Below are 228,254 nucleotides of genomic sequence, written 5' to 3'. Positions count from 1 at the left end.
CAGAGACAGAGAGAATGGTTAGGCAGGGATAGATCACACAGTGTAGTAAGATTTTGGCTATAACTTGGAGTGAGTTGGGAAGTTGTAGTGGATGCTGTCGGTGCTCTGCCTAGATGCCCTTAACTAGGCCAGTACATTTACTCACAGCTGCTGTGAGCGTTACACGCACACCCCACCCCCACCCTCACTGCAGGCCGCTCACAACCATGACTGACTGCCATAGTGGTACAAGCTGAGGCCAACTCTCTGGGACAGCTCCTGCTCCAGAGCTCCCCAGGGCTCAGGTTGAAGCTGGTTTCCAGCTGCAATTACATTCTTGCTTAGCTTTTCTTCCCTGTTCTATCCTGCTTTTCTCCTCCTACTCTGCTGAGACACTTCCTCAATAAATCACTTGCCCCCAAATTCCTGTTTCAAGCTCTGTTTCTAGGGAACTCCACGTAAGATCATTGGTACTGAATGTGGTCCTAGGAAGAAGACTGTAAGAATTGGATTGTGGAATTGTATCCCTCTCCAGCTAGATGGCCACGAGGACCCATCACTGGTGGTAAGTGGAGGATTGCTAGTCCCTGGCCTTCTGTAGCAGTGTGATTGCTAAGATTTTCACCCATGGTAAACGGGGACGGGATGTAGGTGGATGGTGATATACTAGCTGGCTTGATGCCTCTGGAATCTGAAAGGACAGAAAAACAGTAACTATAAGGACTTAATCATTGCAGAGCGGGGGGACTGGACGGTACAGGATGGTTCTTTGGATTTGTTTTGAATTCGTCTCAGCATCATCTCTGCATTAGACTCATAGGTCTATTACGGAGTCTATTAAGGGAGGCTGCTTTATTAAACATTCTGTAAAACAGAGCAGAAATGTATGGTACCACTCTTACGATCTTACACCAAAAAATGCATTTTTCTCCATTGTTTTGGTTAGAATAGTTTCTGTTGCAAATAACAGAAACTAACTAAAATGGATTAAACAACAGAGATAGTTATTATCTAACTAGATATCCAGAGGTTGGGTGGCTCCAGGGCTGGTTTATTTTGTGGCTGGATTGTCAAGAACCAGATTGTTTCTATTATTCTGCTCTTCTATCAGGAATGTTTTGACTTTATTCTTGGCAGGCTTTCCTCATAATCACAGGATGAATCACCACAATTCTAGGTATTTTATTCAGCCACAATAATGTCCACTAGAAGTCTTTCAAAAAGAAGAATTTCCTGATCTTAAAAAAAATATGCTTTTTTTCTTTTTTTAACGTTTTATTGTGGAAAATTTCAAACAAAAGTAGAGAGAACAATATAAGGAATCTTCATGTGACCCACACCTAGATTTGCCAGTTAGCCACCTTGGCGAATCTTGTATTCATAGCCCTACCCACTTAATTTCTACCACCACCACTCCCTGTATTATTTAGTATTACTAATTATCTACTCGTTGCTCAAATTTCCTCAGCTGCCTCATAAAGGGTTTTCCCCCTTTAGTCAGTTTTTTGAATCAGAATCCAGTTAAAGTCCACAAATTGCAATTGGTCGATATATCTTTAAGTCCTTTTTCTATAGATTTCCCCTGCATCTGTCTTCTGTTTTTCTTTGCAATTTTTTTTTTTTAATAAACCAGGTCATTTGATCTGTAGAATTTTTCACAGTCTGGGTTTTGCTTATTGCAACTACACGTAAATTTTACTTTTATTTTAACGTGCTCCTCTCCCCTGTACTGCCTATAAGTTGCAATTGAGATCTAGAGTTTTGAACAGATTTTGGTTTATTATTTTGGCAGGAGTATTTCACAGGTGGTATTCACACTTCCTTCAGGGGGCACACAATGTCTGACTGTTTCTCTTTGTCATGTCAGAAGTCATCGATCCATTATTTCATTAGGAGTTGTAAAATGGTAATATTGGAATTTTGTCATTATTTATTTATTACCTGGACTACTTCTACAAAGAGGAACCTCTTTCACCAACTATTTGGTTGCACTGAGGTACGGTTCATGGAGGAAAGACAGAATAAATACTTGGATTTTTCTTTTTATTTCCAGTTTTCAAAACAATTGAGATGGCTCCCTAGCACCCTGCATAGATGACTAATGCATTATTTTTTTGTACCATTGTGAACTCAGTGATTTAAACATAATTTATGAGCTTCAATCCAATCACAGTTCTTATCCTTATTAATGCTCAAATTTCCCATCTCTGAGAAGTGGGAGATTCTTCAAGTGGACTTCTGAGTCCTTTTGACGCAACCCTAGTGGTTTTGGGTAGCTTCCTTATCTTCTGGTGTGATAAGATGTAAATATCCTATCCTAGACATGGAATTAGTGCTTTCTTTAAGGACCCCTGCTTCTTTTTAATGTGTTTATAGTACTATCTAAGGATTTAAGTATTTAAAGTACAATTTGGGTGTTTATGGGTGTCCATTGCTATTTGGTTGGTCATTGTATTAAGGCCTTTTAGTAGACAGAACTAAGAAGTACATTTTTTAAGAGAGAGAAGATACATCGGGAATTCATACTGATAATTCCAATTCAAAGTTAGGACCACAGAATTTTTATTTAACCTGATTGATCTCCTATTCCGTTCCAAAAATTTGGATCTCAAAGATACTAACATCATTACTCAAGTGATCTATCCTACAATACACAAACAGCAGTCCGAAAATAAGAAATTCTACCATTAATAATGACTTATTATAAAGACTTCAGGATTGTTTTTTGGGGTACTTTTTATCTATAGTGTACACACAGTTAAATTACTGTGATTTAAAGTCACTTGGAACTTTCCTTTCTGTGCAGTTATGCCACAACTTAAATCACAGTTTCATATTGCTTTTGAGAGATTGCCTTTTTAAGCTATCTTAAATTTCTTAATAATGATATAAACTACTTACATCATTCTGAAGTCAAATCTATGAAACAAGACATATACAGAGAAGTCTACCTTCTGTCTTTGTTCCTTCCATCTCCCCATAAAAAACCATAAAATTTTACTGTTTGCTTTTTCTTCCATTTTTTATATAAGTTGTACATATGTTTGTTACCCCTCCCACTTAGATAAACAGTAGTATACTAGACATGCATTTCTCCACTTTGCTTTTTTCATTTAACTATGCACCTGGAAATCACTCTATGGTAGTACACAGAGAGACTCCTCATTAATTTTCACGGTTGCATAGAACTCCATGTATGGGTACCATAGTTTACTCAATCAGTCTCCTATTGATCGACATTTGAGTTGTGTCCAGTATTTGCTATTACAAATAGTGCTGCAATGAATAGCTTCATGCATATGTCTTTTTGCATTTTTGCCAGTGTATCATCGGCATAGATTTCTGAAAGAGGGATTGCTAAGTCAAATACAGATGTAATTTTGCTAGCTCTTGCAAAAGGCCTTCCATGGGAGTCTACCATTTGCATTCCCCAAATGGCAATGTATGTGAGTGTTTGTTTCCTGTCAGAGTATATTGTCAAATGTTTGGGTTTTTGATCAGGTGATAGATGAAAAATGATATCTCAGTGTAGTTTTAATTTGCATTTCCTTTATTAAGAGTGAGGTTGAACCTTTTTTCATACAGTTAAGGGCCATGTATATTTCTTTTGCTGCAAACTGTTCATCTCTCTCGCACGTTTTTTAGAGTGTTGTCAGTCCTTTCCTTTTCTATTTTTTGGAAGCTCTTTATATAATAGAGATAGTAAACTGTTGTCTATGATATAAATTACAAATATTTTTTCAGTTTTATCATTTATCTTCTTGCATTATTTATGGTGTTTTTGTAGTGCAAAAGATTTTTTATTTTTATGTAATAAAATTGGTCGATCTTTTTCTGTATTGTTCCCAAATTTTGAGCCATTGTTAGTGTAGTAGATGGAAGAAAATAGCCAGAAATTCTTCCCACCTCTGTATGCCCACTCCTGTGAAGAGTGACTTTACATCTCTTCCCATCAATAGGTGGAGACTGTTTTTCCATCTCCTTGAATATGGGCTAGCTTTTTAAATTTTATTTTACTTATTTATTTATTGAGGAAGATAGCCCTGAGCTAACTACTGCCAATCCTCCTCTTTTTTGCTGAGGAAGACTGGCCCTGAGCTAACATCCATGCCCATCTCTCTCTGCTTTATATGTGGGATGCCTACCACAGCATGGCTTATGCCAAGCGGTGCCATGTCCACACCCGGGATCCGAACCAGTGAACCCCGGGTTGCTGAGAAGCGGAACGTGCCAACTTAGCTGCTGCACCACCAGGCTGGCGCCTGTGCTAGCTTTGTACTTTGCTTTGACTGGTAGAATGCTGTGGAAGTGACTTTGTGAGAGCTCTCACCGTTTGGGGATCCTGAGACCGCCATGTGAAGAAGCCTGGGGCTAGACTCCATGAGAATGAGAGACCATATGGAGAGAGGCCCCGCCTATACTAGCGCTAATCCCAGATATGTGAGCGAAGCCATCCTAGACCATCCAGCTCCAGCCTTGATGCCAGATGACTACAGGCATATGAGTGACCCCAGGCAAAACTAGAAAAGAAACACGCAACTGAACACAGACCAAATTGCTGATCCACAAAATTGTGAGCAAATAAGTATATTAAGCTATGAAGTTGGCGTAGTGTAAGCAACAATATGTAGTTAAGATAGTTAGGAAAGAAAACTGAACTTCGAATTTGGTGCAGACTAGCTCCAGTGTTGTTGCATTTCACATTCCTCAACAGGGATGAAGAAAGAACTAGCTGTGCCCAGCAGATCCAGAATTTTTCTGGCTTAACTTCCTGGCCAATTGTTGCCGTTTCTGAAGGTTTTTTCTAGAACTACTAGATGCCAAATGTGACTGCATACATACAGAGGGATTTCTTCTCCTTTTAAAATTCAACCTTTATTTACAACAAACTTTTGGAGCAGCAGCTCTCAAGTCCAAAGGCAATCTATCTTTTTAAAACATTTTTCGACTTTAACAACCCATGTAAGGAAAGTTTAACAACAGTATTCCATAAGCAGCATTTTTATTATCACACCATTGACTGATTTTAATAAAGTTTAAAAAGTACGTTAGAGGGCCGGTATGGTGGCGCAGCGGTTAAGTTCACATGTTTCACTTCTGGGTGGCCGGGGTTCTCCTGTTCTGATCCTGGGTGCAGACATGGCACCGCTTGGCAAGCCATGCTGTGGAAGGCGTCCCATGTATAAAGTAGAGGAAGATGGGCACGGATGTTAGCTCAGGGCCAGTCTTCCTCAGCCAAAAAGAGGAGGACTGACTGAAGTTAGCTTAGGGCTAATCTTCCTCAAAAAAAGGGTACATTAGAAAAGTCAAAGTGGGATAAATAGAGTATGGGTAAAGAATGTAAAACCCATTGCAAAAGATAAAAATTGGCAGCAGCATCAGATATCTAGGTTCCTTCTCTTTGATATAGATAGGGATTCAAAGAAAGATGAAGTTTAGAAAAATGCAACAAATCTTCTAATCAATGATATGCTCATGAAATTTAAATATTACTTTAATATTGAAAGAAATGTGTGGCATAGTTTTGAACAATAGATCTGAGATAACTACTCTGTCCATTTTTTTTTAATGTGAATTTTCTGTTACAATGTACAGTGTATTCCACAGCCAGCTTTTGAGAGTTGAAGCTGGATTCAGGGAAGGTTAGTTTCTGAATGTGTTAGTAATTTCTGTGCCAAATATTTGTCCTGTCAGATAGCATCTGTAGACCAGAAGCAATGCTGTCCATTATAATAAAGCACGTTATATAATATTTTTCCTTAGTGAAAAGTCCCTCTAAAGAAATTTCTAGAAGAAGATTCATTTATTTTATTTAACTTTTGGGGTAAGCTTTTAGTGAACCAGTTGGGGGAATTTGGAAAGTTAAATATTATTATTTCACATGGATATATAATTTTAAGCAATCATTGCCCAAATTAATGATTAAACTAATATAAAACCTTAACTTTTATTTTTGAAATTATTTCTTATGGATAGTGATTTCTGGCGTGGGGAAGACTGAAGAGAAAATTAGCTTTTTTGTTTATCAAGTGACATGAAGATGAGAAGATTGTGGGCATTACTACTCCTCCTTTAATAATGAGAATTCCTCCTCACATAGCAGAAATGCTTTCATTTAGAACTAGGAAAAAGAATCTTCCTTTGGAGTGGAAGATTCTATAAAGACTGTGGTTATGTCTGTTATATTTCAAGCAGAAACCAAGTAGAATAACTAAGCTGATTTTTAAAATTCATCTTTAGATTAGATGATAAATGAATTATTCATGCAGTGATTTTATTCTATTAAGATATTTAGAATATAGGTTTTATAAAGCCACAACCCAGTTATTTTAGTCATATAAACTTTCAATAAAGAAATTGTTTCATTTTTTAAAAGAACTCAAATAGTAGCAAAATATTCTGGAACTTATGAATTTCCCACCATCTCTCCCACCTCACAGTCCTCTCCATCGCCAAACTGTTACCTTAGTTCAATTTCTCACATCTTAGCAAGTCTCCCTAACTATTCAATTCACACAGTTATCCTTCTAAAATGGTACGCTGATCATGGTCCCCCCAGTTTAAAACTCATCACTAGCCCACCGTATTTGAATGAGGACATTTAAACTTGTTGTTGCTTTACAGCCAAAATTCTTATTCTATAGGATGATATTCAAGGCTCTCCACAAACCGTACCTCGCCAGTCTCTCTCCAATCTTATTTTCTGTCCTTATTCCTATTTTCCTGTGGCATCCAGCCATCTTCCCTCCCCCGTGATCCAGACAGCCTAAATAACTTAACAGCATCATTACTTGAACTTGCCATTCTGTTTTCTGCCTCATAGATCTTAGACATATAGTTTACTACACCTGGACTCTCCCAATCCTTCAATCAGCTCAACTCCTTTCTATTCCCTCAGCTCAAACATTGTCTGCTTTGCAAAGCCTTCCCCAACTGACTGAGCCGAATCTGTCACACCCTCCTTTGTGCCATTCTGTACCTTACTCTATTATTGCCTTTATCCTTCTATTGTTCAATTATTTGTTTATATATTAGAATCTCCAAATAGAATAGGAGTTTCCTGAGAAGAAAGACCATTTTAGGACCCTCAATAAATATTTATTGAATGAAATTATGAGACACAGGGAGTCATAGCCTGTTTTATAAAGTTGAACTCTATGAAACTCTGATATTTGGCCATGTTTGACCTACAAAAACAACAGTTTCATGGGGTTCAACCTAAATATATTCCAAGAGGTAAATCTTGAGAAAAGTTCAGATTGTTAAGTTCACTAAAATAATTATAATTCTAATGTAAACAAGAATTTTCTCAGATTACATGGAAACTCAACTTAAGAAATTCCCAAATATAAATGTGGTTTTTTTCCATGAAGAAATCAGTCTATATTTTTCTTCTCTTAGTACAAAGCCCACTTGTTATTCTGAATAGAATTTTCCATCCATTTGTACTTGTTTTAGAAAGCATTACATTTATAGATATCCTGTTCAGGACTCTATCTGGACCATTCCCTTTCAAATCTTTGTTAATAATCTAAAGAGGGCAAACATAAGGTTTTGGTTCAACAGTGCTCTGGGAAGCCTTTTCAGCTTTAGAACAAGCCTCACCACATTAATCAATTTACATGAGAACTGTAGCTGCAGGCAGATTCCAGTGCAATTACATGTGCCATCTCACATTATTTGAGCTTCACTGTTCCTGAAGAGATTGTTTCCCAAGTATTTAAACATGACTCTTCATACCAGTGACTGGCTTTCTCCCAAGCTGAAAGTTGAAGAGAAACACCCAATATTTTCATACTATTCCTTAAAACTCATTCAAAAATCAAGTCAATATAATAAAGTTGATATGAGAGCTTATATAATAAGTTCTTGCAAAGGCATTTCTTGTCTGATGATAACTCACTTCAACAGATTTTTTCATGAAAACAGGAGTAGTGAAGCAGGGTTTTCGGGGCCATCTTAACTCTTTTTTACCTACTGGCTATTTTGGTTAGAGTAATATTTCCTGCTTCTCCCTAAAAGTCAATTTCCTGTTTCCTCACAACTCAGTATTAATCGCAAGCAGAGTTTCCCATATTATTGTCAGTGCATGCAGTTGGCCATCATCTGGACTCTGTGGAATATCTTCTTGTGCATGAGTTTTGTCTAGTCAAGTGCCCATAGTCTGCAGTCTAATATAAACATATGGCTAAAAATATATGGTTAAAAAGCGAAGGAAGGGATGTGTGTCTGTGAACTTACTCTGCTAAAAATAAAGACTTATAAAGCTACAGAAAATAAGATAGTTGGTGTAGGTGGAAGATAAACAAATAGCCAATGGACAAGAGTAGGGAGCTGAGAAACAAGCCCGCACATACATGAAAGGAGCGTTGGGACTGATTAGAAATCATGAGGCAATGATGACCCCTTAGTAAGTGGTGCAGGGACTGTTGTGCATCCATATGAAAAATAAAATAAAGTTAGCCCCTTGCTTCGTAATACACACACAGAAAATTCCAAATGGTTAACAATTTTAAAAAGAGAAGAAAAATTCTAAACTTTTTGGAAGAAAATATTTCTATGACTTGAGAAAAGGGAAGGATAACACAAGACACAAAATTACAAAATAGAAGAAAAATATGGATAATTTTGATTAAATTAATATTAAAAACTTCCGTACAACAAAAATAACCATGATGAAAGTGAAAAGATAAACCATATATAGAAGATATTTGCAAGATATAAAACCAACAAAGTATAAGAACCCAGAGTATTTGAAGAATTTCTAACAATAAATAAGAAAAAGAGACACCCTAAGTAGAAATTCACAAAGGATAAGAATTCATAGAAGAAGAAAGCTGAATAGCTACTAAATATATGAAAAGATCCTCAACTTCACTGGTAACCAATGAAACACCAACCAAAACAATAATATGCAAAAATATTATACCCATCAGATTTGCAAAATTTTCAAAAATCTCATAGTGATGTGTTTGTATATTCAATGCTTATTGGTAGATTCAATTTGGTAAGGAATTTGACAGGACCTAGTAAAGATGAAGATACTCATACCCTTTGACCCAACAATTCCATTTCTAGGTATATATCCTAGGGAAACTCTCACATGTGTTCAAGATGATAAGTACCAGAATGGTTACAGAAACAATTTTTGTAATAGTTGAAGAAATTGGAAATAACTAAATGATGGTCAATATAAAATGGAGAAATAACTTATGGTTTGTTGATACAGTTATGTTCTGAAAATTTGAGATTTTGAATGGATATTAAAGTTAATCTGAGTCCCTTATTTATTTTTCTAGGAAAACAACTTATTTATAAAGAAGAAAACCTCTACATATTATATATACATTACATATTAATTATATATCCACATTAAGCAGAAAAGTTTGTTTTACATTATCAGTCGGTGATAGTCAGTGGTTAAATATGACAAAGTTTTTGCTCAAAATCGACCTCCTTTGACAAACATAATTTATAATATGAAGTAAACAGACAGCTTACTACAGCAAACATTTTAAACAATGTATTTACCGATTAAAATAAACCTTTAAACATCATAGGAAAAGGATTTTTTGGCCATTTTTAGTAAACAGAATAGCAATTTTCTGTTAAGAAGATAGGAAAAATATATAGATTTCACTTAAATTTTTGGTAACTGGTATGCAAATAGAATATTCATCCTTACATTTTTTCCTAAAAGGATAATTGTTAATCTGGTGCTCGAAGTTCTCAAAATCTCTTGTTTTAACAGCTTCTTAACATTTTTCATTAAATGTCATTGAAATTTAGGACCTATTATTTCAACTTTTCTTGTAAGAAATAATGAATTAAAAAATTGGAGGGTTATATATTTTTATTTGTATAAGCATAAAAGCAGTGGAGAAAAAAAGAATGGGAATAGTATAAGGCAGTGAAAATGAAAGAAATAGAACTACATGTACCAACATAGATAAATCTCAAAAATCTAATATTGAGTGGAAAATGCAAGCTGTAGGTAATGTATGATGCCATACACTTAAAAACAAGAAAAATATTCTGTTATTTGTAGATACCTATACATATCATAAAAGTATAAATATATGCATGGAGATGATGCAAACAAGTTCAGATTAGCAGTTAGCTCTGAGGAGGGTGGGAGAGGAATGAGCTAGAAGAAAGATACACAAGGGATTTTATATTTTTATTGCTTTATTTCTTGAAAAAAATGTAAAGCAAAAATTGCAAAGTGTTATGTTATTCCAAAGCAAGATGGCGGGTACATGTGTATTCATTTCACTACCCTATCCTTTTCTGTATGTTTGAAGTATTTTGAAACTTAAGATAAAAGTGAGAAAACCTCACTGTATAATGTTTAACATAAAACAGTACGATTAACATTGTACTTTATCCTTCTTCTCAAAATCAGGAAGCATATTAGCTAACATGCTTCTGAGACAGACAAAAGGATGCATTCGGCATATAGCACATTGAAACTTGGAAGCCTGGGTTTCCCTCCTCTTTCACACTACACTAACTGTGTGACCCTGAACAAATCATGTATCCTCTCCGGACCTCAGTTTCCTAACTTGTTAAGTGAGAAGATCGAACTAGAATGTCTTCTAAGTTCCCTCTGACTCTAAAGAGTTGAGATTATCACTGTGCCTGTGAGAATGGATGGAAGGAAGAATCCTTGCTGTCATAAGCGACCTATTCTGAAGCTAAATGGCAGCCAGGAGGCTGGAAACCCATGTCTGTCTTAAAGGCAGACACTGCATCGATCTGAAATCTCTGTAACGCTGCAGTGCCCACGAGTCCTACTGAAGAGTACAGTGTGTCATGGACTTCATGTCTGAGGAATTTTGACTCTTATTTTCTGCCCCTTGCCCTACAGTTAATAAATTATACTATTTCTTTCTCTAAACATCTCACAACTCTTCTTCCATAAACATTGTTACCCTTATCAATCAATCTAGTTGATTCTAGGTGATTTATTTTCTTACTGATCTTAAAATCCTTCTCTCAAATGCCTCATCCATTGTCTCTTAGGCCTCAAAAATTCTATAGTACCCTGCTAAAAAAGTTAAACGTATTGACAGCGGGCTCCAGCATTTTCCACCAGTGGGATCTGTCCTAATGGCCTTCATTATCCATCATTTCTTTGCTGATTCACAGTCTATGATTTTGTCAGGTACTTTTGTTTCCTTATTTTTGAAAAATCATTTCCACAGTCTCCATTTCCTTTCAGTCTCTTGGCCTTTTCAGAGGACATTCTGGATATTTGAAATTAAATTGTTTTCTCCTTTAAATCTATTTCTGTTCTTCCTTTCACCAGTATCCCCAAAAGAAATAATATATCATCATATATTGCATGATGTATTTGTTGATTTGATCTTTGTCAGTTCTTTAGAGCTTAGTGTCACACGCTGATACATAACTGTCACAATTAAAATTGGGAAACATGTTTCCTTCTGCATGTGGCTCCCTTCTACATATTTGTGTAGATGTAATTGGCAGGTAGAGAGTGATGGAAATAAGGCCGGGCTTGTGAATTAGAACCCCGTGTATTCTAGTTATCTCTGTTCTGCTTCAAGAACAAAACTCAAACTCACAACTATAAGACTTCAAGAGAATGTAGGCCATGAGTCAAAGAAGGGGCTACTTCAGAAAGGGTGGTTGGTACAGCACAAACTCTTGAGTACTACTGGAAAAACATCTGACTGAAGGTGGATAAATAGTATAAAAGGATATTACTCCTTACGCGAGTCTGGGTTACAATCCACACGGGACAGAAAATGTCTCATCGGCCTTCCTCCACAGTATACAGAATAGGGCTAGGACACACATGCAGTCAAGGTTAGTTAATGATGATTAAAGAAATGTAATTTTACATTTGTTATTTACTTATAATATTTACCTATCTGTGCTACAAAAGATATTTACTGTAACTTTCAATAAATCACATTCATACTCTGTGAAAATATAGGAAAATGAAAAACAGGTAGAAAGAAGCAATAATTATAGATTCATGAGTAATTTTATTAAATACAAATTCTTCTAGTACTTTAAATCTTCTACTCAAAGTTAACCACTCACTACACTGATTTCAGTTGTAATTTTAGTTTTAAAGGTGCACAAATATTCTATTTCTTTAACATGAGAATGAAATGCAGATAATAAGAATTCATTCAGTTACGATGAGAATGAGTCCTACTTACTGCATCTTGAAATCTTAGGACTTAGTAAAAAAATCATAGAGTCCCTATCTGCCTCCCTACATTGAGTCCCAGAGAAGTGTGTAGGAGACCCAGAAAACACAAATAAACGGCATATTTAGGAAGGCATTTCTGGGAAGGCATTTCTGGTTTCTTATTGCGTCCTCCACACTCAGGAAAGATAAAACCAGCTAGGCGCTTCCCCAGTCACTACAGACTTGGAAGTAGAGCTGTAGGTGACAGCCAAGGTGTTCTCCAGGGCCAGAAAACGCAGACAAGAAGCTGCCTTTCCCCCTCCTTTGGATCGCTGACACAGGAGGTCCGAGAGGGTCCTGGTGTGTTCCCGGACGCAAATGATAAATAACGCAACGGAAGGAGTGTCTAAACATGATGGCGTAGATACCGCAATAATAAAGTTGGTTGTTTTCTCTTTGGGATTTTCAGAATTAGACATTACTTGCTTTTTCCCCCTTTGGCAAGTTTTAATTTTAAAAAAGTTGTTTTCTTCTGCATGGTTGGAAAATATTTGATTTTCTTCCAGGCATTTTCTCAAAGTAATTTCCTGCTTTATTTTCAGAAATGTAAAATGTGGGGTGGGGATAAAGAAAGACCTACCTGACTTTAGGACAAATAATACTTATGTAAGGCCCTATTTAAAGTATCCTAAGAGAAGTACGTGCTTGCTGTCTTTTACAATTCCTTAAAAAAGAACTGGCTAAAAAATAAAAATCTGTCACCTGATTGCCTTATAATTAAAATGGTAAAAGCTGTCAGCTCCATTTTGAGGTTGCCTGGCCTATAGGACCAAATATTTTCCTGATTCCCTTCCAGGATCTGTTACAGCTTCTGTGATTTGCTGAGTGCCCAAAGAGTGGTGGTTTTGCTGCTCAGCCATCTATATTTCTCTGTCAAATGGAAACTGAAGAACAATTTTTCTCCTTAGCCAGAGGTGTTCCAGATTTGAGGCTAGATTCTTATTTTTTGTGGTTAAGAGGGAATTGGGAATGTGCCATCCTGAACCTGGAAGAGAAAGAAAGGATCCATAATTGTGCAGAGCAGTACCTGGTTATAATTTAAAAGGACCACTTAGGAAAGGGTGGTTTCCTGCCAGTCAGTTTCCCTGCCACACAGCAAAAGCTTTTGCTGAAAATGGAAAGAAAGTTGATTATCTCTGTTCTTAGATTTTTCTGAGCATAAAAATTGAGCCATGGTGAATTCTTAGAGTCGTCTTTAAGAGAAGAAACTGAAAGGAAAGGGAACAGTGCTTCTCAATTTTTTCCTCTTTTAATGACCACTGAAAACTTTGCATTATTGAGGTTTGTTGTTGATAGAGCTCTCTAAGCAATGGGTTTTATTCGGTACAGCAATGCAGCACTTTTCAAGACTGTGAACAACATTTATTAATGAACATTTATTGAACTGCCTACTATGGTACTGGCATTGTACTGGGTGTGTGGATAGACTAAGAAGCTAACGTTCTAGGCAGGGAGAGAGACAAACAAAATGTGCTATAAAATGTGTTATGACAGAGAAATGTGAGAGTAGCTATGGGAGCCTATAAGAGGAATGGGGAAGAGAATCATGGTCATAGAGGGCTTCCTGGAGAAGATAATTGCTCAGCTGAGTTTTGAAGAATGAGCAGGGTCAGCCAGATGAAGAAGTGGGGACATGGGTCAGTGGGCATTCCAGGTGAAGGGAGCAGTCAGGATGAGTGTCCAGAGTCTAGGATGTTTGGGGTCTGCAGGTGGTTCCCATAGGCACTGCTATACTTTAGAGTGTATGTCACAGCATACGCTGGATGAGTTTCAGTGCTACCTGGAGCTCCAACATCTTGGAATATATCCATAATAATCACAGATTAGGGACATGTATGAACAGGACCATCGCCTTCCTGGTCCTTTTACACAATTACTGCTCTCTTCATGCCTAAAGCATTTCCATGCTTTCACATGAACTAATTCTTTTTTTTAATGTAGATATTATGCAATCAGAACACCAGTACCTAGAGGCAACTCTTCTTGCCATTAGTCAAGTATTTTATTGACTACTGTTTGTCTCAGCTAACTCATTTGGATTGCATTGTACTATTTTTCAATCAGGAAAAGTTCCCCCTTTTTTTTTAGGTAAAACATTATGACAATTATGACATTCTTGGGCATTTTCTTGGTTCATAAGAGAGGAACATACAACAAGGCATTTTATTAGACGTTTTGAATTTAGAGCTTCATTTTTCAGGAAGAATAATACCAATATCTACAGCCTAACCATTAAATTCTAAATGTGACCCATTTAAGAGAGACTTTTTAAAAATATCATCATTTTAAAGGATATTTCCTGAAATTCTTCCCACCTCCCCCCACTCCAAAAAACTTCCAAATCTCTAAGCAAGATTATAACTGCATTTCTGGACCACATTTCTGTTTCTGAAACTTGGCATACGCTGTCTGGAACCCCCTCTGTGCTGTATGCTGCAAGGTTGCTCTCTTAGGCAGTCACATCTGCAGGCGGCACTCATGAGCAGAGAGGGTCAGTTCAATCACTCCGGGTCGTCAGCGGGATGACAGAGCACCCTCACTCTTGACCTTCTAGAATGAGCTAGTGAAAAGTTTTGCTTTTATGTGTAAATCATGCTTGACTCGTTGATCACTGACTTCAGACCTCCAGGGCCTTTCCCTCCCTGCCAGGACACCTGTTGTGGGGCTGCATCGTAGCCCGAGAGCCTGGCTGGGCTCCCACTCAGACATTCATTCTTTCAGTCATTCATCATTCCATAAGCAGTTATGGAATGCCTACTACATGTCAAGTGTTGTTTTAAGCAGACACTGTAATAGACAAAAATCCTAGTCTTCAAGAGGCTTGTATTCTAAGATAGCATTTCTGTTCGTCCTAGTGCCCTGTCCTCCATTTCCATGGTTACTAATACCGGTCTCTGCCAGTGTGGCTGGGGCTTAGTGTTTCTTCCAGGCACTTTGCTCCAGTCTCACTCTTAGAAGTGGCCTTCTCAATACAGCTCTTCTGATTCACCACGTGCAGACATTTTCTTCAATGTATTCCAAGTATCTAGGTAGGGAGAAATCCCTGCCTCAACCACACATCGTGCCCCAAGTCAACACCTGCCTCCAATGATTCTGGGTCATCCATTCAGATTGTTCCTCCCCTATAGTAAATTTCCTCTCAAGGATTTTCCTCTCCTATTGTCATTTTATTTATTTATTTATTTATTTATTTATTTATTTATTGAAGCAGATTTCCCTTGAGGGGATTTTTTTTTTTTTTTGGGGGTGCGAAAGATTGGCCCTGAGCTAACATCTAATGCCAATCTTCTGGGGTTTTTTTTCCCTCCCCAAAGCCCCAGTACATCATTGTATATCCCAGTTGTACATGCTTCTAGTTCTTCTATGTGGGACACCGCCTCAGCATGGCTTGACAAGCAGTGGTAGGTCCACACCCAGGACCCCAACTGGCGAACCCTGGGCTGAAGCAGAGCAGGTGAACTTAACCACTATGCCACAGGGCCAGGCCCCTCCTATTGTCATTTTAACTATCTAATTTTTACCAGGCTCCCTGCAGCTGTCTTTGCCATCATACGTGTGTTAACAAATGTAAACCTTAAAGGAAGGGTCTACATCCAAATTTCTAACCTCACAAAGGTTTTTTTTTCTCCCATCCAATATAAATTTGTAGATGCAAATAAAAGTGAGAATAGAATACATTCCAGCTTCACTAGACAGCATCCAAGCTCAAATGCCAGTGGATGCTACCTCTTTTAATCCAAGCGTCTAAGCTCCAGGCCTTTGCTGAGCTAAAAACTGTCTTGTTACATACGAAATACAATAGATATTGTGCTAAAGGTGACTTTTAAGAAAGCTATCTGAATATTTCTTGTCTTTTTATTTTAAATTAAGCTTTTTCTAATTTTTATTGTAAGAGTAATATATAATCATTTTTTAAATTAGAAAATAAATGTAGAAAGACAAAATATAAGCCATATTTCACTATCCAAAGGTAATGATACTTATAATTCCATTGCATTTTTTACATTTTAACTTCTTATCTTTCAAAAATGTTTTAAATTATTTCATTAATTATTGCCCCCAAAAATCATACAGAAAGACATAAAGTTCCCAGTTTCTCCCCACAATAGCATTTCTGAGAGTTAATCACTATGAATAATGACTATCCTCCTAGACATTTCTATGCATCCATAAACATATTTTCAATCTTTTTGAATACCTAGGGTTTTTTTGGTTTGATTTATAAAATGTTACATTTCTTTTTTTCAACAACTTTGTTGAGGCATATTTTACATGTCAGATAATTCATTCAAGTGTAAAATTCAGTGATTTTTAGTACATTTATTTTACTATTTTACATGTGCAGCTATCACCATATATGAGTTTTGGAACATTTTCATCACTCAATAAGACCCTCATGCACAATGACTGTCACCCCTGTTCGCCTGAGCCCCTACCCCGGGCCAACACTAACCTACTTTCTGTCTTTAGAGCTTTTTCTTTTCTGGACATTTCATATAAACAGAATCATACAATATGTGGTCTCTTGTGTCTACTTTCTTTCACTTAACATAATACATTATTTTTAGAAAGTGGAGAAAAATGTTTATGAATGTTTAATGAGCTTTATTTGAAAATGATCTCTCACAAGTAAAACATATAAAGAAGTTTTATGTCTTGCTAATGTTAGGGGAAAACACTAACAGTAATTATCAGCCATTGAGAACCCGTGGAAGACAATCTAACTTTTTTGACATTCCACTCTTCCCCCTAGTGGCCAGGTTGAAAAAAGAATACAGTGTGTGTTAGTCCGAATGCATCTCAAGAGTCTTCAAATTCTCCTAAATGAGAGGCATTATATTTGGGGATTTCACATGAGAGATATTTCCTTTTTGTTTATCGGAGGCCAATTAACAAGTACAAAGCAAATTTCCTTGGAAGCATAATTTGTCATTCTCTGCAATCCTTCCCACTGTCAAATCTGCCAGCCTCCCCACGTGGAGGGATTTAGTATGGCTTTACGAGCTCAAAAGGTGGGGCCCAGTTACTCAAGTTCAAATCTCAACTCTGCCGCTTGCTAGTTATGGGATCTGGAGGCAACTTATCTACTCAGTGCCTGAGTTTCTTCTTCTTCTGTAAAATGAGGATAATGATAAAGCCTGCCTTAGGGGGTTGTTGTGAGGACTGAATGAATTCAGATGCATGCAACTCCTTAGAACAGACCTAGCATATGGTGGGAGTTGAGTAAACCTTATGTATCCTCTGTTCCACGTTTCTGCCTTCATTCCAACCACAATAAATGCCCAAGCCAGCCCTTCCCTGTGCTCTGCTGTTATCCCCACTCTTCTTCCCAAGGATTTTGCTTTGGTAATTTTCTCATCTTTCTCCTATTGTAATTTCCTCTGCTTTACTCTACCAGACCATCTCGCTTCCTTCCATCAGTACTGCCTCTCTAGTGCTGATGTCTAGTACTGGTGTCTAGTTCAAGACACCAGCAAGTACTGGTCATCCGGGAGACTCTTGTTGCAGTCTTCCAATAGTCATCGTGCTTCTGCCCCTACAGCATACAGTCCCTCAGCAATCTGAGTATTTAAAAATATGAACCAGAATTTATTTGTTTCTGCTCAAAACTAATGTTTTGTGGGAGTGGGTAATTTGAATGCTGTATGTGATGGGTGCTGAAAGACTTTCTAGTCAAAAATAGCTCCCTCGCAGCCAACTACTGATGCTTGACGGTCCTTGCTTTTCCAGGTCCAGCACTGTAACCACAGACTTCCCAGTTTTGGAGACAGTCCTGACCAAGACAGGCAATATATCTAGAACCCTTTTACACCCATAGATGGTGTCTGGGATCAATTCTACTGTTATTAGCCATATACTTCTGCCAGGACCTGAGCTCTGGGACTGTAGTACCTACCCTGTAAGGGATACCCTTCCCAATCACCTGCTATGTTTGCCTAGAGTGTGTGTGCCTAAACTTTTGGGGCAGTGTCTGCTTTAGACACCTGGATCCTCTGCTGGAAGTGGAATCTTTCCTGACTACTAACTTATTGGATTTGGATACTCATAGTGTGCTTAGGTCTTGTCATCTTTCTTTCCAAGAGGTTAGACTGGGCCTCCATCCCCTATAGCTTATCTGGGGTCCTGCTGGAGGCTAGATGGACCACCCAATGCAACCATTTACCTCACTGTGAATAATTCTCCCCACCAGGAAGCTCCTGCTGATGTGCCCCACCTGCCAGATTAGAACTCCTCGGACGTTGCTGGGGGCAGGGTGCTTATGCCCCTCAATTCTGACATAGTCAATTGGTCAAGTTCCATGGAGCGGATTTTGTTTATTTTGCCACAAAAGCAGGGAATGGGTCCATTCCCTCTCTTAGCCTGGTCAGTCCAAAAGCACTCCCACATGATAAACCAATAAGTCAGGCTCCATCCCTCCATCCCTTGCCCCAACAGGGCTGTAAGTTTCTGAGGCTAAGTCAGGAAAGTAGAGCAAAACTTCAAATGGAGGCCCACATACCATATGTCTACACATATATAAATTATAAATCATGTGGACGAATTGTCTTATAAAATCTATTCTATCCTCCAACCTTGAGAAGTATGTCTTCAGAGTAATAAAATTGAAATATGTGTAAAGTTATGTTTTCTAATAAGACTAAAAATTGGCAAAATAGTAAAGATGAATGAATTTAATGATTATTTATTATATTATGTAACATATTATATTATATAGCATTGTATTATGTTATTGGGTGTTCTATTGATGAGTATGAAATAAAAGCAATCATAATTCATACATTTTTATATATTTATTTCTCTGGTCTTCATTTCAGCAAATCACCAGTTATGTTCTTATAATCAAGATTTTCTCGATGATTAGCCTTGATATTCACTGTTGCATACTATTTGAGGAATGGAGAAACCTCTTTTGCTCTGGCTCCATGTCTAACACTCCTGGCCTTTCTCTGTCCCCTTCACTTTCTGGTCCCCAGGGGAGGAGTGAGGTATTTAAATGGAGAGTTTGGGAGAAGAAGCTGAACATGTTCAAGTTCTTCCTCCTTCTTTTCTCTTTGGGTTTTGCCTGCCTGCAGGGTGCACACAATCTGCTGGCCTTTCCATGTGACTGTCCAGCACTGCCTATGAGGAGGTAGGTAAGTTCAATTCAGGGGTGAAATATTAGGAAACCCACTTGGCTAACACACCTAATCCACATCCTTCAATTGCCTTTAATGGCAATAAAGGTGATATTTTTGCCCTCCTGTTGCCTTATTCTTCCATCTCTTTCTCAATGGGTTCCACATTTGGGCAGGAAACAGGGATGTCATTCACTGGGCCCCCTAAATCCTGACAAGCATGGGGATGAGGTTCACATAGGCATGCAGTCTGGACATTGGGCTTCTTTTATAGATTTGCCCAAATGTGAGCACAACTTTGAACTAATTCTCCATAACGTAACTTGAGCCATGGTTTTCCTGGAGGCTCAGGGAGGGAGTGCAACACTGAGAATAACTTACAACTACAGCTCAGTCCCAGATCTGCCCTGGAGCCTCTGGTTAAGTTACCTCCCTGCCTGGCTCCCACACTGTTGTAACTGATCTGGAACAACTTTCTCTGTCCCCCCCAAACCTGCTTTACCACTCTAGTCTCTGTCCCTCTGCCTCAGAATCCAGACCCCATGAACCCCCAGCCTCTGTTGAGTCCTAGAGGGAGGAGGAAGACCTTCTGTCCTCTGAGCCACAGCCCACCTTTCTAAGTCCTCAGTTTCTTTCTGTCCTGGAACCAATGTTTTCCCCAGGTGAGTGACAGTGGGGACATAGTTATCTTTCAGAGAAAAATTCACCCCCATATATAGGCATGAATTCTGGTCCTATGGTTCTTGTAGTCTAGCTCAAAAGTATGTCTTCTTAAGTTATACAGTGTTAAATAATATCATGGGTGGTTAAGCAGTCGATTACACAATTCACAGTGAGCTATATCAAGCCTTAGCTACTTCTTTTCACAGCCTTTCCTTCTGCCTAAGAGAAGATTAGGTCTGCACATCTCTTCTGCAGTCTCCTGTCTCTAAATTCTGCAGGTCCAAAAGGCTATTCCAAAACAACATGCAGCACTCCTCAGAAGCATGGGTGAGTCTGGTTGCCTAATACGCTGAGAAAATTTAACAGACAATTAGTGAATTATGGCCTAGCTGCTATGGCCTTTGTGGAGATAATGTCATAGTTGATCAGATATCCTTCATCAGATATCCCTACTCTTATTATTTGGCAGGTGCATCAGTAGGTCCTAAGGAAAGCAGATAATGAGACCGAGTTAGGAGATTTATTGGTGAATAAAGCCAACGAAAGATAAAGGGGAAGGAAACAGGATTGGGTGGAGATAGCCAGCAGACCATGATACAGACCTGATTCTTGTAAAAGGAAAAGGAGGAGGAAGCCGCATGGGGCAGGGAGAGCCTCAGGCCAATGCAGATCTGATAAAGTCTGGCCAACCCATGCAGAGCAGATTGCCTGTTAGACGAGTCCAGCTTCGGGCAGAAGCGATCAGATCTAGCAGCCCTGCCGTGCAGAGTCATTGGCTGGGGCTGCCCAGGTAAAGCGTGGCCTAAGCTTGAAAGCCAAGGGGAATAATTCCTTGTAGCTGAACAGCAAGTTTTTCCTTGAAAGGAGATCCAAACACGGAGCCTCCTTGGCTTCCACAGCAGGGAACTTTCTATCTGTCAGCTGACTTCCCATCCCATTACAGGACAAAGTGAACTCTCAAAATTATTTTGCTCATCACTGTAGCAAGATCATTTTCTAGCTATGCTCTTTCTCTCCTACATCTTTCCATCACTACTGCCAGCACCCCATTCCAAGCCATTATTTCTTGCTAGGACCATTGCAGTAATTTCTATTGGTCTTTCCGTACCCACTCTTGTGCCTTCCAGATTGTTCTTCCCACTGCAGTCAGAGTCATCTTTTCAAATACAAGTCTAATCAAAACACTGAGTGGTTTAGCATTATTCCGAAAAGACACACTTTAATCCTTAACATCATCTTCACGATCCCGAGGCTCAACCTCTTCAGCCTAATTTCGTACCCTTATCACTGTGCTCCAATTCAGTGGTCTTCTCTCTAGTCCTAGAAAATGTGCCTTGCTTCTTTCTCTCACGGGCCTTTTGTATATGCAAGTCCCTCCAACTGGGATGCTTCTTGCATCCTTTCCATGTCTGAGAAATACAGCATGATGCCATTTGGTGTTTGTTTGTTTTTTCCCTATTCAACATATTCTAAATTTCTTTTAAAAAGTTAAGCAAAATGTAGGCCAGAATTTTTATGAAAATAAGATTAACTATATAGAGTATAAATAGACATGTAAAATCCTGAAGGATGATATTACCACGCAAGTCACATGTAGAAAAAGTTGAATGCAATTATTGCTTTTGAAGAAATGATTTATTAATTGTTTTACATTATTTTTCATGAGCTGGCCCTGTGGTGTAGTGGTTAAGTTTGGCATGTTTTGCTTTGGCAGCCTGGGCTTGTGGGTTCAGATCCTGGGTGTGGACCTATACCACTTATCAGCCATGCTGTGATGGTGACCCCCATATAAAATGGAGGAAGATTGGTACAGATATGAGCTCAGGGCTACTCTTCCTCAAGCAAAAAAAGAGGAAGATTGGCAACAGATGCTAGCTCAGGGCTAATCTTCCTCAGTAAAAAAAAAAAAAAAAACTCAGATTACTATAAAGAACAAGTTTGCATCCAATTATATCTGTGGAACCATGAAAAAATTATATACTGTTCTGTGAAAAAAGCAGAATGCAAATTGATAAATATAGGACTTCCATGGCCAACTGGATAACCTGGATAATCTTCTTACCATGTAATATCTAGAAATTTTGGATAAAATATAATAAATGTTCTTTTAAATGCTTTGCTGAGCTTGCATAAAGTAAGAAATATCTCTAAGAGAAAGAAGAAGAGAGAGATGAAAGGCAGGGAGAGAAGATATTAACAATTGATAAATTAGGTGAGGTGTAAATAGGTGTTCTTTGAACTATTTTTTCACTTTTCTGTGTGCTTGAAAATTTTCAAATTAAAAAAGTAAAAGTAAAAAAAATAAAAGGACAGACTCAAAATTCTGAACACAGTATCATGAGAGACAAGGAAGAAGATGAGGGGGTGATCAAAATTAAAGCATTTCAAGGTCCTTGTAGTCTACAGGAGGGTAGAGATAACTACTTTCTACAGATGTAAATAGGGAATAGAGAAGCTGTACATATTTTTAGCTTTTTCTAAGTATGACTTCATAATCTTTAATATGTTGTCTGTCCCAAAGACATTAGACATGCTCATTTAAATATTTCTAAAGGTAGTGAAATGCACAAGGACATTCATCTCATATTGATTATTGTACCTTCACAAATTGGAAACGACCTCACTGAGAACAGGCTAAGTGAATTATGATATATATATATTCAGAGTAATACTATGCAATCGTTAATAATGATCATGCTCCTCTATATTTACTAACTCAAAAAGATTTCATGCTTATGGTTGAATAAAGTTAGATCACAGATACATGTATGAGCTCATTTACATAAAATTGTTTTTACATATCTATGATTATGGCAATGGTTGTCTCTGTAATAAGTCTCTAGATGATTTTTTACTTCGTACTTTATACTTTTCTGTATTTGAACTGGTTAAAATGGGCATGTAATATTTTTTAAAAGTAAAAACAATAAAGCTGTTCTTAAACGTAAATAATAAAATAAATTTGAAGTACTTTTTGCTCTTCCACTTCCACCTGGGCTTTGTCCATTAGCAGAGAAGGGTGAAGTCATTGTACCCTGGAGGGAAGAGAAAGCCAGCAAAGATGGAGCAGGGCTGCACTTTCTCCTCTCCTGTAAGAGCTGAGCTTCTGCGGTCTGTAACAGCACTTCACTATACGCACAAAAGTCTATTGCATTCTTGTCTGGAAATTAGGAGTATAGGGCCTATTCCTGTGTGGCAAGGAGATCCGCACAAAGAAAGGGTCATCATTTCCCTGGTCAATTTGAGTGAAAAAATGGCCCTTTAAGACTCAGCTGCCACAAGGGGTTGGGAAAAGCAGCTGTGATCAAATAAAGGCCCTAGGGCTATGGAACTCAATATCAAAGAATCCTTCTCAATCCCAGTCCTCACGATGACCCCTCCCTTCACATTCTTTCAATATTCCACCTAATTCATCTGCCAGAATACTTTTTAGTTCCTTCTCAGCAATTCTTTCCCATCTTTTCTAAACCTTGCATGAAGGCACTTCCTCCCTCAGGGTTTTAGCAAACTATGTACGTGCACATGTAAGCTTTTTTGTGAGTTATGAGGTACAGGTGCCTCCTAGGCCCAAAGATCCATCAAGGTTACAGGTGTTATGGAACCCACAGGCGAGGAAATGAATCTGCGACAGGGTGAAGCATTTAATAGTGAAATGTGTATCTTGACCTAAGTCACTTAGTCGAGCCTCCTGCTCGTACAGTTATGAACATTTGTCCCATTCTGGAGGTCCACAAAATCTGTTTTCAAAATAATCTAGATCTGTAAATATTGAACTCCTGGTGAGGCTGTAGGGTAGGCACTCTCTTAAACACTGCGAATAGGAGTATCAACTTGTACATTCTTTCTAAAAGATAATTTGACAAAAAGTATTGCTATGGACTGATTGTGTCCCCCTAAATTTATATGTTGAAGCCCTAACCCCCAATGTGACTGTATTTGGAGACAGGACCTTTATGGAGGTAATTAAGGTTAGATGAGGTCATAGGGTAGGGCCCTAATCCAATAGAGCTGAGTGTCCTTAAAAGAAGAAGAAGAGACCCCAGAACTCTGTCTCTCTCCACGTGTGTGTCGGTGTCACAATCCAATGTACACATCAGGATAGATGCGGAGAGGGCTGATGGCCACTCTGAGTTTATTATAACCAGAGTTTCAATATATACATAGCTTACATCTGTTAAACATACACAGGTGTTCTGGATGAAGTAATTAGCGAATGCCAAGAATTCTTAGTGATTTCTCAAGGAGCCCTCCCTTGGCCTCTGTTTTGATATTATCATGTTATTGCTGTGCTCGTATACTTTCTCTCGGAGCATGCAAGCCCTCCGAGGCAACGGCCTCTCCTGCTCCCGATATCGTGTCTCCATCTGTGCCCCCGGGCGGCCAATGCCTGTCTTAGGTTGCCTCCCCCTGGAGGTCTTACCCGTCATTGGCTAACCGGCCTTCTCACCTCTGGGTCACAGTTTGTTGGCAAGCTTTTTCCAGTGATTATTAACCCTTCCTGTGTCAGGGGCGGCTACAGTGTGCACAAAGGAAAGGCCATATGAGGACATAGGGGAAAGGCAGCTACCTACAAGCTAGGAAGAGAACTCTCACTAGAAACCAAATCTGTGGGCACCTTGATTGTGAATTTCTAATCTCAAGAATGTTCTGTTCTTTAAGCCACTCAGCCTGTGGTATTTTGTTATAGTGGCCTGAGCGGACTAATGTGGGCACCAGAAGGTAAAAATGCTTACCCTTTCACACAAATCTACTTCTAGGAATAATTTCCAAAGAAATCATCATGAATATAAATAAAAACGTAAGTTCAAGGATAGTCTTTGCAGTCCTATGTATAATATGGAAAAAATAGAAATAAATTCCAGGACCATGTGACTGAATAAATAAATTAAGGTAGATTGAATAAATAAATCAATAAATGATGGGAAGACAGTCTTTTGATATGCTGTGGAGGGACATCTAACATGGAAAAGGAGTCAGAAACATGTTATTAGGTGAAAAAAACAAAGTTATAAAATAGTGTATATAATATAATCCAATTATTAGGGGAAAATATAGTTATACATAGAAAAAAGTAGGAATGGATTTATTTATATATTTATTTTTATACCAAAATATTAATAATAATAAGGTCAGGGATGATGGATTAACTGGAAATTTTTAGTTTCTTCTTTTTATTTACATATATAGGTTTTCAAAAAAATTACAGTGAATGTCTCATTAATTTTTGGAATAAGGAAGAAGCCTACAGGGGCTGGTCCCATGGCTTAGTGGTTAAATTTGGTGCGCCCCTTTTCTGTAGCCTGGGTTTGGTTCCCGGGCATGGACCCACATCACTCATCGGCGGCCATGCTGTGGTGGTGACCCATGTACAAAATAGAGGAAGATTGGCACAGATGTTATAACACTCAGGGTAAATCTTCCTCAGCAAAAGAAAGAAAGAAAGAAAGAAAGAAATTAAAAGAAAAAAAGAAGCCTACAAAGTTTGTTACATTCTTACAAATATGAGCCTGATAGACTGAAACATTAAGCTGAAAAAATAGATAAGGCTCACATTTAGATTTAAAATTAATTTTTACAGAAGGGAAACAAACTACTTGGATAGCAATCCGGGAGTTTCAGGTGACTATGAACTCATCAAAAGCCAAAAGTATGAAGTGGTGGCTAAAAAAGCTAATATAATCTTATGTTGCCTAATAGAAGCACAGTTTACTAGACTTTGTGTAGACCACATCCAAAGTCTTACTCTGAAGAGTGCCACATCTAAAGAAAGATAAACTGGGTCCGTAGGAAAGCAACTAAAATAGTTGGAGACTAACTGAAGATGTTTATTGAGTTTGGAAAAGAGAAAAGTAAGGATAGACATGGCAGCTGGCAAACAGCAGACTTGCATACAGAAGATGGAATCAATTTTTTTCTATTATGCCCTTAAGAACAGAACTAGAATAAATAATTGTTGGCTATAGGGAGGCAGATTTCCTTAAATATAAGACAGAACTTTCTAACAATTATTAGTCTATAGCAACAGGATGGATGGGAAGCTGTTGGGTCAGGGTTGAGACACAGTAGATGTAGAAAGTTGTATATCTGATGGGAAATTAGGCCAGGTAACTGGTCAGGTCTATTCTAAACCTAAGGGTTGATGTTATTTTTAGAGCACGCCTCTGAACCCAGGAGATTGGTCTTCACTCACAATAATGAAACAGATCTCAGAGTGGTCAACAACGGCCTGTCAGGTAGCCCGAGATCTCCAACTTCAGGCTCTCCCACTCCTGACTATGAAGCCTGTTTCTGATATATTTGTTTCTTCTTTTTTTCCCCCCAAATAGAAATATCTTTTCAAAAATGATTTTTAAAGCAATAGGTATGCTCACTGTAAACAATTTAAATCATACAGAAGCATGTGAACTGAAAAGAAACTGCCGGGGCCGGCCTGGTGGTGTAGTGGTTGAGTCCGTGTGCTCTACTTCAGTGGCCTGGAGTTTGTGGGTTCAGATCCCGGGAGCAGACCTACATACCGCTCGTCAAGTCATGCTCTTAGTGGCGTCCCACATGCAAAGTAGAAGATTTGCACAGATGTTAGCTCAGAGCCAATCTTCCTCATCAAAAAAAAAAAAAAAAGAAAGAAAGAAACGGCCTTCTCCTTTCTACTTTCCGTTTTCGTATTCTTACATATAAAAATGATACATTCTTTCCATAGGTTGGAGTAATATGATTCTTCACTCAATAATATATTGGATGTCTTTCAATGTCAATACACGTTCTGGGTGTCTGAAAAGTTGGGAAATCCAGGGTAAATTTATTCTATTTTTTTAAATGTTCTAAAATACACATAACATAAAATTTACCATTCTAGCCATTTTTAGGTGTACAATGCAGTGGCATTTAAGTACATTCACAATGTTGTGCAACCATCTTCATTAAGAAAAATTTATTTTTAAACGCTGTTACTTATATTTTCAAATAACATGTTCAATATGTTGTTTTCGATCTTCAGACACCTTTTCAGATACATTTAAAGCAATGGGTTCAAATGACAACAAGAACAAACTAAAATAAATAACCTATTGTCCTATGTTTCCAAACCTCGTGGACCCTGTAGTGCTGGAGGCAGGCAGAGGGGTAGAGAAGAGTGAACAGGGCCCCTGTAGTCTTTGCTCAAACACTACCCTGGCACAGTATTTAACCTCTCTATTTTTCTGTTATTATTTGACTCTTCTTTCTTCCTACATCTTAGTGATCTCCAGAGAGCTTTACTCTTTTCTCTATCCTTGTAAACATAGCTTTATAAGTAGTTTCAACACAGACTTGCCTATGTGGTATAATTTGGAGGATAGCAAACCATCTTCCTTACTGACCTGCCATGTTGCTTCAAATTCCAACTTGACATTACTGCTTTGCAGAGCTGGCCTCACGGGTATGCAACCTGGGCAGTTGCACTGGTCCTCACACTTAGAAAGGACCTGTGCTTGGATTCATGTTCTACTGTTGTTGCTGTCTTGAAACTCTTAATAATTTTTGAATAGGGGGCCCTGTATTTTCACTTTGCACTGGGCCCCACAAATTATGTAGCAAGTTTCGCTCCTTTGGGAGAAAGCATTGTCCTTAGAAGGGCCTTATTTTAAGAGCAAATAATTTAGCTGAAAAGCATACCAACTTAACACCAGTTAACACCCATTTTGTCACATTAATTAATGTGTTAATTAATTAAGTAAGACAGCAGAGCTCTGAAGGACTGAAGCATTGAACCGCCCACCAATTCTTGGTGTGGAGAAGCAGCCTGCACAGGTCCAGGGCATGAACACTGGGCACCCTCGGGGCCTCTGAGAAGGTGGGTGGGAGGGGAAATGAAGGCACTATTGATCATGCCATTTATGCTAATTATACCTGTTTTAGAGTATTCTTCTTTAAAAGATGAGCAAAATGAAAGACACTAAATTATTCTACCTAGATTTCTAAAAGGTGATATTTCTATTCACCAAAGTCAGATGAGTGACTATAATAGTTTAGTTTCTAATGAAAAGCCAATGGCATTAGCAGTTATAATTATGTTTATAATATCCTTTTAGTATTTACAGTGAAAGACAAGACTTCAAAAATTTCTGAAATCTATGTTCTAGATAGTTTTCAGTCTGAAAAAGTCTTCCAGGTGGTATTAATATACCTTTAATTTACGTTGACTCAAATATGATTGGGAGGCAGTTTTCTCTATTTACTCGGTTTGTTTTGAGTCAAAACTGATATAATAATGTTCTTCAAAACAACATTTATTTGTTGGCCAAGAGTTTATGCCATATGTTTTATTTAATATTGTATTGTATTCATTTTAATCTGTTCAAAACACAAATTAGAACAAACATTTATGATGGTCTGTATCAACCAGCATATTTTATTGTTTTTTATTGTTTTACTGTAAAAGCAAAGAATGCAAAAGTCAACTGTTAAAATGAAAAGAAAAAAGACACCAGAGAACTCAACATATTTTCATTGAATGACAGTACAGATAAATGAGTGAATGAACAAATGAGTGAGTAAATGAATAAATGAATAAATGAATGAACGAAAGGTGCTAGGGGAACGAATGGAAGAGACATGTAAGTCAAGTTTGGATATATACACATAGGTTCCACAAGGTGTAGACTTACACATTCAGAGCTCCATCCTGCAAGAAGAGACTAAATCTGAACCATTATGGCTTACGGTATGCACTTCAGGTGAAGCTGAGTCTGTCCTAGTCATCGTGGACTGGATGGAGGACTGGAGCACAAGCTGAAGGCAACCATGTAAGGCAGGAGGTGGGCTAGCTGCCTCTGAGGCCGTCTGCCTAGCATTCTGCCCCAGGATGATGCTCCACAATAAATGGTGATAAATCAACTCAAATAAAATCTCTCTTTCAGGAAATATAAATGCCAGATATACCAAAAATAAGGTGAGTCATTTTAGGTAAGATTGCTACCATGAATAAGAGTCCTGATTCCTGTAGTACCTTTTACACAATCTTCTGAAGAATGAGCAGCTAGATGAGGCAACTTCCAGAGCCACCTTCCTTTCTTGCAACCCTGAGTTCCTACGTGTCCCTGCAACACATTCTATCATGGAAGGTGATCTGTGAGTGTATGTGTTTCTTTAATCCTAAACAAGCTAACTAATTCAGAACTTGTGTGTGTGTGCTGAGGAAGATTCGCCCTGAGCTAACATCTGTGCCCATCTTCCTCTATTTTGTATGTGGGTCGCCACCCTGGGTGATGAGTGGTGTAGGTCTACACCCAGGAACCAAACCTAGGCCACTGAAGCAGAGCACGCTGAACCTAACCACGAGGCCACGGGGCCGGCACCTGGAACATGATATTATTATAACAAAAATCTTACATAGACCAGGTAGAAGCAACCCAAATGTCCATCAATGGGTGAATAAACAAAATGTAGTAAATATAGAGAGTGGAATATTATTCAGCCTTAAAAGGGAAGGAAACTTTGTAAATGCTACAACATGGATGCACCTTAAGGACAGTATGCTAAGTGAAATAAACCAGACACAATAAGAAAAATACTGTAAGATTCCACTTACATGAGCTATCTAAAGTAGTCAAATTCACAGAGACAGAAAGTAAAGTGGTGGTTGTCAGGGCCTGGGGGAGGGAAAATAGGGAGTTGTTTAATGGGTAGAGAGTTTCTGTTTTGCAAGTTGAAAAAATTCCAGAGATCTGTGCACGACAATGTGAATATACTTAACACTACTGAACTATACACTTAAAAATAGTTAAGATGGTAAGTTTTATATTATGTATTTATTACCACAATTAAAAAATTTAAAAATTATTTTAAAAAAATCTGACATAGACTATTTAGATCCGAGGACCATTTGATTCACTGTAGCTGAAACTTCCTCCTTGTACATTTTGATCATGGTGGTTTATAAGGTGTCTCTAAACCCCTGAGGACAGTTATATTGCTTTCATTGCTGCTAAATTTTTACAACAAACAGAACCCTATTACTATGCAAAACATCAAATTGGGTTCCCAAATGGTTGCATCTTCAAATCCAAAAAGAATTGTTTGATTTTATATTTGGTTACTAACGCCTTTGGCTTTACAGTTTAAAATGCATTTTTACATGTTATCTCATTTGATTTTCACAACGACAAACCTCGGGGAAGATAAGATAAGTATTATTATTTTCATTTCCCAGATGAGAAGACTAAGGCTTAGAAAGGATATGTGACTTGTCATGAGACACACATCCAGTTAGCAGAAAACCTGAGTAAACCTGGATCCCCTAATGCCCAGGAGAGAGCTTTAGTACTATGAAAGTAGGGCATACAGTATGTACTGGTTAACATTCATCTTAGCAATCTTAAATTTTATATTTTGGTAAAAATCACAATCTCATGAGGAAGCAAATTTAGCTCTTAATCATGAGAATCCTATCTATGGGAATTATCATTTTTTGGACCGTGAAATATAACCAAGACACCTGATTCTGCTGGTGGCAACATAATTTAATTGTGGTCAAGGTCAAGGACATTTTACAGACTCAAACCTTTGTAAAGTGATGGCTAATTTACCTTTGCTTCTTAGAGCCCAGAACGTCGGTTCTGGGAGTCTGGGACTAGGCTTCGTCCATTTGAGTCTGGATCCCAGGGGACAGCAGTGGCGTCGAGGGTCATGCAGGGAAGGTACCCTGAGTGGCTATTCACAGGGTGGCGTTTATGGTATTCCCATTCTCTGTTCTATCAGTGTCTCTAATCAGACTAGAATGGAGAATGTTGTCTCACCCCACCCCTTCAGCAGGTAAAGAAGAAGGCCATGGGACTGTCATGAAAGACATGGCACAAACTTAAACACTCTCTTTTGTCTGAAGAACACTTTAAACATTTTCAACATTAGTGTAATGATTCAGGTCATATACCCTGCCTAATGAGAAAGCAAGCATACTTGGTTGTGTTGACCTACGAAAGAGCGCTGATGTTCACTGAATCGGAAATATTGGGAATTTAAAAGGTATTAGGCACAGTTTTGGAAAAGGAAAGTGAGACAAATCTAATTTTCAGACCTACTGTTGTCAAGGTAATGAAAACAAAGTCCTTTTGAACTCTTTTGTTCTCTCCATGTTTCTCAGCATCTTGCATTTACATGGTTTTGTCCTGCATACAAACCTACTAGGTTTGCTCCTAACAGTTTCAAGCTCTTTCACGCTTCCTGAGAAACACAGAAAATCGCCTGGATGCGCACTGAAAGCTTTAAACAGAAGAGGGCACTAACTCAGAGAGCTTCAAACATCATGCTCCCCAGAGATGTGAGAAAGGGAGAGAGAGATAGAGAGGGACTGAGAGAGAGAAAGAGACTGAGAAAGAGAAAGTGAAAGAGAGAGAAAGAGAGAGAGAGAGAAGGGGGACGCACAGGAAGGGGAAGGAGTGGGGGAAATGGAAGCAGAACGATAGAGGCACAGTTGATTGATGGGGATTCATAATCAAACCCAATTGCAACTGCAAATTAGGAAGAAGTGAAAATTCATGTGATTTCTGTTTCACGCTAGAAAGCAAGTGGGATTTGCAAGGTTTTGCAAGGTATTGGGTTTGAGATTTTGTGACTGATGCTCCGAAGAAGAGATTGACAGGAGAGAACTGAAAGAGGTAGATTGCATGCTGGGAATCTAAATTGTGTAAACAGAGGACACAAGTAATTGCTAAGATGTTATCTGTGTGTTCATTTTCTAAATATACAGACAAAGGCTAGATTATGATGAAACAAATAGTTTTGGTTTTCCTGCTGCTTAGTTACATTTTAATTTTTTTTAACATGAAATTCTTTTAGTAAATTCTGTAAAATTCTATTCTAGAAGGAAAACTACTATAGTTTGCTGTTTTTATCCACATTGGAAAATTCCTTTTCAAATATGTTGGGTAAATTATTGGGAGAAGTGTCAGAAGATTTAGCTTTTCTGGTTAAACCTAAAAAGTAAAACTTCACAAAATGACAGCATTGGAATAGATTTTAGGATCATACAGTTGAAAACAAATATTTCAGTATCCCATTGTAAGAGTAATTTCTTGATTTTTAGGTTTGAGGTTTTCCTTTTCTGGGAGAACTGCCCACATTGTCCCCATTTACTTCTCCCCAGGATTTGTAGACAAGGGCTCAGCTCTTCCTGCTGAAAGAAAGTCTGTCCAGAGCAGCACTGTCCACTGGAAATTTAGTGCCAGCCATGTGTATAATTTTCAATGTTTTGGGGCCGCCCTGTGGCTGAGTGGTTGAGTTCGCACTCGCCCAAGGTTTCTCTGGTTTTGATCCTAGACACGGACACGGCACCACTCATCAAGCCATGCTGAGGCAGAGTCCCACATAGCACAACCAACAGGACCTACAACTAGAATGTACAGCTATGGACTCCGGGTTCTGGGGAAGAGAAGATTGGTAATAGATGTTAGCTCAGGTGCCAATCTTTAAAAAAAATTTCAGTGTTTTATTAGCCATATTAAATAAAGTAAAAAAAAAACAGATGAAATTAATTTTCTTAATATATTTTATCTAACTCAGTATATCCAAATATTAAGTCAACATGTCATCAATAAAAAAAATTGCTAGTGAGCTATTTTACATTCATTTTTAGTACCAAGTCTTTGAAATTTGAGTTTTTATACTTACAGCACATGTCAATTGGACAAGCCACAAGGAAAATGCTCAAAAGTCACATGTGGCTCATGGCTACCATATTGGACAGTGCATGGCTGGAACATATTATTTTTTGGTCATGGAAAAATATGCAACCACTGAATTAAATGGCAAATTTAATAATGTATCTAAGACGCACTGCCATCTACAAATCTAATTCTACTTTAACTTTTTTCAATTTTTTTATTGTAGTAAAATACACATAACAAAAAACTTACCATCTTAACCATTTTTTTGCATCTGTTGCCAATCCTCCTCTTTTTGCTTGAGGAACACTGTCACTGAGCTAACATCTGTGCCAATCTTCCTCTATTTTATGTGGGATGCTGCCACAGTGTGGCTTCAGGGGTGGTGCTAGGTCCATGCTGGAGATCTGAACCTGTAAACCCCTGGCCTCCTAAACAGAGTGCGTGAACTTAACCACTATGCCACCGGGCTGGCCCCTATCTTAACCATTTTTAAGTGTATAGCCTACCTTACCTTTTAAAATAATTTCTTGAACAGTTACTAAAATACTGGATATCTTTTTCACTCAGAATGTTTACATATTTTTTCTTCTTTGCATATAAGAACAAGAAAGGAAAGTTACAATATGAAAGCAATTTTTTTCCCATTTTCAATAAAATTATTAAACTACTTTTGAAGTATATATTTAGGGAGTCATTTCTCTGCTATTTCTAAAAATGTCATAGACACAAAACTCAAAAAAAAGTCTAAGAGACTGTCATTTGAGGAACATTGGCTGCATTATAGCCCAAAAACAGAAGTTAAGGGAAAAATTTATAAGCGATTTACATTAATTTTGTAAATATTGAATTTAAATTTTAGTTATATGGACTATGTTATTAAGGATTTCACATTTCTCCATAACGGTCAACATAATGCTGCAAACTTTCTTTCATCTGATGTGGTTTTCTCTACTCTTCTCTTAAGTAAATAAATACAAATGGAACTAGAATATTCAGAATTTAGAAAATTGACTCAAATAATCCAGTAAACACAGATTTTTTTGTAAATTCAATTCTATTTTTCATCCAATTACAATTTTATATTCAGAATTGAGTGAATTGTATGTGAATGATGTGGTATTAACCCTTATTTGAAAAACTGAACTTTCATATTTTCTGAGTTGTATGAACTTAACTTTCATAAAACTTTTATATTTTTCAATTGTATAAAAAAAGTTTTGCCACCTCATGACGCTCTGAGCAGATGACCATGTTTTTACGAATCCATTGAACCCAGAACTCCGAAGTAAAATAGGAAATTCTCGAACACGTTGTTCACTGAGGATGCTTTAGTAGTTACCTCCGTCCTCACTCCTGCCCACCCCAGTCCTTTAGTTCGGGCACATCTAAAAGTCAGGGCCAGCATCAGATTCTCCTCCTATACTTACCCCACAGCAGGGATCTCTGGGTTAGATCCGATCCAGCACTACCTCAGCTGACTTGAAATGAACCCTCTGAACTTCCATCTCAATACCAAGAGGGTCAGTCTAGAACCAAATAATTTACTGTACTGTTTGTTCTTCTGCTCGTCTTTGCTGCCATGTTAACATGTCTCTTTTTTTCCCAAGATGTTCTCTAGACACTGCTTAGCTCGTGGATTTTCTTTCTTTGTCAATGTTCATACTTACCAACAAGTTTTTCCATTCGCTACTTCATAAAAAGAAAGAAAGAACACTGGCTAAAGATTCTCCTCGATAAAGAGAAGGATATCCGAGTGTCCCTTTAGGAGGGATCTGCCTAAAATCCTGCATATTGAATGCTTACAAATTTCAATTATAAAGTGCGTCTTAGTAAAAGAAAAAAACACCTAAAATCCTGCGTACGGTATAACAATATAGTGTAAATGCCTATTGTAAAAGAAAGCAACTGCTTCTTTCCTTTTTTTAGGTCTTTCTTTCCTTCTTTCCTTTCTTCCTTTTCCTCTTTTAAAAAATTTATTTTTATTTTCTTTTTTCCAGTTTTATTAAGATATAATTGACATGCAACATTGTGTAAGTTTAACATGCACAACGTGATTCGATATACGTATATATTGCATCTTTCTTTTCTAATCTCCATTTAATTTAAATGCCACTGGGTTCAGTAATGTCCAAGAAGCCCCTGCAAAATTTTGGGTGCAAAAAGCCACCACAAGGAAACTGCAGTGGTTGTACTTTATCTATGAATTCATAATTCTGCCCATTCAGCTAGTTTGTAGACATATAGAGTCTTAGTGGTACCCTCTACAAAGCTCTCTCCAGGATTCAGTGCTCTGAGTCCACAGAAGACTTGCCATCCCTCTCCAGGAAGAAGTAGTCTATGCTCTGAGTGTTGCTTTCTCCATTTCCCTTCTTTTGAACATTCCTTTTGAGAGAATGTTTATCTTATTATTATTTTTTTATGTTGTTCTTTTTTTTGTTTTGTTTCGTTTTGTTTTGAGGAAGATCAGCCCTGAACTAACATCTGCCGCCAATCCTCCTCTTTTTGCTGAGGAAGACTGGCCCTGAGCTAACATCCGTGCCCATCTTCCTCTACTTTATACGTGGGTCATCTACCACAGTATGGTGTGCCAAGCGGTGCCATGTCCGCACCCGGGATCCAAACTGGCGAACCCCGAGCCGCCGAAGCAGAACGTGCGAACTTAACCGCTGTGCCACTGGGCCGGCCCCATTATCTTATTTTTTTCCTCCACCATTGTATATTTAGATGCATTGAGGGTATTCAGATTTACTGGTTGTTTGTAAGTTGTAAGGAAATGAGGTGCCTCATCCATCCAGATCATGAACTGACATGACCTAAAGATCCCAGAGCTGGGACAAGGATATGAGCGGCTGTGTAGTGGCTAGGCATCAAGGACATTTTTGGAATTGTGTGTATGGGACAAAGTGTATTGTATGAATGTGTGTGGTGGGGGAGGCAGCAGTGAAAGAATGAACTAGATTGAAAATTTTTTTCTCCCAACATTTTTCTAGTCTTCTAGAAATAGCACCCCTGTGTTCAGTAAGAACTGGTCCACTCTCTCTCTATCTGTGAGGTCCATGGACACTGTGAGGATGCGAGCCTGAAGGCCACAATATCTCTTATGTAGCAAGCTGGCTTGAGAGAATAAACTTAAATACCAAGAGAAACAGAGAAGAAAGCTGGAGAGGGAGCATCCTGAAAGTTAGAGGTTTTGTTACAATTGTCCTTGCCTGTCCCATGGTTTGGATATGTAAGCCAATAAGTTTATTGCCATATTTGGCTAAACTGGCTCAAATCAGTTTTTGTCATGTGCCATCAAGAGTCCTGATAATTTAACGGGTGAAGTGCAAAGTTCTTTCTTCTTTTATCTTTTTCCAAAAATACTATGATAGTTCTATAACCTGCACCGCTAAGTCACTCTCAGCACATGCTATTCATACCAGGGTTACCACTGAGAATGATCTTTGCGTCTCAGGGGGGAGAGAGATCAACTTACTTTATAACTTAAAAGGACGTGGATTTATTCTCTCGTATTTTAAAACTTTTCCAAAATGGCCATGTGTTACCATTTACTAAGAAAAAAGGCTAACTTTATTCTAAAAAAGTTAAATCTTCAGTTAAGAAATAATAAGGTTTGTATTTCTGTCTGAGGGCCCTTAATTTCTAGTAGGATACGGGTAGGTGCTACAGTAGAGTAAAGCAATCTGTTTTAAAGTACTTTCCCAAATTTTGCTCAAAATTGTTAACGCAGCAAGGAAGTTTCCTTCTTATAATTTATTTCTGCTCTAATAGTGAAAGTCCTTTGCCTCGTTTGTAGGCTCTACTGTTTTAGTTAAAAATACTTACAATTTTTTTCTTATTTTGTTTAAATATTCATAATTTTGAAAATAAGGTACCTTCATCCTAATACTAATGTAAACCAGATGGGACTGAGGCCTCACCTCCCTTCAGAGATTTTGGAAAAGAGTGCCAGCATCCATTTATTTTATGGACTATCAGAGTTCAGATACTGCTTTGAGATTTTTTTTCTTTTTTCTTTTTTTTTTTTTTTTGAGGAAGATTAGCCCTGAGCTAACATCTGCTGCCAATCTTCCTCTTTCAGCTGAGGAAGACTGGCCCTGAGCTAACATCCATGCTCATCTCCTTCCACTTTATATGTGGGACGCCTACCAGAGCATGGCTTGACAAGCTGTGCATAGGTTCGCACCCAGGATCCAGGCCAGCTGGCCCGGAGCATGGAAGCGGAACGTGCGAACTTAACTGCTGTGCCACCAGGTCGGCCTCAGGACGCCGCTTTGAGATTTTTGTGCATCCCTCCAAGCTTGCTTACTGGGGGCTCCCTGTGTTTCTGCCATGGGCTACAATGGATGTTAGAAGCACTCTCCTCACTGTTTTGTACTGCAATTCCATACCCGCCAAGCACTTTGTGAGGATAATAACTTTGCCAAGGACTTGTGGGGCTGCTGGATAGATGCCTCTCATAGGGCACAGCTAGCTTTCTATCATCTCAATGGCTCCACCTCTACCCCCTGCCTCTCCAGCGCAATCAACAAATTCCTCTTTATTCCAGGCTGGACAGTTCTTCATACTTGGTCTCAGCTTCCAAGCAGGCTAAACATGGAATTTTCCCAACACGGGTGGGTCTCATACCTAAGAAAAGTGATCACACCAGTTGCTAGGAGAATAGCATTTCCCCATTCATTAAACCAAGAAAGAGGAGTATTTGATGCCTACCTGGGTTAACACAGCTCTGTCTGGCTGACACCTCTGTCATCCCATTGATTGGAAAGGTTGTTTTGGTGATGACATTGTCTGAGAGTCTTCTCTGTCTCTCCATGTGGTCTGTTTGAAAGCTGTGAACTGTGAAAGAGGAAAACCTTCCTAAATAAGTATACGCATGGGAAAAAAGTCATCTCTGATGATGGAGTCTTTTAACTAATAGACTATAGTCATATTGACTTCCTAAGCATTGTGTTAATTATTCGTCACCAAATTTTTGAGGTCAGATGGTATTATCTTTCTTTAAAAGATAGAAAACCTAAGATACAAAAAGATTTGTAATCGGTTACAAATCTAGGATTATGTATTTCTTGGTGTCCTGGCACCATTTCCAAGGTGATTTCAAAGCACAGATCATGAATTACTAGCTTTAAAGATCAGTTTCCGTAACACAAACGTCCTCAGTAAAACTCAAAGAAGCCAAAGTTAACATTTATCCCCAAGTCATTTACAGTCCAACTCTGGTACTTGAACAACTCCCTATTCAGGAAGTTATTCAGCACCACCTGGGGGAGTTCTCGAAACAAAGTATTTTGCAGAAGATGGTAAAGACAGCTAAAGAGGGTAGGAAAGTCATTCAGGAATTCATGAGCATACTTTTATTTCTTTATGAGCTTTTAAAAATTAAAATCAACATAATTCAATATTTAATATGTATTGAATTATGATTCAATAAAATCTATCATAATTCAATAGGGGTAAAACATTATCTGACTTTATGATAATTTTTTAAGTGACTCATATGTACCAGGAGTCACTGTAGGATACAAAGTTGTGTAAGATAATGTCCCTGTCCCCAAGAAACTTGCAATAGGAAAGATACAATAGTGCAATAATGATAATAATAATAGCCAACCCTTATAGAGTACTTACTCTGTGATAGGTACTGTTCTAAGTGCTTCTCATTTAATCCCTCACAAGCATATGAGAAAAGTGAGACAAAAAAACAAGTAATAATAATAGCTAACATTTATTGAGCAGTCATGTATGCCAGGACATCATTCTTTCTTTTCTTTTCTTTCCTTTCTTTTTTTTTTTTGCTGAGGAAGATTTGTCCTGAGCTAACATCCACTGCCAATCTTCCTCTCTTTTTATGTGAGCCACTGCCACAGCATGGCCACTGACAGACGAGTGGTGTAGGTCTGCAGCTGGGAACAGAACCCAGGCACTGCTGAAGTGGACAGTGCTGAACTTAACCACTAGGACACCGGAGCTGAGCCCCAGGACACCATTCTAAGTGCTTTACGTATATTAGCTTATTTAATTTTCATTTAAAGCCTAGAAAGTAGGTAATGTTATTTTAGAGATTAACTAATTTAATCCTTACAGCAAGTCTATAAATTAGGCCTTATTGTTGTTCCTTTTTGCCAAAGGAGGTATAGAGAAAATTAGTGATTAAATAACTTGCCCACAGGTATACATCCAGTAAGTGGTGGAGCCAGGAATGAAACAAACTTAGTCTAATGCCACAGTCTGTATCTTTTTTTTTCCTTAGGATTTTGATTTTGACATTTTAATTTCCTTTGAATATAAGCCACTTTTTGCAAGCTGGAAACAGAATCACACTAAGGCAATCTAGTCCTCAAGGGATCTACGCCAAGTCTCGTGATTTTCAGCAGAATGACATCATAATACAAGGTGCTAATAATGGGGTTATAAACTCTAAATAATAGCCACCTATCTACATTTTTCCTTAGGAAACAGCCAAAAGTCCAGTCCTTAAAGGCATGATATACAGTATATCTTGATCTACAAAGGACAGAATGACCCTAATTACATGCTGGCCAACCTATTGGTGAACCAGATCAGAGCTGGTCAAGGATTGGTGAAGAGAGAAAGTGTTTACATTTTGAAAACTTGCTCGAGGTTGAAAAAATTCCTGGTTGCTGGTTAATAAGAAAGCAAGTAAAAAATATTACAGATGCACCCACACTGACATTTGATTTTGCCAAGGTCTTCCACTAGAACACAAAGTTAGAGATGAGTATAGGGGATAAGATACTTAGATCTTCTCAAAATAAATTGCTTAGTAATAAGAAATTTGACACACCATATTCTTCCATTTGTCACAAGAACAAATTCACTGTGAGAACTATTTAAAGAAACGCTCCACTCTAAAAAGGGTGGTGGCAGCAACACCTTCCACTCCAGAGTAACCTCCTGCTTTCCCAGACAATTAACATTGCTACAGTCTGTATCGCAAACACTCTTAAATGACTTTCTCTACTATAAAGTCCCAGTATATATGCATTTAATTTACATGAATTCAACCACATGCAATGAGAGACCGAGATAAGAATTCAAACAGGCAGGGCAGTTCCTCTTCTCATTCTACTCAGTTGCCACATGCCTTGGAGGGAGCATGTTATGGGAGATGAAGAACTGTCTTGCTCAGTTCCTGTGACTGTCAAAGTGTGGACATTTCACCAAGTTGTGGGGGATTTTAGCTTTGATGATATTGTAGTGCTAACAATAGGGGCCTTCCATGCAGGCCAATTCATTTCATCTGGGGTGCAACAGTGATGTCTTTCAGTGTTGGAGTTGACCTAGGGAGAGCAGTAAGTTGCTCTCTAAATTGGCACCTTCTTAAAAATTTCCAGAAACTTTTTGGATTATAACATTTTTTTCTCTTGCTCACTGACTTTAGTGCCTAACCCCTGTATCAGATGTAAGGCTGCTGTATACAATGATTATAAACTAAGGCAAAATATAGTGTCAATGGCAAAGTAAGAAACAAAAGCTACCGTGAGTCAAAGGAGGGCAAAAATCTCACTTTTAGTTTGGGGTTGGGAGGTTCGTTGGGAGATTATGAAAAGCTCCATGGAGGAAATGATCTTTGAGATATGAAGGCTGTGTAGCTCTGACAGCCATAGCAAGGGAGGGAGTTATGTGTAGGAGGAGGAACTTGAGCAAAGGTACATGAGTTGGGAAGCTCAGAACATGACCAGTGGGTAGCCAGTTGTGGCTGGTGCCAAGACTCCATCAAGAAAAGTGGTGGGGGGCCAGCCCGGTGGTGCAGCGGTTAAGTTCACACGTTCTGCTTCTCAGCGGCCCCGGGTTTGCCGGTTCGGATCCCGGGTGCGGACATGGCACTGCTTGGCAAAAGCCTTGCTGTGGTAGGCGTCCCATATAAAAGTAGAGGAAGATGGGCATGGATGTTAGCTCAGGGCCAGTCTTCTTCAGCAAAAAAAGAGGAAGATTGGCAGTAGTTAGCTCAGGGCTAATCTTCCTCAAAAAAAAAAGAAAAAAGAAAAGAAAATTGGTGGGTTTCCAGAGAAGATACACGGATGGCCAACAGGCACATAAAAAGATGCTCAACATGACTAATTATTAGGGAAATGTAAATCAAAACTACAATGAGGTATCACCTTACACCCATTAAAATGGCTATAATTAACGAGACAAAAAATAACAAATTTTGGAGAGGATGTGGAGAAAAGGGAACCCTCATACACTGCTGGTGGGAATGCAAACTGGTGCAGCCACTATGGAAAACAGTATGGAGATCTCTCAAAAAATTAAAAATAGGAATACCATACAATCCAGCTATCCTACTACTGAGTATTTATCCAAAGAACACGAAATCAACGATTCAAAGAGATTTATGCACTCCTATGTTCATTGCAGCATTGTTTAACAAAGCCAAGATGTGCAAGCAACCCAAGTGCCCATCAACTGATGAACGGATAAAGAAGATATAGTGTGTACACTACTTAGCCATAAAAAAGACAAAATCACGCCATTTGCAACAACACGGATGGACTTTGAGGGTATTATGCTAAGTGAAATAAGCCGGACAGAGAATGACAAATACCGTAGATTTCACTCACATGTGGAAGATAAACAAACACATGGATAAGGAGAACAGATTAGTGGTTACCAGAGGGGAGGGGGTGGGGGAAAGGGTGAAAGGGGTAAACGGACACTTATGTATGGTGACAGATAAGAACAAGACTATTGGGGGTGAGCACAATGCTGTCTATGCAGAAACTGACATATAATAATGTCATCTGAAACTATACAATGTTATAAACCAATATGCCCTCAATAAAATAAGTAAGTTAAAAAAAAAAGAAAAGTGGTGGGAAGGAAGCCTGGAAAGATAAGCAGTGGGCCATTTTACAGAGGCCATAGTAAAGGAGGAAAAAGTTTTCCTTAACCCTCTTAGAGTCCCTAGCTGGGTCTGAAAAGTAAACTGATAAAGATTACCTGGAGAAAAGCATACAAATTTATTTAATACAGATTTTATCTGACATAGGAATCTTCATAAGGAAATGAAGATCCAAAGAAACAGACCTATATACTTTTATGCTAGGTTTGATGACGAGTGGTCAGTCATGGAGGAATATGATAGGTTAAGGAGTATGAAGTAATTGTAATAAACTGGGGGAAACTTAGCAAAGCTTGTTAGGATTCTTCTTGGCAACCTTCTGTCTTCAGAGATAAGGATGCTCCTCTCCTCGGGATGTAGAGAGGGCACCTCTCACAGGTGGGTTTTATGGCCTGTTTCAGGGAAGAAGGGGGGAAGGTGGGGAGGTCAGAGTGACCTTCCTGCTTCCGCTGTTTTATCAAACTCCTTCAGCTTAAAATATTCAATACGTCAAGGTGCCATATTTTGGGGCAGTGTGTCCTGAACCCCATCACCTTCAATGCTAAATTGAGGAGTTTGTACTCAGAGGTTCCAAATAATGACATCATCAGAGCTTTGCTTTAGGAGGATTAATCTGGCAGGGATGTATGAAACCAACCGGAATCAGGAACAGCATTAAGCATACCAGTTACAAGTCTAAAGCTGTAATCTGGAAAAATATGTCTTGTATGAGACACTTTGGTTTGCCAAAAATGGGAACCAAGTTGATGTAGCCTAAGCTGAAAAGGAGAGTATATTATAAGGGAACTGAGGTGATTCAGAGAATCCTGGGGCAGGTGGGCAGCTGGGCCTCAGGTTAATAAGCTTTAAGTTCAGGGCCTCTTACTTAGATTGACTGCTATAGAGAACCTGGGATGGGCCCCAGCGATACACTCATGTGGCCAAGTGTTTTTGTAAAATTTGTAAAAGTAAGACATTTTAACTATAGTTGGTTAAGATCACTGTCTTTCACTCTCTCATTCCCCAAGTGTGCACCAGCCACTGCTGGCTATGTTTTTTCTTGGGAGAGGGTTGGAAGCGGGGAAAGCTTCCTCCTCAGTACCTGAAGTTGTGGACTACTTCAGTATATGCAGCAGGTACATGTTTCCTTTCTAGTTTCATGTCTTTAGACAAACCAGTTCTAACCCTTAGGCAGAGCATTTAAACACACACGCCAACTTGGATTTCTCTTTGGGATCTACATATAACAAGATTGTTTTTCTTTTCTTTTCTTTTGCTGAGGAAGATTCACCCTGAGCTGACATCCATTGCACAATCTTCCTCTATTTTTGCTTGAGGAAGATTAGCCCTGAGCTAACATCTTGTGCCGATCTTCCTCTATTTTGTATATGGGTCACTGCCACAGCATGGCATGATGAGTGGTATAGGTCCATACCCAGACTCAGGACCTGTGAACCCCAGACCACCAAAGCAGAGTGGGCTGAACTTAACCACTACTCCACGGGGCTGGTGCCAAGACTGTTTTTCCACTGTAAAACTGTTCAAGCCTTGCAGCATGGTGCAATGACAAGTTGAGAATTCTAAAATACACTTTTTTGAAGATTCAGAAGAGAAACTTATATACAAACAACATGTAAAATATTTATTCAAAAGGATGATAAAACTTGAGTGTGCATTTTAACTGTAATTTGAAAAAAGATCTTGGAACATTTTAAGAAAACAAGTAAGACGAGACTCCTGATTTGGATAGATACGAAGGTTGTCTTCTTTTATCTTTTAAAAATTTATCTATAAAATTTATTTATTTATTTTCAAATATCTTTATGTTTTCTTTAGATAAAAGTTAAAGGACTATGAAACAAAAGTGACAAAGATGATGGCCATACTAAAAATAGTAATTCAAGATTGTAATTTCAGATTATGCCAAAAGCAATCATTCAAAGGAAAAGATAAATTTTGAAAATGAGTAATGAGTAAGCTCTGGGTTATTTCATACCACAATTGAGAAAGAGGAGTGAATTATAGGAACACATTGGCAAAAGATGTAAAAACATGGCTGATTTGATATTAAATAGCGACATCCATAGAGATAACATAAGACTCATAATCACTGCTCACTGAGCATCAAATAGCAAACTAGTTGAGTGTTTTCAATTCAAACAATATTCAAGATTAGTCACTGCATAAGAAAACTGGAATGTGTTGAAATCTTCTATGCGAAAGAAATGTGATGGAAGTTCCTTTAAATTGAAAACAATCCTAAAAACCTATATGACATTACCAATAACAGGATGTGAGGCTGAAAGAAACTTTTCTAAATTATCAGTAGCAAAAAATTTTAACCTTCTAAGCTAGAGGAAAAATTTAATTATCTTTCTATTCTCACCATAGAAGACAATAGTGCAAAATCATCATATGAAGAAACAACGAGAGTATTTAGCCTACGAATGCAGGAAAATTACTTTGGAGGCATGTCAGGCAGTAGATTAATTAAAAAAAAATAGTACAGTACATTTTACTTTTCCGAGTTTTATAATATTTGAAGTATTGATCAGCTTTTAAAAATCTGTCATTTTTTGGTGATTTATTTCCCTTTCTAAATAAGTATTCATATTCATACCTAATTTTGTATTCATCATTTTCCATTTGTTTAAAAGAGGACCCCCACCCCCTCCCCCGCCGCACCGCCAGATTGTATAAGCATCAGGCCCTACAAAAGTTGGATTCATCTCCAGCCACTGGAATGGAGTGGATCCAGAAGGCTGCCAGGAACCCACACACTTCTCTCTTGCTCTCTGTGTCTGCTTCTCTTTGTGGCTGAGCCACAGCGGAAGGGCTTTCCCTGCTCTCAGTTTGTGTATGGCAGACTGCGGCTCTCCCACAACTACAAACACACAAATACAAGGTTCAAGACACATTAAGAGACTAAGAACAAATATGACAGGTGCAGTTTAGATGAGGTGCACCTTGCTGGTTCAAGCAGTCACTTATAGCCAAAGAGAGCAAAGTTACGTGGAATAAGCATGGCTACTGGGGGCAGGATCAGGGCCTGCTTGTGAAAGCATGGAGCTGGCTCCTGAGCTAGTCAGCCCCTCAAGGTTGAATTAGAGGGGTTGTGAGTAGGAATGAAAGTATAAGAGCATGGAAGGAAAAGCTAGAGAGTTTCACAACTGATGAGATTAGAGTGGGGAGTAAAACAAGAATGTTAAATGGGAGGAACACCCTTTTGGCTCACTATGGGGGTGGGAGTGACAAAGTGAGGGTCACAGGGGAAGACTAAATTCTCAGATTGGTTGCAGGGAAATCAGTTGTTCCTCCCAATCTGGAAATTCACTTTCTTGGACTAATCCGTGGAGGCTTTGAGTTACATTTGATTAAGTGAGGCCATATTCCTTTTACAACATTTCAAAGTTCATTTGTTTGTGAGGACTTATATATGTATTTTTTGGCGAGGAAGATTGGCTCTGAGCTAACATCTGTGCCAATCTTCCTCTATTTTGTATATGGGACGCTGTCACAGCACGGCTTGATGAGCAGTGTGTAGGTGCACGCCCAGGATCCCCACTCATAAACCCTGCACCACTGAAGTGGAGCATGCAAACTTAACTGCTGCCCCACTGGTCCGGCCCCTGTGAAGATATTTTTAAAGAAAGATTTTACCCCTTTATAGCTCTTCAAGAAGATTTTTCATATGCTACCTTCATAATATTATCATTTCAGACTGATGTTAACTTTATAAGTTCTAAAATTAAAAAAAAAAAGTGTTTGTTACCTAGCATACTGAATGACCTTGGGCCTGGTAAATATATGTATATGTACTGTAATTTGTTTGCTCTTTTTTTCTAGACCAGATCTTTGAAATCTTTTTCCTACGAGAATAGAAACAGCCAGTGTACTTGGAGTACACAAAAGACTCTTGCTTTCTTATCTTACTTTTTCATTCCTTTACCCCATTCATTTATCTCACCCTAAAAACTTGGAAGACAGGATCCTCGCTAAGATATTTTTCTGGGGAGAGGGTGCCACAAAGTCAATCACATACACCACACTCCTGTGAACTACTCATTGATCTCCTTTCAAGCTATCTAGACCATTTACAGAAAAATCTACCGTTGCCATTTGAAAATTTTACACTCAAAAAGATTCAGTGTTACCCACTTGGTCTGATAACCAGATGTGCATCTTATTCAATACAAATTTGTCCCTTGTTCTTCTCAGCAACTGTCACCTAGAAGTTCAGTCCTTTAGGCCTGAGAGGCAGGATTTAGTGCTCTGCTCTAACGTCTAGTTCTGCCTAATTTAACAAGTATTATGTTAATGATTGAAAGGGGGCTAATGGCAAATAAAAATGTTAAGGACTGAAAACTTTAATAAGACAATCTAAGAATGACTAAGTTTTCCCTCATAAAAGTGTTGGAAAAATACCAAAATTGGCTTATAATAGATGTAAACCACCTTATAAAAATATATAGGACATCCTGAGGAAAAACTGAAAAGCAAAATAATTTTGAACATATGGATATGGCTAGCTGCCGACAAAATTGTAAAGTAGATAATTGTCTACATTTGAATCCACAATTTGCCTGACCAATTTTAGTTCTTTCCTGAGATTTTCATGACCTTTCTAATTTCCCTCCTCTGTCCCTGCCTCGGGAGATCCAAGCCTGTCTCTGTCATTCTATACCTGGCTTCCTGCGCCCCACCATCTCCTTCCCTCCCTCCCTCTCCTGCCCTGCCCTATCCAGTCAATTAAAGGAAGCCGGTTATTGCTAAACTCCCTCCTCTAGGCTCAAGGTCATCAACATTTCCAAAGACTTTCCTCTTCCCCAGCTTCCACATCAGTGACGTCAAAGAGGGACCTTGTAAAAATAAGAAAACCTGGATTCAAATTCCAACCCTGCTTTGCTGTATTAGCAAAAGCAAGTCACAATTTTTTTAGGCCTCAGTGTCCTTAACTGCAGGATGATTGGTTAGAGTAAATATATATAATATTCCTGACAGATCTAAGAGACTACAAGCGGGAGGCTAAGGCCTCCAACCTTGCCTCTTCCATCTGTTGAAGCTTACTTCTCTAGTTTGTACTGGCTACAAAGGGACCTGCTAACATATTAATTTTCTTTCCCCACTCAGGTAACCATATAAAAATGCAGCCTTTGTAAGTGGGCTCCGAAATTCTCTGTTAATAGAATGTAAGCCATTTTTAGGCTTGTTGAATTGTGAACTGGGCTTCTTCACCTCCCTCAGATCACAAGTTAAAGGGAAGGCCTATTGGTGGGAGCACACTGTAGGGAGAAGCTGGCCTGACCATACCTTCAACCTTCGAGATTACAACCAGAGGAGGAACAGGAGAAAGCTGAGAGAGTGCTGGCAGCATGAAGTTCGGGGCTAGCCTGCTTGGCTTTCCTGCCTAGCTCCACTACTCATTTGTTGGTGGTCTTAGGAAAGTTGTTATACTCCTTCAGTCGCCTCAGTTTCATGATGAACAAAATGATAATAATACCTTTCTGATTGGGTTGTTATGAGAATTAAAAGAAAAGATAAAAAGAAAGTACACATTTAGTCAACACTATTAAGATGATGCTAAATTTCAAAAGCGTTTTGTTGGTATTTTGGACTCTGACCATATAAGTACAAATATAATCAATTACTACACCTATTCATGGACTCTTGAATATTAATTTTAAGCATAGAATTATTTTTATATCCCTCTCTCCTTTATATTATGGGAGTTTCCAGTCTTTCATGCAGATTCACAATATTTTAAAACTCTCAACTCCTCTCCCCATTGACTCCATTCTTTTCTGTCTGGTATTCACATTTTAATTATCGTCCTCCTGTGACTCTTTTATCCTCCATATTGATAGGCTTCTTATCCTGGCCTTAAATTTCTCTCTCTGCTTAGCAGTCAGTGTCATCAGCAGATATGGAAAGTCTGCTCAGACACAATGCAGCAGACAGGAAGAACAGGATACAGGAGCCACAGGCTGGAGGAGAGGGAGTTTCTTGGCAAGGAGTGGAGAAGGGAGTGTCTGGAGAGAGTGAGATAGGGAAGATGGCCAGAAATACTCAACCATCTGCGGTAGTGCCTGCTACGTTAGGCAGAAAAGGGATGCCAAACGGAGGTGAGTAGGGCTGCAAGGTGGCAGCAGCGCCCTATGAATTTGGGGGAATGGACATGTGGCTGGTGTCAAGGCTGAAGCAGAGGGCAATACTTTTCATCCTTGATGTCTGAACATGAATAGTTGAAAGAAGGCTGCATTTTAGAAGTACTCGTGCTTAACAGCACAGGCTTTAGAGAAGGATTCAATCTCAAACTCCACTGTCGACTGGGTAACGCTGAACAAGCGGCTTAACTTCTCTTATCTTCAAGGTGAACTGTAAGATGAAGATAGTTTTAGGGAACTCATAAGATTATTCTTGTTATTGCTATTATTTACTATTACAAAAATGCTACCCACTCTGATTTGCTGGTCTGTAAGAAAAACTGCCAGGGGAAAAAAACGAATAAATATTGGGAAAACCAAGGCTTTTGCTTCACTTTTCCAATCTTTAGGGTGATCCAGGAGATGAATGGAAAGAAAAATTTCTATTAATTCATTTTAACTTAGTAGCATGGAAGAAATAGAGTTAAATGCCCTTAAAAACTAATCAGCCCACAAATATGGAAATTTATTTCAGATCTTTCCCCATGGAAGATATTTATCTTTGTGTTTCAATTAACAGCTATAGCATTTATCCTGAATTTTATTAAGAAATCAATTTTATTCAGGAACTTTAAAGATCAATATGATCTTAAATCACTAATAAAATGTCTTTATGTACATTTCGTTTGGACTTTTAATTTTATAATAAAGATAAGGAGGCAAAATCTGCTTACAAAAATTGGTTTTGACATTGAAAATACTAGAAATTCTAACTAGAATAAAGTGTAATCCATCTTAAACACTTCAAATATTGCAATAAAGCAATAAAATGCCCTTTAAAAGTAATTTGTGGATAGAATTAATAAAATGCTTCCAACTAAAGCACTACTGTGAAAGAGAAGTCTGCTTTTAAAATATATCAAGAACTCACATTATGAAATGACTTTCCGTACTTATTTTGCTAGAAAACATTACATGGTAAAATTACATGTGCAACTCACGAAGATTTAACTTTCTTTCTATATTCAAAACTTTATACTTTCCGCTTATTTTACCTGATTGCATTTGATGGTACAAATTCCATTCTCAAGAATTATTTAACTGGATTCTGGAAACTTCACATGTCCCCCCAAAATTATTTTTGTTTTGCTCATTCTCTAAAGTGGGCCTCATATAACTTATTTAATATACAATGTTTAAGTGATTCCGATTCATATAAGGCAACACAAAAAGTGAGTTTGGGGACTGAGTTCCTTTGCAGACCCAGAGTATGGGAGGGTTATAAATTATTATCTTTGCAGAAGCCCAGAAAGGGGCAGTGGGAGGGATGGACAGAATGGCTTACACATAAGGTGGGTTAACACCAGAATACAACTGGCCAGTTGCCTAGAATCACTTATTCTTTAAGGAGAGGCAAAATGAGATTTTTCTGGTTGTTCTTGCAAAGTTTCACTAGTTGTTGGTAACCTGGGCATGTGCCCATCTGCAATGAGGGAATCCAACAAGTTGACAGATTGTGTCAGTCACTCAAAATTCACTGCTGCAGAATGCCCTTGTGGGAGCCAGCTTCCAACATGGCCCCCAGTGAGCCTCATCTCCTGGGATTTATATCTTTTTGTCATGCCTTCTCACAATGAATTAGGACTGATTTGCATGACCAATAAAATAAATCACAAGTGGTGGGGTGTGACTCCTGAGGCTAGGTAAGGAAAGGTAGCACAGCATCCCCTTATTGTCGTGGACTACTCACTTTGAAATAAATATTATGAGGGAATATAGTCTTATTTAATTACCTATAACTCAAAGCGCCTAAGGATTAGCCCAAGAAAGAGAATTTCCAGTTTGGAAGGGGCAAATGATTTACCGGCTACCACTCAGAGAATTTAGTCTCCTGTGTTTCTCATGTTGGTGGGATTTTCACTCCCACCCCTACACTGGGCCATAAAGGGTCCTTCTCCCATTTAATGTTCTGATATAAAGGTGGGAAAACCTCTTCGCTTGGTTAGCCTGTTATACTGAAGACAGGCTGAAATTTAAAAACGACTTTCCTAGATAATTAGAGAGAACAAAGGAGAAATAAACAGAGAAAAGTACAAAAACATTCTACCTAATACAAATATATGATCTCATTTATATTTAATCTATATAAATGCACGTATAGGTATATAAATGCCCATAAAAAAGTCTGGAAGCTTAAATGTTAAACTCATTTACGTTACCTGTGGAAGGGTAGGGGTATATGATGGCTGGGCATGTGGAGGGTGAGGAATGGAAAGGGAAGTAGAGAAGGAAAGGAGACTGGCTTTTTAAAAAGTTTATTTTGGGAGCCGGCCCTGTGGTGTAGTGGTTGCGTTCTGCATGCACTTTGCTTTGGCGGCCTGGGTTCCTGGGTTCAGATCTCTGCTGTGGACCTTCACCACTTGTCAGCCATGCTGTGGCAGCGTCCCACATACAAAACAGAGGAGGCTTGGCACAGATGTTAGCTCAGGGCTAATCTTCCTCAAGCAAAAAAAGAGGAAGATTGGCAATAGATGTTAGCTCAGGGTGAATCTTCCTTACCAAAAAAAGAAAAAAAAATTTAGTATTATTTGAAAATTGATGATGAGACTATTGATGAACCAGTTGTATAATTAAAAAATAAACTGTGTAATATTAAGGAACAGAAGCAAAAGCAACCTAGTTGCAACATAGAGATCTCCTATTTTATGATTATTAGCTTGTTTCTAGAACCACAGGCCACATCAGCCCTCTCCTGCTGAACCTGAGGTCTTTGGCAAGCTTTGCTACAAACTTTTTGGGTTTCTTACTTGGCCAGCTTCCACAAGGGATGTGTCCTTTCCAAGACCCACCATCAAAGAGCTGCCTCAGAGACATCAAGTTTGGCACCTTCAAGGCCAATATCAAGAGAGCAGATTGCTCTGTCTCCTATTGTACCAGTCAATGATTGCAGCACTAATTCTGGGTTGCAACCACCCCAAAACACGGTGCTTAAAACAACAGTCCTTTCTTTGTGTAGGCCACTGGCTCCAGGCTGGGGATGGCTCTACACCTGCTCCATGTCTCTCTTTTTACACCAGCAGACTACCCAAGCATGTTCTTCACATTGTGAAAGGTAGGCATGTGATCGAGGCAAGCAGAAACATGCAACACCTCCAAAGGTCAGGCTCAGAACTGTCACACTGTCACTTCTGCCCATATTCCTTTGGCCAAAAGCAAGTGGAATGAACTAATCCTTACATCAGTGGGGTGCAGAAACATTCTATCTCCAATGAGAGGAACTACAAAGCCACATTTCGAAGGGCATGCATGCGTGGAGCAGTGAAGAATTGAGAGCAATGTTATTTACTACTGTTATCCACCTGGGACTTTCCAGTTTACTTCCAATTGCAGTAGGGGACATACATTTCTTCTCATGGTAACTAAAAACAGGAATGATTTGACCCAGTAGGTGAGATGGGCTCCTAACTATAGAAATTAGGCTTTGTCCTTGCATGCTCCTTAATATGCCATGTTACTGCCATGGAGATGCAGTAGTATTGATATTAATTCTTTACACATATCAAAGGGGACAGTGGTTCCCATAAATGATAGGTTATTTTACAGGAAATAGGGGATTAGAAATACTGCTCTAGAAAGGGTGCTGTTTGTATTATCCCGTTTATTGTGTATTAAAGGTTTGAATGTCATAAAGCTTTATAAATTCTTTAGTTCAAAAGGGTGCCAAGAGTCGCCATGTTGTAGAACTCAGGAATCCATAAAACTTCATCAGAGTTAAGGGGACCCCCTTGACCAACCCTATTTGCTATCCAGGATTCCCCTATGTTTAAATCTTTTAAGAAAGGGAATCCCCGGAGTTGCTTTTTAAGATAGGAAAGGGAGAATGCCCCCCACCCCGCCAGTAGATAAAGAGGCATTAATAGTTTTAAAAAAGAAAGAGATCATTAAATTCTTAGATTCTTTTCAGAAACTTAAATCAGTGGGGCCTCCTGTGGTTTGCTGACATTTGAGCCCTCGTCTAGGGTTATTTCCATGGTTCCCACGTTACTTTCAAGAACAGCTACCACTTAACGTTCCTCCGGGTTTCTTCTTCGTTCAGGACTCGTTGTGGAGCCGCAAAAAGATTAAGGCTTGAGCCCAGAAATGAACCTGGGGAATTCTGCGCCAGGGCCGTCGGCGTGCGGCTGCAGGAGCCCGAGAGGGTAGCGGAATCAGTCCCCACGCGCACCGGGACAGTCCCTGTTCTTTGTTAAAGAAACAGATACAAGAAAATGCGGCGGCGGCGAAGTGTGGTGGTGGGGGAATAGAATGAGGCGTTTGTATGCATAACTGTGCGTAAGAAAGATCATTAATGAGGCGCTCCAAACGCGGGACAGCCCAGGGCACCGTGTCATTGGCTTTTGTGCACTTGAAGGCGCGTGAGTGCCCTGCTCAGAGGTTCCCCTTTGTGTGAAAGTGGGGAAACCAGAAGCGTGCAGCAACCGCTGGGTTTTCATTTTCGAATTCGTAGGCACTCGGACCGAAATGCTCCCGCACCCGTACACTCCCGCATTCTCGCACCAACAATACTCGGGACTTGAGTTACTTCTCCGTTGCTGACCGAACGAGGAACGACAATGGCCCGATGCTGGCGCCCGCAGCTCCGGGGGCAGCGCCAAGGGGCCGCCCGCCCCGCTGCGCAGCTGCGCGCTGAGCCCTGCCGCCCGACAGACAGCAAACGCGGGCACCAACCGCCGCGCGGCCCGGCCGTTGGGCGGGTGGTAATTTCTGGGAATGGGGCGGGTCCGCGGGCGTACGAGGCCTGGCTTCTGCCAGCGACGAGGAGGAGCGGGCGGCGCCGAGGGGCGCAGGGCTGGCGGGGCGGGGCGCCCGAGCGTCACTGGCCGGGGCGGGCCCGGGGGCGGGGCCGGCGGCGCGCTCCAGCCCGCCCGCGCCCCCACCTTGTACTTAGTGGAGGCTGAGGAGTGGAGACGGGAGGGAACCGGACGGGAGTTTTTCCAACCCCCGGCCCCTAGTAACTGTCAGAGTGCCCGAGTGCCGAGCTGTCCCTTGAGGAGATGGGGGGGGGTGTCCAGAGCAGGGGACGGGGTGACAGCTGGGGCCCGCGGGGGACCTGAGAGAGTGGCGAGGGTGTGAGCGCGGTCCGGGCCGGCCGGGAGAAGCGGGCGGCGCTGCAGGTGCACGCGCGGCCCCGCCGCCCCCACGCGCCTGCCCGCGCGCTGGAGTCCCCGCAGCAGTCTCGGGCCGAAGCAGAGAGCGGGATGGGGGAACCCCAAGCAGGGAGCGGGACAAGTGGCGACAGTCTACCTGAGCAGGCAGGTTTGGGAGAAGTTCGGGGATCAGGGGCGAGCGAGCTTCGAGAGAGCCACCGAGGCAGGTTGGGGGGGCTGGTGGGGGCCGAGGGCTGCGGGGCCCCGCGGGGTATAAATAGCCGGCTGGGGTTTGACAGGCGCTGCGGTGGCTGGCGGTGTCGCCCCCTCCCCCCCGCCGCGTGGGGAGGGGAGGAGCGCTCGGAGCGGGCGGGGTGGGGGAGGCGGACTCGAGTGTCCTGGTGGCGGCGGCAGGAGGCCGAGGGGGAGGAGCCGAGGCGGGGGGTGGAAGGCGGGGTCCGGGAGCGGGGCGAGGGCGGGGGCCACCATTGCTCCCCGCGCCGGGCTCTGTGTCGCCGCCGTCGCCTCGGCGGTTGGGGGTCTGTGGGGCGGCGCGGGCGGGGGCGCTGCGCGGGGCGGCGCGCCGCTGTTTTGTCTCCTCCTCTCCCAGTGGAGCGGCTCCGGCTGCCGGGGAGGCCCGGCTCCCTCCGGACGCCCGGCCGGCGGCGGCGGCGGCTGCGAGTCCGCGGCCCTGCCGGGGAGGGAGAGCGACGCCGCGGTCTTCCCTGGCGACGCGGAGAGCAGGTAAGAGCGCGGGCAGCCGCGGCTGGTGGGAGGGAGCGCCGAGGGCGCGGCGAGAGAGCCTGGCTGTCCCGAGTGCCGCCGCCTCCCTCCGCGCCCCCGCCCCGCGCCTGTGTTGTTTGCTCCGGGGTTTGCTCCGGGGTTTTCCGGAGGCTGTGGCGGTGACAACGGCCGGGAGCTGGGGCAGGGGGCTGAGCGCCCCGGGCAACGGTCAGGGAGCGGGACTTGCAGAAAGGGAACGGCGCGCTGCGCGCCTGCCCGCGGGGAGCGCGGGGCGCGGGGCCGGGCCGGGGGACGAGGTGAGGGACCCCGGCAGGGGGGATGGGCTGAGCGCAGCTGGCTCGCCGTGTTTACATCTCGGCGCGAGTCACCTCTGCCGAGAAGCGGACTGCGCTGACCCGCCTGATCCCGCGGGGAGGCCAGGGCGGGGGTCCGGCTCCGGAGGAAGCGCGTCCTGGGAGGGTCCGGGAGGGCGGGCGGCCGCGGCCGGCGCCGGGGCAGGGCGGCGGGCTCGGGGCGGGACCTGGGAGGCTCCGGCCGCCCGGGTGGCGTGGAGGGCTGGGGAGCAGTTTCCTTCCCCGTCGGGCCTTCTCGCCGCCTCTTACCTTTCCTACCCTGGGCTGCGGGCTCGCCCGGCAGGTTGTACTCGGTCGTTCTTTTATTCTCTCTCTCAACGCCGGCCCCCTGCTGCCATCTCCCTCTGTTCCCCCGGGGTAGGGCGGATAGGAATCTGTTTCTTAAACAAAACAAAAACGGGCTCTGTAACACGCGCGTCCAGTGACCGCCTTCAGGATCTCTCTTCGCGAAGCTGGCCCTCACGGACCGTGCTGCTGGATGTTTTGGGGGCGCGGGAGGAGGACGGTGAGGGCTCTGCTGGGGCTGGTGCTGGCTGCCTGAACAGCTTTGCGAGCGGGGCAGCCGAGCCCCTTCTCTTGCTCCACTTGGGCGTTTTTATTCCGTGTCAATAAAGGACAGAGAAAATATTTCATAACGCCAAGAGTAATCCAGATTGCAGTTCCTAATGTTTCTCATGTGCCAGCATCTTTGGCTTTCTTCTTCTAGGAGCCAGATTCGCTGCAGAATGGCCTTTCTTTAAGTTCTCAGTACTTCATTGAATGAGTAAGAGGAGGACAACTTCATTGTAAAACTGTAAAATTTCCCCCTTTCTTGTGTTGTTGAACATTTGCTTCAGCTGTGGTTTAAATATTAATCCGGTGATGATAGAACAGTAATCTTGTGTTTGGTAATCAGATTTGCTTTTCTTTTTATCTTAGTCTCTTTCGAGAGGTAAATTACGCACTTTCTCTAGTGCCGTAATCAGAGAACAGTGCCAGAATCACAGGAGAATGTACACTTTCGTAAGATAGGATTGGATATTTGTGTTTCAGTTTCTTTTTTCAGAAGTTGGAATGACTTTATATAAAACTGGAAAGTATTGAATTACATTTAAAGGAGTTTAGCAATAATTAAAGTTTATGTACACTACAATATAATTTACACATTGCATTCATTTGGATATTGTTAAGATATCTTCTAGTAAACACATGGAGTAGAAAATTTGAATATCTTGGGCATTTGAAATTTGAATATTTAATATCAGCTTATTTTTTTAAGCAGTGACTTCACTAATTACTCTGATTAATCATTGCATCTCATTTCAGACATGTATACTCATTTACAAAATAATCAGAGTGTGGTTGAAAAGAATTTGTAACTTTGAGATTTTGCTCTCCTGAGTAAATAGATTGGTGACTGTGGCTGTGGTAGGGCTTACCAGTGTTGATGCTCACAGATTGTACACCACTTTTCTTTTTCAGTAACAGCTTTATTGAGATATAATTCAATACCATTCACCAATTTAAAGTGGACAGTTTGGTGGTTTTTAATATATTCACGGACTTGTGCAACTATGACCATAATTAATTTTAGAACATTTTCATCATCCCAAAAAGGAAACTCATGTTCATTAGACCTCACTGTCCGTTTCTTCCCCATACCCTCAGCCCTAGGCAACCACTGATCTGCTTTCTGCCTCTATAGATTTGCCTATTCTGAACATTTTATGTAAGTGGAATCATGCAGTATGTGCTTTTTGTGACTGGTTTCTTTCACTTAGCATAGTGTTTTCAAAGTTCATCCTCGTTGTAGCATGTGTCATTCTGGGCAGCCCTCCCTGTCCTTAGGTTCTGCCTTGGTAGATTCAGCCAACCTATTGTGTATTATGTTTACCATCTGGGATTGGTTGAATCCGGGACCCACGGATCTGGTGGGCCAGCTAAGGGACTTGAATATCCACAGATTTAATATCCTCGTGAGTCGTAGAACCAATCCCCTTGTGGATACTGGGTGATGACTGTATTTCATTTTTTAAAAATTATTGAGTAAATTTCATTGTATGGATACACCACATGTTATTTTTTCCATTAACTAGTTGATGAACATGAGTTTTCTCTTTTTGGCTGTTATGAATAATGCTGCTATGAACATTTGTGTACCAATTTTTGTGTGGACGTGTTTTCATTTCTCTTGGATGTGTACACTTTTTAAAAATTAGCTTTTTGAGTTATTTAATACCAAAAATTAATGTTTTGAGTGCACAATTCAGTAATTTTTAGTAAATACATAGACTTGTTAAACTATCACCACAACCAGTTTTAGAACATTTCTGTCACTTCCAAAAATTCCCCCAGCCTGCTTGCAGTTAATCCTCATTCTCACCCTCAACCCCAGGCAACCACTGATTTGTGTTTTGTCTCTATAGATTTGCCTTTTCTGGGTATTTCATATAATTGGAGTCATGCAGTATGTAGTCTTTTGCATCTGGCTTCTTTTACTTAGCTTGATGTTTTGGGGATTCATCCATATTGTAGCATGTATCAGTATTTCATTCCCTTTTTATTGCTGAATAGTATTCCGTTGCATGGGTATACCACATTGTGTTTATCTCTTGACCAGTTTATGGGCATTTGGATTGTTTCCAGTTTTTGACTGTTGAGAATACTGCACCTTGAACCTCTGAGTACAGATCTTTATGTGGACAAATGATTTCATTCTCTTGGGTAGATTCCTAGGGATAGGACTGCTGGGTCGTCTGTTTAACTTTGTAAGAAACTGCCAAACTGTTTTCTAAAGTGGCCGTCCCTTTACATTCCTAACAGCAATGTATGAGAATTTTTGTTTCTTCTCATCTGTGCCAACGCTTGTTATTACAACTATTCTAGTGGGTATGAAGTGGGTGGTCATTGTGGTTTTAATTTGTGTTTTCCTAAAGACTCAAGGTGTTGAGCATTTTTCATATGATTATTAGCCATTCATATGTCCTTTTTGGTGAAATACCTATTCAAATCTTTTGCCCATTTTTTGTTTATCTTATTTATTATTGAGTGGTAAGAGTTCTTTATATATTCTGAATGCAAATCCTTTATTAGGTGCATGATTTGCAAATATTTTTCTCCTATCCCAGGGCTTCTTTTTCATTTTTTCATTGGAGCCTTTTGAAGCACAAAAGTTTTATTTTATTCAATTAATTAATTAGTTAATTTTTCCTTTTTCTCCCCAAAGCCCCCCAGTACATAGTTGTATATTTTTAGTTGTGGGTCCTTCTAGTTGTGGCATGTGGGATGCCACCTCAGCATGGCTTGACGAGTGGTGCCATGTCCGTGCCCAGGATTCGAACTGGTGAAACCCTGGGCAACCGAAGCAAGCAGAAGCACAAAAGTTTTAATTTTGGTGGAGTCTGATTTCCCAATTTTTTCTTTTGTAGATCATGCTTTTGTTGTCATAAGAACTCTCTGCCTAATCCAAGGTCTTGAGAATTTTCTCCTGTGTTTTCCTCTAGATATTTTTAGTTTTTGCTCTCATATTTAGATTTATGATCTATTTTGAGTTAATTTTTATGTGTGGTATGAAATAAGAGTCTAAATTCATCTGTTGCATATGGATTGTCTTAGCACTATTTGTCAAAAAGACATCATTTCTCTGTTGATTGTAAATAAAGATTTATTCCTGAACTCTCAGTTCTGTTCCATTATCTATATGTCTGTCCTTATGCCAGTACCACCCTGTCTTGATTAGTGTCCTTTATGGTAACTTATGAAACCAAGTAGTATAAGCCCTCCAATTTTGTTCTTGTTTTTAAAAATAGTGGCTATTCTGAGTCCCATATAAAAATTTTAGGATTGGCATGTCACTGTCTGCAAAAAAGTCTTGGAATTTTGACAAGGAATGCATTGAATTTGTAGATCAGTTTGGGGAGAATTGCCATCTTGAAATACTGTTTTCTAAAACGTGAACATGAAAATTTCTTTTCATTTATTGGTCTTTAATTTTTCTCAGTGATGTTTTGTAATTTTCAGTGTACAATTCTTAAAAAAATTTATATTATTGTGGTAAAAGCACTTAACGTGATATCTAAACTCTTAACTTTTTAAGTGTACAATACAGTATTGTTAACTACAGGCACAATGTTTTATAGCAGATCTCTAGGTTTGTTTGCAGGTTCCTTTTTAATCCTCGTTTATTCAGAGTTTTTATCATGATTCTGTATTGGGTTTTGTCAAATATTCCTTTTTCTGCATCTGTTAGCATGACCCGTAACTATCACACTTTGCCCTGGACTGTCCTGGTTTTAACCCTGAAAGTTGTACATCTTGGGAAAACTCTCAGTCCTGGACAAACCAGTGTGGTTGGTCACCTTAGTGTTTGAGATGATCATGTGGTTTCTGTCCTTTATTCCATGAATATGGTAGATTCCATTAATTGATTTTTAGATATTAAACCAGCCTTATATTTCTGGGATAAACGCCTCTTGGTCATGGTATATAATTCTTGTTCTGCATTGCTGGATTTGGTTTGCTGATGTTTAGTTGAACATTTTTGTGTCTATGTTTATGAGGGATGGGTCTGTAGTTTTCTGGTGCTGTCTTTGGATTTTGTAACATAGTAATACTAGCCTCATAGAATGAGTTGAGTGGTAATCCCTCTTCTATTTTCTGTCAGAGTTTGTGAAGGATTGGAATTATTACTTCCTTGAATATGTTTGATAGAATTCACCAGTGAAAGCATCTGGGCCTGGATTTTTCTCTTTGGGAAATTTTTAAACTGCTGATTCCTTTTCCTTACTTGTTACAGGTCTATTCAGATTTTCTGCTAATTTTTGGGTTAGTTTCAGTAACTGTGTTTCTGGGGAGTTTTCCGTTTCCTCTAAGCTATTTAATATTTTTGGCATACATTTCATAATGTTCTTATATATGCTTTTAATTATGATAGGGTAGGTAGTGATGTCCCTCTTTTGTTTCTCATTTTGGTAGCATGTGTCTTCTCTCTTTTTCACTTCGTCATTCTAGCTGAAGGTTTGTCAGTTTTGTTGCTCTTTTCAAAGAAAGAAGTTTGGTTTAATTGATTTTTATTCCAGTTGTTTTTTTGTTTTCTGTTTCACTGATTTCCATTTTAGTCTTTATAATTTCTTTCCATCTGCTTGCTTTGGGTTCAGTTTGCCTTTCTTTTTTCTAGCTTCTTAAGATAGAAGCCTAGGTTATTGAATTCTTTTCTGATATAAGCATTTAAAGCTATAAATTTCCCTATAGATGCTGTATTAGCTGCATCCCATCCATTTTTATATGTTCTGCTTTTTAAAATTTTCATTCAATTCTAAATATTTTCTGATTTCCTTGGTGATTTCTTCTTTGACCCATGGGTTATTTAGAAATGTATTGTTTAATTTCCAGTTAGTTGGAAATTCCCCATATTTCATTGTTGTTGATTTTTAATTTAATTGCCCTGTAGTAGGAGAACATACTTTTCTATGATTTTTCTCACTTTAAATTTATTGAGACATTTTTATGGCCTAGTATGTAATCTATTCTGAAGAATGTCCTGTGTGTGCTAGAAAAGAAAATGTATTCTCTTGTTGGGAGGAATGTTCTGTAGGTGTCAGGTCAAGTTGGTTGATAGTTTTCAAGCCTTCTGTGTCTGTGCTGATTTTTCTGTCTAGATGTTCTATCAATTATTGAGCGAACTATTAAAATATGGTTATTGAGGTATCTGCTTTTCCTTTCAGTTCTGTCGATTTTTGTTTCGCTTTTGGGCACTGGTTTTACATATGGTATACATATATAATTGTTTTATCTTACTGATAAATTGACTTTCTTAGCGTTATGAAAGATCTCTCTGTCTCCAGTAATATTTGTGTGCTATTAGTGTAGCTACTCCAGCTCTCTTTGTTTGCTGTTTCCATTGCATATCTTTTTCCATCCTTTCATCTTTTACTTTCAGTCTGTTTGGTTTTTGAATCTCAAGTGTGTCTTACAAACAGCATGTAGTTAAAATGCTTTTGTTTTGGTAATAGTCTGACCATTTCTGCCTTTTGATTGGAGAGTTTAATCTGTTCACATTTAATGTAGTAATTGGTAGGCGGATTTATGTCTGCAGTTTTGCTATTTTCCGTATGTCTCATTTTTTTTTTTATTTCTTTGCTCATCCTCTACTGCCTCTTTTGGAGTTAATGGATATTTTCCAGGGTATTAATTGAATTCCTTTGTTAGTTTTTTAACTAGATTTTTTGAGTTAATTGTGTTAAGTTGCTCTAGGGATTGCAATGTATGTGTTAATTTATCACAGTCTACTTTGAATTGACTAGTTTATTTATGGTAAAATGTAGAAACTTTGCTGCATTTCCTCCCCCCTCCTGTCTGTTAGTATTGTCATGTATATTAAATTTTTGTATGTTAGGAGCCCAATAATACAGTTTATAATTTTTTAATGAAGTTGTATATCCGTTAAAACAGTTATGAGAAAAAAACATCTTTGATATCTACACATGTATTTACCTTTTCTGGTGCTCTTTATTTCTTTTTGTGTATTTAAGTTATGGGCTGGTTATTTCCTTTCGGTCTGGATGGACTTCCTTTAGGATTTCTTGTAAGGCAGGTCTGTTATCAATGAATGATCTCAATCTTTGTTTTTTGGGATTTTGTTTTGCCTTTATTTTTTTCTTTTTTATGTTTTTGAGGAAGATTAGCCCTGAGCTAACATCTGCCACCAATCCTCCTCTTTGTGCTGAGGAAGCCTGGCCTTGAGCTAACACCCGTGCCCGTCTTCCTCTACTTTATGTGTGGGACGCCTGCCACAGCATGGCTTGTCAAGCAGTGCCGTGTCTGCACCCAGGATCCGAACCAGTGAACCCTGGGCCGCCAAAGTGGAATGTGCGCACTTAACCGCTGCACCACTGGGCTGGCACCTGTTTTGCCTTTTTTAAAGAATAGTTTTGCTGGATATAGAGTTTTTTGTTACAGACTTTTTTTCTTTCAGCATCTTGAATATGTCATCTCCCACTTTCTGGCCTCCCTTGATTCTGATGAGTTGTTTTTCTCTTTTTGCTTTCACGATTTTCTCTGTTTTTGGCTTTCAGCATTTTTACTGTGATTGTCTAGGTGTGGATCTCTTTGTGTTTATCCTTCTTTCAGTTCATTAAACTTAAATCTATAGATTAATATTTATCAATAATTTGTTAAATTTGACCATAATTTCTTCAAATATTTTTTCTCTTCTTTTCTCCCTCTCCTTTCCTTCTGGGATTCTCATTGCATGTATGTTGGTATGCTTGATGGTATCTCATAAGTCTCTGAGGCTTTGTTGATTTTTAAAATTTTTGCTTTTTTTCTGTTCTTCAGAATTGGTAATTTCTGTTGATATATCTTCAAGTTCACTAACTCTTCTGTCATCTCAAATATGTAATTGAGCTCTGCTCAACTGAATTTTTAATTTTGGTCATTGTATTTTTCAACTGTGGAATTTCCAGTTTATTCTTTTTAAATAATACCTGTATCTTTACTGAGATTACCTATTTTATGAGTTATAGTTGTCTTACTTTCCTTTAATTCTTTAAACATGGTTTCTTTATTTGGAGGTAAAATTAAATTTTAGTTAGGAGATTTTATCTATACTATGCATTAAAATCTAAAATGATGTTTCTTTTACTTCTGAATTGCATTCCCTATTTTTCTTCTATATTTCATGGTATGCATGAAAGTATATTATTCATAAATGCTAAGTTTCATCTGATAGTTTTTATTTAAACATAATTAATTTACTTGTAACTAGTTATGTTTATTAACATAGGATCAGTGTACAATTTGAAACACATGCCATTAATTCTGAAACCTAAGGTCAGTCTCTGAACTGATTTTACAGAATAATGTTTACTTGTTTGTCCATATTTCTTCCTGTTAACCAGTTCTCTCATGATAGGTGTTAATGGGTAGAAAAAAATGGAAGAAGCCTGTGAAAGCAATATGTGCTAGAATGATTACAAAATATCAACATCTTTATATCAGCCTGCGCACTTAATAGTATAGTGTAGTATTCATTCATGTAGGTCCTTGAGAGATTTCGGTAAATAACATAAATGCAGTACCTGTTCTCATGGAACTTACATTCTAGTAGAGGAGACAGACATTAAACATATAAACAAATAAGACCATTTTAGATGGTGATAAATATAATGAAGGAATAAAATAGGGTAATGTGATACCAAATAGAGAATGATGGGGGAGCTACATGGAAATGGAATACAATTTGGGGGAGGGGAGCCATGAGGGAAATGTCTCTTCTAAGGGATGCTGTTTGATGTGGGATCTGCATGATGGGTCAGGAGGACTCAGTCTATTGATGATCTGGAAGAGCTTTGTAGCCTAGAGAACAGGAGGTGCAGAATAAGCTTGGTGTGTTGTAGGAACAGGGCCAGCATGGCTGGAGCTTAGCAAGCCAGTGAAGGAGAGATGAGGCTGAATGAGGTCAGAGAGGTAAGGTGGGCTATCCTTGGGTTGAAGACCGTGTTAAAGAGGGTAGATTTTTTTCTAAGTGTGGTGGGAACCCACTGGAAAAATATTGCATTGACTTTCATTCTGACATATAATTGTATTAACAGTTTCTGAGTGTAAATATATGTAGGGTTTTCTATAAATGATTTTAGCTTTATAAAGAATAGCAGGAAAATATTTTTTTCCTCATGTTTCTTCCTTGATATTTAACTCTCTAAAAATAAAATAAAATGCTAATATCTATAAAACTTGGAATTTGTAGTACAGTTATAGTAATGGCAAAGAGTCGTGTGATAACTTTAACCAGTTTATGTTGGTATTATAAAATTATACTTTCAACTTTATAATTATGGTTAAAATATAGATAGCTTCATGTAGTTATATAATGACTGACTTTCTAAATAATTTGGCCTATAAACATTTTTTCTTTCACTATTTCACTAGTAGAAACAGTCACAGTTATTTTTGTTTGGCTAACTAATATTGATGTAACTTCAAATAATCTCAGATTGGATAGTGTGGAATATAGTCTTTGAAAGCTTTATGTGAATAAAATTTTGAAGATAAAGCTACCTTTTCAGAATACCACTATTGGTTATTAAACAAAAACAACCTATGGTTTTTATAAAGTGAATGTTAACCCTCCAGTATTTCCCTTTGTAATGTCATATATGTTTTTAATATTTAAAATATAGCTTCCTATAAGGAAATCAAATATTTCAAATAAACTAGTCATATCAAGTCAACCTAGATATACCCTAATTTGGAAGGCATTTTTAAATTGATCCATTTCTGTGTTAGTACTGATTTATAATGTGTATCTGAATATGTTTCTTGCCCCTATATGTAGTAGCCGTTTTTTCTCACTGTATTCAGTATTGTATGGATGGTTGTTAAAAGGTGCTTACTTTCTTCCCCAAATGATTTAAAGTGGCTTAACAAAGGACACATGTACATTAGAGATACTAAAACAGAAGAAGGAAACCAGGCACAAGATAAAGTTGAGTTGGGTAAAAATTGTGCTGGACACTGTTCTGAGAGGTGTATATGCAATGGTGATTAAAATAGCTACGGCCCAGCTCTCATGGATCTTATATTGTGTTTTGTGTTGGTGGAGTGAGTAGAAAGAAAGATTTGCAGTAAGCATGTAAATGAAAACCTCACTGTGCACTTCATTACAGAGAAATGACAAAAAGCTGGTTTGGGGCAGGATAATATCCAGATAGTTAAAAAATATTCTTTTGCCTGATATCTTGAGTGTCCTGGATGTGATTCATTTAAAATAGGGTAAAACTAATTTGTTTTGGTTCTCAGGCTAGCATATGTTAATTTGCATTGTTGGATTATAAATTTGGCTAAAGAACAAAATCCCAAAACTTCTCTAATTTGGTGATTTATATGGTCTGTAGGCTTCTACTTAGCCATAATCAATAAAAATGAGGAAACTTAGAGATGCATTATGGTAGATTGATTACAGAGCTAAGCTTTATAAATGATGTAGGAAAAAGGTTAAATTCATGAATTGGGGGTATTACAAGCAAATAATACAGTGATTGCAGAATTACTATTAAAACTCAGAAGCTTTTGGGTTCTTAGCCAACTTGAAGGCCAGAATCCCAATATTTTCATGAATAAACTTTCCAATTTGAGTAATTTTGTTTTGACCTTGGAATGGGTACCGTTAAGATACGTGGGTAAAAAGTTAGGTTTTCCTTGTAAAACTCAATTCTGTGTTAAACGTATACCATTCTAAACTTTAAATTTCATAAGTAACTTAATTTCAGATTATAATTAGTAAGAACTAGAAAATACATTCATTTTGAAAAGAATTAGTGAATTGTTTTCTCTGACGTTTTTGTTCTCTAATAGTGTGCTTAAATAAACTTTCAGAACAAGTTCATTTTTTATATTTTATTTCATAATCTGGATGCGTTTAGAATGTTCCAGGAAGTCTGCCTTCATGAATTTTTACTCAATTTTTGGAAGTAGAGATGCTGTTTTTACTATGTCATATCTAGGCATTTAAACTCAATCATGATATCACTCTGAAATAAATAATAAAGCATTTTAAATATCCCGTATATTTTATGGGGGAAAGATGGGGTCCATGTCTTCTTCATTTCAGATCATTATACTTTTTATCCTCCTCTAAAAGTTTTTAGAGGTTTTTATCCTCCTCTAAAAGTTGCTCCTGGGTTGAAGTTTAAGTTTTAAGTTGAAGTTTTTTACATTATCTGTGATTTTCTATCTTCCACATCACTTTGATCAACTGATCTTTACAAAGTCTTGCCATCCGGCTAGATAACAATACCATGAGACTTACTAACACTATAATAAATATGATAGTTGTGAAGTAGTTTCTATCATTTTTCACTTTTTACAGATGAGTGTGAGATTTTGAGAAGTTAAATAACTTGCTGTGCAGGAAGGATGTTAACGCTGCAGGTCTGAGACTGCGATCCTTGGAAAGGCCTGCTTGCTAGATTGGCCCTCGGCTGGCATCTGGGAACTGGCTCTCAGAGTGTTCCCTGTAACTAATAAGGGTGATTCTCTGTGCCTAGACTGTTTGTGCAAATAATATGGTTTATGTTCAACACCTGCGTTCCTTCTGGAGGTTCTGGAGTTTTGGTACACACAAAGCAGAGAGTGACCATGTGACCAGCCCCCAAAGACTTGGGTGCTGAGTCTTTGATGGGCTTCCCTGGACAGAAACATTGTACACATGTTGGTGCCTGCTTCTTGCTGGAAGAAGTAAGCTCTGTGTTAACTTCTCCTTCGGAGGAGAAAGCATAAGGACGCTCGCAGATGGATTCCTCCAGATTCCATCCGTGTCTTTATCCTTTATGACCTGCTGTATATCCTTATTATAGCTGTGAATACAACTGTATGCTGAGTTCTCTGAGACCCCTGACGTACCTCTTTGAGACTGAAAGAGATTCTACCCTGCTGAAGGTGAAGATTTGTGTTTTAATCTCTGAGGAAGAAGTTTATTTCCCTTTACCGGGTGGTTAGAGTCTTGGGTACAATGGAGAAGATGATATTTTAGTCCTTCAAATAAAAATAAGCATACATTCCTTTCATTCATCCATTTATATACATTCTGCAGTCCTCTAAGTGTCCATGTTCCAGGCCCTGTGGTGGAAGCTAAAAACCTTGACTTAATTAGGTAAAGGGAGATAATCTTGTAAATAGGTTAGGCCTCAATATGGGAGACTAGGTGTACTTTTTCCCCCAGTTGCTTCTGCAAAGGGTCTTTTTATTTTCACCTATGAACAAGTTTATATTTTGGTTCCAGGTAGTTCTTTTACTTGAAACGTGGGTAAACCTGAGTTAGGATAGGTGGCCTATATCTGAGAATCTTTATTTCTTGCTAATATAGAATTGCAGGCTAACCTTTCTTTCTAAAAAACAAACAAGCTCAACCCTGAAGAGATTAAGGGAGAAAGAATTTCTGTCACTTTTTCCTTAAAGCCTACAGAACTTATTTGAGACAATTTGTGAGTTAAAAAATTCATTGATGGCCACTGCCCCTCCCCTTGCCCTGCCACATCCCTATTTTTTTTTGAAAAGGAAAAAAAATCTATATACTTATATAGGTAAGATATATGTAATTTCCATTTAGCATATTTTAAATCTTCTAATCAGCCCATGTTATGAGCCAATAAGGAAGTAGGTAGAAAAATCTCCCAGGGTAGGGTGGGAGAGGTTTTATGTGATTCTTTGGCAGGTTTTTTTTTTTGAGGTCATAATAGTTTATAACATTGTGAAATTTCAGTTGTACATTATTATTTGTCAGTCGCCATATAAAGGCACCCCTTCACCCCTTGTGCCCACTCCCGAAGCTCCTTCTCCCTCCCTGGTAACTACTAAACAGATCTCTTTGTCTGTGTGTTTATCTTCCACATATGAGTGAAATCATACAGTGTTTATCTTTTCTCTGTTGGGCTTATTTCGCTAAACATAATACCCTCAAAGTCCTTCCACGTTGTCACAAATGGGACGATTTTGTCCTTTTTTTATGGCTGAGTAGTATTCCATTCTATGTATGTTACCACATCTTTATCCAATCATCAGTTGATGGGCATTTGGGTTGCTACTATGTCTTGGCTATAGTGAATAATGCTGCTATGAAGATAGAGGTGCATGGGTCTCTTTGAATTGCTGATTTCAGGTTCTTTGGATAGATACCTAGTAGTCGGATAGCTGGGTCATATCATATTCGTGTTTTTAATTTTTTGAGAAATCTCCATACTCTTTTCCACAGTGGCTGCACCAGTTTGCATTCCCACCAGCAGTGTATGATGGTTCCCTTTTCTCCACAACCTCTCCAACATTTGTTATTTTTTGTCTTGGTGATTATAGCCATTCTAACAGGTGTAAGGTGGTATCTCAGTGTAGTTTTGATTTACATTTCCCTGATGATTGGTGATGTTGAACATCTTTTCAGTGCCTGTTGGCCATCTGTATATCTTCTTTGGCAAAATGTCAGTTCATATTCTCTGACCATTTCCTGATCAGGTTGTTTGTTTTTTTGTTCTTCAGTTGTGTGAGTTCTTTATATGTCATGGAGATTAACCTCTTGTCAGATATATGATTTGCAAATATTTTCTCCCAGTTGGTGGGTTGTCTTTTCGTTTTGATCCTGGTTTCCTTTGGCTTGCAGAAGCTTTTTAGTCTGATGAAGTCTCATTTGTTTATTGTTTCTTTTGTTTCCCTTGTCCAAGTAGACACGGTATTCAAAAAGATCCTTCTAAGACTGATGTGAGAGAGTGTACTGCCTATATTTTCCTTTAGGAGTTTTATGGTTTCAGGTCTTACCTTCAAGTCTTTGTTCCGTTTTGAGTTAATTTTTGTGTGTGGCCAAAGATAATGGTCTACTTTCATTCTTTTGCATGTTGCTGTCCAGTTTTCTGAACACCGTTTATTGAGGACACTTTCCTTTCTCCATTGTCTGTTCTTAGCTCCTTTGTCAAAGATTAGCTGTCCATAGATTTGCAGTTTTATTTCTGGACTTTAATTTCTGTGCCATTGATCTGTGTGCCCGTTTTTGTACCAGAACCATGCTGTTTTGATTACTATAGCTTTGTAGTACATTTTGAAGTCAGGGATTGTGATGCCTCCAGCTTTGTTCTTTTTCCTCAGGATTGCTTTAGCTATTTGGAGTCTTTGTTGCCCCATATGAATTTTAGGATTCTTTGTTCTATTTCCATGAGATTCTGATTGGGGTTGCATTGAATCTGTAGATTGCTTTAGGTAGTATGGACATTTTTACTATGTTTATTCTTCCAATTCATGTGCATGGAATATCTTCCCATTTCTTTATGTCATCATTGATTTCTTTCAATAATGTGTTACAGTTTTCATTGTATAGATCTTTCACCTCCTTGGTTAAATTTATTCCTAGATGTTTTATTCCTTTTGTTGCAATTGTAAATGGGATTGTATTCTTGAGTTCTCTTTCTGTTAGTTCATTCTCATAGTATAGAAATGCAACTGATTTTTGTAAGTTGATTTTATACCCTGCAACTTTGCTGTAGTGGTTGATTATTTCTAATAGTTGTCTGATGGATTCTTTAGAGTTTTCTATATGTAAAATCATGTCGTCTGCAAACAGCAAGAGTTTCACTTCTTCATTGCCTATTTGGATCCCTTTTATTTCTTTTTCTTGCCTGAGTACTCTGGCCCAAACCTCCAGTACTATGTTGAATAAGAGTGGGCACCGTTGTCTTGTTCCTCTTTTCACAGGGATGGCTTTAAGTTTTTCACCATTAAGTATGATGTTGGCTGTGGCTTTGTCATATATGGCCTTTATTATGTTGAGGTACTTTGCTTCTATATACATTTTATTGAGATTTTTATCATAAATGGATGTTGGATCTGGTCACATGCTTTCTCTGCATCTATTGACGTGATCTTGTGTTTTTTCTTCCTCATTTTGTTACTGTGGTGCATCACGTTGATTGATTTGCAGATGATAAATCATCCCTGTGTCCCTGGTATAAATCCCACTTGATCGTGGTGTATAATCTTTATAATATATTGCTATATTCGATTTGCCAATATTTTGTTGAGGATTTTTGCATCTATGTTCATCAGCAATATTGGCCTGTAATTTTCCTTCTTTGTATTGTCCTTGTCTGGCTTTGGGATCACGGTGATGTTGACCTTGTAGAATGTGTTAGGAAGTATTCTGTCTTCCTCAATTTTTTGGAATAGTCTGAGAAGGAAGGTATTAAATCTTCTTTGGGTGTTTGATAAAATTCTCCAGAGAAGCCATCTAATGCTGGACTTTTATTTTTTGCAAAGTTTTTGGTTACTGTTTCAATCTCTTTACTAGTGATTGGTGTATTCAGATTATCTATATCTTCTTGATTCAGTTTTGGGAGGCTTTATCAGTCTAAGAATTTATCCATTTCTTCTAGATTGTCCAATTAGTTGGCATATAGTTTTTAATAGTATTCTCTTATAATCCTTTTTATTTTTGTGGTGTCTGTTGTAATTTCTCCTCTTTCATTTCCGATTTTATTTATTTGAGGCTTCTCTCTCTTTTTTTCGTAGTCTCTCTAAGGGTTTGCCAGTTTTATCTTCTCAAAGACCAGCTCTTTGTTACATTGATCCTTTCTACTGTCTTTTTTGTTGCCATTTCGTTTAGCTCTAATTTTTTTAAATTAGAAAGTATTGTTTTTTTTTTTTTTTTAAGATTGGCACCTGAGCTAACATCTGTTGCTAATCTTCTTTCTTCTTCTCCCCAAGGCCCCCAATACATAGTTCTATATTCTAGTTGTAGGTTCTTCTGATTGTGCTCTGTGGGATGCCGCCTCAGCATGGCTTGATGAGTGGTGCCATGTCCATGCCAGGATCCAGACCAGCAAAAACCTGGGCCACCAAAGTGCAGTGCATGAACTTAATCACTTGGCCATGGGGCCAGCCTGGTCTAATTTTTGTTATTTCCCTCCTTCTGCTTACTTTGGGCCTTGTTCTTCTTTTTCTAATTCTGTTAGGTATAGTTTAAGATTTCTTAATTGAGATTTTTCTTATTTGTTAAGGTGGGCCTGTATTGCTATGCATTTCCCTCTTAGGACTGCTTTTGCTGCACCCCATATGAGTTAGTATGGTGTATTTTCATTTTCATTTTTTTCTCCAGATTTTTTTTTTTAAATTACATAATATGTTAAAGACATACATGGCAAGCATAAATAGTGTAACTTCATTATACAGCTGGACCAAAACAGCACAAAAACACTATAGAATGACAGGCAAAAAGTATAAGAAAGCACTTTCCATAAAGGGAAATCCTCATTATATGAAAAGAGACTCAATCTCATAAATAGTCTTTGATGCCAAATTTAAAGAAAAATGAGATAAAATTTCACAAACATCTCCAGATATTTTTTGATTTCTCCTTTAATTTCTTCATTGATCCATTGGTTGTTCAGTAGCATGTTGTTTAGTCTCCACATATTTGTCCTTTTCCCAGCTTTCTTCTTGTAGTTGATTTCTAGTTTCATAGCATTATGGTCAGAAAAGATGCTTGATATAATTTCAACCTTTTTAAATTTATTGAGGCTTGCCTTGTTTCCCAACATATGGTCTTTCCTTGAGAATGTTCCATGTGCACTTGAGAAGAATGTGTATTCTGCTGTTTTTGGATGGAGTGTTCTATATATATCTATAAAGTCCATCTGGTCTGGTTTTTCATTTAAGTCTAGTATTTCCTTGTTGACTTTTTGTCTGGATGATGTATTCATTGATGTAAGTGGGGTGTTAAGGTCCTCTACTATTACTGTGTTGTTGTTAATATCTCCTTTTAGGTTTGTTCATAGTTGCTTTATGTACTTTGTTGGTGCTCCTGTGTTGGGTGCATATATATTTATAAGTGTTATGTCTTCTTGGTGGAGTATCCCTTTTATCATTATATACTGCCCTTCTTTGTCTCTCGTTACCTGTTTTATCTTGAAGTCTACTTTGTTTGATATAAGTATGGCAACACCTGCTTTCTTTTGTTTGCCATTAGCTTGGAGTATCGTCTTCCATTCATTCTCTCTGAGCCTGTTGTCTTTGGAGCTGAGATGTGTTTCCTGGAGGCAGCACATTGTTGGGTCTTGTTTTTTAATCCATCCCGCCTCTCTGTCTTTTGATTGGAGAATCAGTCCGTTTATATTTAGAGTGATTATTGGTATATGAGAGCTTAATGCTGCCATTTTATTGCTTGTTTTGCAGTTCTTCTGCATTTCCTTTGTTTCTCATCTTGTGTATTTTGTACTGCCAATTCAGTTAAGTTTTCTGTGATGATTTTCTTAGGTTTCCCTTTATCGTTTGTGTCTCTGTTCTGATTATTTCTTTAGCTGTTACCATGAGGTTTGTATATAAAAATCTCATAAAAGAGATAGTGCATTTTCTCATAGGCTCTTATTTCCTTAGAGTAAGCTGATTCCATCCCTTTTGTCTTCCCCTTCTAAGTTATTATTGTCACAGTTTATTCTATCTTGTGTTGTGAGTTTGTGGTTAAAACTACAAGATTATATTTGTTTTTGTTTTTTACCTTCCCTGTAACTTTATGTTATAATTAAGTGTTTGCTAACCTGTTATGGTTGAGAGTTGCAATTTTCTGATTTTCTCTACCTATTTATCTCCTTGCTCAAGGCTTTGTAGCCCCCCTTTTTTTCTCCAGGTATGAGGGTCTTCTTGTGCATTTTTGTAGGGGGAATACTTGTGGCAATGAACTACATTAGCTTTTGTTTATCTGGGAAAGTACTTATTTCTTCATCATATCTGAAGGATATTTTTGCTGGATAGAGTATTCTTGGCTGAAAGTTTTTGTCTTTCAGAATTTTGAATATATCATTCCACTCTCTCCTAGCCTGTAACGTTTCTGCTGAGAAATCCACTGAAATCCTGATGGGGGTTCCTTTGTAGGTTATTTTCTTCTGCCTTGCTGCCCTTAATATTTTTCTTTGTCATTGACTTTTGCCAGCTTTACTTGGAGAAGGTGTTTTTACATTGATACAGTTAGTTCTGTTAGCTTCTTTCGTTTGTATTTCCAGCTCTTTCCCCAGGTTTGGGAAGTTCTCAGCTGTTATTTCTTTGAACAAGTTTTCTGCTCCATTCTCCTGCTCTTTTCCCTCTGGGATACCCGTAATCCTTATGTTGCATTTCCTAATTGAGTCGGGTATTTCTCAGAAAATTTCTTCATTTCTTTGTAATCTTAGTTCTCTCTCCTCTTCCATCTGAAGCATTTTTTATTTCTTTCCTCGACTGCTGATTCATTCCTCCATAAGTCAGCTCTATAATTTAAGGAGTCCAGATTCTTCTTTATCTCATCCATTGTGTTTTTCATCTCCAGCATTTCTGGTTGGTTCTTTATAGTTTCAGTCTCTTTTGTGAAGTAGTTCCTGATTTCATTGAACTATTTGTATTTTGTTGTAACTCATTGGGTTTTTTTGTGATAGTTATTTTGAATTCTCTGTCATTTAGATTATAAATTTCTGTGCCTTCAGGATTGGTTTCTGGATGCTTGTCATTTTCCTTCTGGTCTGGAGAATTAATATACTTTTTCATATTGTTTGATGGCGTGGATTTGTGCCTCTGCATAGTGATAGTATCTGGTCACAGCTGCCACTGGGTGGGGGTCGAGAGTTGTGTATTCTGAGCCTGCTGCGATCCGTGGCTTGCTTGCTCCAGCCACTGGCTGCTTTTCTATCTGTGCAGCACTCTGGCTGACAAGCTGAGCTGGAGCACAAGGCAGCAGGGGTAGGGGTGGGGGGAACTTTCTTTTGCCTGCTTGATCCTGGGGGCTCTGCCCTTGCTGTCTACCCTCCTGGAGTGCTGGCTTGATTGAGACACCCTGGCAATAGCTTAGTCACCTCTGTTGGGGCTTTCCCCTGGGCTGTGAGGGAACTCAGAGAGTGATAGTCTTCCTGCAGAGGGCTGCCCCCCCCACCCCCCCACGAGCTGCGTGGTCCAGAGCTCAGGGTTGCTGCCATTGGGGGAGGGAGAGGAGCTCCCTTTAGCTCTTTCCACTTTGTGTAGGGGTTCCAGCACCTCCACCTTCAGACGTATGGCTGAGTGGGTCCCTCAGATGTCTTTTGTGTTGCGTGAATGTCTTCTGTTGATATATGTATGTCCTTTTTGTTGTATCTTAGGGAGGAGAGTCTGAGGGGAGAGCTCACTCTGCCTTGATACTGATCTCACTCTGTCACAGTTTTAATTAAAAAAAAAAACACTTGTATCATCATGAGGCACAAAAACTTTAAGATTAAGAGCATAGACTTTGGAGCCAGGCTGCCTAGGTTGAAATTCTGACTCTGTCACTTACCTCTTGTTTGATCTTGGGCAAGTTACTTACATTTCTCCATGCATCAGTTTCCCTAAATGTCAAATGGGATATTAATACTTATTTTGTAGGATTGTGTAGGTTAAATAGATTAATATAAATAATGAGTTTAAAGTAATGCCTAGCATGGAGTAAGTACTCTATAAATGTTAGCTATTATTATTCCTTCATTGTTTGGAAGAAGGAGGAGAAATATTCTTAACTAAGCTAGTTATTGCCTTTCCTCTAGGATAAATTCACTTTAATGTATTCTTTTTTTTTTTTTTAAAGATTTTATTTTTCCTTTTTCTCCCCAAAGTCCCCTGGTACATAGTTGTGTATTTTTAGTTGTGGGTCCTTCTAGTTGTGGTATGCCACCCCAGCATGGCTTGATGTGCAGTGCCTTGTCCCTACCTGGGATTCGAACTGGCAAAACCCTAGGCCGCCGAAGTGGAGTGCACGAACTTAACCACTCGGCCATGGGGCCAGCCCCTAATGTATTCTTATTCTATGAAACCAGAATATTAAGAAGATTCTTGTAAAAGGCAAGTTTTTGCTTCCTTTTTAAATTGTGGAAGTGAACTAGTTGTCCAAGGTTTTAAAATTGTGTGCACTAGGGTCTTTAGGATGGCAATTGCTGAAGTGGTCATTTATGCCTCCTTAAAAATGAAAAATTCTCTTGATTTGCTTTGTTGAATAAACCAAACTAGATTCTAGGTCTTCTTAATGACCAGGAGTCTTCCTGGGATCACCTCTAGCTCCACCCTTTTATAAACGAGTTGTTTGACTACTGTAATAAGGCAGTTGAAACAAGTCTTTTATGTGTCTCTTTCTGAAGATACCAAGAAGCTATTGGCACCAGACTTGAGCTTCAGTCATCTGAAGAATGATCAGGGCAGAAGCCTTGACTTTGATTGTTACTTTTTCCCTAACCAACCTCCTGGTATGTGTCCTTCTGTCTGGTTCTTACTTGACTTGAGAATTTGCTTGTTCACAGAATATACATGGCTAAACACATTTATTTCCACAATTTAATATTTCTTAGAAATAGTTCATGGTGTAAGTCTAGGAATGGATATTCATATAAGTTTAGGGTTATTGATTAATAATCAGACCTTTCTTTGTTGCTTGTCTTCAGTCTCAAGATAGGTTGGATTCTAAAATGTGCTTAATGTGATCACTTCCTTCATATACTTCTTCTGACCCTTATTATTGTTGCCCTGGGAATTAAGCATATGTAAAATGGTAACAGAGAGATTAGGAGGATAAAAATGTTAAAGGAGTGTAGCTAGGCACCAATGTCATTTTTGGCTCCAGTGGTGACTGTGGGCAGGTGAGTCAGGTTGATTTTGTCTTTCTGTCTCTTTGTTCATCAGTTCTTTAAATAACTGTAAAGTTTGATTATTCAGAGTATTTTTAGATGTTACTTCACTGTTATATTTTCTCCATCATAAAGTAGATTGAATGGTTCAACATTGATTAGATGATGCCTGGAAACCTGGACATTGTAGTTCTTTGTTTGGTGAGGAAACCAGCCAAAACATGCCTGGCAAAGAAAGCGAAAAAAAATCTTAAATAGAATTTAGATGAAGTCACAAATTGTCTAAATTCACTATTTAGCTCTGTGTCGTTCATGTGTATATCACCCATAAAAATATATAAGATTAAGAATGTACATCTTAATCTTAATTGGATAACAATGTCAGGGCGATGAGTAAATGAGCATTTTAAGATACTGTTATCCATGGTGTGGGACTTTCAATGCAAAATTGTTTTTATGGTTGGCAAATTATTTCACTTGATTTTCCAATTAGCCTCTCCAATCTGTTTCTTCTGTGAAATGAGCTTTATTTAAGATCTCTTCTAGATTAAAAGAACTTTCCTGCAATTTTTCTTACCCTGTAAATTTCTAGCATCCAATTTTAACTATCTGGTTCAATCACCTTGCCCTAAATTAAGTCCCATGACATGAATGCTTGCTGCCAAAATTATTTCCAGTCCAGACTTATGATAGGGCCCAAATGTTTCTAAACTGTATACTCCTTAGACTTAGTTCCCTCAAAATGAGCTCATTCCCATTTTTACAAGGAAATTCTTCAGTCTTTAAAAGATTCATTAATTTACTTTTGATCTCTTTAAAATGTACTAGTTTTTGTTTTAACAAATTATAAGAATGAATGTCTCAATTTTGCATGAGGAACAATTAGGTTTTAGGTATTATCTGTTCTGCTTTATTCTTCTGTGAAGCATTAACAAATATGATACAGCTCTGACTGATGCTATCAAAGAGATAATAATAAATTGACATTCATTCATTGCTTATAGTGTGCTAGGCACTTTATGTAAAGAATGAAAAAAACTAAATACACCTACTTCCCAGCATTGTCTCACTATCTTTTTGTAGATGAGGATATTGAAGTTTAAAGGGATGAGTACTGTCCAAGATTACATTCTCAGAGGTAAGGCCAGAAAGTATTTATTGAGCACCTACTGTGTTCTGGGGATACAGTGGCCAATAGGCTCTTAACTGTTAAATCATACTAACTCTTAAATGTAAAGCATATTGTCAAAATAGTTTTCATGTAATAAGGGGGATAGTTATACCTATTTTACAGGACCATTTTAAGGATGAAGAGATAGTGCATAAAAATGCATGGTTCAATAAGTAGAAAAATACATGGTTGAGATTATTATTATTGAGATGACTATTATATTAGCATTATAAACTACATATGTAATTCCTGTCAGACTTGGTAGATGATTTCCAAAAATAGGACAATGAAGATAGGAATCAGAAGTATTTCAGGAATTGAGTTCTATATTAAAAAGGTTTAATTTTACCAATAAAATGCCTAAGAGTAATAAGGTTTTTAAGAGGGAGAATTTACTGATCCAGGCAGGAACCAGTTGGGAGTTAAACTTTACAAAGATTTAGGTTACAAGCTACAGTTCTTCTTAGTATTGTGATAGTATTGTTAATGTTGAATAAGAATGTCTCTTTAATAGATTACATTCTAATTGTCAACATTGTCCTCCCCCCTCTTTTAAAGTAAAATTTATTGGTTTAATTTACATACAGTGAAATTCATCCTTACATTTTCTTGAGTTTGACAAATTCATACCATTGTCTAATCATTATAAATCAAGGTATAGAACATTTCTATCACTCCAGAAAGTTTCCTTGTGCCTTTTGAGGTCATCTTCTTCCCACTGATCTGTTTTCTGTTCCTACAGGTTTACCTTTTCTTGCATGTCATGTAAATGGAGTCACCCTTCCTCTTTCTGATCTGTTAGGTTGTTTAGAGATGGTGCTGCAATAGCATGCCAGATAACTGACCCCTCTGCTGATACAGCTTTCTCACAAATTAGGAATTGCATTAAGAAGCAATTAAAGGAGAAAAAAGGAACACAATCTATTGGAAAATTGTAAAAAAGAGTTTGTCGGAGGATTAGTAAATATATTTAATTTATACGACATATTTAAAAAGGACCGATTCAGGTGAACAGTTTTCACGTTTTAGATGGAAAACTAATAAAATCAATACAATTCCTTGGACCCCAGTTGTAAAACAATAGGTGAATCATAATCCTTGATTCATTAAACACTTAAATAATTAGCCCAAGCCTAGCTGTTGTTTATTTTTCATAATATAATAAACACACATGAATCTGTCCTTTAATATGAGAACTAGAATCTTAATAAGAATTCACATCCTATTTACCCAGGTATACCTTAATATAATTTATTTTAAAATCTTTAATAGAATTTTGGTTGTGTATATTAATTAGTAAGAGTTCCTCCCCGCCCCCCCCCCCTTTTTTTTTGGAGGGAGGGGAATAACTTTTCCTAGTCTCTTGTCTTTCAGTTTTGTTTTTGGTTTCTGTTGTTATGAATTTAAAAAGATTTTGGTGTAGTCAAGTTTAATAATCCTCTGTTTTTTGCTTTCCAAGTCTTATCCGGTAATTTTTCCTTAAGTGTGAATTCATGAAGATATTCTACTAATTTAAAAAAACATTTTGTATATTTAGGTCTTTAGTATACTTGTAGTAAGCCCTCATGGTCTAGTGGTTAAGATTTATGCTCTCACAAAATGTGTTGCTGTGATGCTGAAAGCTGTGCTACTGGTATTTCAAGTACCGGCAGGATCATTCATGGTGGACAGAATGCTTCCAGATTAAGACAGACGAAGAAGAAGGGCCTGGCCACTCACTTCTGAAAAAATTGGTCATGAAAACCCTATGAATAGCAGTGGAGCATTGGCTGATACAGAGCTAGGAGATGAGAGGATGGTGCAAAAAGACTGGGTAGCATTCCGCTCTTCTGCAAACACGGTTGCTAGGCATTAGGATCAACTCAACATCACTAATAATAACAAAGTACACCTGTAATTTATTGTGAATGGTGAGAGGTAGTGATTTAATTTTTTATCTTGTCCCAGCATCATTTACTAAGTACTCTTTTTTTTCATTGATTTTTAACTGCCTCTGTCCTACACAGTCATGCGTGGTTTAATGATGGGGATACATTCTGAGAAGTATATTGTTGGGCAGTTTTGTCATGTGAACATCATAGAGTGCACTTACAGAAATCTAAATGGTATAGCCTACTACACACCTACGCCATGTGTGGTACTAATCTTATGGGACCACCGTTGTATATGCAGTCCGTCGTTGACTGAAATGTTGTGATGTGGCACATGACTACATTAAGTTTCCAACATGTATGGGTCTCTTTCTGGCCTCTATATTCTGTTCCATTGGTGTATTTGACAATATCTATACCATTATTTAGGCCTAATTATTGTAGACTAGGTAGGGCAATTCTTCAGGAGGGTCTTGGCTAACTTTTGCCCTTTGCTCTTTTATATACATCTATTTTTTACTGTCTTTGTCAAATTTTTTGTAAAAGCCTCTTGGAATTTTTCACTGGAAATATATTGAATGTGTTAGATGAGTTTGGTGAGAACTGACATCTTTAAGATATTGAGCTTTCCTATCCATGAAAATGGTATGTCCATATAAATAAGACTTCCTTAATTCCTTTCAGCCAGTTTTATGATTTTCTCCATAGAGGTCTTTGTATGTCTTTTGTTAGATTGGGTCTTAGGTATCTTATAGTTTTTGTGTTTTTTTTTTTTTTAAAGATTGGCACCTGAGTTAACAACTGTTGCCAATCGTGTTTTTTTTTTTTCTGCTTTATCTCCCCAACTCCCCTCCCCCGGAACCCCCGCACACAGTTGCATATCCTAGTTGCAGGTCCTTCTAGTTGTGGCTCATGGGACGCCGCCTCAACGTGGCCTGACGAGCAGTGCCATGTCCACGCCCAGGATCCGAACCCTGGGCCGCCGCAGCGGAGCGCGCGAACTTAACCACTCGGCCACGGAGCCGGCCCCTTTTGTGGTATTTGTAAATGATATCCTTTTAAAAAATTATATTTTCTGTTTGTCTCTGGTATATAGAAAAAGTTGATTTTTACATATTAATCTGTACCCACACACCTTGCAAACCCTCTTATTCTAATATTTGAAGATTCTTTTGGATTTTCTATGTAGATAGTCTTATCATCTGCAAACAATGATAGCCTCATTTCTTCTTTTCCATTTCTTATGTCTTTTAATTTTTTCGTATCAAACTCTGCTAATTAGGATTGCCAGTGAGGTGTTGAATTGAAGTGGTAATGGTTTGTATATTTGTTCTGTTCCCAGTACCAGGGGGATAGTTTTAAATATTTTGTCGTTGAGTCTTGGCTGCATTTTTTTAAACTATAAAAATCTTATTAATTGCTTTTTTATTGCATCTACCAAGATGATGTATTAATTATCTATTGCTGTATACAGATTACCTACAACATTTGTTGGTGGAGATGTGGAGAAATTAGAACATTTATACACTGGTGATGCAAATGTAAAATGATGTAGCTACTTTGGAAAACAGTTTGGTGTTTTCTCAAAATGTTAAACATAGAGTTACTGTATGTTTCAGCAATTCCACTCCTAGATAGATACCCAAGAGAAATGAAAACATATGTCCATGCAAAAACTTGAATGTGAATTTTCATAGCATTATTCACAATAGTCAAAAAGTGGAAACAACCAAAATTTGCATAACTGATAAATGGATAAATAAAATGTGATATAGCTATGCAATGGAATATTATTCAGCAATAAAAAGAAATGAAATACTAATACATGTTACACGTAGATGAATATTGAAAACATTATACTAAGTGAAAGAAGCCTGTCACAAAAGTCCACTATGTAGACTGTAGAATTATATAGTTCTGTTTATATGAAATGGCCAGAACAAACAGATCTCTAGAGATAGAAAGCAGATGATTGGTTCCAGGGACTAGGGGTTGGGGAAGGATGAGAGGTGACTGCTAATGGACATGGGATTTTTGGGAGGAGTGCAGAAAATGTTCTAGAATTAGATTGTGGTGATGATTGCACAACTTTGTGCATATACTGAAAACCATTGAATTATATACTTTAAGTAGGTGAACTGTATGATATATTAATTGCATCTCAATAAAGCTGTTTGAAAAAAGGTGAGTGTGTATATAATTGACCTGTAAGATAGCTAGGAATTGGCCAAATGGGCAAGCAAGCGAAGGATATTCAAGACAAGAGAGAGAAGAATATAGAGAACTACAGGGGCTGGCCCCATGGCCGAGTGGTTAAGTTTGCGTGCTCCGCTCCAATAGCCCGAGGTTTCACCAGTTTGGATCCTGGACGCGGGCCTAGCACCACTCATCAAGCCATGCCAAGGTGGCGTCCCACATAGCAGAACTAGAAGGACCTACAACTAGAATATACACTGGGGGACTTTGGGGAGAAGAAGGAAAAAAAAACGATTGGCAACAGGTGTTAGCTCAGGTGCCAGTCTTAAAAAAAATAAATAATAAAGAATATAGAGAGCTACAAACAACGGTGGTATAAAGTTAGATGGAGGGAGTAAAGGAAGATGAGGCTGGACAAGTGAACATAGATTAGATTTGTGATTCCCATACCTGAGCATATCAGATTGAACATTTCATCACTTCTGAGAAATAGACCTAGACCCCTTGCTTGTTCCTGCTAAATCAGGATGCTTGCAAAGAGGTTGAGATTTCATCCTGCAGGTGATGAGGAAGTATTAAAGAATTTTGAGAGGGGTGTGACATTATTCAATCTTGGATCACCCTGATATTGCAGTAGATGGACTGGAAGGGAGGGAAGATTAGTGGCAAAGAGGCAAGTTCTGAGGCTATTACAACAGTATAGAAAAATGATAATAAGGAAACCCAACTAGGGCAGAGGATGTGAGATTAGAGAGTGTGACGGTGTTGATGGAAAGGAGCCGCGATGACTTCAGGATCTCTTCTTTAGGCAACTTGTGTGGGTGCTGGGTAGCTTACTGAGCTGACCACGATCGGAGAGGTAATACTTTTAGGGAGGCAGCAGAGAAAAAAATGAGTTTAGCTTGAAACATGTTGGACTTCTCCCACATTTTTCACTATCATATTTAATGGCTGTTCCAGGTGCTCTGAGTGATATCTTTGGATTCATTCTTGACTCTTCTGTGTCTCTCACACCCCACATCCAATTTGCTGCAAATCTTGTCTATTTTATCTTCAAAGTATATCTAAAAGTTGACCATTTTTCACTTTCACCAGAACCTATCACTCTGGTCCTAGCCACTATCATTTCTCACCTAATCATTATAGTAACTTCTTAACTGATCTCCCTGCTTCTGTGCTTGTCCCCTTGTCTGTTCTCACACCAGCATCTGAATGATCCCCTTAATAATCAGGTCATCTTTCTGCATAAACCCTCTTTCTCCCTCGAGTAAGTCAGAGTCCTCACAGAGGGTCTACATGGCTCCCTCCCCTTACCTCTTTGTCATCATTTTCTATTCTTTCTTCCTGTTGCTCGCTTCACTCCAGCCATATTGGCCTCTTTGCTGATCTTTGAACTAGTCAGGTGTACTCCCTCTTGAAGGTCTTGAATTTTCTCTTTCCTTTGGCTAAACCCTCTTCCCCCAGTTGTTGACACAGTTCACTCCTACTTTCAGGTCTTTACTAATATGTCACTTTTTCACTGAGTCTTCTTTGTCCATTCAACTTGGAATTGCAGCCCTCTTCCCTGACAAATTCTTTTCTCCCTTTGATTCATTTGTTTCCTTAGCTTTTATCACCAGCTAGATTTGTGCTATACATATTTTGCCTATTTTCATCTTTCCTCACTGGAATTTAAGATCTGTAAGGACAAGAACTTTTGCTTTATTCACTGCTTTACCTCTGCCACTGAAAACTGTGCTAGCAGATACTAGGTGCTCAGTTAATATTTGTTGTATGACTGAATTAATAATGGAGTGCCTGGAATACCCTGGAATAGATGCTTACCATTTATTTGTACTCTATTTAATTTCACAAAGAAGTAGAGGCAAGGAAGTGTCTAGTAGACAAACTGGACCCCATAAAATGATTTAGACTGGAAGAGAGATTTGAGTGAAGCCATGGAAGTACATGAGATAGTTTAGAGAGAGTGTAAAGAGTCAGAAGAGGACTGGGATGGGATCCTGGAAACACCTACATGTAAGGTTGACCACAGAGTAGTACTGTCCTTAAACTTTGCCAAGTGGGAACCCTGCTCTGGGCCTTCTGCTTTAGAGGTCCTCATCTGGCCTTCCTCCACCTCCACTCCTCTTGATAGGATGAGCATTTTGGGAAGCCAAGGGAATTAGTCCATCTGGCACATATTTCTAGATCAAGCACTGAGTATTTGAACCCCAGAATTCTCTGCCCATGTTGCCTCTCACAGGCTTCTTCCCTGATTCTTTCCACTCTTGACTGTACTACATTTATGGGCCAGGCCTAAGGGATGGCCAGGGAGCAGCTATTTGCAGGCATGTGGCCACAGCTGGGACGTGTGGGCTGGGATGTCCACATGTATGTGTATGAGGCTCCTTGTAGTATGGCATGGAGCCAAAGGTGGGAAGAGAAAAAGGGACAGGCTGCAGGCCAGGGGAGGGGACATGGTCCTCCCAGACCCCCATAAAACTTAAAGGAGTCTGAGAATCCCAAATCAGAAATCTCCTTTAAGGTAGTTATAAAAGTGTGTGTGTCAACATAGAGGGATAGAATATAATTTAACAGCTTGTTAGCTTCATTTATAGCTTTAAAATATTTAGGCTTATAGTATGTGGGCTTCCATTTGTACTCTTGCCTCAAGCCCTTTGAAAAGAGGGGTGGGCCTGCAAGAGGGAACTGAAAAGGAGTAGCCAGAGTTGCAGAAGATAAATTCAAGATAGAGTTTAAGGAGGGAATGATCAACAGTGTCAAGTGCTTCAGAGACATTAAGTTCTATGAAGACAGAAATGTATCCATTGGATTTGACAACCAGAATTCAGTAAAAATGTCAATTGGTGGTGACGGATGCCAAACTTCCATAGAAGGAGGAATACCTGAGAAATTAGGAAGTGGAGACAGAATATAGAAGATTGTTTTTCTAGAACCTTATCTGGGAAAGGAAGGAACTAGAACAGTAGCTAGAGGGGTATGCAGGGTCATGGAGGAAGACTTTCCCGTGTATAAGATGAGAGAGGCTTGTAAATATTTAGATGTTGAGGGAAGAGACCCAATGTTAAGTAAGAGAAGGTTAAGGAAGAAGAGGGAATAATTGATGGAGGGAGGCCTGAGATCCAGTGCATAGATCAATAGATTAGCCTTTGAAAGGAGGAGGGCTATTTGAGGAGGCTTGGGATGTGTATGGATGCTAAGTTTGAGCGTGAGAGCAAGAAAATGACTTAATAAGCAATACTATATTGTTAACATTGTTTTATAGTTTTTTGGGTTAATCTTTTAAACCTTGATTTTATACTCCTGGGGATCTGGGGTTATACCTGCAAGCACTTGTTAAAATCCTGTTGGTGGATTGAAATACGGCTCATATTATGGGGCATAGGCTGTGTGTGTTGGATCTGCCCCTACTCAATAATTGTTATTTAGTGGTGACTTAAAATTTTGTTTGATAAAAACTTTTGATTCTTCCAAAGCCTAGAAACTATTTCTTTATTATGTTCATTGTATAGTGTGTGTCATTAGGCTTTGGAGATGGCTTGTTTTAATAAGTACATACTGTCTGAATCACACCTATTTTGGGCAAAATATTTTTTAATAGAATTATATTAATACTGTCTTTCCCTCCCCCCCACTAGTAGTTCCAAAGAACTGCTGGTTTATATTTTAGCTCTTGCCAAGTTGTGAAAAGAGTGAAGGATGCTTAGACTACTTAACATTCAAATTGTAAGTAAAATTTATTTCTGCTGTTATTATCAATATGTTTAGAAAACAGTAATTGAAAATAGTCATTAGCTTATATGATAATAGGGAGCTTTAGTGTGATGGGACTGTGGATTTTTCTTAATTTTTATTTTTAAGATACAAATATTTCCTATTCCATTTTCTCTCGATAAGATCAAAACAGAGACTAATAGTACTGAATTAGTCTTACATAGTGAGGTGAAGTTTCTCCTTATTTTCAGGCATTTCTTTTTATTGTAGAAGGTTATGGAAGTTGTTATTTTTTTTCTATATCTGTGTGGTACCGGTAGTCAATATAGGGCATAATATTAATGGAATGATTTATTTGAAATTTATATTCTTTCCTCTTTAAATATGCTCAGTTTTTCTGCATTCTTTAATTTTTATATGAAAAAAATTCTAAGAATAAATCTCTAATGTCTCTATGAAAAATTTAAATACACAAAATCCAATAAAATGTAACTTTTTAGGAATAGTCTAGTGCATAAATCTAGATGATGCATGTACTGGCATTCATCTTTACTAGGGGCAGAAAAAGCTTGAATTATGTTTACTTGAAGCCATTTGCTATATTGCATTTTGAACCAATAACAAAAGAATTATTAAGAGAATGATAAAGTAATATTAAAGGTATTCCAAGTGATTTCGTTACCTTATTTTCAAACCACTCTATTTGAAATTATAAGCAACTCAGATTAATCTGTTTTACACTCCTTGTAAAGTACTCAAAATGTGAACACAAAATGAGATTGCTACCATAAGCAAAAGACAGTTCTAATTATATTATTCAAGTAAACAAATCAAATGAGCCAAAGAAGAAGAATGAAATATTTACAAACCAATAAATCATTTAATTTGTTAAATAGGCAAATAATTTTAGAAGTTATCTCAGTCTGGCACATTTTATGTGTGCAGGGCATTAAAGATTTTAAAAATTTCTACCAAAATATTGCAGGAATAAAAGTACATCTTCATAAAGGGAGAAAGTTATAACATTTTATGTCTTAGAATGTAAATATCATAATGTTACCTATGTGCAGTAGCTTGGTAAGACATTATTTCAATATATTCTAGAAGTTGACAACTCTGAGAAGTAGAATGCTGGTTACTGCCCTCATTTGAGAGGGCTGTGTAAGCTTGTCTCCTTTCTCTTAATTTACAAAAATGTTAAAAATTAGATTGCAAAATAGGTTGTGCTTTATATCCTTCCTGTATATTTTTAATAACTTTTCAAATTCTTCCTCTTTTTAGGCTCTCTGGTTAATCATCTTTAGAAGACTGGATTTCTGGATATCTACTCCACTCCATCTCTACTGACTTTTAAAAATGATAATGCAAAGCTGTAATACTGGCAGTCATCCATGAACTTTTAATTACATTGATTAATAGAGTTTGAAGCTTCCTCAGGGAATAAACAATGGCATCAGCAGTGGTTGACAGTGGAGGTTCTATTTTGGAGCTTTCCAGCAATGGAGTAGAAAATGAAGAGGTTAGGCATCCAATGTATTACATTTCTGTTTTGTTTATAGAAATCAATGCATGAACTGATTTTGAAATTAATGGAAAGTAGGTAGTTGAGAGTAGAAATGTACAATGCACGAAATTGTACATGTATATGTCATGTGTCCTCATATAATTTAGGTAATAGAAGGTTGAGGAAAGTCCTGCCAGGCTCACCTCAGTTGTTGGAACATGCATATCGTAGAGTGAATTGGGAGTAAAAAATTGAAAGAAAGAAACTGTAGTATTAGTTGAGAGAGAGTTTTAAATTCCTGATAAAATCCATTGTTTTGGATTATAGAGTATATAGGTATATACTGTACCTGAATACCTAAATTAGATGCATCTTAAATTAGAATTTTGTGTCTCCTTTAGTTGTCATCTTTATTTTTTGGTTATTCTGTTATATCTAATTAGTGTGGAAATCCATCATATTTTAAACCAATATATACACTTAAGAATTTAGATAATCTGTAAATCAGAAAACAAATTCATGTTTTGAAATTTTATACGTGTAGAATTTTGCATCATTAGCATATTTGGTTATTTTCTTATTATTGATAATTTTAAAGAATAAGAGATGAGAATATAGAAAAATAACAGTACCAGAAATATATACACTTCCAGGACCTGGCTTCTGTTCCCACCATTCAGTAAAGACTGAATATTGGGAAGGATCTAAATTAAAATGTAATAATGCTCTGACAATAAGGGACAGATACTTGGTCAGAGATAAGGTGGGAAAATGGAGAGTTTACTGTATTGAAAAATCTGTTTTCTCTGTATTCTGTGAAAGATGCTGCTGTTATAGTGGTATAGTGGGAGACATGACTGAGAAACAAGTTAAAACATCAGGCCATGTGTTCTGGAGTCTGTGTTCTTTTTCTGTCTTGCTTGGTGTCTGCTCAGTCTTCCAGGATAGCTATGGACAGATTCAGTGGAAAGAGGATAAAGTTGAAGGTACTCCTTTTCCTTTGTTCTCAGTGGCCTTGGTAACTCAAATGTTCCTGTCATAATTGAATCTAAAACTGGTTCAAAGTCCTTTAAGAGAAGCCACAGCTACAGAACATACTTTACTGTCATAATCAATTTCTACTTCTTCCTTGAAGATTCTCTTTCTGAGTGATCACTTCCAGGTATGATTCACCAAAGAGGTCAGGGACTCATGGGACTTCCATCTCCTCCTGCATCACCCAGACCAATTATTGCTTCTACGTTAAGTGCTTTCTCTTTAGTCTATAGTTTTACTCTGTTGGTGTTAACCCTGTGAGAGGAGCCGCCAAGAACTATACGCAGAATATATTTACTTTGTGCTGATTGGGTACTGTTAATAGGGGGAAAAGAGTAAGACAGTTTGTTTCTGGAAGACTCCTTATATTTTTCTTCCTTTATGTGGAACTCCAGGTGTTCATGGCCTGGAGAACTGATTATTATGGAAGAAAGAATCTGATAAATGAATTCATTTTACCAAGGCACTATTAACTAATGATTTATGTGGTACCCTTATAGGGTGGTCACAGGCATTTTAGGTAACGTGGCACCAGAGTTGGAGAAACTATTCTTGGGGAATTTTTCCTTCAGATTATACTATGTAGGTGCCCACTTACTTTCATTCGTTTGTTCCGCCAACAAATATAAATTAACCATTTACCTAGTGTCAGATACTTTTTTGGGCACTGAGGATAAAGTGTTTCAGAATGACTGTTGAAGAATAAATTGGGCTAGAGATGGCTGGAGAGGTGGCAGGGGGTATTTTAATTAGGGTGGTCAGAGAAGGCTTCTCTGAAGAGGTGGCATTTTAGTTTATACCTAAAGAAAGTGAAGGATTGGACCATAGAAATGTTGTATCTGAAATATCTTCTAATTTTACCAAGAGAGTTTTGGGGAAAGTGGTATTTGAAGGATAGAGTTTTGTCTTACAAGAAACTTTGCAGGAATGTGTTTCATACACACACATACACATATATACATATATATATTCGTATACATATGTATACACACACACACAATAATATCTATACTCTAAAATAGATAGGAGGGTAGGGTGACAAAATGACCTGTCAAGATTTTATAATCAAAGTTCCAGAATCTGAAGAAAAAATAAATGTTTAAAAAGTGGTGGGCATTTGGAAAGTTATTAATAATTTTCAGGGTTTATTTTTTGTAACTTTATTCCTGTTTATAAAAGTAATATATTTCATAAAATTAGGATAATTGTATTTCTGACAAAGATACCAAAAATGTAAACTACAATCTTACTAGTGAGTGTAGATGCAAAAATCATAAAGAAACAGTAATAAATATAGAAAGTGCAATCATATCTTAAAAAATCCAATTACCAAATAGGATTTAGATATACAAGGATAATTCAATTTGAAGAAAACCATTAATATTATATATATTCCTACTAATATATGTGACGTATGATATGTTAGAAGTGATAAAATACTTGATAAAATGGGATTCTATGAAATTCAATATCCATTCCTGATAAAAACTCTTAATAATATAAATATAAATGTATATTTGGTCCTTAACATTATAAAAAAATAACTGTTACAAATGAACAGCCAGAATTCTGTTTAGTGGTGAAGTACTGGAGTATTTCCTTTAACATTGGAAAGAAGACAAGTGTGGGCACTATCGTTACTATTATTTAATATTTTCCTACCATTAAGCAAGATAATGAAAAAATATATAAATATTATAAGGGAGACCTAATTATTTTATGCAGATAATGTGATTCTCCACCTGGGAAAACCAGAGGGAATCTGCTGAAAACCCATTAGAACTAATAAAAGTGAGTTTGGTGGGTACAAAATTGACATAAAAAATAACTAGCTAGCTTTTGTAAGGACTGTAATTAGTTAGAAGAGATTATGGAAAATAAGATCCCTTTCAGAAAATTAACAACAAAAAAAAAATGTTGAGGAATAAATGTAGAAGATATATGGGATTTGTTTGAAGAAAATTAATTAATGATACTGATGTACGTGAAGGAAGACTGTAGTAAATAAAGAGATATAGTTTGTAATTGGATTCCAGAGATGAGAAGAGTCAATATTGTGGAGGATGTCAGTTTTCCCCAGTTAATCTATATATTTAATTCCATCTCTATCAAATAGTAGAGTAAGTTTAGGAGAAATTGATTATATGAACCTAAAGATTGTATATTCATGAATAGCCAGAGCAGTTTTTGAAAAGGAAATGCATAGCAGGTAGGTCTCATAGAAATGGAGAATTAATCCAGAAGAAATAGAAAAGGGATTTAAATATATTTTTAAAAACACAGTGAGTACAAGTTTTAGAGGGCATCTGCTTTCAGGCAAACAAGATTGGGAGTTCTTCCACTTCAGATTGTGATGGAATAACTGAGACCAGACTTATATTCCTACAATAAACAATTAGGAAAATGAGCAAAACATAGGAAACCACAGTTTTGAAACATTGGTGCTCTGTCTGAATGTTTGTGTCCCTCCAAAATTCATATGTTGAACCCTAACTCCCGAAGATGATAGTATTAGGTGGTAGGGCCTTTGGGCATGCACTTAGGTCATGAGAGAGAAACCTTTATGAATGGGATTAGTGCTCTGATAAAGTCTCCAGAGAGATCTCTTGCCCCTTCTGCCATGTGAGGCTACAACAAGAAGTCTGTGACCCAGAAGAGGGCTCTCACCAAGTCCTGCTGGCACTCTGATCTTGGACTTCCAGCATCCAGAACTGTGAGCAATAAATTCCTGCTGTTTATAAGCCACCCAGTTTGTGGTATTTTGTTATAGCAACCTGAATGGACAAAGACAAGTGGACAACAAGCAGCGCAGGATCATGCTTCCTGAGAGAAGAGAACTCTATGATTGCACTGGCTTATTGCTTTGAGCCACTTTCTGGACCACAGAATGAGAAGGAGGAACCTAAGCAGAGTGTAACAGTCTCACTGAATTGAGGAAACAAAATTGGGAATTGGGAGAGGCTAATGCAACTAATTTGAGGAGCAGAGTATCTGAGAGGAAGAAGCTGCCCAGAGGAAGGTTATTAGAACTCTGCTTCAGGGTCCCCTAGTCTTTAGCTGAATGAGCTGCTTAGGTGTGGTATGCAACTCCGTGAAGCCAGTCAAAGAATGATCAGAAAGGTGTAAACTCAGTAATTTAGAGTTCACTCAGGGCTGGGAGATTAGAGTTCCAGCCAGTTAGATTGGAGGGTCCTTGTTAAATGTTCAGGCATCCGTTAGAGACTCCAGAAGGGTCATGCTTTACAGTAGCGCTAAACTAGCGCTAGAATAAAGGGTAGTCCAAACTTGCCCTAAAAAGGTTTAAAAACAGGCCTTGAAAGTTGATCCATAAGTAACTTAATTATCTGTCGTAGTAAACATTATTAAAATAAGAGAACACATTGCACCACCCAACAATGTAAAATTTTACATGTCCAGCACCTAACAATATTAAATGCAAAGAAGCAGCAATAATGTAACCTATAATTTGGAGGAAAAAACTGTCAATGAAAACAAACACAAACGACAGAGATGATGAAATTAGCAGATAAGACTTCAAAACAGCTGTTATAAGTATGCTCAAGAAGTTGAAAGAAAACACGAACCTCAAACGAGAGGCATAATTGACATAAAAGAACCAAAAGAAACTTCCAGAAATGAATATATACTGTCTGAAAAGGAGAATTTACTGGATAGGATTAAAAATAGATTAGGTACTACAGAAGAAAAGACCAGTGAATTTGGGGGCCGGCCCCATGGCTGAGTGGTTAAGTTCACGCGCTCTGCTTCAGCGGCCCAGGGTTTTACCGGTTCGAATCCTGGGTGCGGACATGGCACAGCTCTTCAAGCCATGCTGAGGCAGCATCCCACATGCCACAACTAGAAGGACCCACAACTATGTACTGGGGGACTTTGGTAGAAAAAAGGAAAAATAAAATCTTAAAAAAAAAAAACTAGTGAATTTGAAGAAAGCAATAGAAACTACGTTATGAAGCACAGAGGAAAAAACTGGAAAAAAAAAAAAGATTAGGTTGCCTGTGGGACAATATCAAGTTGTCTAACATACTTGTAATCTGAGTCCCAAAATGGAAGGAGAGGAGGAGAACAGAAAAAAAAATGAAGAAATGGCCATAAAATTTTTCAAGTTTACTGAAAAGTATAAACCCATAGATCAGAAAATCTTTTTTTTTTTTTTTGAGGAAGATTAGCCCTGAGCTAACATCTGCTGCCAATCCTCCTCTTTTTGCTGAGGAAGACTGGCCCTGAGCTAATATCCGTGTCCATCTTCCTCTACTTTATGTGTGGGACGCCTACCATGGCATGGCTTGCCAAGTGGTGCCATGTCCGCATCCGGGATCCGAACTGGCGAACCCTGGACTGCTGAAGCAGACCATGCAAATTTAACGCTGTGCCACCAGGCTGGCTCTGATCAGAGAATCTTAAACCCCAAGGAAGATAAAGCAGAGAGCAAATAGACACTGAGGCACATCATAATAAAATTGCTGAAAGCCAATATCAGAAAGAAAATCTTAAAAGCATCCAGAGAAGAAAATTCATTACATACAGAACAACAAAGATAATATCTACAGACATTTTGACTGAAACTATGCAAGTCAGAAGATAATGAGTTCTTTAAAATGCTGAAAGACTAAAACAACCTATAATTATATATCCAGTGAAAGTGTCCTTCAAAATGAAGCTTTTTTTCAGACCAATAAAAGCTGAGAGAATTTATCACCAGCAGCCTTATAGGAAATGTTAAAAATAAAAGATATTCTTTAGGGAGAAGGTAAGCGATACCAAATGGAGACTTAGATCTACATAAAGGAATGCAGAGCACTGGTTAATGTATGGGTAAGTGTAAAGTACTTCTAGAAATCAGTTTTTAACTTTTTAAAAAGATAATTGTTTAAAACAGAAATAATAATGTATCGTGGAGTTTACAATGTGAAGAAGTAAATGTATGACAATAATAGAGCAAAGGATGAGAGGAGGGAATTGGAAAAATGCTGTTGTAAGCTTTTTACCTTAGACATAAGGTAACACTGTTTGTAGGAAAACTGTGGTAAGTTAAAAAGCATATTGTAAAATCTAGAGAACCACTAAAAAACAAAGCAAAGAGGTATAGATAATAAGCCAGTATTTGAATTAAAATGAATATTAAAATGTAGTCAATTCAAAAGAAGACAGAGAAGGGCCAGGCCCAAGTGGCCTAGTGGTTAAGTTCAGTGCACTCCACTTTGGTGGCCTGGGTTCGGTTCCTGGGTGTGGACCTACACCACTCTGTTAGTGGCCATGCTGTGCTGGTGGTCCACATACTTAAAAAACAAATAGAGGAAGGTGGGCACAGATGTTAGCTCAGGGCAAATCTTCCTCAGCAAAAAAACAAAAACAAAACAAAAACAAAACCCCACAAGTAAATAAATAAATGAAACAATGAAGAAAGAGTAGGATAGTAGATTTAAACCCTGTTTTATTGATAATATTAAATGGAAATATTTGAAACAGTCTAATTAATATTCAGATATTATCAAATTGTGTTAAAAAAAGCCAAACCTTTTTATGTTTCATACAAAAAATTCATTTTAAGTTTAACAACATAGTTTAAGAGTAAAAGTGTGGAAGTAGATATACCATGCAAACATTAGTCAAAGAAAGGCTGAAGTGGTTTTAGGACAAGAGTATTACCAGGGATGAAGATAGACATTTCATAAAGGACAAAAGGACTGTTTTGTCAAGAAGACTTAACAGCCCTAAATGTGTATACTCAATATTATAACTTCAAAACATATGAAGTGTAAACTTACAGAACTGAAAGGAGAAATAGATAAATCCACAGTACTAGTTGGAGATTGCAGCATTCCTCTCTCAGTAGTTAGTAGAACAATTAGACAGAAAATCGTTGAGGAGATAGTAGCCTTGAACAACATTATCAACCAGCTTCACCTAACGGAGATTTATGGAACACTCTAACAGCACCAGAATATGCATTCATTTCAAATGCACGTGAACAGTGATCCAAGATAGATCATATGCTGGGCTATATGTCTCAACAATTTTATTTTATTTATTTTTTTTTGAGGAAGATTAGCCCTGAGCTAACATCTGCCTCCAATCCTCCTCTTTTTGCTGAGGAAGACTGGCCCTGAGCTAACATCTGTGCCCATCTTCCTCTACTTTATACATGGGACGCCTGCCACAGCATGGCTTGACAAGTGGTGCATAGGTCCACACCCAGGATCTGAACCTGCGAACCTGTTGCCACCAAAGTGGAATGTGCAAACTTAATCGCTGCACCACCGGGCTGGCCCCTCAACAATTTTAAAAGGATGGAAATCATACAGAGAAAGTTGTCTGACCAAGGCAGAATTATATCAGAAATTAAAAACAAAAAGATACTTGCAAAGTCTACAAATATTTGGATATTAAACAGCTCGCCTTTATATAACCCTTGGGTTAAAGAATAAATCACAAGAGAAATTAGAAAATATTCAAACTGAATGAAAGTGGAAACAGTATGTCAGAATTTGAGGGGTGCAGCTAAAGCATAACTTAGAGGAAAAATTATAGGTTCAAAACTTATACAGTCATGCATCGCCTAATGACAGATGCATTCTGAGAAATGCATTGTTAAGTGATTTTGTTATTGTTGAACACCATAGAGTGTACTTAGAAAAACCTAGATGGTATAGCCTACTAACACCTAGGCTCTGTGTTACTAATCGTATGGGGCCACTGTTGTATATGCAGTCTGTTGTTGACTGAAACCTTATGTGATGCATGACTGTATAAGAAAAGGAGAAAAGTCTGAAATCAATCATTTAAGCTTTCACCTCAACAAGCTAGAATATGAAAAGCAAATTAAAGACTAAGAAGAAGGGAGGAAATAATAAAAATAAAGAGTCAGTAAACTAGAAAGTGGACAATAGGGAAATTAAACCAGAAGCTGGTCCTTTGAAAAGATTAATAAAATTGATAAATCTCTAAGTAGACTGCACAAGAAAATAAAAAACAGAAGGCAAAAATTACTGAGCCAGCCCTGATGGTCTAGTGTTTAAAGTTTGGCACAGTCCGCTTTGGTGGCCCAGGTTTGGTTCCTGGGCATGGAACCACACCACTTGTCTGTCAGTAGCCATGCTGTGGCAGCGGCTCACATAGAAGAACTAGAAGGACTTACAACTAGAATATACAACTGTGTACTGGGGTTTTGGGGAGGAAGAAAAAACAAAAAGGTGGAGGATTGGCAACAGATGTTAGCTCAGGGCAAATCTTTCCCAGCAAAAAGGAAAAATTGCCGATATCAGAAATGAAAGAGATATTACTATATATATTAAATGTTATGAACAACTTTATGTGAATAAGGTTGACAACTTAGATGAAATGGACAAATTCCTTGAAAGTTATTCCAAAAGAAATAGAAAGTGTGAACAGCCCTCTATCTTTTAAATAAATTGAATTCCTAATCAAAATCTTTTTTGCGAAGAAAAATCCAGGGTTAAATGGCTTTACTGATGATCTACCAAGCATTTAGGGAAGAAATAATACCAATCCTACACAACTTCAGAAATAGAGGACAAGGGAGCATTTCCTAACTCATTTTATGAGGCCAGCATTACCGATACCAAGACCAGACATAGATATTGTAGGAAAAGAACACTGCAAACCAGTTTCCTTCATAAACATAGAAACAAACATTTTTTTTTTTTGCAGTTTTTTTTGGGGGGTTATTGATAGGTTACAATCTTGTGAAATTTCAATTGTACATTAATGTTTGTCAGTCATGTTGTAGGTGCACCACTTCACCCTTTGTGCCCACCCCCCACCCCACCTTTCCCCTGGTATCCACTAAACTGTTCTTAGTCCATAATTTTAAATTCCTCATATGAGTGGAGTCATACACAGATTATCTTTCTCTCGCTGGCTTATTTCACTTAACATAATTCTCTCAAGGTCCATCCAGGTTATTGCAAATGGAATGATTTTGTTCTGTTTTGCAGCTGAGTAGTATTCCATTGTATATATATATCACAACTTCTTTATCCATTCGTCTGTTGCTGGGCACTTAGGTTGCTTCCACGTCTTGGCTATTGTAAACAGTGCTGCAATAAACATTGGGGTGCATAGGACTTTTGGGATTGCTGACTTCAAGCTCTTTGGATAAATACCCAGTAGTGGGATGGCTGGATTGTATGGTAGTTCTATTTTTAATTTTTTGAGGAATCTCCGTACTGTTTTCCATAGTGGCTGCACCAGTTTGCATTCCCACCAGTAGTGTATGAGGGTTCCTTTTTCTCCGCACCCTCTCCAACATTTGTTGCTGAAACAAACATTCTTAATAAAATACTAGCAGTCAAATCCAGCAGCATATAAAAAGGATCATATGTCCCAAATGGGGTTTCATCCAGGGAGGTAGGTTTAATCAATCAATGTAATTCATCATATTAACAAAAAGGAAAAAAGTCATGTGATCATATCAGTAGCCACAGAAAACATATTTGCCAAAATTCAACACCTGTTTATTATACAGATTCCCTAAACTAGTAATAAAGGGCACCTTCCTCAGCCTGATGTGTGCACCTGTGAAAAACCCACAGCTAACACTATACTTAATGGTGTAAGACTGAATGTTTTCCTGTTAAGGTTGATAGCAAGGCACAGATGTCTGCTCTAACCACTTCTATTCAACATTGCACTGGCAGCATTGCTACAGGGCAAGAAAAATAAGACCCACAGATTGGAAAAGAATGAATGAAACTGTATTTTCTAAATAATGCAGTTGTGCACATAGAAATTGCTAAGAAATCTGCCCAACTGTTGGAACTAATAAATTTAGAACAGGTGACTGTACAAATCAATTGTATTTATATATACTAGCAAAATACAATTGGAAAATGAAATTTTAAAAGCAATATTATTTAACAGAGCATCAAAATAGCATAGGGATAAGTTTAATAAGTGAAAGATCTGTACACAGAAAACTAAAAAAATATTATTGAGAGAAATTGAAGACCTGAATAAATGGAAAGACATAACCGTATTTATGGTTTGGAAGACTTATGGTTAAGAAGAAAGTTAGAGGGCTTATACACCTGATTTATGGACTTATTCTGAAGCTCCAGTAATTGAGACCGTGTGGTATTGGTAAACCAACAGACCTGTAGATCAGTGGAACACAATATAGATCCACATAAGGCTGATTGATTTTCAATAATGGTGCTAATGTAATTCAGTAGAGAAAAGATAGTCTTTTTAACAAACGATAGTGGAACAATTGTATATCCATATGCAAATAAATGAACTACAGTGCTTTCTCACATCTTGCACAATGAATAACTCAATTGATGACAGAATTGAATGTTTAAACTATAAAAACTTCTAGAAGAAAACACAGGAGAGAATTTTCTTGACCTTGAAATAGGCAATGATTTCTTAGATTAAACACAAAAAACATGAACTTTAAAAGAAAAAAATGAATTGAACTTCATTTAAATTTAAAATTTTGACTATTTAAAAAATTCCATTAAGAAAATGAGAAGGCAAACCAAAGATTGGAAAAAAAATATTTGCGCTATATATACTGACAAATGACATATTCAGAATATATAAAAGAATAAGTTGGAGATAATCCATTAAAATGGGAAAAAGATTTGTGAATAGATAATTATAAATGGCCATAAACACATATAAAAATGTCCAATATTATTAGACTTCCAGAAAAAGGCAAATTAAAACCACAAGGAGATACTACTAAATACTTAAACAGAATGGTGAAAATTAGAGTGATACCACATGTTGGAAAGGATGTAGAGCAACTGAAACTCTGACACACTGCTAGTGGGAATGTAAAATAATATAACCACTCTGGCAAATAACTTGATAGTCCTTTTAAAATGTACAGTTTATCATAAGCTCTAGTAATTTGACTCCTAGGTAAATATGGAATATAACGGAAAGGAAGGAAGGGAAGAGCAGGGACGTTAATAGGAGCATTACAACCTTAAGAAGACAAGTGAATGGATAAACATTTAATATATCCACACAGTGGAATTCTCAGCAATAAAAAGAAATGAATACCTGTATGTGCAACAACATGTATGAATTTCAATATTATGTGAATTTAAAGAACTCAGACATAAAAAAGCACAAATTGTTGATTCCATATATAAGAAATTTTAGAAAAGGCAAATTTATGGGGTTAGAAACTCAGATTGGTGGTTGCCTAGACCCGTTTGGGTGGGCGGGTAGGGGAGTATGTGGTAGTTGTGGTGAGGGTTTGACTGGTATAGGGAGTGCAAGGGAGCCTTTTGGGGTGATGGAAATGTTCTGTTTCTTGATTGTGATGGTAGTTACAGGGATGTCTACATTTTTGAAAATCCATAGAACTGTACACTTAAAATAGGTGCATTTTATTTATATAAATATACCCAGGTAAAGTCAATTAAAAATTATTTGTTTTATCTGTTGAGATAGATTCTCTAGCAAGTTTTATATTATGCAAATGGTATTTGTTTTTAAAGTTTTCAAATTAGTCCTATTGGCTTTAAGATTTTTTTGTTACTGTTCCATTTATTATTTTTAAATAAAAAAATAGAATTATTTTGATTTTTCTTCTTAGTTGTACAGGATGATTGTAAAAAACAACTCCGACATACTGAGAAAACGGAAATCCCTTTATCTGCTCACCTCTCTCTTACTGGGTTATTAATAGTTTGAGATATATTTTTCCAGACTTTTTAATGGATATGTAAGATAAATATTTACGTAAATGGTCTCATACAGTAGTATTGTTCTGTTACCCTTCCCCCGCCCCCCCACTTGTTTGTATCATGGATTTTTTTCCATGACAATACATAAGATGTCTGCCTTAACCAGTTTTAACTGATGCTGAATAGTCAGTCATTGTATGGATATGCAATAGTTATTTAGTCCATTTCTGATGGGTTTATGTTTTTCTTTTCTGTATTGTGAACATCTTGGTTAGGGAACTTGTCTTAAAACTTTACATAGCAAGCACACTTTTTATTTTAGTGACATATTTATTTGGAATGACTTCTGGGGGTAAACAGTTGGAGGGAGATTAGTCCCCCAGAGCCTGTCACGTTGTATGTTTCATTTTTGATAAAGCTTTGAAAGTGGTCTTAGTCTCCACAAAAGAAAAAAGTGGGAAACAAATTAATGTATTTTTAATATACTCCCGAATTTCATGTCTTTCAATATATTTTTAACATACAGTGATAAAGGATTACAGTACCACTATCTTCAGCCATTTTATAGGATTTGTCTTTGGAAACTTCTGATACCTGGAAAGCAATGACTTGAATGCATTATAAAAGGACTTTTTAGGTGAACACTGCAGTGTTGCACTAGTCCTGCCTTTAATTTAAACTAAGAATCTCTCTCCTTGAAGTTTTTGAGATCACTGTTAGTGCTTATAGTAGGGTTGCCATATAAAATACAGGCTGTCCAGTTAAACTTCAGGTAAACAACGAATAACTTTTTACATTAGGGATATCCCAAATGTTGCATGGAACATTCTTATACTTAATATTTGTTGTTTATCTGAAATTCAAATTTAACTGGGTATCCCATGTTTTCATGTGCTAAGGGTGACTACCTTAGCTTATAGGGAACTAGGTAGGTTGTACCAAGACCTGCTGAATCTGCGTTTCCTGTGTTTTATTTTGTTTTATTTTTTTATTTTTTTAAAGATTGGCCCTGAGCTAACATCTGTTGCCAATCTTCTTCTTCTTTTCTTCTCCCTAAAGCCCTCCAGTACATAGTTGTATATTCTAGCTGTAGGTCCTTCTAGTTTTGCTTTGTGGGATGCCTCCTCAGCATGGCTTGATGAGTGGTACTAGGTCCACGCCCAGGATCTCAACTAGTGAAACCCTGGGTCACCGAAGCAGAGTGTGAACTTAACCACTTGGCCACAGGGCTGGCCCCATTTCATGCATTTTAATTATTGCATGTTTTGTGACTTGAGCAAGATTATAGTAATCGTAAGTAAAATAACCTAGTGGAAATGTAAGTTTTTACTATATTATTATAAAACAAAGACTCCTGATTCCTTCCTTTTCCACCCTCCTTTCCCAATAAGCTCACTCCTCTACACAGTACAAAGCAGTAATTATCTGTGTATCTGTATGCTCTGGCCTCTAGTCCCTAGTATTTGGCAGAAAAAAACCTCATGAAGTTATTTGCTGTTATAGATTAGCAGATGTTGACTCTATGAATACCTGTTAATATTAAAATTTGTTGAGCTTTGTAATTCTTTGAATGAAGCTACAAATAATTAAATGCCACTTCAGTTTATATGAAGTGCATGTTGATGAGGAGGATATGAAAGTTGACTAAGATGTGGATTCTTGCTCTCAAACATCTTACTGTCTTGTCAAGGAGTTGGATATATAAACAGATAATTATAATACAGGATGATGAACAGTGATAATATTAGGCAAACAACTTGTTCTAGAAATACCTGGGATGGAAAAATTGATGCAGATTGGGGGATTCTGGAAGACTCCCTGGAACTGAGCCCTGAGTGGATGAAAAGGATTTAGACAGATATGGAAGGTAATTTCAGGCTACAAAATGAATGTGAGCAAAAGTCATAGAAGCTTTCACATTTGGCAATTAGAACAAGGCAAATAATCAAACAGCTATGTGAAGTAATGTAGGGAGAAAGGCTGTGAAGGTGTTGTATTAGTTTCTTGGGGCTGCTGTAACAAAGTACCATAAACTGGGTGGCTTAAACAGTAGTTAGTTATTGTCTCACAGTTCTGGAGGCTAGAAGTTTGAAATCAAGGTGTTGGCACAGTTGGTTCCTTCTGAGGGCTGTGAGGGTGAAGCTCTTCTGTGCCTCTCCTCCCAGCGTTTGGTAGTTTCAGGCGTTTCTTGGCTTGTAGATGCTGTTCCCCTGTGTCTTCACATCATCTTCTTTCTGTATGTCTCTCTCTGTCCAAATTTCCCCGTTTTATAAGGACACAGTCATATTGGATTAGGGCTCATCTTAACTGGATCATTTGCAAAGACCCTATTGCCAAATAGGCAGGTTCACAAGTTCTAGGGGTTAGAACTTCAACATCTTTTAAGGGGACACAATTCAGTTCTTAACAGGTGGGTTGAGGGTTTTATTTCAGAGTATTGAAAACCATTGTTTAGTATGTTTAGCTTTCCTTTTAGACAAATGGGGAGTCATGAAAGCTTTTTGTACAAACAAGTAATACAAACAATTCTGATTGTCATGTGAAAAGATGTACTCCAAAGTTGAGGGCAAGTAGTAGGCTTGAATACTGTTACTATCGTTACAATATAATAATAGCTATCACTAACAGAGTACATACTCTCTGCTAGACACGAAGTACTTTGTGCATATTTAATTTTCAAGAGACTTTGCGAGGTATGAATAATCTCTTTTTTAAATATGAAGATACTGAGGTTTAGAGAAGGACACAGTGGGGGAAGTGGGGGAGATGTTGAGAGTTTGTTCCATTTTGACATGTGAAGCTGAAGTATTGGTTGAATATTCCTGGAGTGATGTTAAGTTGGAAGTTTAAAGTTTCCTTCTGGATTTCAGGAGATGGGTCAGAGAGGAAGACATATATTTAGTAATCATCAGCATAGAGGCTCTATTTGAAACTTTAAGAACGAGTGGGCCTGCATGGGAAGGTAGTATAGAGTAAAAAGAAGGGAGATGCTGGGGCAGAACCTTAGTAAGTTGGCTACATTTGAGTCACTGGAGATGGAAGAGTCAGAGGAGATGCTTGAAAGTAGAGTGGTAGAAAGAGCACAAAAAGATGGAAGAAATAATTTTTAAGACGAGGTGATGGTCAGCGTATAAGAGTCTACGGAAAGGCAAAGGAGGGTGAAAGCTGAAAGAATTTGGCCCCTGTTGACTTTTTGAGAGAATTGTTTCAGTGAGGTAGTGGAATCCAGATTACAAAGTACATGTAGATAATGAGTCAAGGAGTCACACTGTCCTTTTGAGAGGTGTATACAAGTATAAGAAGCAAAGATCTGGAGTTTAATTAAAAGAAAGAATTGAATTTTTTCTTGAGTAAAAAATATTTTTGCTTTTGTATGGTTAAAGAGAAGGAACCATTGAAATAGTAAACAAAACAAAACCCAGCGAAGATATAAGAGAGAGGAGAGTGGGTCCAGAATTCTACTTGGTGGGGAAGAGTATAGATAGAGGAATTGGCCTTGTACAGAATTCTAGTCCTCAAGTATTTCATAGTTTAGAAAATTTGATTTATATCCTGCTGGTAGGGTGGGGGAGGGGAGTTGATAACATAAAATAATCTCAGACTAATGTTACTATTAAAAATACCATTAGATTTCAGAGGAGTGAAAGGAGTTTAACTCCCTTGGATTATATATAAATATTTACTGCCTAGGTCAATACTAGTTCAGATGCTACTTATGATGTTTCTTTCTGAGTTTCTGTTGAGTGGAGACCTCATCAGTCTTTACCTGTCCCATGCTTCTGCTTAACAGCAATTTTATAGCTACGTGGTGCTGCCTGGAGGCTTTGGTTATAAAGCTGAGCAAGAAGCGTGGAGATTCAACTGTTCATATATCCAATTTGTGGGAAAGACTTTTTTTAACATTAAAAAAGTTGGTCTTACATTTTTTGCCTTATACAGAGTAGGAAATTCAATGTTAATATTCAGCATGTACTTTCTTTTTTTAAATTTTACTGTATCTTTGTTTTGTAATTTATCTAAATTTTTTTGTGAAATATTTCATACAAAATGAAGAATGTATAAAATATATATATTTCAGTTAAGAATAACAAAAAGAATACATATTACCTATCACTCAGGTTAAAAAATAGAGATTAGTAGTATTGAAAATACTAAGTGTGCCCCTCTCTTATATCCCCATCGCTGTCCTCAGAGGTGCCATTATCCTGATTTATGTGTTATCATTCCTTTACTTTTCTTTATAGTTTTATTGTCTGTGGATATATTCTTAAACAACATATTGTATACTTTGGAAAAAATGAATAATGTACCAAGCTAACTGAGTTAGGGAAGGCCAGCATTGCTGTAGTTAGATGAAGGCTTCCAGGAAAAGGGCTGACTATCAGGCATCAGGTTCACTGAGTTTGAAAAGCTACTCGGGTAATCAGTAAGCAATGTCATGAGTTAGTTCTTGGAAACATAAAGCCATCTTGGTCACGTATCTGGCAGTGCTACAGTATGGACCTGGTATTGCAGGTTTGTTCAGCAAGTATATGGTCACATGAGAAGAGTGCAGTTCTTTATTTTTGGTTAGTAAGCTCTTCGTGGTCTTCTTCCAACACTTAGGAGTAGATCAAAGCGGAACACATCTGAGAGGTAGAATGAGTGTTCTCAGCTGATCCAGGTAGCAAGGCAAGGTGGAGTGAGTAGGTACATCAAGGCAGCCAAACATAAATAAAAATTTGGAATAGGCTTATCTGGGCATTGTATCCTTACAAACAATGTCATTGGTTATCTTGGTGATCACAGTTTACCATGTTGTATCAGGAGTCACATTGCTACAGTATGGACTGGTTACCCTTTAAATCCAGTGCACAGCTGGCATCCTGGAATCTCTCTTCACAGTCCTCCTTGAAGATTAGAATTGTCTCTGTCCCATGTTGGATCTCCTACATTCTGTATCCTAAGTCCTTGTCTTTATTAAAAATTTACTCTTTTTTTGATGGACTTACATGTTCCAGTTGCTTCTTGAGAAAGAATGCATAGAGAGTAAATATTTTGAGATCTTTCATGTCTGAAAAAATACCTTTATTTTACTTTCATAAGATGGTTTGACTGGGTGAAGAAATCTAGGTTGGAAATAATTTTCCTTTATAATTCTGAAGAAATGGCTCCATTGTCATCTTCCTTCCAGTGTAACTGTTGAGAAGACTGAAGTCTGAGTCTTAGTGCTTTGTGTATGACTTGTATTTTCTTTCTAGAAGCTTGTAGAGCCTTCTTTTTGTCCCCAGTGTTGTGATATTTCACAATGGTGTGCCTCAGTGTAGGTCTCCCTTAATTTTTTATACTGAACACTTGGTACGTCCTTTCAAATGGGCGGCTCATATCCTTCAGCTCTAGAAAATTTTCTGGAATTCTTTCATATCTTCCCAACCTTCCCACCCACCTCCTCACCCCCACCTTTCCATTTTCTTTTTCTGGAACTCCTGTTATTCAGATATTGGACCTCCTGGATGAGGTTCTCTAATGTTGCTCTCCTTTCCCTCCTATTTTCCATTGCTTTATCTTTTTTCTGTGGTTCCTGGAAGATTACCTCAATTTTATCTTTCAAGCCTCTGTTATTTCAGCTATTGCGTTTTTAATTTCTAAGAACTCTTTATTTTTTAATGTTAGTAAATTGTATTCTTGTTTCATGGATATAATGTTTTCTCATATCTCTATGAAGAATATGAATATATGTGTGTGTGTGTGTGTATGTATATGTATATATCCTATGTTAGAGGCTTTTGGCTGCCTGCTTATGATTAAAAGTGGAGAACTAAAAAGCTGATTGGAAATTCGGTTTTTGATACAGTACGGATACTAGCAGATATGCCTAATATACCTCAAAGATGCTCTTGTTTTTCCCTCTCCAGAAAGTAACTCTCCAATCTTCTGTTGAGGTGAGGGAGGGCTTGTTGTCATGGAGGAGGGAGCAGTCTAGTGCTTTTCAAACAGCTTTAATGTAATCCTTCTTGTTTTTAACCACCCCCCCCCCTTTCTGTACCACCTGCTGCTCCTCCATTTCTAGAAGTAATTGGTACTGCCTTCTGTGGATTCTCTAGTGTAAGACGTTTTGTTTGCCAACTTTCTTTTTTGCTGCCAGGCTATGATATTCGGTTTTCGTGGGTCTGCTAAATCACTTAATAATAATACTCATCCATCCACTTTCAATCTTCCCAAGATTTTATTGGCCTTATCTCTTCTCCTTATGGGTATATGTCTAAAAGTCTTTTACTGCCTTTCAGTGGGCTTTCCTGAGAGAGTGAAATTATATGCATATTTTTAATTTGCCATCTTAATCCCAAAGCCTTAATTATTTAAAATGTTTAATCTATGTCTCACCTCTTGAGAGTTAGAAGATTATTAAAGTTACCCCTTTTCATCTCTTGTTTGGGTTTTTACAGTCATATTTATAATACATGAAACTCATTGTGTGGACTCCTTGAGACTATATGAACTCAAGGATTTATAAGTGAATCCAGCATTTGTGAATAAAAAGGTTGATTGTTTTTTAAATTTGCTCTTGTAGGAAAGTGAAAAGGTTTCTGAATACCCAGCAGTGATTGTGGAGCCAGTTCCAAGTGCCAGATTAGAGCAGGGCTATGCAGCCCAGGTTCTGGTTTATGATGATGAGACTTATATGATGCAAGATGTGGCAGAAGAACAAGAAGTTGAGACCGAGAATGTGGAAACAGGTAGACGTCTCATAAAATGTTTATTATTTATAACTCTCTCATTTCGTAAAGTGTCAACATTATTATTGCCGGATGAATAATATACCAAAGAACCTCTTTATAATGCTATTAGTATAGCTTGGAAACCAGTGAAACGTCTCTTGTTTAAGGGAAGGTATATAGATATAAGAAGTTCTACATTATAATTTTTTGAAGTATGAGTCTCATAATCATGGACCTTAAGGACAAATTACAGGATCATAATAATAAAATTATTTTTTTCATTTTTTTCTGGGAGTGTGAATATTGACTAGTTGTTATTTACTTAGAGAAGTTAGTAGGCTAGTATATGAGGCTAACTTTTTTTTAATTCAAAAAATAAATATAATATGCTCATTCTATAACAGATTAACAGTTTCTTTGAATAAATATCATAGAGTAGTATGGTTCCTTTTTTCTGAGGTCAGAAGCATCTTTGTAGTAGTCTGTCAGATTCCTTTTCCCTTTTTGTCTTCTTAGAAATTTTGGTATTTCAGTCTGTCTGTGGTAAGATAACTGTATGTTTAATTGGGGATTAGTATGTATAATTCTTGGAGAAACTTTTTCATTTTTGCCATTGACCATAAAGAAAATAGAGTATTTTACAAGCAGGATTGTAGTGACTATTTTATAAGAATAAACATTAAAATTCATCTTTAGCAATTAATGGAGAAAAAGAATCCTATTACTTGGTTTATAATACTAATAAAAATTCTTAAGTATTTAAATCAAGTTCCGTAAATGTGGCAAAGTCTCCTGATTAAAAATTTTGAGTATTTCATGTCTTTCTGCTTGTTGAGGCCCAGTAGCACTCCCTAGGACTTGTGGCTTCTTCCAGCTTAAAGCTGTTTTTCCTCCAGTTTTATTTCTTACTGAGCTGAGGGATTGGAAGTTACATTGCTCTTCAGAGCAATGAGGACAACAGTGCCAGCAAACCCCATGTGAAGTGGTAATCAATTCATTTTATCAAAACAGGTAGCTAAACACTTTATATAGGCTTTGTGACTGTAGTCTGGAGTAGTTCTTGATTTACACTAGATAATGCAAGTGGCAGGAAGATACATGTGATTTTTTGAGTTTGGGAGTTTTCCAGTCTGAAACTAGTGCAGTGGCAGAGATGAATTTTCTTCTTGAGGAAAAGAATAGGAAGAGCAGTTGAAAGTATTATGCAGCATGATATTTTGAAGTAGATATTGTACTAATTTTATTATAAGAGCATAACTAAGTAGAAAACTAATAGCATGAGAAAAAAAGTATGATAGCTTAAGTTGAATGAAAAAAATATATAACCTGTTTGAAATTTCTGGAAAATGTCTTGATCAAAAAAAGTAAGGAAGACTATGATTTTGGTAGCAAATTGGAAACTTTGTAAAAAATGAAAACCACAGTGCCAAATTTGCATCAGTAGAAAATTACGATATTTACCACATTAAAATACCAGAGCAGGTTGGCCAGATCTTACTGGTTGTATAATTGATGGTCAGTGTTTCATTAATTTAAATTATTCAGGTATAACAATTCCAAATAGCAACAAATATAATCCTCTTAAGGGATTTTATTTTCCTAGTCTTCTTGAACTCTGAGGGTGATGGTATCTTTTGCAGGGCCGAGGTATGAGTGATTGTGATATTGAAAAAGAGGATATACAAAGTCTGGGTTAAAGAACAGTTACTTTTGTGATATTTTAAAAGTGGTTTTTGAATACTTAATATATTTATTTTTCTTCAACACTGAAAAGAAATGTTAGTAAATAACTTACATTATTCTAGAATAGTCTGAAAGTACCTGAGAAGTTCAGCTTACATTTTTAATTCCATTCTGGCTTTTTTTTTTAATCTATGCTTGCTTTAATACTTCTAAAAATAAAGAATAGTATAGTATAGCTATTCTTTTCTCTCTTTACAGAACAACACTGTAAAACTTAGAATTCAGATACAACTGTTTGAAAGGCAATGCCAAATTCAGACTGAAAACTGCTGTCTCATATATCTATAATCAGAACAATTTAAACATTTGCATTTGTCCATCATAAGGCATGCAGAACTTGGAGACTACAATATACTAAGTTATTTTAAAATATGATGGCTCGTGGATTTTTAAAGTAACTATAAGGATTGTTAATATATATAGATTAGTTTAGAATCAGCTAATCTGAGCTTAACTTTGTTTTTATTTAAAGGATAAAATACATTTTTAAACAAGTTAAAATCTAAATAAGTTTTCATTCTTCTGACATCTAGAACAGATGAATAAAGGTTGTTATGACTTACTGTAATGCCTGTTTCCTTCTAGGCAGTGGATTAGGATCAGGTTCGTTTCTTGTGGTGATATAAATTTTTAACTTAAATTCCAGATATGTATAGGTTTTGCAGAAGAAGCTGACTGGGAAGAAAAGAAAAGGCATGTTTATAATATGGCTATAGCATTTTTTTATTTGGTGAATTGGTGGAAATCAGATCCAGTATAGAATAAAATTTGTTTTTGCACATCGTACATTATATTATACATTAATAACTTAGATTATATTAGTCTAAGAAATGTTTGAAATTGTATTTAGTGACTTGTTATATCAGTTCTCTGTGTGTTTACATTGAGGTTTTTCTTCTTTTATTCCTATATACCGACGTGTATATGTCTATATCCGAAACTGTTCATGATGTCATCCAGGCAGGAGTACAAAAATCATGTAATGATGTACATTTAGCCATCTTCATTATTTTGTGTATAAAGTGATTTCTCGTTTTCTTAGTAGTAATTATAGGCTATTTTGCTTCACCTTTTTATAGACTTAAAGTCTATATTTCCCTCATGGAGCTTGTGTGTAGTAGTAATTCTCTCTTAAATTTTATAGGAAAAACCGCATGTGTTTTGAAACTTTAAAAATAGGCATATTCATCTAAACCTATAAATTGCTTTTTGATGATAATTGAAGATTAGTAATCATAAAGAGCTTTTGAGGAATAGTAGTGAAGTATGGATGAACGGTGATCTTGACTCTGGCAGGCAGGAAATACCTTTGCCACTGGCTGCAGACTCCACCAGTTCTGGAGGCTTGCTGGGTAGACTGATGTGGTGAGTTGGGGGTGGAAGCAAATCTCATGGATTCCCTACTGAGATTTGAAAATGGAGTTTTTACGTTCACTCTTAAAAAAATTATGTATATAAATGTTAAAAGGTTATTACAGATTACCATTTAAAAAGTAGCAAATTTATACCAATGCAGTCAATAATAGATAAGTTTTGATAGACATCTTTTAACACTTGCCTGAGAAGACTAAGCAAATGTTTAGGATCTGCTTCTTCTTCTTGTACCTTAACTTATTATATTTATCCTCTTAACCTTCCACGTTAATTTATAAGAATACATCAACAAATACTTTGCATTTGTTATGTACAAGAGCAGTGTTTTCAATACGTTTCTTTCCCTCAAGGGGTTAATAATTATGGAGATAAAATATATATATTATAGTCAAAATATAAAGCAGCATAGAATTAATTTAGTGCTATTTACAAATTCAAAGAAATTCTCAGAAGAGGAAAGTTCAATTTACAGGATTAGGCAACGTTTTAGAGAAAGTAAAGAAGAAGCACAGATGGACAGATTTGGATGGGCAGATAGGAGGTAGGTGAAAAGCACTGTAGACTGAGGGAAATATAATTAATAAATGGATGGAATATTGAAATTCAAGGCATGTGTAAGATATTGAGTAAATGAGACTGGCAGGAGCTTCCATTACTAGTTGTGACTAAATTGTGCTTTGAACCCGAGTTAGTAATTAGGCATATAAGAAGCAGAAAGATTTGGAAGGTTTTGAGTAGAAAGTACTAATTAGCATCTCAGGAGCTACAGGATGAATTATAGGGGAAAAGATGAGGCAGGAAGACTAGCTGTTGTACTATGAGTCAAGGGATGACTTGAGAAATACGAAAACAAGGTGGAAGCAATAGGAACTTCAGATGGGGCTTATAGAAGGGATAGTACTCTGTAAGATCTAACAAGACTTGACATGACAGATTAGGGGGAGAGGCATAGTTAGGTAAGATATTACCCGTAGTTTTTGGACCCTAAGTGATAGCCATAGTATCATATAGGGATTTGAGGAAGGCAAGACTGTTTCGGGAAGCAGATAAGTTTGGTAATAGGCGTGTTGATTTTGAATTGAAGCAGAGCATTTAAGGGGAAATAGGTATTTAAAGATGCACAAATATATAGTCAGGATCGCATCACAAAGGAGATGGCATACTCAAATTAGGATAATTTAAGGAATGTTTTAATAAATGGCTACTTAAAAATATGTGGGCAAGCATAGGATGACCATAAAAGAGAGGGTGGTATTCCAGAGCTAGCAATAGCAGAGCTGTCTCTTTTCTTTGGCCCAAGAACCAGAAGGAGGGAAGGGTTATCGGAACCCAGAAGAGAGCCCTGGAGAGAAGGTCACTTTGGGAGAATCTGGGACCTTTGGTCAAAGGACACAGCTGGCTTGAGGGCAGAAATAAGTACTCTGATTTTATTCTCCTTTCTCCCTCTATTCCCCTGCCATGGCACTCCATTGACCAAACCCAGTCTGAAGCCGTGGGAGCCCTGTTGATGAAGTCAGCCTCCTGACACAGAGCAGAGGAAGGGTGGAGAATAGATCTGGAGGGGCAAATAGACGATATCGAGTACACCTGAAGCTTAGTAAAGAACGGCCGAGGAGAGACTGATTTGGGAATCATCCTCATTGAAGCCTTGGAAATAAATGAAACCTCCAAGGAGAAAGGTATTTGAGAGATTTCCCTAAGGGGTAAGATATTTAAATTGTGTATTTGTCTCTCTGTGATCTAAACAAAGGGCACAGACTTAAGGAATTAACCTTAGGGAATGTTTGCATTTTGAGGAAAAATGAGAGCCAGAGAGTAGTCAAATATGATAGAAAATCCTGGGTGACTATTCCCGAGCTTAATCGTTTTTTTTCTTTTTAGCCTTTTAAAGTAGCACTCTTTGTAGGGAAAGGAAGAATATTGATTAGGTTAGTTAGTCCTGGTTTCACATTTCTGCCTTATCACTTACTTGGGAGTATTTAACCTTTTCAGAGTCTGTTTCACTGTCATAAAATAGGAATTCATAAAATAAATATATTAAAGCACAGTGCTTGTGAGGTTGTGGGTGCTCCGTAAGTGTTCCATTAACTTTATTAGGACCTTTCCTTGTGCTTTCAAATATGGAGAAGGTCTTTCATACATTAAAACAGAACAGTTGTTTACTTCTCTGTGGAGTTTTTCTCTTTTGTTTCACTTCCACTTTTTAACAAAACAAATGCTTTATACGTTCAGTCCGTACTTTTTCCTTATTATTCCTTCCTTAACTTACTGTGCTTTGGCATCTACATTTCTCATTCTCCAGCTGCTCTTTATTTATCAGATTTCAAAGTCCACTCCTCTGCCAAATTTAGTGACTCACGGAATCATCCAGAAGCAGATCCTTTCTATTCTGGCTTTCTTAGCTACTGAAACACTGTATTCTAGCTCTTTTCCTTACTGCCTCTTGCATGGACTATGCTATTTATGCTTCTGAGCTTTTGCTCAAATACAGTTTTCTATCAAGAATCTGTTCAGGTATTATCTATTCTTTAAGGCCTAGCCTCATGAAACTTGCCACAGTGATTGTGGCCTACATTAAACACCCCCTCCTTCCCTGGTCTTCTGTTCGACCATCTGCATGTAGGCACTTGACCATTTACTTTCTTGTACAGTCCTTTGTGTGTATACCCCTTTTGTTTTCAAAGTGAGCTTATAAGTCCTTTGAAGACAGAGACCATATTTTTTAATTTTTTCGAATGTAGTGTATATAATACAGTGTTTAACACATAGATGTTAGGAAATACATACTGAAACAAATTGAGTTTTGACTTGTAGTATAATCGAGAACCGTTTATGTGAGATCTTAAATATATTTTCTTTTTTGTTTATATGGTAAATATTGAATACCTTAAGGTTATTTAAAGTATAAAAAAAAGTCATCCAAAAAACATAAATGTAGTCATCCAAAATATATCAAAGCCGTAGTGTCATACTTAGATTAACTTCATCTTAAAATCACAGTACGTTTTAATCATTCTTGCTTACATCTAAATTTGATTTTTCTCTTATAATAAAAGCAATACATGCACATTGGAAAAATTGGAAAGTATTGTAAAGAATAAACAAACAGTGAAAATCACCTATCATCTTACCAATAAGGGGATAGTAATTTCTGCTTTTTTACATTTCCTGCTGGTCTTTTTTTAATGTACATTTTAAGCATAATTAACATCGTGTAATGTAATACAAGTAGACTTACTAATCTTTATTAACAAACATTGGCTGACAGGGATCTGGGAGCTTCCTACCTCTTCTGATCATTGGGTACAAGATTTTAGTTTTTAACCAAGTAGCAAAACATAAAAAGTTGGTCTTAGTTAATTATTAAGAAAACTTAAACAACTTTTTTTATGATCAACAAAATTGTGTTCAGAGATTTGTTGAAAAGATAGATAAAAATTTTTATATAATTCAACGAAAAGAAGTGCTTTTTTTTAAATAAATGAAAGTGTAGGTTTTTAAAATGCATTTAAAAAAAGAAAACCAGATTTCTCTCTTGAAAAATAAGATAAAGAGCCAAATTTCTTTCTTGAAGAATCTCAAGACTAAGTTGACTTCATGATGAGCTGTGATAACTTTGTATTTGTTATACTATCAGAAATCCTCCCTGTGGCACAAAAGGACTCTTTTAATTAGAAAATATTGTTGCCACAGGGAGGTAGAAGATCGACATGAAAAACTGGGGATCTGAAAAGGAGCCCCTATCCTAGGATTACCTGAAGGTGAAACAGATTGAGCCAGAAGGAAGACAATGCTGGTAGGTTGGTTTTTAATTTATTAAGAATTTGTACAATTTTACGTTTAATTACAATTATTTCAACTACCTATACCATATTTTTGTTTTAAGGGTGACAATGATTCCTCCTTAAGGAGGAAGAAATAAAACAATAGTATTTTTCCTCCTAAACAATTTGCTGTCGGAGTTATCCCTGCCATGTTCCTAATGTTTGTTTCTTCTTATAGATAAGCTCTAAGGCTATTTCATGCCTCCACTTCCTTAGAAGCTACTACTGACTGAACATCTTCAAGTTTTTTTTTTGCATTTCTGTTATTTCTGCTTCTAATCTAGACTTCTGAAATTTTTTTAAGAGATTTTTTTCTTCCACTTGTCTATTTTCTTGAGTTTAGCCTAGTCATTAGTCTAAGTAAAATGTGAATCTTAAGTTCATTTAGTTTTGATTCTGGAATTGTTTGACTTATAAATGTACTGTGATTTAGGTAAGTTACAAAGCATTATTAGAGAAAAGTTAATGTTTTAATAACTGTATTTCATTTAGCCTAAGATGCCATGAATTGTAAGAAACATTATTCTTAGACCACGAAAAGAAAAAATGCTGCCAGTGATAAATTTTAGGATACCCTCAATTGTAAGAGACATCCTGATTTCAGAGATGGCAAAATGTGAAAAAATATGCATCTTAGAATTAATGAAATATGGTATCATGCAATTATGAATCTTCTTGAAATTCCTGTTTACTGGGAATTAGACATTAAAATATCAGGTTTATGAAAAATGGAGGTGAGTTGTAATTGTGAAAGTCCCTGTATGTGTTGAGTAAGATCTCTAAATTCTTTACTTTAAAGAGAGGGTTTTTAATTTTGTTTAAATGTATACAAAATAACCATAAGGTGTTACATTATGGAAAGTATAGAAGATGAAAATTATTTTAATATTTACTTAAACCAGTAAATAGAGTTTTCTCATAATTGTCACTTTTTAATTGGATTTTGTGATCTAAAAAGAAAATGAAATGCAGCTTCTGTTTTCTAAACTATCATTTTAAAACAAGATCCTTTAAGGACTCTTTAAGATAGGCACTGATTTTTAGTGTACTTGAATATATGTTTACAGATTATTAATTATGTGAAGGAAAAAATAGTGGGGAAAAGCAAAGAACTACCCTGTCAATTAATAAAGCAGAAATGAAAAGGAATGATCTTAAATGGAATTTGTATACTTTTCAATAAACATCTATTTTATGTAAAAGGAAAGATATCTAGAAAATAGATCATGGAAGAATGTTTGGTTTTGGAAACAAGTAGCATTCATTCCTTTCCACTCAGACTTTTTTTTAAAAAAAAAACACTAGCTAACTTTTAATTTTACCATATAACAATGTGTCTAAGTAATACAGTTTTATTAATTCAGTCTGAGGAGAGGGCTAAATAGGATTATATAGAATTTTAAGTGAGTAGCCACAGTGTTAGAAATGTTGCCAAGTAGGGATAGCTCAAGGTTCTCAGAGGTACAAATAGGAGTGCTTAAAGCATATCTCTAGGCAAATCCATACATGCATTCAGCCTCTGCCAGCTCTTCCTGAGGACCTCCAGCTTGCCGGGCTCAGAGTCGGATATCTTGTAAACAAGACCCTGTCTTTGCCCTCACTAGGCTTTCAGCTTTGTGGAGAAGATGAACAATTAAACACGTTATTAAATTAAATGTGATGAGTGTTATCATAGGATTAATGAAAGATTTAGGGAAGATAGACTAGGGGAATGCCTAGGAGGTCAGAGAATGCCTCCCTGAGGAAGTGACATTTAAACAGATTGAAAGGGGTTGAAGTAATTAGCCAAGTAGAGAATAGCATGGTTGAAGGTCTGGAGGAAGGAGAACATGGCCTATTTGAGTTGTGGAAAGGAATTCAATATGGCTAGAATATGGATTATGAGATGGAAAGGGGATTAAAATTAGGCTAAAGAGGTAAAAAAAAAAATTACTATTGAGGACTTTGTAAGCTTTGTATCTGTTTGTTGGACCTTATCTAAAGGGCAATGGGAATCCTTTTTTTTTTTAAATTCTTTTTTATTGAGATTATGATAGTTTACAACCTTGTGAAATTTCAGTTGTACATTATTATTTGTCGGTGATATTATAGGTGCACCACTTCACCCTTTGTGCCCACCCCCCACCTCCCCTTTCCCCTGGTAACCACTAGTCTGTTCTCTTTGTCCACATGTTTGTTTATCTTTGACGTATGAGTGGAGTCATACAGAGATTGTCTTTCTCTATCTGGCTTATTTCGCTTAACATAATACCCTCAAGGTCCATCCATGTTGTTGTGAATGGGACGATTTTATCCTTTTTTATGGCTGAGTAGTATTCCATTGTATAGATATACCATATCTTCTTTATCCAGTCATCAGTCGATGGGCACTTAGGTTGCTTCCATGTCTTGGCTATTGTGAATAATGCTGCAATGAACATAGGGGTGCATGGGTCTCTTTGAATTGCTGATTAAGTTCTTTGGATAGATACCCAGTAGTGGGATGGCTGGGTCATATGGTATTTCTATTTTTAATTTTTTGAGAGATCTCCATACTGTTTTCCATAGAGGCTGCATCAATTTGCATTCCCACCAGCAGTGTATGAGAGTTCCTTTTTCTCCACAACCTCTCCAACATTTGTTATTTTTTGTTTTGGTTATTTTAGCCATTCTAATGGGTGTAAGGTGGAATCTGAATGTAGTTTTGATTTGCATTTCCTTGATGATCAGTGATGATGAGCATCTTTTCGTATGCCTGTTGGCCATCCGCATTTCTTCTTTGGAGAAATGTTTGTTCATATCCCCTGCCCATTTTTTGACCAGGTTGTTTGACTTTTCGTTGTTGAGTTGTGTGAGTTCTTTATATATTATGGAGATTAACTCTTTGTCAGATGTATGATTTGCAAACATTTTTTCCCAGTTGGTGGGTTGTATTTTTGTTTCAATCCTGTTTTCCCTGTAGAAGCTCTTTAGTCTGATGAAGTCCCATTTGTTTGTTCTTTCTGTTGTTTGCCTTGTCTGAGAAGACATGGTGTCCAAAAAGATCCTTTTAAGACTGATGTCAAAGAGTGTACTGCCTAATTTTCTTCTAGAAGTCTTATGGTTTCAGGTCTTACCTTTAAGTCTTTGATGCAATGGGAAGCCTTTTAAGAGTTTTAAACAAAGTATGTTTTTTATACAAATTTAGTTGTTTCCAAAATAGTGAGTTACTGTAAATGAAAAGTAAAATAAGACAGTCAAAGCATTACCTAAAATAAAGTCTGAACTCCTTAGCCTCCACATATACAGCTCCCTAATAGCTAGTCAACTATTCTTATTCACTTTCCACTAAATTGTCTCCCTCTACAGATTTGGGCTATAGGTATGCTCATTGCCCATACTAAGCTGTGAGTTATAGAGATTAAGGTAGTTACAGAGCTAGCTTTCTGTTTGGAATTAAAAGTTGAGTGCTTTGGTACAATGCTGTTTCAGAAGGAGGAGGAATCATTGTCTCTTATGCATCGTCCATGCCCATTTGTTAACTGGGAAAAGAGTCTACAAGTTTTCTCAGATTCCTGAATTCCATTTCTTAGAGGAGGTCAACACTTTTAACACAGCTATTAATTGTTAACTTTTATATGGTTTTTTAATCTTTTTATGCCATGGGCCTCTTTCACTAGATGGTGAAGCCTGTGGACCTTCTCTCAGAACAATGTTTTTAAAAAATAAAATATCTGGTATTACAAAGGAACGAAATACATTGAAATGTAGCTTTCAGACTAATTTTTGATTGTGATATATTAATGCATATGCATCTTTAATAATGCATTGAGTAATGAGATCTAGTGGCAGATCTGATTTACTACTGTAATTTCAAAGTAGTGATGACCATAAATAATATTTTGAGATATCTGTAAGAACTATTGTATGATATGAAAATAATTTATGATTTCTATTGGTCATAAAGTCACAGATACTGCCAAAACTACTGTTGTTTGTACTTTTATTTAAAATTAAAGTGCTAAATTTCAGTTAGAATCTAAACCACAATTTTCCCAGGTCTCATCCATGTTCTGTTTTAGCTGTCAACCACCTTTTCCTCATCCTTTCCTCCTCCATATTCTGCCCTACTTCTGTTCTCTTTTCCCTAAGAACTGATGGTCTGGAAACCATTTTAAATGTGTCACTTATTGAATACAGTTTTATGATCCCTGCTAAGGAAAAAAAAGCCTTTCAACTATGTAGTTGGTAATTTTTCATGTCTCTTAACTGATTGACTTAATTTAACTTATTCTAAAACCTTCTCATGTTTTAAAATGTAGTATATTTCTTTAAAGGCTCATTTAATATCTTATGGCCTCTTCATTCGTTTGAGATCCCTTCTATTTCTATGACAAAAATTCCTGTGGCCGGTGGTTCTCAAACTTGAGGAAACATCAGAATCATCTGGAGTGCTTGTTAAAATACAGATTACTAGGCCCCACCTCCAGAATTTCTGATTCAGTGGGCCTGGGGCGGGACTCGAGAATTTACATTTTTAACAAGTCTTCAGTGATGCTGATGTTATTGACCCAGGGATCATACTTTGAGAACCATTACCTAGACTGTTGGGAACCATAGCACCAAAAGGGAGCTTCTGCCATTGTGAAAACCTAATTAATACTGTAATTTCTTACTATGCTATAGTATACCCATCACAAAAGATTGTTATTGGAGGTACAAAGAGATACTAAAGTTCTTTCAGGTTTATAAGAGATGATGTAATGCATTATTACTATTAATTAATTCATCAGTAAACATTCATTGAGCATCTGCTATATGCCAGGCACTATTTAAGGCATGGGGCTAGAGCGGTAGACAAGACAGTTAATGTCTCTACATTCGTGGTGCTTAGAATCTAGTGGAGAAAACATGTAAGTTCACCATACTATAAAACTGCTTTGTCACAAATTAGATTATATCAATTAACAACTCCTGAAATTATTCTTTAGAGTTAGTATTTGCAATTAAACTAAAATAATAAACTCATGAATCATTCCTTTTCAAGCAGTTACAGCGGCAGATAAATTCTCCCTCCTCCTTCATATGACAATTATTAAGTACAATTGAGATACTAGTAAACTAACAATATTTGTCATGGACAAAGTACCTGTTATATACAAGTACTGTCATAGCTCCTAGGGAGTAAGTGATTCAGTATTGAATAAGACATGGTGCCTGGCCTCAAAGAAGCTTACCAGCTAGGTTTAGAAAAACGAGCACTCAAGGAAATAATAGTATGGAGGGACAGAGTAGGGGAAATGTGAGGAAAGACAAAGAATTGCCAAGAATGGGATCGAATCTAAAGGTTCTAGAATGCATTATTGCTATTATGGTGGCTCATATTTAAATTTCATCATAAATGTATAGTTGACAGTTAAGGCCTCTGGGTTTAGGGGCAGAGGAGCAAGTCAAATGGAATTAAGCATTCCTAAATCTCACCATTTTAATTTTTTTGTGTGGAAATAGTACTATTAGAAACATGAGTGGCTTCTTTTTCCCATTCGCAAAAAATCAGGGGACAGTACTAAGACCTCAACCTGTTTGCAGTGGTTAGGTACAATTTGGGAATGGGATTAGGAGATGAGGGTGGGAATAATTTTTTTTTAAATTTTTTACATTTCTGTCATTTTTTTTCATTGAGTATATCAAGGGAAGAAAATGTAGCCCATTTCCTCTCTTTCCATTAGACTTTATCATAGAAGACCAGTTTTTATAGTAGATAGCCCATATTCTCCAAGGTGAAGGTCAGTGTTTGGTCATAACTAGATGTTTGATTTCTTTTCACTTTGTAAAACAGCCAAAATACATATACTACTTAAAAGGAGTGAACAATTAAATTTTTTAATTTAACTAAAAATACTTTTCATATGTTTTATATTAGACTGGGTGGTGATAATATGTAGTTATCCTCCAGGACTTAATATGTTTGAACAAAATGAATGATCTGTTAGCCAGAATTTGGTAGAGATTTTCTTATCACTAGATGAGCTTGCAAAAGATCACTCTAGAAAGTTCTACATCAAAAAGAAAAGCGTTATCTCTAATCTAGTTAGCATAAAGGTACTTCTTCTTATGCATGGTGTTTGCCAAGACTTTTAGGAAAATCGGAATCCTTTTGTTTATATCACCTTTTTTTTGCAACTTAATTCTCAGAAAATAAAGATTTAGAATAATAAATTAGAATCAAAAAATTCTTTTGAAGAGGAAACAGGATTTGGTTCGAGAAGAGAAAGAAATAAAAAAGTGCTGATTTCTTTTTGAGACGCTTGCATTCTTGAATAAACTTTAACATACTTTTCTTCCTTCTTCTTCTCTAGAGACATTGGTCTGCAGTTAGCATCTATTTGGGTTTACAACATTAAACTTTATAACCATTTGGTTTGGAAAGTAACCAAGGTTGGCAGAGTCACATTTGTTTTTAATTCCTTTACTACCATTACATGCCTGTTTAGGAGGCCCTCAGAATGCCAGTTATCTACTTGAGACAAAAGGACGCTAATTATTATGTCTAGGCTTCATCTGCAGGTCTATGTCCTGGAAAGAGAGGCCTTCACAAAAAAGGAATAACTTTCGGTGAACCTTCTCCTTGGGAATAAAAGTCAAGGGCAGAAGCCAGTGCGTTCAGTTTACCATCTCACAAAGGGAGTCAGGAACTATAGATTAGCGACCACCACTGGCAAATCACATAATCCTACGTTTAATTTTGTTATCTTGTTTTTCAGTAGTACCCAGTAGCAAGCAGTAGCCAAAGTGATTTAAAATATATTTTATAAATTGAATGATGATACTCCCTTCCCTAAAATCTTTCAGCGGGTTCTAATTGCAGTTAGGATAATATTCAGAATTTTTAACATGGCCTTCAAGACAATTAATAATTTGACTCCTCTTATTCATCTAGAAACAATAACAACAGTAATAGCAACAAAAAATAAAACACTAACATTTAAAATTTCTTTATTATATTGCCAGGAATAGTTCTAGGGCTTTATATATTAACACATTCAATACTCTCAACAACCGTAGGCTGAATAACTTTTCCAAGACTAGACAGCTTTAAGTGGTAGAGCGAGGATTTAAACTCCAATAGTAAGCAGGGCTCCAGAGCGCAGGCTCTTAAACACACACTGAAGAATTAGAGCATACATCCCTGCCCCAACATACACACACGCTGTTGTCTTTTCCCCTTTCCATTAATCTGAACTTTACCTTCACGGGTGCTCACATATGCTGTTTACTTTCTGGAACATATTGCTTTCTATTTTTCAGCTTCTAACTTTGGGTCATCCTTTATATTTCAGTTTGAATGTCACTTTCTCAGAGAGAGAGGAGAGGCTTTAGCTGATACTCTTCTATCTCAATTAGGACTGTTTGTTTTTTTAAAGATTGGCACCTGAGCTAACATCTGTTGCCAGTCTTCTTTTTTCTTTTTTTCTTTCTTCTCCCCAAAGCTCCCCAGTACATAGTTGTATATCCTAGTTGTGAGCGCCTCTGGTTGTGCTATGTGGGACACCACCTCAGCGTGGCCCGACGAGCAGTGCCATGTCCGCTCCCAGGATCCAAACCAGTGAAACCCTGGGCCCCCAAGTGGAGCACTTAACTGCTTAACCACGGGGCCGGCCCCAGGACTGTTCTTTTTGTTATAGGCTTCCCCCTTTTTTTTTTTTTGCCCCCGTTAGCACCTACAACTTGTGATAGAATAAAAACTCCCACAATAAGGTAGTAAGTAATTACAAAGAGTTCAAATCACATAACATATGGCATTATTGTGAGTTTAATAAAATGTCCCAAATCAGTCTGTGTGGAGGAGAAAGTGTGTGTGGAATGGGTTCCAGGATTCAGACAGAGGTTAACCAAATCAGTCTAAGATCCGGCTGTGGTTTGGTGCCACCTGGTGGTAGTTTTGTACTTCAGCGACTGCTTTTGAGGATAGAGTGGAAGATGGGAGCCAATTACCAGTTAAATTATGTGCATTCGTGCATCCATGAAGTTTTACTCTATTATATTTGCGTTTATTTGTTTAATGTTTCCACACAATGCTTCATAAAGCCAGAGACCATATCCGTTGTGTTTACTAGTATTGCTCAGAGCCAAGCACCAAGTAGCTTTTCTTTTTTTGAGGAAGATTAGCCCTGAGCTAATGTCCACCACCAATCCTCCTCTTTTTGCTGAGGAAGACTGGCCCTGAGTGTTACATCCGTGCCCGTCTTCCTCTGCTTTATATGTGGGATGCCTGCCACAGCATGGCTTGCCAGCAGTGTGTAGGTCCGTGCCTGGGATCTGAACTGGTGAACCCTGGGCCACTGAAGCACAGCGCATGAACTTAACTGCTACCCCACTGGGCAGGTCCCCCAAGTAGCTTTTCAATAAAGGATTTGTTGAATGAGTGAGTGAGTAAGAAGACATCAAGAACCAGAACAGAAGGCCAGGAATTTTGTATTTTATGTAGAGACTGACAAGTAATGTAGTTTGGCTAGAGATTAGGCTTTGTAGAGGCATATGGTTGAGAGAGAGAAGGCTAGAAAGATAGAGTGGAACCAGATTGTGTTGGCCCTTGAATAAAATAGTTAGGAACTGTGTGAAACATGATCTAGAGAAGATGAGAAGTGAAAAGAAGGACGTTTATTTTAAGCAACTAGAGCACACTAAAATAATAGAAACAGAAGGCATAGCTTCCAAAATACTAAGTTGGAGGGTAGGTTAGGGAATAAACTAAACCTGACCAATCTAACAAAAGGCAACAAAGGAGAAAAAAACTATGGAAATACAAATTATAAATCGGGATAGTAGAAATAAGTCCAAAACATCAGGAATTATATTAAAATCACCTGTGGTGATCTTAACATGAGTCTGTGCTATTTTTAAGAGATAGACAAAACAAAAGTAAAAAAAAAGAATGGAAAAGTATATTCGTCAGAAAAATACTAACTAAAGGAAGCTGGTGTAATAAAATAGAATTTAGGGTAGAAATCTTTAATTGGGACAAACAGAGACTCTTCAAACTGCTAAAGAAACAGTCCAGAAAGTATAATCATCCTAAATGTATATGTGTCTATCAACATAGCCTTGATATACCAATTAAAGCAAAAACTTTCATAACTGCAAGGAGACATGGACATGTCTACAGAACAGTAAGACTTTAACACACCTCTGTCAAAATTAAAAAGTCACGCAGACACAAAATTAAAAATGTCTTCAAAGAATTGAACCACAGGATTGACAGGTTTCATAAACTGCAGATAATATAGAACATTGTACCTAACCTAATAAAATACAACCTTGTACATATTTTTTCAGTTCTATATAGTCAGTTTTTAACTGTGTACTAGGCCATAGAGGAATCTCAACAATGTCCAGAAAATCAGTATCATTCAAAATATATTATTTTATCATGCCATAGAATTAGAAATCAACAATGAAAAGACAATCAAAATACTTCATAATATTGGCAACCAAAAACTCACTGATTAATTTAGATGAAAGAGGAAATGAAAATTATCATATATTTGCAGCTAAATAACAATAAAAGCATTGCATATAAAAATTTGAGATGTGACTTAAGCAGAACTCATTGGGAAATTTAATAACTTTAAATATATTTACAGGAAAATAAGAAAGATTGACATAATGAGCATATGTTCAACTCTAGATAAATTAATAAAGGACCAACACAATAAATCCAAATTAAGTAGAAGAAAGAAAATAATAAAGATAAAAGTCAATATTAGTGAAATGCAAAATAAAACAATGGATTATTAAACCATAAAATTAATAAAAGTGGATAAACCTCTGTAAGGACAGGTTAAGGAAAAATGAGCACTATGAAGAACAAAAAATATGACCAACAGAATAGAGAGTTTAAAAATCATAAGAGGGCGGCTGGCCCTGTGGCCGAGTGGTTAAGTTTTTGTGCTCTGCTTTGGCAGCCCAGGGTTTCACCGGTTCGAATCCTGGGCCTGGACATGGCATCGCTTATCGGGCCATGCTGAGGTGGCATCCCAAGTACCACAACTAGAAGGACCCACAACTAAAATATATACAACCATGTACTGGGGGGCTTTGGGAAGAAAAAGGAAAAATAAAATCTTAAAAAAAAAAGTCAGGGGCTGGCTGCAGCAGTTAAGTGCGCACATTCCGCTTCGGTGGCCTGGGTTCGCCAGTTCGGATCCTGCATGCGGACATGGCACCGCTTGGCAGGCCATGCTGTGGTAGGCGTCCCTCACATAAAGTGGAGGAAGATGGGCATGGATGTGAGCTCAGGGCCAGTCTTCCTCAGCAAAAAGAGGAGAATTGGCAGCAGTTAGCTCAGGGCTAAACTTCCTCAAAAAAAAAATCATAAGAGAATACTGTAAACAACCAAATGCCAAAGAATTTGAAAACCTATGAAGTGGAAAATTAAAAATATATATAAATTACAGCTGACTCAAGAAGAAATAGAAAACCTAAACAAATCAATAACCATTTAAGTTCTTTAATTTTACATATGCATCCCCTCATTCAAATAAAATGCATCAGACCCAGGTCTGTTACTAAAATTTCAAGGGATATATAATCCCTATCATATACAAACTGCCATAGACAACAGTAAATAGGGAAAGCTTTCCAATGCATTTTATGAAGCTAGTATAACCTTAACCTTAAAACTGATCCAGTATAAAAAAAGAACATTTCTTGCCAAATTTATGTATGATCATAGTTACAAATATTCTAAATAAAGAATAGCAAATCAAATCTGGAACTGATTAAAAAATGCTTAATGACTAAATGCATACTAGGAAGGCAGGGAAGGCTAAATATTAGAAAATCTTTAATACAGTTCACCACATGAATAAATTAAAGGAGAAAACCCATATAATCATCTCAAGAGATCCAAAAAGAATTTGTTAAAATTCATCATTTTCTGAGGATAAAGACTCTTAATCTGTATTGAGACTTGATAATGGGTATATATTAAAAAATCTATAGTTCCACAACTAGAACGACCCACAACTAAAAAGTATACAACTATTTACTGGGGGAATTTGGGGAGAAAAAGCAAAAAAAAAAAAAAAGAGAGAGAGATTGGCAAGTTGTTAGCTCAGGTGCCAATCTTTAGAAGAAAAAAAAAATCTATAGCAAGTGGAAACAAGATGCCAGCTATCACCTTTACCAATTAGCATTATTACTGGGGATCCTAGCAAATACAAATAAGACAAGAAAAAGAAATAAAAGGTGTAAAGATCAGAAGGGAAGATACAAAATTGTTATTTGCAGATGGTGTAATTAATACAAAATTTAAGAGAGTATATAGATTTTTAAACTCAGCAGGTTCATTAGGGTTGCTGTATACAAGAGCAATAATCAGAAAATGAAACAAAAAAAAGATCCCATTCATAAAAGTAAAAAACTTAATTAGGTATCTTGGAATAAATCTGACAATAATATGCAATACCTTTATGAAAATAAGAATTTAACCTTATTGAGGGATATAAATAAATGAAAAAATATACAGTTTACTTAAGAGGAAATAGAAAACCTAAACAGATCAAAATCACTTGATTCCATTATTCTTTAACCCACAAACACACATGGAAACCAGACATGGCAAAGTTGTTACTTCTTCCCAATTAATCTATTAAATTCAGTACAATTCCAGTCAAAATCCCAAGAGGACTTGTTTTTGGTGGAATTTGACAAACTCCTAGATAAAGATCCAAAAATGGTCTAGACAATTCTGCAAAAGAACAAAGTGTGGGGTACTTGCTCTCCTATCCGTAAAGAATGATTCTAAAGCTATAGAAAAATTTAAAATGTGTGATTGGCCCAGAGGCAAATAGTTTAGTAGGATAGAATAGAGAGCCCAGAAACAGAGTAAGCATGTATTTATACCTGGTATATAATAGACGTGGATTTATAAATGTGAGAAATTCAATAAATTATATTAGGATAGTTGACTTTTTATAGAGAGAAAAGTGAAATTAGATCCTTACTTCATACCTTCTTGTTTTATTTATTTTTTCAATTGATTTATTTATTCCTCTTTATCCTCGTTATTTATACAACAGTCCCATCTCCTTCTTTCATAAGCATCAAATTTAATTTGATTATTTTTTAGTGTATTGAGTGTGTATATCTTGTATATATTTAAATTTATATAAATGGTGTTATGTATCTTACTCTGTTTCCTACTTTTTTTTTCAGTAAGTACTGTTTTTAATCTCCATGCATGTTGCTTTGTATCTGTTTAATCTGTTGCTTCTAACTGCTGCACAATACTTCATGATAGACACCCACCACATTTTACCTTTCTGCTTACCCTTCACTTCTTACTTGTATCAGCTGTTGCTACATAACAAACCACCCCAAAATTTATTGGCTTGAAACAAGAACCACATATTGTTTCTCCTGACCCTACGGCTTAGCTATGTGGTTCTGCTGAGATGGGCAGGGCTTACTCTCCTGTTAGTGCTCATCTCTGGATTAGCTGGGAGTTTACTGGTCTTGGGAGGGCCTCAGCTGGGACAACTCAGCCCTTCTTTCTTCTTTCCAGTCATGTAATTTTTTTCATTTCTTATGATGTTTGTCAAGAACTCCAGTATGTTAAAGAGTTGTAATACTAATTGACATCCCTGTTTTGTTCCTAATCTTGAAGGGAGTGTATTTAAGTTTCAACTTGAAGTTTAATGTTTGTTGTAGGTTTTAGTATATCATATGTACCAAGTTAAGAAATTCCCATCTATTCCTTTGGTTTTGTTTTTGTCTTAGTTTTACATAAGTTTGGAGTCCTATCAAATGCTTTTTCAACATTCTTTGGTGAGTCATGATTTTTCTCATTTAATCTGTTAATGTGGCCGGTAATTGATGGATTCTCAGATGTTGGACTCTCCTTGGGTTTGAGGATACATGTTGCTTATCATTTTGCTTTGTTTTGTTTTAAGTTAAAGACCCTTCATAAGTAATATGGAACTATAATTTTCTTTTCTTGTATTGTCCTTATCTGGTTTTGGAATCAAGATTACATCAGGCTCATAAAATAATCCAGATTGCTTTCATTATTTTTCTCTTCTATTTTCTGCATCAATTTCTATGAGATAAGAATTAATTTTAGAATTTGCCTAAAAGGACATTTAAGTCTGGGATTTTTTTTTTTTTGTGGAGAGGAGGTTTTGGACTATATTTTAATTTCTTTACTACTTACTATTCAATTTTTTTCTTTATACAAGTTACACAATTTCTTTATACAATTCATCCAGATTTCAACTTTATTAGTATATAATTGTTCATAATACTGGTTTATTATTTTGTATATCTATTGTGTCTGTGGTTATTTCTCCCTTTTTGTTCTATATTATATTTGCACCTTCTTTTCTTGATAACTCTTGCCAAAGTGTATCTATTTTATTAATTTTTTCAAAATCATCTTTTGGTTTTGTGAATCTTCTCTATTTTTAAAAATTATTGTTCTCTATTTCATTTTTCCTGCTCTTTATTATTTCCTTCCTTCTTGTTTCTTTGGGTTTGTTCTGTTGATTTTCCATCTGTATGAATTGAATGCTTAGCTTGTTTATTTTTAAACCTTTTCATTTCCTGACCTCATAGTTTGACATGTCCTATTTTTATTGTAATTCATTTCAAATATTTCTTAATTCCTTTATGATTTCCTTTTTATTCCAAGAACTATTTAACATACACTACAGAAAAAACATGTATTAATTTGACTACATCAAAACTTAAAATTTTTGTACGACAAAGGATACCATAGACCAACCAAATATAAAGTCAAACTGCAGGCTGGGCGAAGATATTTGTAACACATATCTGAATTATTATCAAGAATATGTTAACACTCTACAGGTACAGATCAATAAGACAAAAAGTGTCATAGAAAAATGACAGAGGGTATGAATAGGCAGTTCATAGGGGAAATGTTAATGGCCAATAAGTATATGAAAAAATGTTTATTCTCAGTACTTATTAAATATATGCAAATTAATATAACAATGAAAAATTTCTTGTCACCCAACAGATGGCAAAATTTTAAAATTATTCTTGTATTGACAATGTGAGAAAAATGGGAATGTGAGATTATATCTTGTATTGACAAGAATGTGAGAAAAATGGGAACTCAACGCATCACTGGTGGGATTTTAGATTTGCACAACTACTTTGGAGAAAGTAACATATAAAATGAGAAATGCACTTATTCTATGACCTAAAAATTCTATTTGTAGGTACATATTGGGGAGAGATTCTAGCATACATGCTTAAGAAAACATAGCTAAGAATTTTTTGCAGCATTTGTATAAAAGTGAAAAATGGAAACAAATTTATTGGCCTACCAATAGATAATGTGATGAATAAAATAGGGTAAATTCATGCACTGGAATAATTTGTAGTATCTAAAAGCATAGCTATATTTACTTATACCAACAAGGATAGAATGTAAATCCTTGAATGAAAAAAGTAACTTTTAGAGTGGCATATATAGTATAATGTCATTTATGTACCCAAACATGCAAAATAATACTGTATATCATTCTGGGATACACACACACATATAAAATATATACACACACAAAAACATAAAAATGTAAAAAAATAAATTGGAAGGATATACACAAAACTCAAGACAGTCATTTCTTTGGAGAGATGGAATGGTGAATGAGGACTAGGACTAGTATTCAGAGATGTTATCTTCACCTGTAATGTTTTACTTCTTAGCCGGAAAAACAGTTTGAGTATAAATAACAAAATGATAACAGTTGTTGGTTCTGGGTGGTGGGAACATGACTATTTGTCACAAAATTTTTCATAATTTCATTTATGTTTTAAATCCTCCTCAAAAATTGTACAGAGATGAGTTCCTAAACTAGGAACACAAATGTCTCTGATTTCTAGCCTGGGGTGATGGTGATGTTATTTATAGAGGAAACAAAGGAGATCTGTAGGTAAAAGACCTTTAGGTACTAGTGGATTATCCAAATGTTTACCATACAATTGGAAATTAGAATATATAACTAAAAAAAAAAATTAAGTCAAGCCTGGAGCTGCTGATTTTTGAGTCAGTACAGAAATTATATTGAAAGCCCTGGTGGTGAATGGATGCTAAATACCATTCTTGAGAGAGTGGAGAATGAAGAGAGAAGGTGGCTAAGGATCACACTTTGCAAGAATAGTCACATTTAAGGGTTGTGTAGGGGTGGGTGAAGTCAACTGAAAAGAAACAAATAGGAAAACAACAAAGCCAGACAGTTTATTATCATGAAAATCAGATGAAAGGAAGGATTTCAATAAGGGGTGGTCAATAATGTCATTGGTTTGGAGAAGTAGAGTCAGGTGAAGACTAAGAGGAGGTTACTGGGTTTGGCAATCAAAAGCTCAATGTTGACCTTTGAAGAACGTCTCAATGGGTAGGGTGCAGAAGCTATATTGTAAGTGGGGAAGAAATTAGTTAATGTGAATATTCCTTTTGGAATCAATCAAAATAGAATTTGACTTATAGTGGTAATATATTTTAGTTAAGAACTCTATTGTAAATTTTTTCATAAACATGCTAAACAAGAATCATCTATTATCCTTTGTAAAGTGTCACAGGAATTGAAAAAAAATTCTGGAGTATTTAAGATACTACACGTTCTGTAATGATAATAAAGAACCCAAGCCCTTGAAAATCAGTTATCATAAATGTTATTTAAAAATATAGTGATCATTAACTATTTTAACTCACTTTGCAGGGTCTCATGCACGTGTGGGTGCTTAATAAATGCTATTTAAAGACAGTTTGCCTAACTTCCATTAGAAGAGACTAGCTGAGATCATTATTTGACAGTTTTCACGTACAAGCAATTTTGTATATCATACTGTCTCTAAGAATTTCACCCTTAGTGGGGTTCTATGTGAATTGAGAAGGCTTAATTTTTTTTCTTTTGTTACATAACTTAGTGCTACCAGGTGTAGTAATAGGTGCTGACAACAGAAACTTGCTCAAAGTGACTGCTGGATAATTACTTGTTGAATAAATGAATGAATATGTGATATTGGTTCAAACATCTTCATTTTAACAATATTTTTTTATAAAACTTGACTATTAAATAAAGCAAATCAGTAGTATAAAAAATTGCAAATAGAGAATTAAACAGTAGTATAAAACATATGAAATAATTCCTCTTTTCTCTGTGTGAATCTGTAGACTGTACTCCTATATCTATTGTCTATCTTCCAATGTTGATGAATCAAGTTTTACTTAATGGTCCTAAATCACTTGATTCCAGCTTGTTGTCCTTGATAGACATATTTTTCATATAGCTTAGTTTTCCTTACCCCCTTTTTCTCCTAAACACATCCAAACACACCACACCCCAGCTTAGAATTTCATTGTTAGTTTCGTTGTATCAGAAAAGCTTAAACTGTTTGGCCTTCTCTTATGTTCTTCCAGCATTAACTGCTCAAAAATTTTTCCCATTTTTTTTTTCTTAAGTTTTCAGAAAGACACTAAACCATTGCTTTAGCTTTTGACATTAAAAAGCAAAACATCAAACATTTTGCAATTTACTATTCATAAATATAATAGTAAAATGGATTTAATTTTCCATCCATTTTATAACTTCTAAGTTTTATAGAAGATTGTTTTGTAGAATTTTTGACCTTGAAATCATAAGATAATCTGTGATTTTGGTCAAATTATTTAACTTCTTGGGGCCTCAGTTTCCTGATGAGGATATTGGACTAATCAGTGATTCTCAAATAACTCTACCAGTGGTGGTTAAAGAGCTCTTATTATTAAAATAGGAAATTGGCACCCTTCTCCCAGTTTATAAGGAGATGACAGTTAACTCGATAGAATGTCTCCTTCCTTTGATTCCTACCCTTAATCTTTTTTTTAAATTTTAAAACCTGTTGCCCTTTGTTTGTACTAGTATCTGATAGAGCACATAATTATATATTAGGGTTTTGTTTTTTTTTTGAGGAAGACTAGCCCTGAGGTAACATGTGTGCCCATCTTCCCGTATTTTTTTAATATGTGGGACGCCTGCCACAGCATAGCTTGACAAGCAGTGTGTAGGTCTGCACTCGGGATCTGAACCAGCAAACCCCAGGCTGCCAAAGCAGAATGTGTGAACTTACCCACTGTACCACTGGCCTGGCCCTGTATATTTGGTTTTTGAAGTGTAATACATCTAATTTATGGTAGTCAGGAAAAGAGATCATGATGTTCAGGTTTTTTATTTTTTGAAAACCTCTTGGTGATGTGGTCTCTAGGCTCCTTTCCAACCATAACATTTTATGATTCTGTGTACTCAATAAAGGGAAAATACAAGTGAAATCACGAGGGTAAGCTAAAAATAAAAACATATAAAACCTATATGGGATAGCGAACAATTGTGTATTTACATCTCTCAAGAATTTTTTCCATCTTGGTTCCTGCAGGACCATAAAATCATTCAAATAGCCAATGATTATATTATGAAGACTTATTTTTAAAATGTAGATGTTGGAGGATGAAAGAGTTGATGCCCAGCCTGGTGGCGTAATGGTTAAGTTTGCACACTCTGCTTTGGCAGCCTGGGGTTCACAGGTTCAGTTCCTGGGTGCAGACCTACACACTGCTCATCAAGCCATGCTGTGATGGTGTCTCACATACAATACAGAGGAAGATTGACACAGATGTTAGCTCAGGGCTGCTCTTCCTCACCAAAAAAAAAAGAACAAGAGTTGATACCTAGACTATAAAGAATTAAGAAATGGAAAGAACTGCTCAGGACTCTGTAGCTGAAAGTTAGAGTTCATTTACAAACTTTGCCATTTTCTTTCTTTAAGCTGTGAAATGTGACAAATTGGGAGTTTAAATTGCTCCTTCCTTCTGTATTATCTTTTTTCTTTTTTTTGAGGAAGATTAGCCCTGAGCTAACTACTGCCAAGCCTCCTCTTTTCGCTGAGGAAGACTGGCCCTGAGCTAACATCCATGCCCATCTTCCTCCACTTTATATGTGGGACGCCTACCACAGCATGGTGTGCCAAGCAGTGCCATGTCCACACCCTGGATCCTGGCGAACCCCGGGCCCCCGAGAAGCGGAACATGCACCCTTAACCACTGTGCCACTGGGCAGGCCTCTGTATTAATTATCTTTTGCTGACTAACAAATTACCCCAAATTTAGCATCTTAAAACAGCAAACATTTATTATACTGTACAGTTTTCAAGGTTAAGGATTGGGGAGTGGCTTACCTGCATGGTTGTAGCTCAGGGTCTTTCATGAAGCTTTCATGAAGTCATCTGAAGGCTTGATTAGCGCTGAAGGGTCTGTGTCCTAGAGAGCTCAGTCACATGACTACTGGCGGGATGTCATGTTCCTTGCCTAATGGGCCTTCCACAGAGTTACTTGAGTATACTCATGACACTGCTGTTGGCTTCCTCCGAGAGAATGACCCAAAAGGAAGAGATCAAGCAGACAGTTTCTGAAGTTGCACTCCATCACTTCAGCTTTATTCTATTTGTTAGAAGTGGGTCATTAAGTCCAGCCCACACTCAAAGGGAGAGGGGAATTAGGCTCCACCTCTTCAAGGGAGGAATATAAAAGAATTCTCAGACAAGAAAACCCATAGGTACTAAATGCATCATAACAGATAAACAGGCTTTATTACTTTGGTGCTTAGGGCACGTTTGAGAGTCAGAGCTCTAGAGCCAGAGTGCTTGGGTTCAGATCCTGGCCGTGCCTCCTATTAACTCTATGACCTTGGCCAAGGAACCTTAGATTCCTCATCTACAAAATGAGCACAGTAGTAATATCTACTTCATAGGAATGTCGAGAGGACTAAGTGAAAAAAGTGAAGGTTAAGCCTTTAGCATCATGGTTTTTATTTCAATAAGCATTAGCCTTTATTTACCATTTTTTCCCTGTTGGGACATAGCAATAACTTAGATATAGGGGATGTCTTTCTGTAATGTTATTAGCAGAATATGAATTTGTTCTGAAGTGTCCACCATGCTAACCTACCTATTCTTACTCAGTTTTTTTATTCTGCTTATTAATACTTGCTTAATCTTGAAGTCTTGAGAAATGTAGGTGTTTTGTATGTGTGTGCATATACATTTATATATATATTCAGTTCAATAAAATATACAATTATATATACATATCTTCACATATACTACATGGTTTGAGTCCTACTGTGTGGAAGAAATACATATATATTTAAATCCTGCCACATTTCTATTTTTAATATTTTACCATGTTGTTAAAAATTCTTCAAACACGTTTTTAATAGAACAATCCATTGACTGTCTTATTTCCTTTCTTAGGCTAAGCCCTGGAAATGAAATTCCTAGGTTAGAATATATGAACCTCTTTTAAACTCTTGATATGTAATGCCACATTGCTTTCCTGAAAGTTTGTATTGATTTATATTTCCAGTAGCAACCTATCCTTACTTAGTATTCCCAGTATAGTATTATTAGTCTCTAAATATTGGTGGCTTTTGAAAGCCTAGTTATAGCAGCAAGGCAGAATCACATTAAAGCCCAGGAAATTGTTTTTATTTATTTATTTTTATTGCAGTAACATTGGATTATAACATTATATAGCTTTCAGATGTATATCATAATATATTTCAAATTCTGTGTAGATTAGGAAATTGTTTTTATAAGAGCTGTAAATATATAGGAATATTTCCCAGTTTTTCTTCCATATTTTGTTATTATTATACACACATTATATACACATATAATAACTGTGAAGTATTATGCAGGAATAGATACAGCTTCTGTTCTCTTGGAATTTAAACTATAAGGCTGACATGGATACATATAATTAAGATGTACAGAGAGTAAAATACACACATGCATACTATTCTCTTATTCAGATATATTTCAAGAAGCAAATAGTAAGGTAAAAGTTATGTATCAGGCTTCAAACTCACTCCCACATTGAGAAGAGTGCTCCTTTTTGAGCCAAGTTAACCTGTCAGCTCCAGAAAAAATAAACCTTTGCTTTACATAACTCTCTTCCCTTCTAAATAGATTACATGAAAAACTTCTGATTGATAGAGTGGAAATTCAGATTTGTTATCAGTTTCAATAATCTGCCTAAAGCCAGCAATTACCCCTTAGTGTTCCTTATCATCCTCCACCTGGAACCGTCTCAGTTTAAGATGCTGCCAATCAGTGGATGATCTTTATATTAAACTGACTAGAAGTAGAAAATAAAAGTTACCAGTCATAGCGTTCTTTTTGTCCAATAGGTGGTAAGTTTACCTAATGCAAGAAAAAGATCCTTATTTGGTTTAATAGAGTTGTACTTTGGAAATGGTAATAGGTTCTTTTTCGGGAGGGTGGGGATCATGGTGGTAGGGCTAAGGGAAAGGACCAGGAAAATAAGTATTTAGAAGAAATAAAAAAAAGAAGTCATAGGCTATGTAAATCTATTCTGAAGTTCCACTCATAAGTTGGGCAAACTGTTGTAAAATGATATTGCATTAATACTGCTGGAGAAATTTTTTTTCTCTAGATTATCAGCACAGTTCATTTAATTCAGATCATAAAAATTATTCTGTTATTTAAATTTGTAACTGCCAAGTCTTTTTTGTGTTTATTTAGCAAATACTTATTGAGCACTTACTCTGTAGGCGGCATTGTTTTAGGTAAATTTTGTGTAGAAACAACTTTAAGGCAACATTTTGTTTCAAACCTTTTTTTACATTATGTAATTTTGAAACCAAGGAAGCATTTTTTTTGTTTTAATGAAGCCTCACCTGAGTCATTTTATTGGATTGATCTCTTGTGTTGTCAATAAATTTATAGTCACTGAACGGCAATTTCTCTCTCATATTTTAATATGTACTTTATTTTTAATAAGGTTAATTTCTATCAAAAAGTTTTCTAAAAGTAGATGATGATATAAATGAATACGCTTCTTTGTTTCCAAATGAACCAGACAGAAATGAAAGGGTATATGAATTTCATGTCTAGCAAATTGGGGAAGGATAAGCATGTTGTTTACTAGCAAGTACCTGTTCAGTGTGCTCTTTAACACTTTTGTAGAGGGAAAAGGACGAAGTCGGTCTCTGAAAGTAGCTGGAAGCTCCTTACTTTCCAAGTAAAGCTTTTAGACTATTTTGTAGGTGTGACTTTTTTTGTTGGTATTCCTGTTTTAAAGTGCAGCTCTTTCAAGAGAACGGGTTACATGTTGCGTAAGCCTTGAAACGGCCAAAACAAGTTAAATAGCCACCTTTATTTACAGCTGCGGGACTAGATATTAGATCTCTTCCAGGAAGAAGATTTGATTAATGGCTCTTTTCCAGAGAGGGGACAACTGCAGACTTTTCTTCCGCAGAGCGTGAAATGTGCCTCTTCCTGCCGCGGGGCCTCGTCCTGGCCGCGGCTCCCGGCGGTTTCCAGCCTCAGGTGTCTCCCTCGCCGCGGCCGCGGCCGCTCTCCGGGGCGGGCGTCCGGGACTTCCTGTCTGGGCGCGGGGCGGAAGGATCGCGTTGCCAGCCGAGGCCGCCGCCGCCGCCGCCCCTGCCGTTAGGTGGTGGGGTTTCTCAGCCCGGCGGCGGGAGGCGGGCCGGCCTCGGCTTCCTGTCGGAGGACGCGCAAGGATCCGGGCGTCTGAGTGTGTACGAGTGCGTGAGTGTGTGTCGGTCGCACGGCGTGTGTCTCCGGCCGCGGGTTCCGCCTCCTCCCCTGCCGCCGCTGCTCACGGTGTAAGTCAATGTGAAGCAGCAGCTCCAGCCCCGGGATAAACATGGCGACGTCTCTGCATGAGGGACCCACGAACCAGCTGGATCTGCTCATCCGGGCTGGTAAGGACGGAGGAACTTTTCTCCCGTGCATCGGTGCAGCAGGAGAGGGGGTGCACGGAAGGCGGGGTGACTCCCCTGTAGCGGTCAGTGCAGGGGGCACCGTGTCCACCTCAGTCACTGGGGCGGCCGGGGGAGAGGGGGGTAGTGAATGAAGTAATGGAGGCGACGAATCAGGAAGTGATCACCTTGGAGAGTAACCTGCCTCGAATCCGGCGCTGTCGCTTCAGGGTGGGTTTGGCGAGCAGCGGCGGCAGCTGCCGGGCGGAGTGCTGGCAGCGGGCGCCGGGGAGCCGAGCCGCAGTGAAGTTGGGGACTCGGGGGCGGACGAGTTGTGCGCTTCACCCCAGTTGCCGAGGAACCAGGAAGTGAGTGAGGCTGTTGTCTCCCGGCTGCGCCTGCCACGCTGTCTGGCCGGAGAGGCCGCTGCTGCCCGTGGTCGGGGGCGGCGGGCTTCTCCGTGGACGCTCGCCACCCCCGCCCCTGTCTCCTTTCCGGCTGGGTCCACGAATCCATGACTTCCGCATGGACGAGGCAGTCCCGGGCCATGTCCGGTAGACCGATACCCGCCAAAAAAATGCTCTGACCCTCTTCTTCGCATCCCCACCTTGTGCGGGCTCCGGAGTAACGGTTCTGTAAAGGGTCACTTAATGCGGAGGAGCCCGGAATGGTGTTTCTCTCAGGGGCCCGCCTCCCCTCCCTCGTTTAATGGGTGGCTGCGAAGAAGTACGCTTATGCCCCTTCCCTCGTGGGTTGTTTTTTTTTAGTGGGGAGAATGGGAAGGACACAGATTATGTTTTGTCCCCCTGACCTGGAGCGTTGGGGCGTCAGAGAAGAACGTTCGTTTTTGTAAACAGCGGGTGAGTGTGAAGGAGTGGGGCAGGCAGGAGGGACTCTTGGCCCTAGGGAAGTCTCGGCACGGAATTGCCCCCTTTTCCCCTCCCCCCCAAACCTCCCACCATAGCGGAAGCGCTTCGGAGAGGACAGAACGGACGGGATTGACAGGCCTCTGGTTCCAATCTGCTCTCTGAGATGTTCCAAATAAGAACGTTGATTTCTGGGGGCGGGACTCTGGGCCCGCGCTGGGCCAATGAAGATTGGGCGGGAGTGAAGCTGACAATGTACGCATGGAATTGGAGGGAAGAGGAGTGTAAACACGGAAGTGGCCGCGGGGGTGGGGGATGTGCAGCGCCACTGCTGCAGCGGAAGGGCACGGACTTAAGTTACATAGAAAAAGCAGCTTAATAGCACACGGCGCGGTGAGGGCCCTGAATCGATGTAGCAGTGCTTGAGTAGTGTTTACTCGCTGTAGTAATGAGCACACATGTTCCTTTCTCCGTGTCATATTTCATATTGCCATCGATGGGAATTGGAAGATGGGAAATATTCACCAAAGAGTAATGCTGTAAAAGATCTTAGCCTCTGTTTTCTATCCATTGTTTTTAGGTAGGGAGCGTGAAATGAGTAGTTTGGTTGGTGAAACTGTGATTCAGTTCGATGGGGGAAATCACGAACACATGTGTATCTACAAGTTTAACCCGAGAACTTTAAGTGCAAATGAAGTCTGGAATATAACCGTATGTGTTGTATAACACATAATGAGTGACCAGCCTTTTATTCTATAAAATGTAACATGACGCGTTTCAAAGGTCCCAAAGAAAAATCACAGTTTACTGAGTAGTGATTAAAACACATTTGACAGTTTTTTTCTGATCAGAGTAAGAACTTAAGTATTAGTGAATAAGAGGCAGAGTATGAGGAGTTCTTTATGTATGTTCAGTCCATTAATAACAGTATGAATTAAGGGGTGAACTTTTTGGCCTTATATTATTGCTACTAACAGTACTTATAATTGTTTGGGTCAGTGATATTTCTGTGAGTGCTGAACATTTCAAGAAATGTTTCCACTGGTTGTGAACATACCGAGAGAACCTGAGAATAGCCCCTGCACTTAGAATTTTGAAAAATACTGTTAAGGTAGGAAGGCTTAATTTTGCCAGTGGAAGATATTTCTCATAAACTTTTGGAACTATCAGCCAATACTGAATGTGACTTCTAGATATTTTGCTTGGAGCAGATACATACAGTCTAAAGTTTGAAAATACAAAGTTTTATCAGCCTTTGATAAGGTTTTTTTTTTTAAAAAAAAAAAGTTTAAATGTTATTTTCCAGCCCTACTGCATTGCTTTAGTATACACAAACTTTGCAATTGAAGTTTCCTTTGTGATTATAATGTTCTGTAAAGAATACATTTTACGTATAACTGTTTTCAAACTATTTCTTCAGTCTTGTTCTTGTAATTTGAAGCTCCTTTACAAGCCGTATGTTAGAAGGAAACTTGAGACAGGTTTTCAGATTTACCCAAGGTTTATTCAGTGAGTTAAGAGTTGAGGAGGAAAGGTGGCCCAGAACATTAAGAATCATGGATCTAAACTTTTATTGCTGACGGTTTCCAGTAGCGTGGAGAGTAATGTTTGTAAAGTTGTATTTGCAAAATGGACAGAGTGGTAGATTTATATTCCCTTGAGGGAAGTCATCAAGTGTTAGATATAATTCTTCCTCACAAAGAGTTTACAGTCTAATTGAAGAGATGGATGAAAGTCTATATGGTATATAAATGTTAATCTCACTACAGTGATTGCTATAATGGATTGATGATTAGTGTAGAATGATATTAAGAAACACATCTAGAAGAGATAGTTGAATATTGTTAGCATAGCTGTTGTTTCTAAGTAACTATAAAGCACTTAATAGTACCACTACCATTGTTATATGTTAAGATACTAGAGGTTATATTTTTGCTTTTATTTTTCTCCTTCGGAGGTTTAACTGTCGACTTTAGCTATCGACTTCAGCTTCAGTTATCAACATTTGGGTAAAGAATGAAATAAATAAGCTTATTTATTAAAAATCACTTTCATTTTAACATACAGAATATGTTTGTGGTAAAGACTTGACATACTTTTTAAACTTTCATTGGTAACATGATGTGTGAGCAAAAGTCTTGACCTTGCAGTCAGGAGATGAGGGTCTGCATCTGGCTTTCACTGAACTAGCTCTGTCCTAGCGCCTTAATAACTTCTTTCAGGGTTCATTTTCTGTAAGAGAACAGGATTGACTAGGTGATCTCCAAGAACTTCTCAAGCTCTAAAATTATAAATGGTTCAGAAATAGCTAATGGAAAGTGAGGACTTGCCTTTTTCTTAGATTTCTTTACATTACACCATGTGAGTGAATATGTCTGTAAGGTCGTTATGTAATTGTGAGGGTAATTTCTTTCAGCCAGTCTTTGTGCCAAATTGGAACTTGAGGCCATAACTATATGTTGAATAAGACTATGATATAGTTTATTTAATGATTTAGGCTAATTTCTACTGTGTCTGTGTGTATATATATATATATAGCTTATTATAGAAAAAAATGAATGTCTAGTCTCTAGGAAAAGCAAATGTTACTAAATATTTATGCGAAAGTATTGTGTACGTATGGTCTGAATTTTCTGGAAGATTTTCAATTTAAAATATTGTCTTATTCTCAGATATATTTTCCTTGACTTTTTTATTTCTTCTTTTAAGAAATTGGAGAATTTGAGAATTGAGAAGTAGGGTTGCCAGAATTTTCTTCTACTTTAATGCAGTTATTAAATGGAAGGGGGAAATTTTTTTGGAAATTTCGCTTGAGTATTTTGACTGAAAGAATAAATCTGTCTAGTTTGTCAAAGTTCATCATGAAATTTGAATTTGAAAATGTTATTTCTAATTTACTATAAATTGGAATATCTAGTATCAATCTTGAAAAGATCAATTTGAAAAACATTTAGCAGAATGAAAAAATGACGCATGTGTTGAAATACAACTGGAAGAATGGCTTTAATTTTTAAAAAAATTTATATGAAAATGTGTTTAAGAAATTACTTTTTAGAATTCATTGTAGCATTATACTAAAATCTTATAAAAACTGAGTTAAAGAGTAACATCAGTGTGTAGTCGGTTAGGATAATTCAACATGAAACAATTTTGTTTTAGAAACATTTGGTTGGTAGAGAGGGGCAGGCAGGAGAGTGTTTTTTGTTTTTTTTTTTTAAAGATTTTATTCTTTCCTTTTTCTTCCAAAGCCCCCCAGTACCTAGTTGTGTATTTTTAGTTGTGGGTCCTTGTAGTTGTGCTATGTGGGACGCCGCCTCAGCGTGGCCTGATGTGCGGTGCCATGTCCGTGCCCAGGATCGGAACTGGTGAAACCCTGGGCAGCCTAAGCCAAGCACACAAACCTAACCACTCGGCCATGGGGTCGGCCCCAGGAGAGTGTTCTTGATAATTATTTAAATTCCATGTGTTACCTGTAGCTTAAATGTTCAAACACATGCAAAGAAATATTTATGAAAAGCTTTTTAAAAAATCTTTCATGTGGACAAAATGTTATACTTAGGGAAATGGAATCATAATTTTTCATCTACACACTAATGTTTATGATTAGAAGCTAAAACTTACAGAAACATGAGGATAGAATTTGGGTGTTATTAATTACATTTGATAATAAATTACAGCTGCAGTTCTTAAAAACTAAAATCTCTGATCTTGGGATTCTGGGATTCCCAAGACTCTTTCAGGAGGTCTGTGAAGTCAAAATTGTTTTCATAACAATACTAAGGCATTATTTGCCTTTTCACTTTCACAAGTGTTTAGAGGAGTTTTTTAGATGTTACATGACTTGATATTACAACAGATTGAATAAAGAAGCAAATATGAGAATTCAGCTGTTTTCTACCATGTATTAACAAGATTCGCAAAAATGTGAAACAAAGCTACTCACTAATTTTTCTGTTTTAGAAGTTATTTTTTATAAAAATATTACTTATGTTTAAAAGTATTGGGTTTATTATTTTAAATGAATTAATAAATATTTTAAAGTTTTCTTAGTTTTAATTTCAAATAGGATAAATGTCTATACATAAGACTTATATAAACAAAATCTCTTTGCAGTAGTGAATAATTTGATTCTGAAAAGGTACTCTGACCAAAAAAGTTTGAGAATAGCTGAATTACAGTTTCATTTAGTTTATACTTTTGAATACCGTAGCAACTAGACACTTGTGGCTATTGAGTACTTGAAATGTGGCTGAGAAACTGAATTTTACATTTTTTAAAATTTAAATTAATTTAAATGTAAGAACTGAAGCAGTGGAAAACTTTTTTACAGTGATTACATGTTAAAATGACAATATTTTGGATAATACTGGATTAAATGAAAGGTATTAATTTCACCTGCTTTTTTTAATGTGGCTACTGAAAATTTAAAATTATATGTGGCTCATGTTATATTTTTATCAGACAGCTCTACTTTAGAAAATAATTTTATTCTCTTTTTTCTTTTAAACCTCATAATGCAACTATATTGATTAGAAAGTCTAAGGGGATCAGGTAAAGATGGCGTGTCCCAGACCTTTACCATTTCCCCCTTTTCATTGCATTCATTTGTATTCTTCACTCATCTGTTACTGTTACACCCTTGGGGCATTAGGATAAGCTGTGCTAAGTCAGGTGTGTAGCTGAGTGATGGCCTTGTAATATTAGTTTATGGTCTTGCTTGTAGGGGAATACCACTATCACCTAATGAAGTGTTTCCTAATTTTTTTCCATTGCTCTCAAATTAAATTGCTATTAATTTTTATTTTTGACTTTAAGAACATTGTTATGAACTAGATCCATTGCCAGCATTCTCTTCTGCAAAGCTGAGAGGTATGTCTCTTGTCAGACTTAATTACCAAGTTTGGTATTTAGTAACAGCTGTTGAGTGAGTCTGGAATAGTCTACCATACAAATACCAGTTGATTAGAAAGCTAGAAATGGAACCAGAAGACTTGTACCAATAATAAAGGAGGGGCTAAGTAAATTTAATTTTTGGCACAATGACTAAAATTCAAATAGTTTTGAAATTTGGTACATTTATGTCTTTGAGGAATATTGACCAGCAACACCAACTCCTGGTGGTAACTAGAAAATGATAGCTGTCAGTTTACCTTTAGCTTCATTTTTTTCTATTTTTGAAATGAGTTACTTATGTTTTTCCTCCCATAAATTTCATACACAGGTTTAGAAAGACAGCAGTAAATCAAGTTTAAGTAAGAGATAAGGAATTTTCAGTCCTTGCTTGTAGCTTGCTTACTTTAATTGCACAACACTGTTAAATTCATGTTTATCTTTAAGAATTGCGAAAAATTTTAGCTTAAATTGTATTTGAATTATCTGGACAAAATAGTATTAAGAAGTTTTCAAAAATTACAGAAACTTGAATAGGAGAAATATTTCTTAAATTTCTGTTATGAAAAACGACTTGACTTATGTCAACAAAAATCAAAAGGGATAGTGCTCACTTGTACAAAATGAGTGAAGTATTCTTGGAAACTGTCATGGGTACATTATAGTAAATTTATCAAAGTGTGAGCTCTTAGGTGTTCATTTTTTTAAAAAATGTGCTTAGAGTTATTTTAGTAAATAAAAGTGACAAAAAGTAAAATTCGTAAGCATCAAAAAAGAAAGAAATCAGTGTTCTGCTTCACAAGCTGTTAGCTTACAGAGTAACTTTAAATTATTTTGCACCTTTATTTAATTTTGAAATAGTTTACTTCCATTTATGTTTTTGATATTCTCTGAACTATTAGTATAAGCTTCACAAGGCCAGAGATCTGTTCACACTTGTATCTCAGGTTATAGCACAGGGTCTGGCACATGGTAAATGCTCGACAAACACTTGTTGACTCTCCAGAGTATTAGATCTTCTGATTGATAATTTGTGGAAAATTTACGCAGTTTTGATATTCTCATCCTAAATTTAAGTATGAACAGGTAAGTTTTCTTCTTCAGTTTGTATGTATTTTATTTGTCTCACTGTGTAAATATAAAATATTTCTGGGAAATAATATGTTGAATTTGGGGGAAAAGAGGAGGTTGATGTCAGAAATATGAGCAAGAAAATATACTTTTAAGAAGTTCTAGTAACATAACTAACATCAAATCATGGTTTTGAAAATATTCCTCAAACTACATAAGAACTCAAGGCAGCATAATATATAACTGTTAGGCAAATTTCATTTTGTTTCATTAAATTACATTTAAATATCTGGTAAAATTCTATTGCTGTATTGTAATCAAATACTCAAAGCTATGGTTTTAATACAGTAGGATTTTTAGAGTGTGTCTTAATACAATTACATAAAGAATTAGTTTACCCAGGATGTTTTTATATTAATAGCACCTTAAGACAACAGCTAAATTGCAACACAAGCAGACTTTAAAGAAAATGAAGTTCCTAAAATAAATTTTAAAAACCTGAGAATTTGCTTTCCAAGGTTCTTTAGCGTATGTGAGTATTGTGGGGAGGTACTTTGAAAAAAATACTTGAGAATGGTAATATATTTTATACTTACTAAGTTTCTTAAAGTTGAGCTAGAAGGACTGATTGAATCCATTGCTTCAGTGAGGCTGCAGATAAGAGTAAGCTGGGTCACCTAAAGATAGATTTACTTAGAGGTTTGGCTGCCTCTCTGGAACCGGTTAGCTTTGAGCAGATTTCCATAAATGGAAAGAGCAACTGGAGAGACCCAGTACCTTGGTTGAGAGTGTGGATGATGTGCAACAGGTGGTCAAACAGTCACTGGATTTTTTATAAATGCTCTCCAAATGACTGGTGTTTACGGCTGAGGCTTTAGCATTTGGTGAATTTTGAGACTAAGTGAATTTTTCTTTTTCAATTAGTTTCCTGGAAACAGTTTAAAAAGTTTCGTATCTTTAGTGTGTAGAACTTGTGAATTTGTAATATGATTTTATGAAATTTGTATAAATATTTCCTTTTAGTTCCTTTAGAGGACATCTTAAGAAAAATGTATCAAATTAGAAACTGTTATATATTCATGTTTCATCTTACCGAGTAGAATATTCAATATTTTAAGTCAGGATATGAAATTGATATATCATTAAGATAATAAGTTGGTGCTTGAGTGGCCAGTTTTCCTGTAAGGTCAGTGGGTTGTCCTTCACTTCATTACACAAAAGAAATACTTGCATGCCTGCTATGTGAAAAGTCTATGTTAGGAACTATAACAGATACAAAGATGAATTGAGATAGCGCCCCCTGATCTCAAGGAGTTTATAATCTTATAGGAGTGATAAGAAATTATCATCAATTCTTATCTATATGCCAAGCATTGTGCATGTTTTTTATGGGAATCACCTCGCTTAATTCTCACAACTAAATGAGGTGAGTAATACTCCCATTTTGTGAAAGAGGAAACTGAGCCTTAAAACATATTAAATTCCTGGCCTAGGGTACCAGAAACTATAAGTGGCAGAGACTAGAACTCAAGCTGTTGGACCTGGAAGCCCAAACCACTGCTGTACATTTTACTGCTTCACAAATAATTTAATCAACAAGGCATAAAGAGCTAGAAGAGAGTTACAAAAGGTGGTAGAATTACAAAAGGCTTCATGGGGGCGGGTGGAGAAACTCTCTTAAAAAAGATTTCTTGCGGGGCCGGCCCTGTTGCCGAGTGGTTCAAGTTCAGCGCTCTTCACTTTGGCCGCCTGGGTTCGAGGGTTCGGATCCCAGGTGCAGACCTACTCCACTCATCAGCCATGCTGTGGAGGCATCCCATATACCAAAAGTAGAGGAAGATTGGCACAGATGTTAGCTCAGGGCTAATCTTCCTCAAGTGAAGAAAAAAAAAAAAGTGGAGGATTGGCAACAGATGTTAACTCAGGGTGAATCTTCCTCCTCCTCAAAAAAAAAAATTCTTGAGTAAAACCCAGCAAAGTCTGGTGAGGTCCTAAAGAAGGAGAGCAAGGTTATTGTGAAGAAAATTCCCAAGTGCTCTGGTGCTAAAACTAATGCACTCACCCATGAGGGTCTGTAAGAATTCCTCACAGTATTGTTAATATTACAACCATCCTTTTCCCCCTTGAGTTAGTTTTGGCCTAAAATTGATACAGGGTTCAAATTTCAAGGGTCTGTCTTTGTTTTCCTTTGGATAAGATTCAGAAATTTCTCAGTAATTTCTATTTCTAATCAATCTCTATAGTTGCTTTATAATCAACATTCATTTTACAAAGTAGATCCATTAGATACTAGATTGTTTTGGTTTTTAAATTATTTCTGTAAATAATTTATATAGACTAATGTGTATCAGTGACTTATTTAGTTTTTCAAATGAGAGTTAATTCATATTTATTTTTTATACCATGATGTGTTTTCATTTAGTAATGTGCTCAGTGCATTTTTAATTGAGTATGATTTATTTTCCCCCTAGTGGAAGCATCGGTTCATAGCAGTAATGCACACTGTACAGATAAGACCATCGAAGCTGCTGAAGCCCTGCTTCATATGGAATCTCCTACCTGCTTGAGGGATTCAAGAAGTCCTGGTATGTGAACTGTTCTTTTTTATCTTAAACATGTCACATCACTTCATATATAGAATGAAAGGGTTTTTTTTTTTAAAATACAAGGGGGATTGATGGTGTTCTCAAGGTCTGTTATGCATGAATACCCGTGACAGCAATAATTGATCTTGTCAAGGTTCCCAAGTCTTAAATACTTTAAATACTTCAAATACTTAATTTTCATAATAAATGATACAGAAAATGCTTATTAGAGCAATTAGAAATAGAACAATGTTTATTAAATTGCTCTTTATACTATCATGTCTTATTTCCTTAACTCTGGGTGAATTGCAAACCTTCGTAGTCCTTAAGCGCATGGCATATGGGGGCAGTTGCCTTCTGTGACCACTTTGAGTATTCAGTGATAAATAGGCAGGAGCTCCAGGGAACCGTCCATGGTGGAGAGAGGAGGTAACTCCACCCTTTCCTCTCTCTCTTTGGGGCTGCAGGTTTTCCTTGTCTTTTGGTCCTTTTTTTCCCTTAAGACTGCCTTTGAGAGTCATTTTGTCCTAATTTTAATGTCCACATGTTAATTTGACGTCACATAGTAAGATTGGCCCTTCTTACAGGGATGTACAGTAAATACTAAGAGCAACCATACTTTTTAGTTAGAATAAGAATCCCATGTATTATTCAGGGATATGAAAAGAAAATTAGGGCATATTGGTCAGTGTCTTAATCCATGATAGATGTATTAACTGTCTGTTAATTGAAATAGAAATGTCATATCCTGATTATTCATGCACTTTGGAAGGAAGTTGGAGCAACATTATTGTATGTAATAGAATACCAGATAGCAATCTGTATGGACTGTTTTAGTGACCCAAAACATCAGGACTTTTCCACATAATAAAATTTTAAATATTGAAAGATGATATTCATGGGGCTGTAATGAGCAGATTTTCCTTTCCTTCATATTTTAAAATGAACTGTAAGTGCTTACTTTTCACTGAATACACGTTTATTAAATATTTTAAATTTTATACCGTGTGCATGTATTACCTAGTTAGAGAATCATGATTGGTACGTGGAAGGAAAGTAATTATTAAAGAACTCACTCTTATACTATTATTTTATTTTCAAATGTTTTCCCAACTGTCAAAATAATTCAGTCTTCTCCAGTGAGCTTGAAAGTATCTAAAAGTGTGAAGAACAGGAGGGTGACTGACTACTCATGATCCCCTCTTTGCCTGGAGGATTAACATTTCCTGCAAGTCAATTTTCTTTGCATTTATTTTTTTACATACTTTAGATCATATTGCATATTCAGCAAATTAACTTCAAGTTCTTATCCTTCTTTGATGAATTCTTAATAAACCTTACCTCTACTAAATACTGAATTGTCCGCATTAAGAAGCATTAATGGGGGTGGGAAATTTTAATTGTTCAACTTTTTTTTATAGTGGAAGTGTTTGTCCCTCCTTGTGTATCAACTCCAGAATTTATCCATGCTGCTATGAGGCCAGACGTCATTACAGAAACTGTAGTGGAGGTGTCAACTGAAGAATCTGAACCAATGGATACCTCTCCTATTCCTACATCACCAGATAGCCATGAGCCAATGAAAAAGAAAAAAGGTAGAGTATATTTATAAATTTCTGGAAAAGTGAGTGGAATTTTTTTGGTATCTTTTTCCCCATCAAGGGACATAAGAAAATGCTGTAGCTTTATGATTCATGTTATCTTAACTAGATATTCTCAAAGAATCAACAAATTGAGATTTTAATTTGTGTTTTAACATGTTCATACTGTTGAAAAGGAGTTAGTATTCGAGTCCTATAAATACTTCTCTTAATATGAGATTATAACAGATGTTGGACACACAGAAGGAAAAGCAGAGATTCACTGTACATTTGTCTACTTTCTGTTCCTTTTAGGTGCTTGGTTACTTTTAAAAAACAAACATACATTTTATTCTTTTTTTTTTTTTTAAGATTGGCACCTGAGCTAACAACTGTTGCCAATCTTTTTTTTTTTTTCCTCTGCTTTTATCTCCCCAAATCCCCCCACTGCATACTTGTATATTATAGTTGTGGGTCCTTCTAGTTGTGGCATGTGGGACGCCACCTCAACGTGGCCTGACGAGCGCTGCCAGGTCCGCGTCCAGGATCTGAACCTGTGAAACCCTGGGCCACTGAAGAGGAGCAAGGGAACTTAACTGCTCGGCCATGGGGCTGGACCCCCATTTTATTCTTTATTTTCTCTATTTTTCATAATCTTACCTTCCTACTCTTTTGAGGGTGAAAAATAAAAGGCCCAATTTTTTTTCCTTCTGCTTTAAAACAAATTTGCCAATAGGGACTTCTAAGTGGAGTAAATTCACCAGTGGGTAAAGAGCATTTTCACTTAGTATTTGACTCTTGCTGACCCTTCTGCTTACCTGATCCCAGTGGGTGGGGCACAAGGCTCCAGCACATTTCCAACATCCCGAGGAGATGGACAAGTAGGTTCTTTTCCTGTTTGAATCAAAGGTTAAACTTGAAAGGAATGAAATCCTATGTAAATATGTACTCATCTAATTCCACTTTCTACCCTCTTTCTTCACATTTTAGAGTGGAAAAAGGAATCACAGGCAAAAATAAGGGAAAACTTGTGTTACAAATAATGGTATTTTCTTTCACTTATTAGACAGATGAGTTAAATTGTTGTGATGTTCACGGGTTTGTGCTTACTGCTATGAGGAATACAATGGAGAATACGATGGAGTGCCTTCCCTTAAATAATACATATAGATTAAATGTATCTTGAGAGAGCGGTATGAATGAGAGAATGTAGAAGGAAGAATTACTTCTTGCTGTAAATATTTATAAACAAAAGGCATACATCTAAATAGCCCTGTTTACCCACTGCCTATGGTAGCCTTTGACTGGTTGTATCTAGTGGGAGCTATTACAATTGCTTAAGAAATTTTTAGATTTAAAAGAAGATGGAAAAGACCATGAAAAGCTGGGATCACATAGGGAACCAAGACCTAGCTAAACAGGTTGCTCTGCCTGTGTATTATGATATAAACCAGGAAACAATTAGCTAATTTTACATATTTGAAAATAGATGGTCTTAATGAACGACCATTTAAAAATGACATATAACACTCTTATTTATTTGTGGTTAAGAACATTTGGGACATACAAAGTTAGGTTCTTTTTTAATAGTAGAGCCTTCTTTTTATTTCCAAAGCTTTTAGTATACTAATATGTATTGTGAATCTCCAAGAGAAGATAGCATACAGTGTTCTATAAGTTTTTTTGACTGGAGAACCCTTTTTCCTACAGATGAATAACCTATTTATCAAGGGATATGATTTGGGAGATGCTGCTTTCTAAGAAAATAAATTGTCTTTTTGTGCTAATGTTTCCATTAAGGAAGTTGGGCTTTTGTGCTTGAATTTAGGAGATGGTAAAGATGTTAGTCTTATTATTGACTGATATGTATATATAGATATGATTTAAATTAAGAAATCAAGCTCTGTTTTAACAAGGAGAGAACAGTGAATTTTCCATTTTAATTTTTTGCCAAAGCACACTTCTTATTCATTAGAATTACTTTAATGAAATCCTAGAATAGCTGTGCATTTTGAAATATAAATTAAGACACTTTAATTTAGCTCTTTATTTAGCTCTAAATAATCCTTGCTAATGAAGAGTAGAGTGACATCAGAAATCCCAGATGTATGACAATCACCAAATCAGTATTAATATATTTAATCTGAAAATATAGTATACTTGAATATTCCCAACCTCTTTCTTGAGGCTTCCCCTCACCTGCCAGCATTCATCCATCAGAGGTGAGGATTGCATACAACACGTCTCAGACTTTGGCCTTCTTTAGTGTAGAGAAGTATAGCTCTTGCTTTTCTGTTCATTGTGGATGCTAGAGAGCCTTATAGCAGAAGTGAGGAGAAACAAAAGGAAGAGTACAAACATTTATTAGATGTAGGAAATAATTACTTGGAACTTTTTTTAAACCCTTATAATGTACCTGCATATTTAGGTGGGGAAATTTGAACACTTATGCTTGAATTCTGGTGAATTGATTGGCTCAGAGCAGAAGAGAGTATTTAAAATAATATTTTTTACTTTTCCTCATTTGAGCTCAAAGAGCTTCGCAGATTATCAGATCTTCTGCAATAGGTAGGTAAAGCTTTTTCTAACAATCCTGTAGAACAGAAAGCAAAAGAGTTTGTACTACAGTTTGTTCCCATTGCTACATTATTGGAAAAGGTTAGCAAATTGAGGCTCTGAGCATGTAAATAATAGGATAGTAGTACCTGACTTGCCATATCCATTGAGATTACTACCAACTAACTGCTGTAATCTAGAATTGCGGAAGTGCTTTTAATGCTCCTTTTAAAAGGAACTTTTTATATACATGGAGTATATTAATCCACAAATTGGTGTCCAGTTTCACAAATAATGTGTTAGCAAAGAGTCTGCTAATCATGCTTCTATTATTTTTCCTGTTTTCAATGTATGGTTTCAATATCTTATTTTTTCAGTTGGCCGTAAACCAAAGACCCAGCAATCACCAATTTCCAATGGGTCTCCTGAGTTAGGTATAAAGAAGAAGCCCAGAGAAGGAAAAGGTAATTTGGGGGGGAGGGGGGCTGTTTTGGAGGTGAGATGATTTGTTTTTCAGTCAGGTGACATTTTTGCATTGGTAAGAAAGTTATTTCTAGTACATGCACAAGTGGGAGTACTGTTTTTGGTAGTAGTTCTTAATCAGGGATGTATTAGCATCGCCTAGGAAGCTTTTCCAGCCTATCTGTACCTGGTCCCTACCCCACTGAGATTCTGTAGCAGTGGATATATGATGGGAGAGTGGAAGGGGGCAGGCGTTTGTATTTGGGAAAGGTTGTAAGTACAGTCTGATACACACCTTTTTTTTTTTTTTTAAAGATTTTATTTATTTTTTTTTCCTTTTTCTCCCCAAAGCCCCCAGTACATAGTTGTATATTCTTCATTGTGGGTCCTTCTAGTTGTGGCATGTGGAATGCTGCCTCAGCGTGGTTTGATGAGCAGTGCCATGTCTGCGCCCAGGATTCGAACCAATGAAACACTGGGCCCCCTGCCGCGGAGCGCGCAAACTTAACCACTCGGCCATGGGGCCAGCCCCTGATACACACCTTTCTTAAGAGCCATTGTTCTAGGGCATGTGTGTATGTATAACAGCACTCCTCCTCACACAGAGCCACTTAGAATTAAAAGGGGTTTACAGCTAAGACTTATTTCTGATACATTACTTTCTTTTTTTTTTTTTTTTTAAAGATTTTATTATTTCTTTTTTCTCCCCAAAGCCCCCCGATACATAGTTGTATATTCTTCGTTGTGGGTTCTTCTAGTTGTGGCATGTGGGACGCTGCCTCAGCGTGGTCTGACGAGCAGTGCCATGTCCGCGCCCAGGATTCGAACCAACGAAACACTGGGCTGCCTGCATCAGAGCGCGGGAACTTAACCACTTGGCCACGGGGCCAGCCCCTGATACATTACTTTCTTAACTGATAGAAGCAATGCAGTAATTCAAGGCAAGCTGAATTTAATTTCCCAGTCAACAAATTTTAGTCATGTCAGTCAGGAGTCAGAACAAAAATTCTAACATGTTTTTGCTTTAGAATTTGTATATTCTCATTAAAAGCAAAAATAGCAATAAGCCGCCTACATTCTGAGCTCTCTTAATTTGTTGGATAAGTTGATTTCAAGTAATATTTTAATAATGGTTTTAGATGTTCTGAAAATCTGATAACCAAAAATTTATCACTTCCATGAATAAATGTTTTCAGACCAATATTCAATAGTTGGATACATTTTGGATTAATATATTCAAATTTATTCCATCCTCAACAGATGGTCCGACACATCTAATTCTAAATAATTAAAGCAAAAATTAAGTCTGTATTAAAAAAAATTAAGTCTGTAGTAACCCTCCAAGAAATTTAGGTTAGACAAAAAAAATCCAGTTACAGTGAACTCTTATTTATTTAGGAACTGATAATTCAATTTGGGACTGATTTAGGATACTTTTATTTCCTTGTCTGTCTTTGGTCATTTTACATTTCTTACATCTTAGGTTTTATCTTTCAATTTATATTGAAAACTTTAAAACTAACATAATAGTAAATATTAGAAAGCTAAATTGTAAATATCCAATTATTATGGTTTTTTTAAAATACTTATCATCATCAGTGGTATCTCTTGTACTCAAAGACCTTATGCTTAACATTGGAGAAAAACTTTGTGATGACCTATTTTTACCAATCAAAAATCATCTATCATTAAAATTTCAGTCTTATATTAAACTTGAGGCAACCTGTTGTAATGTGAAGATTAAAGTTATTACAGTCACACCTGGATTAAAAATCCAGCCAGTGTTTGCTTCTCTGCAAAAGTAGGATAATGTCTGCATAAGCTTAATGAACTACCTTGTCTGATAAAGAAGACTTCCCTTTCTGAATTCTGTTTTCCTTAAAACCAGAAATAGAATTGTTAATTTTGAATTGGGGATGGGAACTGAGGTGGAGCATTTAAAGATAACCAGAGGAATATTGATGAGTCTAATTAATTCAACAGACATGGAAGCATTAAGATCCCTACTATGTACAAGGCATTGTCTATGTTGTACAAAAATTTCTTCCAGAATAAGTTCTCTGCTTATTTTTACTATATCCACTCATAGGGCTTCATAATCTCCTGGTCATAAACAAACTAAAAATGCCCCAGCTATATATCTTGATGCACTTGAAAGTTATGCATGGTTTAATAGTAAGAGTTTTTAGGTATTGATGCTGATATAATAGGGCTTCAGAGATACAAGCGTTAGTTCAGTTGTAGGTTAATCTTTTTAGGTCAAGAGATGCACACTGGGCTCAGCTGTGGGTTAATAGATTTACTGAATTTTCAGGGACATCCAGAATGAAAATGAAATGCTGGAGGAGGAGGAGGTTTCTATTGATTAGCAATGGCTCGGTTCGGAAGCTTCTTACCCTGAGGGGTTCTTCTCACATAGACTGTAACTTGGATCTGGATTTGAGGAGAGTAAAGGGATAGTGAGTAGGAGGCTAGAGATGACCTGGTGACTCGGTGGCACATGTATTCTAATGTTCTTCTCAGGATTCTTTTCTGTTCTTTCACCAAGTTAAGAACTTCTGTACCTAGAGGCTTATTAAGGAAATGAAAGAAAAACAGCACCTTGAAAAACCTAGTCTTCTCATAACCACCGCCCACTACTCTTCCCCGCTTCCAAAGGGAAAAAAAGTGACGCTTTCTTCATGTGGGATTAAATTCCTTATCTTACCTACCCAGATTCCCTCCTTTTCTTATATGCAAATCTTACCCATCTTCCAAGACTTCATGATGTTTTACCCATCCACTTTATTTTCACTCATGAAATCCCAGACATTATTTTCTATCATTCATTTGGAATATAATTATGCATTGCCTTGTGATATGTCTTATATTGTTTCACACTGTTGTTTATTTCTTGTATTGTTGTCTATTTTTTTTCCTTCCCAACTAAATTTCTTGAGGCAGGGACAGGTTTTAAAAGCTTCTCTGTATTCTCTGCTACACTAAAGCATATAGTATGTGATGAATAAGTTATTTCATTCTGCAGAAATATTTTAATATCTCATTTTCAGATCTTGCTAATAGCATGATCAGATGTTGTATATAGTTAACATTTGATGAATACTTAACTAGTTTAAGAAATTGGCACATCACTGTTTAGTGTTTCTATTTAAGGAGTTCATATTTTAAGACTGAAGCACAAATGTGTTTAATAACTGAGTTCTTCATATATAATGAAATCCTTCTGATATATTACTTATCTTCACTGTACTGGCTATGATCAGTTTAGCAATGTTAAAAAATCTGGTTTTGGAAGTAGTAGCTTTCATTGATAACAAATCTAAATTGACTAGTAGTCCAGAGGATAATGAAAGAGGATGTTTAAAGGGTCATGGGTAGTTAGCACTTTGTAAGACATGTACCTCAGATTTCATGCCTATAGGTGAATCAAAGAAAAGTGTGTTTCTTACAAAAAGACCCTAGGACTGATGCCTGAAAGTTATGTAGGTTCCATTACATACTGCTTACCTTTTAAAAAAATTAATAGGTGCCTTTTGATGAATTTTGATCATGGGATTTGGGCTTATATAATAAATATACAGGTGCAAATAAATTTCTTCAGAGTTTAAATCTGTAAATTAATACATTTGATTCTATTTAATTTAGGTTCACTTTGTGCTATGCATTATGCCTCTCCCTTTACTGAACTCAAAATCTAGGATGGGGTGATATATGATAGTCAAAATACAAAACCTCTGTTATGTTAGTATCATAACTGGATAACATATAGGATATTATTTTTAAAACCCAGCAAGCAAGTGTATTTAGGATTTTTGTTATAGTGAAAGATACTTTATATTTTACTAGACAACACAATTTGACACTGCAGATCATTGCTGATGTGGTCAAGTACCTAATGACAGACTCTTAGTACATTTGTGTTTCACCAGTAGTAAATGAATTGATTTTTACCCAGCATAAGTAGATACTTGTTTTTCATTATGTTGATGAATTTTTGATCAATGTCTATCATTGTTTTCAAAGGGAACACAACCTATTTGTGGGAGTTTCTTTTAGATCTGCTTCAAGATAAAAATACTTGTCCCCGGTATATTAAGTGGACTCAGAGAGAAAAAGGCATATTCAAGCTCGTGGATTCAAAGGCTGTGTCTAAGCTTTGGGGAAAGCATAAGAACAAGCCAGACATGAACTATGAGACTATGGGACGAGCTTTGAGGTAAGAACACAAAAGAACGAATTTTCAAACAAAACTTAGATGTCTCTTTATATTGTGTATTAGCTGTTTAAAGAGTAGCTCTAAAAATCCCTTAATTAGAACTTTTAATTTTGAGGGATATTCTTGAGGAACTTCTTGGATTTGGAGGTAGATGGGGAGAGAGGAGTTAGGTCTGAAATTTCAATATCATGGGAAAACCCATTTTTGCAGAAAATGTGCTTTTTCACTTAGGACTATTCCTTAATAGAAATTTAAGTTGTAGACCTTTATGAAAATTAAACCCAAATGAAATACAGTTTCTGAATTGTTAATTTGCTTTTTACTCCTGCGAATTTGTTATAATGGATTTATCTTGATAAGAAAATTTCTCTTTAAGGTTTGTCACTTTGAGAAACCCACAAAACTTTGTAATGTACGTGGTTTATTCTAATTAAGGATGTTTATAAATGATACATAGTTTATGTGACAGTATTCACATATCCTACAGATTCATCTCTATTAGGCATAGCATAGGTCATAACATCAGATTGTTTTTATAACCTATGTAAATCAGAGTTGAATTTTTACTAGTGTCCATAAAATACAGTAAAATATCCTGTATTTAGGTTAAATTAGTTCCTTTAAGAAAGAGAATGAACTTTTAGCAACTTTATAGATCTCGAGGCCATAGGACCTTTGGCACCAGGTTCCAAGTTCATTCCTACTCCAAATTCTTAGCCTTTTGAACAATCCAGGCAGTAAGAGCTCCTTTTTCTTATCTCTTGTGGGAGTAAGTCAATGTTTCTGTTAGTATCCAATTTAAATGGTGTTTTTGGTTTTTTTGGGGGAAAAAATGTAATACGTTTGATTCATTTAGTACTTTTTCCTTTACAGATATTATTACCAAAGGGGTATTCTTGCAAAGGTTGAAGGACAGAGGCTTGTATATCAGTTCAAGGATATGCCCAAAAACATAGTGGTCATAGATGATGACAAAAGTGAAACCTGTAATGAAGATTTAGCAGCAGCTGCTGATGAAAAATCATTAGAACGAGTGTCACTGTCTACAGAAAGTCTCCTGAAAGCAGCAACTTCTGTTCGTGGTGGGAAAAACTCATCTCCTCTAAACTGCTCCAGAGCAGAGAAGGGTGTAGCTAGAGTTGTGAACATCACTTCCCCTGGTCATGATGCTTCATCCAGGTCTCCTACTACTACCGCATCTGTATCAGCAACAGCAGCTCCCAGGTAAGTGAGGGAAACTGTTAGTTGTAATGTATTTACTTTTTTAGAGAGCTCCTTGGCAAAAATGATGTTCCTTTCTTAATATTAGCATTCTAAGAACCCACAGGTGTCAGGACTTTGAGAAGTGCTTGATATTTTAAATGTATTTTGTTGTTAAAGTAGATGTCTCATCTAACCTAGATTGGTTTTTGCGGTTTTAGAGATGCAACTTAATATGGGCTTTATTTTTTTAAATATATTTACTTCATGGTATTTCATATTCTAAACTTCAGGGATTGTCAGTACATCTGTAAAATTTGGGAGCACTAGTTTTGTATATTTCAGATTTGCATTTATCTTCTTGCTTAAGAGACCTATTTTCTAATTTCGCATTAAATATAACCAACTTCTTTTTTTTAATCTAATAGGACAGTTCGCGTGGCAATGCAAGTACCTGTTGTAATGACATCGTTGGGTCAGAAAATTTCAACTGTGGCAGTTCAGTCGGTTAACGCAGGTGCACCATTAATAACCAGCACTAGTCCAACAACAGCAACCTCTCCAAAGGTAGTTATTCAGACAATCCCTACTGTGATGCCAGCCTCTACTGAAAATGGAGACAAAATCACCATGCAGCCTGCCAAAATTATTACCATCCCAGCAACACAGCTTGCACAGTGTCAACTGCAGACAAAGTCAAATCTGACTGGATCAGGAAGCATTAACATTGTTGGAACTCCACTGGCTGTGAGAGCACTTACCCCTGTTTCAATAGCCCATGGTACACCTGTAATGAGACTATCAGTGCCTACTCAACAAGCATCTGGCCAGACTCCTCCCCGAGTTATCAGTGCGGTCATAAAAGGGCCAGAGGTTAAATCAGAAGCAGTGGCAAAAAAGCAGGAACATGATGTGAAAACTTTGCAGCTGGTACAAGAAGAAAAACCAGCAGATGGAAATAAGACAGTGACCCACGTGGTGGTTGTCAGTGCGCCTTCAGCTATTGCCCTTCCTGTGACTATGAAAACGGAAGGACTAGTGACGTGCGAGAAATAAAACAGCAGCTCTACCGTGGACTTTAGACTGTTAGTGATAGTACTAACATAAATATTTGCAAGGGATGTCATCAAGAAAAGTCAAAAGAAGACTTTAAAACATTTTTAAGGCATATAAGAAAACAATCAAACTTACTGGAAATAAATTACCTATCTCATGTTTCAGTGGGAAGTGAACTACATATTGAGATGCTGACAGAAAACTGCCTCTTACAGTAGGAAACAACTGAACCCGTCAATAAGAGAAAGGATTGAAAGGGACCAAGCAACTCACTACAATATCAAGTTACACTAAGACTTGGAACACTAACATTCTGTAAGAGGTTATATAGTTTTCAGTGGGGAGGGGTTGGGATGGGTGATCTCATTGTTACATATAGCAATTTTTGATGCATTTTATATGCATACCAGCAATTATTACTGTGTTCACACAGAACTCACTTAACTGGTGCTATGTGAAGACTGCTAATATAGGTATTTTAGAATGTGAATTGAAGAACGGATCCAAAAACTTCAGAAAGAGGATAGCAAAAAAGATCTAGTGCGAATTTTTTTTTATATCATATAGCTTAAGCTGATTTAAAACAAAGGCCTTAGACTAATTTTTGGTTTTCTTTATTGAAATAAGCTAATGGCTTGTTTGTGTAAAGCTTTTTTATTAAAAGAAAAATTTTAAAAATCTTGTACCTAGCACAGTATTGTTATAGAATTTACATGTAACATTTTATATGGTAGTTTAAGTCTGTCAGTTTCTTAATTGTGGACAAATTAACAGTTGGCCCTGGCCTTTTGCTGTAACATGCCTGTGTCACTCACTTAGCCCTGGCATCTGTGCAGACATATCAGTTTCAGTTCTTCTGTCACTTGGAAGTTAAGGCTCAGCATGAATTTTTGTCAGGTAGCTCTAATACCTGGAGTTTTCTTTCTTTCTTTTTTTTTTTTTTTTAGTTAAAGTTTAAGAGGGAAAGTACCAGTGTTCAGATTTGAACTATAATAGTTTGTATATTCAACATTTGAAGTATATTCTATTTTGTTGTACTCTTGTTTCAAAGTGTATTCAAGTAGGTTTTCTGAAATATAGAAATGAAATTTATCTTGTGTTTTGGTCTCTGGTGATATTTATAACAATATTCAAAAGCTAGTATGGAGACACTGTTTTAGTTAAGAAGTAATAGAAGTTCTATTTCTCCTTCCCTACTGCTGCCTGAAGAAATTCTACTTACTTTGTTCCATTACATTAATAGTTGGTGAATATCTGCATGTTACCACTTCCTTTCTAATTACTATCATGAACTATAATGTTCTACTTAGCATAGTGAATTTACCATTTTAATGTTGGCCACACTTAAAGAATTTATATTTCAAATCAGACCATTTGTTTCTCAAACTTTTTGAAGGTTAAGAAGAACAGTCCTTTTACGAATTAGGAAGTGGAGGTCTCAGAGGGATTACATGAATTTCACACCAAACTAGCTAGGTCCTGTGACTCCACATCTTAATGCTCTTTCTACTACAAAGAAGAGTTGTCTATTTTTACATCTTTTAGAAATTTAAATAAACTGATACTTAATATTTTGTGGCCTTTAATTGTGCATTTAATCAGATACTACTTAGGTCAACAGATTTTTATAACAGCTCCCTTTGTAATCTTTTATCTTTTCCGTAAACATACCTGATGGTACTTTTTAATAAAAGTTCAAAACAAACCTCACTTGACTTATATCCCATTTGGGAGTTAAACTCAAATTCTACCTCCTTTTAAAACATTTCCTAAATATTTCAGCTTTCAAAATCTGTACTGTATTCTTTGGCGCTTAATTGTATTGTCCTTTTTAAACCGCAGTTTCATTTGTTGAGTCCTCTAATACTCTTAGGGCAAAGATGATAGCTTATACCATAACTACACCCTTCCCCAAGTGCTGAGCGTATTAGACACTCAGACATTTATTGATTTTGGTAACATCTTTGCTAAGAATCTAAGTCACTTGCTATAGAGGAGAGCTAAAGAAACAAAATTTTAAGTGAGTAGTTCTTTCCCCCTATGCTATATTATTAATTAATTCTAATTAGGTTAAGCCAAGGCTACCTAGCTTACCTCCACCACTCTACTAGAACATTTTTCTGTGTCTTTCAGAATAAGTATGCCTCAGGTCTAGATTTGGAAACATACATGTTCACTGTATATACTGATCAGTGTTTCTGCTGATTGAAATTATCAGTGATACAGCTTTTAATCTCAACCCTTATAAACTGTAAATCATTATAACTTATATTTGCTTTTTGTGTCCAGCATATTGGAGAAAGAACTACATTACAATGGCTTGATGCACTACATTTTTCAGCCTCATCAGACTTTTGAACATGATCTGTCCATTTGTTCCTTAGGTCACCTTCCAGCAACAATTCCAGCCTTCACCACTCCGCTTACCAAATGACCAGTATACCTCTTACAGAGAACATGGAGGTTATAAGTGTGAACTCCCTCCATTTCTGGACCCCTTGCTATAACAGCATCTACTTATTCCAGCATCTACTTCACTACCTGTCTCAGTAAGGAGGCAGGTATATGCCTTCCTCCTGTACTCAGCATCTTCTCCCTTTTCACACCTCCTTGGTTTCCTTGTTCCAACAGTTAATAGCCCATCATTCTATCTCTTTCTTCCATAGCTTGCAGTTTGAATTCTGCTTAGAAACAGTTCTCACTGAAGTCTCCAATAAGTGTCAAATCAGACAGACTTCATTTTTTCATGTGCTCTTGTGCCTCACCCTACTTCTTAAAATTCTCCTTTGGTCTTCCATGACACCCCTCTTCTGATTTACTTTTTGCCAGACCAACTCTTCTTTTTTAGCCTACTTTGCTTTCCCATTTAATATTAGTACTTACCAAGATTCTCTGGGGCTCTTTGCCTCATAGAGTAGTTCTAAGAATTAAATGAGTTAATACGTTCAGGATTTAGAACTAGTGCCTGGCATATGGCAAGCAGTCTATTAAATGTTTACTATTATGATTTCACTTCAACCTAATTGTTTGATGATCTCTTCTGTGCATATGGTTTTTCCTACCAAATCTATTGTTCTAGCCTAGACTTTAAGTTTTAGATGGGTTTATCTAACTGCCTACTGGCTGTTTCCTCCTGAATGTCCAGTTGAACTCTCTTCTGCCTAAAATCTGTTCCTCTTAGTTCAATAAATGACATTACCAGCAACCCATTACTTATGCCAGAAGAAACCTGAGGGCCATTCTAGACACCTTACTTCCTACATCAAGTCATTCACCAAGTCTTATTGATGATACCTTCTAAATAGCTTCCTTTCCCATCCTCCCTACCCTCCTTACTGCTTTGTCTTATCAAGCTTCCCTCTAGTCTCTTTTCTGTGCTGCCAGCTGAGAGCTTTCTAAAATGCAAATTTCATCACTCCCTTGCGATTGCTTTAAATTCTTCAGTGGCATCTCTTGCTAAAAAGATGAGTCCACAGCATAACATTGAAAGTCCTCTGCCTATCTCCCAAGCCTTATTCTGTTGCCACTCCTCTTTTATGCATCTCTGGGCTACAGACATATTGACATATCTCATATTCTCAGATTCCAGGCACCCACACCTCATTGAGCCATTCCATTGATGGTTTCTCTCTGGACCACTCTCTTTCTTCACCTAGATTTGAGTTCACTTTTATTTACTGAATTAGAGGTGACAGACAGCAAAAGAAAAATTCCTGAAATAGGCTTGAAAACCACTCAGGGTGAGGAGTGGTCTACTGTGGGTGAACTGGGAGTGTAAAGTCTGAAAAGTATACAGTATATAAAGGCAAGGGTAAGGGGAGAGGAAAAGGAATCAGCAATGGAAATAAGGACTATTCATGGAGAATTAACAGGACAGATGAGGTAACATTTCAAGATATGGTGGGCAACAGTATATCAAGTGCAGCAGGAAGGGCCAAGTAAATAAGGCCAAAGAAGAAGCCTCTGAGATTGCTGATAGTGACAATAAAAGGGCAGTTCCACTGGGGGCTGGCTGTGAAGCCGGAATGTAAGAGATGGTACGCTACCCACGGCTTGCTTCTGACACCCTGCATACTTTACTCAGAAGAGTACATCTTGATCACTATATAAGCAAGTCATATTTAATTATAAATAGAGAAATTTTTTCCCAAAGATAAAATTTTGGCTTTGGGGTTATTTATCAAGCAACTTATGATCCTTTAAGTCTCCTGGCCTACTTTATGAGGGCACTACAGTGCACGTTATTTTTGGGAGGCAGAAGTAGGCCTGCTTTTAGTTTCACCGTCATCACAACTTTTCCCTTTATTATAGCTTTTGACCATTGACAGTACAAATCCTCTGTGGTTGTGATTCATCTGTTCCTCAGCGCCTTTGTTATACTCGTCCTCCATAATTAAAACCTGTTACATTCTGTAGGAACTCAGTGTACAGTGACGCCAGTCTTAACGAGAATGAGAAGGTACTGTTCACCCTTCGCAAGAACACTGATTTGCCTTCTCTGCATCACACCTCCAAACCTTTAAAAAACTCAGGGGCAGCAAGGAGATTTATTTGATGTGTATCCACTTTGCTTTTTAAGCACCCATAACTATTGATATTTTTGAACACTGCAACTCAGCAGTAATGCTGTGACTTGAGGACTTAATAGATTACAACTTCCAAAGTGAGAACTTTCAAACAAAACATGATTGTTTAATGCAAAATACTCCATATCAAAAAGAAAACTGAACTGTGAATAGGCTGTAAACTAACAGTTATCTTCTCCCAAGAAGTTTCCTCTCATCCCATTGTAATATAACTTTGAGAAAATGTCTATTTCAGAAGACTTTCTTTAATGAACTGATGCTGTCACTGTCATAAAAGGTGAAATACTAAGCCATTTTACATAATCTGCCAATTAATTCTGAGTTGTAGGACATTAATTCACTGTAATAGTGTTACCTTTGCCGCACATTAGAATCACCTGGAAAGATTTAAAAATCCTGTTGCCCAGGCCACACTTCATCCCAATTAAATTATAATGTATGGGAGGGGAAGCCAGACATCAGTAGGTTTTAAATATCTCTAGGTATGATTTCGCTGTGTAGCCAGGTTTGGGAACCACTGCCCAATGTATAGATAGATATATTGTAGAGATAAAATAAGGAAAGCATTAGATTTAGGGATTTGTGTCTTAACCTAAGCTCTTCTAAAATGTCCAAAGGAAAAAGGTAGTTTGAAATATATCTATTATTACAAATGGCTTCTAAAAAACTTACATACTGTACAAAATTTCATTGATTCTAAAGCCTTTTTCTCACCTTCAACATCTCTTTAATTAGGATGAGTGTTTAGAGTCTTATGAAACTGTACACCATGTTAATGTGCCTTGTCCCTTACAAGACATTATTTTGGAAAGCTTTATACTAATGCCAGCAATGCTACCTTGTTCAAAATACTTTTGGATTGCTTCTTAGAGCAGAATCTAAAATTTTAAACTATTTAATAGAGACGAGTTTCCTGCTGAGGAAGATTTTAGTTTTAGAAATAGCCAAGTCACTGGAGGTTAATAAATTGATGTGAATCAAACTAGGTAATGCCATGTTTGGTTCAAATTGAGATGTGGCTGTAAAGTTCACGCTGGTTTTGAGGCCTTCATAGAACTGGATATGGAAGCTGTTCCAAAAAGTTTCAAAATATTTTTGAGCAGTGGCAGCAGTAACTCAGATTTGTTTTGAAGTGCAAATCAGAGATTTAATGCTTTAAGAAACCTTAGAGATTTTCTGGTCTATTCCCTGTATTATAAATAAATAAACTAAGGGTCAGAAAAACTTTGACTCATCAGTTTAGTTGAGCTGGTCAGTGGCAGACCTAGAAACAGAACTACTCCTCTGGCTCCCACTTTAGTTTTAGGTTCAACCTCCATTTCCTCCCATCCAAAAAAATGGGCTTGGGGGAGGGTGCAGCAAGGTTAGTTTCTGAATGAGCCTCTCTCATCATGTAATGATCCTTGCTTTCTCACAAACTAAATTTTAAAATGCTGCAGAATTTTGCTGTGTGTTCGCTTCAGGTTTACCAGTCTATGGGAACCAAAATCAAATGTCAGAGATATATTCTCTGTAAATGGAGTTTACAGTATTGTTTTAGAAACGTCTCACAAATCTATGTGGTTGACCGGGCAGCTATGATGCTATACTCCGTGGATGAGAAAACCGAGGCCCTAGATGGAGTGACTCGTTCAGGGCCACACTGGTCACAGATGAGTTTCTTCACTTAGAGCCTGTGAATTTCCACGTATTGCTTTTTTTCTCCCCTTGTTTTATAAGCCCAAGCTCCAGGCCTCTGCCATTCTGGTACCCATCCACTCTAGATAAACGCCTGTGCGATATTTTTATACATGTGATTAAAAAAAGAATTCATCAAAGCTTCTTATGCAAGTACATTCGTTTTTTGGATGACTTTCCTTTTTAAAAATTGAGATCAATTATGATTATGAGCGTGTTTTTATTTTCTCTCTTCTTAGAATTTAAATCTTAGAAATCTTTCCTCAAGTCTAAGACACATCTAATTATTTGCAACATTCCCTTCATTATTATAAACTCTTGGATGTTTTAAAAAAATGGTTCGAATACAGAATATTTGCATCAGTTTCTTCCTTTAGTTTGAAACACTACTAGAATAGTTGTTTGTATTGCTTCCTTTAAAAAAAGGTACAATCAAAAGTATGCAAACAGAAGCAGATGTTCTTTTGGCAGAACTACTTTCGCGTCAGAATAACTGAAATCCACTCTGTCAGCCACTATATCTCGCTTCTGTTCTATATTGTATGTGTACTACAAAGGTATGTGACTTATGTGTTTGGCCATTTTTCATTTAACAGATCTCTTCTTCCTCCACAATATACTTTTCTCCCCATTTGTACTCACTCAAGGCCACAGGGACATGATTAGTGGGGAAAGAGGTGACCACTTTGGAGTCAACACAGACCTGAATCCTGGCTCCGCTACTATTATCTGTCACTTTGGTCAAATTGTTTGACCTTTTGAGCCCCATTTTAAATTAGGAGTTGTTGTAAGACCACATGTAAAGCTCTTAGAACCAAAGGTAAGGAATTCAAATGTTACTTTCTTCGTATGTATACACCATTATTTGTTTAAACAAATGAGGTGGTCATTCCTACCACCTTATAGAGTGGGACCTACTGAAATATGGATTGGAGGAAGAAAATCCATGATCGATCACTCACTCTCCAAATCTGCACAATTTACCTTCTTAGACTCTTACTATAAGCACAATAAAAATATTATGGGATATAAAGGGAAAAGCTGAACCAAAAGGTACATAGGGATGGAGTAAGAGAAACTCAGTAATGGAACATACTTAAAAATGTACAATACAGACTTGTTATTTACCATCATTATGCCTCAGGTTACTCTGACAGTCCATGAGGCAATGCTGTCTACAAAGACAGACTTCAGGGGAAGTAAAAATAAAACATGAAGTGCAATCCAACAAGGTTTATGTACTCCTAAAAAACTCTCACTGTTTACATAGAATGCTCGCATAATTACATTTTAAATGAAGACAAACACAAAAGCACCAGATGACAAAAGCACACTGAAGTAAGTGCTTAGCTTACTGCTGCTGTGGTAACGCTGAAGGATAGCTCCTAAGCAGAGTTCCATGTGGGTTTCCCCCACCTCAGTAATTTACAGGCACGTTTCAATCACATGTTCATACTTCCAGAGGCCTTTCTGCTCAGTGGCGTTCCCGCCCACCTCTAGCCCCACCCACAACCCATAGCCTGTTAATTGATATGCTGGTGAGCAACATTTAAAATTCAAACATTATTTTGGCTTTGATTCTCATCTAGATTTGCTTGCTTAATTAAGGCTGTCATAATTTCTCTTCAGGTTCATGTACTTTGGGGTAGGTAAACAATCTTTAATACCTGTTCAAATAAGTATTCTAATCAGTATTCTGCTTCTCAACAACAGATGCTTACCACTAATCATGCTAAGATTTGAATGAAATGGCACTTGGTACACATGTTCTTCCTGCTTGCTATTCCTGCCAGGTAGCCCTGTGAGTTGGGGTACACAATGTGTTGAAAAGCTCATTTGTTTTGAAAAGTGGTTCCAATGCAGAATATCTGGGTGAACCATTTTGGGGAACTCCAGCCTTGGCGCTGAGAGACACCACACAAGCAGAGCATAGGTGCCTTCAGTGCGCGGCTATGGATCCCCTTGTCCACCTTAGAAATGAAGGTGTGTGTGTAAATGGATAGTGCAGGCTGCCACATTAACAGTATTAAAAGATCCAGTCTACTCCCAGGTTCTTTTTAGACTAAAAAGACAAGATAATAAAAGTGGTAGCTTTAAAAGACCATTTATTAATCTTAAATATTTACAACTCAAGGATTAAAATATTTATTAATTACCAATAGGTTATTTGCTGGGATTTTGTTTGCAAAGGGCTTCACCTGTTATCTTTACCTTGTTTATTTCTGATGGAAGAGAATTCCAGGTTGCTTTCTAACTTTTTATATTCTTCTTTCTATCAGTCACCTGGCTGAAATTTCAATGACAGCCTCATTAACAGACTTTCTAGTTTCCCACCTCTGAAAAAAAGGTCCCACTAACTTCCTTAGCCACTGCCACGTAACAGCTCCTAAATAACCTATTGTGAAAAGCACATTCTACTACAAATAACATTGAGTGACCTCAAATATATACCAATAGCATTCCAATGGAAAACTATAAATGTGTAACAGTGATTAAATAATGAAAACCGATCGGTCATGGAATCTCTTCAAGAAACACAATGGGGAACATGGAGGCACAGCAAGGATTATTTATGAAGAATGTATCAAGGAGACCCGATATTATTTCCACTTAAACAACAAACTAAAACGCTTCCAGCCTAAATAGTTCCTTTGCACACTACTATTTTGTTAGACCCCAAATAAAAACATCTTAAAGCTTTAAGAAAATTACTATAAATTACTCTATAACTTATGTTTTGCATGGTTTTAAAACGTTCATAATGCTATATTAATTTTACATGAAGATATAAAAAATAAATATTGCCATGCATGTCTTGTTGACATTTAAAAAACCCACAAATAAATAACTTGAAATGCTGTCTGAAGAAATTGCTCCTGCATACTTATTGTTAATTATGGAGGACTCAAGCAAATCTATTTTTATATAGCATCCTCAGACTGAAAAAGCTTCAGAACAAGCCTAATTTAATGCCCTTAAATGATCAAAATGTAATGCTAAGAAGGGAAAGAAAACACAAGCCAATACTGGAGTGCAAACACCTTTCTCGCTGTAGGTCTTAATGGAAAAGGTTTGTGAACTAACTAAGGGGATTCCTTCCCAAGGGCATGCTGGAAACGAGGAAAGTAAAGTGAGAGAAACTGAGAATCCTTCCTCAGGCAACTTCTTATCCTATTTCAGTTTCCTGAAACAGCCCTGGTTAAGACTCTTGTGACTAAAAAGACACAGACAAGTGTTTATAAAAGTCCATCAGGTTCCTCATTAAAGCTGAAGTCACAGACTAGAGACAGGTGGTCTGAAGGATAATTGAAGGATGGTAGCCGGTTGGGTCCAATCTGTTCTTCCGTGAGCAAATCAAGAGCTGACCTCACACTTAGAGCGTGTTTGGAATACCAGATATAATCCAGGGTGTGCCGGCACTCCCCTGACGTCCGGATCTTCCAGGTAGTGTATGGAGGTTCCGACTGCCCATCAGCACTCAGCAGCTTGTAGGCGCTGTTCAGATTGAGGCTGGAGGAGGCAAAGTGTTTGTAGACCTCCTCTGTTGGCTCTGCATTGAAGTCCCCACAAACAATAAGGGGAATCTTGGCTCCTTGAGTGATGTTCTGCAGGTTCTGGAGAAGGTCACAGCCTTGAGCTGATCGAAATCGCTCCCAGCCAGTACGTGCTTTTAAGTGGGTGACAGCAATGCAAAACTGTCTACTGGACTCCTTGCACTCTAGGGTCTGTGCAATGGCCACCTGATTGGTTTTCAGTGTCATGGCTGTCAGCCTAATATTGGCACTATTGACTAGCTTGAATCGGTTTTGGAGAAAGAACAAGGCACAACCATCTGGTCCATTGTTGTGCTCTACATCTAGACAAGGTGACCAGGGCTTGGGGAAGAACGTGCCTTGATAGCCCAGTCTACTGAGGAGTGGTTGGAAGGTGTCAAAATAGTGGTCCACCTCTTGGAGGCACAATATATCGGGCTGGTAGGCTAGGATTTCTTCTAGGATGAGACATTTCCTTTCTTCCCACTTGAGCGCTTCAACAGGGCACTGTACAAAGTTGTCTTTGCCTTCTCCAAGAGCTGAAATAAAAAAGCCAGGCAGTTGTCAGCTAATGCAGAACCATGACTGCTAAGTACCTGGGAGTCTCCTTACGTTTGACACTACTCAAGCCCCTCAGAATGCTTCCTCTGCTTTAGATGCTCCGGGTGATTCTTCTCTGTCTAAACTGCATTCGCTTAACCTCTTACCATCCAGATGAAGCAAGCAACTTATTTTCTTTCATAGTAAAACTATTTCATGTAACTGTATTCTAGGACATAAGATCTTAGATTTTAGCCTTAAACAGTGTTCTTTGCAGTCTAGGGATCTAAACTATGTCAGATGAAATACATATATTTAACTCTATAATACTGCTTTCACCACTGACCATAAGAGCCGTAAGAACTGACAGAGACACCACTCAAAATGAATGGGACCTATTTTAAATGGGTAGCTTTTCCTACTTACAGATGAACACCTGGAAAAAATTAATGAATCAAAGATTGGAAAGTCAAGGAGTACGCCCTTCTTTTCTAGGGGAAAAAAAAGTGGCCCTAGTTTCTTAAAATTTTAATTGCTACATGAGAGGCAATACTAGATAAAGTTGAGTGGCACATCTGTGTTTTAATTCAGTAGACCCTGGAAAGGAGTCCTTTCTACCATAACAAAGTAATAGAGAACTGAAGCAACGTCTCTTTGGCCTCAATTTACTCAGATGTGTCTGGCCCCAAGAATACCCAGACTAACCAGTACTGTCACCCAGCTCCCATTCCCTGCCGAAAGTTCTATGTTGCCCATTCAGTAGACTCAGTTTCTCCCTTGCAAATGCTATCTTACTGCTGTGGACTGAGAGCTGCAGACAACAAAGTTTGAGGCTGATAAAAGACAGGGTCCTTTAAATTTAGATGTGCTGGGAAGCAGACAGACTTTCATTGCACTTGGACAGCCTACAAACACGCAAGGTAAGAAATAAATCTTGAGTTGCCAGATTTATTAGTGAAAACCAGATGACTCCCTTTCCTAACCTCCCCTTCTGGGAGCTCCTCATGTTGCCCTAGTCACCCATCCGACGCCTCCATCTGCCCACACCTCTTCCCTCCACATGAGACATCAGTGCATTGAACATGTGCAGAGGCAGAAAGGCAGTCACCAGAACTCAACTGCTCAGGCACAGAAGCATCAGGCATACCTTGGGCGAGGATGTTCCACTGCATGACCCTAATAGGTGGGTGGCTACTGGGGCAATCTGTCCTCAGATCCACAAAGTCCCTCTGGAACCGGGGAGGTCGAGTGTGCAGGACAGCCCTGCATTCCTCAAGGAGCTCTTTAGGGTCAATGGGCTCCAGCTGTTCTGGGTCAGGTGACACCAAGTACTCTGGGTGCTGGGAGGCAGCGCTGCTGTTCAGTGTCTTGGCGAGAGCACTATAGAGTCTGCTCGTACCGTTTCCCATGGAACACGCTACGGGAAAGGAAAGCACAGTTACACACTCAGCTCCTTTTCCTGCCTTTCTTCCAGAAGATAAAGCATTTTCTGTCCATCGAAGCCAAGAGCTCAATTTACAGCAACGTTGCCACGTTCACATAAAAAGCCATTCCGCAGAGGTGGATTAAAGGAGTTTCCAGGTTTTAACTGTCTCCTAGGACAGGTAATTGAAATACTACTCTTAAAATTGGTCTCTGATTAAGATAATTATTTCTTTTAGGGGAGAAACACCTTGATGTTTATGACCTCTTCTAACCTAGGATTTGTCTTTATAAACTCAGTCTTATGAAAACATGGCTAGACAAAATCTACATTCCTTTTCTATATATTTTAATAAGAACTTGAATACCAGTTTGTAAAGAGCCAGATGTTAGAAAGCCCGTTAATCCTGGAGAAGAGATTAGGTTGTTGCAGGCTGCTGCTCCAGCCATGTCATCCATACAGATCCCTTTGTGTTGAAATGGCTGGATTCAATCCATAACCCAATTTTCTTAGATCTTAACTGTAAATCAGGGCTCTGGCTTTCTATAGAACTCTGAACATCAGTGAGCAATATAGTCTAATATCAATTGTCAGATTTTTTAAAAACAAGAAAAGGGGTTCGGAGGGAGAAGCGGCAGTTGCCCCCATTTCCTGGGATCCTGGAAGGAGAAAGGGTGAGGAGAGGTGCAGGAGGCACACTGGCTTCAGTGCACTTTCTAGTGCTCCATGTTTTACCCTAATAGATTATAATCCACTAAGATCAGGGCACAATCTTCAACTCATTAGCATGAGGAAAGTTGTACTTGTCATCTCACTTGTAAGCACTTGACTGCTCTTTTAGAGATCAACCATGTTTTGTCTTCATTATAGAATAAATTAGGGGCAAGTTTTACTTGGAACAACTTCCAAGATTCTGTACATGACGAATCTTGGTATGGAAGAATCTGGACTTCCTTCCCATATCCATATCCTTGCCTTGAAAGATACAAAGTTTTCTTTATAAAATACATTGTCAGGCTAATTGCATCTGACTGAAACTAGCAATGAATCAAATTCACTGTGGCTGGTCACAAAAGCAAATTCAAATATTTACCACCAAAAGTCCTTAAGCATTGAAGTCAGTAAGCATGCAAGCATGCTCTCTATTATTTCCTTTCATCAACTTGAAGTAACTTTTATTCCCCAGAAAGAAAACTAGATTAAGGCAAAGAAACACAAACTACTTTCCCCCAACGTACATTTAAATGTTACGTGCATCTGCAAGCTTGTTCTTTCTGACACACGCACATGCACAAATGCACGCACACTCCTGTTTCCGAAATGTTTGATGTGAATATATTAAATTCTTTTTAACTAATCTGAAAGAAATTTTCTTCTTGGCTGGAAGTACAACTTTGAAAATCTTGCTTCTGAACTTCTAGTTTAAAAAAAAGCAGTTCAAGTTCCTACAGGTTTCTCAAGCATGGTTTCCAGATCAGTAGCATCAGCCTCACCTGAACTGTGGACCAAAGTGTCACAGGGCACCAGAGCAAACTCACAGGGGCACCCTGGGGCATTTCGACTGGAAACAAACAGCAATATTTGACATCTGTCAGGCTCTAGGCAAACTACTAGCTTGATGTAGTTCAGTTTTAAGAGGAAGGCCCCACATCCTTTTGATGACATATCTTTGCCAAGCTGAGTTTCGGGGTGGTTACTGTGATATAAAGCAATACCATGTGAAAATGAATGTGAAAAAGGGAATAGTGTCCAATAGGAGTCCAAGGTTTGAGGAGTTATGTGAAACCAGAAAACCTATCCTGGACCACACTTTCTTCTAAAAATTTAGAAAACCTTCACATAAGGAGAATAAGGAACAGTATAACATCCCTTCAGACAATGAAAGCATGCCAGAAAGACATGCCCAAAAACCACATCAAAACTGTATCCTATTGTAAAATGAGCTAATGGTCATTAAGAAGATGACAGAATAGCTTAAATCAGAAAACTCAGAAATGAGGCAACAAAAGGAATTAGTAACAAAAAGGAAACTAGGAGATAAACATTTGAGAGACACTGGCAAATGTTGTGTGCTTATTTTAAGCAAAGAAGATCCAACATATGGTTAACAGGAGTTCTTGTAGTTAAACCAATGCAAGAAATGAAACAAATACTAAAAACCATAGATCAAAAAAACTTTTAAGACCACAAAGTTTCAATCATGCAAGACAAATTAAGTTCTGGGGAGCTAATGTACAGTGTCAGCATAATGACTATAGTTAACGACACTGTATTGTACACGTGAGACCTTCTGAGAGAGGAGACCTTAAGTGATCTCACCACACACACACACACACACACACACAAAACTTAACTATGTGAGGTGACAGATATGTTAATTAGCTTGATTGAGGTAATCATTTCACAATGTATATGTATATCAAAACAAGGCATAGTACGCTTTAAATATACACAATTTTTGTTAATTATACCTCAATAAAGCTGGATAAAAATAAAATGGTTTAAAAGAAAAATAATTATGAGGTTAAAAAAACATGTATTGTGGATATATTCAAACATCAATACATAAAGGTCTGCCTTTGTTACTCTAAAAAAAAAAAAAGGAAAAAAGAAAAACACTCAAAAGAAAAAAAGCCCAACACAATACTTGAAACTACATATTGAAAAACACATCACATACCTGAGAATACCAACCCAGAATGACCAACACCAATTGACTGTAAAGAAAAAGAAGAATATCCCTTGGGCATCTAGGAAAACCAGCAAGTAACTTACAAGGAAAATAAAATTAGTGCATCACCAGACTTCAACTGCAATGTTTTATGCCAGAAGTAAATGCAGTTACATATTGAAATATACAAGTCAAACTTCATCTATGGGGCTCATCCACATGTGAGCCAAGGATTTTATATCCCCCAAGAGCTCTTCCTGAGGAAACTACGAGAGCAGAGGTCGGTAAACTGCAGCCAGAGGTATTTTTGTACAGTCCTCGAGCTAAGAATGGTTTTAAAGGGTTGTTACACACACACACACACACACACACACACACACACACACAAATATGTGACAGGATCATTTTAGGCCCTCAAAGCCTAAATGTTTACTATCCAGCTCTTTTCAAAACAATTGTGGCATCTCTGGAACTAGAGAACAAGCTTCAGACCAAAATGACCAGCGAGACGGTGATATAAGAACTCGTGGTGAGCATCAAACATACAAGCACTTAGAAAATCAAGTCTAAATGAGGCTCAAAGACAGAGTACAGTATATAGTGCCTATGTGACCCAACAACAAACATATGAAGGTTTAGTACCACCAAAAAAAGCGGGGGAGACAGCGGGGGCCAGAATGAGGAAAGCATATTCAATTAAAGAATTTTAAACAGTTTCCAATGATCATAATTAGTAACGACAGTACTGTTATTCTGAGACTGCTGTGTGGCTTAAGGTGAAGCAAACTGGATAGTCTAATTCCATCATTTCCTGTCGTCCTTTTTTTGGTTTAGTTTTGGAAATGCACTTATAGGCTATTAGCTACAACACTAAAGGAAAACATTCTTGTTAAAGCCAGCTCATTTTGGACCAACAGCAGATAATGAGATCTGATCACCCACCTCATTGGTGACTCGGCCTCTGAAAGACTTTTGGTGGCTTTCAAAAATGAAATCTTCCCTCAGCAGACAAAGCTTTGCAGCAAACAAGCTGCAGCATGGCTAAGTACTAAGGCCTTGAATGGGATGGGCAGCAAAAGACCACTTCTAGTCCCACAGCTATCACTCTTTAGCTGTGCTCCAATTCTCCAGACCTGCTTACATATCTTGAAAATGAGAGCTTGTTAAGTGATCATAATTTCTTTAAGATTTTTTGGAAGGGGGCTAACCCCGTGGCCTAGTGGTTAAGTTCGGGGTGCTCCGCTTTGCAGCCCAGGTTCAGTTCCCCGGTGTGGACCTACACCACTCATCTGCGGCCCACGTACAAAATAGAGGAAGACTGGCACAGACGTTAGCTCAGGACGAGTCTTCTTCAGCAAAAAAGATTTTTTGGAAAATGCACCCAGGTTAGAACAGCCAGCAACTTCAAAAGAACATCTCTATTATTTGCACTAGAGACACATATATTTCTCTCAATTAAGAAAACCTTGCATGTATCATTCAGAATAACTTCCATTCCTCTTATATTTGAGACAAGAATGGACAAATCTGTTAGGTGTGATACTACTACTCAGGTATGGAATGTGCCGAAAATTTCCTTTTACAAAAAGTTTTACTGGCACAGACTTCTGCTCTTATTTCACTGTAGATTCATTCACCCAAGAAAGATGTCATTAGGCTAAATTTTGAATAAGAGACTAGGTAGAGGGGAACTGTTAGGGAATATTTACTCTAGGCCTGTCTCTGCTCCTGAGATCTTACAGGAAACTGAAGGTGGTCCCCATGATGGACTGATGCGAACCTGAACACCAGATTATTCAGCAACAGAGTGACCCAGGCCATGCCTTCTAATACTGATGTACCTGAGAAGCTGATTTATCAATCAGCCTGTTGTACAGTAAGCATGAAATCAGGAGAGAGACGCAGATGGTCCTGAAAGACATGTCCACTAGTCCACCCTCCCAGACAATGAGGGCCTCCGATGTGCCAGGCTCTGTCCTCACTGTGCACTCTGCAGTGTCCTCTCGGGCGGTGGTCACTGGCAAAACTCTTCCTAATCTAATCTCACAGTCCTCAGGGACAATCTGTCTGCAGTATGTTAATTGTACATTCTCATTTCCCTATTCTCTGACTTTCAGGATGGGCGCTTCATGCCAATAAAAATACGTGTGATCTTTCCCTTCATGAGGTTAATAAGTGTTTGGAAAAAGATTAATATGCATGAACTAACGAGAGAAAAACTGAGTGTTTACTATGTAGAATGGGCTTGGGTGTAATAAGGGTTAAAACAATCAGGATGGATAAGAGTAATCAGAAAGACTTCACAGAAATGGGACTTCAGACATGCAGCTCTGAATCCTGACTACCACTTATGTGGTCCATCATAGGCAGCCCCATAACCCCGCCACACTCTCTCAAACACACCGACACACTCGACACCAGACACTACTCTAGCCCACGGGAGATACAGCAGCAAACAGAATGAAATCTGTCCGCGTGGAGCTTCTGTTGTAGCGGGAGAAACAAACAAGACAATGAATAGTTGGCCATATAGTGAAAAGTGCTGTGGATCAAGGAGGCAGAGAGCGCCAGTGAGCAAGGTGGTGCTACTTCATATAGGAGGCTCCAGGAAGGAATTTGAGCAGAGACTGGAAGGTGGCGAGGAAATCAGTTAAGTCTTATGGAGAGCCAATGGAAGAACACTCCGGACAGAGGGAACGGCAAATGCAAAAGCCCTGAGAAAGGAACATGCTGGGCAAGGCTGGTGAACAGCAAGGGGATTAGAGTGATTTACAGAAGGAACAGAAGATGAGGGCCATGAGGCAGTGAGGACAGGGGAGTGGATGGTGTAGGGCCTTGCAGGCCACTCTAAGGACTTCAGCCTTTATTTGAGATGGGAAGGCACTGCAGAATTCTAAGCTAGAGTGAGAATCCGATTTACGTTAAAAAACAATACCTCACTGGCTGATGTATTAAAATACACTAAACTACAATAATCAAGGCAAAATACAGTGGTAGCTTGGACTCGTGGTAGCAGTTGAAGTGGTTGGATTCTGACAACCTAAAATTGGAGCCAACAAGTTTGTTTGATGACTTGGATGTGGTTTGGGAGAGAGAGTAGTCAAAAAGGTCTGCAAGGTCGCCAGCTCAACAACTAGAAGGATGAAGTTGCCAATCCCAATACAGTCAGGACGATTTGGTGGGGTCTGCAGAAAACAGGAGTGTGGCAATGAGATACGACTCATGTTCAGGAGAGAGGTGCAACGTGGAAATAAACAGGTGGGAGATGTTCACGGACAGAGGAGACTCAAGTGAGATTAGAGAGAAAACAGGTCACAGGACTGAGCTCTGGGGCAGACCAGGGAAGATGTGGTGAAAATCTGCAAACATCACAAGGCCAGAGAAGTCGGAGAAAAATGAGAAGAGTATGATCTTCCTGGAAAGAAGGTAAAGAATGAGTTTCATCCATGAGGTGGTAATCTCCTGTGTCAAATGCTACCGATAGTTCAAGGAAAACCAAGGCTGTGAGAACGGAGCCGGATTTAGCAACACGGAACACTTTGGTGACTTTAACAATAGTGATTTCTGATTTTCAGTGGACTTATGAGAAGAAGAGGAAATAGTATAGAGTAGAGAAGTATTTTGAGGAAATTTTGCCCCCAAAGAGGAGAGAGAGGGAGTAGTGGCGACACAGTAGAGAGGAAAAAATGATGAAGCAGGGGACTTCTGGCATGATGGCATGAAGAAGCCGACAAATCCTCTCCCCAAAAAGCAACTATAAACTTGCACAAATCTGTCAAAACCAAGCATTTCAGTGCTCTGTATGGACACCAAGGGCATAAAACAAATATATCAAACTTCAGGTAAGAACACTGCTGGTCTGTCACATTCCTGCCCCTCCCCTTCAGCTCTATGAGAGCAGTTCAACTAGGGCAGCAAAGATATTGAATTATTAATCTAAAATCTCACAAAGAAAAGCCCAGGCCCTGATGGCTTCACTGGTTAATCTATCAAATATTTCAATAAGAAATAATACCAATCATTCACAAAACCCCATTTATTGCTTTCCATGTATAGCCACTCTGGAAGACAGTTTGGCAGGTTTTTTAAATAAATTAAACACAGACTTACCATACAGCCCAGAACTCCCTTCACTGTGCAAATGGACAAACTGTGGTACATCCATCCAAAGGATGAAATAGCATCCAGTGAAGGAACAAGCTGCTGATTTGCAAGACTCATCCATACAACATGGATGAATCTCAAATGCATTCTCTATGTGAAAGAAGTCAGATCCTAAAAAGTACATATTGTATGATTTCGTTCATATGACATTCTGGAAAAGGCAAAACTATAAAGCTCGCAGGTTGCCAGGGGGTGGGGGAGGGAGCTGTGGCTGATTACGGGGATTTTTAGGGTGATGGATCCGTTGTGTACAGTACTAGGGTGGGGGATGCATGACTCTATGCATTCATCAAAATCTACAGACCTATCCATCACAAAGAATAAACTTTAATGCATGCAAATTTAAAATAGCAACCAGGAAGTGGAGGGATCTCAAGAGGGAATGCAGGCTTGGACAAACGAATCAAACTGTATTACAGACGTATGACCATCTCACAGAGCGGGTTCAGGACAAAAGGAGCTGTGATCTCGGTAACTCAGCTTGACACGTTCCCAACCATTCAAGACTTTCCTGGCAATATCGGTGGTGATATTAACTAATGTCATTTTTTTGTTATTGTCTAACACTTGGAAGATATGCATAACCCAGTTAATCAACATTCCCCAAATAACCAATACGAAACCATGTGGGGGTAAAAGATCCATTCAAAGTACCAGACAAATCAATGGATTTTAACATAACAGTATAAAAAGCTCATTGATATGGTATCAGATTCCACATTGCAAATAACTATTAACATAGAAACTAACACAAAGAAGAATATCCACAATTATCTAAAAAGGCTGCTAAAATAGTTTTTTCCAACTACATATCTGTGAGAGAATAGATTTTCTTCATATACTTCAACCAAAACAATCTATCAGAAGAGCAGACTGAACGTGGAAGCAGATAAGAGATCCAGCTGTCCCCTGTTAAGTGAGACTCGAAGAAATTTCCAAAAACGTAAAACAAGGCCACTCTTTTCACTAATTCCTTTTTGTTTTGGAAAATATAGTTATTTTCCCATAAAAATGTTATTCATGGTAACAGTGATTTTATTATATTAAGTGACTTGATAAACATTTAAAAATTTTTGCAAATTTTATGTCCTCCTAACATGATGGATATCAATATATAACCCACACAAACAAAAGTTCTTTGGGGCCCTCGATATTGTTTAGGAATATAAAGGGATCCAGAGAACAAAAAGTGAGAGTTTCTATTCCAGATCAATCATCACCTAAGTCAAGGAGGGACACAAACAAGGCGATCCTCTGGGAAGAAAATGAGAACTTTATTTTTTTATCTAACAAAGATGAAATAAAACAATAGATTGATTCATAAAAACACAGAGCACACATCGAAATTTGTTCTAAACTGAGAGCATATGATGGCAACAGCTGGGAGCTCGCTGCTGGAAAGCTGTCTCCCTCCTGCTCCAGAGACTAAAACTATCTCTAAATCAGGGAGAATCTTCCTTTAATTCTGTCCTTATATTTCTCATATTCAACCTAGATTTTCTATACTTCAAAATCAGTCTTCTCGGGGCCGGCCCCGTGGCCGAGTGGTTAAGTTCCCGGGCTCCGCTTCGGTGGCCCAGGGTTTCGCCGGTTCGGATCCTGGGCGCGGACATGGCACCACTCGTCAGGCCATGCTGAGGCGGCGTCCCACATGCCACAACTAGAAGGACCCACAACTAAAATATGTAACTATGTACTGGGGGGATTTGGGGAGAAAAAGCAGAAAAAAAAAAAGAAGGTTGGCAACAGTTGTTAGCTCAGGTTCCAATCTTTAAAAAAACAAAAAAAAAGAGCATATTTAAAAAAATATCTATTCTTCTCATAAAGGCATATTACTGAATCAAATCAGAAGGGATGGAGAAGTCCCGGGTCACTTCTTCCTATGTTCGTTTTTTCTCCCTGCTTCCAGTCCCGAGAACATATGGTCCCGAGAACATATGAGTTTACTCATTTATTTCTCAAGGCTCTATTCTCCAAAACTTTCTGGTGACACATAGACATCATTTCAAAGCAAGTGCAAAACCCCAGACCAGGGAATTAATAACTAAAAGTGAACACTATAAAGACTTCACATACTACTTTTGCACTTATAACACTGGGTGCCTTCATTTCTTGCATTATTAATACTTTATGCTATTTTATTTCATAGGATTAAATAATTCTTCTCACCCTTATAATAGCCTTTAAAGATGTGCCAGAGAATTCAGATTATTTAAATTCCTGAAATCCAGTAGTATGTAAACTTCCCGCATCTTTTAGCCATCCCTTTCCTAAAAAACAAAGCAAAAGAGAAGTGGGCCAACCACTAAAATACAGAATATATGTTTACCCTTTATACTACCAATTACTACACACTTCTAAAGCAACAGGCAGACCACACTGTGGGTTCCAAGGTGCCGACCAGCAGAGGGCAAGGACCAGGTTTAACGAAACCCCCTCATATCCGTAATTAGAATGCTGGATGAGAAGCTGACAGCCGAGACCCAGACTGCCTGCGCCACCCCTCCCAGGCAGTCCTAACAGCACTTAGAAATCAAGGCAGACACCTCTCCACATGACGCTTCTCCAGTTACCCAGCAAGGGCTTATTCTGGAGCTTGCCCAAACCATTCAGTTTGTGAATAATTTCCCTGACAATTAGTGTGAGTTTAGTCTCTTGAAATGGTGACTCGGCAAAAACGCTGATTAAAAACCAAAAAGGAAAGGAAAGCCAGGATTACCTGGGTACACAGCTGGGAAGCTGCTGGAGCTGACCAACCTTGGGCCCAAGATACCTCGACGAATAAGTACACAAAACTGTAAAGGACAGACGTCACAGGAAGGCATCACTGAGATAAGCCTTTGCTGCCATCTGCTGGCCCTGTGTTGAACCACCTCAGAGAGTTTAGACAGCTAATTCAGTTGCTAATTTTCAGTAGGCTTCTTAGAGGAAGTTCCAATAAATGTGGCCACCTTACGACAAGTGAGTGATAACACTTACAAGATAACCATCGACATTGACATAAAACAGCTGGGATGTTGTATACGTGGTATGTTTCATATTTACCGAAGAAATCAATAAATAAAGATTCACAGCCTCCATGCCTGCACAGCTTTATGAATCAAGCCCCCCAGGCTTCCTTTTTCCTACACCTGGGCTGCTTCTCTTAAGTTGCCCTGACAGTTGAACTACAATCCCTGTCCTTTACTCACCAGACAGTAAGCTCAAGGGCAGGCCCTGGGTCTACCTTGTTTCCCACTTCCCGCAGGACCCAGCCCAGTGCCTTAAAAAACGCTGATAAAAGAAGGGATGACAAGTGACAGGAAAGTGACAGCAAGCACTGCCGGAGGAAGTGCCTCACACTGGTGGAGCACCTATGGGATGCTAAGCTCTTTCACCTGCCGATACCTGTTGCCCTCTCCAGAATTCCTTGGCTATTTTATAGTTGAGGACACCGAGGCTAGAAGTCTGCCTGGTCCTGAGTCACTATCACATGAACTCCACGCCTCTGTGCTGGTATGCACCCATCAGCTGGGAAACCAAAACTCAACACAGTGCAACAGGTCCCCTGCAGCTCCATGGGGTAAACAAACGTGACCGTCTCAAATTCTGCACGTGGGTGTGTGCTTGTATCAACTCCCGGGTCCTAGAGACTGGTTTCCACGTGCCAATTTAGGCAGATACTATTTTCTGGTGAGGGTCAAACATTTTAGTTAGTGACCAGTCTTCCAATTTCTGTTATGAGCACCCATGACTGAAGGTGGCAGGCATGCCCGGGGCAATTAGCAACAGAGTATGTTAGTACGTGACAGCCTTCCAGGTAAAGTTTCAACTTTCTCCCCAGTAAGATGAGGCTACAGTTAAGTAGGGGCCAAACAGTCATAAACATATGGACTCCAGTTAGGCTGCCTGGTTTCAAATCCTGGCTCCTCCTCTTACTAACAGGATCCTGAACAAATTATTTACCTCTCTATGCCTGTTTTTTTCATGTGGGGATCACTGGTAACCTACTTTACTGGGTTACTGCAAGGATTAAGCGAGTTAAATTAGATATACCTAGCACACCCTCAGTGGTCAGCTAAATGTTAGCTATTCTGTTACACTTAGTGAAGCTCACGTGCTGGGTTCAAAGAGAAGGCTATCAACATTTGAGAGCTCAGCACGTGCCACACTACTTCCATGTATCTTCTTCACTCTTTCCAGCAGTCCAGCAAAGTAGGTATGGTATTCGCTGTTTTACAGACCCAGAGGCTGAGGTTAAGAGATTACACATTTTCTCAAGATTGCACAACCAGGAAGGGGTCTGGCCCTCGAGAACGGTACCTGCACCTTGGACTGCTGTGCATCAGCATCTCTTACAGGACTGATACTGAGTGAGTCAGGACAACTGCATGGGCCTGGCCACACAAAGGAATAAACAGAAGTCGAATTCCAGCGCCACCATCTGTCGACGTCACTGCCATCACGGCATACACTCTGGCACCACACAAAGTGTACAAAGCAGTGCAGTGACCTGCACGGCATGACCAGACATATCAAGTGACGGTCATGACTCTCAACCTAACGTGTCTAAAAATACAAGCACCTAGACAGTGTGACAATCCAAACGACCTTTCTTTGCTAGGCAGCAAAGACTAGACAGGAACACTAAAGTATTTTCCAGACAAGGCTGAGCCATGCCTTCAGTCATGCCAGATTCATCCAGAAAATATCACTAAGGAAAAAGAAATCCCCCCACAATAAAAGTGTAGGTTAACACATTTAATTGGTGCTCACTTGTTAGCTGGCTGGCCAATCACTGCCACATGCTGGGCTTTTCTAGCAGCACGCTCTGAAGTGAAATGTCAAAACTAAGAGAATCTGGTGGGACAACTGCTCTCCACTAAGACGTCAGGTCTGTGTTACTTCATGATGCCCAAGAAAACGGTCCATTGTCACAGTTATGAACGGCAACATGAAAGCTAAAAGGAGAATTTTGCTGAGTACAGATTCCTCCCTTGGTATCAAGGGTCCACAAACTTCGGCCCGTGAGCCAAATCTGGCCAGCATCCTGTTTGTGTGCTGCCTGTGATCTTCTACATTTTTTAGTGGATGGAAAAAAATCCTAAGAATAATATTTCAGGGGCCAACCTGGTGGTACAGCAGTTAAGTTTGCATCTTCTGCTTCGGCGGCCCAGGGTTGGCTGGTTCGGATCCCAGGTGCGGACATGGCACCGCTTGTCAAGCTATGCTGTGGCAGATGTCCCACATATAAAGTGGAGGAAGATGGGCACGGATATTAGTTCAGGGCTAATCTTCGTCAAAAAAAAAAAAAAGAATATTTCATGATGTGCAAATTATGAAATTCAAATTTCAGTGTCCATAAATAGTTTATATATTGTCGATGGCTGCTTCCACGTCACAACCGCAGAGTTCAGTAGCTTAACAGAGATATACACCTCACAAAGCCTAAAATACCAGCTGGTTCTTTCAAAAAAGTCTGCAGACCCCTAGTCTAGATTATATTGAAATAAAATTGTATAGTCAGTTTACATATATTTCACAAAACAAGTGAAAGATCTTCAGTCACTTAAAATAGGGGAAAACAATTTTTATATATAAATTTCCACAGACTTTCTTGAATAATTAAGGTACAGGTAGGAAAAAAATCATCTTTAAAAACTGGCAAAGAAACTGTCAATGGTTTTAAAACCTCTATTCCTACGACTCATTTTTAAAACAGGAACTGATATTTGCATACAATCAGTAGGTCTTCGGTCATGAAGTGGAACATATGATTACTGTCACTTCTTCCTAAGAGCTTTCAGGAATAAAGTACAAGTATTCAAGTTTTTTAAAAGCATGAAACAATAATATGGTAAAACAAGAAAGAATGCCATCAATGGGTCGAAAACTTGGGAGAATTCCAGGAAGACAAAACCAGGTCTGAATTAACAGAGAAACAAGAGTGGAGGCAAATGCAGTACAAGCTACCAAAGGTAAATATGGTTCTTCTCAAGGGAGCTGTGAACAAACTCCAAGCTGAGTCAACAGAGACAAAGGGCAGGAGAAGCTGAGGGACAATTGTCGGGGTAATTCATTCAGGAACGGCATTTGAAACAGCTGCGCACTAGTCACACCGCTTCCCCTCTCTCAGCCAGACAGAAGCTGGCAAGGGTGGCTTCTGCCTGCTGGAGACAGAACTAGAAAACACTTCAAAGAAAGTGGGCGGCCTGCCTTGGAAGGGCTCCCAGGGGTGATGGACCTGAAAGAGCAGCAGACCAGATCAGGAGCTAACTGTGGACCTCAGGCATCTTTTAAAAGAAGGGTGAGGAGCCAGATTCCAGAACACAGAAAGAAGCCTTCCTTGGTTTGGCAAAGGCGGAGGCCTGCAGCCCGCTCTCTCTCAGGCGTTCTACAGAAAGCCTGGCTGTCTACCCTCCACACAATTTTCCTACTGACGCGGCAAGCAAATGGCTCTCCCCTTCAGGACACAGGCCTGAGGGAGAAACAGGCATACGTTATTTCCATATATTTAAAACTAAAGGAACAATATTATGGACACAAAACAATAGGCTGCTACAAAAAAAGGAGCAATCAGAGAACTAGAAAATGGCTAGAAATTTAAAATCACTGCAAAAGAAATGTTCAGGGACTCTCATGAAATAAAGAAGAGATAAAGACATTAACAAATCAGAAGAGACACAGAGGATGGATCCATATGGCCAACAATCTGTCTAACGGGAGTTTAAGAACAGGAGAACCCAGAGACGAAAGAGCGAATAAAACAATCCAAGAAATAGAAATTTTTCCTGTGCTAAAGAAGGGTACGTCCTTAGATAGAATGGGCTCACCTGACGTGGAGACACGGATCTTGATGGAACTCTGAACACCAAAGATAAGAAATCCTATAAGCTTCTAGAGATAATACAAAGACATTTAAAACTCTGAGGAAAAATTTTTATTAATGGGCATGTGTTACTTCTGTAATTTAAAAAAACTTTTATTCAAAAAAATCATCATGACGGGGCCGGCCCGGTGGCACAGCGCTTAAGTGCACATGTTCCGCTTCAGCGGCCCAGGGTTCGCCGGTTTGGATCCCAGGTGCGGACATGGCAGCGCGTGGCACACCATGCTGTGGTAGGCGTCCCATGTATAAAGTAGAGGAAGATGGGCATGGATGTTAGCTCAGGGCCGGTCTTCCTCAGCAAAAAGAGAAGGATTGGCAGCAGTTAGCTCAGGGCTAATCTTCCTCAAAAAATTAAAAAATAAAAAAATCATGATGAGATTTTTCCAAATAAAATTCAGAATAATGAACCACGTCAAAGAGAAATTTATTTTAGAATACACCTCAGCAAATCTGTGTGACCTCCAAGATTTGACAGATGAACATCGTCCTTCAGCAGTCCCTCAAGGACAGTTAACATCCACGCAAGCAAAGCATAATGAAATAGAAAACGATTATATCCAAGGTGTCATTAGAATCTGTAAAGTAATTTACTTTGTACTCTGTACTGGATGAGGTATTGAGAGTCATAAGCATCTTTGCAGACTGGCAAATGGACCGGCCCACGTACTGGAAGCTCAGAGTTGGGGGAACGATAGAAACGGGAGAGGAAGGTGGCGGCGGAAGGTGGCGGGGGAGGACGCGACAAGACTAAGGGACTTCCCAGACATCCTACTGCAACAATTCTCTACTCGAATTTTGGCTGCATGTAACTTTTAAGCACTTATTTTCATGGACTGCTCATACTACTCCAATTCTGAAGATGGAATAAAAATAGTTTTTAACTTTTCCTTTCTGCACAATAGCAGTCTCTTTTGGAGGCATTCGTCAGAAACGTCTATCAGGCTTCTAAGCCTTTAGTAAAGCAAGTCTCCTCTGGCTGTCCACCTGGGCTGTCGGTAAGTGGCTGTCTGCCGGGGCTCTCCGTCAGAACCCGCAGATACTCAGACCCCACTTGCAGATATTAAAATTCAGATCTGAGTAGGGCCCAGGCATTTTTTTGATAGTGGAGGTAGAAAAAAGTATTTTGGGGAGACATTCCAATCTAACAGGAATAATTTTCTTCGGCCCCCTTTCCCCTGGGCACTCCTGCCCACACCCCTGACACTGGGGAACCGGTATGTTTCACGTGTTGCTTTGAGACCACAAAGAGACAAGAGGACAGCTAGCTAAGATTTCCACTTGAGGTCTTACTTCTTCCTTTGGGAAGGCTGATTTCCCCCCATTCTAAGAAGAACAACAAATCCAAAACATTTTAGCTGCTTGTCAGGAAAGTACAAGCGGGTTTACCATGGAGCCAAATACTCATGCACATCATGCTTCGAGTTTCTAAGTGTTTATTCAAGTGTGATAACCATTCAAGTGGTTATCGAGGTCCTATAAATTCTGAATAGAGTGACTCCTAACAGCAAACACAGATGCTGTGCGTCTCCCTTCCTCCTCCTCCTTCCATGAAACCAGAACATAACTGCCTCACTTCTTTTGGAAGGCATCACAGAAACCTACATGGTATCCTATTTATCCACCTACCCACTCTGTAAGTCAGACAGCTACTCCATCGCACTTCCAGGACAACGTCAGTCTCAAGTTTTTTCTCACTGGACTTTCACAAATACACCAATTCCTTCCCTTTCTTAAAGCCCACTTTAGTTTAAGGAAACGTTCTCACTTGGGGGTCTCCTGAAGCCCCAAACTCAAAGATTAGAACACTCTTCCAGAATCCTCTCCAGCATTTCTCAAACTAGGAGGAGTGGAGCTTATAAAACACTCCCTAAGCTTTCCAAAAAGAATCACCTGGGGCACTTGTCAAATACACAACTTAACCAAGAATCTCCTCTGGAAAAACTGATTCAAGTAGGTAAGTGAAAGACAGAAATCCGTACGTTACCAAGCGTCCCGGGTGATTCTGGAAGCAACCTCTTTTCTGCCAGAGTTCTTGACCGCTCCCGTACCCTCCACTTCTTCCAGGCATGTGGTCTCCCGCTGCCCGGCACCCTCCTTTCACCTCCTCAAAGCAAAGTTTTACCAAGAAATCCAGCCACCATGATTTCTCTTTCTTCCCAATTCCGGCTGCAATTAGTCCTGAGACACAATGTATAATATTTGGCCTTTTAAGTGTATTGTGTTCCATAAAACTTGTGGATCAATTGATATCCATTTATCTTCTTTATTTTTTCAGGGAAAGTCCAGTGTTAAGAACAAGCAAGGTTAAATAATTTAAAATGTTCATAAGAGTGTGCTGAATGTGATTCTGGAGCCATAGTTATTAACTCAAAAGCCCCGAAGAGTTCACTGTGTTTAAACTCTTACTGTTGAACGCTACACGAAAATAATCCCTTAGTTCTCCCACAAGGAAAGCAGTTCCTTTCTGCAGAAGCTTGATAATTATAAGCCTTCCCATTTCTTCTCATAAGCGGCTTATTCACATAGTTAAGGAACATACTAAATAAAGCCACCTCCTCAAATGAGCTGGTATTTGATTTTAAAACTGTACCAAGGAAAAGGCAACGTGTTCCAGTGGTGGAGAACAGTAATTCAGCCAACTCTTCATCATCTAAGGAGGAGGGACCTGGAAGACAGCACTTAGAAACCCACAGACGACTCGCGACTGCAGTTCATCCAGTACGGTAACTGTGGCAACTGCTGCTGCTTTATGGGGGCTGCTGTTGGAAAAGATGGCGAAACACTGAGATCATCTCCAAGATCCCTGTTAAATTCTAATAATCTAGCATCTGATGACTCCAAACATCTTCCCAGGGACTTCTGACTGCCAAGGGGCATAAGTCAGGAAGGAAGTGACTATCAAATGGGGTCAAGTGTGACTCCCCTCCATCCCCAGCCCAGACCTCATATCTGCATTTTTTTTAAAAGCTCCTAATGCTGGTTCTGAGGCACATTTTGCAAAGTGCCTCTTCTCTCACCCTGCCACATCCATGCCTCATGCCGTCCCCTCTTCGTTCCTAGCTTTTCTCAAACAAAATGTTTTAGTCTCTTTGAATTGTAACCGTGCCTCAAATCCCAGCTCAAATGCCAACCACTTCTTGAAGCCTAAAAAGATCATTGCTGAAACCACTTCCCACTCTCCAGCACTCTAGTGCCATTTGCAAACCTTTAAGAGAATAAAAGATGCTTCATTTCATTAAACAAATCTCATCTTTGCGCAAATCTCATCTCTCTTACTGGCAGTAAGCTCCTCAAAGGCTGATTAAGGCTCACATTCTGTTACCTCTTGTAATAAAGCACCTACAGTGTGTGAGACATTCTGGAAAGACTTGAATGAATGAAAGCTCGAGCAGTGAGGGAATGAATGCATTCAAGAGTTTCTTCTAACAAGGAGCTGAAGCTAAAACTGCAGGAAACCGGAAAATTGCATAAGATTTTGTAGTAACTGTTTACAACAGTTAACTACGATAAAGTCTTTCAATTTATTTGTAAAAGTAGGGGGTTTGAGAAAGTTCATTCAACACTGTTCTGTATCAGAAGCCTAAAACCGCAAACACTCTAGCTGAACCAACCTCTTTTTTTTCTTGGCTTTTTTTTTTTTCGGTGAGGAAGACTGGCCACGAGCTAACCTCTGTTGCCAATCTCCCTTTTTTTGGTTTGAGGAAGACTGTCGCTGAGCTAACATCTGTGCCAATCTTCCTCTGTTTTAAGTGGGATGCCTCCACAGCATGGCTTCAAGAGCAGGTGCCCGGGATCCAAACCTGCGAACCGCAGGCCTCTGAAGTGGAGCATGTGAACTTAACCACTGCACCACTGGGCCAGCCTCTGACCTGACCATTTTTTTCCTCAGCTAATAGCACAGCATCTCTACCTGTATTACACAAGCCATCTGTATTCCCAAGACCTTCCTACTGACTAACTCTGCCTCTGAGGGACTGTGAGGGAATTTAAGATATGAGCAGATACAGGAGACTCTAACTTCTCCCACTTCAAACTTAACAACGTTCCTCTTGAAAACTTCCTGGAAGAAAAAACACTAACAGTTATCAGGTGGTACCCATTCTAACAGCCGTTTCACAATGTGCCCAACTCCTATACAACTGGAAAGAAATCTGATTACGACTGTCAAGTTCACCCTTTCTAAAGAACTCTAAAGAGTTTAGGGTCTTCAAGAACCAGTTTAGCATCCTAATTTTAAAAGTATGTCTCAGCCTAAACACCCACCAATAATCTGAACAGAGTTTAAAGTCTTGGCTACAATCCCATTTTGGATTATGGCTTTCATTAATTAAAGAAAGCCACATTAAAAATATTCTTTCTACTGCTCAATTTGTCCTTAAATTAATCCAAAATTTTCGGAGCAAAAAATTGTGGTTTATAATCTAGGATGGTTATACAAATGTCTTAAACAGCAATAGCTTAATGAACACAGCCAAAATACACTTTTTAGTGTGATGAAGTAATTGCCAGTTTTGAAAGAGAAACTTTCTCATTTTAAAACGCACGATTAATCTGTATGCAACGTGTGGCCACGATAATGTATCCTCAAGCAGAAACGGAGGTGGCAAAAAAGGGAAAGTCCAGGGTATGTGATGTATATAATTGGCTCTTGGCAAACGGAAGGCATCATCTTTACAAGATCTTAACCTAGGTATACAGGATACAGAATGACACAAGCATTAAGAGCGGAAGGCTCCGAAAAAACCCCAAATAAATGTAAAATGAGTCAATGTGTGTCTTATACATTGTTAACACTTTTTAAAAAATTCAGAACATCTAGGCCGTGCAAACTATATGACCAAATAAGAGTCGCTGTATATGACTTTTTGGCATAAAAATTTCCATAATTAGCGTAATAAGAAGAAAAACCAACACAATCTGCGGCCTCGGAAGGGGGAAATTTAACGTAGGTCAAGACCGAGGAAGACTGAACAGCACGGCATCCTAGGATCCCACGGGAACCTGAACACAGCGTTCTAGTTCTGAGCAGCCGTGATGCAAGCCCCAGGCGAGGGAGGGCAAGGGAGAGAGGAAAAGGGAGACAGACCCCGCCGCCCGGCCGCCCATTCATTCCGCGCGGGCTCCAGGTGGCGGCCCCGCCGCGCACTCACCTGTCCGGGAGCACGACCTCGCGGCGCCCGAGACCGCGGAGGCCGCCGCCAGGAGCCGGGGGGACGCGGGCCGGGGGGCGGCCGCCGGCGGCGGTGACAGGAGGCGCAGCCCGCGCGCGGGCAGGCGGCGCAGGCGGGGCGCGTCCCTCTGCAGCAGCGCGGAGCAGAGCCGCCGCGGGCTCTGATACATGCCGGGCGCCGCCGCCACAACCGCCGCGGCCCCGCGCGCCGAGGACAGAAGCCGGCCGCGGGCGAGGCCGAGAGGGGCGAGGGCAGCGGGCTCTCGGGGCCGTCCGAGCGAGGCTCCCAAGATCCTTCTCGCCCGGCGCAGGTCCGGGGAAGTCCTGGGCAGGGGAGCCCGAGAGCGAGGAGCAGGAGCGGCGGTGGCAGCAGCACCGTCTGCCGCGGGCTGGTGGGAGCTGGAGGGTAACCGGCCAGCGCAGCGCGCTGACAAAGCGGGCGCTACCAAGTGGATCCTGGAGGGGGGTCCGGGGGACCGGATGCCGGCGCGACCAGGCTGGGGTCCCTAGACCCGGGGTAATCCTACTTTGAAAGGAAGGACATCTTAAGTTGTTTGTAGGGTGGAGGCTGTTGGAGGTCTAAAGTAACAAGTATCCGTTGGAGCGGTTTTAAAGAAATGACCCTCCCCTTCCGCTGGCTGGAATGGAAACGCCCACAGGCGGGGAGTCCCGAGACAGTGCCAGGGCTGTGGCCCTGGGGACACGTGTGTGTCCGAGTGGAAGGCAGCATCCGTGTGTGTGTGTGAATACGGCGAAGGGTGTCCGCCCCGGACCCTTTCTCTGGGATATGTTGCGATAAACGAAATTAGGCACGATAAAGCGCCGACTGCGGGCGAGGGCAATGTGGAATATGACAACGTCCTTTTTCCTTAACGATGCTACAGGCAAAGGGGGCAGAAGGTGGCAAAAGAAATCAGACCAGAAAGCCCTACAAGGCAGATTAAGATCAGTGCGACAAGTTTGGCGGCAGGCTTTAACAGGCCCGGGGGTTTCTAGAAGGTTTATTAGAAGAATTGGCATTTGAGTTGGGTCATGACACTGGGGTCTAGAATTTACATATGTGGAATTTGGGAGGTGAGTGGTGGTGATTTACACATGAAGAAAAGAAATAAGAAGAAAACCCTGGGTGGATTTAAGTAAACAACTCCTCTCAGTTATGTTGGATGGAAGCTAAGGAGTAGGAAGACAGATGCTTAGATAGGTTATATTGTGGCAGGCAGAGATTATACTAAACTTAATTTGGTAGGAAACGGTGAGCTGTTGATGTGAGCTGGGTAAGGATATGATTAGGGCCGTGCTTAAATTGAAGGTTATGTATCTCTGGCACATGAAAAGGCAGGAGAGAGTAGACCGCTGAGAGAAGATATTCCAGACCTGGATCTGGTACTGGAAAAGAATGGATGAAGAAATAGATAGATCGGGCAGGAAACGATGACTAACCAGGAATGGAATTGGGGCGAGGGGGACGGGCACTCATGAACGGATTCCTTTCTGAGTGACTCCGAGTGAGCAAGAAATGTTTCCTTGTTGGTTTTCCCATGATTTTGCTGATTCTCCTATCTTATGGGATTGGAAGCTTTTCATTATCAAGTATATTAAAAATATTTTTCAGACCGTGGGTTGTATATCTAACACCTGGAGGGTGTGGATGAGTCAGCTGACACAAGTTGATCACAACTTCTGTGAGACAGCCCATTGGCAAGTCATTAAACCCTCTTAGTCTCGGTTTCCTTATCTATAAAACAATAGAATCACACCTTAGTCCTTAGGTGAAATAAAAGGTGATAAAATGACCCTATAAAAAGTGTTTTGCAAATAAAGCAAAATGTTGAAATAGAAGCTGGATGATGGGTATATGGGTGTTCACTTCTTTTTTTTTCCGTATGTTTGGGAATATTCATAATGAAGTGTTGGGAAAAAAATGCTTTGAAAAATTAAAGGTACTGTTCAAATATAAAATGTCATTATTAAAAGGGATTCAAAGAGCATGTTATCCTGAAAGTTGGTCAGTATTATTTTTTTTTAATATATTAAATACCATATACAGCAATCATAAAAATATAAATTAAAATTTACTCACTTTAGGGGCTGGCCTGGTGGCCCAGCGGTTAAGTTTGCACATTCTGCTTCTCAGTGGGCTGGGGTTCACCGGTTCAGATCTCGAATGCAGACATGGCACCGGTTGACAAAAGCCATGCTGTGGTAGGCGTCCCACGTATAAAATAGAGGAAGATGGGCATGGATGTTAGCTCAGGGCCAGTCTTCCTCAGCAAAAAGAGGAGTATTGGCAGTAGTTAGCTCAGGGCTAATCTTCCTCAAAAAAAACCCCACAAAACTTATTCACTTTAAAAATTCATTGAGTAAGCATTTGAGTACATGTTATGTGCCAGGCTCTACATTAGGGCATACAAAAATGAACTGAACCAAGTCTGTTCACAGTTTAGTGGATGAGACATTATATAAATGCAAATACTTATAATTATTATAATAAATATAGAATCATGATATGAACAAAGTACTGTGGAGACATAGAAGGGGAAAGACCTAATTGCCTGGAGAGGCTTTTTGACTAAGGTGACTTCCAAGCAGAAAGGAATGAGGGAGGATATCCGCCAGAAACAGAACAGCAAGCGAGGAAAGGAGGGATGTCCCAGAACAGCAAGTACCACACTCTGATAAGGCTTGAGTGCAGGGTGCCTGTAAGGGAGTGGCAGGAGGTGAGGTGGAAGCTGTGGGCAAAAACCAAAGCATGAAGGGTTTTCAGAGGAGTCTGGACTTTATCCTGAAGGTACTGGGGACCTTTGAAAGACTGAGCAGATGGGTTGCACTATCAGGGTTGCGTTTTTGAAAGATTATTCTGTCAGCAGCGTAGAAGATGGATTGGAGACTGGGGAATAAGAACAGTACAGGTGAGGAAGAGTACGCGCTGGTTCAGAATCTCTGAGGAGGGGCAGGGTGTGTGTGCTTTTTTAGAAAGGAAACCAGGGCCAGCCTGAGTGGCCTAGTGGTTAAGTTCAGCGTGCTCTGCTTCGGTGGCCTGGGTTCGGTTCCTGGGTGCAGACCTACACCACTCATCTGTTGGTGGCCATGCTGTGGCAGTGGCTCACATACAAAAAGAGGAAGATTGGCAGCAGATGTTAGCTCAGGGCAAATCTTCCTCAACAAAAGCAAACAAGAAAACCAACCAAACAAAAACAAAAAAGCCCCATACTGGTGATTCTGATGCACATCCCTCTTCCTCCCTCACTGCCACATCCCAGACAAATAAATTGGAGGCAGTGAGGGTAGAAAAGAGATGGGTTTAAGATCTATGAAGGAGACAGAAACCACAGGGTTGAGTGACAGATTAAATCTAAGGGACAAGGGAGGAAAGGACAGGGTCTAGGGACGACTTGGGTGACTGATGGATAATGGTACCAAATGAGGAAAACAGGTGGAGATGTGCCTAAGATCAGAACATATAATTGTTATGGGCCCATGGAACACCCAGGTGGAGTCACTTTGTAGGCAAATAAAACTATGGACTTGGAGTTCATAGCAGGGTCAAGGCCAAACACTTGTGAGAGTTCAGTAGTTGAAGCCGTAGGTAATAAGCTCACCCACAAAAAATCTTTAAAGTGAGACAAGAAAAGCATTAAGGGTGAAATTCCTGTGAAACATGTACCTTTAAAGATTGCTGGAAGGGAAAGAGACTTGAGGCCTGGCCAGAGAAGGAGAACAAGGAGCGATTGCTATCTTAGCAGTAAGGGAACAAGAAAGTTTCTGGAAAGGCGTAACAGTGATGAATGCTCCCCAGAGGTCAAGGTGGGGACTGAATTCTTTGGGTTCAACAATTAGAAGGCCGCTCTTTACCTCGGTGTCAGTAGTCGCAGGTAGGCGTGGTGATGGTGGAAACCAGGTTGCGGTGGTTAACGGGGCTGGAAGGCAAGACATGGATGAAAGAAGAATGAGAGAAAGAACCAGGTGAGTTTTCTTCTCGTAAGATTGGAGCAACCTCAAAATGTAAGTTGAGGAGAAGGAGCCAATAAAATAGAAGTTGTAGTTTCTCTGCCGTTGAGGCTTTCTGCTTAGCACTGCTGTCTGCCCAGCAGTTCCACTAGTTCTTTCATCTCTTAACGTCTAATTTCAGCTGTCTGAAGTGAAATAACACACTTGTGGGCTCGAGGGGAAGGGCAATCTCTCCCTCTCTAACACTTCTTATAAGGCCCCCAATCTTAGGACCTCATTTAACCTTAATTACCTTCGTAAAGGCCCAGTCTCCAAATACAGCCACGTTGTGGGTAAAGATTTCAACATACGAGTTTGGGGGAGACACAATTCAGTCCATAGCACTGTCAAAGACTGGAAATATATCAGTTGATGAGCAGTCAAACAAGACAAAAAGTAATGAGGACTCTCTAATTCCATCACTATAAATTATTCTTCAGTTTTTAATAAATGAAGTGATCATGTCTTTAGCATATTTAAAAATGCAGAAAAATCCCAGTTTCTTTGACTAGATTTTTATAGTTGATAAAGATATTCATTCAAAAACCTTATGGTAATTCTCTTCTGCTATCTTGTTTTTTTTTTTGCTGAGGAAGATTTGCCCTGAGTTAACATCTGTGCCACTCTTTCTCTACTTTGTATGTAGAGGCTGCCCATGAGTGGCGTAGGTTCACACACCTGGGAACTGAACCTGGGCCACCGAAGCAGAGCATGCCTAAGGTGAGGTCTGATTATATTGAGTTGTGGTTTTGTTTTATTTTTTCCTTTGGTAAAGGATGGAACACATCCTGTTAACTCTTTTTTTTTTTAAAGATTGGCACCTGTGCTAACATCTGTCGCCAGTCTTTTCTTCTCCTTCTCCTCCTCCTCCTCCTCCTCCTTCAAGTCCCCCGGTACATAGTTGTATATTCTAGTTGTGAGTGCCTCTGGTTGTGCTATGTGGGACGCCACCTCACCGTGACCTGAGGAGTGGTGCCATGTCTGCGCCCAGGATCCGAACCAGTGAAACCCTGGGCCACCAAAGCAGAGTGCGCGAACTTAACCACTTGGCCACAGGGCTGGCCCTCTGTATTGAGCTTTTGACGGTTTGGTTTAAGGTAGATCTATCAGTGAGGGGATTAGGTATGAATTGTGACATGACAGTAATCTAGGATTGGCAGAAACAGCAAGGCAAGGAATATGAGGCCAGGAGTCTAAAGAGTTAAGAAAGGTGACAATTAGTATAATTTATCAGTTAAAAGTTGTGTTTAGCTGAGAAGAAACCTGAAATAACAGCAGCTTAAAACAATAGAGTTTTATTTTTTTCTTATGTAAAATAGCATAGAGGCAGGCAGTGTTGGTGTGATGTCTGCCCATCACCAGAGATTCTGACTCCTTGTACCTTTCTACTCTATGATCCACTGAGCAGAGTTGCCATCCTGAAGTTTACCTCATTGTACAAGATACAATTGTTGGAACTGTCCTGTCAATGTTCTAGGCAGGAAGCAAAAGGAAGAAGGACAACAAGGGACTGCACCAGCTATTGGTTCCCATTTCAAAGAGCTTTCCTAGAAGGACTTCTAATACTTTCCATATATATCTCAGTAGTCATCTGGCCACACTTGCCTGCAAGGGAGATTAGATGTGTCATCTTCTAGATGAGTACATTGCTTTCAAGAAAGCAAGAGAGCCTGAAATTAAATGGGCAACTAGCAGTTTCTGCTACATATAAGAACTAAGGAATGCAACTTTTTTGTCTTAAGTAAGCATGTGATAAATGACGCAAACTTAAATTGTGTCATGATAAATAATACCAGAGAATAGGATGGATACAGGAACATATTCACTTGCCCATCCTCTTGCAACTTGCTATTGAATCTTGTCAGTTCAGTGTTGGGACTGACAATAATAATGATTAAAACACACATTTGTCCCTATTTCATTTATTCTTGAAACATGTATATTTGAATGTCTCTTATATGCCAGGCCACTGTTCTAGATGCGTGAGATGTATCAGCAAACCAAGATTCCTGCCCTTGTCAGGAGCTTATATTCTAGCAGAGGTATATAGACAGTGAACAATAAATAAGTAAATATTGCAATGTTGAAGACATAACTTATAAATTTCAAGTCTTAAATCACCTTTATAGCACACTGAATCTATCTTAACTATCTCTGTCAAATGACAAAACTAAAACAATTTTGTAAAGAGTTCGATATCCTTTATTCAAGAAAAAACAATCCACAGATTGGGGGAAGATAGTACCTCACTAGCAGTGGAAGGCTCTTTCTAAGGAATTTGGGCCAAGAGCGAGTTTCATCAGAAGTGGCAACACAGAAAGAGGGCGTGATTGGCCAGGAGGTTGGGGATTTCCCTATGAGGCTGGCAGGTCTTATTTTCGAGGGTCAGGTAAGCTAGCTGAAGCTGAGTTGGAAGGTTGTGATTGGTGTATGTTAGGGATCCTTGATAGGTATTTCCCTTAAGTGCAGGCTGATTTAGGTTTAGATTTGTGACATGGCCTAGACGACCGGGCAGCCTCCATTTTGTGGATCCTGATATATGAATTAATTTTATCACTTCTCAATATAAATATAAATTGGTATAACTGTTGGAAAAATGCTATGAAACAGTGTAGGGGAGGAAAAACTATTCCTCTGCCCTCTAGGTCCTTCTGACTGGTCTAAGAATTAAATTGACGTGAGACAGAATAACAGCAGAAAATCAAACAAAGTTTAATAACATGTATACATGGAAAAAACCCAGGAAAACTGAGTAACTCACCAAAATGGCTGAAGCCTCCACCTTAAATGCCATTTTTAGCTAAGGACAAAGGAGGATGTTGGGGGTAGTGGTTTGGGACTTCAAAGGGGAGGAAAGCAATTTACATGGAGATGGAAAAGCAAATGTTTGATAAACAAATGCTATTTGGACCATCTATAGACCACATGACGAGAGAGAGAGAGAACTTTGATAAAAATAGGCTTAGCAAGGATCTTCCCAGTCTACCATACCCAGTGTTATCTATGGTGATGGCCTGTCCTGGGGACAGGCCTTCTATCTTAAATTCTTTTAGGCAGTTAAAGGGAAGATCAAAGTTTCCTTTAGAGTCTTTGTCCTTAAAAATAATAAAGCCAAAGAGACACATTTTGGGGTGGCCAATTCTGATCCCCTACAATGGTCATATCCTTTGATTCATTAATTTTACTTCTTGGGAATCAGAATCTATCCAAGGAAATAATCCTAAATACCAAAAAGCTTTCTTTATCAGGATGCTAATCCTTTTTCTCATTACTTAAGATAGGGGAAAACTGGAAGCAGTCTATCTGTCCAGTGATAGGGTAAGAGTTAAGTAAACCTTGATACCTCCATTGACATTACATGACATTTATAAACACTGTGTAATGGGGGCCAGCCCAGTGGCATAGTGGGTAGGTTCATGCACTCCACTTTGGCTACCTGGCATTCATGGGTTTGGATCCTGGGTGGGGACCTACACACCGCTATCAAGCCATGCTGTGGCAGCTTCCCACATACAAAATAGAGGAAGATTGGTACAGATGTTAGCTCAGGGCCAATCTTCCTCACCAAAAAAACTGCAAAATGACATGGGGAAATGCTTGTAATATAGTGTTGAGTGAAGAACATACTATGATGTAAAACTATTGGAAGAAAATATGCCAAAATATTAATAATGATTATTGTTGAAGGTTGGGCTTTTTTCCCCCCCTACGTGGATACATTCTTCTAATTTTCTTGATCGATCATGTATAAACTAGTTAAAAATAAGAACTTAACACAACCATTGGAGACTTGATTTACTGTCCTAGTGTTGTTACCATACCAGGTTCATTTTTGCCAACTGCCCGGAAAGCCAAACACTGAGACGACGAGATGGCAGCAGAGAGAGGGTTTTAATCACAAGGCAGCCATGCGAGGAAGTAAGAGAATGAGTCTCAAATCTGCTTCCCCAAAAATGAAGACTCAGGGATATTTATGGGGTAGGGGGGCAAAGTGGTCTGAAATGTGGAGATAGGTGATTGGAGGTGAGAAGAGGTGAGGTAATTGATGATCTGCGCAAGCGTAGTCAGACTTCATGGCTCTTCACAGGATGCATGCTCACAAAATGGTGGCATTAGCATGATCTGAGGGTGGAGTTTTTAGCCTCTTAATGTCAAAATGTCGCTTATCAGACACCTGTGCAGGCCCAGTTGATGAGCTGATGGTCTCAATCAGCCTAAAGTGGATGAGGGCTTCTAATTCCTGAAAACAGCTCACACACCCATTACCATGGTGACCCAGGCTCCAGGGAGATGATATCTATAGGAACCTAGTGGGAGTCAGACAGCATATTGCCTAAACAGCACAGTTAACGATGGGTGAGTTAAACAGCTAAAAGCTATAATCAGTAATTGCAAAAAGGAAAAAAAACTTTAGTTACAAGTTACTTAATCATCAACGGCTAACTGTTTGCCAGTTTCAATCCTTGCTATTCTTTGGTCATTTCTCATTCTTGAGGGATTCAGGGCAACGACCAATCCAACTACTTACTGCTGAATTGGGGTGTAGATCTGGGTTAGAGGAATGAAACTGTTTTGTGCTCATTTGGAAACATTCTCTTGTTCCTGGCTTCAGGTTGACATTTTGTATTATTAGAATTTTTGTACCTCGCTCAACAGTTTTGGAACAACATCTAAAGGCACACTTTATAATCAAGTATCCGAGCAGAAGCATAAAAAGTATAGACAACCTAAATTTTAACAGTCCCGAAAAAATAGACCTAGTCCCAGGGGGGCCTCCATCTATCTCCAGGTGGGGGCAGACATCTGGTCTTAGTTTCCGATAGTCTTTAGTTTTACTGCCTATGCATCAGAGACCAGAGCCACACCCTATGCCCTGATCTTTCAGTTGTCTTTGATGATGGCTATCAGCATAGATTCTCTGCCTGGAGGTTATCACATTCCTAAGGAACTCAAAAGAACAAAGTTATCAACTTAGAGCAGTTGGGAGAGGCTGTAAAATGTATAGAGCGTGTCTGGGTTAGGTAGAGTTCATTCAAAGTTACAATATGGTTTCTTTTCTACAATATGGCTTCCCTTAGGTAAACCCTGTGTCAAGCTGGTGTCAGTGTGAGTGCTAGGTAATCGACCTCCACAAATGCTAAACTCATATTGTTATGCATCTGTTGTCTTTACTTATATACAAAGATCTGATAGAAGTTTTTCACAATTTGTCCTAATAACCATCTAAGTTAATTGAAATCACGTCAGATTTTGACTGCTGGGTTTTGAAGAGGAGAAGAAAATCACACTGCTTCCACTGGTGGAATTAAAGCTCTTTTAGAATCATAAGGAAGGACTTGTAGAGATCATCTGCACAATCTTTTTTGTCTACAAAGGAGAAAACTGGGGCCGGCCCTGCGGCCGAGTGGTTAAGTTCGCACGCTCTGTTGCGGCTGCCCAGGGTTCGGATCCTGGGTGCGGACATGGCACCGCTCATCAGGCCATGTTGAGGCGGCGTCCCACATCCCACAACTAGAAGGACCTGCAACTAAGATATACAGCTGTGTACGGGGGGTGGGGGGAGGCGTGGTTTGGGGAGATAAAACAGGAAAAAAAAAAAAAGATTGGCCACAGTTGTTAGCCCAGGTGCCAATCTTTAAAAAAAAAAAAAAAGGGCTAAAAAAAAAAAAAAGAAGAAAACTGTGACCCATAGTGAAAGTGGCAAACAGTTAGCCATTGATGATTAAGTAGCTAGAAGCTAAAGTTTTTTTTCCTTTTTGCAATTACTGATTATAGCTTATAGCCATTTAACCCAGCCATCGTTAACTGTGCTGTTTAGGCAATATGCTGTCTGACTCCCACTAGGTTCCTATAGAAAATGTCGCCATTTTGTGAGCATGCATCCTGTGAAGCGCCATGAAGTCTGACTACGCTTGCGCAAGTCATCAGTTACCTCACCTCTCCTCACCTCCAATCACCTATCTCCACATTTCAGACCACCTTGCCCCCCTACCCCATAAAAATCCCTGAGTCCCCATTTTCAGGGAAGTGGATTGAGTCTCATGCTCCTGTTTCCTCACTTGGCTGCCTTGTGATTAAACTCTCTCTCTGTTGCAACCTCGTCATCTTAGTGTTTGGCTTTCTAGGTGGGCAGGCAAAAACAAAGCTGATGTGATAACAATAGGGTGACGCAAAATAACCAATAACTGTTCTGTAGATAAGTGAGTTTTACTTGACCCTGGGTAAGGATTGTAACCTGGGAAGGCCTTTTCCAGTAAGGAAGAAAGCATTCCAGAGATGCATGGTTTTCAGTACAGTTTTATACCTTTTTGGAACAAAGAACATAGGTTAAACACACCCAGGATACATATTCATCAAAGTTTCAAAGAGGTGTTCAATTGCAAATTAGCAGATCAACATAGCCGTGATGTCAGGAAAGGGACTAATACCAATAGGGCTTAGGAGGGGAAGCATGCGTTCTTATCTTAAGAGGACCCATTCTTTAATGGTTAAAGCAGGTGTACAATGTATGTTTGATAGGCCATAAGTCAGGTTTCATTACTTCAAGTGGAATTAGTTTTGAACCCAGACAGTTACCTCATCTACCTCAATATGTGAAAGTCTCTTGTCAAAGTTAGGCTGTTAATAGCTAGGTAGGGACTGGAAGTTAGATTTTCTGAGTTTCTAGGAAACCGAGCCTCTAGGATCAAACCAGAGTCTCGTGATTCAATTCCACAGCACTGGCTCTAATTAATAAAAAAGTTATTTGAGTACATTGACGATAACAGAAAACAAAGTAAAAAGTTGTCAACTTGATATGCGGACAACATCTGCTTGGAAATATAAACATAGAGACTATATAGGGTTTTCTTTTTAACAGCTTTATTGAGACGTAATTCATATACCATACAATTCACCCATTTATAGTATACAATTCAATGTTTTTTTAATATATTAGCAGAATTGTGCAACCATCACAACAATCAATTTTAAAACATTTTGAGGGGCAAGCCCGGTGGTGCAGCAGTTAAGTTCGCATCTTCTGCTTCAGTGACCCAGGGTTCACCTGTTTGGATCCCGGGTCTGGACATGGCACTGTGTGGCATGCCATGCTGTGGCAGGCGTCCCATGTATAAAATAGAGGAAGACGGGCATGGATGTTAGCTCAGGGCCGGTCTTCCTCAGCAAAAAGAGGATGGATTGGCAGCAGATGTTAGCTCAGGGCTAATCTTCCAAAAAAATAAAATAAAATTTTGATACCCTAAAAAGAAACCCCATAGATATTAGCAGTCACTCTCCATTTCTCCACAAACCCCTATCCCTGGGCCACCATGAAGGGACTTTTCATCTCTGTCGACTTGCCTGTTATGGACATTTCATGTAAGTGGAGTTGTGCAATATATGGTCTTTTGTGGCCAGCTTCTTTCACTTAGTATGTTTTCAGGATTCATTCATGTGAAGCTGTACTTCACCACTTTTCACCGCCAAATAATAGTCTATTGGATGGATATACCACATGTTGTTTATTCATTAACCAGTTGTTATATTTTAGTTGTTTCCATTTTTTGCAATCATGAATAATGCTGCTGTGAACATTTGTGTACAAGTTTTTGTGTGGACGTATGCTTTCATTTCTCTTGGATATGTACATAAGAGTGGAATTTCGTGGTTATAGGGTAACTCTATATTTAGTGTTTTGAGGGACTGTCAGACTGTTTTCCAAAGCAACTGCAGCATTGTACATTCCCACCAACAAGGGAGGAGGGTTCTCATTTCTCCCCATCCTCGCCAGCACTTGTCATCTATTCATTTACAGCTATCCTAGCAAGTAGGTGCCAAGTGGTGTCTCATTGTGTGTTTGATTTGCATTTCCCTAATGATTAATGATGTTTGGAGAAATGTCTATTCAGATTTTTGGTCCATTAAAGAAATTGGATTATCTGTCATTTTATTATTGAGTTGTAAGAATTATTTTTATATTCTAGATAGAAGGTCCTTATCAGATATATGATTTACATGTATTTCCTCCTATTCTGTGGGTTGTCTTTTTAGTTTCTTTCTTTCTTTTTCCAAGGAAGATTCACCCTGAGCTAACATCTGTGCCAGTCTTTCTCTATTTTGTACGTGGGTCACCACAACAGCGTGACCGCCAATGAGTGGTGTAGGTCTGTGCCCGGGAACTGAACCTTGGCTGCTGAAGCAGAGCACACCAAACTTAACCAGTAGGCCATGGGGCTGACCCCTCAGTTTCTTGATGGTGTGACTTAAAGCACAAAAGTTTTAAATTTTGATGAAGTCAAATGTATTTATTTTTGTATCACTTGTGCTAGTGGCATCATATCTAATAAACCATTGCCTAACCCAAAGTCACAAAGATTTACTCCTATATTTTCTTCACAGAGCTTTATAGTTTTAACTTTCACATTTGGATCTATGATCCATTTTGAGTTAGCTTTTGTATGTGGTGTTAGGTAAGGATCTAACATTGAATTGTTTCTCCACTTCAGCGGCCCAGGGTCTGTGGGTTCATATCCTGGGCATGGACCTACACACCATTCATCAAGCCATGATATGACAGTGTCCCACATACAAAATAGAGGAAGATTGGCACAGAATGTTAGCTCAGCAACAATCTTCCGCAAGCAAGAAGAAGAAGATTGGCAACAGACGTTAGCACAGGGCCAATCTTCTTCACCAAAAAATAAAAGAAAGAAAGAAAGAAAGAAAGTCATTTGACCATGAGTATAACGGTTTATTTCTGGACTCTCAAGTCTATTCCACTGATTTACATGTGTCTCCTATACCAGTACCAGACTGTCTTGATTACTGTAGCTTTGTGGTCAGTTTTGAAATTGGAAAGTATGAACCCTTCAACTTTGTTCTTCTTTTTCAAGTTTAAATTGTCTATCCTGGGGCCCTTGAATTTCTATTTGAATTTTAGGATCCACTTACTAATTTCTGTAAAAAAGCAGGTTAGGGTTTTGATAGGAAGAATCCTATCAAAGAATTTTGATGTGAAGAATCTGTAGATCGATTTGGGTAGTGTTGCCATTTTAACAATATTAAGTCTTCTGATCCATGAACTTGGGATATCTTTCCATTTATGGAGGTATTCTTTGATTTCTTTCAACACTATTTTGTAGTTTTTCGAGTATAAGGACTATATGGTTTTGTGGAAAGAGCAATGGCTTTGGGATCAGTCAGGTCTGGGTTTAATCTCAATTTTACTACTCAGAAACTGAGTGACATTGGGAAAGTTACATAATTTCATCAAACTACTTTCTCACCTGTACTATGGGAGCTGCCGTACCTGTTCTACAGTTGTCTACAATTGTTAAGATTGGATGAGATAATGGAAATACCCTTAGCAATAGAGTCTAGTACATAGTAGGTGTTCAACAATCTTACTTCGTTTTGGAAAATTCCTCATGGCATTACCTCATCTCATGGTATACGTTCTTTTTTTTTTTTCTTTTGAAGAAGATTAGCCCTGAGCTAACATCTGCTGCCAATCCTCCTCTTTTTGCTGAGGAAGACTGGCCCTGAGCTAACATCCATGCCCATCTTCCTCTACTTTATATGTGGGACACCTGCCACAGCATGGCTTGACAAGTGGTGTGTAGGTCCATACCTGGGATCTGAACCAGAAAGCCCTGGGCCGCCGAAGCGGAATGTGTGAACTTAACCACTGTGCCACCAGGCTGGCCCTGTCATGGTATACTTCCTGATTGATCTATGTCACTCTTTTGTTTTTATGTGGACCTGTTTTTAAACTGTAAGTTCCCTATCTACTCTTGTCCATTTTCTGCATTGTGGTAGCCGGACCAATTTTCTAAAATACTGTTTCCAATTGTATTATACTATGTCAAATAGCCCACAATTTTATTCTGCTACTTTCTCTATAGAGTCCAAACTTCTCTAACGTTCCAGGTCTCCCACTACTCAGTCAGCATTCTCTTCTGGGTAGTCTTCTCTCTGTAGGATTTGGACCAGAGACTCTATGTTGTGTAGCAAGGCAAAGAGACTTGGGGTGCCATCTTGGACTTTCTGACACAGATATCTGTTCCTCCAGCCCCACAATATGTGCCCAGCAAGCCAGGTTTGGACAATGCAGGCAGCTGTACAATCGAGAACATTCTTTCTTCCAGGCTTCAGGTTACATGCCTCTGTTATTAAGCAGAACTCCTCTTTGTTGATAGTGAAGTAGCAAAATATAGACTGTCTTGGTTATACAGACCATTGACATATTGGACATGTAGAGCGTTAAAACCAATAGTCCAAAGCCAGTCATTCAAAATGTAAGTAAATAAGCAGAGAAAATATTACACTGTAATTATGAATATGAACATGACAGGATAGAATCCTTTTGACTAGAGTTGTTGGTCTCCAGCTGACAGAGTCTGAAGTCTACCACAGCAACTAAAAAATGTCTTTAAATCCCCAGTGTCCATTTGTGGAACACAGAATCAAAAAAACCTATGACATATCAGTTGGTTTAATGACCATGTGGGTTCCACACTTCCTTGCAGGTGTTTTTTGGGAATAAGAAACCAGTTGAAAAGTTTCTCCTTAGATATCTCTCTAAGACTAATGCAGTGGGCTTAGAAGGAGGTGTGAGTGTTTCTGTGCGAATGAGTGACTTCACAGGGCCTAGATATTGACGCAGATCCTTTCCTAATGGACTCATCTACTAATAGTCCCCCCACTCGGAGCTCCTAATTAACCTGGCCTGTGGTTTGTCCTGAGCACATACCCAGTTTCGAATCTTGTCTCAACAACGTTTTTGCCAACCTAAAACAATTGTCACTGTGTTTTTCCATACATTTCTCTTCCTCTGCTCTGCCAGTTAAGGAAATGTGTTCCTTGGTCCCTCCTCATCTAACAAGCTGTGTGTCATCAGTTCTAAGATACATGTTTTACTTTTTTTCCTTTACATTTTAACACCTTGGGATTTGAGATGGTCTCTTAAATTCAATGAAATTCAATATTTATACTCATCAGAGGTATAAATTATCACCAGTCGTTTTCTAACCCTTTTTTGAGATCTGCTTTTCTTCACCCAACACTGCCTAGGAGGTTCATGATTTCCCTGCGCTCTGCCAAATCCTGCCTGGGTGCGTTAGGCTCCACCAGCCTGAGCTGTATCAGTCACAGGGTCATCATGGAACCTAAGGCCTGGGTCCCGAAAGACACAAGTTCTTGGACTTTCAGGATGTTCTTAGACATTTTTTCCCCAATGTCTAAATACTCTGTCCTCCAATATAGCAAATGCAATGGCCCTGCTCTTACTTTTTTTTTTTTTGCTTAAATATCATCTGTTTATGAGAGACTAAACTACTAGAAAATGAAATTCCCCGTGTCTAAAATTTCAGATCCCCTCTTCTCGCTTTCTCCATCTAGTCACCCAGCAAAACTGTGTGTTAGCACTAAGGCAAACTAACCAACCTGATTTTTGTTGACATTAGGGAGTCAGTCTCTAAGCTACTTGTCTGTATGAATAATAACCAATTTATCTCATTATAATCAAACTTTCGTATACTTTGATATGGCCTTCTGGTATCTTACCTTAAAAAAAGGAAACATGTTTTTCATGAGTATCTAAATCTTCTGCTCATTTGCATACCTAGCCATCAGATGTCTGGAAACAATTTGATAGTCCTCCAAATTGTATTCTTAAACTTTTCATTAGCTGGTAAAATAATTGTAGGGAGCAAACACCAAACATGGTAGTAATTCTGCTAAAGCTTTATTTAAAATTGAACCGCAACCTTCCAGCAGACACCGTAATAGACTTTCATCAGGCACATGAAGCTCCACGATTAACAGTTCCACCCTTGAAAGATCCATCGGCAGGAAGCTTTGTCTGGAAACTTGGCATCAAAGCAACTGCTAGGCTGTAAATGTAATCATGAATTAAGGCTGTGTGCCTGCGGGGCCACACAGAATTATTGACATCAGAGTTGAAGCCCTTCCTTGCAAATCAGCAGATAGTCTTAAACCTGTGTCAACTGACTGGGAAATTCTATTTTGTAGCAGTAATACCAATATTATTACATGGGGACTCTAGCCAAATAGAATCACCAAGCATTTTCAAACTTTTAAAATGTTAAAGAACATTTCTATTAAAAATCGAACTATTTTTTTAAGAAATTCAATTGGCAGCCTGTGAAATTGATACTATGTTAAGATGTGAGCACCGCTGGGGTCTAGAAAGCTCTGGGTTCCAAGTAGGGTAAACTCTGCAATTGATGATAAGGGCCGGAAAACAGAAGTGAGTAGAGTCAACATGTAACAATGAGCAGAAGAGTGTAGCTGAGACAGTGCAGGGCCGTGAGGGGCTTAACTAGCCCACAAAGACTGACATATCATATAATTTCTTTCAAGTCTCTTGCTTCATTGCAAACATCAATGCAAATTTGGCCTTCTACACCATAATATATCTATGTTTATTTTAAATAAACGTTTTATTCCTAAATCTTGGAGTAAAACGTTTATCGCATGCAAGATGTACTATATTTATTGCGTGGCTTCAGAGAATCTCCTGGCATGTTGCTGAGGACAAAACTTTTTATTTTGGTGAGGAAGACTGGCCCTGAGCTAACATCTGTTGCCAATATTCCTTTTTTTGCTTGAGGAAGATTGTCGCTGAGCTAACCTCTGCGCCAGTCTTCCTCTATTTTCTATGTGGGCCAATCTTCCACCACAGCGTGGCTTGATGAGCGGCATGTAGGTCCACACCCAGGATCTGAACCTGTGAATGCCGGGTCGCGGAAGCGGAGTGTGTGGACTTAACCACTACGCCACTGTGCCAGCCCTAGGACCAAACTCATGCTGAGAGTGAGCCAGGAAAGTACACTGGCTTTGGAATGAGAGAGAGCTGAGGTGAAATTCCAGCTGTAACATGTAGAAGCTGTATGAACTTGGACAAGTTATTTAACTATTCTGAGCTTCAGTTTCCTCAACTGTAAAATGGTTTAATAATGCCTATTTTAGAATTGCTGTGCATTTCCCCTTCTTATTGAGCAACAGCACCCTAAGTTTTAGCAGGGCACAGTATCCCCCGTTAAAAGACTACATTTTCTAGCCTTCTTCGCACAAGGGTGGGGTCGTATGACTAAACTTGGGTTAACAAAGTGTAAAAGGAAGGTACGTCTGAGAATTCTCCATAATGTTTCCTGGAATGTGGGTGTGATGACTGGAACTCTGGAAGCCATTTTTAACCATGAGAATGAGGGTAACACTTTATCGATGGTGAAACAGGACTGAAACGAGCCTGGCTCGTTTATGGAGCTGGCATACCACCCAGAACTGCCCACCTCAGGTCATCTTCTACATGAGAGAAAATAAGCTTCAATTTTTTAAAAGACCGCAGTGAGAGGGAGAAAGAGTTCTTTTATATTCAGTGGAACCTAGTCCTAACAGATATTTTATATATATTTATGTATATATTATATATGTAATATGCATTTTATATAACATTAATCTAAATATTACAGATATATAATGTTAGTACATTACATATAAAATATTAATCAAAGGAGATAAATTATCTAGTCCGGGCAGGATCTGAAACTCAATAAATGGCTTCTGGAAAGTAGCATCCTTTGATGATTTGGGCCTAAATCAACTATTACTATAATTGTTACAAAATAGTGAATTTCTGACTCCATCATTCTGTCCACATTTATTAACTGTTTTAATTTAAGGAAGATCTTTCCCTTCTCTTTTACTTATGAATGTATGTATGTGACTATATATGTTTATATATAGGAGTGCAGAATCATGGGTTCCTATTTTAATAGGGTAAAATCCATTACTATTATTATTTATTTTCATGATTGAACTGTAGCGTATTTGGCCAGTGGTAGCCCCTTCAAGCTAGGTCTTGTATCCTTGTGACATGTTCCCACCATTTTGGGGGAGACTCATCTTTATTTTCTGGCTCAGCAAGATGTTCCAGGTTCATCTTGTACGTTCCCTGTCTCAACCCTAAGAGTAGCTATTTCTTTAAGAAGGTTGGTTCTTTTTAGTGGGCAATGGTATTATTTATTTTTAAAGATTTATTTTTTGAATGACTAATACATTCATATGACAAAAAAATAAAAAAGATCATGAAAGTGTATACAGTGAAAATTTAGCCTCTCTCTCTCCGTTGTCCTCTCCCTCACGTATGCTGTTCCCTTCCCTAGAGATGATCTCTATTACCAGTTTCTTGTGTTTCCCTCCAGATATACCATACATATACAAGTGAACACACACACGCGCATACACACACACACACTTATTGTACACATTACTCTGCACCTTGCTTTTTTTATTTAATGTATCTTGGAGGTCTTTCCATATTTTGTCCTAATGCTGTTGTTTCCATCCTACTTTCTTGATCTATAATTATTGTTTCTTGACTGGACTGTTCTAAAAGTACCCAGAGTGACCTATATTGATGGCAAGTATTGCTTAATACAACCAAGTACATGTCCCACTTTATTTTATTTATTTTTGTGAGGAAGAATTTATTTATTTTGTGAGCCATTGCCAATCCTCCTCGTTTTTTTTTTTTGCTTGAGGAAGAATATCCCTGAGCTGACATCTGTGCCAGTCTTCCTTGGCTTTGTACATGGCATGCGTCCACAGCATGGCTGATGAGTGGAGTGGGTCCACACCCGGGATCTTAACCCTGCAGACCCCAGGCCGCCAAAGCAGAACACGGAGCTTTAACAACTCGGCCATGGAGCCAGCCCCACATGTCCCATTTTAAATTAATGAACTGGCATTCTGTCTTATAAGTGGATCTCTTGTGTATTTGATTACTTTGAACTTGTCATCTTTCCCTCCAGATAATAACATTACCAATTACCATTTCACCCAAGTCTGAAACCTGCTAATTACCCTTACCAGATTTAGGAAATAAAAATGCAGGTGCTCAGTTAAATCTGAATCTCAGATAAACTAAAAATAATTTTTTAGTATAAGTATGTCTCATGTAATATTTAGGAACACTCATATCACAAAAGTGTTCATTTTTTTCATCTGAAATTCAAATTTAACTTTTCTGGCAGCCCTACCTCCTCAGAATCTCCAGAAGTAGCACAGACTGCTACCTGGGCTCCGGAATGCTCTCTTTCTTTCTACTTTTGGCTTCCCAGCTTCCCAGGATTTCTCAGTCTCCATTGGAGGTCGAGCCAGTTGACTGATTTCTTTAATGGAACATGAGCAGGAGGGGTGTGTGTTACTTCCAAGCCTGGGCCATAAACTATCCCATGTGCTTCCCCTTATGTTCTTTCTTCCCTCCTCTCATGGGCTGAATTGGCCTTTACAATGATGGCCAGAGTGACTTGGGATGCAATGTATTACACATGGTGGAGGCTCATCAGCCAGGGTCCCTGAATGTCTACGTGAACCGAGCCCTCAGTGTCTCGGAATCCCAGCCTCTAATTGTTATTTGAAAAAGAAAGACACCTGTCTTTAAGTCACTAAGTTTTGAAACCCATTTGTTAATGCTGTTTGCCTTACCCTAACTAATACACATGTTTTAATGATTGTTCTCAAATCTAACAATGCCTTCTACCCTGTGGTGTGCTGGGGCTGGCTTGACTGGCTCTTGAGAGCCAATTGTGTGTCTCGCTTTTTGACCCCTGTTGAGTTAACCTCACTTTGGTAGCTTGGTTCCCACTTTGGTGGGAACATTTACACCAGGGAAATTGGCAGATCCTGCAAAGTCAGGGCTTCCCTTCCCCTCCTGGAGAACTGTTTGTTAAACATTTACCCGCACAGCACTGTCCTTCCTCCACTGTGTTTCACTGGTTCAGGCACCTATCAGCTTATACTTGGAACATTTCAGTACTTCCTAAATGGTTTCTCTGCCTTTCTATTTACCTAAAAATTCCTTTTAGATTTTCTTGATGGCTTCAGTTTAGTCCAGACTCCTTAAGCCTCTTATAATCCAGTGACTTCAAAATTTGCCTCCCTTGTAAGTGTACAATTCCACAAGTTTTGATAAATGTACACACTCATGTAATCACTGCCACAATAACAATGAGAACATTTCCAATGCCCCCAAAAAGTTCGCTTGTGCTCCTACATAATAAATCTCATCCCCAAATCCTGGCCTCAGGCAAACACTGATCTCCTATCTATTGTTATAGATTAGATTTGTTTTTTCTAGAGTTTTATATAAATGGAGTATACAATATGTACACGTCAGCATAATGCTTTTTAGATTCGTCTGTGTTGTTGTGTGTCTCATTAGTTCCCTCCATGTTATTACTGGGTAGTATTCTATATATACAGTAGTCCCCCCTTGTCTGTGGTTTAGCTTTTTGTGGTTTCAGTTACCTGTGGCCCACAGGGATTTGAAAATATTAAATGGAAAATTCTAGACATGAACAATTCAGAAATGTTAAATTGCACATCATTCTGAGTAGTGTGATGAAATATCATGGTCTCCCACTCCATCCTGCCTGGAACGTGAATCATCTCTTTGTCCAGCATATCTACACTGTATACGCTACCCACCCTTTTATCTACTTAGTAGCAGTTTTGGTTATCAGATCAACTCTCTCTGTGTTGCCGTGCTTGTGTTCAGGTAACCCTTATTTTACTTAATAATGGCCCCAAAGTGCAAGAGTAGTGATGCTGGAAAATGCCAAAAGATATGCCAAAGAGATACAGATATGTCAAAGAGAAGCTGTACAGTGCTTCCTTTAAATGAAAAGGTGAAAGGTCTCAACTTACTAAGAAAAGGAAAAAAATTATATGCTGGGGTTGCTAAGACCTACAGTAACCTTTGTTGATGCAACATAACCAATAACCATTCTTTAGATAAGAGAGATAAGGTGAGCTTTAGTTGAGACAGGGTGAGGACTATAATTTGGGAAGGCATTCTCCACAAGAGAAGAAAGCATTCCAGAGAAGCACGATTTTCAGTGCAGTCTTGTACCTTTTTAGAACAAGGAAGATACATTAAACACGCCCAGGAAACATATCCATCAAAGTTTCAAAGAGATAGTTGCAAGTTAGCAGGTCTACGTGACCCTGATGTTGGGAAAGGGAATTTATCTTCAAGAATACTAATATCGGTGTTACTGATAGGGCATTATTGATGGCATTGTAGGAGGGGAAGTGTGTCTTCTTATCTTTAGCATGCATTCTTATCTAGGTATGCGTTCTTACTCTTAAAATAAGAATGCATACTTCCATTCTTTAATGGTTAAAGCAGATGTACAATGTATGTTTGACAGGCCATAAATTAGACTTCTTTAGTTCAAGTTGAAGCAATTTTAAACCAGAATAGCTACCCCATATACCTCAATGTGTGAAATTCTCTTGTCACGTTTATTACAGTGTATTGTTATAATTGTTCTATTTTATTATTACTTATTGTTGTTAATATCTTACTGTGCCTAATTTATAAATTAAACTTTATCATAGATATGTATGTGTGATACCAGCTCAGCACAAGGTTGACATAAGGGAAGCCATATTGTGGAAAAGAAACCATATTGTAACTTTGAATGACCTCTCATTACCTAACCCAGACATGCTCTGTAGATTTTACGGCCCCTCCCAGTTGCTGTAAGTTGATAATTTTGTTCTTTTGAGTTCCTTAGGAATGCGATGACCCCCAGGCAGAGAATCTATGCTGATAGCCATCATCAAGGACAACTTGAAAGATCAGGGTATAGGGTGTGGCTCTGGTCTCTGATGCATAGCCAGTAAAACAAAAGACTATCAAACTAAGACCAGATGTCTGCCTCCACATGGAGGTCAGATGGAGGCCTCACTGGGATTAGGTCTATTTTTCAGGGACTGTTAAAATTTGGGTTATCTATACTTCTTATCCTTCTTATCAGATATTTGATTATAAAATGTGACTGTAGATGTTGTTCCAAAACTGTTGAGCAAGGTACAAAAATTCTAATAATGCAAAATGTCAACCTGAAGCCAGGAACAAGAGAATGTTTCCAGATGAATGCTAAACAGTTTCATTCCTCTAACCCAGCTCTATACCCCAATTCAGCAGGAAGTAGCTGGATTAGTTGTCACCCCAAATCCCTCAAGAATGAGGAATGGCCCATGAATTGGAGGAATTGAAACTGACAAACAGCCATTGATGATTAAGTAGCTAGGAACTAAAGTTGTTTTCCTTTTGCAATTACTGATTATAGCTTTTAGCTGTTTATCCACCCATTGTTAACTGTGCTGTTTAGGCAATATGCTGTCTGACACACACTAGCTTCCTATAGATAATATCTTCCTGGAGCCTGGGTCACCATGGTAATGGGTGTTCGAGCTGTTTTCAGGAATTAGAACCCCTTTGTCCACTCCAGGCCAGTAGAGACCACCAACCCATCAACTGGCCCCGCACAGATGTCCAAAAAGTGACCTTTTGATGTCAAGAGGCTAAAGACTCCACTCTCAGATCATACTAATGCTGCCATTTTGTGAATGTGAGTCCTATGGAGGACCATGAATTTTGACTACGCTTCACAGATCATCAATTACCTCACCTTTCCTCACCTGCAATCACCTATCTCCATGTTTCAGACCACCTCTCCCCCCCCACCCCATAAATATCCCTGAGTCCCTATTTTTGACGAAGCAGATTTGAGACTCATTCACTCACTTCCTCATTTGGCTGCCTTGTGATTTAAGAGTTTTAAACTCTCTCTCTGCTGCAATCTCATCGTCTTGCATTTGGCTTTCCGGGCGAGAGGAAAAAAATGAACTTGGGTTCAGTAAAAACATAGTATATATAGGGTTCAGTACTATCATGGTTTCAGGCATCTACTCACAGTGTTGGAATATATCCCCTGTGGATAAGGGGGGTTTACTGTTCTAAAATTTGTTTATCCATTCTCTGTTGTTAGCTATTTGGATTGTGTCCTGCTTTGGCTTTTAAGAATAGAGTGCTATGGACATTCATGTGCTATGGACATTCATTTTCATTTCCCTTGGATAAATGCCTAGGAGTGCAATTGTTGGATTGTATGGTAAATGTACTTTCATAAAAAACTGCCAAATTGTTTTTCAAGTGACTGTTGCCTAGGAAGACAGAAGGCCTCATTCTGAGAAGATAAGCTGGAGGTTTGTTTTTCAAGTAAAATTATTTTCTTTTTTTTATAAGTAATGCATGAATGCGGTCTTACCTTAAGATGTTAAATCATTCAAACCGCAGAAGAGCAGCCTCACTTTCAGCTCCTCTTCCCCCTCAGGTAACTTGCTAACAGTTTCCTTGGCAGGACCTGCCTAAGGAACCTGGGAGGAGCTCCAGCTGTGGTGACTGGAACAGCAGAGCAGAAAGCAGAGGAGGAGCCTGAGAGGGGAACAGTGAGGCCACGGCCTCGTTCTCAATTGCCCCTGGGCTTGCTAGCTATCAAAGGGTTGCTTTTCTGCTTTAGGTGAATCATTAGGTTTAAGAAGCCCTGATTATTTAGAAACAAATATTCTTTCCTCTAGATTATACAGTGTTTGAGAAATCTAGGTGGAGTCTTCCTTCTGGTGCTTATTTTTCTAGGCTCTATTCAAACCATAGCCCTCTGGCTACAACTCAAAGGAGGTTTAAGTTTCTTAACATCTCTGCATTCTAGTCTTGTCTTGCTGAGGATATACCCCGGAGGGAGATTTAGCAAACGTCTGGTCTTTTCCACAACACTTGAAATATGGGGAACCAGCCATTGTATGTTCTGTTTTCAAATGGTAAATTCATCCTGATTTTATCTATTCTGAGGGTGCGACAGAGACACCGAAACTGTAATTCTTATCACATGGAATATTTGCTTTTTTCTTTAAGAACAAACTTTAAACTATAGATTCTTGGATTGCAGGATACTTGTTTTCCCACAAGGTGGTGTGCATTGGGGAGCTCAGATTCACGGCCACTAACTCTGACCTGGGGCAGAGGGTAGAAGGATTGAAGGGGTTCCGGACAGGCCTCCCCAAGATGCGCCACTTTGGCATGTGAAATATTTTGAGTTAAATGCAATCAAGATCCTGCAAGCTCAAGAAAAACTTTGACCTCTCCCTTAGAGAATTTAAATTGGGGGCCTTGCCTATAATAAGAGTTATTACCAGAAATAACTTTTTGTGACCCATCTATATGGCAGGGCAGACATCTAATTACAGAACATCTGCTCCTCTTTATTTTTTTGGTGAGGAATATTGGCCCTGAGCTAACACTTGTTGCCAATCTACCTCTTTTTGCTTGAGGAAGAGTGACTCTGAGCTAACATCTGTGCCAAACTTCCTCTATTTTATATGTGGGTCACCGCCACAGCATGGCTGATGAGTGGTGTAGGTCCGTGCATGAGATCTGAACCTGTGAACCCAGGCTGCTGAAGTGGAGAGTGCAAACTTAACCACTAGGCCACCAGGTCAGCCCTGCTCCTCTTACTGTCTGTGAGTTACCCTTGTTCCCCCTGAAGCTTCAGGCCCCTCTCCCATTCCTCAGCTCAAGACGGCATATATACCTCATGTTACCCTTTTGTCTCTGAACCTCTCATGTATGTGGTGTGCCCGTACATACGAAATTAATTAAATTTGATTTTCTCCTATTAATCTTTCTCAATTTAATGCTTAGATCAGCCAGAAGAACCTAGAAGTGTAGAGGAAAATTTCTTTGTCCCCCACAGGATCTTTGAGTGCTCATTCATTTGTGTGTTCCACAAACACTTATATTGAGAACCCACCATGTTCCAGGCACAGTGCTAGGTGCTGGTCATACAGCAGTGGACAAGACAGACAAGGGTACCCTTATGGATCTTACATTCTAGTTGAGGGAGGAGACACAGATAATAAGCTGGGAAAATAAACAGGATAATTACAGTGTGGTCAATGCTATGAAGGAAGTAAATAGGAGGATGTGATAGAGAGTGAGTAACACTTGAAGTGAGACTGAAGGATGAGACTGAGCCCTGTTGTGGGATGGGCTGGGGTAGGGAACTGCCACGGTATTGGCCTTGAGATGGGAAAATTATCTGAAGACTGTGAGGGACAGGAGGAGCCAATGTGACAGGAACCAGATCACAACTGTCATCTAAAGAGTTTGGACTTTATTCTAAGAGCAATGGAAAGCCATTGGAGGGTAAGCAAAAAATCTGATTTATGTTCTTAAACATAAAGGACATTTAAAAACATAAAATATAAAATGTAAGACATTTGGCTGCTGGGTGGTGAGGGGGTTGGAGGCGGCATGGTAAGAAGGGAACCAGACTCTGTCGTCTCCCAGTGACCTCCTAGCTGAAGACTGAGGGTTCCAGACAAGCAGCAGGAGCAGGAGACTTCCCCCCTTCAATCCCACTCTCCGTAACCATGGGAGTCTTTTCCTCCTGGATCCCAGCACTGTGGAAAAGCGCTGTGTGTGTGTGAAGAGAGCAGAGGAGTGACAGGAAAACAGGCTTCAGGGCCCCTGCATCGCGGCGAGCTCTAGTTGCATGGCTAATGACTCAATGATGCGGCCACAGGACCTGTGTCACCAAGTCATATACTCTCCAACCGGAACTGGAGAAATATTAGTTCATGGTAATGGAAATGACAGTGAATAATGAAATATGAGCAAAATACTGATGAAATTACAAAAAAAAAGGAATCAAGTAACAGGAAGAGGCCCTCTAAGCCTTTTGAGCTAGAAAAGAAGCATAAAGGGAACTTAAAAAGCCCAGTCATCCCAGAAGACTAGGTAGATTATTTTATTTTCTCAGACATAGTTTGATACATAAATGAACTTAAATGTAAAATAACTTTCTTCTCTGAAGGGAATTTGTGGCAATATAAGCAAAGTCTTTAGGATGAGGATATAGTTTTTTCATGTTTCTCTAACATGCCCTTCTCTTCCTATCCAATTTATTCATGACAAGACTTTCTATTTTATTTATTTATTTTGAGGAAGATTAGTCCTGAGCTAACATCTCCTGCCAATCTTCCTCTTTTTGCTGAGGAAGACTGGCCCTGAGCTAACATCCACACCCATCTTCCTCTACTTTATACGTGGGACACCCACCACAGCATGGCTTTTGCTAAGAGGTGCCATGTCTGCACCCGGGATCCAAACGGGTGAACCCCGGGCCGTCGAGAAGTGGAACGTGCTAACTTGACTGCTGCACTATGGGGCTGGCTGGAGAAGTTATTCTTGCTAATCTTTTACTGTCCCTAATTTATAAATTAAACTTCATGATAAGTATGTATGCATAGGAAAAAATGTGGTATATATAGGGTTTAGTACTATCTGCGGTTCCAGGCGTCCAATGGGGATCTTGGACCCCTGCAGATAAGGGGTAACTACTGTACTTAATGGTGAAAAACTGCATGCTACACCCCTGTCTTAGTTGGGTAGGACTGCCATAACAAAGCATCACGGACTTGGTGGCTTAAACAGCAGCAGTGTATTTTCTCACGATTCTGGAGGCTGGAAGTGCAAGATCCAGGTGTTGGCAAAGGTGGTTTGGTTTCTTGTGAGGCCTCTCTCCTTCGCTTGCAGATGGCTGTCTTCTTCTGGTGTCATCACGTGGTCTTCACTTTGTGATTCTGTGTTCTAATCTTTTCTCATAAGGACACCAGTCACTTTGGATTAGGGCCTGCCATCATGACCTCACTTTAACTTACTTACATCTTTAAAGACCCCTCCTCCGAATATAGTTACATTCTGAGGTAATGGAGGTTAGAACTTCAACATATAAATTTTGAGGATGGGGGAGACACACAATTTCAGTCTATAATACCCTCTAAGACTGGGAACAAGGTGAAGGTACCTACTTTTACCACTCTTACTCAGTTATAGTGCTAGAAGTTCCAGCCAGGGCAATAAGGCAAGAAAAGGAAGTAAAGGGCATATAGATGTAAAAGAAGAAATAAAATTTTCCCTATTTACAGGTCACATGATTTCTTGGTAGAAAATTCCAAGGAATCTACAAAAAATACCTCCTAGAACTAATATGTGAGCTCAGCAAGGTCACAGGATACAAGATAAAAAAAATAAACAGACCAAAAAAACATACAAAAATCAATTGTATTTCTGGATATCGGCAATGAACATGTAAACACTGAAATTAAAAATACTATAGTGGGGTGGGCCCAGTGGCAGAGTGGTTAAGTTCCTGCACTCCACTTCAGTGGCCCCAGGGTTTGCAGGTTCGGATCCTGGGCGTGGATCTGGCACTACATGTCAAGCCATGCTGTAGAGACATCCCACATAAAGTAGAGGAAGATGGGCACAGCTGTTAGCTCAGCAGCAATCTTCCTTAAGCAAAAAGAGGAAGATTGGAAATAGATGTTAGCTCAGGCCCAATCTTCCTCACAAAAAAAGCAAAAAACAAAATACTGTTTATAGTTGCTCAAAAAAAAAAGAAAACGGAAATACTTAGGTGTAAATCTAAGGATGTACAGGATTTGTACGCTAACAACTACACAAAGCTGATGAAAGAAATCAAAGCAGAGTATCACAAATCAAAGTTTGATTTGTAAATAATCCATTTCGAAATAAATGAAGAGGCATACCATGCTCATGAATGGAAGACTCAGCATAGCAAAGGTGACAAATATCCCCAAATTGATATATAGGTATAATGAAATTCCTATCAAAATCTCAGTGAGATTCTTTGTAGATACAGACAAGATTATTCTAAAATTTATGAGAAAGGGCAAAGGAACTAGAATAGCTAAAATATTTTTGAAAAAGAATAATGTAGGAGGAATTATTCTACCCAATTTTAAGACATTATGTAGCTATAGTAATCACGACTGTGCAGTACTGGTGGAAAGACGTCAATGGATTAATGTAACAGAATAAAGGATCCAGAAATAAGACTCACATGAATGTGCTGAACTGATTTTTGACAAAGATGCAAATGCAACTCAGCGAAGGAAAGGTAGCCTTTTCAACAAATGATGATGGAGGAAATGGATATCCATAGGGAAAAAAAATGAAACGACTTAAGACTTACACCTTATATAAAAATCAACTCAATATAGATCCCAGACATAAGTGTAAAATATCAATTATAACATTTTTGGAAAAAAATAGGAGAAATTCTTCTGGATCTAGGGCTCGGCAAAGAATTCTTAGACCTGACACTAAAAGCACAATCTTGGAGAGGAAAAATTGGTAAATTGGATTTCATTCAAGTTAAAACTTTCGTTCTGCAAAAGACTCTGTTAGGGATAAAAGACAAGCGCAGAGTGGGAGAAAATATTTGCAAACCATATCTCCTACAAAGGACTAGTATGTAGAATATGTAAAGAACTCTCAAAATTCGGTAGTTTTTATAAAGCAAACAATCCCATGAGGACATAAGCAAAAGATATGAAGAGACACTTCGCTAAAGAAGATAAGCGTGTGAAAGGATGCCCAACAACACTAGCTGTTAGGGAAATGCAAATTAAAATCACAATGAGATATCATTACATGTCTATCAGAAGGGTTAAAATATAAAATATTTGGCAACGCCAAATGTTAGCAAGGATGGGGAGAAACTGGATCACTCATATATCGCTGGTGGAAATTTAAAATGTTACGTCCACTCTGGAAAATAGTTTGGCAGTTTCTTACAAAACTAAACGTGCAACTATCATACAGCCCAGCAATTGCACTCCTGGGTATTTATCCCAGAGAAATGAAGACTTTTGTACAAAAGCCTGTACATGAATGTTGATAGCAGCTTTATTAGTAAGAGGCAAAACCTGGAAATGACCCAGATGTCCTCCAACAGGTAAATGGTTAAACAAAAAAGTGATATATCCATACCACAGAGTACTACTTAGCAATAAAAAGAGAGAATTATGATACACAGAGCAACATGGGTGAATCTCTAGAGAATTAAATACCAAACGATTATACACTGTATGATTCCATTTATATAACATTCTGTAGTGACTAACTTGTAGAAATGGAGAACAGATTAATGGTTGCCAGGGGTTAAGGAGGGAAGGAAGCAGATGTAGCTATAAAAGGCCACTATGAGGGATCCTCGTGATGGTGGAGTTGTTCTGTATCTTGACTGTATCATTGTCAATATCCTGGTTGCGATATTATACTGTAGTTTTGCAAGATGTTATCTCTGGGGGAAACTGGGTAAAGGCTACACAGGATCTCTCTGTATTATTTCTTTCAACTGCACGTTAGTTTAAAATTGTCTCAAATTAAAAAGTTTAATTAAAAAAAACAAAAGAATAAAACCTGCTTGCTCTGTTCTCTGGCTCCCTTTCTTGGCATTTGCCTTAACCTGTTAGGGAGGCCTTGTTCTTACTCTCTTCCTGTGCCCCAGGAATTGTGTCAGTTCATCAGAAAGTGTTTCTGATGACTCTTCTAAATATGTCAAAGGGGCCTGTTATTTTTAGCATGTATGGGAAATAGTGCAAACATTTCCATAGCAGATTTCCGTGATTTTAAGCGGTTAAAGTTGGCAACACGGATGTTAGTGAATTACAACATGGATTCCCATGGGAGAGTCCACAATAAAAAAAAAATTAGAGTTTAGAGCTCTCTGTTATGTTCCTTCAAGCTTAGGAGGAAGCGAGTAGGGAAGAAGTCAGTAAACAACTCTAAGTGGACTTGCAGCATTTGGCAACCTTGTTGTGACTTCTTCATCCCTTTCCTTGCTCCTGCCCCCACTGGAGGATAGCTTCGAATTTAGAGAGATGCCTTTAAGAAATCCATATTTTCAATTCACTCTTAGATTATTTCTTTGTAGTCCTTGTCTTTTTCTCATTTCTATCAGTTCTTGAATTTTTATTTATTTAATTTTATTTTTTTGAGGAAGATCTAGCCCTGAGCTAACATCTGCCACCAATCCTCCTCTTTTTTGCTGAGAAAGACTGGCCCTGAGCTAATATCCGTGCCCATTTTCCTCTACTTTATATGTGGGACACCTACCACGGCATGGCTTGCCAAGCGGTGCCATGTCCGCACCCGGCATCCGAACCAGCGAACCCCAGGCCGCCAAAGCGGAACACGCGCACTTAACGGCTGCACCACCGGGCCGGCCCCAGTTCTTGAATTTTTAAAAATGAGGATTATTATCTATCTATCTGTTATAAGAAGCGAAAGAGGACAAGGAACTTTTGCTTATTGAATGCCAATATGTTGTGCTAAGCATTTTACATTTTTTACTTAATTTTCTCAGCAGGGTAGGTACCATTTTCCTCATTTTCCAGATGAGGAAATCAAAACTCAGACAGGTTATGTGACTTCTTCAAAGGTCAGCCAGCCAGTAAGTGTCAGAGGCAGCATAACAACACGGCTCTACTTGCCTCCAATGCTCGCTCTACCTATTCATCTATCTGTCTGTCTATCTATCTATCTATCCAACCATCCGTATGTCTATCCCAGACAGTGAAAATCTATGTGTTATATATGCTAAACTGTCACTTTCACGTGGATGGCACGTTAATTCTAAATTAATGTATTCAGTGCATTCTCTAGGGTAGCAAAATATGAGTTTTAAAGCAAATTTCTAGCTCAGGGAAACGTTAATAAACTGCTTTAGAGTCTTAAGTGCTCTCTTTGATGAGGAAGAGCATCTTTGGCCAAATGAAATTCCTCTACAGATTTGCTTCTGTCACTTGTATTGATATGCTGTAGATCACAGAAGTGTAGCAGTGGAGTAAACCCTGGTTCAACCTCTCTAGTTTATAGATAAGGAAACTGAGCCCTGGAATGATTAATTTGCTCAACATTGCAAAGTGAAAGAGTCAGGACTAGAACGCAGATCAGTTGTCTATGGTCCAGTGCTGTTTCTACTCTAGGAGGTTGCTGTAGAAAGAATATTGGGTCTACTTTCCATGCTCATACTTCTTAATGTGGGAGAAAGCCTAGCCTAGTGTTTAAGATCACACGCCCCGAAATCACCTGGCTCCAGGATATGTGACACGAAACAAGCTATTAACTCCTCAAGGCCAGTTTCCTCTTTCATGAACTGGAATAACAAGAGTACCAACTCCTAGGACTGTGGTAAGAATTAAATGAAATATTGCATGTAAGTGCTTAGAACAGAGCCTGGTGCGTGGTAAACGCTTGACAAGCTTTAGCTAGTATTTAAGCAAGGGGTTTGTGAGGATGTCCTGAAGAGATGCCACATATTTATGGAGATGACTTATTTGTAAGACATTGCAGCCAGGTATCTACCTGTGTTGTTATGCTGCCTCTGACCCTTACTGGCTGGCTGACCTTTGAAAAAGTCGCATAGCCTGTCTGAGCTTTAATTTCCTCATCTAGAAAATGGGGGAAATAGTCCCTACTTTGCCAAGAGAATTAAATAACACATGTAAAATGCTTAGCACAACATATCGGCACTCAATAAATACAAGTTCCTTTTCCCCTTTAGTTTATTGAAGGAGCTGTGTAGCTTCTGGTGTGAAATGCTGTCTTCTGGCTGCCTGGTGGCTGCAGGCCTCAGTCACCATGAATGTGGCCATGATTTAATCTGGAACAAAAGTAGCTCTCAAATTCATTTGTCTAACCCGGTTAGACAAATGTAGGGGAACAAGTTTTATGTCAACTGTGCTTTAGAACACGTGATATCCGTCTCATGATTAATGCTTTGTTTATTGTTTTACTGCTTGAAGAGAAACAGTCGCAGCCTCCTGGAAAGCATCAAGCTGTATAGGAAAAGTCAGGGCTTCGGGCTTATAAAACTTTGGGCAGGAATGTTAGGGTGCTGTATGCTAGCCATGGGCTCTGGGGTGGGTTTCCCAGTCACAGCTGCTCGTTCAGGGAGGATTAGAGAGGAGAACACAGCTCTTGCTGGGCTGTTCTGAGGACCAAGCTATATACAACACAGGAAAGTAATAAGAGCTAATATTTATTGAGCATTATTGTGGGGCATACATTATTCTAATTGACTCATTTAATTGTCACAAGCATCCTATGAGGTAGGTACAATCGCCACCACGGATTACAAACTTAGGCACCAAGAATTTATATTACCTCCTCAAGGTTACACAGCTAGTTAAGGGGTAGAGTCTGGATTTAAAGCTAGGCCTTGTGGTTCCACAGCCCAAGCAATTAGCTGCCAAGCTTTACTCCCCCTTGGCACATAGTAGATAATAAATAAATATTTCTTTTCCATCCTTTTGCCGAAGACAGGTTTGTTGAGCTGGAAGCCATTTTCAAAGTGAGGGAAAATAGTGTCTCCCACATCAGAAGGAATGAATCCAGGAAATAGCTGACTAATAATGAATGTTAGTCTCTTGGATTTAATGATGCAATAATAAACTCTAGGAGCACAGTAGAATTTTTACCAAGTACCTAATGAAATAGATACCTTTAACCTTTTAGTTTTTTCCTGAGGAAGATTCGCCCTGAGCTAACATCCACTGCCAATCTTCCTCTTTTATTTGTATGTGAGCTGCTGCCACAGTATGGCTGTGACAGATGAGTGGTGCAGGTCCACACCCAGGAACCAAACCTGGGCTGCTGAAGCAGAGTGTGCCGAACTTAACCCCTAGGCCACTGGGACTGGCTGTACTTTTAACATTTTTGTGGAAAAAATTTTAACCAAAGCCAGTGGAGCAAGAATGACTGCAAAAATCAGAATAGATGAAAAAGTAACAGGAAAGAGAATGACCATTTATTGAGTATTGCTTATGTCCCAAGCACTAGGCTGCATGATTTACCAACTCAATTTTGTTTAACTTTCATAACATTCCTGAGAGATAGAGATTGTTCTGCTGTATGGATAGGAAACTGTGGTTTATGGAAGCTAAGAAACTTGCCCAAGCTCACACATCTGGCAGATGTCCGCGCCAAGACTCAAACTGGCTGTGTCAGAGTCCTCAGCGGATGGCGTCCCCTCCATGCCTGCCTCTGTTCCAAGAGTCGCGCGGTCATATTCCTCAGGCCTCCGCCAAGATTTGCAAGTCATGAAGTCCTCGGCTGGAATTTTCAGTGCCTGTGCGTGGGCCATTCCTGGAAAACCTTGTTCCAAGTACAGCTGTTGAATGAGTGAGTGCAGGGGGAAGTTCTCCCCGGTCTGAGCTGGGATGAAGGCTCAGCTTGCTGTTCCTTTCCTACACGAGCACTGACATTCTGCTGCTTTCTCTGAATTTGGCGGGGTCCAACCTTGAGACTTAATTCTGTTCCCCTTAAATGCACACAGGCCTGGGTAACTGGAAGGCCCTGTGGTAGGCCACACAGGGGTCTATTTATATGAGCTGCCAAGGAGGCTTCCGGTGAAGAATTTATCCCAAGCTTAGAGCCATGTCACACGAGCGTGATTTAAGCCTTTACTTCCACATCAGAGGGGAGAGCTGTTGTCTTCTTTGCCAACCCTGAAGGACTCCAGTCTTGGGCCCTAGGGAGCAGGCACTGGGAGTAAAAATGGACAGAATGGTTTGACTAAATCTCTGTGATTGGGACCCACAGATCATGTATAACAACACAAAGGCGGGTTTGAGGCTTTGTGCCTCAGCAGCAAATTGCCACAAGGAGCCAGCACCCACCAGAGAGAAGCTGTGAGATGTCCAGGGGGAGCTGAGAGGACTCAAGTGTGAGCACATGAGAGACACACCTTCAGACTCCTAGAACCCTGGAGGGCGTGTGTCTGTGTGTGTGTGTGTCTGTGTGTGTGTGGGGTCTTGAATTTGAAGAACTCACATCAGCAAGTGCGGTAGATTCAAAGACATAATTTTGGTACTATTACACTGATCCTTTTTCTACTCCCAGGTTGGAATGACGAAGAAAAGATGGGTGAGGATGTGCTTTCAGAATGCCTTTTATCCCTAGAGACTTGTGACCATGTAACTTCAAACTGTGATAAGTCCCATGAAGGAGAAGTACAGGTGCCCTGCTGGTGTATAAAGGGGAATCTGATCTGGCCTGCCGGTGATCGAATTATAAGGAAAAGTTTCTCTGGGGTTGTGATGTTCGCATTGTAGGGGGTGGGGGTGGTAGTGCAAAGATCCTGAGGCAAATGTGAACAGGTTAAATAAATTACAAACTGTGAGAGGGGCAGCAGAACAAGATTCATGGGCTGTTTCTTCTTTGATTTGCATTTAAAACAGAGTTACATTCCTGAAAGCAGAAGTTAGTGTCAGAAGGGTCTGTCTTGTGCAATTGGCCAGCTTTGCCTTTTCTAGCTTGTGGACAAGGAGCCTCCAATAAGCTGGACTGCACTTACGCTGCAGTCACTAACAAGTTGCGTGATTTAAAAAAAAATTTTGTGTGTGTGTGTGTGCGAAAGATTAGCCCTGAGCTAACATCTGCTGCCAGTCCTCCTCTTTTTGCTGAGGAAGACTGGCCCTGAGCTAACATCCACGCCCATCTTCCTCTACTTTATATGTGGGATGCCTGCCACAGCATGGCTTGACAAGTGGTGCACAGGTCTGCACCCTGGATCCGACCCACTAACCCTGGGCTGCTGAATTCGAATGTGTGAACTTAACTGCTGCACCACTGGGCCAGCCCCCAAGTTGTGTGATTTTAAGCAGATTTTATAACCTCCATTTTTCTACATGTAGAGGAGGGCAGAGAAAGGAGTAGAGTTGGCCAGATGATCTCTACAATCCCTTCTGGTGCTTAAAAAGAATCTAATAGCAGCTTTTAAAAGAGCCCTCTGATATTTCACTTTTAGAGAAAAAGCTTGTTCTTTTAACTTCATAATTCCTTAGAAGTATCCAATCTTTCCTGTTGACTCTCAGAGTAGGCGTTAGGAGAGCAGAGTTTATTTTGCTATCATGTGAAGTCTCATTATTTTATTGAACGCATGTTGTCATACATTACTTAACACCTGGTCCAGATGCTGAGTATTCAAAGGAGAATAGGGGTGTCATTGCCCCCACCAAATACCCCTACACCACTATCAACTTAGAGGACAATCATATTATCAGGTAATTGCAAGATAAAGTGATAAATGCATCGCTAGAGGTATATAGGAGGCATTAAAGGAGAACAGAGGAAGGCCACCTAATGCATGTAGTTGGTTACACTCAGAGATATTAAAAAAATAGGTGTGTGAGGCCGGCCCCTGGCCGAGTGGTTACGTTCACGCGCTCCACTTTGGTGGCCCAGGGTTTCCCTGGTTCGGATCCTGGGTGCAGACATGGTACCGCTCATCAGGCCATGCTGAGGTGGCGTCCCATATGGCAGAATTAGAAGGACCTACAACTAGAATATGCAGCTATGTACTGGGTGGCTTCAGGGAGAAAGAAAAGGAAAAAAAAATAAGTGTGTAAAACATAGTGGATGCTTCATAGATGGATGTGGCTGAACAAATGAAGAAATTGTACTGCTGTTCTGTTAACTTCAAATGGTTGGATGGCTGCTTCCAAAACCCCCACTATTGCTCTATCATGTTATAAATGAAAAAAATTTAATAGTTGCAACTGTTGTGATTTGTAAAGAGTACCCAGGTGCTATACACATCCACATGGGTAATGTTTACCTGCACTACATTTTTTTTTTCCTAACTTTTCATTAGGTGATTGTTTTTACCATTAATCTTTCCTCCCAGAGACTGGAAAGACTGCCCTTGGCCATTTTCATCTTATTGTGTTAAATCTTAGAGATTGTTGAGTTCAACGCATCTAACACAAGAGACAGGTAGGAGACTAAAACCTGGGGTAGAAAAATTCAATGAAAAGTTCTTCCCCAGAGTGGGAGCCCCAGAGTGGGAGCCCCAGAGTGGGGAGATATGGATCTGTGAGATGCTGCCGTCATTACTGAACTGTGGCCATAGCAAGGTTGAAAGATGGCAGTTTTTCTCTCTCCCTTTAATTTGTGCTGAACACTTGCCATAGTAAAAAATGGGATTGGAAGCCCTAAGTGCAAATCTTCAACTTCAGAAGAAAAATGTTACTTTTATGCTGTCCATTAAAACATTTACCTGCTCCATATGCCCCAGCACTTACCAGAGAAAGAGGAATTGGCCCAATGAAAATTGAGAGCACATTTCTGAAAAATTGTTTTCCATAAATCTTGCAAATTACTGCACTCAAATATTCTAGGTTGTAGCCGGACTGACCTCTGGGGAACGATTATCAGGGAAATAACCATGAACAACAATAAGATCTTGCACAGATCTGACTAGCAACACCAGGATGTGACCTTTTTGTGCAGGAGGCATTCGTGTGGGCCCACCTGAGTTGCCAGGAGCGCTGTAATTAATGGGGCACCAGAGAATGGCTTTTTCTCCACGAGCTGCTAATTAGTCCTCCTGGAGACACAGATCCTGAACCACATCCGGGGTGTCATGTTCTGACTACTGCTTGCTGAGCAGAATTATATGGGGGGTAGGAAGGGGGGGGGCTATGCTGACAAAGTCCCGATACCACAGTGCTGCAATCCTTTCTTTTCTCCCAAAGTGGTCCCACTCAGGAAAAACTATGGTATAGTAATACCTACAGTTTCTACTTTTCTTTTCTGGGGGGAGATAGATGATTTCATTAGCAGTATCATGAGTATCAAATATACTGAATGGTTTTGAACTCACAGATGGTTTTGCTTCCTTTTTTACTTGGATGGTATTTTGGGAGTTGAGTGTGACACAGAGAGCACAACTACCCGTAGTCAGGGGAGGTGGAAACCTACCTGCAGAGTTGCCCATGAAAGGTTGGGCAGGTTGTGCCCTGCACAAAGATGCCAGCTAAGCGGGGCCTGAAATCCAGCCCACTGCCCACCTACCCAGCATGTGCCTTTGTGCACATGAGAACCCAGCCATTCTGGCTCCAGAGTCTGAATTCTTAACTACACACTGTATGGACTTTGTAAACTAATAGTGTACTAGGCTTTCATATCCTGGAAACCAGCTTTATCATTTACTAGCCTGCAGTCACTGAAGCCTTGGGAGATTATGAAAGTTGAAGCAAAAATTAAGTTAGATACTAGGATATCTTCTTGTGATTTGGCATTTACTGGAGAAAGCATGGTTCACCCTCATACACCACACCATGTTTTACTTCTCCCATTCAATATGAAGGTCTGTGAGTAAATAGATGGATCTGTTTATTCACAAACTCAGCCTTAGTTAACTTTTGGTTAAAAATACAGGGTTTGACTACTAGTTGGCAGACTGCGAAGCTTCAGTGCTATATGCAACAACGTTTGGCTGTCAAGAGATGTTGACATATCTTCCAGGGAGACCATGAAGGTCTGGTTTACCTGGGTAAAGGTTGCGTGGTAACTGATGTACATGGTCACACCAGTGTACGAAATCCTGCTGAATCAGTCTTCTCAGACAAACGAACGCTGTGTCCTTGGCAGGGGTGCATTGGAAACACTGTGGACTTAGCCAGCAGAGGCTGAGCCTCAGCCCTTTCCAGCTGAGGGAACTTCAGCATATTGCTCACCTTCTGAGCTACGACTTCCTCCTCTGTAAAATGCCTTCTTCACGTAGCTGTTAGAATGAAATAAAATAGGTAAAGCATCTAGCCCGGAGCCTGGAATAACATCATAGGTTCTCAATAATGGTTAGTCTTTGCTTCCTTCCTCTTAAAAATCCTTAATGATTCCTGTGTCAGTGTCCTAGGACTGCCGTAACAAAGTACCACAAATTGGGTGGCATAACAGAACAGACATTTATTCTCACAGTTCTGGAGGCCAGGAGTCCAAAATCAAGGTGTTGGCAGGGCCACGCTCCCTCTGAAGCTTCCAGGGGACGCTCCTTCCAGCTTCTGGTGATCTCAGATGTTCCTTGGCTGGTGGCAACATAACTCTATCTCATCACAGTCTTCCCTCTGTGTCTTCACATGATATTCTGTGTCCAAATTTCCCTCTTCTTGTAAGGACAGCCATCATATTGGATTAGGGTCCATCCTAATGACCTCATCTTAACTTGATTATATCTGCAAAGACCCTGTTTCCAAATAAGGTCACATTGACAGGCATCAAGGTTAGGGTGTCAACATATCTTTTTGGAGGACACAATTCAACCCATAACGATTTTCCCGTCATCTGTAGGAAAATAATAATCAATAGTTGTCTAGTGACTTTAGAGTTTCTAGGCTTTTATTGTCTCTGCCCAGGGAGACAGGACTTTACGTTTTTTGTATAGGGAGAAATTCCCATTAAATGTAGGTGGTGGTTTTGTTATGGGAGGTGAAATATCAGTTTAGGTTGGTGCAAAATTCTCTTTTTTGGGAAAAATCGCCAGAAGAGACTATTTTTCTTTTAAGATTTCACCACAATCACTTTTCAATGTTGGAACCTAGTTTTCATGGTTCTCACAATTGATATATGATCCAGTTGATGTGCCACAATTTATTTCATGCTTGTTGGATATTTATCAGTTTCTGATCAAGAATGTCTTGATTGAATCAAGAAGTCAACTGATGTCATATAACTATACAATATCGCCAGACAGTCTCCCCAAACTGGTGCTGTGTTTTTGGTGATCATGCATTGGAAACAAAGTAAGTTTTACAGTCAGACAGACCGGGAGTCATGTCTCAGTCTCAGGTCTTCCTGACTGTGTGAACTTGGCATATTAAAAAAAAAAGTGGGGGGCTGGCCCAGTGGCGCAGCAGTGAGTTCTCACTTCCGCTTTGGCAGCCCCGGGTTCAATGGTTCAGATCCTGGGTGCAGACCTAGGCACTGCTTGTCAAGACATGCTGTGGCGGGCATCCCACATATGAAGTAGAGGATGATGGGCATGGACGTGAGCTCAGGGCCAGTCTTCCTCAACAAAAAGAGGAGGATTGGCAGCAGATGTTAGCTTAGGGCTAATCTTCCTCAAAAAAAAAAAAAAAGAAAAAAGAAAAAAGTGGTAGAACAACATGTAAAACAGTCATATATTTATATTCATATGAAAAACCGTATTTGTATCTGCTCAGAAAAGGATCTGGAAGGATCCGTACAAAAACCGTTAAACAGGGTAAGCCCTGAGAACTGGGAATGGAAATGAACGAGGAGGTGAGGAGGACATTCACATTTTACTATACATGCACTTGTATTAAAAGTTTTTTCAAAGAGCATGAACTTTTCCTAGTTTTTGAAGAACCAATTCAAAACAAAAAAGCATGTATTTTAAAGGCAGGCAATCATTTGGAAACTAAAGGAATCTGCCATTTTGAACTTACCTATGCCAGTGCTTGTCTATCACTTGCCAACTGGAAAAGATAATCATGGAAAAAAGTAATTTGAAAAGAGAAGAAGAAAAGAGAAATCCTTATTCCTCTTACTGTTGTCTCTGATTATAATTTCTTTGTAACCCACTAACACTTCATTCAGATATCCGAGTCTTTCTAATTGTCTCCCTCTTTAGAAAAAGAAAACACCAGAAAAATATTTCAAAAAACAAATGCACCCTTTTATTAGAATTGCCGAAGAAGTATTTGGAATTTTTTCTTTTGTTCTTGCTGCTGTTGTTTTTAATAGGCTTTTTTTCCCCAGCTGAAACTTGATTTTGCATTGTAAGCAAATATTCTTTTTACTTTTCTAGACAAAATTATCCTTAGTTTAAAAAGTTCTGAAAAGTATATATTCAGTAAAAATTTCAAAATCATTGCAAGTCCCCTGGATATAATAGCAATGATTCCTCAATTATTTTTTTCTACAATTCTGTTCAACAAATTCTGTTTTCTCAAAGAATGCACAGCTCAGCATTGCATATTGTCTGTTTCCTGTAGCGTCTGCTTTTGAAAAACTAGTGTATACTGGTTTTAAAAGATGAGAAGTCTTCCTTTTTACTCTGCTCACCATTCTAACACTTGTTAAAAAACTAGGAAGTTAAGGATGTACCGGGGAAATGAAATTACTTTTAAAAAATGTAATATTCTTATTTCATTTCTTTAATATCATTCTAATGTTATCATTCTTTTAACTTCCAATTGGCTTATAGAAAAGGTCTTTATAAGAGATCATTCCTTTTGATTTATACTTATTGAAATGTTACCAAAAGTTTTCACAAATAATTGGGCCTATAACATTATATCTGATTCATAAATTGTATGTTAATACAAGTTATTCAGATACATTTTCAGGAAATATAGAAGTTTCATCATCGATTATTGACAGAACCAAATAGATCAGTTAATGTTATTTGAATACTTGACAGAAAAAAACCTTGATGTGATTCTACTGAGTGAAAACAAGAACTAAGTTCAGGTTGAGAGGTCGTTGAGGATATTTCAAAACAATTCATACATCACTAGTGAGAATACAAAGATGATTGAAATGACCTTATGTACCTGTGTGGTAGCACATTGATTTGCGTAATGCTTCTTATGGCTGGTAGTTCTCATTGTTCATGAACACTATCATCATTATCAACTTTATTCATAAAATATTTATTTTCTTTAAATGCCAATTAACAGAATTTTCTACTTTTTACCTTGGAAAAGCTGCCTGCTGGGCCTTCAACCTGGCTGCTGAAAGGGAAATTAGAGTATAAGCAGAACTCAGTTAAATGCAAGGTTTTTCTTATTGGCAATTTAGTATTAAAAGGAAAACTTTTTAAGGCATTGTCAGTTGGTGGAAGTCTGTTGAGTATGATGCGTTATTGTGAACTTTCAGACACCGGAGGTTGATTCCTTCCTTCCTACCATCTTTCCTTCTTTTCCTTCTTCTGTCCTTTCCTTCCTTCCTTCCTTCCTTCCTTCCTTCCTTCCTTCCTTCCTTCCTTCCTTCCTTCCTTCCTTCCTTCCTTCCTCCCTCCCTCCCTCCCTCCCTCCCTCCCTTCCTTCCTCCTTTGGTTTTGGGCAGGTCAGGAAAAAAGGAGATCAGGGAAGTTGAAGTGACGCAATGACATCCACGTGTACAAGGTCAGAGGCCAGTCTCACAGCGTCCTGCATATCCTTGACTTTCTAAGGACCTTTAAGTGCACTGCAGTAACCTCAGTCAATCTCGAGGAAGCCAGCCAGGAGGTAAGGGGAAGAATCTGGGAGTAGGGACAGGGGAAATGCCTGGCTAAGGAAGAGCCCACTGGGAGTGTCCCGCTGATCAGATGCTAAGCTTCAGAGTGGGGCAGGGAAGTGGAGCCAGCACATGGCAACAGGAGACTGAGGAAAATGATATCTGAAACCAGGGGAGTTGCAGAAACCCCACACTTGTATAATTCCCCAGAAAGACTCTTTTCTGAGAATATTTCAAAAGAGACATTTCGAATTATTTCTCCAGAAGACGTTTTGGTTAATCAGAGTTAGAGAGTTCAGAAACAAGAGAAAGAGGATATGTCTCTTCCAATTGAACAGAACACTTTCTTGATTTTTAGCAAGTGAGTTTATACAATACTTTTTGCACCACGAGAACGAAATCTTTACTTTCTTAAGGCAGGTGGTTCACTTTTGCCAACATTGAATTACTTGTTACCTCCCATGTTTCTTTGTAGGTTACAAGCTCCCAATAACAGGGAGACGGGCCATCATCTTGTGTTCCTCGGAATGTTTTGTTCTATAGCTGTCTAACATTAATCTCTTTCCTAACTCGAGCTTTATAACACCTCCGTCTCAGTGTGTCTGCTCCCCTGGCACCTCATTTCCCATACAGAGAGGATTCTGGGAGTAAGCTTATTACTCTTAGCAGAATCTATTTATAATCCCACAGGGCTGGCAGGGATGCTGAAATATTGTTAGAGCAATATTGAGGTATAAATCTTGCTCCCTCCATTGTCAAGTCTTCAGTACAGGTCAATCATTTGCTATTGCTTAACCGCACATTGATGGCTTTTGGTATTGATCACAGGTCAATTAGCTGGTTTTGGCCAACACAGCAGTTTTAGTACTGTATGTGACTTTGGTTACTGTTACATTGATTCCTAGGGGAGGAGGTGTTCTGGAATCTGAAGACACAGGTGCTTATTCAAAATTCTTTCTTAACTTACCTGTGGTTGCATTTTTAAAAAATTTGTTCTATTTCACATGATATCACCTTGACTTCTAGGACTCCAAAGTGTTATATTTTTTTCCCCTTCATGCTGATTGTTATTCATTTCTCAGATGTTCTTGCTTAAAACCCTAGAAAACCAAAAGCCTCTTGATATTTCTAATTTTACACACATTTCTAAAGCACTGGGCTCTCACTTTTCTGTGACTGTTACCAGTTTTGAGATCGTGAGATTCCTCCTTACGGAATCCTTATCTTAGTCAAGAGGGAAGGCAGTTCTAGCAGAAGATCCATAATTGGGCTGAAATCTCTTGCTTCCATAAGGATGCTTCTGATTTACCCAGACTTGAGAGAGAAGAGAGATTGACATTTGGTTTCCTTTACTTTGAAAGTGTAGGACGCACAAGGGCACCCTGAATGTGGGCCTCTATGACTTGCTCTGTGATCAGATCTGCTTTCTTGAGCAGACAGAAGATTCTGACACACAATCCATTTCCTTCTTGGCTTGGAAAATCACAAATGAGGCTGAGTTAAGTTAAGGTAGATACTTCACTTGTTGGGTAGAATTCAGTTATACTGGGTGAGACATAATCCAGCTTCAAAAACGAAGTTAGAGGGCTGGCCCTATGGCTGAGTGGTTGAGTTTGCATGCTCTGCTTTGGCGTATCAGGGTTTCGTCGGTTCGGATCCTGGGCGGGGACACGGGCACCGCTCATCAGGCCATGCTGAGGCAGCGTCCCACATAGCACAACCAGAGGCACTCACAACTAGAATATACAACTATGTACTGGGGAGCTTTGAGGAGAAGAAGAAGGGAAAAAAGAAAAGAAGATTGGCAACAGATGTTAGCTCAGGTGCCAATCTTTAAAAAAAAAAAACGAACAAAGTTAAGATTCACCAGAGAGCATGCAAAGGAATAGGTCAGAAACAGAGAATCTAGTCACTGTATGATCTAGCAACTTCTACACCTAGGAGATGACCATGAGAAATGAAAACCTGTATCCACACAAAAACTTTGTACACGGATGTTCATGGCAGCATTATTTATAATAACCCCAAAGTGGAAAAAAACCCAAATGTCCATCAACTGATGAATGGATAAGCAAAATGTGGTATACACATAGCATGGAATATTATTTAGCAATAAAAAGGAATGAAGTACTGATACATGCTACAACGTGAATGAACCTTGAAACATTGTGTTAAGTGAAAGTAGCCAGACACAAAAGGTCAATATTATATGATTCCATTTATGTGAAATGTCCAGAATAGGCAAATCCATAGAGACAGAAAGTAGCTTACTGGTTGATTAAGGCCAGAGGGTTAGGGGAGATTGGAGAAGGGGTATGAGGTTTCTTTTATGAAAATGTTCTAAAAAAATCGTAGTGATGTTTGTACAACCATGTGAATATACTCAAAAACAATTAAGTCTGTACTTTAAATGGGTAAATTGTGTATTATGTGAATTATATCCTAACAAAGTAGTTTTTATTTTGGAAGAAAGAAACAGCAGGTTTAGGAGGAACCAGTGAAAATACAGCATTGCCAGCAGATGTCTAGATCTGTGAGGCAATCGGGAAGCCGCACCTCAACTGCCTTTCCTTCCTGGCAACGTCTCCTGCCTCCCCGCCTCAAACTGATCTTGCATCAGAACTATCACTGATTCCCCACTACCTAAAGGATTCTTGGTCTCAGACCCACCTTTCCAACCTCATGTCTCTCATGAATCATTTGTTCCAAGTTGCCTGGTCTCATCACCTTCTTCCAGACCCTCCCATGCTTTCCTATTTGCTCCCACCATTCTGGCAGCTTGAATATCATCCTCCTAGCCTTCACTTTTCTGTCCGTCAGAGATAAACTAGGACAAATCCCACCATCTTCTATGAGCATCCAAATCATCTCGAGGGTTTCTTTCTCCAACTCCCATCTTCCTCATTGTCTGCCTCATTTACTTTATACAATATATACATTGTCTGTGTGAACATAAAAGTGTCACATATTTTCTTGTATATTCCTTTCCCCTTCCCCACTACTCACATGCATTTATTTTGGGGATGAGGGATAAGTGGAACTGGGTTTTGAAGGACCCCTGATACTATCGCATTCCTTCTCAACCCACCTCAAGTCAAATGATAGCTTCCAATACATTAAAGAGCTGGGGATGACAAGAAACTAAATGGTCTTTTAAAAATATTGTCTTATTGTTAAAAGAAATACATTTGAATATAGAATATTTGGGATACTGAGGAGGGCATAGAGAAGAAAATAAAAATTGCTCTTAATTCCCCACCCGAAGGTAGCCAACATTAGCATTTTCTTGTGTAACATTGTATACACAGCCATATACACATATGTAGCAGTTTTAAAAGCTCAGATGAACAGAAATGTAATTTTTTTCATGATTGAATTCAGCCTGCTCTTCAGCTCTCATTTCTGCTGATGGAGGAAAAACATTATCTTTTGGTTAAATATTTACTCAAATTTAAAGACCTCCTCATGCTTTTCTCCTGCCCTTGCTCTCATCCTTCCAGTTTCTCTTCATGATACCCTATCCTGCACACGGCAGGCAGGATAGGTGCAATAGGCACGAAGTGGTGAAAGGAAGGTCTTTACGAAACACAGATTTCATCATGATGCTCCCTGCCCCTGGGCACCTCTCCCAGCTTTGAGACCTTCAGTGGCTCCCACCAGAGAAAGTCCTAATTCCTTAGCACCTCATGAGACCCTCAGGGTCTAGCCCCAATCTCCCTTGCTACCCTTACTAATGCATTCTCCCCTCTAGACACCAGAGTATTTGCTTTTTCCTAGAACATAATAACAAATACTTTTAAGCCTCTGGCTTACTCTGTTTCTTCTGCAAGGAACACCCTTTGCAACTTTCATCACCAAGCAAATATCTTTTTCAATGCCCAGCTTAAATACTACCCTCTCTGGGTAGTCTTGCTTGACTCATTTATGCTGATCTAATCCTTCCCTTAATGTACCCCCTTAGCACCTTGTACATGCCTTTATTACTGAACTGGTTACACTTCATTGGAGTTTGTGGGTCTGTTCCCTCCTCTGGAATGTGAACTTATTCAGGCTTACTCTTACTTTATTTTATTTTTTCCTGTTTGCCTTACAAAGTGGAGTATTGCACCCAGAACATTGAAGGTGCTAAATAATAGTTGAAAATAAAATGAAATAATCTCTCTCAATACATATGTGTCTGTTGATTAAAGGATACTAGAATATAGAAGCATGGTAGGTGGTAGGTAAAAAAAAAAAAGAATCCCAGAATAGATAAGAGATACAGAAAGAAGCGTGGGATGTCCAGGTGGGGAAACGCAGACTGTATTGTTTGTTAGGGAGTCATTCACAAGTTGGCAAGGAAAAGACAATTGTGCCTTTATGATTCCCCATTGAAATCAGAAAAAGAAAGTCACTGAATCCTCACAGAGGAGTGACTGACAAGGGACCACCACTGCACATTCTACAGACCGAACCAATTCTAAAGCAAGAGCATGGCTTTCCAAAGGGTTACTCATATTTACCTTAAAATAAAGAAAGCACAAGTGTCCATGGATGGATAAATAAAGAAGGAAAATGTGGTATTTACATGCAATGAAAAGTTAATCAGCCTTAAAAAGTAAGGAATCCTGCCTTGTGCTACAGTGTGGATGAAGCTCGAGGACACTGTGCAAAGTAAAATAAGCTTTTCACCAAAAGGACAAATACAGTATGATTCTGCGTATACGAGGTACCTAGAGCAGGCAAATTAGCAGAGACAGAAAGAAGGGTGGTTGCCGGGGGCTGGGGGCCGGCAGAGATGCGGAGTTAATTGTTTAACAGCTACAGAGTTCAGTTTTGCCAGATGAACAAGTTCTGGAGATGGGTGTACAACAATGTGAATG

At 38.5% G+C, this 228,254-nt stretch overlaps 3 protein-coding genes across 19 annotated transcripts; 1 reads left to right on the top strand and 2 right to left on the bottom strand.

The window, feature by feature from the left end:
* Positions 1 to 12,948: 12,948 nt before the first annotated feature.
* LOC124237528 (serine/arginine repetitive matrix protein 1-like) lies at positions 12,949 to 54,632 on the bottom strand. Of its 3 annotated transcripts, none has more exons than XR_006888028.1 (3): positions 54,106 to 54,456; positions 37,335 to 37,460; positions 12,949 to 13,190 (listed from the first exon to the last, which is right to left on the bottom strand). XR_006888028.1 is itself a non-coding variant. In XM_046657269.1 (3 exons), exons 1-3 carry the CDS (start codon positions 54,487 to 54,489, stop codon positions 52,621 to 52,623), a joined length of 1,161 nt encoding a protein of 386 aa, XP_046513225.1. In that variant the 5' UTR covers positions 54,490 to 54,632; the 3' UTR covers positions 52,546 to 52,620. The 3 variants fall into 3 exon arrangements, 2 of the variants coding, with proteins under 2 accessions (XP_046513225.1, XP_046513226.1); XM_046657269.1 differs by lacking the exons at positions 12,949 to 13,190; positions 37,335 to 37,460 and adding an exon at positions 52,546 to 53,484 and having other exon boundaries at positions 54,106 to 54,236; positions 54,324 to 54,632; XM_046657270.1 differs by lacking the exons at positions 12,949 to 13,190; positions 37,335 to 37,460 and adding an exon at positions 52,546 to 53,484 and having other exon boundaries at positions 54,106 to 54,230; positions 54,324 to 54,632.
* ELF2 (E74 like ETS transcription factor 2) lies at positions 53,373 to 153,116 on the top strand. 7 transcript variants are annotated; one of them, XM_046657255.1, is made up of 10 exons: positions 53,373 to 53,503; positions 82,829 to 82,916; positions 84,186 to 84,423; positions 102,679 to 102,844; positions 140,836 to 140,949; positions 142,407 to 142,544; positions 145,463 to 145,549; positions 149,571 to 149,763; positions 150,637 to 150,987; positions 151,392 to 153,116. In XM_046657255.1, the coding sequence occupies exons 3-10, from the start codon at positions 84,352 to 84,354 to the stop codon at positions 152,017 to 152,019; spliced, it is 1,749 nt and encodes a 582-aa protein (XP_046513211.1). In that variant the 5' UTR covers positions 53,373 to 53,503; positions 82,829 to 82,916; positions 84,186 to 84,351; the 3' UTR covers positions 152,020 to 153,116. The 7 variants fall into 7 exon arrangements, with proteins under 7 accessions (XP_046513211.1, XP_046513208.1, XP_046513209.1 ...); XM_046657252.1 differs by having other exon boundaries at positions 142,371 to 142,544; XM_046657253.1 differs by having other exon boundaries at positions 53,397 to 53,503; positions 82,832 to 82,916; positions 142,371 to 142,544.
* Positions 153,117 to 160,370: 7,254 nt separating this feature from the next.
* Positions 160,371 to 183,073, bottom strand: NOCT (nocturnin). Of its 9 annotated transcripts, none has more exons than XM_046657266.1 (5): positions 173,805 to 174,496; positions 172,783 to 172,883; positions 166,459 to 166,495; positions 163,503 to 163,772; positions 160,371 to 162,354 (listed from the first exon to the last, which is right to left on the bottom strand). In XM_046657266.1, exons 4-5 carry the CDS (start codon positions 163,762 to 163,764, stop codon positions 161,519 to 161,521), a joined length of 1,098 nt encoding a protein of 365 aa, XP_046513222.1. In that variant the 5' UTR covers positions 163,765 to 163,772; positions 166,459 to 166,495; positions 172,783 to 172,883; positions 173,805 to 174,496; the 3' UTR covers positions 160,371 to 161,518. The 9 variants fall into 9 exon arrangements, with proteins under 9 accessions (XP_046513222.1, XP_046513220.1, XP_046513219.1 ...); XM_046657264.1 differs by lacking the exon at positions 173,805 to 174,496 and adding an exon at positions 173,333 to 173,379; XM_046657263.1 differs by lacking the exons at positions 172,783 to 172,883; positions 173,805 to 174,496 and adding an exon at positions 182,632 to 182,761.
* Positions 183,074 to 228,254: the final 45,181 nt, after the last annotated feature.

Source organism: Equus quagga, chromosome 3 (genome assembly GCF_021613505.1).
Source record: "Equus quagga isolate Etosha38 chromosome 3, UCLA_HA_Equagga_1.0, whole genome shotgun sequence".
NCBI lineage: Eukaryota > Metazoa > Chordata > Mammalia > Perissodactyla > Equidae > Equus > Equus quagga.
Note: the sequence above shows the minus strand (reverse complement) of the source record. Positions and strands in the feature narration are given on the sequence as shown.

What these genes read in the sequence shown, in the direction of transcription:
- LOC124237528 (XM_046657269.1), bottom strand. Translation starts at nt 54,489, where the DNA reads ATGAAATATTTTCTCTGTCCTTTATTGACACGGAATAAAAACGCCCAA. An exon ending in CCAAAACATCCAGCAGCACG is followed by an intron (nt 54,237 to 54,323) that starts GTCCGTGAGGGC and finishes GTTTTGTTTAAG; the next exon opens with AAACAGATTCCTATCCGCCC. An exon ending in CGCAGCCCAGGGTAGGAAAG is followed by an intron (nt 53,485 to 54,105) that starts GTAAGAGGCGGC and finishes CCGCGTCGCCAG; the next exon opens with GGAAGACCGCGGCGTCGCTC.
- ELF2 (XM_046657252.1), top strand. Translation starts at nt 84,352, where the DNA reads ATGGCATCAGCAGTGGTTGACAGTGGAGGTTCTATTTTGGAGCTTTCC. An exon ending in GCCAATGAAAAAGAAAAAAG is followed by an intron (nt 142,545 to 145,462) that starts GTAGAGTATATT and finishes TTATTTTTTCAG; the next exon opens with TTGGCCGTAAACCAAAGACC. An exon ending in GAAGCCCAGAGAAGGAAAAG is followed by an intron (nt 145,550 to 149,570) that starts GTAATTTGGGGG and finishes TTGTTTTCAAAG; the next exon opens with GGAACACAACCTATTTGTGG.
- NOCT (XM_046657259.1), bottom strand. Translation starts at nt 179,708, where the DNA reads ATGGAACACAATACACTTAAAAGGCCAAATATTATACATTGTGTCTCA. An exon ending in TTCTGGGTTGGTATTCTCAG is followed by an intron (nt 163,773 to 166,458) that starts GTATGTGATGTG and finishes CCTTTCCCGTAG; the next exon opens with CGTGTTCCATGGGAAACGGT. An exon ending in GTGGAACATCCTCGCCCAAG is followed by an intron (nt 162,355 to 163,502) that starts GTATGCCTGATG and finishes TTTTTATTTCAG; the next exon opens with CTCTTGGAGAAGGCAAAGAC.